Source organism: Myodes glareolus, chromosome 1 (assembly GCF_982192425.1).
Source record: "Myodes glareolus chromosome 1, mMyoGla1.1, whole genome shotgun sequence".
NCBI lineage: Eukaryota > Metazoa > Chordata > Mammalia > Rodentia > Cricetidae > Myodes > Myodes glareolus.
Window position 1 is genome coordinate 127,649,041 of NC_142026.1, and position 253,264 is coordinate 127,902,304.

The 253,264-nt window shown below is 44.3% G+C and overlaps 1 protein-coding gene across 11 annotated transcripts; it reads left to right on the forward strand.

Moving 5' to 3' along the window:
* The first annotated feature begins 28,849 nt into the window (after positions 1–28,849).
* On the forward strand, positions 28,850–242,486 carry Plekhg1 (pleckstrin homology and RhoGEF domain containing G1). Of its 11 annotated transcripts, none has more exons than XM_085688177.2 (18): positions 28,852–29,007; positions 36,369–36,761; positions 89,209–89,270; positions 161,933–162,444; positions 189,653–189,753; positions 202,979–203,048; positions 208,215–208,261; positions 211,779–211,929; positions 213,678–213,809; positions 216,162–216,344; positions 216,436–216,531; positions 216,636–216,722; positions 222,128–222,161; positions 222,661–222,756; positions 225,022–225,060; positions 226,748–226,770; positions 230,806–232,444; positions 238,981–242,486. In XM_085688177.2, the coding sequence occupies exons 4-18, from the start codon at positions 162,037–162,039 to the stop codon at positions 240,021–240,023; spliced, it is 4,149 nt and encodes a 1,382-aa protein (XP_085544303.2). In that variant the 5' UTR covers positions 28,852–29,007; positions 36,369–36,761; positions 89,209–89,270; positions 161,933–162,036; the 3' UTR covers positions 240,024–242,486. The 11 variants fall into 11 exon arrangements, with proteins under 11 accessions (XP_048275702.3, XP_048275699.3, XP_085544303.2 ...); XM_085688166.2 differs by having other exon boundaries at positions 161,936–162,444; XM_048419745.3 differs by lacking the exon at positions 36,369–36,761 and having other exon boundaries at positions 28,850–29,007.
* The last annotated feature ends 10,778 nt before the right edge of the window (positions 242,487–253,264 follow it).

Below are 253,264 nucleotides of genomic sequence, written 5' to 3' on the forward strand. Positions count from 1 at the left end.
GCCATCTCCACAGAGCAGCTATGGCACCTGCATTTGTGTGCTTGCTGACACTCCCCAATGAAGAATCAGATGGGGAGGGTCACTGGGGCCTCCTCTTGGGTCCTAGCTATGCCTTCCTATACACCTCTCTCCAATATGCCTAATTCTACTCCAGCTATCTGAAATCCTGTAGTCTTTAATGGTAGAACGCATTGAGGGAGAAGGCTGGCTGAAGGGGAGATACCATCTATGCCGCTATAAGGAGGTCATCTCCCAAGGTGAGGGAACTTTTCAGTAACATGGCTGCTTTTAGAGTCACCCACACTACTGTCAGTAACCTGTTACCCATGTTCTGCAGAGAAGTTCAAGCTGGGCTGGTAGAATTGTTCCTTTGGTTCATCACTGGTGCCCTATCTGCAATGTCTACATCTCTCCCAGAAAATTTTCTACAGCTATGACATACACAGAGTTTCTACATATCTCCCGACCATTGTACAATCTCCTCACTGTATGCACACAATCTCCCTACCACTGTATACACAATCTCCCCAGCACACACACACATCTCCTCAACCCCCCACACATCTTCTCACCACACACACACACACACATACACACACACACACACACACACACACACATGGTATAGGAAAGTCTTCTGTCTATATGTTACTTTCATTGATCAAATAAAGAAACTGCCTTGGCCTTTTGACAGGACAGCAGCTTAGATAGGTGGAGTAGACTAAACAGAATGCTGGGAGAAAGAAGCAGAGTCAGGCAGACACCATGATTCTCTGGTCTGAGATGGACGTAGGTTAGAATCTTTCTGGTAAGCCACAACTCTGTGGTGATACACAGATTACTAGATATGGGTTAAAGCAAGATGTGAGAGTTAGCCAAGAAGAGGCTAGATATAATGGGCCAGGCAGTGTTTAAATGAATACAGTTGTCATGTAATCATTTCTGGGAAAGCTAGCCAGGAGCCGGGCAGCAGGAAGCAGCCTGCCACTCCTTTTACTACACACACACACACACACACACACACACACACACACACCATCTCCTCACACACACACCATCTTCTCACCACATACACACATGTACACATCATCTTTCCACTGCATGCACACATTATCTCCCTGTTGCATGCAAACATCATCTTTCCACCACATGCACACGTTATCTCCCTGTTGCATACACACGTTATCTCCCTGTTACAGGCACACATGATCTCCCTGTTACATGCACACATCATCTCCCACTGCACACATGATCTTGCCAACACTAGATGCATAATCTCCCCAATACTGCATGTGTAACATTCCCACGACACATCACCCACTAAACAGTGTACCCTAATCCCTTTTTAAAGACATCATTACTTAAAGAGATCAAGGCTAAAGCTTTGGTTTACTGACCCCAGGACATTGATCTGCCCTTTCTGAAAAGCCACACTTCCACCTTTTTCCGCTACTAAAATCATCTACTTAGGATTATTTTTAGCAAGCAAGAGGAGACAACAGTCTTCTCTGTAGTATCTGAGACACTCTTAAGATACACTGCAGATAAAAAAGAAAAGAAAAGAAAAGAAAAGAAAAATAACCTTTCTCCTTTGAATAGCATTTACCACTTAGGGGAGTTCTTAGTGTCCAACTGGATGCTAACATTCTGCAAGTTCAACCATTACAAGTGCTTGAAAGCTAAGGGTCTTGCAGGGACCGCTCTGTCATTTAATCTTCCCCCTCCCCCGAGACATGTCTCAAAAGGCTGCCCTGAATGGCACCGAATCTCAATTTTCTCCTCACCAGGGAGAAAGCCCCCTCGGACAACATAGAGCGTTATTCTTAAAACGAGAAACTCTCTCTGACTTGGGTGACACAAAAATGGGCTGCAAACAATGGCACTGGCTCGGGCCGGGGTTACTGGACACTGCCTCTTAACATGAGGCGCGCTCCCGAAGGGCGGGTTTGCATCTGGCAGGATATGAGATACTCTCAATACTGTACACTCTGTGTGGAAACATCCAAAGTCAAGCAGCAAATTGGGGCAATTATCCGGTTCCAGGGTGCCGTTCCTTTCCCCACATATGCAGTTTGGCTTGAATTATCTGAACATCTCAACAGAAAGCCCCTTCCCCTCACGTAATAATTTTTTATTTCTCTACTTTATTCTGTACATATCAAATCCCTCCCTGTAGAACCCCCATATAGGGCTCCACAAGGGAAAATACAGTTTCCCTGGGAGGTCGGAGTTCGACCCAGATATGGATATGGTGTCTCAGCATTCTCCAGCCTTGAAGAGCAGAGATGCTGGCAGAGGGCTGGGGATCTGACAGAAGCTGTCATCCACCAGGCAGGAAGGCAATTCACCTGTGGCCTGCTTGCTCTTATCACAGGGTGTGCTGACAGGCCTGAGGATGGGGAAGGAGAGAGGTGATGTCCTGTTCCAGCCGAGGAAAGAATGACCCGAGGAAAGAATGACAACTTTGCTCTACTGTCCAGCAGGGTTGAGACGCTGCTGTTGGCATCAAGGAATGGCAAGGAGCCTTTCAAGTCGAGGACACAGGGTTCCTGGATGCTTTGTAGAGTTCTTTGAGGGCTCCACTCTTGAGTGCACATACTTTGTGGCTTGTGTTGACTCATTCACCACCTCGTGCTTTTATTGGTATAAGAAACTGTGACTGCTGGCTCGCGGCCCACGCCCCCAGTCTTTTCATGGTTGGCTGTCCTATTTGCTAAACTATGAAAGAATCTCGTGGGTATCTTTTAAAATGGTGGGCTTTTTTCAGGAGGAAGGACCGCAGTGAAGAAAAGACACATGTATGCAAGATACATTGTTGCTTATTTCCAGCATGCTTCTCCATATGGCAGATGGAAAGGACAGAGGTCGGGCTATTCTAAAAAGACTTCACACAACTGAAGGAGAAGTTGTAGCTATTCGGATCCCAGGAGACTCTATTCTTTTTTGCCTTGATCTCCTCATCATTTCGCCTCTACCTCCCAAATTCCCAGATTACAGATGTACACTAATATATCTGCTTCTTACTTAAGACTAAAAAGCAAACCCAGGACTTCATGCCTGATGCCTGCTAGAAAAACAAGCTAAGGACCGAATTACACTCCCAGCCTGAGATTCTAGAAGATTCTTATTTCCCTTGACACAAGCAAGAGAGCCTGTTGTGTCCCAACAGATGCAGAGGGAGTGTATGGAGGTCAACTCCTAGGGCTAGAGAGGTAACCCAGAGGCAGAGACCTTGTCTCTTATGCACAGAGGCACAGGCTTCACCCCTCTGCACTGCAAAAGAAAAAGGCAAGTCAGTTCCTTCATAGACTAGCTAATCAAGCAAACAAGATACCTGTGTGTGTCAAAGGGGAGTTTATGAGGCCAAATAGTCAAGAGATGTCAAGAGGGTCAATGCATCACAGCTCTGAAGGATGGGTGCCTAGTTGCGGCACTTTAACCTAAGTGGCTTGGATGTAGTTCTTTTCTAAAGTCCTGGGAATTGTCAGCAACTGCTGTGGCTACCAGGATGCAGAACTTTATGAAGTTAAAGTTTTCATTTTCTGGTCATAAATCGATTTATTTGTGTCAGTGTGCCTTAAAAGGAAACTCTAGTCGCAGTAGACTTTTAAAAAGTGATTTATTATTGCTCTAGAAGCATCAGAAGACAGCCAAAGATAAAAGACAGAATGAATCCCTGTTTGAGCTGGCGTCACCCAGTGTCAATATCAGAGCCAGGCTCCAGGCACTTCCTCCCTTCCTTCAGCAGCATGTTAGGGGTCCTCCAACTACATCCCACCTAAGCCTGCACCTCAGCTACTTACCTGCCTTCTAGTCTCAGTCATTTTTCTTCCTAAGTCTCCCAGGCATCACTGTGCTTTTGTCCATTTGTCCTTCTGCAATTCTTGACTTTCCCATTCGACATAGGGACCTAGGTTTTTAAAGTTTCCTGCAGTGGCCCTCATTTTCCTCTCCATCGTCTTCTTCCTCTTTATTTATACCTGGTTCTCTATTTCTCTCTCTCTCTCTCTCTCTCTCTCTCTCTCTCTCTCTCTCTCTCTCTCTCTCTCATCCAGATTCACAAATTCAGGGGGTTGCTAGGCAGCTCATTCTTCTTAGCCCTTGTTTGGCCTTGAACATTATCCCAGCCTGGGTTCTCTAGAGGAACAGAGCAGTTACAGTGACTATATACTACAAAGGAGATCTATTACACTAGCTTACACAATATAGTACAATATGGTTGGGGTATTTCAGTGGTGGCTGTCTTCACACTGGGGATGCCGAGAACCTAGTAGCTGCTTGGTCCCCTGAGGCCAGGTAGCTCAGCGTCCCAAATCCGATGCTGAAAGCCTGGAGGATTCCTAGAGAGTCATTAGTCTTATGTCTGTGTTGGAAGGCTGGGGACACTGGGTTCTGATAGCAGCAAGAAAATGCAGCGGCAGTAGTCATAACAGCACCACCAGCAGCAGCAGCAACAGAATGAGTGAACTAGCCAGCAACATGTGAAGGCAAGAAAGCAAGAAGCAAAGCCCCACCCACCACACCAGGCTTCTTTTTAGCTAAGCTGCCATCCTCACTTTGGGTGAATCTTCCCATTTCAAATATACCTAATGAAGAGAATCGGTTTCAGGCGTGCCCAGCAGCTTATCTCTTTGCTGGTTTCAGACCCAGCCAAGTTGACACCCAAGAATAACCATCACAGATGCTTTTACTTAAAAGGATAAAACACCTTTGTCTTATGCATTCTTGGTCCTACTTCCAAGAACGCTCCCCTGAACGCTCTCTGCCATATCCCTTACTTATGATGTCTCCAAATGACATTCCCTGTTATCCTTTCTCCTCATCTTCTTCCCAAGGCTCTCATTTAATGGGCAGCTCTACCTAAAATGTCTCTCCCAGAATAAATCCCTCATGTGTCCATGGCAACTCGACTCAGCTCAGCATGGACTGGATCTCATCTCCAATGCCCAGGTGCCTGCCAGGTTTATCCCAATCATGCTATGGACTAACAAGACTTAAACCTGGCATCTTCCTCCTAATACTACCTCCCATCCCCCTGGTACCCACAGGGTACCGCTCTTCGTGCTTCCTGTCTTTGAAGCTACAACCACTGACTTTAAGTTCCTCATCCTTAGTGCTACTAACCAAGTTGTTGTGCCTCTTGCTTCTAAAGACCTATTGGCATTGTCCAGACTGTGGGTACATGGAGTGCCTGATTGGCCATTGTCTGAACCCTAACTCTGCGTTGTGGGTACTGGAATATTTTATTATTGTGCATATTCCTATCTGATCATCCTTATAACAATGCTGTGCAGTGTAGGAAACAATGGGGCAGGTGGATCAGCTACAGATGACACAGGTAAAGTCTAGGATGGTTCACTGATTGATAGGTTGCCCAAATGATCAGGGATGGTGATTTGGAGCAGCAGACTCCACACCCCAATCCCAGGCTCTGGGCTATGTGTCTCCTTGTTGCGTTCTACCGATAAACAATAAATACCCAATAAATACATAGTTGATTTGGTGAAATCTCTCGATAGTTTCTTGTTGTCTGCAAAATAAATGCTAATTTCTTTTTTTAAATAGTTTTCATGAAACATTTATTTCATGCGGGCAGGGGTAACACACGAAATGCCGAAGTACATGTGGAGGGGGGTGGTCAGAGAAAAACTTTTGGAAGTTGGTTCTGTCCTTCCACTTTGTAGAGACAAGGGGTCAAATTCAGATCATCAAGCTTGTCTGCAAGCGCCTTTACTTGTGGAACCATCTCAAAATATTAAAGGCACAATAGGGAACAAGAGAGGGAAGGGAGGAGAGAGAGAGAGAGAGAGAGAGAGAGAGAGAGAGAGAGAGAGAGAGAGAGAGAGAGAATTTCTAATTTAAAACCTGTGATGCATTTTCAAATATTCAAGAAATCTGAGGATGACCAAACAAACGAAGCAAAATCAAAAACCCTGCAATCTGGAACATTTCTGGTTCTGGGCAAGTTGGTAAAGGATAGGAAGCTGCCATGGTGTATTTGCTCAGACATAGAAGTAGAGAAGCAGTGTGAAAAAAAGACACTCAGGTGGTAGACGTGCACACAGCAAAGCAGGAAATGGGAGAAACCACAAAACCATGGTGATTTCTTACCCTCCCCCAGCACACAGCCTTCTTTAGCTAGTCAGTCAAACCCTTGCCTTGAGAAAATGACCTGTAGACTTTCCATGGTTGGCTTCCAATGACCTGGATTTCCATGTGCCCCTTCAGAGTCATGGGTTGCTGTGTGGGAGCAGGGAGAGCTGAGCTAATGAGAAATGTCTCTCTGTCTTCCCATGTGAGGGGTCTGCTCTGCCAGGGCCCATGACCGTCAGCACTTTCCAGCAAGCCCTGAACACATTGTTCTGATAACCTGTGCTTCACCAGAATGCACTGACCCCTCACTAGCCTGGGTCATATGTCCTTCCCCAGTGTCATTAGGGATCATTCTGGGTTGTGCACTGACCCAGCACAGAGGCCAGTGGACAGTGACGTCCTCAGCAGGAGCAGGACAGGAGAAAGCCAAATGCTTTGACAGAGGGAGCCTCCCAGTAGGGGTTGGCTTTGGCCCAGCCTCCCAGGGTTTCAGCTCACACAAATGGACCAGTGCCACTGTCTGTCACAGCTGTCCTGGCAGTTGACCAGCAGTTGTTCTGGCTTCATCCCTATAGATCCGATGCCAGTCATCTCAGCTCACCTACTCCTATTTCTAGAGCCCTCTCTCCTCACTTCCTCCAATGAGAGGCAGCACAAATAAGAACCAAGCATGGCCTCTCTAACAGCAGAGTTCACACCTACTTTCCCATCTACAAAATGGATAGGAGACTATGCTTAATGCCTCACCAAAAATCTCCCTAAATTTACAGACAGACATGCTGCTGATACATATGTTAGTGCCTTTCGCCCTCCCAGTCTGTTCAGTTCATATTGTCCTTGTCTCTTCTTATTTGTCCCTGTACAAATTTTTTCCAATATAAGCAAAGAATGCTGCAGATGTGTGATTAAATCAGATGGAAAGATATCAAAATTACCTAATGGTAGCTTTGATTCAAAGAATACCAATCAAAAGCAAAATATTATTTTTGTTCAAACTTCCAGGATATTACAGAAGTCACAGAAAATTGGTTGAAAATGGGTCACACTGAATGTATTTCAGATCTACACTGTGGGGTACAGAAAATGAGATTTGGTGCCTGTCTCACAGCATAAAGGCTGGAATTTACAAACATGGAGCATGGAGTCGCTTTGTGGGGTGGTTCCAAGGGTCAGCAGGAAGGGTTGGGACTAGCTTCTACTCCTAATCTTCTCTGTCTAGCCAATTAGTGCAACCTAAAGGGTCGCCCTCAGCTATGTAAAGCGAGTGTTCCCAAGTAAAATGAGAAATTCTGTTAACTTATTGCTGATTTAACTCTAGGCCACTTCCTACTAATAACGACTTTCAATAGAGTAAGTCAGAGCGTGCACATCTGTCATATAGCAGAATTGTTCATGCCAGACACACACAAACATCTAAAGAAGGAAGGCAAAGCCAGAGAGAGAAAAGACACTACTCAACTGGCCTCAAAGAGCTCCTGAGGGCTAACAGGACATTATCCCCCACACCCAGCAGGTATCTTCCTGGGGCAACAACCCTAGAAAGGCCGCTAGCAGAAACACCTCAGCCTCACCTGTTAGCTAGACAACAGAGGCTTTCTGTCAGCTGAGTTAGGAGTGGTTTGCATCTTCATGTGATCTGTCTGGACAGAGTGCTGAGAGAGAGGTAATCTTGCATTTTTTTCATCCTACTTACTTAAGCTATTCTTGGTTGTCAACCTGATTGCATCTGGAATTAATTCAAATCCAAATCACTGGAGACACCTGTAAGGGATTGTTTTTTCTTAATTAAATCATTTTAAGTGGGAAGACCTACTCCTTCTAACCCCTATCTTTGAGATGGGAAGATCCACCTTTAATCTGGGCCCCACCTTCTGCTGTTCATCTATATAAGGGACATGGAAAAAGGAATCTTGCTCTCTTGGCCTGCTTTCTCCAGCTCTTGCTTGCAGGTCTATTCATTCACTGGCATTAGCGTCTCCTTCTTAAGAATTCTGAAATATACTGAAGACAGGTTGAGACATCAGCCTCTTGGACTGAACAACTACTGGACTCTTGTACTTTCAGTTGGTAGACAGCCTTTGTTAGACTAACTGGACCACAACCTGTAAGCCACTCTAATAAATCCCCTTTCTAGACAGAGAGATGCAAGATAGATGGATGGATGGATGGATGGATGGATGGATGGATGGATGGATGATGGATGGATGAGTGAATGGATGGATGGATGGATGATGGATGGATGGATGGATGGATGAATGGATGGATGGATGGATGGGTGAGTGAGTGAGTGAGTGAGTGAATGGATGAATGAATAGATGAATGGATGGATGGAGAGATGGATGGATGGATGGGTGGATGATAGATGGGTAGATAGGTGGGTGAATGGATGAATGGGTGGATGGAAGGATAGACAGATAGACAGATTCATTCTATAGCTCTTTTTTCCTCTAGAAAACTCTGACTACTGCAGTACTCTAAAAAAAAAAATGAGGGTTTCCTCAATACTGTGTCACCTGTTAACTGAAGCTCTTTGCTTTTAAACCCCCCAGAGAGCAGTTCTCTGAGGAGATCCAGCTCCCGGCCTACTTCATAGATGGGGAAGGAAACTGAAGACTGGAGCCTTTAAATTAGCAGCCCAGGGCTCTTGACCTGTAGATGAGGAAATCCAGGATTTGAACCTAGGTGCCTGGACTCCAGGCTCCACCACTAACCAGATGCTGGTTCCCCTGTAGCCTGCCTGAGACCAAGGGAGGATTTTCTTACTCTCAGGACCCTAACAAAGCCAGAAGTGGCCTCTCCCTGAAGAGCACCACCCACTTCCCTTCCTAGTCTGAAGACCAAAGAGGCTTTGAGAGCCTATAGCAAGAGCTAGTCAGAGAAGGTCATTCCCCACCTTCCCTCTGCCTGACAGAGAGCCGATCCCTAGAGCCACCTCAGGAAAGTCTGACAGGATGCCAAGCCTCCATGTCCAGAGCCAAGCCCTTCCCATCTGGGTCACATGTGACGAATACTTGAGCACCGTGGGTTTACAATCATCATTTTTCTTCAGATCCACTTGAACATACCTAAACGTGGGAACTGCTGTGTGGTAAGGGGGCTGGCCAGACAACACTGATAACTGGCCAGGAACATGGAGGGAAGCTGAAGGAAGGTTTTGGTATCAGAGCTGTGCCTTGAAGGACGTGCAGGATTGCAGTGGGCAGAACAGACACGCTGTGCCCCGGCGTGGTAGGGAGCCCTCAGGAAACTGGAGGACTGCTCCTTCAGCTGGAGCTTGAAGGATGCAGGCCACCTCTAGCTCTGCTGGGCTAGTTTGGGAAGCAGGAAGGCCTGGAAGCAGGGAGGAGGGGCTGCCAGCTTCCGTTTTGTCCCCCTCTCCTCTTCCTGTGGTTCCGAGAATCAGCTCTTCCTTCGAAGTGGATGGAGGGACTTTCCTAGTCTCCTATCTGGACAGCAGCTAGACTGCTTGGAGCCTGCAACAATGGCTTTCAATTGAGAGCCAGAAGTCAGACTTGGGGATAGCATTCTCCATAGGGGAGGAAGGGAGCTCATTGTTCTCTATTTGTGGAAGGACTCCACGCAGAGCGTAATGCTTCTAAATATAACCAGCTCCAGCAGACTGCCTTGTCGCTGATAGAATACTTTGTTCAGGACACATCCATGCTAACCTCCAAAATCTGAATCATTCAGCCGGCCTCCTTGTTACGAGTGAGAATAATTGGCAAGCCTGCAGCAGTTTCTAGAAACAAGGCAAAAATGGGTACAAACTCTTCTCCATGTAAAATGTGCACACAAAACAAAGAAGACTGAAGCCCCTTTGATGATTTATCCATGTTGCAGGTGTGTTCTCCATCCATCCTTACCCACCCGCTCTACTGAGTCAACTGTTATTATTAGTGTGATGCTCTATACATTTCCCGAATTCTTTACATATCTGAACGTAAGTATCTGTGTCATACATTCATATGCCTAAATGCATTGTGGGTGCAGTTTTGGATTGAAGATCTGAGGAAGGGACGTGAATAGAACACCCAGAGTGTGCTGAGGTGGAAGTGAGGCGGGGCTCTCTTTGTATTCCAGAAATACATGTCTGCTGAAGCTCGAATTTTCTTTCCATGTTTAGAAAACCGAAAGGAATAAAGTTGCCCTATAGTTTCCTCCTTGGAATCCATGTTCCTCTGTGGAAATCTCTGTTAGATGTCCACTTCACACAATTGCTGGCTGACACCTCTCACAGGGTCTAACAGGATTTTGCGGGTAGAGAAACTCAAGGGTTGACATGTTACCTCCACTACTCACAGAAGGGTAGGGTCCTCTCTGATCCACCACCAACCGTGACAGGCTACCCTGACAGCCCACAGAATCTTGTCATAGTCCCCACCATTTCTATGAAGGAAAACACATTCCAAAGTCCAAGAGGATGGACTTTGCTCATTTCTTGGTGTAATACTGATTCTGGGTCTTCCTTTTAACTCAAAATTTCCTCTTTATGTGAAGAGATCTTGAAAAGAGAGACTCTCCATCCAGAAAGACAAGTCATTTGCTTAGATAACTCATAGGCTGGGCAAGTTGAAGTGAATTATGGATTAATTCAATGGTAATGGTTTCTTCACTTGGAGGAGAACGCAAGCCTTCTCATAGTATAGAGAACAGAAGGTCCCACTGCATTTTCCTGTCATCTGTCACTAAAGACGAATTCTCATTCTGGGGAAATGAACTACTGGCTCTTATTTTGCTTCTTAAAGAGATATGGCTAATTGAACATGTGATCACATCGTTTGAGTGTGAGCTAATGGGGGGGGATTTTTCCCTGATAGTTTGTTCTCCTTTTCAAAATTTTAATTAGAGGACATATTGGTGATTATCAAACACTATAAAAATTCTTTTGTCTTTGTTGTAAAGAACAAAGATAAATTGTCTGAGCATCAGGTTTTATGGGGATGGTAAAAATCCCCGGAAATGGGTTCCAGGTGACAGATCCCATTGGCCCTGAGACCATCCTCTGGTCACTGCATGGGTATTAGCAGAGCTCAGACATATTGACACAACAGGTGTGTTGGTGTTTTTCTTCTACCACGTCTTTGGGATGATTTCCATTGAACTCTGGAGGTCTGATGTGCCAAGAGTGGCTAAGCATCAGGGAAACAGTTGCATTTTCCAACCTTCCTCTAAGCTTTTCTTTCTGAGGTGATATAATCCTCAGGATCAGTTTCTGCTATTGCCTTGGTAGTACAAGGAGGTGGTGACACACCCCTCCTGCCACCAGGCCTGATTTCTCATCAACACATGGGTCACGTTTTGTGTCAGCATACGAATAACATGCTAAAGGCGTCAAGCCCTGGGTGCGAGACGGTTCTGGGTCTCCCAAGACCATTGTCTTCATGTAAGTAAGGGTGAAGCTGTCTTCAGGTTTGGGACTCCAGGCTGTGACCTCACAGGACAGCATCAAGGAAATCTGTTGTAAAAGAAAGACCATAATGCAGAGATAAAAATAGGATGTTCTATTATTCATGCAAATGACAACATACCAATTCCATTAACCTCTGATTATCTTTGAAATTCATATTAAAATGTTGAAGATGCATAGAAAATATTTATCTCTAAGGAACGAAAACCCTGAAGAGGGAAGAGAATGGTTTCCCAACAAGTTTACTGTTTCCTTTGTCTTACCAGAGAGTGATGGGCATAGCCAGCACCACCGTGAGTGTCTCCCAGGTGTCATGGTCTGTCTTTAAGAGACAAGCCACACCCAGTCCCTCCCCCATCTGCCGAGGCAAGCTGATCTTCAGCTTCTAGCCTGAGTCCCTTCCTTTTCCATCTCCCTCTCGAAGAGGCAGCTTCTGTCTCTCCCTTCTCCCCACTTTTTCCTTTCCCCCTTCTCTCTCTCTCTCTCTCTCTCTCTCTCTCTCTCTCTCTCTCTCCCTCTCCCTCTCTCTCTTCCTTCCTCCCTCCCTCCTTTCCTTCCTCTCTCCCTCCCTCCTCTTCTCCCCTTCTCCCCTTTCACCTCACTAAATAAATACCCAGCCTCACTCTGAATGGCATGCCTATCCATGTCTCTGTCTCTCGCCAGATGTGTGGCTCCCTTACTAGGACCGGCCGCCTTTAGAGACCTGCGGCTTGGTCTCATGGCATGCCCATCTGTCTGTCTCTCCTTGTGGGACTCGCTGCCCCTTGTGGCCCACTGCAGCCACTCAGGGAACTGCAGGGACTCGCTGCTCTTGGGATCCGCTACCCACTGCCTGCCGCCACTTTGGGGACCTGTAACGTTTCTGCAGCTGCTGTAAGGTTTCTGCCGCTGCTGTAGCCACTCGAGGATCCGCAGCATTTTACGTTTACCATTACACCAGGTGTGATGGCAAAACTCTGTTAATTCTCACTGTAATGCTCAGAACAGGGAGCACAGACTTGGGGCTTCAGGGAGTATCACCCTTCAGCTCTGCAGTGCTTTCTAGACAGTGCAAGGGAGCTCTCTCACCCTTTCCCAGGCTCCTCCTGTCCGCCCCATGTCATGCCCAGCTAAAGGGAAGAATTAGGGGCCTGTACCCCAAGTGTACCCTAAGTGGCTTCTGACAGGCCCTCTGAAGTGTCAGCAGCCAGTGGTGAGAGGGCTGTGGAGTCACACCCTGTCAGGAGCAGGGCCACAACCAAGCCCAACCAAAGGGTCTCTGTGCATGCCTTGTTGAACCAACGAAGTTTTCCTTTCCCAAAGAAAAGGACTTTCAGACACTCTGGCTTTTAAAGCGCAGGAGGCTTCAACACGCCACTACACAGCCCAGAGGGGATCATTGATTCAGTGTTGAGCCGCAAGTGTTCAACTTTTATCCCCAGAACCCTCCACTGGGCAACCCTAGGCCATTACCCAGCCTCCTTAGTACTCCATGTTTTTACCCATAAAGCAGAGGCAGTGTGGTACTAATACTGGCAAGTTTCGCCATTCGCCTTAAGTGAACTGACACAAGCGAAGGTCTCAGTCACATTAGAACACAGAAATCTCAAAATAAATCATTGCCGTTAAGTTTTCTGCTTCATTCACCATGTTCTATTTATTACATTCCATACTACTAGTAGGCTTTCTGTGAAATTTTCAACTTCAATAAAAGTTATTTTTGCTATGTGTGTGTGTGGGTTCCTGAAGATGCCAGGAGAGGATGATGGATCTCCTGGAGTTAGAGTTACAGGCGTTTGTGGTCTGCCTGGTGTAGGTCCTGGAAACTGAATTTGGGTCCTCTGCAAGAACACATGAAACACACTAAACTGCTGAGACGTCTCTCTTGCTCCCCCTTTTCCAGCTTTTAAAAATATGCTTGACAACAGTGTTTGAGACCACGTATCGACTATCTAGATAGAAAATAGAAGTCAGTTTCGTAGAATAAGCATATATGTTTCTCTAGGAGAAAGAAGTAAGCAGAAACACTTTCTGAGAAGTGGCATCTATAAAGGGGCCTACCACCCTCATCATCATCTTTTTTTGTTTTTGTTTTTCAAGACAGGGTTTCTCTGTAGCTTTGGAACCTGTCCTGGAACTAGCTCTTGTAGATCAGGTTGGCCTCTAACTCACAGAGATCTGCCTGCCTCTGCCTCCCAAGCACTGGGATTAAAAGTGTGCGTCACCACAGCCCAGTCATTGCGATCATTTTTAACATTATAGTAAAAATGGATAATGCTAAAAGAGGAACCTGAGGTGTTACAAAGTCTGTACCGATGAAGACAAAGACCGAATTACCTTGAAAAGATAATTTAATGAACAGGTGTGTCCAATGTGTTTCCTACACATTGCAGAGGAGAATTAATTCTCGTGGGCCCCAAAATTCAATAAGATATGACATCTCTTTTCACAAGGTTTTATTTCCTCCAGACTTTATTGAACTGAGGGAAGAACGCCTGTGGCCTGGCTGTGTGTGGCTGAACTAGCATATATTATATTTCTGTTTTCTATGTCTTTCTAGGAGACCATGTCATTAGTCATTATTCATGGTTTAGGTCCTGGGGTAGAGCTCATAAGATATAATCATCAAATAATACACTCTGCTCAAAGCATTCTTGTTCAAATTTTAACCCTAAAAATATGCCTAGGAGATAAACATGAGGTGCAGAAGTGGTTCTGTCTGTTGATGAGGGACAGACAGGAGGTAGCTGGAAGGCTACAGACACCTTCAGCAGGAGGCACCTCTCTCCCTAAGGCCAGTGTGCAGGTCTCTGCTGATACCCCCACCCCACCTCCCCTCCTGCATAGCTTGTGAAGGGTTTCTAAAGGGCTATGGTTCTGACTTCGGTGGGAGTATGATGGATTTAGGGGAGAATGATCACTTAGGGGAGGCAGTACTGAGTCCCCCAGCTGGAAGCACAGTAGCCCATTCACGGAACTGATCCTGAAGCGACTCAGAAAGCAGTGGCTTAGATTTAGGACCAGTTGATGGATTTAAGGGCTGTTGGTTCTTTGCTGAAATTCATATTAATAAAGAAGGGGGCTTTATAAAAACTTACTGTTGCGTACCGGGGATCCACAAGAGATCACAATGCAAGGACTATTGTGTCCTCGTGGCTAAAGAAGTAGGGACAGTGCACTTCCTTTCATCAGGTCCTGCATTCTGAAAAGTAAGTAGTCTTTGGCGGAATTTACCCCTAAAATCTGGAGAACAAACTCAACTCCAGCAATTATATTTACGCTCTCTTTTCTTCTCACCCACTATGGCCACCAAGAAACTACTAGTACTGCCAAGTTTGTGTGTGTGTGTGTGTATGTGTGTGTGTGTGTGTGTGTGTGTGTTTTAGTTAAAGGCCAGAAAAACACACTACTCTAGGACTGAATTTGATTTCTGGAAAAGTTTCCTCTTCTTCGGATTCCTAGTGTAGATCTAGACATAGGAAACTCCAGAAACTACAGAAAAGCGACAGAGTAGCATGGAGCTCTGAGAGAGCATGGAGTCATGTGATGGGCAGGATCCACTCCTTCTGTTAAGAGACTGGGCTGGTGTTAGTCAAATTACCTGGGCTCCCAGTGCATACAGCTCAACAGGAGAAGGAAATGTGCTTTAACGCTTGTACTGCATTTGCTATGATGGAGACCAGTGGTTCTCAACCTTAGTAATGCTGGGTGGGACCCTTTAATCAAGGTCCTTGTGTTTGGGGGCTGCAAATCATAAAATTAGTTTTATTGCTACTCTATAACTCTATGAACTTCACTACAGTTATGAATCGTGATGTAAATATTTGTGTTTTCCAATGGACCCCTGTGAAAGGCTCTTTCAACACGTAAGGGGTCGTGACCTACAGGTTGAGAACCTCTTATGTACACACAAAAGTGATGTGGGATTTCCCTCTGTATTCTGTGAATATGTTTTGTTCTCATTGGTTAATAAAGAAGCAGCTTTATTAACAGGGCAGAGTAGAGCAAGGCAGGAATTCCAAGCAGAGATAGAGGAGAAAGGATGTGGAGTCAGAGAGATGCCATGTAGCCACTAGAGGAGGTAGATGTTGGAACCTTGCCAGTAGGCTACAACCTCATGGTGATACACAGATTAACAGAGAAGAGTTGTAAGAACTAGCTAGAAATATGCATAAGCTAATAGGCTGAGCAGTGTTTTAATTAATACAGTTTCTCTGTGGTTATTTTGGGTCTGGACAGCTGGGAATGAACGAGCAACTTCTGCCAACACAAAGGCATTAATCAACTTATAACACAATTATGCATCAAGCTATGATTGGTGAGGAAACTCAAATGGAAAGAGGGTGAGTGACATTGTCACCAAAGTCATCTTGAGCACTGTGGTACCTACAAATGGCTCTGTAGACTCCATGACCTAATCCCCAGAGCTGGTGGATATGACATCACTTCCATGACTTTGTTATGTTGCACACAGCCCTGCTGAGCTTTAGATAAAGAGACTATTCAACAGGCCTAACTTCATCACAGAAGCCCTGAAAAGCAGAGAGGAAACTGTCTACTACTGGAAGAAGTCAGAGAGATTTGAAAGTACTGGCTATCCCATGGTTGGCTTTAAAAATGGAAAACGAACAAAGGAGAGTCGGGCTTTGAGAACTAAGCATGACCTAAGGATGTCTTTTCCCCGGGAAGCTGCAAACAAACATTTATTCCCACCTCATAGGCACCCAGGATAAACCAAAGTATGGTTTCTCCAGAGTCCAACTGGAAGAAGTCAGGAGTCTAGGGCCTTACTTACAGAGCACAGGTGAGGGATTATTTACTGGGGTGGGGTGGCCCCTAAGGCAGCCACACTCCCCAAAAGTCTTGTTCCAGCGTGGAAGGTAACTTCCCATAGCTGTAGAGATGGCCGCTCTCCTTCAGTTCAGAACTCAAGCACCTCCTGAGACTACAAGGCCATCTGCTATTAACAGGTAGTTAGGAGTTGTAGGGGTGGTACCTGACACCAGGTGAGTGTCCAGTGACTTTCCCCACCCCCTCCTTCTAAGAGGGGATGTCACCAGCTAACAGGCCCAATCCTGGGAGTCTCTCACAAGTAGCCACAGCTGCTCTCAGAAGGACGACAGCTGGTACACCAACCTGGAACTCTACTGGAATCAGCTCACCCCAGCTGCTCAGCCTGTTGTTACCAGTCACTCCAATCAAGCACCCACAACCTCCTTCCCAGCAAGAGCCTCTAACCCAGACCCTCTGCCTGCAAGGGCTGGGGGCTACTCCCCTGCCTCACAGCAGTGCAGAGAACACATGCATGCTCTCTCTCTCCCCTGCTTGAGATCACCCACCAAAGTGTAGTTTCAAGGGCGATTTCCTGACACGCTGCTAGGTTAATTTTCTGTATATTATCTCATATCATCCTTTACTTGCTCCAGTTACTAATTTATAATGACTCAGACATTACCTCACTCAGGTCTGCTTCCTCCGCTATGTGGCGAATCCATGAGGAGAGGAACGGTGGGTTATTTGCTCATATCCTGTCACCTGTGCCTCAGATGGTACGGGCACATAGGTGGGACTCAGCAAATGTCAGGTTGTTCATGGGAACCCTTCTGCCATTGCTGCATGAGGCAGTCTAACTGTCCCCCGAGTAGGCAACTGAGGACTTCTCCAAGAAGTCAAACTGTGTGAGTTCTCCTGCCTGCTCTAGATGACATACTGAAGCTTCCATCATCCCTACACCAAGCTTGAGAAGGGACCATAGGACCATGACACAGTGTCATCCACTGAAAAGCCTTCCAAGATCCCGCCTGGAGAGTGGTGTGCGCCACCATTGAACTAGAGCCACATCTCCCTTTATGCCCTGCATGGACATTATTCTCACCTCCTCACACAGAGGGCCCCATGGGTAGATCTGCTCCCAGGTGGCGATTTCAAACAAGTCAGCCAAGAGAAGCTCTCACTCCCAAGATGCCTTACTCCTTCTCACAGCAGAATTCAGCCAGCAAAAACAACTCAAGGCCATTAGGAAACCTGTTGCTTGTATGCTGATTTAAAAGTCAATTAAAATAGCTTTGTATGTTGGAAATCAAGATAAATTCTAAAAAAGAAAAAAAAGTCATCAACTAGCTACCCATGGACAAACAAGTGGACACTTTTCTGGTTTTCAATTTTCTTGCCTTTTTCTGTTCCTTTCTTTTCTTCCCTCTCTTTTCTTTTCTCTCCTTGGAAAGAGGTACCTGGAGATGGCTTGAAAAGCTGCCCTAGACAGTCTGGGTTTTCCCAGCTTTGGGTTTGAGATGCAGTTCTGTCACCCAAGCTCCGGCTTAACACGGTGAGGAGGCACTAGGCAGCAAAATCACCAAGCGCAGAGGACCGGCTTCTCTGGAAAACAGAGATAGAGAAGGTGTTTCTTTTAATCTAGTTTAAGCTTAATTAACCCCTAAACATTTGCCAGCTGGCTAGCAGTCCCGTAGAGAACACTTTCGCAGAGAGGCTGTAACTAACAAATCCATCAATGAATTGCTTTGCTTTATGAATAACTACCTCAATTACATCAATTTTCTTTGCTGAGCCTTTGCAAAAACACAAATTCGTGTGCTTACACGCCTTGCCATTATGAAATTAACTAGGTCTCACCTGCCTCTCTGTAGCACTGCCAATAATCACACAGGGAGCGCGCAGGAGGAGGCCCCGCCCCTTTGTCCTTGCTGTCCTAACAAGAGACAAGAAGAGTTGTGTAGCCATTGTACAATTTGGGCCTTCTAGCGGCATTTGGAGAAATCCTGCTGTAAGTCTTTGGAACGGAAGCATCTTTTAGAAGAAGGGCTCACCTCATAGAAGCCAAGAAAGGCCATTCCACCCTCAAGCACAGAAATGCGAGTGATCTGTCTGGAGAAGGCTTAATCCACACTAGTAGGTTTGATTTGATGTTTGGGTGAGAGAAATGTTGCTGTTGATGATGATGATGTGGCAGAGGAGGAGAAAGATGTTGGTAATAATGATGATGAAACTGATCATGGAAGGCACTGTGGCCAGATACCTACTAGATTAATAGACTTTGAATATAAGGCGGATGGATTTGAACTTTGTTCAACACTAGAAGACCCCAGAAATATGTGCAAAGGGTAACCAACACATGCATTCGTGAGGTCCACCTCAGCCCACTTTCTACACAAGAGCAGTTAGGCACACCTTACCCCCTTAGCACCCTCTGAGTGTCAAGCTGAGAGCAAGTTTCCCGAAGTTCAAATAGCTGTCAGTAACCATTGCCGTGGAACCTTGAAACACACAACATCGTGAAGCCATTAAAGAAAAAAATCAATAGAAAATGCAGCTGCATTATGGGATGTGGGATAGCACTTCAGATACATTTATGCATCAACGAATGCACACGCAAACAGTGTAGTGTAACAGACAGTCCAGCAAGTGTTTGCACTTTCATTATAAGAAATTTGTGGAACAAATCACTTTGGAGATGTGGCCTCTTAAAGTCTATATTTGTCCCTGACATACCAAACTCATCTTTCCTTTTGAGTTTGGATAATGTAGTAATGTTTATATCTATCCAACTAGGTCATATTCTTCTCTTATCTGCATGGGGTTGACTACTCCCTTGTAATGGAGTTAAAAGAGGTTAAAATTTAGAGAATTAATTCCCAATCAAGTTTGCATTTCCCCAGACAGTGTTAAGAGTCTTCCCCAGTGGTGATGTTAAACTCAGCTACATTTTTTCCACTTAACACCTGAGCAAGTCTGAACAATGCTACCATTTCATTAGGTGTGTTCTTTTCCAGTGCACACCCTGATAAACCACCCCCTGGCTCAGTGTGACTGGCTAGGAATAGCTTTCTTTCTGGTCATTGCTGAGCAGCATTAACTAGGAGGGTCATATAACACAAAAGGGCTGTGACCAGAGTTCCTCATGGGGACAAGGGATGTGAAGAAGGTAGCAGGCCACTTGGCCAGTCTGACAATGAACAAGTCCACGGTTCCCTAGTTACTCTCTGGGTCCTATCCTCCTAGCCCTTCTTCACAAGACAGATTGGATTTGCACTGAGCCATTTGGACTTATAAGTGTGTTATCAGTTATGCAAGCATATTCCAGGCGGGGACCTGGAGCCACAAAGCTGTACTAAGAGAAAAAGAATGAAAGAAGGACACGGCAGCCTTTGAGGAGGCCTGTGGTCACTTCATCGTAGGCATTAGATTTGGAATTATGCGGTTACAGATGTGTTTGTTAATTTTGTTAACTCCTATCAAGATTATTTTCCCATTCCTTTTACTCTTTCTTTTCTTTCTTTCCTTCATTTCTTTCTTTTTTTAAATTGGCGCAATAGTTTTAAAAGACACCTCTGTTCCTGAAAACTGAAAGGATCCATGTCCTAAAGGAAACAGGAGCTCAAGCATCTTATTAGGAATGTGGCAGTCAGCTCAGGCAAGTATTGGGTTGCTGGAAGCTGATCCTGTGCTTGCATCCTTCAGGACCCGAGTCTTTCTGTATTTATGGGGAAAAAAAGTTACTTTGAAACTAGTGTGCTGGGCGGGTCTTTGGTTAATGGCCTCACAAAGGAATCTAACCTATCTAACCTACACAGGCAGCTGGGGCTCTGCTGTTTGCAGGGTGCTCCATCTTCCCTCATATTCCTGATCAGATCTTTGGTAGACAATTTGTGTCAGTATTCAAGCCGCTTGTTCCACTATCGAGAGTCACAAAAACAAGGAAATCAACTCTTTCAAAGAGAGCTTGTTTTTTTTCAAGGCAAAAAATTTGGGCCAGCGGGGGTGGGGGGGATTACATTTCTTTTGGCTTAGTTTATTACAAAATCCCCAAAGAAAGTAATGTACCTCTTGGCACATGGGCACAAACAGTGTGTCAAAATTACAGAATTAGCTTTGCTGAATGAGGTTGGAAGAGAATTGTTCAGAAGAGGAAGGACTTGGTATTCAGAATCAAGTTGTTTGATGGGGAGGGAGGGCTCAGAAATTTAAAGCCAGGAAGGAAAGCTAGAAGAATATAGCATACATGCGCAAATGTGGCTATGGCAGGAATGGACTTTATTTCTATCCTTTACAAGAGAGATATGTACCATTGGTGCAGGTCATTCCACCAGCCCTCGATGTCAAATATAATTGTGACTATTTAGGGTGAATTCACTGAGCATACACTGAGGAATCAATATATATTCAAAATATTTTGTTGGACCTTACAGTGCATGACAATGCTGTCAGTCTCTGGGAAGCTGAAATAGAAGGAATTGCAGGCTTGAGATCATCGTGAATGCATAGTGAGACTATCTCCAAAAATAAAACAGAGAAATCATTATTCTATTTATTTTCTATTTTTATAAATTTTATACATTACTTATTTACTTATATATTTTTAAATATTCTTGCAGGTATATATTGAACACATCCCCTTGTTCTTACCCCCTCCTCTCTTTATTTGACACCCTCCTGTTAGTTCCCTGTGCTCCCCTAGACAATATTATTTCTACTTGCATTTAATGTGCACATACGCACACGAACACACACTTATGTGTATATACATATATATACACATATATATTTCATAGGACTGTACAAAAGCTGGGAATCACAAATTAAATTTATAATACTTACAAATCATTACTCCTAATAATTTCTAAGTGCATCAGATACTCTATTTTAATAAACTGTGGGTCCTACCACTGATCTATGAATAAAATTTTCTTGGATTTACTAATAAAGATGTTTGGAGAAAATGAGTTTGAGATATTTTTATATAAATTACCCCATGTGGTAAAACTCGGCTCACTAGAGTTTTAGAAATCAGAGAGTGTGGTCATGTGATTTGAAGAAAGTATGTCAGGGTTGGTCACCTCAGCTCTTGCAATGAGAACCTCCAGCAATGACATGGAAGATGAATCTTCCTCCCCTCGCTACTCAACTCACCTCTACTCCCCGTGGGCATGCTGTTCTTCCAAGACCGAGCTCCACACATCTGCCAGCAACTCCCTCTTCCTTCATTATTAAACTCTTGGTGATGCTTTGTTTGTGCTTTAACAAATAAAGCTTGCCTGAAGATCAGAGTGCTGAGCTAGCCACACTAGTTAGCCACAGGGCCAGGCATACACCTTTAATCCCAGCACAGAGGTGGGTGGATCTCTGCGAGTTCAAGGCCACCCTGGGCTGAATCAGTCTAAAAGAGAAACACAGCCAAGAAGTGGTTGCTCACACCTTTAATCCCAGCACTAGGAAGGTGGAGACCGAAAGTGATATAGCTGGGCAGAGAGAGGAACATAAGGTGGGAGGAGACAGGAGCTCAGGATTCAGTCTGAGGTTTCGAAGAGACAGCATTCAGTCTGAGAACTCCTAGAGACAGGACCATCCATTTGTTCTGAGGATTCGGCAGAGGTAAGAACTACTGGCTGGCTATCTGCTTCTCTAACCTTCTGACATTTAATCCCTCTATCTGACTCTGGGTTTTTATTATTAAGACCAATTGGAATTCAAGCAACAAAACTCTTTAAATTCCAGGTCCTTAAAATTTCCGATACCAGCATTTCTTCATCAAGAGAAAACTGTCGGTCGGGTGTCGGTTGATGAGATGGCTGAATTAGCTTCTGCACAAGGATGAGAACCCAAATTCACATCCTTACCACTCGTGTAAAACATGGGCATGGTAGCCAGGTGGTGGGGGCAGAGACAGGACAACCCCATCTTCCCGTCTAGATGGATGTGCCGTTTAGCCACATCCGCAAGACCCAGAGAAGCTTGCTGGCCAGCTAACATAGCCAAATCTGTGAGCCCAGATCCCAGGTGGAGAACTACTAGGAATGATGTCTAGCATTGACCTCTGACCTCTACGCATACATACGCATGTGTGTGTACCTGAATATACTTGTGCACCCATAACATGAACATACATACACACATGTGAACATTTGCGTTTTTTAAAGTTTCATTTAAAATTTGTTTTTTGATATTTTCTTCCAGGGCTGAAGAGCACTAAACCACATTTGAAAGTCTGCATTGTAATGCGCTACATGTAGCACATTCTAGACCCTTTCTTTTCTAGTTCCAAACATTGACCATTTTGCAGTCAATGCCAGAACAACCTTGAAAGCCTGGTTCCTCTGGTATCTCTCCATCTGGAGTTTCCTCTAGTTAGCAAGTTGTCACCGAGTCTTCAGTGACAGCCTTGGATCGTTATTTCTAAGATGTGTCTAGAAGGCCACTGATAACTTACAGCAGCCAAGACTGTTTTCATGGTCTTCAGTGAGGCGAGCACAGGACTGTCCCTTTGCAGCTGGTCCCTTCATCCCCTGGTGAAGTCCCTTTTCATTTCTGCTCACAGCATGCATTCACAGTCAGATCTTGAGTGTGAACTTCCTTCTTTCACTGGGCAGTCTGAAGGCAGAATAGAGAACTGGAAAACCTCAAAATCTATTTGAAGGTACCACACACGAGGGTCCTATGAGCTAAAAACCTTTTCTCTCCATATTGGCATTAGCCAATGTACAACCAAAGCCCTACATGTGTTCTCCATCCATCTCTGCACTCTGGCTAAAAAATAAGGTCTGGTTTGAATAAGGAGACAAGGAAGCCAGGAATCCTCACGGATGGACCACCGAATAGGATGCTGTTCACTGTCTCTGCTGGCAATGGAAAGGATTCAGATATTTTAGGATTTCCAGGTTCCTCTAGAATTTAGATTCCTCCAAGAATCCAAATTCCTCTACCTGCTTTCACATTCAACCCAGCAAAAGCCTAAGCACTATAAACAGTTCTTACTTTGTCTTCCTTTTGCTCTTTGAGGATAATTCAGTTTGTAAATCTTCTAAGTAGCCAGAGTCTGGAGAGAAAGGATCCTTTGCCTGAATGCACACACGCAGTCGCCTGCTCCTGGGTACAGAGAATTTGAACACACATCATCACACACATCATCTTACACACAGTTGACTACATTTCTTACACGAGCCTTGTATTGGATACTTTCCTTCTTGCCACAGAAAGATGTGTAACGAGAGCAACTTAAGGAAAGGTTTTTTGTTTTTTGGGTGTTTTTTTTTTTTCCTCTCAGTTCAAGGAAGCAGTCTACCCTGGCGGCGGGAGCTGGAGACAGTACATTGTGTCTGCCACAAACGCCGATGTGCAGCTTGCTTTTCTCCTTTTATTTCAGGCCAGGCCCACAGCCCACGGAATGGTGTTCCCACAGTTAAAATCAGTTTTCCCACCCAACTAACTTAATCTAACTAATCTTCCCACAGACATGCTCAGAGACACTGTGAGTCTTGATCCCGTGAAGATGACAGTATTAGCCATCCCAGGACACTTTCCTAAAGGGTCCCTACAGGACACTTATAACCTTTTATAGGGCCAAGGTATTCTAGAATGGATCTGTCTTTGAGACAGGGTCTCATTGCACAATGCAGGCTGGTCTTGACAAAGCTCTATTTCCATCTCAGCCTTCCTAGTGCTGAAATTATAGGTGTTACTTGTTTACAGGATTTTATTTAAAAAGAAAAGGGTTTTAAGCCTCACAAATCTAAATTTGAAATTAAATTAGCTTTCCTCATAGTAAAACAAAAGGTAGAACAATGCCATCTGGGCCTTTGAGGGGTTCTATATCCCAGTAGGCATGATTTTTCTGATTTTGCAAACTCATAAATTCAGTGCAGTCATCATCAACACCATAAATGTTATCATCCGAAGCCATAAAATTAAAACAGGGCGTGATGGAGCCATTAAGCCAGTGAGCTTTGCAAACATTGGCTCCCCCATGTGCCTTGATGGGAGAACCTGAAGGGGAATGCCACAGTCGGTTGCCTCTCCGCAGAACAGCTGAGTTAGTGGGGGACTGTAAACCACCTGCCAAGCTGTGTTTGCATTCTGCTTTGCCTGGTGTAGCTGTGTGGCCACCAGCAAACCCCTGCACTTCCTCCAAGCTCTGCGACCCCGTGGATTACAGTGTCTGTCTCCCTTAATGGCTCTGTCTGAGGAATAAATAAGATGCTGTGGGAAACATTTGATAATCTCAGAAAGCAAACGTGTTTCTTCTGCAGACATCTAATTGACATTCCCAGCCTTTCTTGAGAGGAAACAAGGTATGATTTGAATGTAGGCCAAGCCTGGGCCTGTCACCCTCAGATCCTTCCTGGCCTTTTCTTTCTGTACCCCTCCCTTCCTGTGTGTGGAGCATGTACACATTTGTGTGGATGTGTGCATGTTTTTCTGCGGGTGTGTCCATGTGTGCACCTGAATGTGGGAGTTAGGGGTGAATGTTGTCTGTCTTCCTCAATCACACTCTACCATACTTTGGAGATATGGTTGTTGGGGGAAGGGTTGTTTGTTTGTTCCCGGCCGCCTGGCTAGCTTAGACCCGAAATAATCACACAGAAACTCTATTAATTAAAACACTGCTTGGCCCATTAACTCTAACTTCTTATTGGTTAACTCTTACATCTTAATTTAACCCATCTCCATTAATGTGCGCATCACCATGAGGTTGTGGTGTAACAACAAAGTTCCAGCACATCTATCTCCATGGCTTCTCCCTGACTCGACATTCTTTCTTCCAGTATTCTGCCTAGTTTTCCCGGCCTACCTAAGTTCTGCCCTGCTATGGGTCCAAAGCAGTTTCCTTATTCATTAATGGTAATCACAGCACACAGAGGGGACTCCCACATCACATGGTCTCTCACTACACCTGTTACGCACTTATTCGGCCAAACTGGCTGTCCAGTGAGAGCCAGGGAATCCTGTCCCCACCTCCCTAAGACAGGGATGGCAAATGGAAGTCACCATGCGAGCCCCCAAGTGCAGCGCCATGTGGGTGCTGAAAGGTAAAACTCGGGTCCTCCTGCTTGTACACGGAGCCAGCTCCCCAAGTCTCCCTCCTTCTTCCTTCTTGCTCAGTTTCACCTGACTAGGGGCAAGGGACTGCAGACTGGACCCCAAAGCTCCCCTATCAGTGGGGTCCAGTCAAGGAGGACACTGACTGGGGGAGCTACAGTAAAGAAAAAGAACAGTAAATTTCTCCTTTCTGTCAGGGTCAGAAGCAGCTTCTGCATCCGCCACCCTCACAGAGGGCTTTGGTCTCCAACATGCCCCTTCAGTCTGGCTCTCTGCTGTGTTTGGCCTCTGGAGTGCTTCATTGTCTCCTTCTAGGCCCTCAGCTCTGCCCTCATATGCAGAGATGGTTTGTTTGTGCATCCGAGTCTTCCTTCTCTTCTTTCCTCCTCTTCCTCCTCCCGCCCCCATTCAGCCTACTTCCTCCTCTTCTTCCTCATCATCTTCCTTCTTTTCTTTTGTGTTCTTACTAAAGCCTTTCTTTTACAAAGACTTTAAGTGACTTCTGTTTCTCCCTTTTGACCTTTGCGGATGGATACCTTAAGAATATTAAGAAGACATCTCAGCAGAAGAGTTTTCCTGACACCAGAAATGCTCTCAGAAATCCTATTCCTTAAAGGGGGAAGAGACCCAGATTGCTAACATAAAATGCTGCAGGGTAACATTTTCACAGCTCCCACGTCTGCTCCGTCACACCCACCGACCTGCCCACCCACCCCGAATCCATCCAGCAATCAATCAAGTTTTGAACGTGGGGAGGGGAGATTAACTGCTGGGCACACATGAATGAAGTAGACCCACAAGAGACAGCACAGGGGACCCAGAAGACACTGTGCTCCAATCATGTGAAGAGCAAGGAACACTTGTTTGGGAAGCAAAGATGAGTTGGGTTCCTAGTCTGCTTTGGCACACGGAATCAATGAAGCTTTGTTATTCTTTCTGCTGATTCCTATGTTCTACGTCACTGGTAAACTGAGGCAACCAGAAAAGCAGACTGGGAAGGAACTATTATCACCACCCCATGGATACAGTCCCACTGCTCAGAACTGTCAGCTGCCCATGTAGAGTAGTTAGATACAGAGTTGGCAAACAGAGCTTGTCTTGTCAATGGGTTGGGCTGTCCCACTAAGTCACTAGGCCCAGATTGCCAGGGCCTGAAAGGAGAGAATTAAAGAAAGTGAGGAACCTCAGTGTTGTTCCTTTCTTCTCCAAGTGCCCCCCAATACCCACCCTTCAGCCACAAACATACTAGCCAAATGAATTCTCTGAATCCTGCATCTTTATAGAAGGACTGGTACCAACTCACTGGATTGCCAGAAACCACAGACGCAGTCTAGCCTCCTCCATACCCTAGAGGGGCATGTTCTAAAACTCTGAATCAGCTAAGAAAGCCAGCTGTATATAATGTGGCATTTCCCATTCATACTTACCGATGATAACCTATAATTTATAAAGTAAGTGTGCTAAGAGAATGCCAAGGGTCATTAGTAAGATAGAATAATTCTAACAATATAGTGTAAGAGAAGGGCTAAGTAACACTACTCTCGGACTTCAGGGCCATCAGGAAGTCAAGTAGGGGTCAGTAGAGCACAAGCATTGTGATACCACAGCAGTTCCTCTGAGGCGTGAGACAGCCACTAGTGAGTAATAGTGTATACAGGATATTATGTGCTAGCTAGTTTTATATCAACTTAATACAAGCTAGAATCATCAGAGAGGAGGGATCCTCAACTGAAAAAATGCCTCCCAAAGATCTGGCTTTAGGCAAGTCTGTAGGGCATTTTCTTAATTAGTGATCCCTGGAGGAGGGCCCAGCCCATTGTGGGCGGGGCTACCCCTGGGCTGGTGGTCCTGGACACCGCAAGAAAACAGGCTAGGCAAGCCGGTAATTATCACCCCTCTAAGGCCTCTGCTTTAACACCTTCCTGTCCTGACTTCCTCCAATGATGAGTAGTGATGCAGCAGTGTAAGCTAAATAAACCTGGTCCTCCCCACCCCACATTGTGTTTAGTTACAGTGCTTCTTCAGAGCAATAGTAACTCAGCCAAGACAGTAGATACACTGGACAAAGGAATGACCGGCATCCGAAAAGACACCAAGCAGGATGGCTGGGGTTCATGATGATAGTGAGAACGGTGGACAAGTTGAAATACAGACAGCTCATTTATGAAAAATTTCACCGGGTACCATAAGAGTTCATAAAGTGTGGCATACTTGATTGAGACGCTGCTGGTCACATCTGTCCTAAACAGCATAGGCGCAAGGGTAGGGAAGGTTTTCTGTAAGTTCTAGATACCAGAAAGGTCCTGATCAAACCTCCTTAGGATAGGTGTCCTGTCTCTGAAAGGCATCCAGCACCTCTCCTAGGGATCTCCAGCGTTATTACAGATCTGCTTTAAAGATCTGGGGGCATCTATTTTAGTCCCGTGGCAAATCCACCAGGTAAATGTATTTCGAGCATAGCTCAGACCCGTAGCTTTAGAGAGGCACTTCAGTTATAAAACAGAATATAACGTCTGTGTTGCAGAGGACGCTGTAACAATGTGTGTCCTTACTGCATAAATTTGTGCTTCATTTCAAATATTTTCTACAATTTTCACAACTATGTGCACCTGAACGTTCAACAACAGTAATAGCGAATGCTTACTCAGGATTTGGTAAATGCAAGGGCAATCTCCTAAGGTTCGGAGTTCACTGGTTTATTTAAATTGCCTGCACAGTCCTGGGGGTGGGTAGACATTACCGTCAACACCACTTCTTAGATAAGAAGTGGAGGACTAAAGAGATTAACTTATTCCCTCAAAGGCACACACGCCGCGAGCCGAAGTTTTTAGAAACAAAAGAATAGCGCATGGGTGCACCTTACTGGGCCTGATGGAGCCCAGGCACGGCTGACACACCTGTCTAAAACGTGCCAAGTGTTAAAGACGTCACCTCGAAGGCACCTTTGATAGAGGTCTATCTTTTATTGTCCTACCATATCGGTGCCTTTAAACATCTGGCTGTCGCAAAGGTCTCTGCCTCCTTTTCCACTTTTGCTTTCTCTAACCAAAGGTCATCCTGTAAGTTAACTGGGGTGATGGAGGTAGCGATGCCTGCACCTGGTAAGCGTCCTTCTCCCACTTTTTAGTGTTGTGACCTCACAAGCTTCGGTGTGAAACTCGAGTGTGGACGCAAAACAACCGTTTTACATCCAATTTCAGGGCGCTCTAGGAAATGGCCACGTCCAAGGCTTAGCTAAACCTGAACAACCCATAGGAGGGGAGGGGGTAGGGGAAGCGATGCGTCTGCGAAAACAGTAGCAGGGATTTAAAAAAAAAAAAAATCTAAAACTTTTGCCCCTAGAGGCTGTAATTTGACTGCTGTCTTTGGCAAAAGTCCAGAAAGCAAGCTTAATCTCTTTCTGAGCCGCCTCCTCCTCTCTGCTGGGTCCGCCCGCAGGGCCCCCGAGGAGGCGGGCGGGGACCGCGACCCGCGGCTGCGGCCGGAGGAGCGGGGCGGGGCGCGACGGGCGCGTAGTGGGAAAGAGGAAGTGGAACCCGGCGAGCTGCAGGGCTTGGGGCGGCCGGAGCCGGCGCTGGAGCGCAGCGCACCACGGAGCCTGGCGCTCAGGAGCCGCCCCTCTCCTGTAAGCGCTGCCAGGACTATTCCAGAGACCGGACAAGGGAAGCTGGGGACCTCGGCCACGCACCCCGAATCTGCAGGTGGGACGGCCGGAGCGCGGTGTTTAGTCCTGGGGGTGGGGTGGGGTGTGTGTTCCTGAGTGCTACACCTGGGGGTGGTTCGACGATAGCTGGCGGTGCTGCCCGCCGTCCTGGGAGTCTCCAAGTCCGGGCTCAACCCAGCTCAACCTAGATCTGCCGACCCGGTACTCCCGCCCCTCGCTGCAGCCCTCCCGGCTGCAGTTTGCAGCTCCGTGAAGCTTGCTCAAGAGTCACTGGGTGCCACCGCAGCCCCCTAGTCTAGAACTGTCCCCAAATAGGACACTCGGGGGACCAACACCCCAACAGCGGTGTGGGCACGAGGACAGGGAGTGTACCGTGTGCTCCAGCTAGGAGCAGCCCTGCGGGGGCAGAAATTCACATGGACGCCCCTTATCAGATAGTTAGCGATTTTAGAAGTGAACGGGGGAGATGAGAACCTGTGTCCCATCCGTCACCCGAACAAACGGTAATACCTAGCGGTCTGCAACTGTGTGGGCTGTTGGCGGCTGTTGGCTGGAATGGGGGACACGCAGCAGGCCCCAGGGTGCCGACCAGAGCAGGTCCCCTCTTTGTGTCCCGGTAGAGTCTCGCTCTGCAGTCAGCAAAGTCGGGACGTCCAAAGAAGAGAGGGGTCATTGGCTTGCTCGGTTTCACAACGTTCGTGAGAAACAATGAGGTAGATGATTGCTTTGGATAGGCTGTGTGAAGTTGGTTTGTGTAAAGCTGAATGCGGTGTGTGCATTGCTGGAATTTCATTAAGCTCGGGCTGGTCCTTACTTAGCGCTCTCTTTGTACCACCCTCAGGTGACCGGGGCTACTGCACCTATTTTTGACGCCCCCCCCCCCCCCCGGGAAAAGCGAGTTTGACCTGGTAGGGCATCAATCTCAGAAAAGCTCCAATCTTCGAGACAGAATTGTTTTGAAAATGTGGGGCACACTGGATGCAAACTGAATATGCACTGGATACAAACACAGTAGGATGCCGGAATGTTAAGTCCGGGTCAGATTTACCATTTAACTGAATTCCAGGCTTAGATTGCGTTAACTCTGTAAAGCCAGTGGTCAAGGGTTATAGTCAGCCTATTTGAATTTGAAGTTTCTGGAGTTCACATATTTTCAAAAAAAATAGATTTTTTTTTTCCTGTTGTTGCTAAACTGCTATAAAAACGTCTCTAAGCCTATCGTGGCTGGGATCTAAAAGCTCTCAACTTTAGCCTTGCACTGTGGGACGTGAGAACAAGCCGTTGCTGGTAGCTTCGACTTCCTCACTGATAAAGCCGTGTCTGTACGTGAGCCAGATAGTTTGAACTGGCCTCACTTCTCCCAGCGGAGGGTATTCATTTGCTCTACGGTAGCTAACAGGTCTATACAAAAGTGTTGGGTTGCTGTTTGATCCTTTAATATCTCTGAGTCTGGCTTCCTGACTCCCGAGTTTGCTTTTTGTCCTCTTGGGATCCCACCATGTCTAAGCCACTAAAACCAACCAGGAAGAAACTTTCTTCTCCCGAGTTCATCGCCCCCCCCACCACCTTGGCTTCCTCTCCAAGTGGGTCCCCACCAGCAATCCTTGCGTGACCTCCCTTTCGTTTCCTTTGCATGGCAGATTCCCCAACGCCTTCTGTTGAAGGACTAAACAGAATGAGAACGAACAGCTGTTTGGTAGTCAAATTTGTGCCGTGTCTGTCTTTCTTTGGTAGAATTAATTTGTCTGCTCTTCACCTTTCCCTGTGAGTCCACGTTTTTCAATGCCTTTAGTATAGATGATTGTTACAAAAAAAAAAAAAAACTTTTAAACTTTCCATGGGAGATTACAGCTGTCATTCAAAGAGGTTAAATGATTACGTTGTTACCTATAGAAATTGGCAGTCCAATTTTTCAAAACTAAAGACAACCAGGAGTGTTTCACTCTCCGGCTTTGTGGTTGTGATTTCTTTTGGTGGTCTAATTCAGATTTGTATTCTGACATAAAAATAAAAAATTGAAAAAAAAACCCTGAGAAACCACAAGTCTTTTGAACCTTTAGTAAACTAAAAGCAGCTTCTTCTGATCTATACTTTTATTCTCTATGCTCTACCCCCCCCTTTTGTGGGTTTTCCTTCCTTTCACTGCTGGTAGTTAGCTCTTTCAAACAATTGTCACCTTGTAATCCTGCCACAGAGGAGATTAGATCTCTAGGCTATTCAAGCGGGATGGCTCTTGGATGATGTGGCCCAGCCTCTGTCTCGGAGATTTAGAATGATTAGGGGCAAGTATTCTAGGATTAGCCCTTGAATATGAAGCTCTCCTCTGTGCCCCATGAACTTGCAGACCAGGACCCTGCTAAGGGAATTATTCTGACCTGACCGGAATGATTTTATAACCAGGGAAAGTAACACTTATATTGGATCATTCTTTGGTTTTACTCATCCCCCCCTTTTTTTTAATTCTTCCTCCATATATTTCAGAAGGAATGCCCCTTAGCTCCAGAGCTGGACTGCCAGTTGAATGAAGTAATCCATATTAAATCCTCGGCACATATGGTGTGCTTTGAAGATGGTAGATGCTGAAAAGCTGATCCCTGGAGGGAGGGGCTTTGCTGGAGGTAATCCGCTGTCAAAACTGCGGTTTAACCTAGCTGTGACTGACCCCTGGTCCTCCACTACCTCAAGGTGATGGTTGCATGGAGACAAATCTTCACATTTATAAACTATTTATTTGGTTTTTTTTGAAGGGGGGAGTCTTATCTTCACTTTTCTTAAGTGGAGTCTTACTATGGGGGCCAGACTGGCCTTGAACTCACAATCCTCCCACCTTTGCTGGGATTACAAGTGAGCATCACCAGGCTAGGCTGTGCTTCACTCATTTCTTGACATAAGAAAAGACATGATTTCTAATGCAAAGCATTGACATATTCAGGTACAGATGAAAGAAAAGCAACCGTTTCTGGGCAGCAATCTTAGACTTCTGCATAGCAGGTATCTGAGACAGCCATGTTTTATTTCAGGCCTGCATCAGTCTCACTTGGTGAAATGAAAAGTTGACCCCAATCTATTGGCCCATCAGAGCCATGGGCAGCTGTGCCAGGTAGAACTCACTGACAGAAGAGGAGCCCCACATGATTAGGATCTGACTGGCTACATAGCCAGCAATGGATGCTTAGCGGGGATGCTAGGCTTGCCTGCTGGTCTTCTGAAAGTAGACCCTGGTTCATGGCTGAAGGACTTAGACCTGGGGAACCTAAATACTACAGAACAATTTCATATATGCCTAGCTTACCTCCTTGTCAGTAATCAGGAGTTCAGGGGAACTCTAGAATAGCTCTCAAGTTGGACTCTGAGTATCTTTTCAATCTGTGGATATAGGGTCCTATAGACCAAGTAAAAATTTCTTCACCATAACATCTTCCTTGGGTGAGCAGAAGTGGTCTCTGTACCTGTTTCTGTGACCCTGGCTAAACCAGCTCTTCCGTGAAAAAATAGGCCTTTATTTCAAAAAAAAAAAAATAAGATCTGTGAGAGTAATTTAAAGTATATAGGGAACCACAGAAATGGATTGGTAGTTAAGGGTACTTGCTACTCCTGCAAAGACCTGGGGATGTGGTTCTCAGTGTCCACATCTGGTTGGTTGTAACTTCAGATTCATGGGATCTCACACTCTTTGGCGTCCTCTGGTACGCTCGTGCACAAACACACACACACACACACACACACACACACACACACACACACACACACACCTGAAGTACAGAGGAGGCATTGGAGATGTAGCTCAGGGGCAGAGCACATGCTGAGTTCTCCTACTGGCCTGGGTTCAATGCCCTAGTGCCCAGAGCCTTAAAATGAACTGTAGAAGAATTTGTGTAATTGAAAGTTCCATCCCATCTTCTGTAAAGGATTTGAACATCCATAGAACAATCCCGTCTTAGAATACTAAGAAACGTCTATATTAAATCACTGCTTGACAGGAAGCCAAACCTGCCTGCCAGACCCACACTTCCATACCCCTACCCTTTCTCCCTCCCCATGTGATCCTAGAGGAGAGTCAATTTGAAGAGTGTTAATGTTAGGGTGAATTTTTAAAACCAACTCTGGCTACGCCCTCTGGTAATAATGTGATGGCGGTGGGGTAGAGGGAGGGCCGGGGTTTTCCCTGGGCCTTTAATTAAGAATGCTGTTTTGGTAGCTGTAATAACCACAGTGCTACAGAGGCCACAGAAGGAGCTTATCAGTAGAAGCCAGCCTGGCTATGGGATTTGGCTAAAAGCTAAGCCTCCCTTTGACAGGTGGGGGGTGGGGCATTCTTTCGAAATGTCAAAGGGATTGTGAGTCTCACGATAGCGACGGCTTCAGCACGAAAGATCAGACCCATAAGCCATCATGCTATTGAGTTAGCTATCTTATTTGGAATACTGTGTTGGGGAGTCACACGGGACACAGGTGAGTGATCTGTGGCTAGACAGGCCTAGAAGAGGAACAGAGGGGGTGAATTCTAGATCTGGTGCTGGCGAACCTTCTCCTACAAAAAGCTAGCTTTTAAGTATTTGGGACTTTGGGGTTCATATGCATCTATGTCATGGGCTATTTGGTTTGGGCGAGTTTTGTTTGCAATTACTTACAAATGTAAAAACAGATGGGCCTATGGGTTCATACCTGCAATCCCAGCTCTGAGGAGACTGGTACAGAAAACTGCCGTGGGTTCAGGTTTAGACTGCAGAGTGAATTCCAAGCCAGCCTGGGCTACAGCATGAAATTCTGTCTGAAGACAGTAAATGAATGAATAAATACATTTTTAAAAGTGTAAAACAGACTCTTGTCATCAACCATATAGAAACAGGATGTAGGACTGTGGAGATGGCTTAATTGGTAACATTTCCTTGAAAACCCCAGGACTGGCATCTGAATGTATTCATTTAAAACAAAACTGCCAGGAGTATTGGCCCAGGCTAGCAATTCCAAAAATGATCTGATCTCTGGTGCACTCTAGCCAATCAGCCTGGTCTACTTGTTGTCTTTCAGGCCAGTAAGAAGCTCTCTCAAAAGAGAAGGGAAGGGAGGAGAGGCAGGAGAGTAGGAGAAGGAAGGAAAAAAGGATGGGTACACCCAAGGTTGACATTTGTCCACTACACATATGTATACACGTCATGTGCTTCCCCCCACAACACACACACACACACACAGAATACAGGGTAGCTGTAGTACTACCTGTTCTGTATGAAACATATTTGATAATTACAATATCATTCCGTATTTCCATGGAGACCTAAAATGAAAAACTTCACTGGCTCCATCTGAGTCGCTGCAAGGCTGCCCGGTATGAAATTAAAATTTATCTTCTCTCTTGCATTCTCCCTTCCCTTTCCACTGGGGTTGGAAGTCTCTGCTGGGCCCTGCAGTCAGTTCCCGTGGAAATGGCCACATTGCCACCTTCAGCCTGGGGTTAAACATAGAGAGGAGGAGAGGCTAGGCTGGGGTGAAATAAAAGCTACACTGAACCTTATCACCCCTGATTATAGATGGAACGAGGACCAAGCCCCTGGGCATGGCACTCACCATTTGTGTCCCTGCTCTTCTCTTAGGACCTTCCATGAAGTCCTGTGTCCTTTCTAGTCAACATCATGTGCCGAGCCCTGAGTGGGCCATGTCATTTCTCAATTACAGTACATCTTTCCATACACAGTGGAAGGACATGCTGACTCTCTGGAGACCTTGTTCATCACACTGGACAAAGAGGAGCTGTCTACATCTCCATGCTTACACAGAAGCTTGTAAAACAATTAGTAATTGACCAATCTCACGTTAGTAACTGATTAACAGATGTTAAATTTTATTCGGCTCAGATCCATTGATTGAGAACCTACTGTGCTGAGAATAATGCCTGACCAACCTGAGAGATGATCTCCATAGGAACACAATTAGGGTGATGGGGAAATCAGAGTGATGGATGTGCTACTCTTCACTGGTCCTCGAGGAATCCTCTAGAGGAGACAGCATCTCCTTGGGACCATGATAATAATGAGTTCTAAGGTCCCTTTGAACCTGTATTATCTGCTGGAAATCAAAATGTTAGGCAAGCACTCCACCACCAAACTGGATCCCCAACTCCAAATATACTATTTTCTATCTTTTTAAGAATTGTTGTCTAACCTGTATTATCTGCTGGAAATCAAAATGTTAGGCAAGCACTCCACCACCAAACTGGATCCCCAACTCCAAATATACTATTTTCTATCTTTTTAAGAATTGTTGTCTGTGGCTTTGGTCTCCCTTTGTTAACCCAAGGCAGCCTCAGACTCTGCATCCCCCCTACATCCACTTCCGGCATCCTGTAGTGAAGTGTATTTTTATTTGTACTGCATGCATATCCATAACTGCGTAGTGTCCCACCTATGCCTTGCCCAGGGACAGAACCTTCTTTCCTGTCTCTTATCTCTCAAATACTAACTCGGACTTGACAAAGAGTTTGATTAAATATTAACATAATAATTTAAGAATATTTCAATACATCTATGACCTGATGTATTTTTAACAGTCACTCTGGTCTGGCCGAAGGGTCTCAGTGAATCCTTGTTAAGTGTGCTTGCCCTACTCGTGACTTGTAAAAAGTAAAGCTGAGCCGTTCCTACAGCCAGCTCATTCCTTTGGCAGATGTCTGCTGAGGTCTGGGAACCCTTACTGCAGTGTGGCTGCCTCTCTAGAGCAAAGGCGTTAGCTGCCTGCGAGCTGGCGCTCTTCTGTTTTCGAGACTTTATTGAACGCGAATGTCTAATGTGCCTTTGCCCCTCCCTATCCCAGGAGGCTGACCGGTCCTGTGATGGAGAAGGTTTTGTGTGTGTGGTTTTTTTTTTTTTTTTTTTTTTTTTGTACAATCAAGCAGCAGAGGCTGCGCTCCATTCAGGATGCCTTCGATGCTCTGGCAAGCCTCTGGCTTTTCACACCAAGCCGACTTCCTTCCAATAGGACTCCACCCTCCTCCTGGTGAAGGACTGATGGGCTGCTGCAGTCAGTGCTGGTTTCTCTGAGCACCCTCTAAACTCCCAACCCTGGTCAGAACCTTTGCTCTGCACCCCTACTTGGAGCCTGCTGTTGTCTGCAGCTCTCTCTCCCCTGCTCTCCTGTGTCTTTAACCCCTCGGTGAGGGCGAGCATGCGCGTTTACTTCCAGCTGTGATCGAGTGGACCTTTGTGCTGCTGTGCTCTTCATCTCTGACACAACACCCAAGTCCCTAGCCCTCCATGTCTCTCCCAACCTAACCTACTGATGCCAGAGCAAAGTGCCCTTCTTGTACCCGGTCTGACAGGGAGGATAGATCAATGCCTGGCCCACAAGGAAACAAAATGCAGGCCCTTTCCCTTTCCTGAGCTATCCTTCCCTTCTTCCCTCCAGCTTCCCATGTGAATAAGAGCCCCACATCCCTGGAGGTCTTCAGAGCAGACACCCGGTCTGACTGAAACCTGAGTCTTTGAGAACAAGAAGCTGCAAAGCAGAAGTCATTCCTGCGCATGCATTCCGAGGATGCGCGTTAGCCACGGTCCGGCTTGGATCCAGGTGATTTAAAGCTGCCACCAACCTGTGATGAGAAAGCTGGCGAAGAGCTGAGGCCACCAGGAGAAGGGAAGGGGCTCTCAGAGCTCAGCCCCCGTGGCTGTGATTACAGGCATCTTCAAACCCTGACATCTGCGCTTCTCTGATGTGCTGCAAGGGAGAAAGACTGTAATCGGAGGCATAGATGTACCACCCTGTGTTTGCTCCCTTGAACCGCATAGCCCTGTTATTAGTGTAAGTAGCTATGTGGTGCTAACATGTTATAGCTGCCTCAGAGGAGGACATTTTGCTCCTTTCTGAAGTGACTTACTGTTAACATACCCGGTGCCTCACACGTTTTAACCTCTGAAACTACTGAGCACAGGAATGAAGGCACCGGAGAGTGAGTCTAACTCAAGGATTTGGCATCACTGAGGGGGAGATAGGTAGGGGGTGTTGCAGGGAGATGTGGCTTTTTAAAAATGAACAGAACATCTGAACCTTTCTTATCCTATATGGGAGGCTCAATAAGGAATAGCAAGGGTGGGGCATAAGAGTAATGAGATAACCAGGCAACAGATGGAACATGGGGACGTGGAGGGGCTGGTTAGTATCGGCTCACCGAGAAAAATGCATTAGGAGTTCTTTGGAAGCTTCTGGGGCATGGTTATGGAGGACAGTCTTGGTGGTCTTGGCTCCTGGCCACTTTTCCTCACTATCTGTGTAAGTTACTCCACTCCCACACCACACACATATGCCTGCAGCAACTGGGTGCTTGGGTTGGACTGTAAAGAAGGCTGTTTAATCCAAGTCCTTCATGATATCCAGCCTCCAAGATACTATAGTGATGAGAGTAATATGAAAATAGCAATTTCAGGGCCCACACGTATGCCCCACCACAACGAAGCCTAAAACCCAGGCAGTTTCTCAACAGCGCTCCTGCCATGAGGACTTGTTCTTCCCACTGCTGCCTTTTGGAACTTTCCTGAAATGGAGGTAGATCCTATGGGGTTCTCAAAACAGCTGGGATGTGTTCCATAATTAGCAATGACTTTCAAAATCCAAAATTCCCCCAGGGTCGGGAAATAAAGGAAGACTCATTCTGCATTGTGATCTGTCATGGGTCAAGATTCTGTCCAGCCAGGTTCTGTTGCTAAAAGAATCTCTAAATTGGAAGCTAACATTTCTTTGCTCCTAATGTCTTACAGAAATGAGAGGGATAGAGGGGTGGCTCAGTGGGTAAAGTGCTTGCTGGACCTGAATTTGGGTCCCCAGTACCACATAACATATAGGTGTGGCAGTGCACACTTTTAACCCCAGTGCTGGGGGAGGGAGAAAAGGCAAAGACAGGTGGGTCCCCAGAACTTCATGACCAACCGGTCTAGCAAATCCGTGAGTGCTAGATTCAGTGTGTGACCCTATCTAAAAGAATAATGCTAATAGCTATTGTGATAATAATGTGGAAAGATTCCAGAAGATACACAATACCAACTTCTGGCCTCTATTTGTTTACACACAGGTATGTCTTTCCATGCATACACATGTGTGCACATGCACACACACACACATACAGAACCATTTCTGTACTAGCTAACGACATACCGACAACAGCTGTTCCAAAACTCGCCTTAGTTTTAGATTGTTCATATATGCAGAAAACACTTGGCGAATGCTCAGATCCTCCGTGTGCATAATGAATGTTCATAGCCCTCCCAGCTAACATCATCTTGTTTTATCCCCCCTTCTTTACTGTTATCCAGAGTCAAATGCTGCTTTGCAGTCATTGACCATGGAAACACTGTGTGCATGGAAAAGATGTGTGTGTTTTCCTGAGGTCGCAGTTGTCAGTTGAAATAGTGAAGAGTATGAAACCTGGAAGGGTGCATATGTCACTAGAAGGTTAAATGCCACCTAAACTAGAGGTTTACAACTGTGTAATAAAGATTTTATGAAGCTGGACATGGTGGCAGCCACTTGAAATCTCAGCACTCTGGATGCTGAGGCAGGAAGAGTCAATAGTTAAAAGTTAGCTTGGGATACATGACAAGATCCTGGCTCAAATATACTAAAAGGAAAAAAAACCCAGACATTCTAAGCTTTCTAAGCTTTTAGTGCATCATAACCTGGGGTAAAGAGCGGCTATCCTACTGTGGTTTTTGCACATCATGTTTAGTTTTGTGCTCTGTTACTAGGTAGCTGGAGCAATAAAACCAACATGAAAGTAACTGGGCAAGTTTATCTAGGTGTTACAAGGTTACACGCTGAGTTTCCTGAGGCGGCAGTCCATCATTCAAGATAAGGAAGAGGGGCATAGTGCATTTGGTCGGCTGTGGGAGAGACTGATTTTCACGTGGGTACTTCAGGTTACCAGTTCGCTCAACAACCATGCTTTCCTAGTTCTGGGTGTTCAGTGAAGAGCCAAGTTGGACGAGTCTAGAGTGACTTGTCGACTCCATCCAACTGCTTGAAAGGAAGTTGAGCAATTAGATGGGGCTGGAGAGCACAGTGTTTGACCTGCTGGTGGGAAGACGTGATTGGAGGGTGCAGGTTTCACATCTGGGACTGTAACTAAAGCCCGAGACAGCCGCCTTCTAAGGAGAAAGAGTTTAAGTGTTTATCAGGCTCACTGTTGTAGAGTGACTGCTCCATGACTGGTCAGCCCGTTTCCTATGGAGCCTTCAAGGAGGTACAAAATCACAGGAGCAGCGTGTCTGCCGTGCAAAACCACCAATCTCACTAGGAGCCGGGACACCAAACGAAGTGAAGAAGGTTCAGGGGTCTATGAATTTCCTAGAGACTGCCCGCTAAGCCTTGCCGTCTAAAGTGCCCATCACTTCCCAGTAGTGCCAAGCTAGGGACCCAACCTGGAACTCCCAAGCCCTTTGGAACACTGTGTTAGCCAGCTTTCCATCACTATGACAAAATGCCTAGGACAGACAACTTATGAGGAGGAGGGGTTTGTTTTGGTCCACTGTGATTGGCCTGCTGCTTTTCATATGTGGCAAGGCAACATATTATGATGAAAGCCGTCACAGGGGGAGTGGTTCACATCATACTCACCAGAAACCAGAGAGGGGGAGTCCCCAAACTCCGCTTTAAGGGCACGCTCCCAGTGACCTCACTTCCTCCAGCTAGGTCTTAATTCTTAAAGGTTCTACTATCTCCCAAATGGCACCAGAGGACTGCTGGGAGATGGACAGACCCAGTATTGGAGGGACCGAGCATCTAATCCATGGGGTTTGGTGGGACAGTTATCCAAATGATACCAGGGACCTGCCAGAGCCAAACCATTGTGGACAGTAGCCTCAGGCAAGGTTGAGTCATAGCAAATGAGTGATCTTGAGGAAATCTGAGGGAAGAAAAGATAAGTATGGAGAACCAAGATTGAGGAAGAGACAAGCACTATGTGTGTGCAGGATGAGCTGCAAGTGAGAGTCAGCACGTAGGAGGGACGCAGAGGCTAAGCTGTGCAGGTCTTTGGGATGGTGAAGATCTTGGCCATGATTCAGCATGTGAAGTCAGGCGATGGGTGGTTCTGAAGCTGAGGAGCCGCATGCTCTCATTAACAGCTGGTGATTTTTCTGGTTGCTATGAAGAGAACTGTGTTAGAAAGTTCTGGAAACAGGCAGAGCTGCAGTGATAACAGAGGGAGGTCAGAAGCAGAGGAGTTGGTGAAGAGGAGGAGGATTTAGAACTGAATGTTGGCCGAGATGTACTGGAGAGATTTGTGGGACAGTGAGTGGCGCCGTCACCAGGATTTGCTTTGCTTATCCAACTCCACGTTTCCCTTCTGTTGCCAGCTCTGTCTCCTCTACACAAAGTAAAGAGAGTAGCACATGGCTGGGCATGAAGCTCTCCATGAAGCGGTCAACTCATCTCCCTATCTATTCACAGGCCCAGGACCCTTCCTTTCACCTCTTAGCTCCCTCTAGTTCATCACTTAAGATGCAGTTGTGTAACATGAGGAACAGGCTTGTTGGGGCTTTCTGTCCTCCCACCAGGTCCCACAGCCTGTAAGCCCCCAAAGAAATCACACAGAGAGTCTACATTAAATATGAACTGATTGGCCCATTAGCTCAGGCTACTTATTAGCTCTTGTAGCTTATATTAACCCATAATTCTTATCTATGTTAGCCACATGGCTCGGTACCTTTCTCAGCGGGGCAGGTCACATCTTGCTTCTTCGGTGATCTCCTCAGGACTGGGAGGAATGGGCTTCCTCCGTCCCAGAATTCTCCTGTTCTCATCGCCCCACCTCTACTTCTCATCTGGTTGACCTGCCTATACTTCCTGCCTGGCCAATCAGTGTTTACTTAAAACATGATTGACAGAATACAGACAAACCACCCCTACCACTTCCCCCTCTTTTTTTAAAAAAAACAAAGGAAAATATCCATAGTCCATTTTTTGGGAATGTGGGCGTAGTATTCCAGGCTACTTCCGACTGTTTGGGGGCACTGATAATTTTAAGGAGATCTAAAGAAAATTTAGAAGTATGATCAAGTCCTGTGAGTCTTGATCATCTCAGGCAGCAGTCTTGAATCTGTTCTAGATGTAGAACTCAGACATCTGGGCCATCTGTTCCTACCGGAGATTTCTCAGGTGGTATTCCTAGATCAAACCTGATTTTTCTTAACTCAGAATGAACCCATAGCCTCTCATTTCCTGTGGAAAAAAAGCAAAATCTCTTCTCCAAAGTAACATACCTTTTGACTTCAATTTTGAAGTCAAGGTATTTTCAAAATACCTATCTTGGGTTACTTCGGCAGCATTTATAAGCAAATATCTTTTAGCAGCTGTTGTTCCTTCATCAGGATTCAAACAATTTAAAGAGAGCATAATAATATACAGTATCAAGATTTTTTGTGTATTTTCCATCTTTATGTGGCTTTACTTTAACCTCTATTTCTTTTATTTTTACTTTTACTTTTTGACTTTTTGAGACAGATTCTCTGTGTATCTTTGTCCTGGAACTCCCTCTGTAGACCAGGCTGTCCTTGAACTCACAGAGATCCACTTGCCTCTGCCTCCCAAGTGTTGAGATTAAAGGTGTGTGCCACCACACCTTGAATTCACAGAGGTCTGTCTGCCTCTGCCCCCCAAACTTTGGGATTAAAGGTGTGTACCACCACACCCTAGGTTGTATATGTGCATGTGTACATGCTTATGTAGTTGAGTAGATAAGCACATGTTCGTGTGCACAACATGCATGTAGCAGTCAGAAGAGAAGTTCTGGTGTCAATCATCAGGTACCATCTACCTTTTGTTTGAAATTGGCTTTCTCGTTGGCCTTGAACTTGGCCAAGAAGGCTAGACTAGCTAGCCTTTGAGCTTCTGGGACGTTCCTGCCTCTGTCCTCCCATCTCGCATCTATGGGGCTATAGGTGCACACCACAGCACCCAGCTTTTTACATGGGTTCTTGGGATCCAAAGACAGGTGCTTACATGTGTGAGGTAGATGCTGTACTTACTGGACCATCTCTGCAACTTCATGATGTGTTCATCTTGATGCCCATTTAGTTGTCCACCCTCCCTCTCTAGATGACCAGCTCCTCAAGGGCAAATATAAACCAAATCACTTTCCCTCCTAATATGGAAATTAGTTTTAAGAATTAAAAGCAAAGCAAACAAACAAAGCAATACAATTTCTATTTCACAAATCAGCTGAGCAGGTAGCTAAAGATATAAATAAGAGAGAGAAGGAGGGAAAGGAGGTGGAATTGAGAGTAAAGAGAAAAAAGCTGGAAAAAAACTCACCAGGGAGATCTGAGCTCACAGTTCATTAACAGGACTATAGAATGTGGTTTTGGTCCAGTAATGATCTCTCCTGGGCATGCCTTCTCAGTTTAGAAATTTTGGGAGGTTGTATTAAAGTCTGTGCTTTGAAACTGGGCGTGTTCGCTGCCTGTCCCTTGTAGAACTCTGCCTTCTGAACATGACAAGACCATTGCCAGTTACTCACAGGAGACCCTTAGAAGATCAGGTTCCCTGGTGGCAAGGGAGAAGAGGACCCATGAGTCACACATGATAAAACATTAACAATCGCTCGGGTTGGGGAAGACTTCCTCAGTGGTGCAGCTGCCCATAAAAGTTGCACATGATTCTAAAAGCAATCCCATGTTCCCAGTTCTGTAAGTAAACAGTCCCAGTTAAACCCATTGGTTCATCAGGCAAGCCTTGAATGAAGTCTTTACTTTGGTCTGTCATTGGTGCCCTGTCTGGGGCATTCATTTGTCTCTACCCAGGTAGACAATACTGTCTTTCCCTATCTTGCTGGACACTGTATTTATTCTAGAACAGAAATAACTACCAGAGATACTGTAGTGGTAAGAAATATTTCTAATACCCCAAGTCAACTGAGTGACTTTTGCATACTCTGAAAAGAGAAGTATCAACTATGTCACAAGATTACACATTACCTCGTGTATGTAGAAGCATCTTGGACCTTCGGTAAAGTATGCATTCCTTGGGATGCAAAGATCACTCCAAAATCATCCTTCGACTCTCACCAAAGAACATGGTTACCCTTTTGTCCTTGAATCGACTGTTCGACTTGACTTGTCATTCAGTTCTCTATTCCTACTCTCTGGTGGATGCGTGTTCAGGGCTAATGCGTAAGCTCTGGGTACAAACTGGAGTGCTAGGTGGGTGTGGTGTTGCCTGTGAATGCAATACCAAATGTGAAAAGTCTGCTGTTATTATCCTCAGGATCGGAATTCATCAGTCTCACTGTAGGGAGATTCAAACTGGAGAATCTTAAATGGTGCAGTGATTACCCTGTGGTGTATAATCTCAGTTTGCAGAGACGTCTCCAAAAGACCCTTTCATAATAAAGAAAAATGAAATTCTAGTAGCCTAGTTTTAATGGTTATGTTGATTTGAAAATGGTCAAATGACACTTCTCCTGAAGTATTCTGACTTAACTTTTCTGCCTCAAATCATAAGGCCCAATTTTTTTTTTTCGAAATAAGTCAATAAAAGCGGGGGAGGACTCCATGATGCAGTAGGTTGGTCTGAGCCTCCCACTCCTATTTAGATCCCTCTGGGATTTCTCTAGCTGGCTTTTGCACAGTTGACTCAAAGTCACCCATGCAGAACTGTACTCACAGTCTCTATTTCCAGACACACCCCTAGCTTCCTGTGTTCCCCCTCCAATCCCTTTTCAGTTCTTATTAACAGCACCACAATTCAGTGGTCACAGCAAGCAAAGCATTTTCCTTCCCTTTCCTACATGCTCTGGCTAGTCAGCAACAACTTCTTGAGTGAACCTCTGTCGGTATTCACCTACCCAGACCACTTTCCCATCCTTTTCAAATCCTGCCTCCTGCCTGGACTATCAGACTACCCTCTGAGGCAGTGCTGATGGATCTACCTAAAGCAAAGCAAAACACTAAGTGTACTTCCACAGGCCTGTTCTGTTGAATTCCAATGAAAGTTGGTGGGAAGTATAAGGCAGAGAGAGATACAAGCCCCAGATATAAGGCATTTAGAACTTCTTGGTCATGTCCACCTTTTATACCTCAGGATCAGCCCAGAGGCAGACTCGTGGGCTTTTTTTTCCAAAGTTACTTCATCTAGTCGCCAGTGATTTCATTTGGTCCAATCACTGTCACCTATAAGTTATTGCCATAGGTCTTATTTTGTCCCTTTGCTTACATCTAAACCCACTCCCTGTTTTCTATACAACACTAACTTCATTGTTAGTTATGTTAACCTCTGTGAGTCCCCATCTTATTTGGTCAGAAGCTATTTCATGGAGTGTCTTAGGAGATGCTCTCTGACCTAGCTCCTGTATTGCTCTCATCTCATCTCCTGATCTTCCCAGTGCTCGCTCTTCATTGGCCCATTGACCTTTTTGTGATTCCCAGATATCCCATGCTCTAGGCTGTTTTCATGGCCACTGCATGGAACATTCTTGCCTATCTCCCAGGGCCTTTATTTATTGTCCCTCTCTCTTGCTGGTTTCCTGCTCACATGTCCCCTTACTAAAGAAGTACCTGATACGTACCATAGACCTGGAATCCATAGAATCCTTGCAAGCTCATCCTTCTTGCCCCACTTCATTTTTATAAATGCCTTTTATCCACACCTACCATATTGCCTACTGTCTGTCCTCCCCACTGTTACCACAGCAGAGGTCTTACGCCGTTTGCTGCTGTGTTTCTGGTGCTTTAGTGCAATGCCAATGGTGGAGAAAAGGTTGAATGTTTTCTCATTAAATTGATGTCACTTTGTCAATTGCCATCTCTTCCTCTATTTGGTATGTTCTGGTCACCAAATCACGTTCTGAAACAGACACTAGTAGTCCAAAATATTGTAGGTGGCTGAACAGTGGTGATGATACTGGTGGTGGTAGTGGCAATAATGATGGTGAAGATGGTGGAATTGATGGTGATGGTGATGGTGAGCATGATGGTGGTGATGATCAGTAGAGAAGTATGGACGTGACAAACAAGATGGAAAACCCCCTTCCCATGACTCCCCTTTCTCTATTCTCACTCTCACTTTCCAGAGCTTCTAGAGAAGTATTCAGAGGGACGCCTGACTCTTTCCAGGAGAGCGTTCTCTCTAGCACCATCTCATCTAGAAGATTTTCTGCATCTGTGCCCCAGATCCTGCTCCATTCAGGCTCTGCCTTCTTGATCCTCATTAAAATAAGTCAGTACAGCATGAGAAGTGATGGTTAAACATTTCAACTCTGGAGCTAGACAGCTTCATTCCTTAGAGCTTGACAGACCTGGGGCAAAGTGTTCGGCCCCTGTAAGCCTAGGACGATCATCTTACACATAATAAATGGATCCCAACTTCCTGGTGTTACAATAAGGATTGGATCCAGCCATTTTTTAACATGCTGGCAGAGCCTAGTCTCAACTTATAGAAAAAAAGTTAGGGAAATGTTAGCCATTATTTCCACCAAATTTCTTTAAAGCAAATTTCATAAAATGAAAATAATCCTCTTATTTCTCAAAAACTAGATGCTTTTGTTTTGATTGGTTTGTGTGTATTAGCTCCTTACCCTAATATAGACTGTCAATTTATTCACATCTTGGATTTGACTACTACATAAAATAAATATCATATGGCTATGTGAAGATTGTGTTGATCTATCCACCTCTCGCCTCCCTTCTGTGATCTAATTGACATGCCATAAATTGCTGTTGGCTTATTATCTTTCTAAGTTCCTTGCAGGGAGGAACAAACCCTCTAATTAGGGAAATTTGCAGACAGAGCTAAGTAGAGAACATACTGCAAAGAACCCCCATCGTCAAGACTCAGCAATTATGAACATAGTGCCAACCCTAGTTTATCTGTTTTCCCTCCTCCACTTTAAATTATTAAAAGCAAATACCACGACTAAGGTGTGTCTCATTGCTAGGGCAGGCTCAGTGAATGTAATGGTCTAGATTCTGTTCCCAGCTGCTTCCGAAAAGCAGTTCCTAGATATCAAGTTATTTTGCCCACAGATACTTCAATTTCTGACTGAATGACTTTGCCACCACTGCCCAACTCTAATGAAAATAACACAGCTCCTTAATGCCCACTTCTACCCTGTCTGTGGTCTATTTAAATCCTGTTAGCGCAGAATTGCTTGCATGCTTCGTTCACTGTTCCACCCCAAGCATATAACAGGCAAGGCAATGCTTAAATAAATGAATGAACAGTTGTATTTTAAACGAATTTTAGGAAATAGGCTTGCTAAAAAAAAATGTAAGTGGTGCTTGTGGCCTTGAGCTGTTGCTTTCTGGCTTTTTGATGAAAATCAAGCATGACTGATGTATAATGTAGATCATAAGACTCATGTAGTAGCTGAGGCACAATTGCCTTGTGTTGGTGAACATCTTGTAGATATCACTGTCATCCAGTGAACAAATACTTTCAAAGACCTTGGGATACGTTGTCCTTATACCTTGTTCTTAGCTTTGAAGTCCTCTCTATTTTCCCCTTCTTGAATGGGGAACAAAGGTCACCTGGCTCTCGCAGTTGACTTGGATAAAAGGTGTTTGACTCTGAACTGTAGACTTACTAGCTGTTTCATCACCACCAAGTGAGGGCTAATTAGACTACGAGATAAGACTGTTATGGATACTCACTGATAGAGTGGAGGTGTTCTGCCCTGGTGCTCGGGTGCTGCTTAGTGAACTATTACGGCCGTTCTCTTATCTCGGAGGAAGCTGCGTGGTTGGGAGCATCCAAGGCAAGCATTGTTGAGACAGAGGGAAGGAACCCTGATGGACACTGCCCTCCAGACTTGTCATTTCATGGTCTCCTTGTTCTTGCGCCCAACTCTTTGTTTCCAGGGTGGCGCTTCAGGGTTTCCCACAGTTGTGAGGATCTGCTGTGGGGTGAAGAGAGAGCAGTGCCATGCTTTCCCGTCTGCTCTACACTGCACATCTGACGTCGGGAGAGTTTTTACTGCTCTTAGATTTTTAAAGCGATATTGTAGTCCTCCCTTCCTTTATACAGTAGGGGAAAATCGATTTTCTCATGCAAGTCAGGTGTGTTCCGTACTATACATTAGGAGAGTTTTGTCACCCCTCCAGAACTAGGTCTCTGTCCCTGAAAGTCCCCAGTGAATGGCTGCCCAGCGCCACAGATTCCCATCTGAGGATGGTTGCCTGGCATGGTGAGCTGCGTCCCCCCACGCAGCCATCCTAACTGGCTCGTCAGGAGCACATTAGAATCCCTTTCTCAGGGGTTTGCACACGAGGTTTGCATCCCCTTCTCATATTTCATTTAGCGTGTAGAAATGCCCTTTCATCAACACGTTTTGAATTAGTCATTCCATATTTTCAAGATTACCATTGATCTGAGGCAAATTAACTGATATTTGAAACAAATACCATGCTAGGTATTAGAGAACCTCAGTAAAACCCACCCTTCTCTGTAGTTGGTTGGGTTTTTTTTTTTACTCTTTGCTTTTTTGGGGGCCCGCCACCCAGTTCCCAAATAAATCATATGGAATCTTATTCTTTCTTATGAATGCTTGGCTTGTTTCTAGCCAACTTTTCTTGACTTATCTTGTCTACCTTTTGCCTCTGGACTTTTCTCTTCCACTATATTTCTTACTCCATGGAGTGCTATATAGCTGCTGACCCCAGATGACCCCCTCCTTTTCTTGCTCCTCTGTCTTTCCTCCCAGATTTCTCCTATTTCTCCTCTCTGCCTGCAGCCCTGCCTATCCTTTCTCTGCACAGCTATTGGCCATTCGGCTCTTTACTAGACCAATCAAGTGTTTTAGACAGGCAAAACAACACAGCTTCAGAGTTAAACAAGTGCAACACATCTTTGCATCGTTAAACAAATGCTCCACAGCACAAACAAATGTAACACATTCTAAAATAATATTCCACAACACTTCTCCCGACACTCCCAGTGGATTCCTGACCACATTACATACTACTGGGCCCTTTCCCACATCACCTGTCTGCATCCTTCCTATCAAACAAAACCCATAGAACAACCCACAGGTCTCCTTTCCAGTGTTCTCCTTCTGGCTCGTTTGCTTCTCTAGAGCTGGCACCTGCCCTGCTCTCTGCCCTGCTTTCCTGCATCAACCTCTACATCTTTCTAAATCTCCCTAGTAGAGAACATGTACTGTGCACTTACTTAAATTTCCACAGCAGCAAAATTATGTGTGTATATGTATGTATGTGTGTGTATATATGTGTGTGTATATGTATATGTTTCTGATGTGTGTATGCATATGTGTATTGTATATATGTGTGCATATTTGTGTATATATGTGTGTATATGTGTGTAACGTGTATATGTATGTGTATGCATGTGTATATATTTATCTGTGTGAGTTCACATGAACTAGGATATATTTGAGAGGAATCAGACCAAAGAGGGATCAGAGTGGGCAAGACCTACTGTAAAGAGTGGGATGTTACTGAAAACAGAGATAGGGAGATTGGACAGGACAGGCATAGGGAGTCTGGTATGAGGAGAAGAAAGCCGTGGAGAGCAGAGGGGTGGCTGGGACATCCTCTCTCCCAGATCCCATCAGCTTGCTAACCATGACTCCCTGTTGTACCAGGGGAGCAGCAAGCACAGAATTGATGGGCGGCAGGTGTGCACGGCAGCGGTGAGAGGCTTTGCAGGTAGTTATGAATTTCATGCCCATGAGTGCATTGAATATGTACAGTCATTCCCACATTATAGAGGAAGAAACTGAGACACAAAAGTGTACATATGTGAATTCACAAAAAACACCCAAGTGGTCCATAGCAGTATTGATCCCACACCCTATCTAATCGACTGCTGTAGATTCTGCGATCTTAGTAGATGCCGTGTTGGGAGTCAAGACAACAGGTGAAGGGGGGGTCCAGTGGCATAAAAAGGAGAAACTAATATTTCCTCACAGGTCCAAACAAGCTCAGGGCTAGGAACTGACTGTCTCCATCAAAAGATCCAAACCCTTGCTACCTTGGACTGAGAGATGACATCTTGATTATGGGCAGACACAAGTCTAGTTAAAATTAAGAGTTGTATTATTGCAGACGGAAAGAGTGACCTTTGGGAGACAGTTGTCTGGTAACAAAAGAGCAAAGTATCTCACAAGATGTGGCAGTCGTGAGGCCAGGAGAGTCTGTGACTAGAGCCATTAGGCTGACTTCTCCAGGCTGTTTTGCGCTGGACCTCACAAAAGTCCTCAGGACTTGGCTGACTTCTGAGATGTTTTCTCCTGTTAAAGCACATCTGAGAGCTTTAACAGCTCATGTGGAACTAAGAACTGGATATTTCCAGCCAGCACTTCGCTGTGCCAAGGGCTCTCTGTTGCTGAATTTTGTCCAGGGGGGAAATAATTGAAGAAACCAGTCATCATAGGCTGCCAGTCATTCATGGTGACAACAAGAAACACTTGAAACCCAATGTGCGCCCCCCATTTGGATGATGTCAGGACAAGCTCACCTGACACAGCCCTGCAACCCCCAAACTGTACCCCCACTAACCCCACATTCACATTGGCTTGATGAATCAGAGGCAAAGGTTGAATATTCTCAACCTACTATGATCTGGTTAAAGTGCTGGTCAATGCTGACAGTTAGAATTTCGGGCTTGGAAATTGGAGGGAGGTATGATTTGAGTATTATTTAGAGGATAAGAGAGCGAAGGGCCAAGGTGAGAGAATGGCAATTTCACTTGTGTGTTTTCAGAAATGCTAGTTTGTCTTTTTTTTTTTTCCTATTGCACATTCCCAGTAAATTGCAGGAAATTCTTGTGACGGGGGACCCTGTGTTCGGAGGGCTTGTTAGTTAGAAAAACGCTCATTTGGCAGTGTGCTTCTGGTGAAGATTATAGAATCCATTATGCGCCACTGATTTTGAAGAATAGCAATCCGTTTAATCACACTTGTGTTCATGGTGGCCCACAGAAGAATTAAAAGACTTCCGTTAAAAAAAAAAAAGTTTGTGCTAAAATAGCACTTTTATCCTCACTAAAATTGCTGTTGTTGCTTCTGCTGCTGCTGCTGCTGCTGCTGCTGCTGCTGCTGCTGCTGCTGGAATTTCAAAATCCAACTTGATGTCCTAGTGAAATTTAAAATAACTCAATCACTAATTAACCAGGCATGGTAAAATTGACTCATACTTTTAGATGTACTGAAGAACCTCACAGGGCCCTTGGGAGACTATATGTCTGTGTGTCTGGAACCTCTATACAGAATGCTCCATTCGACAGTGTTCCCCATAGAACTCAGGAAGGTTTGGTTGGCTTTAAAGGTTATTTCTTTCTGAGTTGTCTAAGGAAGTTTCACATCGCGATGCTGATGGTGAGCTGTGAATGCGGCTACTGGGCTGGTCTAAGTCAGTCTGTGAAGCCAGGCCAGAGAGTCCTCCCCAGGGCTTCTACATGCAGGGGATTTCCTTCCATTCTCTGAGCACAGACAAACCCATTGCAGCTAACCCATGGCCATATCAGCAAGCATTGTTTCATGGACGGCCTAGGGTGTGGGAACAGGTCTTCTGGGGAGAGAGAATGCATTCAAACACGGGATCAGAAGAAAGTGGATGCAGAGTGCAGTCAGGGTGGGAGGGAGGTCTGTGTGTGCACAGGAGACATACATATACATGTGTAAGGTTTACTGTAAATTACACTGACACATAACACAATTTGGAAATAATAACAAAAAGAGTAGTTATTTTTATGTATACTTTTGTGGATGTTTGCCCAACATAAATAAGTGAACATAATTCTAATATGCATACTGCTTGGTGTTTTCTTTTACATTAATATGTAAGACAAGAAGTTTGGAGCATGGCTTAATGGGAAGAGTACTTGTTTATTATGTATAAAACTCTGGGTTTGATCTTCAGTGCTGTATAAACTAGGTTCAGTAATACACACCTACAATCCTAGCACTCAGTAGGACCATAAGTTCAAAGTCTTCCTCTGTTGTGTCATGAGTTCAAGGCTAGCCTCGGATACATAGGATCCCATCTTTAAAAAGGGTAAGGCAAAGTGAGACAAGGAAGATATGGGTTAGTGCATCTCTCATTCTCAGCCACAGCGACTGTTTTGAATCAGATCGTTAGTGTCCAATACAGTGTTTGGTTTCTTCAATATAGCAATTGCATATGCTACCTTGTTTATATTTAATCTTAATCTATATTGTTTACACTATTGCTTGCTGGGACATGAAGAAAGGGGAGGAGGCAGAGCTGTGCTCACTCAGGTCCTTGACTGGCCTTAGCCAGGAAGCCCCAGGTGGTGGCATCTGATGGCATTTTCAGCCTAGAAGAAATGCTCGACTTGGCAGTGGCCTGTTTCTGTGTCTCCTGAGCACACTCGAACCAGCTCTGGAGGAACCTAATTGGACAGAAGATTGCTGCAGCAGCCTGGGCTGTCCTTGGTTTCCATCCCCAAGCTCCCCCAGTGTTTGTGCAGGAGTGGAAGGGATCTGCATTAGTACTGGCATCCTCTTGGTGACCACTGTGTCCACCCAGCCCTTCCTAATGCAGGGGAGGGCTGGAAACCTGTCTTATGCATTTTTATTTGATATATACATACATATATATGTATACACATTCAAATGTGAGTGTGTGTGTGTGTGTGTGTGTGTGTGTGTGTGTGTGTATGATAGTCTGGCTATGTTGCCCATGCTGAGAGTGAACTCACAACCCTCCTGCCTCAGTGTCCCAGGTCAATGGGACTAGAATTGTATACCATATACCACACAATTGGTATTTGGTCGTCTTTGAAATGGCCATCTCTTTTTCTAGTTGACTTCCCTGTGGGCTTTCTTGCCCCTATAGGGTTCTACTGTAGAGACATAGATGTAGGTTTTTATTCATTAAATTGCCACCTCCCTTCTTATGCCCGATGAACCCATTCCTTGTGCTGGGCTGTAGAGCTGATTGAAATGATGATCCCTCCCAGTGGGACTTCTGCCCTGCAGGAGGCAGAGATAAACACAGTAGTAACCATTTCTCTCAGGAATGAAAATGGACTGTGATGAAGAATGGAGAGGAATAAATCAAGCTTAGAGAAGAGAAAACTAGGCATGGCGGCGCACATCTTTAGTCCCAGCACTCAGGAGGCAGAGGCAGGTGGATCTCTGTGACTTTCAGGCCAGTCTGGTCTGTAGAGTAAGTCCCAGGCCAGTCAAGGCTGCATAGTGAGACCTTGTCTCAAAAGGAAGCCAAACACAACAGAAGCAGCAATGATTAGGAAAGAGAGCTCTTCGCTTTACCAATCCCCCTCCCTACCACCACCACTGCTGTCAATGCTGAATCACATGTGTTGGTGTGCAAGGTGGTTAACTGCTCATTCATTCTGCTTCTGTCAAAGATAGGCAATCCTCGGGCTCTGTGAATTTCTGTCTCTAAACCTCCGCCTTCAGTTCCCTATCCCTTAGCTTAAATTTTAAAATAAATTAATAATTCTTAATTCCAAGGGTAACTGATCACTAATGATGCTCAAAACGTTTCTGACTTTGGAACACTTGGGTCTGGGGATTCCATATTTTCAGATTAGGGATGCACAGCCAGTAGAAGCCATGCCATGCAGAATGCAAAGTACAAACAACAACAAAAAGACCTCTCAAATCTCTGCAGTAATGAATTTGTAGAGGAGCTAGGAAGAGTGATGACGTCAACCCCTGCACGGTGTGCATCCAGTGCCTGGTAAGATGTCATCACACATTAACGTTGAGTGACCATGCTAACTGGTGCCTTTGGCTAACCCAGAGGCCTTGCTTCAGATTGGCTAGTTCTTCTTCTGAGATCGAAAGAGCATGGTAGTCTCGTGAAACATCAGATCACATTAGCCCACCTTGCCTCAGAGGGTGTGTGTGTGTGTGTGTGTGTGTGTGTGTGTGTGTGTGTGTCTGTGTGTGAGTGTGCGTGTACACACTTGCATACAAATCAGTCTGAAGAAAGAGAGCACAGTTTGAAAACTAGGAAATGCTGTGTGGATTCAGATTATGTGATCTGGTAACAGCAAGGGCCCAGAGCAAGCTATTCGTAGAGTCTAATTTTAAATGCTCTTCTTTGCTGTGATGTCTATTTTGTTCTTGTGACATCTTATGATTTGGTTCATGATATCTTGCCATGTTCCATCCCATTCTGCCATATTATGGTGGTTGACTTCATGTGACCGATGACAGCACGTTAGAATCTAACTCACATTTCAGTCTCTCACTGCTCACCAGGACACAACTCCCTTTCTACCCTTCTGCGCACCTCTTGGATCTGTTTGCATGAGCTAGCTAAAGTTTCAAATTATCTGAAGATGAGCGGGGATGGAGTGGAGGAGGTGAGAGTATCGTGTGGTCAGAACTGGGCACTTGTCAAAGGAACTCATCTTGATAAAAGCAGATCACCTCAGGAATATTACCTTCTAGGCTCTATTTCAGACGGGCAATGAGTGTCCATTTCAACCCAAAGATAAAGAAAAACCAGTTAGTGTGTTGTACCACCCAACACCCCCAAAAGGATCGTTTCTAGTGTCTTAGCTAGGGTTTTCTATTGCTGTAGGGAGACTTTATGACCACAGCAACTCTTATAAAGGAAACATTTCATTTAAGGGGCTCACTTACAGTGCAGAGGTTCAGTCCATCATGGTGGGTAGTATGCAGCATGCAGGCAGGCATGGTGTTGGAGAAACAGCCTAGTGTTCTATATCTTATAGGCAACCGGAAGTCCGCTGATACACTGGGTGGTATGCTAAGTATATGAAACCTCAAGGCCATACCCATTCCAGCAAAGCCTCGCCTCCTCATAGTGCCACTCCCTATGAGATTATGGGGTTATGGGGGGGCCATTACATTCAAACTACCATACCTAGTGACAGACTTGTTTTTGAAATTTATATTAAAAAAAATGAGCAGAGATGCCAAGTTGTGCACCAACATGGGGATGGCTCTGTGGGTACCCCATCCTGTGCTCACCTACATCCTATGGGGCAATCTTCAGAGTCAAAGCTTCCCAGACCCCGGAGTAGTACCCCAGGACTCCCCTGCTGCACTGCCACTGGAAGCAAGGGCCCACTCTCAGACAGACCGTGGGCATTCCTGGCTATCCCCACCCCCTGTATAAAATGAGCATGAGAATCTCTGATCTGTCACCTCGTCCCTCCCAGCCAGTTTCCCATCAAGAAGACCTGCACCCAGAGTTTATTCCATGTCTCCCCTCTGTCTGTAGCCCATCATCACTCCCACTGCAGGTGTTTCATCCTGACAGGAAACTGGATACTCTTCCTTTAGAATGAAATAAGAAATCGGTGTTGGTTTCAAGGTATACACACACACACACACACACACACACACACGCACACTGCAGTGCCCAAGGCCGTGTTCGGGCCTTTTATGGGATAGAAAACAAAAGGGGACTTTTATAGGTGCACCTGACTCTCTCAAAGCGGAAAGCCTGGCTACCATGCATTGTTCCTCCTGTGTCCAGTAGACACGGATTATTAATTAACATCTATATTTTTCCTGTGGGAAATGAGCGTGCGCCTTGCAGAGGTCACGTCTGCGGGTTGTGTGAGCTATCCCAGGTGTCAGGACACATTCTTGCAGTTTCACTTTCCTTGACCTCAGACATGGCTGCAGCACCGCCCGCCGCCCGGTCAGATGACTCTGAAGTCAGAGCCGATGCCATCATCCTTTAAGCCACACAGGTGCAGACGGACAAAGAGAGGAAAACAGATGGGGAGGCTTTGCTTTTTTTCTTCTGTTTTTAAGTTCAATAACCTTGAAGAGATCACTGGACAACCTTTGTTAAGACTGTGTTGTGGGCCCTCTGACAGTCCCATTCTTTAGCAGGGATGGCGAGCTGAGGTCCTCCATTGCCTGCCTCCCCATAAATGCAAGGTGGGGAGCTCATCACATGCCTGACAAGCATTGTCTGCTTGGCAGGCACCTGGCTTGTCTTCCTCATTTTCCTGCAGTGGTCCTGGGAGGCAAGAGGTGAGCTGGGAAGCTGTCGCAGCACCAAGTGTCTTCAGGGCATGACAGTCATTGCAAACGTGATGTCATAGCAGCTCTATTTGCCTGCACTGGGCCTGCACCGGACAGAGCCTGCCAACAGCTAATCATTGATCGAGGAAGGGCTTATAAGTGCCCCTACACACACACTGAATTATTGGCAATGAGTGGATTCCAGGGAGAGTCATTGCCTTCAGTTTGTGTGCCCAACAGTGGTGATACCAGGCTTCAGGGATAGATCTAAACCTGTTGCTACACAACTGTCGTGATTAAAGCCAGAAGGTCACAAAACAAAGGAAAATGGCATGCATGGAGAAAGGGTCGTGTGGGGGTGTGGGGGGTGTGGAACTGACAGGGGCATGCGGGAGTCTTAAAAGAGGGTAAGAGTAAACAGGAACTACCGTTAAACTTGGAGGAAACTGTCAAAGAATAAGTTTAATCAATACAAATAGATAAGCAACGGGGGAGGAAGAGGAAGGAGAAGGCTATAGAAGCAGGGGAGTAGGAAAGGGGAGAGGATGGAGGAGACGTGTGGGGGAAGGGAGAGGACCAGGAAGCGGGGAGGAAGAGGAACAGCAGCAGATTATCCTCCCTTGTCACCTAGAGTGTGGGCCTGGCTCCACTTGGGGATAGACAGTCCTATCAAGCTGGAGCCACCGCAGGCCTTTCCTGTTTGGGTGTGTGTGCTCTGATCTCATCTGCCATTACCTCTGGCTTACTCTCCCGCCCTGCCTGCCTGTCTCCTGACTCTCTTGGTCTGGGAGGTGAGCTGTTTTCCATCCTGCCCACTCTGGTTGTGTGCCTGCGTGCGTGCGTGCACGTGTGTGTGTGATATTTATATCAACATAAAGTCAAAAGCAGATTTTTTAAACTTGCCTCTTCTTCTAACTAAGCTGAGCAAAGCCAGTGCAAGCTGCCCCAGCTGTTGAAGTGGATGAGAACACCTTAGTAGTTTACCATTGAAGAAATCATTTATGCTGGGTGTGCTGCCCACAGAAAACCCCACAGGGGCTTCAGTCTAGTGGCTGTAGAATTTCTCACAAATTTCTCACTTGAATCTTAATCCCTCTGAAGAGACCCAGCCTCTTCTTCCAGAACTTTCTCCCAGTCCTGCCCCGTCACAGCCCTGTGTATGTTCCTGGCAGACTTCGGATGCTCAAGTCTTGAACAGGCTGATTCCTTCACTCAGACACCCTCTGACTTTGCCCATCTCTTACTCTTGTCTCCGTTTCTGCCAAGAGTCTTCTCTAGTATCTCGTTCTGACCCCTGGGCCTCAGTTTCCCTCTTTGTGAGGTTTTCCTAGCATTGTTGTGGCGAATGAATGAGTTTCTAGAGTACACAGGACCTGTGAGGGTTACTCTTCATTGCCAATGTGAAAGAATTTAGAATCACCATGGAAATGCAACCCTGGACATTCTCTGAGGAAGTTCCCGCAGTAAATTCATTGAGATGGGAAGACCTACCATAAATGCAAGCTGTACTCTCCGTGGATTCAGGTCTGGATTCAGGTCTAGAACCAAATAAAAAGGAGAGAGAGAGAGCTGAGCATTCGTCTCTCCCTGCTTCTTCCCGACTGTGGATGCAGCATGACCGGTCACCTTCGGCGCCTGCCATCACGCTTTCCCTGCCTCCATGGATTTTCCTTCAAACTGTAAGCCAAATGAACCCAGACTTTCTTACATCTGGATGGCCAGATGTTTTGTCAGTGACCTAAGGAACTGATGCAATACCTGACCCAAAGTGAGTACCAAGCATCCCCTCCATCACCATAAATAAAAGCTATCCATGATACGCCTGCCCGTTTCCTCCAACTTCATGCGTAGAAGTCTCAGCCACCTCGTGGCCCCACAGGTGGCTGCTGTCAGGCAGTATCTGTGAAGGGTTTTACTTTGCAAATGGAAATTGGCTACGATCATGATGCTGCTGACAGGCAGCACGATCGATTCTTCACGGTTGCTTCAAACACATTTCTGAGTTGGTGTTTAGGTTAAGGAGTAAGACTCGCAGATACCAGGGATGTTCCCCGCACTAACGTTTCCATGTGCCTGTATCTGTCTCTGCCTTCACTTCTCATCGCCATCAACCTCACTTCCTCAGTGGCCAGCAGGGGTTCCTGGACCCTAACGAGAACACCGAAACCAAGAAAAGGGAATTCTTTTCCAAGTACCTCGCACCAAGGAAGGACTCAGTATATGAAATGTTTAGATCAAAATTCTCAAGATGGTGTGTTCTCTGATGTGAAAGGACCCAGTAAGCCATCACAGATGCTATGCTGAGAAGGACCAACTTCTGAGACCGGTTCCCCCAGCTACCAACATGAGGCTAGACAGTAGGAAAAAAAAATGTATTTCTTTAATCAACATTTGAGGAAGGAAAGCCTGATTCTTTACTGGCCCCATGCTGGCTCTGAGCAAGGGGCAAAGGGAAGCGTTGGGGAAGGACAGCCATCCACAAGCAGAGGAGGGTCTTGCTGCTTCTGGCTTGCTGGGGGTGGCAGTATAGATGTATATAGGTGACCCTGATGGTCACTGCGATGGGATGAAGTAAAGTGTGTCAACATATCTTGGAGATTGTGACACTCCCCTTATCTCCCTACCCGTGACCTCTGGCTTTTGTCATTTAATTTAAGACATGACAAATTTTATTGTTACCAAAAGTTATCCTGAATGAAACAAAAGCCTCTTTTTAAACAAAAGCTAATGCGATCAATAGACTTTGACTAAATCTCTGACCAAATCCTCCATCATCACGCCTGTAAAGTGCCTCGATTAGTCTGCTGCTAGTTCACTAGAACCATCACCAGAAAGGACCGGGGAAAGGATGGCATAAAGGATAGACGTTTCTTTCTCACCTGTCTGCCCCTGGCGCTCTAAGAGGAAGGTGCCGGCAGAGCCTGCTTTTCTGCACGTCCCTCTGCTTTGCTTAGATCTTGAGTTTTCTTCCATCTTCCAGCGAGACCTTTTCTCTGTGTCTCCAATACCTCCCTATAAGGACACCACGTGGGCTGAACTGGGGTCTACCCTAATTACCCCATTTCAGTGGAATCACTCCTTAAAGATCGTACATTGTCATAGAGCCACTTTCTCAGGTCCTGGGGGTAAAGATGTCACATACAAATTTTGGGAGGCGCAGTGCAGCCTAGGACAAACAGATAACTGGAATTCTGAACACACTAGATATTCAATGGTAATATGGAATTCTTGCTAATTTCTCTACAGGTAAGAATGGGTTGTGGTTCAGTCGGAAAATGCTGTTTGTGGGATTTGAGGTGAAATATGTAGGGGGGATGGTGGAGAACTTCCCATTAACTCCAAGTGTTCACTATCACAGAACTATTTGTGGGGACAGAGAATCTGAAGTGGGGGGGATGGAGAGATGGGGAGGTAATACAACAGAGGTAACAGACAAAAAATTATGGGGTAGGAGGGAGCTCATATCTATTTCCAGGAAGGAAGCATACTCAGACACACTGTGGATTGGCTGAAAGTAGGCGTGGCTGCTTCAGGGGATCTAGGCAGAGCTTCAGAGGTCCTTGGCCTGGCTGTGATCTCTCTTCAGGGCATGCTGTCCATGCTACTCTGTGAAGCTCCGCTGGTATCTGTGATCAGCAGTCAGTGTGCATTCGTGTGCCTGCCCCGGGGCTCTCCGGTGCCTGGCTCTGTTCCGCCCCGGAGCTCTCCAGTGAAGGGCACCATTCCTGCTGTAGAAACACCTGTGGGGCTGCGTGAGTGCTTTATTGATCTGGGTTTTCTTATTTGGTGGTTTTGTTGTGGAGCCAGCCAGCATTATGGGAGAGGTAAGCAGGGCTCCAAGGACAGGTGCTTATCAACTCTATTCCAAAAGACTCGGTACATGAAGGATGAAAGTCCTTAGCTTAGGCTCTCTATAAGGAGCAATGTCCCACCAAGTTTTAAAGGTGTTCTGTGTTTCCTGAAATGGTAGGTGTCTGCGTGTGTTTATATTTTTACCCCAGAGTAGGTCAAGGCTGTATAGAGCTATTTGAAGTCAACAAGCTTTCCACTTGACTATCAGTAAACCCAGGAAAGCTTTTGAAAGGAAAAGTCATGAATGACCCTTCTTTCTGGTAAATGGAACACTCTGAGAAGAAAAGATGAAAAACCACTGTCTAGACTCTGGGGCATGGCCAGTTTCTTGTAATAGATCAAGAGAAGAGTTTGCTCTCAGCCTTTCCTTCGAGAACCGTGATAAAGCGGGCTAAGTCAGCAAGCCTCTACCGCTTGTCTTTAACATGTCAAATTTAGGACAAAATATTTATTTGAAAGATAAAAAATATTTATGTCTTGAAAGGTTTTTTTGGTAGCACTCAGAGATGGAAACTTTTTAATCATCTTTCTTCCTGGGCTCTATTTACAAGGTCCAGAATCTGTTCCTTAAGGAGCGTCTGTCTGTGGCAGGCTTCCAGGCCTCACTTGCTCTGCATTTTTTTCCCTAGCTTTTCCTTTTCTCTGTGGTCACGGAATTAGGATATCAGGGTTTGTTCTTTAAGAAGAGGGAACACTCCCACAGTCTATGGGGATACCAGTCCCACAGTGAAGAGAGATGAAGTTCAGACTAAGGAATAACAGTGGCCTTTATTCTTTTGTAAAACTTATTTATTTATTTGAAATCATGTGATGTGTGTATATTAATGCCATATGTGTTGGGGTGCCCAAAGAGGCCAGAAATATCAGACCCCCTGGAATAGGAGTTATAGACAGTTGTGACTTGCTTGATGCAGATGTTGGGAATCAAACTCAGGTCCTCTGTGAGAGCAATACCTGCTCCTAACTGCTGAGCTGTTTCTTCAGCACGCCCCCCCCCCAACACACACACTAGTTTTACAAATTAATGCCAACACAATTTTTAGAAGAAAGTTTAAGTATTTCGTTTCCTTCAGAAAACATTGCTGTTTTATTTTTTTCAAAGATCTTTCTTAGCGACTAAAGAGACGGCTCAGCCTGTTAGGCGTGCTTGATGCTCTTGCAGAAGACCCAAGCTCAGTTCCTAGAATGCATATCAGACAAGTCCTGAATACCCATACCTTCAGCTCTATAACACCTTCTTTAGGTTCCCATGGATACCCACACACAAACACACATACACACACACACACACACACACACACACACATAAAAACTAAAAGTCTTTATTATCCTACGAGTAAGAAGATTCACTTTAGCCAACACTGGCAGGTTATTTTGTTAGCATTATGGTGCTGACGATGTTAGATGTGCATGTGTCCTTCCTTAGAGGAAAATTGTAAGCTCCTAAATGAGGCAGGTACCTTTAGGAGCAAACTCTAATATTAATACACCTCTGAAGCACCCCGTCCTTTTCTTCAGTGAATTGTTGATGAAATCTGAGCATGCCCAGAGGTGTTCTATCCGCCATCTTTTGACACAGTCTGTACTTGCCCCAGAAGTTGTTCCTACCAGCCACTCTAACCTTTCAAACACGTGCTCCACAGCCTTGAGCCAAACACAACCCAGAATGCAACTGACACCTTTCATTCTTGGACTGTGACTTTCGACTGAGCGTGCTTGGGAATACACTCTTTAATTCTTCATGCTTAGGAATGTGCTGGCTCCTGCAGTGTTCCCCTATATAAATATTTATAGGCTCCCTCCATAAAATCCCCACACTTTCTATGCTGAATGACAACACTGCTTTGAAATAACTCCCATGCTCTCCCTGCCTGCTGCAGGGAATACACCTATCTCCACTCATAAAGGAAACAATAATAATAATAATACTAAATGACCTTTACAAGTCTGCAAGTATGAGCTTAGATTTACTGTATCTGACACTGGCACATTGAGTCCATCTGTGAGGACTGTGGGAAGTGCATGTGTCTTGCCTGGGGAGCTGCTGATTTCACTCTGTGTCAACCTCTGGTTCTGCAAGTAGGAAAGAGTTCCCCAGCCCATTGGCCTTGAATGCTGTTAGCGTTTATTGCCACGTGTGATCATCAGAAACTCAAATCCACGACTCCAGAGATAATAATAAACAAGTACCATGCTCTCACTCTCCGGCCGTGTTCCTGTGTAACATCAGGGAGTCTGATGGGCTGCACGGCCCGAGTCTGTGCTCTCCGAAACCATATGAAATGTGTCCGTAACCATGCGAAGAAGGAATTTTTATAGAGAACCCGTTGTTGTAAGAGCGTGTGTTACAAGCTGAACTCCTCCTCTGCCGGCCATATGGACAGCAGATTGAACCCAGATCAGTGTTTTAATGGCTTGGTAATCCTGCAGTGACCATCAGGGAGAATGCTGTCACTGAGGTAATGACTCAGGCATCTGAGCTTCCACTCCAGAGCTTGAATGGGATATGGCTCTGGCTATATTCTCCCTGGAGTGGGATTATTCTGTTTTGCAATAAGCTGCCACTATCGCTTAATATGTGTGTTTTCTTGGGATCCGTTTCAAAAAGGATGTTGAGTTCGTAGGAAGCCGTTGGCTGTGAGAAGAGCACGGAGTGGCGGCCTTATGTAGCTAAGTGTTTAATCCTGGCTTCTCTTTGCAGTCTGCTGAGATCAGCCTTCAAAGTGCTCTCAGCAAATGGACATTGCTGAGAACAGTATGTAGGTGAGAAAACATGTAATCACAGACACATGAACATACATACATACACACACACACTTGCTCCATACACATGCCATTACCGTGCTCTATCATGTTGTCCCCTCTAGATCAGAATTATGTATTGACTAAATTAGAGGAACTGGGGGTTGAACTCGTGTAGTTCCGTGAAGTTGGGTAACTTTCTGCCCCCGCTGTTGATGATATTATAATTTCTCCGGGAGAATAAAGCAGTTCACAGATCATTTATCCTGAAGGATAGGAATAGTACTATAACAGTGATCCCTGGGTGATTGACAATCTCCCTGATGTGAGAGAGGCTATGCCCCAGGTGTGAAACACAGACAGAACTCCATCCTCTCTGTTTAGAGGTGGTCATGCCTAGCGGACTGGAGGGCAACAAGAATGGAGACAGCAGTCTCAGAGAGAGAGGAAACATGAGGGGAGGAGAGCAGGGGAGAGAGCAGGTTGGGGAAGGCATTGCTACTGAGAGTGAAGAAGCTGGAGGATTAGCCAGCTCTCAGGTATTCTAGAATACTGACCCCGGAACTCATTTGATGTGATGGGTAGGATCTGCCAGCACCTGTTTGGAGCTTGTCCCTTCCGTACATGTGAACAGAGCTTAGTGTGGCCAATCTGAAAATAAGGATTGGATTCAGATTACACTGTAGCTTGAAGTAAATCCTCCTGAAAAGCCATTTAACAACTTGTTTCAAAGCCTCAAGTATGATGCCCTTTAACCTATACCTATTTTTCTCTTTTGAGAAACACAGTAACCAAAAGAATCTTTCGATACACTTGATCCTACATATGATCTTAAACCCCAGAACATTAAATATTCCACAGTATCAACTTGAGGATAGCACAAAGGTTCAGTACACTCAAGTTGGTTATGTAGAACTGAGATTTCCCAGGAGATAGCAATACTAAAAGGAAACCTTTAAAGTGTGTGAGAAAGTGCAAAATCAATATTGAATAACTCACAATTTTAAAAAAGTCAGTATTACATAGGAAGTCAATACTATATAGAAAATGATGGTAGAAAATTGACCCAGAATAATGGTGTCTTTGGGATTTAACACTTGATTTTTTTTCATGTCTTTTTTTCTTCTTTTCTACTTTAGGATTTACATATTGTTTAGGATTTTTACAGTCAGAGAAAAAGGTTATTTGCTCAGTACAAATTAAAGCTACTATCTGGCCAGCCTTCTCCTAGCAACAGTGGTTGGCACCATTGTGGTACCTTTTCTCATGTGTAATCTAGCATCCTATAGCTGGGTGACCAGGGGAAGAGGGGTACCCAGGGAATACGTCCTGCTTAGCACCCTGGCTTTGCTCTGAGTGTGGCCGCGAGACCCCTAGAGGATCTGGAACCCAGCAATGACCAGGATCTCGAATGTGAACAGAAAGTCACTGGCTTCTGTGTAGAGACTCCATTTCAAAGATGCACAGGTATCCCCCGGGCACTGTCCCAGGAAGTGGCAGGTGGGTGTCACGGTCCAGATGGGGATGGTTGGAGCTCAGCTCAGTGACGGTAGACTGTTTACTGAGGGTGGAGCCTACAGGATTTGCCAATAGTCTGGTTGCAGAGAACCAGAGAGAGATAAAGAAAAAGGGGTGGAGCCACGGATGTTAGCCTGAGCATCCAAGTGACGCTGGAAGTGAAGTTTGTGTTCTTTGCTGAAGCTGTCAATGTGGGAGAGAGATAGGTTGGTAGGGACCAGGAATTAGGAGCCTGGCTTACATCATATTGGCTCTTAAACAAGCCTTCGATGTATAAACCCAGGATTCAGAAGAGTCACAGCAAGAGGAACCCAGGAAGCTATCAGCAAAGTGATGTTTTCTGTAACCCTGGTTATGGTAGTCGGCATGGAGAGAGACTGGTTCTATATCACCTTAGCACTCCGGAATAGGATGAAAGGGAAGGCCTTGCTCAGCAGAAGAGGAAGGAACAGCTAGCAAGAAAGAAAGTTGGAGCTTGTGGAACCGCAGAAGCAAAGGGGAAGAGGGAGTGAGAGAAGAAGGAGAGGAGGATGCCAGGGTCCAGCCACACAGCAGCCAATGGAGTAAGAAAGAGAGGTATATAGAATAGGGAAAGGAAAAAGCCCCAGGACAAAAAGGTATGTGGGATAAATTAAGAAAAGCTGTCTAGAAACAAGCCAAGCTAAGGTCAGGAATGCAAAAGTAAGAATAAGTCTCCGTGTATTTATTTGGGAGCTGGCTGCTGAGCCCACAAAGAATTTAAAAAAAAAAAAAACTAGAAAAAGACAAGATCTCCTGAGTAATTGGGAACATGGGGTCCTTGGGAGAGGGTTGAAGAGGGGAGGGGAGAGGCAGGGAGGGGAACAGAGAAAAATGTAGAGCGCAATAAAAATCAATAAGAAAGAAAGAAACAAACAGCAACAATAACAAAACCAGCTACACAACAGTCTCCCTCAAAACCAATCCCAGTGACCTAGTAACTTCCCGCTCTGCGATACATCTTAATGTTTTTACCAGTCCCTAGTAATGTCAACCTGGGACAACTTGTATCACATAGACCCTTTGGTCATTACAAATCCGAACCATAGCAAAGTAGCTGGAGGGTGAGACACGGCCAGAAGAAAGGGAGCAGGAAAGGTGTAGGCCGCACTGGGGGTGCACATAGCAGGGCATCACCAGGAAAGGGGGAATGGAGCTCTCTAAAAGGGGCTTCAAGAGGAAGGTTTTCTGCCCCAGGTGTCCTGGGGGTGGCCTGCCTGCCTTGCCCATCACACTGCCTCTGGAGTTGCTCTGCGCTCCTGGCTCTGAGAATCAAGACTGTTCCATGGCTTCCAGAACTTCCTGGTTCTTAAGGCCAGTATACCACATAACTTCTAGGACTCTGGTTCCTAAAAGAAGTGTGTGGTATTTCTGACATTCTTGAAGAATTTTTGCTGTAAGTAGCAAAAGGTCAGCAGTTGAAAGCTCTCTTGTACAAATGCCTGTGTTCTAATGTCCAGTGCGGGGGAAAGGTCAGAGACTGCTGACATTTTAATTTCCCTTATAAATAAACGAGGAAAAGTCGAAGGAAATTACCCAGGGATTAAGCACAGTCATCTCATTTCTAGGTTGTGGTGGTGTCTCCTGGGGTTTCCTAATCACTTGATCTTTTAGAGGGCAGAGCTATTGTTTTTTATGTTAAATGGAACCATTAAAGATTTCTTGCACAATTTGATCTTCTTTATCCATCTACCATCTATCTGCCTTAACAAACTGTATGCCACAGGCATCTCTTGTGAGTTTTAATTGCCGTGGTAGGCAGTCAAGCATGGGTATGAACTACACTGGGCTGTGAGGGGCAGACAAGAAAAAGCGGGAGCTGTTTACAGGCAGCTGCCATCCCAGAGGTACTGCTGCCCAGGACAGCCTTGCCTGTTTGCCGGGTTCATCCTTGGCTAACTCTCAACAGCATGACCAGAGCATGTACTGACTGATGTAGAAGAAAGTCCTGAGGTCATTATTCTGTAGGGATGTGAAAGTCAGGACTTGTGTGAAATGTCTCGTTCTATCTTCCAGTAGCCCCACAAAGCCAACAAGAAGGATGCTTCTGCCTCTCCGTTAGTTGTAAGGGTACCACCTACTGTAAAGTCAAAGCAGAGACAGACATTCTGACCCCTTTTGTGTTTACAGTTATCAATGATGGGTTTCAAGGCTTTTTCATCCATCAACTCCATGTTGGAGCCAAATTTTATATGGGAAAATATACAGATTTTTTAAAAAAATCAAGGTGAGACAGATAACAAATAAGGATTCATTACCCCTTGAGAAAGAATGAGATGGGAGATTCCTCTTTGCTTGCCAATGAGTCAAAGATGGAACCTATTGACTCAAACCACACTCCACTAGAAGGAATCAAAAGAGCAAATCAAAACCGATAACATGCGTGGACAAAACAGTAAAGATAGGGACTTCAGACAGGTCTGGTGTCAGTGTCAAACACCCGTCAGAAGTCTGAGCAAAGTTCGTCATTGTTAAACATTGCAGAGAGTTAAGAGGATGGGGACCCAAATATGATATGAACTTGGTAAAAAAAAAAAAAAAAAAAAAGGCCAGGGCACGGAGCTTGAGATTGCTCAGTGGTTAAGAACACTGGTTGCCCTTTTAGAAAACCCAGGTTTGATTCTCAGCACCTACACAGTAGCTCACAGCCATCTGTAACTCTAGTCCTGGGGAATCCAATACTTCCTTCTGCCCCCTGCAGGCACCAGGCACGCGTGGAGAGCACAGACACGCATGCAGGCAAAACAACCATACTGGTAAAATAAAATTAAATTGAAAAAGCAATTTAAAGAGGTCAACATGAGTTCTGGAATTGTCTGGAATGGAAGGACACTCTGCTTAAGGAAACTGGCGCAGAGGACCATGAGAACTTAGGAACCTTTGCCCTGTGTGTGTTTTCCTTTGCAGAGGAGGAGAAATAATTAGGCAGAAGGGCTAGCAGGCGTTAGGAGAGTGTGTCCAAGCTGGGAAGTGATAAAGAGGGCACTCAAGAATACTGGTTGAGCTGATTAATGGGGGTGAATGGGGAGATGCGAGGGTGGTGGTCAACTGTCATTGTCATCTTGACACAATCTAAAATCACCTCGGCAGCAAGTCTCGGTGAGGGACTGTATAGATGAGGTTGGCCTGTGAGCATGTCTGTATGGGCTTGTCCATTGAGTTAACTGGGATGGGAAGCCCTGCCCGCTGTGAGCAGCACCGTTCTGTAGACGTTCATATAAGGGTAGAGAAAGTGAATCGAGCACAAGCTTGCATTCCTTCATCTTTGCTTCTTGAGTGCAGATCTAATGTGAGCGCCTGTCTCTGGGGTTTCTCCACAGTGATGGACTGTAGCCTGGAGCTACGAGCCACAGTCATCCTTTCTCCCCACCTCCCCTGCCCATAAGCTGCTTTGGGGGTGGTGATGCTTTGTCACAGCCTCAGAACAAAAGCTAAAAGTATATGCAATTCTCCTGCTTTCAGAACCCCTTTATTGACGAAAGAAAGCCCTTCCCCTGAGAGGGTGTGTGGCAATAAGAAAATAACTAGAGGCTTTGCTGAGGCAAAGTCCAGGGAGCTCAGCTGATGGCCACCGCCTTATCTTAACTCAGAAGTGAGCCCATTAACGGAAGGCTAGTACAGAGGAGAAGACAGGCAGGTACTAAGGACTAAGTTTCTTCCATGTGTTGGGACATTGGCTGTATCTCCTTGACTGGCCGTTGAAAAATACCATGGATTTGGTAGCTTCAGCAAGAGGAATTTTATTTCCCATAGCTCAGGAGGAGGGCAGCCTGAGAGCAGGGAACCAACACTTCTAGTGAGGGCCTTTTCCTGTGTTTTCCACTCTGGCCTCTAATGACACAGGTGTGGTGGTGGGGGGGGGGTGTAAGCACATACTCCGATGTCTCTTCCTTTCTTATGAGGTCTGTCTTAGTTAGGGTTTCTGTTGCTGTGAAGAGACACCATGACCATGGCATCTATTATAAGGAAAGCATTCAATTCAACTTACAGTTCAGAGGTTCCATTCATTTTCATCGTGGCAGGCAGCATGGCAGCAGACAGGCAGACACGGTGCTGGCGACGCAGCTGAGAGTCCTACATCTTGCAGGCAACAAGAAGTCAACTGAAACACTCAGCAGTATCCCGAGTATAGGAAGCCTCAAAGCCCACCCCACAGTGACACACTTCCTCTAACAGGGCCATACCCACTCCATCAAAGCCGCACTTCCTAATAGTGCCGCTCCTTATGAGTTTATGGAGTTCAAACTTCGCCAAGGTCATTATTCCAATTGTTTGGGGCCCCATCATCATGACCCAGTTACCTCCCAGTTACTCTGCTTCTATATACATACACATCAATTGCAACAGACATTTATGTATCTTTCTATCTAACCATTTCCTCTGGCTGCTCAACATGAAGAATTTATGCACAGTTCCCGCAGCCTGTCATTCATCACAGCAGCTGCCACCTCTTGCTTTGTGTGTCTGAAATCTGAGGTGGAACATGGTGTGTTTGTGCGTGAACCTCAAGAACCGATCCCCACACTATGGTGTGTGTGTGTGTGTGTGTGTGTGAGAGAGAGAGAGAGAGAGAGAGAGACAGAGACAGAGACAGAGACAGAGAGACAGAGAGACAGAGGGGGGCTTGTATCGTTAGTTCAGTTGGTATTGAGTCTTACATGTGTGCTGAAACCCTTGGCTCTCTAGATTTCAAAAGCGACCAGTTCCTTAATTCTCCTGCTAACCTGGTGACTTCCTGACCTGTTTTCTTCCCATCCATGCTTCTCTCTTCACAACACTTGGCTTCTCAGCTACTGCGAGTCAGTCCTCTGGCTAGCCTCCCTAGTCCCCAGTCCTATGCCAGAGCTGCTGCTGCCGCCTAACACCAGGGAGAGCTCAGTGAACTCTTCTGAGGCTATCTCTGGGTCACCGAGGCCTTCGAGTAGGAGAAGGACAAGAGCCAAGTGCAGCTCCACAGAAAGGAAAGAGAAAGGGGACTGAGAGCAGCCGAGCTAGGATAGCAGCGTCTCCATGGCTGTCGCTCTTAAGTTCTAACAAGGAAAGCAGCAGTGAACTGGGTATGGCAGCTCATGCCTGTCATCTCAGCACTCGGAGACAGGAGGATTGCTGTGAATTCAAGAACAACCAAGGCTAAGTAGTGAGATCAAATCAGCCTGGGCTAGAGGGTGAGAACTTATCTTTAAAGAGAAGGAAAAGGAAAAGGTAGAGGAAGGCTGAAGAGATGGCTCGGCAGGAAAAGGCACTTGCCACCAACCCTGACAACCTAAGTTAAATTTTGGAACCCATATGGTGGAAGGACAGATCTGATTCCTACAAGTTATCCCCTGACTCCAACAAGTGTGTGTGCATGGACACATGCACACATACACACGCATACATATACACATACACACACCACACACACAGACACACTCACACATTCACAAATACATACATTCACACATATATACACCACATATACATATATTCACACACACACAATTAATAGATGGATTCTAAAGAAAGGGAAAAGAAAAAGATATCAGTGTTTGGAGTGCATGTGGTGGGTGGTATCTATAAGTAACACGCTAATTCAGAGGCAGAGGTCACAAATGCAGGCCAGCGTTACTATGGAGCAAGCTGGTACAGGGCTCTGAGTCACCTTGATTCTTCATGGGAATCACTAAGGGAAGAAGGTGCTGTTTCTGTCTTCCTGTGGCAGAGATGATCTGTGTATGTCCTTGCAAGCTCCCAAGGGATGCCTGTGATGCTTGTGGTTGAGTATCCCTGTGAGTAACCAAGCTCTGTATGACAGACATGGACCTGGGCTATGAGAGAAGATGATTGCTGAGAACAGGATGTGTCTAGGAGTTGTCTTTGTTAGGGTTACTATTGCTGTGATGAAACGCCATGACCAAAGGAACTTGGGAAGGAAGTCTGAATAGACTTCCACAGTTCATCATCAAAGGAAGTCAGGACAGAAACTGAAGCAGGGCAGGAACCTAGAGGCAGGAGCTGATGCCGAGGCCATGGATGGGTGCTGCTTAATGACTTGCTCCTCTTGCCTTGCTCAGCCTGCTTTCTTATAGAACCTAGGCCCACCTGCCTGGGGACGGCACCACCCTTAATAAGCAGTACCTTCCCCCACCAGTCACTGATTAAGTAAATGCTCCATAGTCTTCCTAGAGCCTGATCCTATGGAGGCATTTTCTCCAATGAGGCTCCCTCCTCTCCAATGAGTCTAGCTTGTATTAAGTTGACATAAAACTAGCCAGGACAGGACCCGAGTCTTCATGGTAAAATCTGAGCCAGTCAGGAAGGATGGCCAGCAGTCAGGCACTGTGAGACCGAGGCAGGGAAAGGACCATGCATTTAAAGCTAGCCTGGATTACAGTGTGAGACTCGGTCTCACCTGTTTCCCCTCTCTGACTGAAAAGAATGGCTAGAGTTAAGATGAAGAAATCGTCAGGTGTATGAAGCCAGCAAGAGCCCTTCCTTGGGCGCCTCTTCTGGCAACAGCACCCTTGGCTCTGACGTGGAAGTTGGGAGAACATCGTAATGTTCACTTTCTTCACCCCAGCTATGGTTTATTTCTTTTTCTAAATGTCTCACAGTGCAGCTCGTTGACTTTAGTTGGCTTCTGCATTGAACCTCTATTATTTTGCTGAATAGTAACACTTCTGTTGGGGGAGAGTCAATTTGAGAGTATAAAGAGTGTATTATTTGCTGGAAAATAACTTCTACATGCTGGAAAAATACTGGCTACGAATACCCTGAACTTTAGACCACTTGGCTTTAAGCGTCCAGATGTGAAGCTCTGCTTTTCAAAGCAGTGGTTTTGCATCTGTAAGTATGGGTATATGTACGTGTAAAGCACAAGGAATATTGGTGCTAAAATTAATTTAATTTAAATTTCAGTCCAATACTTTCACTTGGACCGTTAAGACACAAGAAGAACATTGAAACCCTGGGACTTGTGTTTAGAGGTTCTATTGGATCTTCTGACATCTAAATTATGAGCATAGCCCACACCATCACCTTGTCTTCACTGGGTGAAAAAGTTCTGGGCTTAAGAATTGGGTTGAATTTAGCTTTTCCATAGCCACTGTTTGACGGTAGCACAAGTGTCTAATCCTTAGGAGGGTCATATTTTACAGAAATGATACACAGGCTATATAGTTTGAATTTCAGTGATCAAAAACTTTCTTGTAATTGTTTTCTTATAAACCTGTCATTCTTGCAATATGAGAATAATTCACTTGTGTGTATAATGCACATTTGAGCTCTCTCCTCACTTTCTTTCTGGAGGTGGTGGCAAGACTTTCAACAGTCACAAAAGCACTGTGCACCTGTTTTAGTTCATCTATATGGTTAACCAAGTGAGCTGATGAGAACCCCTGGCTGACTGTTCAGCAGTAGAGATAAAATGGGCAAGGAAGGAAGCTCCCTTCTGGCTGTGGATGTGGGCAGATGTGACTTTCCCGCAGTCCAGAGGTCCAGATCCTGTGAATGACAGAATTCCCATAGGTTCTTTCCAGGCAAGAGGAAATGATGTCCAGAAGAACCTGCCATTGATCCTGGAAAGCACAAAGTCTTACATTGACTATGAAAACCTCCCTGGCCACTGTGCCAGGAGCAGTTGTTCAGCATTCTGTAATGCCTTTCCCCTCTTGTGAGACAGACAAGGTTCTTACTCACACGTGTCTGTCCAACATGTTTGCATAGTGCCGTATGACTGGCACTTGGGAAGTACCCCGAAGTTAAAGTTATAGTGCCTTTCTCTAGCATCTAGAGCATGACAAAGGGGAGGATTGAGGATGTTTCCATTTCTTTAGCAGTAGGGCTACTTATGACTACATGACAAGTGGGGATGGTTAAAGAATAATTTCCCTTCGAGCTATAATTTAAAGAACACCTTAAAAGACTATTTTCCAGGAAATTACACAGACTACAATGTCACTAGTTATAGAGGTGTGCAGGTAGAGGTCAGAGGTCAATGTCAGCTTTCTTCCTCCATTCCTTCTCCACCTTAACATTGAGGAGGGTCTCTCGTTGAACCTGGAGTTCACCCTGTTGGGTTACATTGGCCAGTGAGCCCTGTGTAGCCTCCTGTCTCCAACTCCCCAGCACTGAGATTGCATGTGTTTCCTGCCCAGCATGGCTCCTTTGTGTAAGTTCTGGATCTCGGAGCCTAAACCGTCATGTTTGTACCAAATTTTACTGGCTGAGCCCTTTCTCTAGTACCTGGTCATTGATTTTATTTACTAAACAGCTTCAGGATAAACTGACTGGACTATAAATTAGAGCATATCAGGCTGAATTTTGCATACATTTCTAGTAAGAATTCCTTTTTTTTTTTCTAACCCTGTTGGTAGTTTGTTGCCATCCCCACCCCCCTTAGAATTGTTAACTATTCTATGAGAATACTATTTAACACCTTCTGTGAGGCTCTGTTCATTGTCATTAAGCTAAAAGGGAGGCTTTGTGTCTGGAGCAGTTGAAGAACTAATTGCTTCCTTTGAAGACTCAAATTCAGTTTAGCATTTTTTGGATGATGACCCTGGGCCTGAGATTTAAAGCTGAGATGTGTCTTCTGCCTTTGAGAGATTCTAGTTCCAATCAGAGAGGCAACTGGGTAAGCACCCTGCTCACCCATGTTGGGGCTCTCTTTTCAGCCAAATGAAAAAGGCTGGAAAATATAAGAAGCACACAGCCAGCAGAGGCAACAGTGAGACAGTCCCAAGAAAGGCTTGAAGTGGGCCCTCTGACTGGGGAGGGAGAGCTGAGGCTCAAGGGAGTCATGAGTGCAGCTGGCCAAGATCAGGCAGAGTGGGGCTTTGCCCTAGCAGTGAGGAGCCAAGAGCAGGGCCGGGAGCTGTTCTCCAGTCCCGGGAGCTCCATGACTGAATGCTTCCGTTGAAGCTGTAGACTGTGGATGGGAACCTCAAGCATTCAGGAGCAGAGCCAGGTCTGATGAATGACGAAGAAGGAGAGGATCCACAATGGTACCCTTGAGAAGATGTGGTCACATTGGGCACACCGTGGTAGCCTACCAACGGCAGCTGGAAGAGGAGTGGCCCAAAGAGCTGCTTAGGGCGGCTGGACACCATTATGTGTGTCGGCTAGAGAAGAAAGCCAAGGAAAGGGAGAATCTGAATGAATGGGAGAGGGCGGGATGTGGCCATCCCTTCTCAGTCCTGCTCTCCTCCTCTGAGCCTGGGGCAAAACAAGTGAGAGAGAGAGCAGGTGCCTTGGTTTCCATCGTTCCAGTTGTCAGGAAGCAGAGTCCAGAGGATTGGCTCGAGGGCTGCCAGGGAGACGTACTGAGAACTTGTCCATAGGACAGAGAGAAAGGAAAGGAGAGCGAGTGAGTGAGCTAGAAAGAGAAAGGGATAAAGGGAGAGAGGGGAAGGGAGGGAAGGGGAGAAAAAAGAGAAGGAAAAGGAGGGTGCAGATTTGGAAAGTTCAGGAATCTGAGTTTTCTCTCACTGGCTTCCCTTTTCTCAGCATTGGAAGAGATTCTGAGAATAAAGGGGTTAGAAGGTTTGAATAGAGAGGTGGAAGTTATTCCTCCTGTAGAGTCAAACTATAGAAGGCTTTTTAAAAATAGATTTTTTTAATTTTGTATACAGTGTTCTCCTGCATGCATGCCTGCAGGCCAGAAGAGGACCCCAGATCTCACTACAGATGGTTGTGAGCCACCATGTGGTTGCTAGGAATTGAACTCAGGACCTCTGGAAGAACAGTCAATGCTCTTAAGCTCTGAGCCATCTCTCCAGCCCTCGAAGGGGCTTTTAAATGATAACAGTGTCAGTTAGCACCAATGACAACAAATTAATGGTCAAAGATCATCGAAGAGCTTTAAGAACGTGACTGAGATTAGCAACCTGGCTTTGTCGTGAGAATTTCTCTCTGCATATGTGGTTTGCCGGGAGTCTTCCTCAGCTGCTGAGATATGTACATTAAAGCAGAAAAACAGACAATGATCCAACATTGATTTTTTTTTGACATTTGTCTGTGTTGGGTTTTTATGGACAATTACAAACTGCAAGGATGGGAGGAAGTGGAGGATATTGTTGAGACTGGTGTCTGGGGTGTTCAGAGCTAAGCCAGTGGGAAATGGTGAATAAGTCAAGAAAGACACAGCTCACCAGAGCAAAGGTAGATCAAGAGAGAGGAGGGGTGACTGGGGAGACGGCTCAGCTGATAAGACACTTGCCACACAAGCATGAGAACAGGAGCTCAGGTGTCTAGCACCCATATAAATGCCAGGTGGGTGTGGTGGCCTGCCTGTAATTTTAATACTGCTAAGGCAGAGGGAGAAGACTCAGGAGCAAACTGGCCATCCAGACTAGACATATTGACAGGCTCTGAGCTTCACTGAGAGACCCTGCCTCAGTGACTAGAATGAAGAGCAGTTGACAAAGGCTCCCGACCCCAACCTCCAGCTCACCTGCTCACACACAAATCCCCTCACACATGAGCAGACACACACATAAGCATGTATACCATATGCACAGACAAACAAAGAAAGAAGGAAAGATGGAAGTGGGGGAACGTAGATGACAGGGAAAGATGTTAGTAAGAGGCACTGTCCAGTTTTGTGGTAGCCATAATAAATGCCATAATATATAAATTTTCTTTGTTTCTAAGTGATAGCACTCATTTGTCGATACTTTTACATTTATTTCAGGTAGAATAAGAAGCTGTCTGTGTCAGCCTCCAAAAATAGCAAAATTCAAATTCGAGGTCATAGTTGTGCGGCCATGAATGATGTCACTGGAAATTCCCGGTCATATTGCATCTGACACAGGTAGTTGTGACGGAAGTCCCCATATCGGGAAGCACTATCTCATGAGCCCTCCCCTGTGAGATATAACATGAGCTCCCTCAGGTAGAGGCCTACTTTGTGCAGGTCCCAGTGTGAGGTGTGACTGTGTGCTAGGTACAGGAACAACAAGGAGGCAGGTGAATGACTACCCAGCCTTTGTAGTAGCCACTTGTTTCTCTTCCCCAGACATGCCTGAGAGCAGAAGCCCTTTTGATTTTGGATTTTCTTTCAAAATTAGTGGCATATACGCAACGTGATGTTCCAGAGATGGGACCCAAATCTAGGCATGGAATGCAACTGTGTTTTGTATGTATGTTATAAACGTAGCTTGAATGTGATGTCATGCAATACTTTTGCATGCCTTTGTTTTCACTGGCCCATCACAAGAAATGTGACATTTTCTCCTTATGGCGTCACGCAAATGCTCAGTGTTGGAGTCTGTCATTTGGGTTTAGAAATGGTCAATTTGAAAATAGTCATGGTAAGAGTAACAACGTAAAATTTGTGGCCTTGGGTGACCCAGAACTTGAGGGACGTGGTGACATTTTAAACAATAGTTGGAGAAGGGAAGGGTGTAAAGTTCAAAGGGCACATAGTGTGAGCTCCATCTGCTATTCTAGTATACCCAAACACATAGTATGACCTCAATTCAATTCGCTATCTAGTACACCCTAATACATAGTGTGACTTCCATCTGCTATCTAGTACACCCTAATACATAGTGTGACTTCCATCCGCTATCTAGTACACCTAAACACATATTGTGACCTCCATCCGCTATCTAATACATCCAAACACATAGTGTGACCTCCATCCGCTATCTAATACACCCAAACACATAGTGTGACCTCCATCCGCTATCTAATACACCCTAACACATAGTGTGACCTCCATCCGCTATCTAGTACACCCTAACACATAGTGTGACCTCCATCCGCTATCTAATACATCCAACACATAGTGTGACCTCCATCCGCTATCTAATACACCCAAACACATAGTATGACCTCCATCCGCTATCTAATACACCCTAACACATAGTGTGACCTCCATCCGCTATCTAGTACACCCTAACACATAGTGTGACCTCCATCCGCTATCTAATACACCCTAACACATAGTGTGACTTCCATCTGCTATCTACTACATCCAAACACATAGTGTGACCTCCATCCGCTATCTAATACACCCTAACACATAGTGTGACCTCCATCCGCTATCTAGTACACCCTAACACATAGTGTGACCTCCATCCGCTATCTAATACACTCAAACACATAGTGTGACCTCCATCTGCTGTCTGGTATCATATCTAAGTCTAACTTGAAAAATGTATCCAGGCAAGAACGGCACTCAGAGAAAGCTTCAAAAACTAAAGTGGATAAAAATAAACATTTAATACACGACAAAAAGTAAATCATTTTCCCCGTTGCCAGAGCAAACAGTTTAAATTCAGACATATGGAAAGATTTAACTTCCAACCCCTGACTCTAAGCTTACTTCTGGGAGAAACCCATTACAATAATGAAGTAATGAAACAATTGGACAATAAATCTTGCTCTTTTTTTGGTAGGGAATACAGAAAATGCTTGAAGGTACACCATCATCTCCATACTTTGGGGGTATTTCAAAGTCCCGCGTCTTTGCCCATGAGTTATAGGCAGGCTGTGCTTTGTAAATGATTTCAGAGAGTGGATGGGCCTTGTTGAATATCATCCTTCCAAGAACAGTTAGTAGCGTCGGGGTGAGTGGATGAGGAATGCAAAAATCTTAAAACACTCCAGGTTTTAGAGTAAACTGAAGGACACTTCCCTGGAAAAATACTTAGCTCAAAATCCTGTAGGATTTGCATGTTCAATAGAGCTGTCACTGAAAGCCAAAGGGAATGAAAGTGAGGGCGGGTATGGCTCCACCCCTCCAGCCCTCCTACCAGAGTGCTCCAAATCCACACAAATAGTTTTTACATAGTTTCATCAAGCTTAGTTCAGAACCTTCCAATTAGTTTCCTGGAAAGTCAGTAAACTGTAGCTCTCTCTGGCTTTTTTTTTCTTTTCTTTTTCTTTTTCAGAGCTCTGGGAGCTGTAAATTTTGCTTTAAATACATACCAGGAAAGTGTCTTCGCTCCCTGAAATAACTGAATGGGATTTTGGTAGTTTCATTCACTGAAATTTCAGATGTAGTGTCGGCGGACGGATGGTCTAGCAGGATCACCCTTGGTGCTTCTTGAAACTGCAGAAACTGTGGCTCATGGAGATGGAGTCTGTAGTTCAGCACACGCAGAAGCAAGCACTTGCTTTGTCTTGTTTCTCGTTTCTGGTTTTTCATTATATTTACTTATTTATTTGTTCGTTTGTAATGGGGCGGGGCATATATCACAGCGTACTCTTGGAGACCAGAGGACAACTCGCAGGAGTCACACCTCTCCTTTCACCATGTGGGCTGAAATTCAGGACTTGTCTTCCAGGCAAGTCCCCTTACCAACCGAGCCAACTCGCCAGTTCCCTCCACACTTTTTTTTTAAAGGTTTACTTTGCTTTTAATATATGTATATAATAGATTGGATATATATCAATAAATATACATTTACATATTAAACATATATTACTATAGCACATATACACATTTGTGTATCTGAGTGAGTGTATGTGCCTGGGAATAGGGACTTTCAGAGGCTAGAAGAGGGCATTGGATTCCATGGAGCTGGAGTTACAGGCAGTTGTGAGCCACCATGTGGGTGCTGGGAACCAGACTGCAGTCCCCCCCCTGAAAGAGCAGCGAGCACTCCTAACCCCTGAGCTACCGCTCCAGCCCTTTGCTAATGCCCTTTTCTGCTTTTTAATGTCTATAATCTGAGCTCTCCTTGCTCACAGGGCTGACATCTCATGCTTACCCAAGCTACGTTTTCAGGATCTCAGGTATCTGAGTCATCACCATTCACACCCAGTGAGCTGCATGTGCGGGTTTTCTTTCCCTTTCGTTGGTAATTAAACACAGGACATTTAATACTCCCAGTTTATTTAGCCACTTTACAGGGAGCCGAAGGCATTCGGTCATGTTAAATTTAATTATAAGCTCCATACTGATATCAGGTATGCTTTTAGGATGCTAGATGCACCTTAAAATACAGAAGCATAATAGATGTGCAGTGATTTGGCAGGACCCATCAGGTTGTTAAATGTATGAAGGGCCCTCCTTTTATGCAACAAGGGATACCAGAATGGATTTTGATTATATGTTCCGTAGTTTGCGATTTACGAAAGGCAGAACAGTAGCCTCTTTTAGAGTAGATTGAAAATGAACATGTCCAGGTATTAGCAGAGGGCAAACTTAGGGTGAAGACATGAAACAGTTATTATCTTTAGGTCTGAGTTATCATTTCAGATAAGCCGACGGCTTCCTGTGCAAATGGCTGTGGAGCTGGCACAGTTAGGATTTAAGCTCTCTCTTAACAACACACAAAATCGTCATCGGCAGTTGTGAGTCCCTCTTTGGGGTCACTAGGCTTCAGAGTGTTAGGGTTCACAGAAAGAATCATTATTGTATGGGTTTTTTTTGTAATTTTGACTCCAAGCAGCATGTTTAATAGCTGTCCTTTTAAAAGTCAGGCTAGTGCCCAGAGCTCTGAAAGCCACAGGAAAGGAGGCGTATACAAAATGAGTAGCTTCGACTCAGACAGACTCGGCTTTTCCTAGCAGTCGCTCATATTAACATGATCTAGGGACCTGGTATGGCCAGTGCCCTGTTGTGGGGATTACGGTGCTTCTGGAGGTTAGCAGTGGCTTGTCCCTGCCCTTTCCTGTGTTCACCCCCTGCCACCACTTACAAATGCTGCCCCCACCACACAAAGAAACAGGTCTTCCTGTCCTTGGTTGTATTTATAATCTTGTTCAAATGGAGCTTTAGGAATTTTTTTAATTCCCTGTTTAAAACTTTGCGGTTAGCTCCATGTGTTTGGAGCAAAGCATTGCTTTATTTTGGTGTATTCTCTTTATTTGAAATTAGAGGTCTCGTGCATAGAAGTGGTCTGCCCTAAACAGATATATTGTTTTAAAGCTCAAAATATATTGGGAAGAGATGCAGTCAAACAAAACACCTCATTCTCCAGGCATACTCTCCTGTGTTAATACTGCAGTCATCAATTATTCCTTCTCTGTCAAGCTCTGGGTGGAACAAGGAGAACCTTAACATTATTCGATTGTCTCCTCTTCCCTGGTTAGCACAGGACTTTCCCAGTTCTTTCCCTGAAAGCCCCATATCTGGGAATCCCCTGCCTCCGGGACAGTCGGTCACTCTACCTGTGACATGTCAATTTTTTAGACTATCATGTTTTACCGTGTCACAATGGAATACATATATGATTTTTCGAACATCACATGTACTTTGTGTAACGTGTCAATTTATACATAGAATGTCCTTCCATTGCCCCAAGCCCCTAACGCCCTCACACGGTTCCTCAGAAGAGCACAGGCTTCTCTGCCCTCCTGTGTACTTCACTGTTGTCCTGCTGTGCCTCCCCTACACGCTATTCCGATTCACACCTCCTTCCCACGGAAGATTCTGGAAACTTCCTCTCATCAGGAAGCATTTTTCTTTCTCCCTTAACATCCCCTGACTCTTGCTTGAACCTTTCTTATCTTTGCTCCTCTCTCTTGCTGAGGGTCACCCCAACTAGTTTGGATTCCTGAAATTAGGGAAAATGAAGGTAACAAGCAGAACATTCCAGAACATGGTAGGGAGAAGAGAAGGACTTTTTCTGCCCAGGTAGCAGCTCTCTTGTCAGGTAGTTATATGTAAGAATGGACATGATGGTTGGGGGCTTAAGTTTCTGCCTCTTACCTGGAATTTTAATTTAATTGGATTGAAACTTCATCTCTGAAATTATTTTATATTCCAAAAATTCTTCCAACTAAGAATTAGTTAATAAGTGACCAAAATAGAAGCTCTGAAAAAAATTATAGCAGGAAATAGAATTATACAACCTGGACGCATTCCTGAAATTTCACTGTGGTTTGGCTTCAGCAAATTATCACTTTAGTTGCAGCTTAAACAATATATTTAGACTTAGCTTTAAGCGTGGGAGCCTCGTGTGTAAACCCCACCGAATGCCATTCTTTTAATGAATGAGGGGACACAATTTTCTTTTTTCATTTCCTACGGTAAGCCCATGTCTTCTGGGAAGGCTTAAACTTGCATTATCCAAACCTTAAAAAGTGGAAGGCATTCACTCGAGTCTATTTTAACTGAGCCACAGAATTCTCCCTGTTGACGCGCAGATCACAACACTAGAGGGTGCGCTGTGGAAAACCTAACCGTCCACAGTGGGAAGGCCCGGAAGACATGCCCTTCACTCCTCCTGTAAAGCGCAAAATGGGGGGAGAGCAGCAGCATACGTGAAGACCTTCGCTGTTGCCCTTCTCCTTGTGCCAGACCTTAGGGTTGGCACTGCTGCTGCTCGGCCGGGTGAGTTAAATGTGATGGGTTTAATTTGGCCCTGAAGTAGCAGGGGCCCGGTGGCAGCGGTGAATCCCACGGGCAAAAGGGGACCTTGTACTGTGAGTCAGTTTCCAGGCTTGAGCTAGTTTGCAGAGCCGGAACCCTTTGAATGAAGGGCAGCCGGGTCCTTCTGAGAAAGGAGAATTTCAGCGTTAGCCTTTCTCTCCCCAGTCATTCCGCAGAAGGACCTACGGCATTTTACAAGGGTAGCTGTGTTCTGGAGAAAGGAAATGATCCAGGTCTCGTGGCATAGGTGCCACTCTCGTCCTAGGGAGACAGAGACAAGTGGATCCCTGCGGCTCACTGGCTACCAGCCTAACCTACTTGGCAAGCTCTAGGCCAAGTCTCCAAAAGACTCTGTTTCAAAAACAAGATGCATGGTACCTGAGGAAAGAGACCCCTAATGTTTCCCCCGACCCCCCCAACACACATGCACACATACGTCATGCATATGTGTACGCACGCTCTCTCTACAATAAATCAACCACATTTTATATAGCCTACCTACACTGGCTAGACAGACAGGCATTTCTACCAGCTTCCTGTGAAAGAAACTAACAGCATTTTGCAGAAAGAGTGATCTGGGAAGTTGGGGCTCCCTGAGGTATCTCTGAAGTGATAATCATCTGAAATGTGGAGCCGTGCTTAGAAACCTCCGTGTGCCCCTGTGCTAGACGCAGAGTTGGGTAGAGATAAAGATCTCTGGCTCCAGGGCAGGTTAAAAATGCCAGGGTTTCCTTGCATTGAGCCCTTCTTATTCTCTTCCCTCCCTGAGAGTGAAATTCTTCAAGGTGAACATTTCCTCTCTTTTTGGAAGTGAAAATTATACATTCCAAAACCAGAGCTTCGCAGGCCGTCTTGGCGGCTGTGCGAACGAGGGCCGTGGAGGCGAACAGTGACTGAGCAGTCCCCGCAGAATGTGTTCGCAGAAGTCACTCCTCTCCGTTCACGTTTCCTCTGCCTCCCGGAAGCTCGCTGAAATTGCCTCGAGACTGGTGTGAAATAAGTACTCCAGGATGTTTTTGGTAGTTTACTTTTTCACATCTGATATGTCAAAGCCTTTTTCTTTGACTGAGTTGGGGGGGTGCAGGAGTCCTCCAGAAGAAGGAAATTACCTTCCTTTCTACAACATTGGTGGGTGATGGAGGAGGGTTTTCCAGATGTCGCCTGAATAACAGCAGTGTCAATACAGAAGCCTGCTTAAAATCAAACCAGCTCCTCCCCCATCAAATCCATAGCTGGATACAGACTCAGATGTGTGATGCCAGCTCCCTAAATATGACATTATTGGAAAGCCACCAAAGGCGACTGCTTCTCTTTGCCGAGTATATGTTAGTTATGGTGCATGTATGTATGGTATGTATGTGTGTGTTCATGTGTACATGCATGTGGAGGTCAGAGGCCAACACTGGTTGTCTCCCTGAGTTCTTCTCCACCTTAATCTTCGAGGCAGGGTCTCTCCGTGAACCTGGAACTCATCAGTTTGGCAGGGGTGTCCAGGAAATGAGTTTCTGGGAATCCTCCAGTCTCCTGGCCTTGTTCCCCAGCACTGTGGTTACAAGTACGTGCCACTATGTCTGGCTTCTTGTGTGGGTTCTTGCGATCTGAACTCAGGTCCTCTGCTTGCATAGCAGGCGTTTTACCAACTGAGCCACCTCCCCAGCCCCGGGAGACTGAGCTTTTAGCACCACACCCAGCTGACAGTCACCGTGTTCGTTACCATGGTTCCTTCTCATCCCTTGGCCACAGAGGCAGACTGGCTTCACAACATGGATCTAGCTAGAGGTGCTCTTGAACTCTAACTCCTAAAAGATGGCTCTTCTGAAGTGTCTGCTAAGAAAATGGCTATCAAGTTCTGTGGCTTTCTCCATCTTAGGTATAGACTCTGCAACAGCCTTCCTAACTGTCACAGCCATGTCCCCTTTATTTGAGTTGGTCTTTGATCCCTTGGCAGTTTGTCTTACCCACAGCTCTCCTTCACTGCTGTGCTACCAAGACCCTGCTTTTAATGCTGTGCTTGTATTATTCTGTGCATTCAGAAGCAGGCATGGCTTCAGTTGCCTTGGGCTTTGGGCTTTGTCTCTGGCTAAAATGCTCTGACTGTCCCACCGGTTGGAGGCTTTTTTAGAAGTGAAGACTAAAGGTGTCTTTACTAGTCCTGCCACTATCCTTAGTCTCTACCTTGACAAACCATCAGTGCTCAAATGGTGGGGATTCATGCATTTTAGGAGTCTGCCATGGAATGCCAGGACCAGAGAATTCCTGGAAGTTCCCAAGCCAGCTAGCCCACCATACATAGTGAAAACAACAAGAGACCCTGTCTCAAACATCTAGGCTTGTACTCTGACCTTCGCATGTGTGCAATGAAATGCAATCATAGACATTCACACTATAAGTGGATGTGCACATATATCCTTGCATGCTGCACATGCACACGCGCACATGCGCGTGTGCACACACACACACACACACACACACACACACAGAGATTTTTCTCTAAGAGCTTTTTTTGCTGTGAAGTGTGAAAATGAGAGGAACTTGTGAGAAATCTGAAAAAGGGTCCCTTACTGGAAACCCCGATCTTTGATTCTACATTTGAAGGAATAAACCCCATAGTAAGTCGCTTTATTAACCATTAGTCCTTTTGGCAAATAAAGACAGGATGGCAGCATCATAATTCATGAATAGTGTAGCTGTCTGCTTTTGCTTTCATTTTATATAAGCCTGCAGCCAGTGTACCATGAAATCTAGCCCAGGTTTGGGAAGCACCTCTATAGCTCAATTTAATGGCATTTAAAGAACCTCCATCAGTTCTACCAGGTGCTCTTGAATGAGCCCACGGAAGCCAGGAATTGGTATAAACTAGGGGCTGAACTTGTCTTAAAAGCTCTACTCATTTCATGCACATTATTTATGCATCACATGCAGGGCCTGGCGAGACATGCCAACCTGACACACAATATCTGAATTGAGTGGCCAGAACCTTCACTTTGACAAATTATTCCTAATATATCTGTCAAAATGCCACTGAAAACAATCTAGTTTATTAAAAACTGCTTGATATATGTAGTTTTTCTAAGAACACATCCACTGTACTGGGCAGATAGACTCCTCAGAGATACTGTGCCCCACTCGCTTGGTAATCCCCTGGGCCTGGCACAGGGCCTGGTACCCATAAGGCATCCACTGCATAATTGGATTAAATTGTGGGTGAAGTTAATGGATATCCCGGGTAGGAGACCAGGAAATACAAGCTCTTAAAAGGTTTCTTCATTTTCCGTAGCCTCGCCCCCAGGTTCTAGGTGGTTCGTTCATTAGTTGTAAAGTGATTGAAGCTCACAAGGTGTTTGTCACAAGAAGAGTCAGCCTGCCAGAGACAATAAATTAAATGCTGAGACTAAATTGAGTGTCTAAGGAGAACGGTAGGAGCATATCTCTGGAGGGCTCTGTGTGCGCACAAATGTGTGAGTCTGCGTGGCAGACCCTATGCACACAGCAAAAAGGAGTAATAATTCTGAAATAGCTCCTCATCTCCATGAATGAAGACTGCAAGCAGTCACCAAATGTTCTTACCCCAAAGTGAATGATCATTTGAATTCCCTACCCAACTCCAGCCAATGAGTTTCTACTGTGAATTCTGTAGCTGCTGGATTTCCTTGTTTATATCCAAGTGATGTGGGCATAGATTGTCCAGAAGCAGAGCTTCATCCTATGGAGAAAAAACTGACATCAGTGAACATTACAGCGGCAACAACAAGAAGTGGGAAAGGAGGACACTCCTTGAATTCTACTGGTTTTTAGTTTGGGTTTTATTTATTTTAGTCATAACCTTTGTAGGAAAAGCAAGATGACTCTTATGTGATGTTTGTGTGTGTGTTACTAAGGTTTGAATGTGGAGCCTTGTGTATGCTATGTCCAACTCTATTAACAATTGGGAAGATACAAATTTAAGGCACAGTAACCCCAGTTTATACCCCTCTGAATATATATAAATGAAACATTATGGTATCACACGTTACCTATAATATTCAATGCAAAAGAACTTGCATGTACTCTGCATGGATTGAGCCAGTGCAATCTGTCTCGAACAGGGTAGTGTTCAGTGTGTGCATTTTGAACAATCCAGCCCTTCCATCCAGGCAAATGCATTGTGGAATCCCCTGCCTGTGAATGCAGAAGACCTGTGATGTGGGTTCCATTGGAGAACCCCTGAAAACAGTCTGAAGATCTAAAAGACAGAGTATATACACTCGTGTTGTTGGGTCAGAGTCTGCCAACTGTAGTGAGAGGAACATTCATCACTGTGGAAACATAGAGTGTGTGCACACCCACTAGCCAGCTATGATGTTGCTAGCAGACCTGATTGGGACCACTGTCCTGTATGGAGTTCATCATGGACAGAAATGTCATCATTCAATGTGCCTGTGAATAGATCACAGTTTATCTAGAGTTATAAATCACCCAGGCAGGCAGTTACACCACATAATGAACAAAACGGCATGCGGGCTCCTCACAAACAGATCACCGAGCAAGGAAAAGCAAGTCTTGGGTGTGTGCACATGAAACTGCTCTGCCAGCTCACAGATTAGATCAGTGGGAACTTGTACCGCATCGGCTCCTCCTCAGGCTCCTCATGTGAACAAGAGTTCTAGACTCCAAATTCTCTCTTGTTCACGTCTGTGAGGAGCAGGGCAATGTCTGCTTTCCAGGTGAGTGAACTGATCTGGCTGGGACAATGTGACTGTCCATGAACCAGTCACGATTATTAGGCAGATCAATCATAGCAAACGGCACAGTGTATTTAATAAATGTCATCACATGGGAGCTAAGATCAGGGCAAGGAAAAGGAAAGTGCTGGTTCATCCGAGGCCCATAAGAGGATAACTGGGGGCTGTGCATCTGTAACAGCAAAGAATGCTATCTCACCTGCGCGGTAGAACCTTGCAAACGAAGCTGTCCAAAGGACCAGTCGAAGCAAGGAAGTGCTGCTACGCACAGAGGAGAGACCTTGGAACACTCAGTCCTAAGTGAGATGTTTTTATCAAGCCACTCCCCTTAGCTCTCAAGAAACTCTGCAAAGGAGGTAGAAAGATCGTCAGAGCCATTGGGGATGGACTACACCAAGGAGACAGTGTCTTCCAGACCCAGCAGGACTGACGTACCTGTGAACTCACAGAGACTGTGGGAGCATCCATGGGGCCTGCACATGTCCTAGCAATATGGGGTCCTACCCCTGGGAGGGGAAGTAGACACAAGCCCCCATGCCTAACCAAGAAGACGCTATCTCCATTTGGCATATACTTGCAAAGGAAAAATTAGTTTTCTCTGTTGGAGTCTCACCGGGCATACAAACCACACTTAAGGTCAGGTCCTATGCTTAAAAGTACATGGTCATAAAATGAACTCAGTGGTATTTTTTTTTAGATTTTTGTCTCATATTGCATTGTTAGGGTATTTTGTTTTCATTTTTGCTTTACTTTCCTGATCTCTCTCGTGTCTTATGGTTTCAGATTTTATGTTTTATGGGTTTTGTGTGTGTGTGTGTGTGTGTGTCTGTATGTGTGTGTGTATTTCTGTATGTATGTGTTTCTTGTGCTTTTCGTTATTTCTTATTCCAGTTTGTTTGTTTATTTGCCTGTTTGTTTTCTAAGAAAAGAAAAGGAAGGAGTGGTGTTGCCCGGACAGGAGGTGGGGCGGATCTGGGATGAGATGAGGGAAGAAAAACTGTGATTAGATGTACTATATGCAGAAGTTATTGTCAATAAAAAATCAGGACTAAACAAGCAAACAGGAAAAGAAAGTGTTTCTTATGTCGCAGTGGATCAGAGTCCCAACACACCTTAGCAGCATTCTCAGATCGAAGGGCAGGGGGGACATTTGTGGGATGGCACCCCAAGATGGCAGGCCCGGGGAGAAGCAAGACTCTAATTCAAACAGAGTTTTGGTTTAAAAATATTTTTTAGAAACTTCGGGGGATATTGAGAGATTTTTGTTGTTGGTCTTTTGTCTGGTTGGTTAACTGTTTTAGGAAGTCCATGGGTTTTACTCACAGAAGTAATAAATCCATGGGGTGGGGGGGTTGCTATCTGTGGGGCTGGTATCTGTCAACTAAGTCACATCTTATGGAAGATGTGCATGCTGGAGACTTTGTACAGGAGTTATCCGAAGTAGAATTGGTTCTTTTAAGACCATGCATTGAAAACTCTTTCTAGCTAGTCACGTAACAATCCTTCTCGTGTTGTCCTACATATAAAAAACAACATTGGTTCCTTTCCTGGGCGATTTTGTTAGCATTCATTCTGGAATATCTAGACTTGATGCTACAGCTCTTGCCACATGGCTCTTCAACTTATATCTGAATATCACCTAAAATTAAAGGTGAGCTAGCTTATTTTAGACACTGGAGTTAAAAGGACGTGGTGCTATATTGGACTTCACATTTCCTCTTTATAAAAAACCAACCCTGACATCTTATTTATTTTTATACATGAACTCACATTACCTGGTTTTGCCTTTGTAACTTACTTTAAACACCACCTTGCTTGCCTTTCAGACTATAAGCCTAGCCTTGTCCTTGGGCCAAAAGCAATAAAATGAGATTTGTTTTGCCATTATTCAGCTAAGGGTGATCAGCATTTTCTTGGCATATATATAACATTGATGGTTATTTTATAACATTTCCCTAACCTTCCTTCTGAAGTGTAATGAAGGTTCATTTTGTTTTTACATCGAATTCTATTTGTATTTAATGCCCTGAGCACACTCCATTAGTGGATTTTGCACTTAAGGCCAAATAATCAAATATTCTTGATTTTTTTTAATCCCATATTGAATTTACAGAGCAGCCGATGAGGTTCCCAGGTGTTCATCTATAAATAATCCCTGCTGCTTGTAAATGTTTCCTCCCCCACTTGCCTTGTATTCCTATCAGGCCAAAAATACCAGTGTGCTGGTTTACCTCATATTGAATTTCCTAATGGTATAGTGTTGCTGTTCTTCTGAAAAACCAAATGCATGTGTACTTTTCTCCATTTCTCATGAAGAAACTGTTATTGATGCCAAATTGCTCTGTTACTGTCTTCTGTGTGTCTTTTACAAGGGTAATTTTTCTGAATATGTCTCCTTGGTGATGATCTCCATTCTCAATCACTTATGACTAGACATTGCTGGCATTGGACAAAACCCCTTGCTTTTTGCATATTGTACATTAGATCGTTTCATGAAACTTGTACACTTCCCTATCATTTATGATTTTTCTCCTGGAAGCCAAGTTGGGTGGTGATGAACCCCATAATTCCAGCACTTGGGCAGTGGAGGCAAGAGGATCAATTAAAGGCCATTCCCATTTATATAGTGAATTAAGGCAAGCCTGGGCTACCAGACCCTTTCTCATAACACTCTCCCTCTTAAAAAAAAAGAAAAAGAAAAAGAAAACTTTCTCTTAGAATTGATGCTAGATTAGTGGTAGAGCATTAGCCACACTCCAAGCATGAGGCCCTGGATTCCACAAGCAAACAAACTCTTTTGTACTGTCTAAGTACACAGCCTTGTCACCTGCTTATGATGGCAACTAGTCTGTACATTCCCTTTCACTATCGTATAATGGTCTTTTTTTATTTTTCTGTATTTAAAGTATTTTGTAAGACTATAAAACACCGTACTGGATATTGATGGAGCACAGTGCCAGATGCTGAAGCTCTTCCCGCCTTCTGATAGTGCACAGTGCCTCTATGTATGAATGCCTGTAGAACAGTCCCCGTACTGGTGTGACTTTCATTGGAAACTGGCTCCAGCACTCTCTGTTTAGGATCCTGGCATCTTATTTGAATCAAAGAAGTGCCTTACTTTTATTTCTTTGGGTAGAGTTGGTGAAGAGTCTTCTGTTTGCTTCAGCAAGCCAATCAGACAGCCTCTTTTTAAAATGCAGTTTGGGGATTTTTAAAATAAACCATACTGGTTCATATTTCAAGCATTTCTATTTTGGGTTCAGTTCTGATCATTAAATATCAGCTTAGAAAACTGTTCTCACTGAGTTCCTCACATTGGCCCCTGAAGATACTTTTCAATATTCTACATGTTTAAATCTTTTCCATGTCTGACTTGCATTCCTTGAATAATTCTCTTCTTGTGTTTGGTTTTAAGGCTACATTTTCCAAAAACAAGTCTCTGTGATTTCACAATTTGCAAAGCAGCAGCTTTTAATTTTAACTAATTAAATTGTGCATTCTTCCTTAAATCTGTACACATGCGCACACATGGTCCTTTTCTAGCTTAACTGAAACTAAATATTTGGTTCATTCCTTTGTTTTCTCCAGTTTAAAACTAAAAACGGCATTACTGACTTGAGTCACAAGCAAATTTCAAATTTCTTTGTTTTGACTCCCCACATATGAAATAAAATTAACTTACTCATTTTAATGTGAGAGCTACGATTTCATCTTTAGGTGGGACTAAATGTTATAAAAAGATTTTATTCGGTGGATTTTTTTCAAATATTTTACAAGTTTGTGCTTTTTCCGACTGTTCTAATAATGGTCATCCTGGGCCCCCATACCACGCTTTCTGTGCTGGTACTCAGCAAGCTCTTCTCTCTTACATTTTAATTTTGACCCTTCCATAAGTCACCTAGGATAATTTCTAGCATGTTCATAAAGATATGGAGTTGGGAAACTACAGAAATCTCAGTTCCCCACACCTGCATCGTGGCTCAGAACCTCTCTAACTCCAGTTTAAGGAACTATGCCCTCTTCTGGCCTCTTCAGGCACTGCATGCATATGGTGCTCATGTATACACTCAGGCAAAACACCCAAACCCCACATGTACTAGATAAAAATATTTTTAAAAGATATACGGTTGGTAAATTTCTAAGCACATTTGCTTTCCTTTTAAAAACTGACAACACTGGCTTCACTTGGGCAGTGCATATCTTGAAACTTTGAACACTGAGATGTCTACAATTCCTCCTTTTTAAACACGGTGAAGAGACAAAAAGAGAAATTCTATTCTTCTAGAGGTAAGATGGAAGACTCCACCTTCCAAATGCCTCATAGAGAAGGAAGCTGAGAAGAATTCATGGGCAGAGACGTGGAGAGAAACGCAAGGGGACCTTGGCCATGACCTTGGAGGCTGGATCTTAGAGATGCTGCAAAGGAGACTGACTGGCATCTTACTCCCCTCTGCTTCTCTGCTCTGTGGCCTCTGGGTTCATCTTCCCTCCACTAGGAGAAGCACTTCCTGATGCTGGGAAAATGGTTGGAATCCTTGGCTTTCAGAACTATCAAAAGTTCAAGTCTTGAATTTTTTGAGCCAAGAAGAAAATCAAAGATAAGTGAGCATCAGTGTCTTTTCAGTATGACCTCCTATAAGATTTGGGGATTTTTAAATGTTTTGTGATTACTTTAGAATTGTTGTGACAGTTTCCTGGTAAATTCTGGCCTTGTGGCTACTAATGTTCACTTGTTGCTTCAAGTTAGCGCTAATATCTCATCCATGTTCCCGGGCAGAGGAGATGGCTCAGTATGTAAGAGCATATATGCAAGTGTGAGCACCTAAGTGCAAATCTCTGGCACCCATGTGAACAGCCAAGTATTACCACATGTGCCTAGAACCCCACTGCTGTGTGGGCCGGAAACAGGAGAAGTATTCTGAGTTGCTGACTCCTTTGTGAAAACAGGGACATGGAGAAAGATTGGGCAGGACACCTGGTGTCTTCCTCTGTCCTCCGTCCCTGTGCACATATAACACACACACACACACACACACACACACACACACACACACACACACACATGAAAATTAAATAAATAAAGATAATTCTAAAAAACAACATTTTAATAAATCACTAATTTTTTTGTCTCTACTATAGGTGAGGACCGACAGAGGGAGTTGTGGGTAAAGACGTCAGAAAAGCCAGCGCCAACTATGAAAGTAAGCTCTTTCCCTTGTTCTCACTTTCCTGTTCTGGGTTTTCTCTCTTTTGGGCTGCTTAACTATGAAATATGTGGCAAAAGGTTAATGGTTATAATTTATGTTCATTAAATTTATATATATATATATATATGAATATATGCTGAAGCCAATTTTTTAATTTTTAAGTAGGTTCTTCAAAGAAACCTATTTCAAAATAAAGCTTAACTCTCTTGCTATCCAGAATAACAACTATTGTTAGGAAAGTACGTGAAATGGAAGACAATGCTTGTGTCCCGGTAAAACACACAGGATAAACACAGGATCAGAAAGAATCTCTCCTCACCTGGCTTGCTTCTTCTGGTTAGCCTGCTAGAAGCCAATGAGTTAGTGTTCCTTTTAAGATGCTTGTCATTGGTCAACGTTCTCTTTGTCCCTTTTGGCTGCTCTTCCTCGAGTTTAGAAATCTCACTCTGATTTGGTGATGGTGGCTTGATGCTGTCATGATAAAAAGGCAAAGGAAGGGACCTGCGTGGCAGTTCAGGCACGAGTTTGACTGTCCTCTCCGACTGTCAGAGCAGAGCCGACTCTGACCACAGCTGAGGCCGTTTGCCAAGTGATGAGCATTGCTCGATCCCACATCAAAGTTTCACAAAGTGATAGGGACTTTATCGAGTCAGCACAGTGCTCTCACTTTTTGTGCATGTGGATGTTTATACTTTCAAGTTTATGACAACATGGAAAAAGAAAAAAAAAAAAGAAAAAGACACTGAAACCCCGGGATGGGTTAAAGCAGTCATTCTCAACCTCCCTGAGGCCATGACCCTTTAATACAGCTCCTCATGTTGTTGTCAACCCCAACCATAAAATTATTTTTATTGCTACTTCATAACTGTAATTTTGCTACCCTTATGAATTATAATGGAAATATTTGTGTTTTCTTATGGTCTTAGGCAGCGCCCATAAAAGGGTTGTTCGGGCACCAAAGGGGTCGTGACCCATTGATTGAGAACCACTGGGTTAGACCTTCTTGGCTCAACCCACAAAGTAATAATGTTTCGCTGGAGTCGAAAATGTTGGCTATGCTGAGCTTTTCTGGAAGAGTTCAAAGCTGTCGCAAAAACCATCTTTCAATGAAGTTAAGATTCCTCAGGGCGTCGGAACTCATGAAGTTCTGTTAACTGTCGAGACCTGGTTTGCCCCCTGCGAGTCTTCATCACAACCAGGAAATGTACTGGAATTTCTTTTGCTTACCTGTGTCTATCTCGAGGGCTCACAAAACCAAGGGTTTGTGGTCTGAAGCTGGTTTACTCACTAGACACAGTGCTCAGAGGTACCTATGAAAATATTTTAATTTTAACCTATTTTCCAAGTATAAGAAAAATATAAATATATTAATGAATATATAGTATGTAATCTGAATTGCATTTATTTGGTACTAACACAGTTAAGATAGATAATTTTGATAATTTTTTTTTATGGAAGAAGGAACACAAGGGCAAATATGCCCAACACTCCCAAGATCCATGTGTCCCCACCTGAGTCACACTCAGACATTCAGCATGAACACTCCCAAGAGGCATGTGCCCCGACCTGAGTCACACTCAAATATTCAATGTTTGAAAGAGTTGGTCATTTGAGGTTTTGTTTGACACAGAGTAGGCATTTTCTTTTTTAAAGAAAGATTTATTATTTATGTGTGTGCCCATGTGGGTTTATATACACCATGTACATCCAGATATACATGGAGGCCAAAAGAGGGCAGATTCCCCTGGAACTAGAGTCACAAGTTGTTCGGAGCCACCTGACGTGGGTGCTGGGAACTGAACCCAGGTCTTTCAAAAAGCAATAAGCATTCTTTCGTGCTGAACTGTCTCTCCTGCCCCTTCTTTTTTTTTTAAAGAAAGAATTTTGTTCTTTGTAATGAATCTATACTTTTTCTTCTTAGAGTGATACATAACTGTCTCTACAAAAAAAGAAAAAAATGGCATGTTGATACATTAGGTAGTTATGATTCTTCAATCAGTTTTCCTAAAATCAAATAACTATTTTCCCTTCTGGATACCCATAGATATTCTGTTTGCTTTGTCATATGATGCATATAGTAGGAAAAGAGAATAAGACTTGACTTGGGGCCCCTTGGTTCCACTTAGCTATATGTCCCTGAAGGCTTGGACTCCTTGGGAACTGTGGCCTACTGTGTCTCCTTGACGATATTCAGGGGAAGGGAGCCCAGAATTGCAGTTCTTGTGTTGCGGCTCTATAGCACAAAGTACAAGGACTTTTCAATGTTTGTGACTCATCTGCTTTCATTTCTTTTCAAAGCCATGTCCTAGTTCTGTAGAAAATATTTTTGTTGGTCTTCAACATTGGTGACTATCAGTGATGCAGAGACCTCCGACTCGGAGCTACTTGTTGACTCAAAGTACGTTCATTGATTGATCGGAGGTCTTCTTTTCAAAGAGGACTCCCGGGAGACCAGGGCCTTTCTGTACCGTGTTGATTGCTCTAGACCTTAGGAAAAAGCAGACAAGGAAGGGAAGCTCAAATGCTTCCTGGAAGAATGAGCTCACTTCCTCCTTTAGAAGAGTCAGGTCCCACTCTGAAACAGCCAGCTGTTGAGCGGGTAGGGAAGAACACACTGTTCAACCTCTGTTCTCTGCTACCAGAGGCCTTCGCAGGCATGCAGAGGTGTTTGTGGTCCCCAGGAAAGCACAAGGGCTTGGAAGCCTGCGACTTACAAACCGCAGTGGTGTCCAGCTGAGGGCGGCACTTACATCAGCTTGTTCTGTCTGACAGAGCCAGTGGTTGCTACTTCCACAGACTGGACGAGAAAGATCCGAAAATTGTAGACAGAAGCGTTACCTCTCTTTCACTACTGAAGACCTAAGACTAGGGATGGGAATAAGAAAACTGACCATGATTAGCAAGATTAGGTTAGGCAACAAACCTACAGAAACTTTAAATATCGGAGAAGGATAGGGCTGGTATATACAGACTTGGGGTTTGTTCTCTTGAGGGCAACCAGAAATACAGAAATATATGGTCTCTCTGTTGGCGTGATGTGTATGTTTGTGTTCAGTTGAAAGCTACATTTTTTTTCAGGTACAACAGCAATAACAACAGAAATTCTGAGTGAAAGCATTCCTGTCTGTTATTCCCTGTGCCTTCTTGCCGAGGGGGCTTCCCCACCCCGGACCTTTGATGAAATGACCCTGGGATGGAGATGCTGCAGGAGCGTGTGGTTACAGGGTAGCCTAGGGGACAGAAGCTTGTCCATCACTGTTGCCAGGCCACACCAGGCATCTTGATCTTCACTCTTCTGTTGGCATTTTCTGAGTCCCTTATCCTATTGTGTTGAGTAACAGGTCAGAGAACTCCTTCTCAGTACAGATGCCATATATTCAAGATGGCAGGTTTCTCACACTGGTTGGTTAAGATTAAGCAAAGTTGAGGCTTTGGTCCACAGTGCTTATGATTCCTCCCACACGGGGCTTCTCTCTGGAGCGTCGCCATCTTTTCTTTTCTATCCCTGTAAGAGGTGATCCTCTAGGATGAGGAGAACCACTCACTGAACCCAGCCCAGGTCAGCAGCTGCCACTGTCATGTCTCAGAAGCAAATAGTCCTGCCGCTGAAAGCTTTGCAGCATTAGAATTGTAGCTTGCAGTTTGGTGAAACTCTGCTGGGGAGAAAGAAACACTATGCACCTCTTGGGTCTGTAGGTGATCTTGCTACTGTGTCGCAAGGTCCTGTAAATTTCTGGCTGAGGGTTGATTGATTTGTCGGAAGTTAGCTAATAAAACAATAATCAGTGTCTACATCATTAATGATTCATATGATGAATAAGTAACTCATTGTATCAGACTAGACATTGCCGATACAACCATCCTGTGGAATTCTTGGCAGGGTGCTGGAGAACAAGAATCAGAATCCAGTGTGCAACCTTAAAACAGCCACTGAAGCACTTTCCTTCCGTCTCGCCCATTGCAAAATCTTCTGACTTTCCCTTGGTCTGACCTGACAGCATTGTGATGATGATTATATACAGTATAATATATATATATATATATGTAAATATTACACAATGTAAATGTAGTAGTTAGAAAAATACAGCACAGAATTACATCATTCAGAAAATATCCACATTTGGCTTTACCTGCACAGTGGGCATCTCTCTTTCTTTAACATGTACCTGCTGGAAGCTTGTGTTCACATGCTGAGCTAGAGATAATGCACTCCTGAGTCTTCCCCATTGCAGACCCTTCAAGTATGCCTGGTGAAGGGGACAAGGAGGTCACTAAACACTCATTCTAGAAACAAATCTATGTTAAAAATGGAGACTTAAAGTTTAACTCTCTCCACCTGTTTGACTTTAAATTTACTGGGAACATTTATCCCCCTTTTAGTTGTCCATTTCTATCCTTTGAGACGCTGGTCTTGTCTCGTCTTGTCCTTGTACTTGGGGGAGTCAGTCGTTCATTACAAGTTTGGTGTGTCTCAGTGGTAGCGCATTTGGCTGGCATGTACAAAGCCCTGAGTTTGAACTCTGGTAACACCAAAAACAAAACCCTTGTCTTCCCATGAGGAGATATCCACTGGATGAGATGCTAATGCCTCTTTCTGTCCCTTGCTTTGAGAATCAGGAATTATGGTGATAGGTTTTTATGCAAATCAAGCTGGGGGAGGAAGGAAGGGAACTTCACGGTCTGATGAGTGAAATGTAGGTTCGAATCAATCTCTTGTCCTGCTACCTCTGAATCACATGTGTTAAAAATAGGCAAGTATTTATTGTAGGAGAGGTTTCCCAGAACTCCTCAGTCCAGGCACTTCTCCCCCACAGTGACTCCTTTTTAACCCCTGCTGTGCTGCTCCAAGGAAGTGGTTTGCTGAGTGCAATTCAAGGTCAAGCTTGAAAGTCGACCCAGAAACAGGCTCCAGGAAGAAATGCAGCTAAATCAAAGCTGTAACAAAGGTGGGGAAAGGACATTTGGATGACCAAGCTGCCCCAGCAGCTACCTTTCCCCTCCACCCGGATAACCAAAGACAGCGCCCACCCTGTTACCTACGATTGACCTTATGCTCCACATGTAAAATGTGAGGGGCATCTGGAAGCATTTAGCTAAGCCACTGGTTTCAACAGCAGTGAAGGTGGCCCTCGGCCATCTCAGATTCTAAGAGAGAGCGTCTCCTTCAAATTGAACTTTCTCCAATCTGATGCCATTTTATGAAACCCGAATGATGGCTTCTTCAGCACGTAGGTAGAAATGCCAGGCAGTTACTTGGTGTGAGTTGTGGTGGAGTCCGTGTTAGAAGAGACCTGCTTTACAATTGTTAAATTCCTTCTTTGCCTTGAACACCGAGTTAAGTATGAGAAAGATCCAAAGGCAAGGATGGTGTTGTCCATCCTTGATGAACTTAGAAAGTGAATCTGGGGAGGAGGAAGCACATGTCCACATGTGACCTTTCTGTGGAGCAGTGTGTGATGAAAAGAAATTAGAAACGAATGCTGTTATGATACGGCACGAGGGACCTTGGCGGGTGGGTCCAGTCTATAGAAGATGCACACCATGTAGGCAGAATTTACGAGGGGAGTTTTATTGGGGGAAGGAAGGGGAGGGGAGAAAGGGAGAAAGAGGGGAAAAGAGACAGAGAGAGGTACAGAGAGGAGGAAGAAGAGGTAGAAGTAGGCAGAGTTTTGTCTTTTAAAGGGACAGGATGCTGCCTGCCCTGCACGCACGTGCAGGGTCCCCAAGGGGTGTGGCCAGGTGAGCCTGGATGCTAACAAATACAAAGAGTAGACTAAAGTTAACATGGAAGATGTTAGAAAAGAACTGGAACAGTTTTCTCGTGTGAGTTGGTTACTTGTGCATGTGTTTGCCTTTGAGAATAAAGCTGCTTTTCCGTTGGTCCACACAGAGCTGTGAATTAAATCAGAATTATTTTATTCTTCATCCAAACACAAGACCCTTCTCTATTTTACTTCTCATTCAGAAAAAATGGCCATTTTAGGGCTCACCTTGTATGAGTAGAATTTCCTTTTTTCTGTTTGTTTCCCCTCAATGTGCTGCAAAGCTGTCAGGGAAAAGAAGTGTGTTTGCTTTAGCCAGATGCAAGGTCCCTGCATTTTAAAAAACCAATGAGAATGCCATAGCTCTGTTCCACATGGGATGGTGGGTGGGTCATTTGGAGGCTTCCTGTTTTTGGCATCTGCAAATGACGGTGACCTTGCACAGACCTGCTAAGACCTTGATGAATAGCCACGCTAATAGGCACGGAAAGGTCATCACCTCCAATGTCAAAAGACCAGATGCACTCGCTGGTACCAGATCTGCTCCCTGTAGCTGGAGATAACAATTGGATCCAGGCCTCCAACAATTAGCTGCAATATTTGAAAACTTTGTGGAAGCACTGGGCCAGATTCCCCCAGCACTGAGAGTCAATAAAAACAAAATTACCAGGCATGCCTTTAGGGAATCAAAGCCTGTTTGGGGGGTTGAGCAAAAGCCAACGTCACCTCCTCTGCCGCCATGTTCCCTTTCTACTCTCATTTGAGAACCTAGCTGCCCCTTTCCAGTGTTCAATGGGCACAAGCTTTTAGAAAATGTGACCTGTTCCTTTTACCATCCCGTGTTTTCTGAATGATGAGGAAAAGTCTGTGCTGGAGAAAGTTTGAGTGGTTGATCAGGCCTTGGTAGAGTTAAAGCAAGGCAGTACAGCCATCACTGTGGTCTAAGTTCAAAAGGTGCGGGGTTACAATTGATCTCAAGCCCTGTATTAAGTCAACTATTTTCTTTTAATATTCTTTGTTTCTTTAAAATGTGGGGTCTGGTTTCATCAAATGTTGTAACTTCATATATATGCCTTTGATTTAAAAAGCATGGTCATTCAGGCGGGAGTGGAGTTTAGTTGGTTCACAGGTTCTCAGGGATGGAATATCAGAGCAACCGCTTCTAGCCAAACCTTCACCAGCTCATGTTTCTCTGGCTTCCCTTTTCTCCCTAATCCCCCGGTTCGATTTCTAATTCTTTTCCGGGTGTTTTTCACCGGAGATTCCCCCAGAACCTTCTGGGATCATGTCTTCTCCCAGCAGCCTCAATCCTCCACTCTCATGTTCCAGAGGGTGAAGATGATTTGCATAGCCTCCCTATTCAAAGCCAACTGTGGGCCTCCGCTCCCACTCTTCCTTCCCGCCCTCAATGCCAGCTTTCCCACCAGATCTAGGTTTACCTCCTCATCCTGAGGTTCCCATTTGCACGGCCTTCATAAAGGATAAAGAGAGTGTTTAATCACTCACCACAAGCTATACACTCCAGGTTACCTGTGTCTTTCAGCACAATTACTCACTAATGGAGTGGTTACAGGGGAGGGGACAGGAGCTTCTCAGAAATGTATGGGAACAGTCTAAAATCAAATGGAGAGAGAGAGAGAGAGAGAGAGAGAGAGAGAGAGAGAGAGAGAGAATGTGGGTATAAGTGTGTGAGCATGTGAATGAGTAGGTGTGTCTGTGTGTGAGTGACTGTGAGCGAGTGTGTGAGAAAGTGTGTGTGAGAGTGTGAATGTGAGTATAAGTGTGTGAACGTGTGAACAAGTTGGTGTGTCTGTGTGAGAGAGTGACTGTGAGTGAGTGTGTGAGTTGTGTGTGAGAGCGAGTATGTGAGAAAGTGTACGTGAGTGTGAATGTGTGTGTGTGTGTGTGTGTGAGAGAGAGAGAGAGAGAGAGAGAGAGAGAGAAAGAGACGGAAGAGAGAGAATTGTACTAGGGATGGAATCCAGTACTAGTATATTCTAGACCCATGGTCTACCACTAAGTCACACCCCCAGACTCTTTGCTTGTACATTTGAAGGGAATTTGAGGTGGAAACTCCCGGGTCTAACTCCAAGTCCGGAGTGCTCCTCTTGCCCTGGAGTGCTACCGTCGCAGCCAGGATATGATGCTGCGGGCGTCCACAGTAGAAGTGGTTTCTGTTTCCCTCTGGTGTTCTGAACTAACACATCCCCTGGCCATTCTGTCTACTGTCCTGGTATATCCTAAGTGCAGTGTCGATTAATTCACAGGTCTGGCCTGAAATTCACAACACCCTGTTATTACTCATTCCAACATGCCTGTCTGTTTGAAGTCTTTACATCACCTCTTTTCAAAAGTGTTTGGCGTTGGTTGTTTTATTTTGAGACAGGGCCATGCTGGATAGCCCAGACTGGCCTGGGACTACGTTCCCTTACCATGTTCTCCTCCTTTGCTCCATCAGCACTGTCTTGGTTGGGGAGAGGGGCATCGTGCCACAAACATGGGGGTAGGGGGAGGCTCCGTGCAGCTGGACCTGAGTCTGCCTCTCTAACTCACAGGGAAGCCTCGGATGGATGATTGAGCACTCTCAACCCCGAGAGCTCAGTAATGAAGTTGCCTTTGCAAGCCACAGCAGGGAAGAGAGGGCGTGGTCTGAGGCCTGCTGGGGTGAGGATCTGGGCCTTGACGATGTCATGGGAGCTGTAGAATGGCCGCAGCTAAGATGTGTCCCTCCTTTCAGATTTGATCAGTTTGCTTCTCTGTTTGCTCTGACCTGATTTTATCTGTCGTGTCTCTGAGGTGATCTGCCATCTCTAGATCACTAGCCTCTGACGGAGTCATTTGGCAATTTTAATGATGTGTTGTCACCTGTCTTTTTAAGAGCTTACCAATCCTTCTTGAAATGTCTCCGAGTGGCTTCTCCCCTTTCTGTCCTCGGGGGCTCAGGCCACTGAATGGCAGAGTGCCTAGCGACTTCTGTGTAACTGTTCCTGTCACGTAAAATATATTTTACAATACCAGCTGTCCCAAGACCATCAGAGGTAAATTCCTGTAAAGCCTGGATCTGAAGCTGTCAGTCAAGAAAGGCATTCATACCTATATTACTCTACATTTTAGGGTCTCCGTAAAGTAGATCTTTAAAAATTAGATGTGTATTGTTTAAATTTCTTAAAATTCCATTTGTATCCATAAGAAAATGGTAAGCTGGTTTGGTTTTAAGTGCAAGGCCGTTCCAGGAAGATGCCCATGGAGAGTATGATAGCCCCATTTCTCATTCTTCATCCGGCAAGTGAGAATTCTGCAGAGCAAATATCAAGCCCCAGCAACTGCACTGTCCAGTCTTTCTGAGCCAGCAGTATTTTAGGCACTGGGTGACCATCAAATGTGGCTATATTTGTAGTCATGTGTTTTCAGAGCTGTTCTAAACTAGATAATATTCTGGTTTTTCGTCATTGTTATCTTCCAGGATTTTTTTTTTCCAAATAGATTTCCATGGCTCTTTTTTTGGCCTCTTTAATCCAGAAACCTGTCTCTCCCTTTCTACCAGCCTTCTTCCCAAGAGTCTGGTGGGGAAGCTGGTCTGGAAACATGTACCCCTGCAAAGATATGCTTTTCTGTTTCACTTCTAATACAAAAATGGTAGCAGCTTCAAGCTAAAACAATAGTGTCCTTCATTAGAGGATCCATGACTTCTTTAGAGTCAATGTTCAAGCCTTAAGAATTCTACCAAGAGGGTCTGAAGCTCTCCTTATAATCAGTGTAGGAATTTACTGTAACAGTCTACAACAAATGGTAGCCAAGTTTAAGATGCCATGGCATGTATTCCTTTCTGAAGTCCACGGATTTGAGCAAAGCCTATTTCTAAACAAAGTACTTTTTATTAACTTCAAAATATTTTGTCTCTATAGAAAAGGTTGTTTGTTGAAATATTTGCCTGAGAAGAGTAGACTTTCCCTTGATCTGCCAGGCTTAACATTGCTAAATTGAACTGTGCTGCAAGCTCCTTCACGGAGCCCCTCCCTGGGGAATTGCTTCCTTTCTTATTGGGGTCAAGGGAGAAAGTGAAACCCTATTCCCCAGTTGTGGAAAGATGCCCTCCGCTTGATGAGGGAATTCCTTGTGTAGAGCCCTCAGCTCACTGACTGCCTGTGTGCTTCTTGCAGATAAAGGCTTATAGTGCAGATTACAAGGCTGCCTGGCACTCACCACCTTCAGACACGAGCAGAGATCTCTCTCAGTAAATCCTGGGGTGGGATGGTTCAGTGGGCAGAGGCGCTTGCACACAGACCTGAAAGACCTGAGTTCAATTCCCAGATCCCACGAGGTGGCCGGAGAATACCAACTCCCAAGAGTTGTCTTCTGACGTCCACGTGGGATCTGTGGCATGTGCATGTCTGCACATACACATTCACATGTGAACCCTGGCATGTGCATGTCTGCATGCACACATAAGTAAATGAAGGAATAAAGAAATAATAAAATTTTAAAAATATGAACATTTGGAAAGTAGTAGTTGCATATGCACCTTGAAGATTCTGTAGGGAAAATTGGGAGTTAACCACGATTCAGTCATTCAAACCATGGATTGGCATACCATTAGGTGCAGGTGATCTTCAGTGTGAGCCAGGGCTGATTTCCAAGTGTTCATTTGCAAACCATTTTGGAGTATATTAAAGTCGTGTGTAGGAAGTTCTCGGACAAACTAAGACCATTTAACTGTGCCATACCTGAAATTTTGTAGACCTGTGAAGGAGCTTGGAGAACCCTGTTATTAATGCTCTCTGTCATTGTTCTATAGGCAACTGGAAGGCTGGCATTTGTAAACTTCTACAGAGCATGGCATAGCCATTTTATATTACACCCTAGATCTTGCCGTTGGAGTTGAGAGATCATTTATTAACTATGAAGTACTGATTTTCCTCTGTATGCTGCAATTACCATTAATGAATAAGGAACTGCTTTGAGCCTATAGCAGAGCAGGGTGGGGCGGATCAGAGCTCGTTGAGGACTGGACTGAATGCTCGGAGAAAGAAGGGCAGAGTCAGAAAGAAGCCATGGAGCTGGCGGAGACAGATGCTAGGAACTTTACCCAGTAAGCCACAGCCACATGGTGATATACAGATTAATAGAAATGGGTTAAATTCAGATGTAAGAGTTAGCCAATAATAAGCTAGAGCTAATGGGCCAAGCAATGATTTAATTAATACAGTTTCTGTGTGATTATTTGGGGTCTAAGCTAGCTGGGCAGCTGGGAACCAACAAGCTGCCCCCTACTGCAAAATACAGTAATGTAGAAATGAGTGACCCCATGTAAAAATGATTCAGAAGAGCCTTGTCTAAAAGTCCTAGCAATGACAGAAGCGCTTTCCAATTACATAGCACTTTAAAATTTTGCAGGTACATTTATGTGTTGGTCTGGTTTCAATTCTGAAGCTCTTTTACAATCTAGACCTAACCACATTTATTTACTTAGGGGCAAAAGCTGAGATGGGAGGCTTTAAAATAAATGGTAGGATAATGCTTGAATCTTGACAAGAAGCTAAGGGGACAATCAAATGGCAGCCTCTAAGAACGTCCATTTTAGTGGAGAGAAATATAGGTCAGAAGAGCATTGTGCTAACTGCAGGGTAAGTTGAACTCGGGTCAGGTTTCTATTCATTTGATGAAACACCATGACCAAAAGCAAGTTGGGGAGAAAGGGGTTTATTTGGCTTACACTTCCACATTGTTGTTCATCACTGAAGGAAGTCGGGACAGAAAATCAGGGCAGGATCCTGGAGGCAGGAGCTGATGCAGAGGCCATGGAGGGGAGCTGACTTGCTTCTCATGGCTTCCTCTGCCTGCTTTCTTATAGAAGCCAGGACAACCAGCCCAGGGATGGCACCAACCACAGAACAGCCCTCCCCAACCAATCACTAATTAAGAAAATGCCTTATAGTCAGATCTTACGGAGGCCTTTTTTAAATTAAGGTTTCCTCCTTTCAGATAACGCTAGTTTGTGTGTCAAGATGACATAAAACTAGCCTGCATAGTCCCCATTCACAAATCCTGCTACAGTAGAGACTTTAAGTGTCCCCTACAGGTCTGTGTTGTAAAAGCTTGATCTCTATGGAGGTACTATTCATTGGGGACAGGGAGCAGTGCAGAAATTTAGTATGTGAAGCCAAGAGAAGGCCCTTGGATCTTTGGGGTGTGCTGTTGGAGAAATAATGACATCCCAGCCCCTTTCTCTGTGGCTGCTTGTTTCCCTAAGTCCTCCTGTTTACAAAGTGCTGCCTCACCACAGGCCTTAAAGCACTGAAACCAATCCACATTGGCACCTCTTCGGAGATGGTTAGCCAAAACAAACTTGGCCTCACTGTAGCATGATAGTCTTAGGTACCCTCTGTAGTGGTGGAGACTGAACCAGCATGCATGCCAGTGGGACTACGGAAATGATAGATAATGTTAGCTTGAGAGATGAGGTGAGATCTTTGCCTTTTTCTTCTTGGACTCCAAAGCTTCCTGGTTCTAGTAACTGCTAAAGTACATTGTTCTAAAAACATTGGTAATCTGTGGTTAGCAAGGTGAGAAATCTGTGCTCTATCTATCTATCTATCTGTCTGTCTGTCTGTCTGTCTGTCTGTCTATCATCTATCTATCTATCTATATCTATCTATCTATCTATCTCTTTCTTACACACACACACACACACACACACACATACACGCACACATACACATGCACACACACCATCTGGAATGCATTTTTCTGTACAATCATTTACCAGGAATCCTTTGGAGTATCCTCCATTTCAACATTGATTCTGTCTGTACTGTTGGCTAAGGAAATCTGAGAAGACACAGTGAAGTGCTAAGTCCTCATGGGGGTGAGCTTTTTTTCTTTGAAATTCTTTGTACTGTTCTGTATCTAGAGAGAAGTCTCAAGTGTGCATTCCTTAGACTAAATGGTTTACAGCTTTCCACACTTTACAATTTCTTTGTATAAAGAGGGTTTTTCTATGTGAGAAACTTGGAGCACTGATGAGAAAGATGTGCATGGGACCAGTTTAGAGAACAGACAGAAAGTAGTTCGTAAGAGGTGAGCCAACCCACTAACCTCTTGTGAGATGTTAAATATGAACATTTATTTTTTTTCTTTCTTGTGACCCTTCTTCTGATGATCTTCAAAGACAATAAGGAAATCTTTTCTTCCAGTTATTTTTGATAACTTCTCAGAAGCCTAATTAAGATTGACAATTAATTAGAAAATTTATCCCCACATTGGGAATACTGTCCTGATTTTAAACATCACAAATGCTTATGTGAGGAAAATTAACTCCTCACACTTTACTTATTTGACTTTAGCCTTCAAGGCATGTTATTTAGTTTTATTTATTCTCATATGCAGTTGGTCATCCACACCTAGGTTCCAACTCATGGATTCAACCAACTATGGATTGAAAATATGTCTTTAATTGGACTATACAGAGCTTTTTGTTGCTAATCCACTGATAATATGGTATAGTCACTATGTGTTTAACACTTGCATTGTATTGGATAGTATATATAAAAGATGATTTCAAGTATATAGACTGATTGTATAGGTTATATGTGAATCCCATGACATTTTTATGTAAGGGACTTGATCATCCTTAGATATGAATTCTAACAAATGATTCTCGGAGCAGATGTTTAGTAAATGGACCAAATGATGTGGTCTCTTGATTCAGGAAATATGGCTCACAAGTAAACCAGCAAGAGTCAGAGCATATGAAATACTTATGTCCTAAAGAGGTTTTGAGGTTTTGTGGGCTGGAGATATTGCTCAGAGGTAGAACACTTGTCTAGCATATAGAAAGGCCTGGGTTCCATCCCAATACCACACACACACACACACACACACACACACACACACGGATTTTATTTTTATAGATCACTAAATGTTCAGTAAGAAAGAGCTAGAAACCTGGAAAACACTTTCTAACCTAATATTGAGAGCAAATTTAAGCTCCTACTAAGGGGATGGTGGATTATAAGGCTTATTGATTCAATGACTCAGGAACATCACTAAGGATTCCCCCTATTTTCCTGCTAAGCCAAGCTTAGAGTTGACCCCTTTTTCAGATCACCTCTCTTAAATGGCCATACAATGGCTGCAAAACACAAATGAAATAACACGTTCCTAGGTCCATCTACACCAGGAAAAAGAAAGTCCTTTCTCTGGACACAAAGTAGGAATTCTCCTTTCAAACTGATGGGGCTGTAACCATTAAGAAACCATGCACAGATGCACTTAAGCTAGTCACGGTCCACACAAAGAGCTGGGAATGGTGTGAGCTGTGGAGAAAGGGTGAGGATGGGGAAACCTCAACATGACAAGTGTCAGGAAGGGAGAAGTGGAGCATTAATGTCATGTGATCAACCAATAATGCCCATTAAAGTGAAGTCATTGTACTTAATGGTTGCCTTCCTTTTATTTCCGAATAAAACATGATACTGTATATACTCTGTCTGAATATATATATTCTCCTGTTATGAACAAGTATGATGTCACTGTCCTCTCATGATCAAAGTAGCTGCAGGCTCCTTGAACAGATGGAACCCCAAATCCAGCTGTTGATATATCCAGAACCAATTGTGCCAAGAGCCTGGCCCAGGCCAGTGGCGTTTTTTTCTTTGCAGTCCATGCCAGAGCCAACCTATATCCCTTGCGAACAACTGCGATGCTTCTGTTACAAGGAGTTCTAGGTGAAAATCACCATCAGAAATGCTCTCTATCCATCTATTTTTAGGATTTGGTCATGGGCCATGGGGATAGGGATCAAGCAGAAGACACATCATGAAGCAGCTGAAGTTGGTTGGAGGCTATTGGCTCAGCTTGCCAGGCAGAACTAAGTTGCAGCCCAGGAAGGATGATGTGGGATTCAGTGATGGGGACAAACAGACAAGTGTCAGCAGCTCAGGACCCTATCTATCCTGTCTAATACTCTATTGATGGGAAGATCCATTCCAACTCCAGAATTCAAGTCTGGGCTCACAATGATTTAGGATATGGTCCTGCAGGTTACAAATTATTTAAGAAAGCAGCTGCCTAGGCTGGAGAGATGGCTCAGAGGTTAAGAGCACTGACAGCTCTTCCAGAGGTCTTAAGTTCAATAACAAGCAACCACATGGTGGCTCATGACCATCTATAAAGAGGTCTGGTAAACTCTTCTGACATTCAGGTATATATATAATAAACAATAAATAAAAAGTTTAAAAATTAAAAGAAGAAAGCCGCAGTCCTTCACACCCCTCCATAGAGGACAAAAGTCCTTGCTGCCCCCCCCTTTCCAACAATACATACTATTACAAGAAAAAGCGCTACTAACTGAACTTTTCTTCCTGCCTGTCAAAGCTATAATGCTTTGACTTCATCACTAAAGTTGAGTTTGGGGATTTGGCTTTCCTCCTGATGGACCACGTGTTCTGTTTCCTGAAGGGACTCACCTGGGCCATTGCTGAAAGGCTGCTATTGCTCTTAGTTATGAAATGGGTGATAAACTGTCCAACTTCTCTGGTACTTGAAATTTGGCAAAGGGATGTGTTCCAAGGTAGCATGGCAAGCCCTACCTTGGAGTTCCCTGAGTGGGAAGAAGGAACAGTTAAGGCTGAAGGACGTTGAATACAGACATCTCAGTAGTCTCTCTGCTTCCATATCCTGTGCAGAATGGTTCTCCAGTAGGTGGCCAGCATTGCTTATCCTCCTTCCTTTAAAGTCAGAAATGGTTTTATCTGAACAAAAACTTTCTAGTGTAAAGTAATTCTAGAGGCTGGAGAGATGGTTCAGCAGCTAAGAGCAGTTAAGAACCTGGATTTGGTTCCCAACACCCACATGGCAACTCACAAGCATCTCTAACTTCAGGTCTAAGGGATCCAGTGCCCTCCTCTAACTTCTATGAGCACCAGACACACATGTGCTATACATACAATCATGCAATCAAAACACTCATGTGCATAAAATGAAATAAATAAATTGTATTAAAAAGCAAACAGTACAGCAGAGATGTGTGGCCCATTCTGAGTCTTTCCCTGTTCTGGACTTAGGGTTAAAAAATAATAATAACAACAAAAATTCCCAGCAAGCTATATAAATACCATGTAGCTTCCTGAACAAAATGTATTAAAAGGGTCAGTTGATGGAGTTGTGGTCATCTGAAATCAACCAATGCACTCAACCAATGTTGGAATGGTGCCCAGCAAAGGGAGTTTAAGAACAAGGGTAAATCTGCCCTTCTATCAAGCCATGATCACCATAAGCTAACACGGGTTTCCCTTCAAGGTGGAGGTAGGAAGATGAAGCTGGCCATAACAAGGCCAGCCTGTTATGTAGCCAGTTCAAGGCAAGAATGTGCTACATCAGACCCTGTCTAAATTTTTTATAAAAAAAAAAAGCAACCCAAACTGGAAGATATCATTCCTAACCTAGGATCATATAACTGCGAGTATGTTATAAGATTCTTTATATTCTCCATATAAGGAAATATACATATAATGTTTGTAATATGTACATATCCACGTACATGCGCAGACACCCATCACACTTACTGTTTAGTAGTGAGAAATAAAAAAAAAAAGGGTACTCTAGCTTCATTTATAAAGCATTGATTAAAAAAAAAAGACCCTGACCAAAAGCAACCTAAGGGAGAAAGGGTTCATTTTAGTTCACAACTCCGGCTCGCATTTTATGCCTTAGGGAGTCAGTCCCAGCAGCAAGCACACAGTCCAAGACACTCGTGACAAAGCACCCACAGCCAAGGGCAAAGATAGAGTGAATTCATTGCTCCCTGTTGTTGGTCATGCTCAGCTTGACTTTGCCACTCACACTGTTCAGGAGCACTTCCTAGGGAATGGTGTCACCCACAGGCAGCTGGCTCTTCCTACATGCAGTAATTAACCTCACAAAGCCTATCCACAGGCCAGTCATGAAGACCATCCCTCATTGAGACGCTTCTCAAGTGATTCGAGGTGGTGTCAAATGGACGATTAGAGCTAACTGTCACAGTGGGTTATTTAGAATCCACCAACTATCTCAGTTTGTAGTAAAGTTGAACTCCAAGCATTGAAGTCATATAGCATGAAAACCGGGCCTGATTGAACACACTCTGGGGATGGTTTATGTTACTGTTGGCTGTCTAACTCATAGGCTTTTCATATTCTCCAAGTATTTCAGGACTATGTGTTTCTAGAGACACATTTTTCAAAACAGAATTTCTGTACATGAAATTCTTTTGATTGATGATTGACAAGTGGTGATAGGTGGTGTCATGTTGTCCAAGTAGGATACTCTACGGGAGTTTGGGATAGAACAGGCTTCTGTGTACAGCATATAACCTGAGACCCTCATAGGCACATCCAAAGCCGTGTTTCCAAGGTGATTCTTAATCCAATCAAGTTGACAGTGAAAATGAAACCAGCATGACCAATTGTCTGTTTCTGTAGTAGAAAGAGATGTAAAAGGAAATTCTTAAAGACTGCGCGTACACAAGGATATCACAATGGAACTTTCCAGAGGAGGACAATAAAGACGGATGCTAAAGGTCTGATTTCTGTGTTTAAAGTGCATTTTTATGGGATATGAGATCTCCTATGCACGATGAACGCTCTGCATGGCCAGGAATTGCTGTGTCTTGGAGCCCATGATAGACTGGCCAACCCTCATTGTCGTCTGCATCTGTTAAAGACAGATGTGAAATATTGGCTGGTCTATTTGTATCTTTTTCAAACAAGGAGAAAAAAATGTGTGTGTGTGAAGGGTGGAAGTCAGAGAGGCAGACACATACACAGAGAAAGAGCCAGAAACACAAGACACACACACACACACACACACACACACACACTGAGAGAGAGAGAGAGAGAGAGAGAGAGAGAGAGAGAGAGAGAGAGAGAGAGACTTTCTTGAAGAACCCTTTTGTGAGTTTCTGGAGTGTCTCTATGTGCCTGCACATGTGTGATGTTTTGAGATCTTCTACAGGAACCTTTAATGGTCCTCTTGAGGAACTGTACCATATTCAGCCCAGTTTCTATTATTGGGAAGTCTGAGGCAATTGCTAAGCACTAAACTGTCCTTTGATCTGTAGAAACAGTGGTTTCCATGGAGCTGTGCTGGCTAATGACCAAGCTGGAGTTCAGCATCCCAGCAAGCTGGGTTCTGTGTTCCTAACCAGGCCTGTCCTGAAGTGTTTGCATAAAGACTTTAAAATCGTCATGTTTTGTATGTGAGTGCTGAAAATAAATTGATTATTTGGCAAAGCATTCAAAATTTTTCTCATTTATCTAAATGCTAACTTATTTCCAGGAAAAAAAAGTATTTTAATCTTTTGATGACACAGAATACACATTTTCCTAATATTCCTATTTTGTACAAAGTAACACAAAACAGACTTTGTCTTATTTGACCTTAATTGTAAATAAAAATGAAAGCCAAATTATTGTGACCAATATATTCCCTACATCTGGCAATACTCTTTTCTCAAAGCAATTGTTAATCCTGAGGTATTTTTAGACATTTTAAGCTGAGTCTTCTGCTCTGGGCTTCTTTCTCCCCGACCCCATTCTGCAGAACAGGCTTCCTAAGATGCCTGCCAGCCCCAGCCCCAGTGACTATGATGAACCCCACAAACCCGCACAGCCATGCTCTGGCTTCAGGAAGGGCAGATGGAGGTGCCCAACAACAGCCTGCCCTCTGACACAGGGCAAAGAAAGTCTGAAAAAAGTGATAAAGAAAATAACTGTCAATAAGTGGGCAATGTTTCTACTGTGCAGATTAAATAGGGGTCAAGAGAAAAGAAGGCGTTAGCCTCAGTGGATTGTAGCTGAAAGGCTTCGGTGATGACTTTCGCTTGGGCTATGGGGACAGTTAACCCCTTAGTTTACATGTAAAAAACAAACAAACAAACAAAAAACATGAAATACTCTCTGGGGCCAAATTTGTTGTCCTGGTATGGTCTTGCTGGGTATCCCAGGCTGACCTCGAACGTCTGACAGTCCTCCTACCTCAGCCTTTGACTCTTTCATGAGTCATCACATCTGGCTTCAAGTTAAATGCTTACCTATTTTCACCACCTTCCTTGATATCGAGGTCCAGTACTTACCTAGTCCTCTCAGCAGCAATCTTAGGAAGCCCGGAGACTCTCAGCCTGCAGTCACCCTCCTCCCCTTTGCTTGTCAAGTGGGTCTGGCTCTAACTAAGGTTGTGATCCTAAGATGTACTTCTGATTCCCTTTCAAATCATTTCTGGAATGACCGAAGGGTTTTTGCATTCAAGGGAAACATTGACATTATGTTTGCATCTGATCTCTTAAGATATTTAGTTTTGTTCATATATCTCATAGATTTTGATGGAAGAAATATACTGGTTTTTCATTTGTGTTTTTACACATATTTATGTGTCCCAAATAAATAAACAACAAGGAAGAAAAATCCATTTTCAAAAGTCAACAGTACTCTGGGGGCGGGGGTTCTAATAAAAAATTGATTTGAGTAGATTCTATTGTCATAGATTCTCACTTTTCTTTCACTGACTTCATAAGGAATGTGGTCCCTTAAATCATGCTTTTAAGACATGTAGGATAAAGTGCTGGGTTTGTAATAAAGAATAAAACCTCAGAGCAGCTGGGCGAACCATCCAGAAAGAGCAGCTATAAAACACCCAGCAGAACTACCTCCAGCTGTCCCTAACAGTGTGGGCACTCTCTGTGCCCAGAGCTGCTGACCTCAGACCTGTGAACGGCACCCTCTGGAGCTGTATCACCGTGTTAGCACTAGAACTAAGAGGGTTAAAATACACGTCTGTATGCCCATGTTCAAAAGTTCAGTGAAAATTTTGGATTCCCTATTCACCCTAAGTCACATAAGCACACAGAGCTCATGACCCTCCAGGCTGCGGGTATGAGATAGTGATCTATTTGACTGGGAGAACGGCACAGTGAAAACAGTTGCTCTTGCTATTTCTATTCTCCCCATCTACAGACCATGCCTCTGCAGGGGAAGGGCAGGGATAATGTGAAGGTAGGACCACAGTCGTGAATTGTGGCTGAATGATCAAGTTGGGAATCAAAATCAGACAAAGCCTTTATGTTCTCAGTCTGTCTTCCTCACGGGAGCACTGGTGAGGGACGGCTCCATCAGCCAGGTCCTGTGGTAGCTGCTAAGGACAAGTGAGTCACACAAAAATGTAACACCCCAGGGGCATAGAGTCTAGTAGAGCTAGAAGACGGTGGCTTTAAAGTCATACTAAGTGTGTGATTGACTGTTTTGCTGTGAAGAACACAGGGCGCTCTTAAGAGATTTGGGTTGGCAAAGGTTTGGAGATGGACCGTGGGACATCAGTGAAAGAGAGAATGAATGGGTGAAAACAGGCCAGAGAGCCATGGTGACTGAGTTGGGAAGAGAGAGGAATCTCTACTGACTGGCCTGGTGGGCCATGCTCAGGTGTTCCACTTTCATCTGAAAGGCAGAGGCTGTGCTTACAGACTTTAAGTAGGAGAGAAATGAGTCCAGGTCAGCTTTTTGTAGATCCATGGTAGCTATTGGGTGGTTATATATTGCCTCTTTATAGAAGTTTCATTGCATTCCTACTCAGGAGGTTTTTACTGGAATGTGAAAGAAAGATGCTTTAATTCACAGTGGGGAGGACAGATGGGCATGCGGAGGGGGCAGGGTATGTGGAGATCCAAGGTTGACACAAGGAGGTCTTTCTTCCGTCTCCTCTCCACTCTATTTTCTGAGACAAGGCCTCCACTCAACCCGAAGATCAGCGTTTTGGCTAAACTGACTGGCCAGCGAGCCCCGGGATTTCCCCGTCTCTGCCCATTAGTGGCAGAGGTACACGTGGCCACCTCCACGCTCACTTTATACCTGGCATTCTGAGGACCTGAACTCAGGTCCTCATGCTTGTGTAGCGAGCACTTTACACACTGAGCCATCTCCCTGGTCCAAGAAGTCCCTGTTTTCCAAATTGGATTAAGAAAGAAGAGCACCATGTATGGACAGAGGAAGATGGCAGTCACTAAAATAAGGAGTCTCTTCAGAGACGTCTCTTCCAGCATTCCCGCCGAGCAGTCCCTCAGCGTCTCTGCTTCTGCGCAAGTCAAACGAAGTATTTCAGCACTTTCTGCTGTACATCAACTCTGTCTGCTTATTTTCCCCCTCAAATTACATATTCTGGCAAGATTTGCACTTGTAAAGCATTTAATTATTGTGTTTGGCAGTCGTGGCTGGTTGCATTATGTAAACAAATGCCAACTTCAAACACTGAGGCTGATTTTTTTTTTCATAGTCTGCCAGAAAGCAAGACTATTTGATGTGCAGTTCGGATGCTCCGTTTCTGATTACGTAACATAGGTGTGGGAACAGGAATCTGGCTCGCCTCTAAGGTCCTAATGCCACAGAAAATTAGCCTTTAGCATTCCCAGTGGAAGTGTAAATCACACGCGCGCATGCGTGCACATACACACACATTCCAAAGACGCTCTCAATATATGCTCCATTTAACTGAAAGCCCCTTGTATCTTCAAACATTTGTTCAAGCACTGCAGTATTTTCAGATCTTCCATGTGGTTTCTGAACTCAGCAAGGTGGAGCTAACTCACCGCCATCTCTGGGAAAGATCCCCAAGGGTTCCCGCGAAGGTCCTGACAGACAGAGCTCATTGCCTTATAGATATCTGCAGTCAATGATCACTATCTAATGTGTAAATGTGATCAAACGTGCTTCTTGGCTCAGGAGACTCTAGAATAGTCTGTAGTCCTGCATAGAACTAATAAAGAACTATTATTGAGCAGGGTGCTTGCGCAATGAATCAGTAGGTAAAGTCCTTGTCACATGGTGTCTTGAATTCAAACTCTAAACCCATGTACAAAGCCAAGTGTGAGGCATACCTGTAATCCCAACACTAGACAGTAGAAGACGGTAGGACCCCTGAGGCTTGCTGGCCAGACAGTCTAGCCAAGTAGCAAGCTACAAAGTTGCTGTCTCAAAAAATGAGGTGGAAATGGCAAGCAACAGAAGAAGACAGCTGACGTCAGTCACTGGCTGCCACACCTGCACGTGCACCTACACACATGTGCTTTCACACAGTCGCACATACACAAAAAGAACTCGTGTTTTCTCCACTCCATTGATTTAAAAAAGTATTCATCCCACTCCTTCCCTCCTCCCTAGAGTATTAGGAAGTGATTTAGGAAAGAGTAGAAGCCTACTGTGTTTCACCCTTTCAGCTCCTCCATATATCTTCCTGGAGTCCAGCGTCAGACTCCTCATTCATGGAGCTGATCCTGAGACTGAACAAATGTCTGAATCATCAGAGGAAGGTCAATTTACAGTTCAGATGCCATGCTTACTTATGGAAGTAAGAACTTGTATGACCTGGGTTAGGGAGAAAAAAAAAATAACAGGAGTTGAAAAGGGGTTTTAGGGTAACCCTGATATTACCAGAAAGTTAAGGTAGGCAGATCTTCTCATCTCTTGAGGGGTCTGAATAATTGTTGTTTTATTCTAATAGTGATGACAGAATAAATGAGCTCAGAGTCCGACCTTGCTCCCCTCTGAATTTTGCAAAACCAGCCGATTCCAGAGAAGGGGATGTGGATTCAGGCCTTTATATGAGAATGGCGTAGCTGCCAGGATGGAGCAGCACCAGTCAGTTAGGTTCCAATGCTTGCTGTCTGTGGCTGTAGATGGCTAGGTAAGGAGCTGCCTGGTCTTCACTTTTATTTCCAGTTGCAAAGTTAGGCTATACCTCAGACACTTCCTCCAGAATGTGCATACAACTTGGAAATGGTTTGCTGCTTGAAAACCCTGTGGTGAACTCAAAACTTAACATGTGAATTGACATAGTAGAGCATGTGAGAACTATGTAGTAACTGCAGGTGGCACGCTGGGCACTCAACATGTTAGCCAGTAAGGGAGGGAAGCTCTCTGTATGAACCTAACTTGGCAGTTTCTCCTCTCCCACCCGATAGCAACAGCTCCTTGGTGAGGTTTTCCCATCTGCCTTCCCTGCTTCCTTCCCCCACTCCTGGTACCATTTATTAATCCACAGTGGGTGAAGCTGGAGGCTACAGAAACTTCCCTAAGGTGGCACACGCATGAGCAGCAGAACCAGGACTGTGTGCAGCATCAACAGGGTGGCATGGGTGGGTTTGGTGGGAGGCACTGTGCCTTCAATCTCACCTTTCGATTTTTCTTATTCACAAAATTACAGGGAGTCTTTGTTGTCGGGGTTACTGTCCTGCCTGGTTCCTGCAATCATTAAGTCCCAAAGAAATCACACAGAGGTCAACATTAATCATAAACTGATTGGTCCATTACCTCAGGCTTCTTATTAACTCTTATAACTTATATTAGCCCATTATTCTTGTCTATGCTAGACACATGGCTCAGTACCTTTTTCAGTGGGGCAGTCACATCTTGCTTCTTCTGCAGCTGGTCAGGACTGCAGAAGGAACTTCCTTCTTCACAGAATTCTTCTGTTCTCTTTGACCGGCCTCTACTTCCTGTCTGGTTGTCCCTCCCATACTTCCTGCGTGGTTACTGGCCAATCAGCATTTACTTAAAATATAATTGACAGAATACAGACATTTTCCCACACCAAGTCTTGACTCTTTCCCACCTCTTCATAGGATATTTTTACATTGATCTCTTGTCTCTAGAGAGAAAACTTTATTTTCTTAGTGGAAAGTTAAGCACTAAGAATTATTTAAAATAAATAAGTTGTAACACCAGATATAATATAAAAGAAAAGCTATCTAAGGTTGAGACTGCATGTCCCAGGTTGGAGGCCTGTATGTGTGTTCCACAATATCTGGTGCATCCCCCTGTGTAGAAAGTAGAGATAATCAAAGAGGGGATTCTAAATCCTGAATTGTGATTTTTGCACAGTTTCTTTTCTACTTAAGCTGGAACAAAATTGTTTAGCATGTTTAACACCTTGATAGAACACCAGAATGATGTCTTCTTTTGTTATTTTATTAGTAGCAATGGCTACAATCAGAAAAAAAAATGCCTACATTCCCCTTGTTCTGGTTGCAAAAGCTTGAGCAGGTTTGGGGACTGGTGTATTTGAGAGCCACAATAGAAAAGGAAGAAGAGGCGGGTGTGGACCATTGGAGATCATAGTGAAGTCCTGGTAAGAATTTTCCCCTGTCTGGAATTATCTAACTTTTGTTCACTAGAACACTACTATCCAACTGTTCATTAATTAAAATGTCCAGTAGCAATTATTTTAAACAGGAGTAAAGGGAGATGCCTATAAGGGCTTTTAACTTATCCCTGTCCTGAAATGGTGCCTGAAATAAGGTTCATATGAGCACTCCCTGCTGCAATAAGACAAAAATGAAGCCCACCAACAAAAAAAAGAAAAAGAAAAAGAAAAAGTAAGTAAGGGTTCCCATTCTTTGCTGATCAATGTTTTTAAACCACTCCCAATGGAACTTGAATTCTCCAGTGTCTAAATAAACTTCAGTAATTCCATAAAGCAAGGAAAAAGAGACCGGCTCCTCATGCCTTAAATAATCCTCCACAAGTAAACAGAAGTTACTTCCTAACAGACCCATGTTAGCTTCAGATGCTCTGGCAAACAGGGCTTTTTATATTAGGTCCCGCCTGAATTACCCATCTTGACCCAATCTAACTGATGTAAGTGGTAGGAATTAATTTTGTGCAGGCAAGGAGAAAGGCTAACCCCAGTCAATCAGCGCCTTGTAATTAATTCACATAGTCTTTAAAGAAAAAGAGAAAAGTTGGCACATTCTCTGGCTTATAGTTCTCTACCAGCCTTCCACAGAGTTCCTGGTTTTTATAGAGTTCAAATTTCAGGGTAGAATTACAATTAACAAAGGTTTGGCCAGAGCAGATGGCTCTCTCCAGCTGCCAGATATTGAGGTCTTGTTTGAAATCTGCTGTAACTATGAGAGCCAAAGGAGAATTTGAATCAAAGATAAACATTTTCAGATGCCTTTCAAATGTGGCTGAGCAGGTGGGTTTTACCATTTGGGGACATCATTGTTGTCTTTGAAACCCTAAGTCACTGAGCCCCATTGAACTGTAAACCAATAATAAGTCTTAACTCACTACCTTTCATTATTGAGAAAATAAATAATAAACCTCTGGGGGGGAGGACAAAAATATTAAGGAATAGTTTCTTTCAAAATCAATGTCAAATAAATTCTTACTAAATTTTATATATTAGTGAAGATGACATGATATTACATAGTTTTTTCCTTTGTTCTAGCAAAGAAAATGAATTAAAATAATTTTCTAATATTTTAGGGGTTGGCTGTGAGATAGCTTCATTCATGGCCTTTATTTCTAAATGTCTGTGTCTTTTTAAAGATTTGTATTTACTGCTATATATGTTGGGAGCAGGGTGTGAGGGCCTGCATATAAGCTTGTGTACCATGTGCATGCATGTGTGTGTACAATGCGGATGCATGTGGGTATACCATATGCATGTAGGTGCCCACAGAGCTCAGAAGTAGGCATTTGATACCCTGGAACTGCAGTTATAGACAGGATGAATCATCTAATATAGATGCTAAGAACCAAATCTGGTTCTTCTTCAAGACTAGCAAATGTTCTTAACCACTTAACCTCTCCATCCCCATTATATCCTCAACAAGATGAAAATTAAACAATTCTTTTATGTTTTCACCTATGTTTTGATCTTATAATGAATCTAAAGGCACAGTTAGACTTCACAAGCTTTATGGCTGTGTCTATCAATGCAGCATTTCTAGGGATAGAGAAGACGTAAATGCTTAATCCATGTTAGAGGTAAGTGTGGGCATCTCACATCCCACCCCAGCTCTCTCTTTGAAGAATCTGTACAATAAGGAAACATCATAAAACAAATCCTGTTTTTCCATGGGAATGATTCAACATTTGTGGGTTTTCTTTATCAGAACTTAGTATCTAAAAAACAATAGCTTTTTTTAAATTACAACACTGATAATAAAAATATCTTATTCAGTAATTATACTGACGTCTCCAGAGCATAATGGTTGTTCATTCATTCAATTCAATTCATTCATTCGTTTATTCCACAAATTTTCATTGAATAGGTATTAAGTTCCAGGTCCTGATCCATATGCTGGGAAGTTAAGGTGGCTAAAAATGTATTCTCACTGTGGGGGCTTAGTGGGGGAAATGACTGGGAACCAAATAGTGATTGTAAATTGTAAATACCAGGAAGAAAAAAATGCAGGTATTGTTCTGAGCAGGTGACGTCAGAGCCAATTCTGACAGCTTAGCAGCAGCTGAAGTAGGTACCTCAAAGTGATGTGGAGTGACCAAGAGCCCTAGGAAATTCTTGAGAAGACTAATGGGCCTGGAAGAAACTTGGATCAAATCTGGGAAGGCTAACAAGGAGGAATGGGTTGAGACACACTAAAGGTCTTGGTCATTATCCTAGAATAAATGAGAAGGCAGGGAAGAGTGTCCAGGGTGGGGTGACATCAGCTTTGCAATTTGGAAAGATGGTGGCGCAATAGTCTGTCCCATCCAGGAGGCAGTTACTAGGCCATTCTTCTAGTACAGACATGAGATAGCCTCGGAGAGACTAAGGGATGGCTTTGTAAGACAGAATTGACAAGTGGAAAGCTTGGGTGGAGGTGGTAATGATTTGACTGTCTGGAGTGAAGAAGAAAAAGTAAGGTGGCTGGTGCTTCGGGCAAGCAGAGACCCCATGGTGGTGCCATTCGCTGGCTGGGGACTGAGGATGGGCTCTGAGGATGACTGTATTTCATTCCGAACATAGTGGATCTTCGTTTCCTGTGAAATCTCAAAACTGGCATATGGAGCAGTCACTTGGATATCCCGGCCTTTGTGCTCAGACACTTAAGCCGACACTATCTGAGTCATGAGTTCCGGCTGCTTCTGCAAGAGAGACTGAGAAAGAATGTCGGTGGAGGTAGGAGGAGAGCCAGGTTACAGGGACACTGCTCCGAGAAGAAAGCTGTGGCCAAACATGTTAGACACTGCCAAGGAGTGACATGAGAAAGAGACTAATAAATACCAACTGGGTTAGGCAGTGACATCCACAGAGAGCTGTTGCGGCGGGAAAGCCAGAATGGATGGAACTGGAAAGAGAAGCGCTAACACCTGGGAGAGGATGCACAGAGTCAAGGGGAGGTAGGGATAGATGGAAAAGTTTGGTTTGATGGGCACATTTTCCCACTATTTAGGCTGTAGGAGAGGAGACACCGTGAGAGCAAATGAAGAATGCTTATCTGTGAGAGAATCTAAATCCTAGATGAACGCGCAAGTGGCATTCCCTTCCCCCCAGATTGGTTGATGTGAGTGAAAACTGTGTGTGTGTTCCTGCCTCATGTGTTTTTCACCTCTGTGTGACCTCTCAACATTGAGGACCAGACTGTGTGTTGCGCCTGTAGGAGACAGGGTAATGTTCAGGCAGATGTTGCACTGCACCTACGTCAGGAACAGTTCAGCCCAAGCTGTGCCTCACGCTGACAGACAAGGCATAACTAAGCCTCATCCTTTCCATTTCTCTCTAAAAAAGAGAAAGATGCTGTTTTCTTCCCCACTCTACACGCTGAGAACTCCAAAGACCAAGAGCCGCACGTCTTGTTCAGAAAACAGGATTACTCCCTAGACCCTGGAGCAGTTAGGGATATGGCTGTCACTGCTACGTACAGTCCTGTGCTCATAAAACCATTGCCAAGTCTAGAGCAGAACTTCATCGAGAGAACCCAGCAAGCCAGGCAGATGTGTGATCCCATCGTGCAGGGAAAACCACACCTGGGGGTGCACAGCGGGAATCTTGCCTTCGGGCCTCCTCAGTTTCTTCCTGGCCTTGAACACAGAATGGACTCTAGAGCCATTCAGACACAGCTCCATAGGCCAGGCATTAATCCTGTAAAGCCACAAGTTCGCTGTAGAATGGGCAGAGCTTGCTGCCGCCCTGCCACACCGCCCATCACTGTCTGTAGAGCCCACTGGCCTCAAGACTCCCTTGCATACAGTTAATGCTTTCTTTCAGCACACCTGCTCCCCAAATCCCACAGCAGTATAGATCAGGGGCCACTCAAAACCACCTGCCTGGTAGAGTCACCTATATATCCTTAATTAGGCCATAATGCCCTTGTGAAACCACCAGCCATGTGCTTACAGGGCAAGGACTGAGCCCTGCTTGAGAGAACCTTGCATGCCATGCAAGATGTTGGAGAAAGAGCCACTCATTCATGTCAATGTGATCGTAAGCTGAATCCTCTATCAATATAAACACTGCACCAACGCTGCTCATAACCACAATAGAAGCCAGCTGCTAGAATAGAAAAGCTCGCTGTAACATTCAGCCATTCAGTATAGACTAGCAAGGTAGAAACAAATGGTCTGTGTTTACTAGGCAGCGTCAGCCAGGACCGTCCATGTTCAGGAGTTATTATGTTCCTCAAAATAACATGTCCAGAAGCCAATTTGTCAGATGCCTAGTGTCAAAGCATCAGAGACCGTTTGGTCTAATCGGGTTGTGAACCTATTAGAGAACTGGAAAGGCAGAATCAAGACAGGCAGAAATCAAGCTCTCACTGTTAGCTTTGGAGGTCGTGTCTTGTGACAGGTGTCAACATACCTTTTCGTGTGTAGACTGAGCTGCGGTGAGCCCCTCCACACAGAAGCAAAACATTAGACATTAAAGATAGCTCTCTGGAAATGAAGTACTTTCCCCTTTGACACACGCTTGTCCAACTCTTGATTAAGGCCTTCAAGAGATGTGTGTGGGAGAGGAGGGGTTAAATAGAGACCAGCAGAGGCTGGAGATGTGGCTCAGTGATTAAGAGCACTGACTGCTCTTCCGGACGACCTGGGTTCTGTTCCCAGCACTCATGGGGTGGCTCACAATCATCTGTAATTCCAGTTCCAGGGGCTCTTCTGGTCTCCTTAAGTACCAGGCGGGGAAAAGGTGCACAGATAGACACGCAGGCAAAACACCCATAACACATAAATAATAAGATAATTTTTAAAAAGTAGAGACGAGGAACTCACGCAGTCCAGGTTCAAGGAAAATCAAATAAAACACCAGTAATGGTCTAGTCTCTGTGAGCCCCTGTGGACGTAGGTTAGTTGATTCCGTTGGCCTTGCTCTTGTGGTGAATCTAGATGATGAATGTCGCACCACGTCTACTTCAGGAACAGTTAGACCCTTAGAGACAAAAAGCGATTAAACTTCATCCTTTTCATTTCTCTCTTTTAAAAAAATGCTGTTTTCTTCCATACTCTTCATGTCGAGAACTCCACAGGCCAGTAACTGCACATCTTGTTTAGAAAACAGAATTATTTCCTAGACCATGGAGCCGTAAGCAACACACAGCTATCACCGCTACATGTAATCCTTTGCTCAGAAACCATTGGCAAGTCCAGAGCAGAACTTCATTGACAGAGGTCAGCAAGCCAGATGGCTCCTATCATCCTCCCTCTCCTTCTTTTACAGGATGCCTGAGCTCCTCCTAATGTTTGGCTGGGGGTCTCTGCATCTGTTTCCATCAGTTGCTGGATGAAGTCTCTCTGATGACCATTGGGTTAGGCTCCAATCTATGAGTCTAGCACAGTATTATTAGGAATCATTCCATTGACTTCTTTTTCCTTTCTCCAGTCGTGCTTGGTTCTATTCTGGGTCTCTGGTCCTCCAGGCAGTATCAGAAGTAGGCTGCTTGCATGGAACTGACCTAGGCCTTCTGAATATATGTTACAGTTGTGTAGCTTGGTCTTCTTGTAGGACCAATAGTGGGAGCAGGGGCTATCTCTGACTCTTTCACCTGTGTTTAGGACCCTACGCCTCCTACCGGGATACTTCATTCAGCCTTAATACAAGGGAAGTACCTAGTCTTAATGCAAGTGGCTATACCATGTTTGACTGATATTCATGGGAGACCTGCCCTTTTCTGGAGAGAGTAGGAGTGGGAGAGGGAGCAGAAGGAATGTAGGGGGAGGTACTGGGAGGGAAAGAGGAAGAAGAAACTGCAATGGGGTGTAAAAAAAATAATTTTAAAATGAATTAATTAATTTTTAAAAATCAGTACTAGACTGGAGAGATGAGTGTTTTTCCAAAGGACCCAGTTTCAATTCCCAGCACCCACGTGGTGGCTCATAGCTCTCTGTAGGTCCTGTCCAAGGGATCTCATGTCCTCTTCTGATCACACCAGGCGCTGCACACATGTGGAGCACAAACACACATGCAGGCAAAGCACCCATTCTCATAAAAATAAATAATTTTTAAAAGTCAGTACTGAGGGAGAAATATACCCCCACACAGTCCTACCCTCACTCCAGCAACCTCTCCTGGAAATAACAGGAGGAGATCAAATATTTGCTGGAGACGGCAAGCCGACTTAATTCCAGCAGCTTAGTGTGCATTTTCACGGTGACAGTCATTCAGGGGGAGCAGGCCTCTCTTCAATCAGCATTTGCCAAGTGTCCCCTGGTGCCCAGAGTCACATTAAGTCCTAAGCGATTTCCAAGAGGCACATGGCCTGATTCAGCTCTTGTCCCCTGCAGAGGGTGGGCAGTACTTGCATTTATAAAATATGAAAGCGTGTGACTAGCTCGTCGTCACCGTAAGAAGTCACAAGCAAATGCCTGTGAACCACTGTGTAAGAGACACTGAATTTCCAGCCACCTTCAGAGTGATTATTTTTGTTTTCTAGTAACCATGTCTAGAGAAACAACACACACACACACACACACACACACTCACGCACGCACGCACACACGCACGCATGACGCATGCGCATGCCTTTTGCAAGGGGCGGCGGGAGTCTTGGTAAAAGAAGACAGATCTTGGGGGAGAATGATCTCACGTCCTTGCCCTATATCTTGGCGGAAGAACACAGCTCTCCTGCACTGTGACCTGTTGGAGGAAGGGCCTTTGTATGGACTGGGAAGGGTGGAGCTGACCTCACAGGCAGGACATTACTCTACTTCCTTTTCCTGTCCCCGTTTCTCACAGTCGTCATGGCCATTGCTCAGCTTCCTGCCGGGAAAACTGTGCATAGTGAGTGTCCATCTGCTGCCACCAGCAAGTGGAGGACAGCATAGTGCTAAGGGCTGCTGTGTAATCCGAGCTGAGTTTACCCGTGGGACCTTTCTCAGTAGAGTTGAGAGTAGCTCTCTGGGTGGGGTTGGAAGAGGCAGGACACTTGAGAAATTGTGTTCTGGGTCAAAACATCACAGGTAAGAGAATCAACCATGAGAATTATGAAGGGATGTGGAATTGATCAAAGACAAGTAACGCTAACAGATAGCACGTGCCACCAGGGTGGTCCCTGAGGTGGAAGCAAGCGAGGTTCATGGAGAGATAAAAGGATGTGTGGAGAGACAAGAACTGTGTCTTGTTTCACACAATGCTGGACAAAACAATGGTAAAGACTTTGTGCCCTGACTTCTTGAAGCAATTATGACCCTCCTGGCACATGTCAAACCGTGACCAGAAGGAGCCTTTCAGGGAAAGTCCTGAGCAGCCAGCGAGGTGTTTCTGAGGCCCACTGGGGCCGTGGAAGAGCCACTGATTGAGACAGATGTAACAACAGCTAAGTGGGGGGAGTTCTGTGATTGGACGCCTCGGGAAGATGAGAGCGCAGGGAGGATGGGGACGTTGAGTGGGGGTTAGAGAATTGTATTTGCCGCATCCTCTGTCCTCTCTTGCCTCCTTCCTCACGCACGACCCTGTCCCCTCTGGTGGCTGTCTGCAGTGGCTCTGCAGGGACGTGAATGTCTGAATTTGGGCAGTTTGCAGCGCATTCAAAATGGCCTTAACCAAAAGCCCAATGCTTCCTATGCCCTTTGGGGATGGACTTTCAGTGATATAGCGGCAGTTGTGATTAGAGAAGAGGTTCGAAGGAGGCGTTGGTAGTGCCTTGTGGGCTTACTACCTAATCCCTTGCTTTTGGTAATGCTGTTGTCTCTTGCACATCACCCTAAGGAAGGCAAAGGTGACTTCCGCATGTGTGGACAGAAGCTCCTCCATAATGCTAATCACTCCTAACCTAGCCTATTTCACCCCTGAAAGTTGAATACAGGGTTACAAAGAGAAACATCACCAGGTAATTCACAGCCATGTTTCTGCCTCCTTACTTGGTCCCCTGATGAGACTCTGGACCACACCTCAGGGCCTCTGTTGGTGCCCATCCTGGCTCTATGTCATCCTTCTCCAGAGTCACCCCACTTAAGCAGGGAGTAGCCCCATCGGAAGGCAGGTTCAGCCTGTCTTTGTGAGTCTGGGTGTGGTAGGAAACAGCTCCTCAAGGCCTTGGTGCCCTTTTCCCTATAAGTTATAGCTCTGTCTCCGAAACTCCCCAAATCAGCGCATCCCTCTGTGGCCAGAGCTGCTCATGGACAAGGGAAAATGGAAACACCATTCCATAAAAGAATGGAGATGTCCCCCTACCACAAGAGGACCAGGACCTGGACTTCCTATCATATACCCCTTTCCACCCCTATGTGGGACTGGTCTAACCCTGAGGTGTGGTGTGAATGAACTCCAGAGCTTCTTTGTTTCATGCTACTGAAATTTTAAATATCTGAATCACCACCCTTCATGTCTACTGTCCTTCTCTGCAAATGATACCAACATTTTCTTAAATTTGGGGAGGATCATACAGAAATGGCAAAGCAAAAATTAATGTGTGTTAGTGATTCTGTTAAAAAAAATAGGGCAATATTGTGTGAGTGTCGAAATAGTAGGGAATTGTCAACCAGATGTGTGTGTGTATGTGTGTGTGTGTGTGTGTGTGTGTGTGTGTGTGTAAACTGCATATGTAAAGTGTGTGTCCTTAAAATACTGATACGTGGTTGTGGAAACTATAGCCTTTTCTTAAAAAAAAAAAAATCTGTGATCCAGTTCAAGAGATTTGTGTAATTTATCTTCTGAGGAAGCAATCTTAAGTTTATTTAGATTACCAAGCTGTATCTTGTGAAAAGAGAAGATGTGAAATTATATCCATGGAGCATTCTAGTAACTAATCATAAAAGTCACAGTGACAGTAACTATCAATATCTCTGTGCTGCCTGCTTTTAATCCAGTCTTGGTCTTTCCCACCTAGGCTGAATAGATATAGGACTCAAGGGTACTCAAGGGATTCCCAAGCTTTCTGGAACTACTTATCTGGTCCCTTCCTCCCCAGATTTATTTAGTGCCATTTTTTTTTTCTTCTCTCACCTGTGTGTACCTAGTATGTTGACCAGTAGGGGGCACCTTGAGCAGCGTGCACTATTAGGGTAGCCTCTTCCGTACTCCCAGAGGCCACTCTAGCTTGCTCATAAAGTGAGATAATTAGACCATGGCAAACAGCTCGTTTTTGAAAACGCTTTGAGAATACACATGGCTGTGAACTACTAAACCTTGTAACCTCTCCATCCCCACAAACTGATGTAATATAATGCTTAAAGTAAACACTCAGATTGTGAACCAGTTCTGTTGCGGTAGGAGCATGGTCCCCAGAGAAAGGGTTAACCGCAATTGCTTCCGGTGTGGTAGAGAAAGGTACGCTCAGGCAAACTGGTACAAACTCCACCTAACCTCTCACACAACCATTTTTCAATGTTGAAATTTGTTTTTAGAAAAAAAAAAATCAAAAGCAGCAATCCCGTACCTAACCCATAGATTGACACCTGTCTGAATCGACTCTTCGCGTCCTCGCTTGCCTCTGTTCCTGTCTCTCATCCGTAGTTTCTACTGCTGTCTAATTTTTCTTGCCTCGTCTCCCATACTTTCCCCGGGCCTCCTGAGGGAGGTCTCGTGACACAGGCAAGAGAGGATGTGGGTGGAGGACGAGGTGGGAGGAACTGCCCATGCCTGTCTCCCATGGGTGGAGCACCTTCCAGGAGGACGTGATCCTCCTGCCGGCCGGCGGCAGCCTACCAGGCTGTCCTCCACCCGAGCAAGACCACAGGAGCATGCTCTCCACCACCATGGTGGGCACGCTGGTCAGAGGGTGGAGGAATCGGAGCTCCCCTCGAAGAGCCGAATCAAAACTCCCTACCCCACAGAGGCAAGGTGGAATTCGGATTCAGGGTATGTTGTTAATGCTTTGATGTGGCTGGATAACTTTTTTAAAAGGACACGGGGAGATGCTCACAAACTTGCTTGCTCACAAGCAGCAGATCTAGAGTCTGTTTTTTCTTAGCTTATATAAATCTGGCTGACTTGCTTGCGGGGTGATGTATTTCTTTTCCTCATCAAAGACTGAGGAGCCTTCAGAGGACACAAAGCAAAACTATTTATTCCTGTACCCCTTCCCTTCAAAAGCTTCTGTTTGAAAGTGGAACCTTGTTCAGAGGTTTGCACATGGAGAGAGAAGAGGGACGGAGCTGGCTCCCAGCAGCTTTTAGCCTAAATTCTATGACTTTGTTACTTCTCATATGGGAAATTGGCAAAGTACTTAACTCCTGGTTTCCCACTAATTACTTTTTAATATTTAAATTATTTTTATTTCATTTCTATTGTTCTGAGACAGCAACAGGATGGCTGACAGAGACGTGGGCCTCATGTTCACCTGGTTCAAAAGTTCTTGTCCTTTCTGAAGTAAACTTTCAGCTGGCAGGGGGGGAGGACGCCTTTGGAAATACCTGACCTCATTCTCTTCTGTCTAAACCTTGAACTTCTAGAGATGCTTACTTAGAACTGTTTGGTCTTGCTGGCTGACCTATGGAGAGACTTGGAGCCAGCTGGGGAAGCGAGTTGGCACCCAGCAGTAACAAGCTCCCAGGAGCTGGCTGGCTGCCCCTCAAAGGGCTTCTCTCTGACCCTGAGTCCCCAAACTTCCTAAGCAGTAAATGGAATTGTTCTTTCATCCCAGCACATGTTGAAAGCAAGGGACTTCCAGCTGTTTCTTCCTAGGCACCGTACACTCTTGATCTACATAGCTCACCTACTTATTTGGTTTTAATATAGGGTCCCTTGAATTTGTTAGCTAGCCCAGGCTTACCTCAAATTCAAGACCTTTGTCTCAACCCCACTGTCCCTCATCTCCCTGCCCTAGGATTACGAGTGTGGTCCATCAGATGCTATTTAACTATCAGTTTGAAGAGGTGTAAAAAGTGTTGTCATTTGTAGAATTGTGGCTTTTTCCCATGTTCTTCAGGCTAACTATATGCAGGAAGATTCAAGCCAGGGCTTGGAATGTAGCTCAGCTGGCAGAGTCCTTGCCTAGCACACAACAAGCCATGGGTTCAGTCCCCTGTACCACATAAGTCAGGCACAGTGGTGCATGCCTGCAATCCTTGTCCTCGGAAACTGGGACAGTTCATCTTCAGGTAATTGGATGCCAGTCTGGAGCACACAAGACTCTGTCTCAAAAAAGAAGAAGGAGGAGGAGGAGGAGGAGGAGGAGGAGGAGGAGGAGGAGGAGGAGGAGGAGGAAGAAGAAGAAGAAGAAGAAGAAGAAGAAGAAGAAGAAGAAGAAGAAGAAGAAGAAGAAGAAGAAGAAGGAAAGAAAGAAAGAAGAGAGAGAGAGAGGGAGAGAGAGAGAATCAAACTAAGAAACTTTTTAAAATAGTCTAAGTATATTTATTGTAGGAGGGAAAATAATTGATTGTTTTATCCAGGTATCCGAAAGATGGAAGGAGCTAGGTCAGTCCACATTCTAAATTGCTATTAGGGATGTGAGCCAAGGTGTTTCAAAAGCTCAGCACCTGCCTCTGCTACTTTGTCCCAGAGCCCAGGAAGCAGAGCTCAGGGGAGGAGTCTCAGGAGCTATGGCCTCCTTAGTGGCAAAGTAGGGCCTGATGCGGAGGTTCCCACACTCTGGGAGCAACGTTTTCTCTCTTGTCCCTAACTCTCCTGACAGAATTGGTAACATTCTGTGACAATATTCGGAGCCTTGTGAGGCAGCAAAATAATAGCTAACTTGTCAAGAATGGGGGGTTCTAAAGGAATACGTAAAGATATTTAATTTTTAACTATATAATTGTATACATGTTAATGGGTATGGCGTGATGTGTTCATGCATGTGGGCAGTACATAGTGGCGTAGCATCACCTCTGACATTTGTTGTTTCTTCATGCTGGGGACATTCACAATCCTCTCTGCTGGCTATTTTGAAATCTGCACTTACGCGTTGTTGATCACAGTTGCCATACTGTACAAGAACACTCAAGGTTTCTCTTTCTACTCAGCTGTGCCCTATGGGTTATGGGTTTGGAGCAGTCTTATTGAGGTGTAACTCAGAAGCCACAGTACTCATCCATTTGGAGTCACTGGCTTCTGGTATGGAACATTGTACCTTCTTTTTAAGTTGTTATAGAACATGCAAAGAACATAAACTTTGCCACCTTAACTGTTTTTAAGTGTAGGTACTGTTCGAGCCATCGGCATTCAATATGTCCAACGAGGGCATGGCGGCTTCCCAGGGTGTGCCATTATCTATGCTGTCCTGTCTATCCTCAGTTTACTGTGCCTTGGGTACCTTCACATCTGCTTCCTGTCTCTGAGTTCACCTGTTCTAAGTGTTTCATAAAAGAAGGATTATCCGATAAGCGCCCCTTTCGAACCCTGTCACTTGGGTTGATGTTTTCAAATCATCCACAAAGAGATCCCTTCCTCTTCATAGCTAGCAAGTCAGACTCATGTAATTCTCTTCCGTTTTATTCTCTCCCCGTTAAGCATTCTTTAATGCCCAAGCTGATCCTAGCCTCCTTTGGGTTAGTTTTTGTTTATTTGTTTGTTTTTTTGATCCATGGACAATTTTTATATTTAAAGTGTAAATATAAGAGACTCTTTATTTTCAGTTACTTCTGTAAAAATAATGACCACAGATGTGTGTGCATGCATGTGTGTGTGTGTGTGTGTGTGTGTGTGTGAGAGAGAGAGAGAGAGAGAGAGAGAGAGAGAGAGAGAGAGGGAGAGATGTATACACATATGTGTGCGTGGGCACTCTTGCCTATGCAAGCTCAGGTAGAAGTCAGAGGTCAATGGTAGGTTCTTTCTTCATCAATCTTGACCTTGTTTTGTGAGGTACAAGGTCTTTCACGGAACCTGGAGTTCCGCTGGCCAGACAGCAAGCCCCTAGGGATCAGCATGTGTCATGCCACTGCCACACTGGACTTTTATATGGAACCAAGGAGTTGAACTTGGGTCCTCATGTTTGCACACTTTTCCTTTGAGCCATCTTTCCAGTCCTACAAATCATTTCCTAAAATCTTTTCTTCTCTAATACCTGGTCCAGAAGAGGCAACATATTCCCTTGAGGTAGATTAAATTTTTTTAATTTTCATTTACTTATTCTTTTGTTTGCTTGTTTTGAGACAGGTTTCCACTAGGTAGCCCAGGCTGTCCTGGAACTCTGTATAGACCAGGCTAGCCTCCAGCTCAGAAATCCATTGGCCGGAATTAAAAGTGTGCCCCTCTATGCTGGACTAGACTGAATGACTTCGAAAGTCTCTCTTAGGTGCCAGGAAAGGGATTTTAAATAAAAGTGAATATGGTCTTTGTGCTTTCATCCTGTTTCCTAGAACAGCGATATTTTCTTATGACATAAAATTTTATAGTGACAGCTGTTGTCACACTCTGCAGAGTCACTAATTTATAGATCATCAGCATCTCACTGCACTGCGTCAGAAGTCGGCCCAGTAGCTTATGATGGCTCAGGGCTTACTGCTCTTGCAGTTGGGCAGCTCACAACAGTTTGCAACCAGGGCCAGGGGTATCTGATGCCTCTGTCCTCTGTGGGCACCTGCACTCATATACACATGTGCAAACACACACACACAAAATTAAATATGAAACAAATCTTAAAAGATCAGCTCAGGAAATCTATCAAGGTCTGATGCATTCTTTTAGGAGCTAGCATTGCTGGTTGCGGAAGATCCAGATACTAAACTGTGCTGTTTGACTTGCAGCAAGCTCTTTAGCGTCACAGCTGCTCCTGGTACTGTCTGCTGCCCGTTCTTTCTCAGTGCTAGGCTCAGGAGCAGTAACGCTGGAACATAATCTGCTACAACCTCCTGGAGCCCTTTTGTGCCAGCTGGAATAAGGAGACTTAGAGCGCTATTTCAAAAACTCTGTCTCCTGTCTTCAGGCAGCCTCTTCCAGGACCCCTGCCTCCAGCGAACACCCAACTGGGCCGTGGGTTCTGTTGCTCAGTTTTAACGCAGAGTTTGAAACTTGCCATATTTAGACCCCCTAAAGTGCCCCCCACCCCTGCTTTATCTAGCTGATGAGCCCAGTCAAACCTCTGTGGCTTGATAGTGTCGAAATCCAACATGGCCAGTCTCCCAGCAGAGTGGGCACACAGTAGACATCTGAGAGCAGCGACTTCAGGAACAGAAAGTGAAGCATTAGAAATCCAGAAACGTGGAAGCGTCGATGACCTGTGTGATCGTCTTGACACTTTCCAAGTCACACCAGGCACTTAAGTTATTAACACTTTTGACGTTTCAAAGGCTTACAGACTACCAGCGGCCCAAATATAAAATAATCATTTCTGTGCTTACAGTCTGTCGTCGGAAAAAAGCCCTTCCTTCCTCATGCCTTAGTGACAGCCTGTAATCACGTTGGAGCGATTTTTGAGATTTTTTTTTTCCTCCTCTAAACCACTGTTTGCTTTTCTGGCAGCTGGGAGGAGCCTCTCCTCCGTTTCAATGGGATGGTTCTCCTTTCTCAAGCCCAGCCACCCACCTAGGGAGGAGTGGTTCTGAGTCTCAGCTAACAGTTACGCTGGGAGGAAAAGTCAGACGATAAAAATCAGTTGATCCCCAGATGTGTGCGAGGACCTGGGAGAAGTCCTCACTAATGAACGCGGCCGGGCCCTGTGCATTCCACCAAACCTTGCTGCTTCCTTCGGGTCCAGGTAGGCTTGGAAGGGCTGGGACCTGGGGACGGTCTGAGATCCTGTGCATCCAACCCCAGCCCACTTCCTTCTTCAGGCCTGGGAGCTGGGTGAGGTAGCCTGCTTTAGCAGGCTTTATCTACAAGCTGACTAAACTGTTTATGCTTTTAACAGATGTCTAGGAACGTCAGACATGGGTGAAAGACAGAAAGTTGTCTGATTACAAACTGATACTGGGTTTGTTTATAGGCTGGAAGAATTTTTATCTTTGCAAACCAAAAAAAAAAAATTAAATCAGCCCAATTTTATAATTAATGGTAATGAATAATGCTTCTAAATAATTTACTGTATCTATTACTATTTTCTGTTGGAATTTAATAGACTTATACTCTGACCTGTATTTATTTTAATTAGTTTAAGCCTAGCTATATAATTCTTTTCCCGTATTTCTCATAATTAACTGTGTAATTACCATTTGGTAAGGGCCCTTTAGTTTAATTGGAATAATCATGGGACTCAGAGTCAATAAGTATTCCTCAGCAACTGCTGAGTCTAAGACTAATGGGCCTGAAAGAATCCCTAAGGTTTACTTTACTCCTCACTCCGTAGTGTTTGGGACCTAGAGAAAAGAAATATAAAGACACATATACAAACATATGTGTATATTATTTATGAATATAAGCATATTACAAATATTTATTATATGTGCATGTAATATTAAATATATGCTTAATATTATAATATTAAATTATATTAAATATTAAATGTATGGTTATAATATTAAATATATGATTATGATATTAAATATATGATTGTGTTTATATACTTATATATTTAAATAATATATTTTCATTTAGTAATATATTTATAAAACTAAATATGTACACATTCATATGCATCTATTATATGAATAAACAGAATTAAATTGGTGTTTAAATTGATATCTAGGGAAGAAATTCTTTTAAGAAACTGTATAGTTTTCCCCAAGCAAGTAAAATTTGAATTTGACCTTCCAAATTATTGAGAATACTATCAATTCTGAGATTGGAGCCAACAAAAATTATATATTTGCTCTTGTCATACTTTTAGTAATTTTTGAACTCATAAACGTTCTATGCCCTACTGAAGATTTTATATTAATTTGGCTTTTCTAGTAGGACAGTGGTAGGACTAGCCCATCAGCACATTCCAAGATTCCAGCTAACTTGTGGTTCTCGTGTTTGCTGAGTGTTGATTTCCACATTTTCAGGGCATCAAGAAGGGCATCTTCGAGACTGGCAGTGTTATGAGCAAAGGTGGGTTGGGGTGAAGAACAAAGGGCATTTGTGGGGAATGCTGAGTTGTGGGTTCCAGGTCAGAACCTAGAAGGCCTAAGCATCAATGCAGGAGCTTGGATTTGATCCCTAGACCTCGTGAACTCCATCAAACCACCCTAGCAAAGTAGCTCACATTTGGAGTGTTGGAAAGCGGCGGTGTAGAGTAGCGGCCTGAGGGGTAAGAAACTAGACTAGGCAGGCTTCTGGGAGGAAGTCAAGAGGGACAGAAGACACAGCATTGATGGAAGCAGGGATGGAGAGAAGGATGGGTGGAAGAGACTTAAACAAACAGTGGGTTCTATTCAGCGGCCTAAGGAAATGGTGCTATAGCTATTTATTGCCTGTGGGCTTGGGCTTACGGAGGAGACTGAGTAACAAATGGACACTTTAATGCTTTGAAAGGACATTTTTATTGCATTTCTCAAGAAGGGGATCCATAACATACCATGCCATGCCGTGCCATAAAGGGTCACTTTCCGGTCCCAGCATCATTAAGGAGGCTGGAAGGATCTCAGGAAAATTTCTACTCAGCCAGAGCCTTTATTTATTGGGACTTCTGGGGAAAAGACATGGCAGGGCACGTGCTCAGCTTAGGAGCAGCTATGGGGTGGTCAGTTTGTCACTTGCCTGACACCTGGCTCTAGGTTGGTTTAGGGAAAAGGAAATGTGGGCTGGGAGTATGAGAGTGAATCCGGAGATGTGTCAGGGCTTGGTTTCTGGATGGTAAGGGAAAAGGAAACTGTTTGGCCATCAATTTGGCTCTTTGGTTATAGGCACCAACTAGATAAATAGTGAATCTGAAAAGCACAAGGCAAGGTAAAGTTCCTGGGTCACAGGCTGAGAACTTGACACAGCAATCCTCTCAGCGCTCCGATCAGTACTGAAAGTCCCCTTTGGCCCTCAGTCACTTCAACAGTCTGTTCAAGGTCATGAGTAATAAAGATGTCCAAACTGGGCTGTTGGAAACCCATAGAAGCCTTCCCAGGGCTCACAGGGTCAAGAAGTGGTGGCCAATGTATGGGGTCTGCTGTTTCCTGTAAATCCTCAAGGTCTTTCTTTTTCTTTCTTTCTTTCTTTCTTTCTTTCTTTCTTTCTTTCTTTCTTCCTTCCTTCCTTCCTTCCTTCCTTCCTTCCTTCCTTCCTTCCTTTCTTTCTTTCCTTCCTTCCTTCCTTCCTTCCTCCCTTCCTTCCTCCCTTCTTTCTTTCTTTCTTTCTTGCCAGAAGAGCATAAAGTGTATGCAGATACTGTGGCCTGTGTTGAGCATGTTTTAAAAACCAGAACAATGAAATATGTAACTTAACCCCTATCCCCTCTCAACTCTTGGCTTCCCTCTCTGATTATTATAGCTCTGAGACTTGGATGCTCTCATGTCAGCAAACAAAACCCAAATTACCCAAGCCTCTGAGCTCCCTGGAAGAGACCCTGAAGCCTTGCATCTCCTTGGTCATTCTCCAGCATAATTCTTTGGTTTATGCCAAATGCCCCCTGTGTGCTCCACCACTTCAGCCTGGCTTTGTTCTCTCCACGTGGCCACCATTGAGCACTGTTTTCTGCATGAATTCATTGGTCGCTTCTTCTGAGAGCCTGCTCAGCGCTCCTTAGGTCCATGTGTTCTAAATCACATGTCTGTGCTATAGAACATCTATTTGCATAGAACTAGAGGATTCAGAACCACAATGTGGTCCACTTCAGGCTTCCAGGAACCTTGTGACTAGGTTGAGAGGCAGATAAAAGGTGCAAATAGCCCTCCAACAGCATATATGCTGATGTACTTGAGACTTTAGAAGTCACCCTGGCCAGTTATATAGGCTCTGTGGATGGTTACTATCTCATCCCCCTCTGTCTTTATGTTCCTCATAGTCAGCCTAGGGGCTTTGAATCTTTCTCTAGACTGAGAACATTACCTTGGAGGAGCCTCGGCTAAAGGTCTGCAGCAGAAATTCCTGTTTTGTTTCACCATTTGTGAAGTTCACTGGGAGCAGTACCTCTCCTTGCATGCAGGGCTCTACTATAGTTCTCAACAGAGAACTCTGAGACTCAAGAGTCGGCCAGCCCATCAGAGTTCAAATACCAGCGTTACCACTTATATGTTGAGTAACTATACAATATCTTTCCTAGGTAGGGCATGCCTTTAATCCCAGTACTCAGGAGGTAGAGGCAGACAGATCTCTATGAGTTCAAGGTCAGCCTACCCTACATAGCTAGTTCCAGAAGAACTGGGGCAGCACAGTGAGAGACCTTGTCGCAAATAGAAGTTACTTCCTGTCCAATCTCATCTTTCTCACATACAAACTAGAGATGATGGTAGCACCTGCCTTTGGAGATGACTGCGAGAATTAAAATGAGTTCATGTAGAAGGGGAAGCATGGAATGGTCAATACTGCATAGGAAGTACTCAATCGGAGCTGGTCCTGGCGAGCAGCTGTCATGGTACGGCTGTCTCTGCCCTTTCAGTGTTTTTCTAGCAACTGGAGCCACTTTGCCCTTGAAAATTACTATTTATTTATTATTTTCTTCAGTTCTGGGGACCAGTCCCTTATGCTAGGCAGGAACTCCAATGAACTGTACTTGAAGTCCATAAGTCGTTTTGCTTATGTACCAGTGAAATTCTACAAAAGTGGTTTAAAATCCTCAGCATAAGCAATTTCCCTGGAATACTAAAGCCAGGGCTATTTTATTATCCCTGCACTGACATTTTAATAGCCAATAATGGCTTTTAAAACAATTGGGAAGATACACGGGCCTGTGGGTCTCCACCGTGGACTTCCTGTTGTGTTTCCGTGTGAACCCTGGTGGTTGTTGTTGTTGTTGTTGTTGTTTTAAGTTTGTCAGTCTTCTGCTCCACGGTGACTTTCAGCAACTAGTTTCTGGTCCAAACAACAGTATCTGCCTCATTGAAAAATCAGCCATGATTTCTATTTTCTTTACAAAATGATTACTCAATGCTCTATGCTTCTGGGACTTAAATTTAGTTCTTAACAAACCTCATTTTTCATATTTGATCACCCTGAAAACTTTGATTTCAAATACCAAATTGCCATTAGGTGGTTCTAGCTTCAGATAAGGGTGTGGAATGTATTGGGAATGGACTGGAAATGGATTTTATCCCTTCAGACTAGGAGCCTGCACGGCTAAACGTCATTTCTTCCATGTAGGGAAAGTGTTGGTCCTTTTTCCCTGACACTTTCAAATGTAGGACGTGAGTTGGGACACTCACATGAGAGGAAGCGGACTTGGTTGGTGAGCTGGCTCCTCCGCTGATGAATTGTGTAACCTTGGACTTGTGACCTAGCATGTTGAGCCTCGAATTGCTCATCTGTACAATGAAGACTTTCTTCCGAGGACTGGATGTACCCCTGCTTATCAGCTGCTTCTGTTGGTGCCCACACAACCCCAGTTCCCAAATGTTCATTAGTATCATTTTTGTAGAGATCTGACACTAAAGGTTCTATTGTGAATGAAAGATCTCGTCATTGCCATTTTGTTAGAATAAAATATGCCCACCATGAATGGAAAGTTTGGGCATAAATCTTTAGAAAGCGATTAAGTTTTAAATCACCCACTAGGAAAGAATCAGGGACCCATAAACATAACTCAAATTTAGAATTATGGCTTTAAAATGTGGATTTATCATCATCCTTAACTGTGTCCACAGCAAGTCAGCATGGGGCCATTTCTGTGTTAGTTCTGCTTTGAGTACAAAAAAAAAAACCCTGCCAGCCTCAATTAGTGTCCCGTTTCCTGGCTGGGTGTCACGGTTGCAGTGAGGAACAACTCCAGTCACAGTGTGCCGGAGCATGTCTTTCTTCTGTGACTGTGTTTAAAGTCTGTATGTCCTGCAGCATGCCTTCCTTCCATGAACATGTTTAAAGTCTGTATGTCCTGCAGCATGCCTTCCTTCCGTGAATATGTTTAAAATCCATATGTTCTGCAGCATGCCTTCCTTCCGTGAACATGTTTAAAATCCATATGTCCTGCAGCATGCCTTCCTTCCATGAACATGTTTAAAGTCTGTATGTCCTGCAGCATGCCTTCCTTCCGTGAATATGTTTAAAGTCCATATGTCCTGCAGCATGCCTTCCTTCCAAGAATATGTTTAAAGTCCGTATGTCCTGTAAGTCACTTTTGACAGCTTAAATGGAAAGTCCTAGGAAGTCTAGCATAAGCTTTCAGCAAAATCAAGAAACAGACACTAATGCCACAGACAGGGAGAAGTGGAGTGCTTCTGGCTGGCATCATTTTCCCAATCCCCAAAACCCTGAGTCAGGGCTGGAAGGCTGCCTGCTCGGGAATAGAATCTTCAGTTTTTAATTTGAAGCCATAAAGACTTGCTAATCGTGCCATAGACACTTTGAACATCTGATTACACACACACACACACACACACACACGAATACACTCAGACTTTCTGCCTTCTTGGGAGATCAGTGGCAGTAGGGGCAGTGGTAGCTTTTGCTTCAGCCCCACTGACCTGGCTTTGTGGGTGTGTTTGAGAACAAGACCATCTCTGTGTAAAGTGTACCGGTTTCATCTCCGAAGTTGAGGAATGAGCAACTGAGCCGTGAGCACAGTTTTGTGAGGGCCTCAAGTCCAGAGATCTAACAGATCATCTATTAAGAGGGAATGCATCTCAGAGCATCTTTCTATGCATAAAGCAGAGTCCTCAGAGACTGAGAAGCTCTTTATGGAGAGTGGGCTGTTTATCAAATGTAAGTGGATGTCTTCATTGTATCACCAAAAAGTATGAAAACTTATGCTATGCCCGATAAAAGGGTTTTTGGTTTTAATTATATTTGTTGTTTTAAATATATATTTTATATGTCTAAAATATTATACACACACATAGTTTGTATGTTTACCTGTATATATGGGGAAAGTGAGGACATGCTGTATACAGAAAAACATATATACATGTCCATATATGTGTGTGCATATACATACATACACACAGGAAAGTGAGGACATGATGCCTTTGGCTGAAGGTTGATTAAAAAGCATGTAAGCACGCCCTCTGAGAAGTACTTTTAAATATGTGAATATTTTTTAACACTTTCAAATTTCTCCAAGCACTGACACAGAATACATGTGATTACTTGATTCTGAGACAATAGAGACCACAGGCCAGAGAGATGGCTCAGCGTATGTATACAAGAACTCGCCACACAAGCTGGCAGCTTGAGTTCAATCTCTAGGGACCACAGAGTAGAAGACAAGAACCAACTACACGAAGCTGTCCTCAGGCCGCCACAGAAGTCCCATGACTCATGCACATCCTCACATTCCCTCCCACAATATTAGTAATATTTTTTTAAAGAGTGCAGACCAGTACAGGTGATTGGTAAATTCTTTGCCTTAAAGAACAATGAATCTAGTGGTAAAAATCCAACTCCTGTCAACTGTAGCCCAGCTTCCCCTGCTGTAGGCAATGAAAAGTGCTGAACTTGGGCATGGGGTAGTGCTCTCTTGTTCATTAGCCTTGGGCAGCTTATTTTAGCTTTCTGTTTTGCGGAACTCTTTGTAGGGTGGCCCAGCATGAGGTACCTGACCTTAAGGAGAGAACTGTGAGTGGGGACAGAGCATAGGGTAGGCCCTAGGACACACAGATGGGTCGCAATATGAATTTAGACCCTGAGGACTGGGGAGGTGGCACACTAGGGTCCAGGACAAGCCTCTATTTCAGAATCACCGGGGCTGGCTCTGGGGTGCGGAGCCCTTTTATAGAAGTCGTGCTTGGTCATGGAGAATTCAGATGACCCCAGCAGGGTTTGTCAGCTCTGTGGACAGCTGGGGGGGGGGGGTGGTTTCTCCACCCACTGAGACATCTGTTTACCCTGGCTAGCATCACTGGAGGGAGAGGATGCAGACAGTCCCCTAGAGTGAAAAGGGACTAGACTGTGTTTTGTTTTCTAATACCAGGGCCGCTTTCTTATAAGAGGGATCAAAAATATCCCCACATTGGTGTCTGCTTAGGAATGTAATCCCGGAGCTTTTTATAATAGACTCTTAGACTCTTATGAGCTGATTCTTATGAACTCTCAAAGCCTCGTGTTCTTCTGATTTTTTTTTTTTTGTCTCTTTAACATGATGTAGGTCAAGGCTAAATGTTGATAATGCATCAAACAGTTTTCTGAGAATTTTGGTAACTGTAATTTTGTTATTATATCCACTTTCTAATTTATAAATTGTTTCTAATAATCCTTAGTGGTTCAGAATCAAATTCTTATGTAGATTCTGTTTTAGTTCCTAAAGAAATTGGAACTCAATTGTGAGTGACTTTATCATCAAAACCATCAATTTTGATCATATTATGTCAGTGATTTTTGTTAAGGAATTCTTAGTGTACTAATGATTTGATTCTTTAAACTGATTATATATTATGAAAACAAGATATTCAGTAAAATCTTACTTATTCTAGCTCATTAAAGTATTCAGTTCTGTTATTCTTATATATGCACATACAGATGCACACACACATGCATGTATACACACCACACACATGTAGTTGGCATTTTCTTTAGGCCATCAACCAGCTCCCAAATAAAGACACGAAGACTTATTATTAATTATGAATGCTTGCCCTTAGCTTAGACTTGTCCCACTAGCTCTTTTAACATAATCTAACCTGTTTCTATTCACCTATGTTTTGCCTCAGGCCTTTTAACCTTTCTTTCATTCTGTATGCCCTACTTTACTGCTTCCTCTGTGTCTGGCTGGCTGGCCCCTGGCATCTCCCTGTTGTCCTTTTTCTTTTTTTCTCAAACCTATGTTCTTCCCTGCCCAGAAGTCTCGCCTATATTCCCTCCTTCACTATTGGCCTTTCAGCTTTTTATTAGACCAATGAGGTGCGTTGGGCAGGCAAGGTAAAACAGCAACACATCTTTACATAATTAAACAAATACAACACATCTCTGCATAGTTAAACAAATGCAACACGTATTTGCATAGTTAAATATTGTGCAACATAAACAAGTGCAACACACCTTTACATAGTAAAACAAGTATTCCAACACACACATAAGAAATTGGAGTATGCTCCAGAAAGCATGTCTTATATAATTTTAGCAAATTGATTGAAAAAAAAATGTATAGTAAATGCAGTAGTGGTAATTGCCAAAGATTATTTGAAGTAGTGTAATAGCCCAGAAGTAGGACAGTATGCAGAGTTCTCAGGCCCTTTATCTCTTCTTCCCTGACAACTGTGTGGGAATGAAAGTGGGAATAGATGAGTCTAGACCCATGCATCAGATCTTGGGTTTGGTCCTCCAAGAGAAGTGAAGTATTTTTCACTGGTCACCCTTGTACTTAGAGATGTCTTGGAAACAAATTTATTTGATCAAAACAAATGATTTGATCATTATGATCAACATTGGCCTCTGCCCCCTCCCCAAATTAAGTGTATTTCAGGCAATCTTTTTCCTGTAGTTGGTACAATGGTACATTTCAAAGTAATATCAGATGATAAGAGTTGGTAACACAGCTTGTTGCCCATCCCCTGCCCTTGTCTTTACCCACAACTAAAATGCATCTGACATCCAAGCCAGTAGAGAATGGGTGTGCCCTATGAACTGGGTTGTCACCGATGTCTACCATCACATGTTAGCTCTGTCCGCTGTCATGTTTGGGGGCACTTAGTGCAGGGTCTTGGAGATCCTTGTACAGTTATGGTTGGGACATTGTTTGGTTGGGGTATGTGTTTCCCTCTGGATTTATGCTTATTTACAAACAAGAGGTATTAGTCAGAAACTGTTCTCTAGAACCCTTATCTGAGGATTTTGGTGCCTGGCAGACACTCAAGAAAAGATGCTGTGACTCAGTACAAAATGACTACTAACATGTTTGCAGTCCCAGGAGGCTTCCGTGCAGCAGATAACTGCCTGGTAGATGGTGCTGCTCCAGAAGCATTCTGGGATGCTGCTCTTTTTACATCCCTTCACCATAGGGGAGGAGAGGTTTGAGATTATGAAGCTGTCTACCCAACCAGATTCATGCCATTTGACTCCTTCCTAGTCACCCATGAAAATACGCAAGCCCTGGTGACATTCTGTGAGTACTTCATATATGCCAGACTCAGTATGCCTTATACACATTAAGTCACGAAAGGCTCAGTACATTCCTTAAGGTCACAGGAAACCAAACAAGGTTAGATGTAGCAAGCTTAAATAATGATTAGAATATTCTTTTTTCAGAATATTTTATTGGGGATCTTAATGAAGTTAATGGACCTTCACAGCTAACCAAATAAGCAAAAAAAAAATCCTTTTGATTTATAATGTAAATAAATGAAAACTTTGAAACTGTCTAATTTTCCTCCCCTTCTGAGGATGGATACTGGCATTTCTCCACGGCCCCTGCTAGTTCTGCTAACTCTTATGTTTAGCATTGAAAGAGCCAAATTTTAGATCACAGGTTTTGATAAATAGCTCCTAGTGAGAATAATATTTATCCTTCACAGTGAGCAGGTTTTTATTGTTTCGTGTAAACTGTGTGCTGGGGAAGATAGAGAGGGTCTTGCGAAGGGCCAGCGTAGGAGTGGGTTGTCATAGGATGGAGGACCAGAAGGAGATGTCCTACGTGTGTCACCCATGAGAGCGGTAACTATGCTGGCTCTCCAAAGTGCATTCTGCTCAGCTGTCCCCTCCCCATGAGCATGACTGGCATCCACCATCTACCAGAGCGATGCCCCTGACTGACTTGGCTCTCAAAGGGCATCCCTAGGACTACGGATGCATCAGCCTTCTGGGGATTTGTTAGCAGTGCCAGAGTCCCCACCCCAATCCCATGGAATTGCAGGCGCTTGGATGCAACTGTCTGTCAGCCAGACTTCCTGGACTTCTGATGCCAGCGCAGGGTTAAAACTAGGGACCAGGTGACCCAGGATGACCCTTTTCCCAGACTTCAATTTCTTTTATAAAATGAAAAATTCATAGTAAGTAGGGTCACTCTAAGACACCCCCTTCCACCAGAGCCCTCTGGTTCATGTCCCAAGCTCTCAAAATCCACCAGCTGTGATATAAACTACATATCTGGCAGGGTCGTATAGTAATTGAGAAGACGGACTGAAATCTGACTGCCTTTGTTGAAATTCTTTTTCTTCTTGCCCTACAGGTGTTTTGATTATACATTGTGGTTCCTGATTTTGTGTTTTTATGGGGTTTCTGTGTTTGCCAATGTATGTTCTCTGCACTCTGTGTTTCATGTTTTTCTTTGGCTCTTTGTTTTTCTGTTTGTTGTATCCTATTCAGATTTGTTTGTTTTTTTTTTTTTTAATCTTCCTCTTCTGTAGACACACGTTTGTTTTCTAATGAGAGGGAGCAAGGAAGAATGGATTTGGAGGGGTGAGAGATGGGGAGGATTTGGGTGGAACTGGGGAAGGAGGAACCATAGTCCAAATATAGTAATCATGTCAAGTTGCTCTGTACTGAGTTCTTGTTTGTTAGAAACCATAGTGCCGGGGCCTAAAGAAGGTGGTGAGGATTTAGCGTACAGCACACAGAGCAGCTGTGGCCTGATGCTGCAGTGCATTCTTGCATCAGCTGGCCACATGGGCACCTTTCCCCACAACAGTCTGAAACATTGGAGATTGAAGTCACACCTCATGCGGCTTTGTTTCCCACGATTGTGTGACATGGCTTAATACACATTAGGGGGCTGGAGAATCGGCTCAGCGGTTAACCTTACCTGTTGCTCTTGCTGAGGACCCAGGTTCAATTCCCAGCACCCACAGACGGCTCTCACTCCAGTTCTGGGGGATCTGATGTCTTCCCCCTCTTTGAGATGAGATCTCTCACTGGCCTAGATTTACCAAGTAGGTAAGACTGACAGACTACCAAGCCCTGGGGATCTGCCTGTCTCTACCTCCTCAGTGATGGGAATGACAGCTTATGTAACCACTCCCAGCCTTTCTGACAAAGTTTTGTGGACCCAACTAGGGTTCTTTTGCTTGTTTTACCCACTGAACCAGCCAGATTTTCTCATAGGAACAGCTGTCCTGTTGGCTCAGGGCCCCACCCTGGTGACCTCATTTAACTTGAATTACTTCCTTGGGTGTCACGGCTTTAACAGCAACAATTCAGTCCATTGAGGGTTAGGTCATACCTGGAAGAAAAGCAGATGGGAGTGTGTGTGTGTGTGTGTGTGTGTGTGTGTGTGTGCGTGTGTGTGTATGCCATTGGCAATTGTATTCATCAATCATTTGGTCCACAGCACCATTGCAATAACTAATATAATAAAATGTCTAAATAGATTAAAGTCTAAATGTCTACGACAGAATGGAATGCAAAGTCTACTTTGAACACTCATTTTGACAGATTATAAATGGTTTAGCTCATCTTTAAGAAGCAAAGTGACAGTGATAGTTCTCCATGTGGAAGACATAAAGAACTCACCAGCCTCTAACGTTTTCTTGGCCATGGAGTTCCCTGAGGCACCTGAAGAGTGAGCATTCACACAAGGCCAGGCAACAGCCTGTACTCATGCGCAGAGTGGTGTTACCCATCCTTCCTCCCTTCCTCCCTTGCTGGGTGATGAGGTGTCCAGGCTCCCTGGAGGAGGTGTGCGGGAGCCTTGTGGGCTCTTAATAAACCTGTGGGCTCTTAGTAAACCTTGGGGTTGGGAAGAGAAAATGCATGCCCAGTAAACAGTCTGAAATCAGACCTGTACAATCCGTGGCAGTCTGGAGAAACTCTGCGGTCTGTCACACCAGCATTAGCGGAAAATGGTCAGTTTTGTCTACCCTACCTCCCCCTCCCTTCTGTCCCTCTGTGCTCCTGAGGGAAGATATCACATATCAGAGAGGGTCCTCTATCTGAGAATCCTCTTAGGCCTCCGTGTATTTGAATTTTTACTTTCAGGGTTCAGAAAGGAAGAAACACTGGTGTGGGGGGCAGGATGGGGCTTTTCTGCTTTCTAGGAAAAACGCTGATGACGGACTAGTGCCTCCAGCCACCCTCTGAAGTGAGGAGAGTCCAGACTCGCAAATGCTCCTCCAGGTCAGGGGGCCCTCCCTTTCCTCCTTTCTCCTCTCCCAGAAGCCCAGCTGTTCAACCCTGCTTGTTTTGGTGGGATGCAAATCTCTAGTTCTAAGTCTGAACTTCTGTCCTGTTGTTTTTCAAAAGGGACAACAAGAGTCTTGTCAGTATAGAATGTGGCATGCAAATTCTGGCATTTACAACTTGTGGATCTTGGCTTAGTTTTCAGAAGAGACAAAAACCCCTTAGGTCCTTCTGTAAGAATGCATAAAGGGCCAGACCAGTTCACCTCCCTGTCCCCCAGAGGTCACCAACCAATTCAGTTGTCCCCTCTGTGGAGACTATGCTTTTATCTTGCTGTTCTGAGGGGGTTCCCCCCCCCCTTTTATTTACTCATGTTTGCTCTTTGACAATCATTTAATTTCAAAAATGATAACACTAGTTATCTGAGTTTAGCCAACTCACTAGCTACACTGTTTCTTATATCCACATCCCTTCGTGGAAACCCTGAGCACAATAAATTTTGATGAAATTTTTGATTTTCATGCATTTGTAGGATAAGAGACTCATGTATAATGAAGTAATGGAAAAGGATGCAATATTTAGTGTCCGTTATTACAGTGAATATTCCTCCCAGTGTCAAGATTCCCTCTCTCACCTCTCTCACCAAATCTTTCCATAACAGGAAGGGGGAATAATTATGGTTCTCTGTTGACATTTTGTCTGAAGTCACAAGTGAGGCTTTCCTTGTTTTTAACATTTCATTTCCACGTGGCTTATGCAGTGACGGGAGATTAACTGGGCCTTCCTGGGTCGCACCGATGGGGATTTCCAAAACCGCTAAGCAAGCCTACAGTGCAGTGCCCAGATGTACCCACATGTGCAGTGCAGGGTCACAGGTCATGGGCCAGGAAAATTATAGAAAGAGAAGGGGACAAGATATGCAGGTCTTCAGTTGATACTTTGCTCAGCTTCTCATGGGGAAAAGGGTGATCCTTGGCTCCTCCTGGGCCTATGGGAACAGATGAAGGACAAACTTGATCAGCTCACCTGTCACTGCCATTGGTACGGAGACAGGACCTTGCTTTCCTCCCTCTACACCCAACCGCACCTCCTGAGGTCTCTGTTCCAAGATACTGCAGACTACCAATCTCTCTGGAGGAGTTGTCCTGGTGGCCACCAAAACTCTGAACAGGCTTCTGACCCTCACAGTCTTCTCTTTATGGGAACTAGTCCCTCTGTTCTTCCACTAGACAAGCATACACCATGGCTAAGTTGACGACAGTATCACTGTCATAGTATTCCTGTGTTTTCTTTGATTTTTCCCTGTTTAACTACCAGTCTCTTCTTTCTCTGTGGGCTACTCACAGACTTCCAGGTTGCCTGGGAGCCAGTTTAGCGCACCGTGTACTCCAGAAATGAGTGCTTCCCCTGACCCTCAAGACCTGTGCTCATTCTGCCTGCCATGCTGCCTCCTTCTCCCTGCGCCTCCCAGGCTCCCAGCGCTCTCACTGTTATCACACGAGCTCCTTGGTAGCGTCACCCCAGCCTCCCACACAGAATCTCTCATATGCACCTAAATAAAAACTCGATGCCACTTTTAGATATTGTCAGAATTCTCTTTCCAGGGGACACATCCGCCAGACAGCCCACTGAGCGAGTAAACTCGAGTGGGAAGAGCTACAGAGAGTCTTCCCGTCTCGCTCACCAGGCCTGTGGGGGTCACCTTGTTAGAGCGACTTTGTGTTAGCCATCATACCTGGTGGCACTTGAAGGATATGAACTCCTTGAAGAACGCTGAGTCAACCACACCTTTTGTCTTCTAAGAGCATCACTTTGGTTTGTGGGCTGTGTCCAACACAGCTCCAGGGACTGACTGGGAGGAAAGGCAGAGAAGAAAAGCCAAACACGGAACATACAGAAAAGCTGGGGCTGGGTAGTCTGGGCCCTCTGATGGAGAAGCTACATTCCCCCCTGGACATTCAGCATGTTTATTATGTGCAGCTGAACAGAGAGGTGAGGTTGCTTCATACAGCTGCACAAGGAGGTGTGGTTATTGCATCCAGACAAACAAGGCAGCAGAGTCATTATATGCACCGGAACAAGGAGGCTGGTTGAGCTCATTACCATAGGAGCAGTCTCTATAGGGAGCAGTCTTAAGGCTGTACACATCCGGGGTGGGGGGAAATCTACAGTGGACATATTCTACACCCACTAGCAACAGTGGGGACTGCTTTGTCATTTTCCTAAGAATCTAAGACACTGGGGTCCTTGATATGGCTGTGCCCATGTCAACAGCACACATTACCCACTCAGGACTTCCTCTGCTGCCTACATATGTGTTCTCATGTTTTGTTTTGTTTTGATTGTGTTTCCCTGACTGTCCTGGAACTTGCTCTGTAGGTGAGGCTGACTTCCAACTCACAGAGACCCACCTGCCTTCCGAATACTGGGATTACAGGCATGTGCCACCACCGCCCGGCTTGTTTTGTTTAATTTTTGAAACAGTTATGGTAGCTCAGGCTGGCCTCCTGTTCAGCTTCCTAGTGCTTAGGAGCATAAATTTTGCAGTTGTATAGTTGGTTCAATTTCTTTTTTAAGGATTTACTTGGGAGGAGGGGTTGCATGCCACATGTGTGTGGGTGCCTATGAAGACCGGAAGAGAACATTGGATTCCTCAGATCTGGAGTTACAGGTGGTTGTGAGGTGCCCAGTGTCAGTTTTGGGAGTCCAACTCATGTCCTCTAGAAGAGCATCAACTGCCCTGCACCCCCTGAGCCATCTTTCCAGTCTCTGATAGTTCAGCGTCTGCATTTTTGCCATCCCAAGGCTCTACACAGCAGGGGCTTTGTTGGGATGGAGCCACAAACTGTGACAGTGCCCCTGTGCTGAAAGGAACTCTTTTTAATCTCCAGTATCGTGTGGTTTCAGAGCGCCATTTTGCAGAAGGCAGGAGGATGGGAGGAAGCAGCAAAGCTGGACCCGAGTCCCAGAGATGTTGACTCTCAGATGATGTCACAGCTTTGGTGCAGTGGCTCTTAGCCTTCCTAGTGCTGCCACCCTTAATGCAGTTCCTCGTGCTGCGGTGACCCCCAGCCAGAAGATTAGTTTCATTGCTACTGCATAACTGTCATTTTGCTACTGTTATGAATTGTGATGCAAATGTCTGTGTTTTCCAATAATGGTCTTAGGCAACCCACATGAAAGGGTCATTCGACCCTCAAAGTGGTCATAACCCATAGGTTGAGAACTGCTGCTTTAGAGGGAGTTTTGTCCTTGCTAATAGTTCAATTAGGCTGTCCAATTCCCCCCTTTTTAATGGGGAATTTAATTCAGTCTCTCTATACAAAGATCCCATGTTCTTGCTTCAGGCATCAGTTTATGGTTATCTATATTGGTGGGATCACTTTTAGGATGGTCTGTGGAGCTTTTAGTTCGGGATCCCAGCACATCACCCAGAATCATGGAATCTTCGATTCACAACCTTTGGGGAAATGTTTTTAAATGCTGGAAAGTTCAGATCGCTCATCTTAGTAGTTGAGGTGGACTTGGGATCAAAGAGATGTTAGTTAGCCACTCAGCCATAGTGACAGAGATGTCCAGGAGAGTTGAGATCCCACACATTCAACCCCAAATCTCGGCTCCTTTCCATATCTCCTTTCATGAGCAATAAGTGAGGACTTTGATTGTACAAAGTAAGTTCAGCTTTGGGGAAGTTTTGTTTTACTAAATCAGCAGGGTGATGACCAGCAGTCACTGCGTGGAGTGACTTAATCCACTGAGGCTCACCGTTTTGCTATAACTAATTCATATACACCCCTAAGTCAGTGTTTTGTTCAAAACCATATTGACAACTCGACAATTGTCTCTGGCTTCAGGTCCCCTACTAAGCTCTTGAGTGGCCTTGTCACCTCCCCCTCCATCATCAGCCCATTCTTTTGCGACTCCGTCTTTTAGGTCACTGTTCATTTTCCTCTGACTGTGCCTAACGAAAGTGCTGGGTAAGGAAATTTCCTTTGTGGTTTTTATTATGAAAAGACCCCATCCCACTGGCCAGACAGTAACTGAGTCATGGTTACTGTCCATGCAGCTCTGCCAAGGGTTAGAATACCAGAAAAGACGTACATACAGATGAGAGGAGAGGATCACTCTGGAGTGGGGAAGGACAGCCTCTAAGCGGGGAACTGTTAGAACAAGCGTTGTCGCTAATTGTGCGGTGTAACTGTGTGGTGTTTACACACAAGAGAAAAGCCTAGGTTGGGTGATCACCGTGTGTGAGCAGGGAATAAAGCATCCAGGACAGATGGGTCTTTTTTTTTTTTTATCCCACCTGGGTCTCCTACTGGATTCTTCTCCGGTTTCAGGTGTCAGTTCTCACATCCCTTCCTCAGGAAAGTCTCTCCAGATTGCTTTCCACAAGCCCCACCCCTTCTTCTGTGTGGGACACGTGTGCCTCCCTCACCCAGGGCACTTCTCATAAGGTCACCTGCTCAGATGATGGTCTGAGTCTGGCTCCCTGGCCGAATTCTAGGCTCGCAGAGGACAGAATATTTATTACCTAGATGTTCTTTTTAGAAATGGTATCTTCGGTATTTTATAGTAGTAATCCGGCCCAAGGACTGTGATGATTCTAAAGAAGACCTATAGTGGAAACGACGGGAAAGCTTGAGACCCATGGGGAAGGTGACCAGTGGAGAATTTAGAGAGAATATCCCAGGATCCCCAGAGTCCAAGGGTGCAAAGTCTCCTCCTTGTTCCTTACTGCGAAACCCCGCCTCCAGGGTAGTTTCTAGTAAATATGTGTATTGAGAAGTAAATATGCATAGAAGTCTGAGAGTAAATCTCCAGTAACAAAAGAATTGCATGAGGAGACACAGGGCTGCTTTTAGTTTTTCCTGTCGCGGTGGGCTTCGGCCCACTGTGAAAATACTTTAAGTCTACAGCTGAAGACTGGGAAAAGGGCTTAGTCAATAAAGTGCTTGCCATGAAAGCATGAAGATCTGAATTAAAATCTCTAGGACCAAGGTAAATAGCCAGCACGTAGGTGCACACCTTTAATCCCAACCTAAGCAGTTATAATCCTAGCCCTGAGAAGGGGGAGACAGGAACATCCTCCATAGAGTTTACTTGCCAGCTGATCCTCCTGAGTCAATGAGTTCTGGATTGAGTGAGATACCTTGACTCAAAAAAAAAAAAAAGTGGTTATCAATAGAGGAAGGCTCAAAACTGACCTCTGACTTCAACATGCTCTCGCACATACATGTGAACGTGTGCACGTGCATACCCACATATGCACACAAACACACCAAAGGGCCTGTGAGATGCCTTCACAGGTAAAGATGCTTGCTGCCCAGCCTTACAGGATGGATTCAATCCTTGGGACCAACAAGGTAGAAAGAAAGAAAGAATTAATTCCTGCAAGATTTTATCTCATCTCCACATAGACTCCATAGCACAGGTGTCCCAACCCCATACACACACACACAATCTATAGAAAGAGGAGGAGGAAGAGGAGGAGGAAAAAAAAACACAAACTTAGAACTGTCTCCAAGTTGGCAGGTAACCTGAGCAGGGATAGAAGGCCTAGTAAATACCAGGATCCTAGCAGTAGACTGGACACTCATGGTGAGAGATAAGTGGCCATCCAATCCCCAGATGGGAAGTTGTATTAGAATACCCTAACAGTACTTTCCCCATACTGATAGGACATTATCAAAGGTTTATAGACTATCTATCTGTTTGTCTGTCTATATTCTGCTGGAAAATAAGCTCCAGGAGGGCAAGATTCTTACTGCTTCATTCTCCCCTATGTCCCTAGTACCTGAGGTAATACCCAGCCCATGGTAGCATCTCCCAAAGTACCAGGTGAGTCACTGCTACGTGATGAGGTAGCAAACATGAAATATATTCATGACGTTAAACATTTTACTTCATTAACTAGACTCGCGCGAGCCATTAGTTTGAAACACTGCCATTTGGGTTAGACCTCAGAGTAAAAACCAAGGGGTATTCTGAATAAGCCCATGAACGCAGACTGCAATCAATCTTTCAGACCAAGGATTTCTGAATTAGTGTGTGTCAGCCCAGGAGCTACAAGACACTGGACTCACCCACCTGGTTCACAGGAGGCTGGTTCACATGAAGGCTTCCTCCTTAGAGAGGTGGCTGTGCTTAAGGGGACCTGGCCAGAGATGCTACAGCAGGAACAACAAGACAGCCACAGCTAAGACCTTCGCCTCTGATGGAGACAAACCAGGGGGACTCGAGAAGATCCAAGGAGCAACATCAAGTAAAGAGAGGTCCCCAAGAGGACCAGAATCATGGAGGAACCTCTCAGAAGTGGTAACTGTTGAACGTCAGACTCTAGATACATGATCGAATGGAATGAATGCCCCCATTTCCCTCTCCTCTTGTATCATACTACTGGTGCTTCCAAACAGCTAAACCTGCCTTGGACACCCAAAAGAAACAAAGCAGGTATTTTACCTCTAGGGACAAAATAGGGTCCTGGAAAATTGGGAGTGAGATGGAAGTGTGTTCAGCGCATAAGGATTGCCATCATGTGAGTTTATTTTGTCCCCCTTGAATTATAATTATAATTGTGCCAATAAACATATTCATTTATAAAAATGTGAAGACAAGATCCTAGTGGGAAGCAAAAGAGCTGGCTCCTAGCCCCACCTCAGCAAAGACTAATATTTATATGTGGCCTCCTTCCCCCTTCTTTTTCCTCTTCTTTCTTATATTTGCAAAAGGATTTGATGGGTTTTATTCAGGATGAACCACAATAAATTTGGCTACACTTGTTTTGGTACCTAATTAAGGCTGGCCTGTCTTGGAACAGAGTTTGTTCTCTCTCTCTCTCTCTCTCTCTCTCTCTCTCTCTCTCTCTCTCTCTCTGTCTCTCTCTCTCCTTGCCTTTGTTCTGCTACTATAAACAAGTTACTTCATGTGCCCCTGTGGGAACTGGGATGAGGCAAGCACCGGGGCTCCCAGAAACTTTCAGCAAGTTTGACTCCCTCAGCTTGGATCCCAAGTCATTAAATATAAGATGAAAGATGAGCCAGTTTATTCTGTGAGATCGCAGTGGGAAGAATGGGGGAAGACAACATAGCAGAGCTGGAGTTTACTGTTCAGAGGACGTCTCTCTTTCTTTCAATATCACTTGAAGGGCAGTTTGAGGACCTAGGGGAGAGAGCAAACATATATAGTCACGATTGTTTCTGTCTGCAGCGCCCCTCACAGCCGGCTGGCTGGCTGGCACATACCACACTTGTCATTATGTATTTGAGGCTTGTTCCATCCTGCTTGACAAAAGCTCCATGAAGGAGAAACTGGTGTCCAGGATCAGCCTCCAGTGTGGAGCCTGGGGCTTAGTGGCTGCCTCTAAGAGAAGGCAAGAGGAAGAGTTGTCAGGCTGTTGCTATGTAGATTTCTCTGTCTTCTGGATGTCAAAGATCAGTTCGCCATGGTAACACATGGGCAATTCAGATTGTTGTAGTCATATGCCCGGATCAGTAGTCTCTGTTGTCGCCTTTAATTTAAAACAAAATCCCACGAAGAGTGGAGTCATCTCCACTGCCTCGGGAGTAAGCGCTGCTTTCCTTGAGGAGATGTTGCTTCTGGCCTGGTACACACTCTGCCTGAGGGGGATGGTTCCGATGGTCCAGATCAGACGAATATGCACGCCAACATCCCTCTCTAGTTCTAGAGATTATACCGCGTCCTCTGAGATGAATTCATGTGCTCACAGGCTGTGCATCATAGAGGTCCTCACCCCTGTGTTGTTCTTAGTTTGGGGGCAAGATTTAGAGGGACACCCCCACCCCGAGGGTGTGGCGGCCCCCATTCCTCGAAGTGACATGAGCAGAGGTGAAGGATCTGAATGGGCTTCTGTACCGATTTAAATTGGTCCCAAGCTGTTTGTCAGTGTCTCCCTGCAACGGTATACCCTCCCCTCTGATGCTTTGATAACTGCCTCTGAAGCCACCATCATCTGGGACTGTGCAACAGCTGGAAACAGCTGGCCTCAAGTCTTCCGGTCACCCCAGTGCACCCAGGGAGCTGTGCTGGCAAGGAGAGGGGAAAGCTAGTAAACGGGGGTGGCTTATTCTGCTGGGGTGTGAAGATGACAGTTGCTCTGAAGCTGGAAGTGTTCTTCTTTATTAGAGTTCCAGAAGTAGAACGGTGGGGTTTCAGCTGCACACCCAAGTCCCTCCTCAAATCCAAGTGCATTGTGGCAGTGTTCGCGAATGTATAGACAGTACGGCATGCCTCTGGCTAGGAATGGATGTGATGTGTGTTATCTCCTGGGGAGGGGAGGTGTGTGTCTCAAAGCCAGCTACGTTCTGCAGGGATGATTCTTCCATTGTGCTTTGCACAGAGTCCTCCTGGGTGTCCTTAAAGATGGGACTGATAGGTGGTTGAAAGCAAGAAGCTATTTGTAACATATTTGCTTGCTCGCTATCTAAAAGCTGCTCAGTTCAGAAATAGCCAAGGCTTGATTTGGCTGCTCTGGAGAACAAAGGCCAATGTTCTAACCAAAGGAGGGTGCCGCAGAGAGCTCAGGCTTGTCCTGAGCACAGAGACATGAGCGGGCAGAGGAAGACCTGCATCAGGGCAAGATTTGAGTCTGGAGTCAGGTTGGCTCACCCAATTCCCTGCATGACTGACCATGGTAGGAATATGAATTCTAAATGAATTGGGAGGGTGGGTTGTACAAACCTGTGGGGTTTTTGGGGTGGGGGGAGTGAGTGCTGTGTATTATTATTTTTTTTTTTTTGCTTAGATTCTTTTTTCTTTGTTTTTGTTGTTTTGTATTTTTGTTTTTTGCTTTTGCTTGTTTTTTAAAGACAGTTTCACTGTGTGGCCCTGGCTGTCCTGGAACTTGTTCTGTAGACCAGGTTGGCCTTGAACTCAGAGATCCACCCGCCTCTGTCTCCTCAGTGCTGGAATTAAAGGTGTGCGCCACTACTGTCAGCTGCGGAGCTGTTGGCTCAGATTCTTATGATCATTCCTCAGGTCTTACATGTAGTGCAGCGTGAAGCACAGGCCTGGAGGAGAAACTAGGCTTTTCCGTTGATTGACGTGAGTGACTAGTGTGTGTGATTCAGTTTCTCTTGGTAGAAATTGTCCTCCAGTTGCAAACAGAGATAACTCATATTTCTCTGATAGTCAAATGCTTAACTTCCACCTTAAACCGCTGTGTCTTCTGCAGAGAGTAAATACTTTCTAAATTGGTAGAAACAAAGTAGGATGCCCTTGAATTCATTTCGCTTTACAAATAACCCTTTGAAAAGAAAATTGTCGGGTCAGCCTCTTTGACCAGGGATGCTGTCAAGCACCTGTGTAACCACCATAAGGCACATTTGTCGCTAGTGATGTTTTCTGGGCTTAGAATGTAGGCAGCGCGTGTATCGATTTTCCATTGGTATCTGCAGGGCAGAGGGTATTTGTTCATTACCATTGACTCTTGGAAGCAAGTCTGTGTGTCCCTCGAAGGGAGCCTTAGCAGATGTGGGCTGGAATACACCATTGACCTTGGTGTTTCTCTCTCTCTCTCTCTCTCTCTCTCTCTCTCTCTCTCTCTCTCTCTCTCTCTCTCTCTCTTCCTTTTTGTCCTCCTGTGATGCACTCAGAAAATGTAACACTGTCTACTTTGCCTCTGTGCCAAAGGAAAAGTTCTAATAGACTAAACATAAGTTGGGACTGTTTTGTGAAAGCCTGTGTATCAGAAAAAGTTGGCTTGCCCGTTGTCTTAGAAAATGGAACATAATGGCAATATCTAAAACCAATCGAAAGCCTCCCCAACATTCAGCGGCTCTGCTTTCCGTAGAGACCATGGCAGACGCTTTTAACCATCTCCTGAAATTCCCAGCACTTCTATATCTAAAACTATAATGCAACTTTCTAAATTGGTCTGATCCTGTATGATTTGAGACCAAACCCCTTTCTTGCGTCCCCCAACACATGCCACCTCCTCTTCTACCATCTCTGGGGCATCCAATGTCTAGCTTCTTGGTGCTGTTGGCTGGCTTCAGAGTTGCCGAAGTGTCTCAATGTGGCCTTCTTGAAGCTCCTACCGCAGTGTTGCCCGCATTCTCCCTTTCGTTATCCCAACACAACTACACCAAACCATTGTGGTCTCTTTCCTAATACCCCATGATAGTTCTTAGAAGAATGGGCAAGCTGATTCGTGGCCCAAGGGCAATGACCTGATGGTCCTTCCAGGGGGTTCTTCCCAGTTCTCACTTATGACTTTTACCTATACCAAGAAAGACTTGATGTGTTTTTTTAATGTATGTGTCTATGTGTATGTTCCTGTATGAGTTCATATGCAGGGGATGTCAGAGGACCACATTGGCTGTCATTTCCCAGATACCTTTCACCTTTTGTTTGGCCTGAAACTTCACCAAGAGGGCCAGGGTAGCTGGCCAGTGAAGTGTGGGAATCCACCAGCCTCCTCCTCCTTCCAGCTCATCGTCACCACGAAGATAACGTGTGTGTCTGTGGGTTCTGGGGACTGAACTCGGTCCTCATGCTTGCAAAGCAAACACTTTACTGACAGAGCCATCTCCCTAGCCCAGGAGTGAATTTCTAACACAGGTTATGCACCCCTAATCTGAAATCTGGCGGTGAAACCAGAAAACCACAAGAGCTGAAAACATTTGGAGTACGTGAAGTCACAAACGGAAAATTCCAGATCACAAAACTTCATTTCATGCACCACAGTGTGGCAAATGTTGTCTGAAATTAACGTCAATCTGTGCACACAGGTGTATATGCTACGTAAAGAAGTGCATGTATCAACTTGTGCCCCATGCCAAAGATAGATAGATTAATGTATATACAAATATTTCGAAATCCAAAGAATTCTGAAACCCTACTGATCCTAAGATTTAGGCAAGACATAGTCAGCCTGTGGTGGGGTGCTAGACTATAGCGGACCCTAGGGAGGGTTTTAGTTTATCACTGGTAGAGACTTTCTCACCCTACTGACTTTCAGACCGTAAGTTTTTCTTTCTTGCTAGCTTGCATTCTGTTGCTATTGCTAGGTTTAGGTGTGTGAGTCTCCCGTGCTTCAGTTCCCCATTCCAGAAGACAAAGTGGGAAAGGTCCCCTTCTCTTGGTTGTATAACCAGGGCTGGCAGAGAATTGAAAAGGGCTGCTTTGCAGCAATGTGTCTTTATCCACTAGAGAGGACACATGTGTATTTACATGTGACCAAGCTCGCTGTGTTTGGAGAAAAAGTTTGCTGAGCAAGAACTGTCTCTTTACCTCGTGGCAGCACTGGTGAGTGACTTGGGCAGGAAAACTGACAAGGACAACAGTCCTGGTATCTTCGGTGTGTCAGCACAGAGGCCTTTCCCTGCTGTATGCACAGAAGGTGGAAAGATAGCCTTCTGAGAGCTGCTACCTGTCTGGTTAAGTGGTGTGTGCGCTGAGAAGGGCTGGAATGCAAAATCATTGTAGAGTTCCAGTGGAGCCCAGCTGGGCTGTAAGAAAACAGGAGGGGGGAGTGTGAAATGCCCCTGGCTTTTAAGATGTGATTTTTCTTTTCCTCCCCCTTCTTTTCCGCCCCGCTGTTAATTGTCCTTTGGCCCTCTGTGCTATGCATTTGTTAATCATTTTTGCAAAAATTGTGGTACTCGGATAAATACAAAGATACAAAATGTATCTTTGTATACATTTTGTATACAAAGATACAAAATGTGTGTGTGTGTGTGTGTGTGTGTGTGTCCTAGTCTGAGGGAAGAAACTTCTAATTTAAGAACTCCGATCCACAGTCCTTCAATCTCTTGATGCAGTTGGCTTCAGTTACTTGAGGGTAACTGATGTGAGAGGTGTTTGTCCAAGTTGGTGATCTTCAGAAAACAGGAATTGCCTATAACCTAGCACATGACTGTCTCATAGGAGTCACCTGGCCTGTACCGTCACTTCTGATCTGTCCTGCAGGGTCATCATTTGTCCCGTGGGTAAATGTAGCAAACTGCCTGCTGGCCACACACAGAGCAGCTAGACTGCAGTGTTTCCTTGTAACACTATGGCATCTCTCATACATATTCAAACAAAACAAAACAAACTCAGCAGCACGTTTGGGGAGGGGAGGATCCAAGGGCAGAAACATTTTATTAGAAGATAAAAGTAGTTAATCCGATATCTGAGGATATGCACAGAATTCATACGAGCCAGTAAGCACCTCTGTGTATTTGAGTCTGTGTAGGAGCTTAAAATCTGCAGTATGGGAAGGTTGCCTACCTCCTCCGGCTGTGAAAGTTTACGGAGGGGAGAGAAGAGAGAAAATGATTAGATATTGAGACTGCAGTGCCTGTGAGCATAGTATCTGTTTGACCAGTAGAACCCGTGCTGGAATGGGGTTGACTGTGGAGTTAGATGGAAACTTGGGAGATGGAGGCAAAGGGGGAAAAGTGGAAAAGAGGGTGCATCTGGGCACTGGTGTGGGGTGCTGATGAGGACAGAAGGTGGTCAGAAGGAAAGGTAAGACTGTTCCCACAGTCTAGGGGGTGGGGAGCTTCATCCCAGGCCTCCTAGACGAAGGATCCCCATCAATCTGGGGGATGTGAGAGAGTCATCATGGCAACACCGTGTCTCCCACACTTGCATTGCCCTCTGAAGGGCCAAGGGAAGAGGCCTGCGTAGGCTCAGGCTCATCCCAAGCAAATAGGCATTAAAACAAATTATCTTATTATGCTGTTAGCTTCAAATCACCTCATAGACGTGATAGAAATTGCTGTGTTAAAGATGATCTGTGGATGCTGGTTTTCATAACCACAGTTGAAGCCTTCGCTTTCAGTGGAATGTGCATTGGAAAGTGTCTGATCCTTTTAGATCGTTAAATTTAAGGCATCTACAGATCAGCAGAATCCAGTCTTGGGTTTAAATACATAAACATAAACCTTTATTGAAACTTTACCTCAAGATAAATGTATCATTTTGTTTCATTTTATTGTGTGCATATGTGTATATGTGTGTGTGTTTGTGAGATATGGTATCCTTAAAGACAAGTAGCCTTAGGGAGATTTAAAATCCCAAATAATTTGAAATCTAATTTACTGAAAGACAGGAATTAGATCATTCTGTATTTATTACTTAGCATTTATAAATATAAGACCACAGGGTTTAACTGTTTCCCCCAAAAAAAAATGCCCACACATTATGATTTTAGACATTTGCCTGCAGACAATTTTTTTTAGCTCTTGTTTAAAGTCCAGCACAAATGTATTCCTGTGTAATTCTGCTCCCTGAAATGAGTAATGTCTAACGAGCAGCCCAAGGTTACCCAGGGCGCCCTCAACTGGGTGTCAGCCGTGGATACCCCTTTAAAAGTTCTGCTAAAGTTGTGCGATTCACTTGCACACAAGCTTGCAAATCAGGAAGTGAACTTGAAAACATCTGACCTCCAAAGATCTCGCTCATTTTAATGTGGGGCTTGTGGAGAACCGTGGCCTGCCTGAGCCAAAAGGTAAAAGGCAAGGAGCTTTCAGACTGTGGGTTGCATTTGATGTGCATGAAAGAATGGAAGCGGTGGGGAGTCGCTCAGTGAAGTGTGCGCCTTCGCCTTACCCACAGTGGTGCCTATTGTCCTATTTCTCAATTGAATGATGTCATGTTTCATTTAAGGCCCTCAGTGATGCTGAAGTCTGTGGTCTGTGCACGAGGGGGAAAAGGCAGCCAGAAAGTTGCAAATCAGGTTTTTTTGTAAAGCCTTTGTGTGCTGGGTTTGAGAGATAAAAGCTGACTCATGCGATATTTCACTGGAAAGACGCGGCAGAGACTAGTAAAGGCTTCTTGTTTTACCTGACTGAGTGCCCAGTGCGGCCACGGCACCAGCTGGAGGCAGACAGCATGTTCGACCTCCGTGGAGGACAGGTAGGTGCTGGTGGAAGTGTTCCCAGGAAACTGATGCCAAGACACGCTTACCTTCCCTCTCCGAGCAGCTGAAGCTGCTGCAGCCACAGAAGTGGGAGAAACCCGCACAGGGAGTTTTCTTTACAACACTGCGCCAGGACAGACGCTCGACTCTAGGCAGCACACACGTCCCGTCGCAAACGCCATGCCCCGAAGTTATCTGACAATGGAATTCATCCCAATTACCGCCACCCCACCCCCTCGTCCACATTAACTGGTTTTTGTCTTGTTGGAGTTTCGCAGGACTTGGGTCTCTCCTTAAAGTTAGTTTGAACACTAGAGCGCTCGTGTTCTTGCTCCGAAGAGAAATTTCCAAGTGTGCCTTGAGTGCTCCACACTTTAATTTCTTTTCTTATTAAGGTTCTGGCAACCGAGCTGGGGGACAAAATGAATGCTTGCAGGCTTCACGCTTAGCTGTTGCAGCGATACAACTTCGGTTCAGACTCGCAGCAGCTGAAATGAAAAGGGAAATGCAATTCATGTTTGAGTGTTTTATGGGTAGAAAGTACTTTTGTTAAGAAATGACTGGGGTGGAGAGGAAGCTTGACTTTTTATTCGAGGTTACTATCTACTGGAGTCTAACTTTTTATTGTCTTATTGAGTATCTCAGCTTGGCGATGTTGACATTTTTAGGGGTGTATAGACTTTAATTTATCATGTATTGTGTATGAAAATCAAATTGTTTTCATTTGAAATGTTTACATATTTGATACGGGGGGTTGCGGTTTTAATGTCCTTAAGTAATTTGGAGAGATTTTGAAAGCTACAGTTGTTGAAGAAGAGAGATATTTTTTAGATAAACAGGGCAAGGAGAAAAGCTCCATCTCTACTTGGGAAAAATCATGCTAATATTTTACAATATATCCTTTTTGTAGCAATAAGTTAGTATCTGAAATTCAAAACTGAGATCACATTGTTCACATTTATTAGCCGTTCATCTTTCATTAGCCATGTATTCTGAATATACAGATTCCTCGACCTTTGTGGACATAGGAGAGCCTGACATTTAATTGTTTTACATTGTGCCTTCCAGAGATTTTATTTATTCTGACCTCTATTGTTAGGCATTTCAATTCTCCTCCCTCCCTTTTCATGAAGAAAGTGTTTAATGTGCTTTGGGGAGGGATTTATTTACTCTGAGTGTTATTGCTAGCCCTTTGGAATTCTCTCCTTTTTCCTCCTTTTTCTTTAAGAAAATGTTACTTGGCTTTGTGCCTCCTTCACTATTGTGCGGAGATGTTTGAGGACAGAGCGTGCTCCATCCAGATGAGGCTCATGTGTGTAACCGTTGGTCACTTTCTGCTTGAGTCCAGTGGTTTCATGCTAACAGGAAATGTACTTGTCTGCCTATGGCGAAGTCAGTGGTAAACTTTACTGACTAAATCCTGGCATCAATGCCGTACAGGACATTGTTAGCATGAGGTTAGCACGTGTGCCTGACTGCAGTTAGATATGAGCAGTGTGGATGTTAGCTAGTGACCTGCTGGTTACTTCAGGGTTGAAGTCACATGCAGAAGATTGTACAGGGCCTGGGAAAGCCATCTGGTCTAGCTACCTCACTTTCAGGGGATGAAACCAACAGTCGTGGTCAACTAAAATGGCATTGAACCAGAGCAAACACACACATGCTCAGACTGGACAAAAATATCATGTCATAATTTAATTTCTGCTCTACCCCTTGATCTCTGTCTGTATATGTAGTGGAACTAAATGCATACACACATGTACATGCACACACACATACAGCACACACCACCACACATACAGTGTAGTCTGTTGAGTACAGATACCAAGTGTTCTAGACAAGTAGCTAGGCTGTGTTCTTTATTTTCTCATCTCTAATCTTTCTGCTCTATAGTTCACCAAACCCTGCTGAATACAATTATCTAAGCTCTCTGAGGTTGGTTTAGTTCTTATTTTCTTTTCATAAAATCTTCTAAATATGATGAAACCATAAACTTTAAGGATTTTAACAGCAGACATTAAAGACAGTTTTGATGTAGATTTAAATTTTGGACAGTGAATCTGCTTGGGTAATCTTGCTGCAACTCAGATCCTTCCCAAACCTCAGTGGCTAAAAACTGGGATAATTATACATAACCTCTCAGGGTTCCTGTGAGCTGGGAATGGTAGTGGCATTTCATTTGTATTTTGATAAATAAAGCTTGCCTGAAGATCAGAGAGTAAAACAGCCCCACTGGTTAACCTTACAGACCAGACAGTGGTGACACACACCTTTACTTCCAATAGCCACACTAGTTTACCATAGAAACCAGGTGGTAGTGATGAACACCTTTAATCCCAGCCCTAGAGAAGAATATAAGACAGAAAGAGATAGCTCTCAGATACAGTCTCATTCTGAGATTCCTGGAGGCCTGACTGCCATTTCCGACTGAGGTAGAGTGAAGAGCCAGTGGCTGGTTGTTTTGCTTTTCTGACCTTCAAGTTGAATTCCAATATCAATCTCTGGGTTTTTATTAATCATGCTACATTTGGGAGACACTCTGTCATGTGGTTCTGATTTGTCTTCTGTCCGATTACTATATTAAACATATATCTATATATGATATATGTCATATATAGACATATATCTATATATGACATATATCATATATATCTATGATATATAGATTATATATCAAGACATATATATCTATATAGCTTGACACAGATGCATGAGCTGATGGCTTCTCACTCCAGAGGCTGGGACAGAATAGCAGGGCTTGTGAGCATCCCTGGACTGCTCAGCATGTCTGCTGCTTGCTGCCCCCAGCATGGCAGCTCCAGGGAGTAAGACTTGTTCCATGCTGGCAAGCATTTTCCAGGTATCTACAAGATATCATTCACATAAGAAATCCAAAGTAGTCAAACTCACAGCAGAGAAGAGTAAAGGGTGGTTACCGGGGCTGAGCAAAGAGAGATGCTATATAGTACGGCTCCCAGCTCTGGCTTCTCAGTTATGCAAGATGGATAAGAACATCACAGGCCTACCGGCAATAATACTGTTGTATGCTTCAAAACTTGTCAAGAGGGTAGATTTATTTTTAAGGAAAAGGGGGTTATTTGGATCACAATGCCAATAGGTCATCATTATGGTGAAGCTGGGGTGTCAGGAACTTGGTGTTGAATAAAATATAATAATATGGAAGGCATGGAGATCTTTGGGTAGTAGTTCTTTCAAGGAACTGGGTGGAGTGCTGGATTTTGAGCATAGCAGTGAGCAGAAACTGGTGTGCTGGCCCCTCCTCTACCGCTGTGGTGGGAAGGGTCCCAGCTCTGCCTTATAGCAGTCTCCTTGGGAACTGTAGGCTGGGGAACCTTATGCATGCACACCAGGTGACATGAAATCAGGGAAGTTGTATATTAAAGTTGGCACAAGACAAGTTAGAGGCAGCAGGTAGTGCTCTCAATTCTGATGGTGACATTCCCAAAGAGAGAAATTAACATAATGGGAGTCTAAAGGCAAATAAAGGGAAGCCAAGGAATGGGATTGCTTCCCCTACAAAGACTCGTTGGGAGCGAAATGAAAGTCCTGCCTCTTCATTGAGAATGGTGCGCAGACGCTGAGAATGGTGCGCAGACGCTATGAAACAGCTAACAACCTCTAGTTGTCAGACTCAGCAAGCCATCAAGGCCTTTGCAAGTGCTTCTGCCCCAGCTACCTCCAGGCTCACCAAGGATGAGTGTGGCTATGACCCCCACGTTGGTAGACCTGGCTGGTTTCATGGTAGTAATGGTCAAAAGATCTACACGTGAGGATCCATGAGCCAACGTTTGGTGAGGCGTTCTCCAAAGCTGTCTAACATTAGTCCTCGACTTGGGACTTAGGAAGATAATGATGCTCTAGGAAGAATAGCAGAGCGGCATACAAACGTTAATCTCTTGCCCAGAGCAGAGTTTTCTCTCTGGCTCAGTTTGCTGTGGAAAACCAGCCACTCCACCCTCCCTCTGCTTATGTACGAGAGTTCCCCCCTCCTTCCTCCTGACAATAGTCATGTGCATGTCTCACGCATCATCCATTCACTACTATTTAAATAACCACGGATAAACAGGTAAATTTAAGCCTTTTAATCATAATTTCACATTATGTGTGTATGTGTGTCTGTGGAGGGTTATGTGTATGTGTGTGCAGGTGCCCTCTGTGGCCAAAAGAGGGCATCAGATCCCCTGGAGCTGAACTTCCAGTGGTTGTGAGCTAGCCAGTGTGGGTGCTGAGAATCGAACTCAGGTCCTCTGCAAGAGCAGTACGTGTTCTTAACCACCAAGTCATCTCTCCAGTCCTAAATTTGCAGACTGAAATGTAATTATCTAAATGATCTTCATATAAACTTTCCTTCCTAAAAATATACCCTCCAAGCTGTACATAGGATTTAAAATTTGCTAGTGGTGGCATTTTAAAAGGTAAAATAAAACCTGTAAAATTTTAATAAGATAGTAAATTTATCTCACTATCCTAAGATACTATTTCTAAAAATAATCAACAAGAAATTATTAGAGAAATATTTGATAGTTTTGTCTTATATTGTTATTTAAATTCAGCATTTATTCTACACACACTGCCCATCTTAGTTCTGAAACTTCTCCACTGCTCCTTGGTCCCACATAGCTAGTGACTTCTCTGTTAAGCAGCACAGTTTGATAAATGTTAATCATTGGAGATTTTCATTAGAAAGAAGAGGTCAGACAGTAGAAATCTCCAATTATTTTGAGGGCGGTGAGAGCAAGACTAGACAGTTTTTATGAGGCATGTTGTCTTATATGAGAAAACTGTAATTACCTTCTAAGCCATGAGTCAACATAAAAAATGTTACTCATTAACAAGGACAGCCTCGCATCACATGCCATTGTATGGCCTGATTTGAAATGTCTGATTTCTGTCTTTGGTAGTTTCAGAAGGTATTTGGTCAAGTAAGCTTAGCTGAACCCTGCAGACACCAAATATCTGCACGTTTCTGTTTGATACGATATTTAACAGGCAGATACAGAATAGGCTGGTCTCAGGGACTTCAGTGGCCAGGTATAGGAGGATCCTTAGACCAGTGCCCACTCACATGTCTGTTTAAAATCGACCCAGAAGGAGTCATTTGTGGACCTAGCTGTCACATTCCATCTTTGCCCATCTTTGAAAATACCCCAAAGGTGTTCCCATCTATAGCAGCACAACTTAGACTCTAAAACCAAATCCTTCTTCCTTCATCTCCCAGTCTTAGAATGAGAGAAAACAGAAAAGAAGTAGTGGGGAAGCAATGGGTCTCTCTGTAGTCGCTCATCCCATTGATGTAGTACCAAGTGCCTGAAAATGATGCTAAAGACCATTTCCTAGACCGGAGAGAAGGCTGACATTTGCCTAGTCAGGAAGCAGGGACTTGCTCTGGAAACCAGCCTGTCTCCCCTCTGTGGGGGTCGATTGTTTGATCTAGGCTTTTCCAGGTGTCCTGGCCTTGGGTCGTGAGCATATTCAGCTTACATTAATCCTAAATCAATGTTGGACCTTTGGGATCTTAAAAGATGCTTATTTCCCAAGAGAGTGGCCATTCCCTACAGTGGGACCAAAATCAGGGTCACAATTATGATGGATGCCACCTGCTTGCAGAGATTCTTCTGCCTGTGCCTTCCATATCACTATAGGAGCATCAGGGATACAGACACACACTACTGTGTCAAGCTTTGTGTGGGCTCGGTGGTTCAAACTCAGCCACTCACACTCGGAGCCGTCTCCCCAGCCTATCACAGTCTAGGTTTCCTTACCAACAGTTCTGAGCCCTGACAACTGCATTCTACAACAGGCAGATCTGAATGCCTGGCCACTTCTTGGATCTTTGCCACATTCAAGCTGGATCAAGCCTTTTAGGTCAAGTGTATTTTAACTACAAACCAATCCATGTTTTATGGGCTATAAAGTTGTTATAGAGCAAGCAGAAAGCATATTTCAAAAGCTCTAAAACTCCGTAGCAAACTCATATCATGTGGTGGCGGCCTTACTGAGTGTCTTCACTTCCTATGTGTTTCTTCCTCTGCCTGGTTGTCAACAAGAACGAGGGCCTTCGTGTTCATTCACAGTTCTAATGTTTGTTTCATGGACTGGCACTGATACTGTCTGTGCATATAGCCTAGGAAAAGGATGAGGTTCTGAAGGACTTACAGTCCAAAAATATTGGGACCAGCTGTTTGATGTTTATTATAAAATCCAAATAAGTTTACATCCCTATCAAAAGTGACCATAGGTGGTGGTGGTGTACGCCTTTAATCCCAGCACTCAGGAGGCAGAGGCAGGTGGATCTCTAAGTTTGAGGCCAACCTGGTCTACAGAGTGAGTTCCAGGTCAGCCAGTGCTACACAGAGAAACTTTGTCTCAGGGATGCCATGGACCAATATTCTTAATTCATCTGTCATATTATAAATTTTCCAGCATAATCCTCCCATTTCAAACAAAAATGAAAAAATTCATTCTACGCATGAATTTTGGTAGTAAGGCGGCCTGCAAAGATGAAGCCAATTTCATCATTGATCAAATCCCTTATCATAAGGTACAATCTCAAAATTACGGGGGCGAGGGGATACTGATCCTGCCTTGACAGCTGAAAAAAAAAATGGAACCTTGCATGTCTCATAAGAATAATTTTGGAAGGTTTAAATTCAGCTTTGGCCTTTTTGAACCCAAGATAATCTTCCTCTGCCACATCTATTGTCACCTCTCCACATGGCAGATGGTCTCACCTTGTGCTTTCTCATAAATGCCAACTCGTCACTTAGTCCCTAATTTAAAACCGCTGTTTTATGACTTGGCGTTGTTCCAATAGCTCCTGGATGTTGTGACTTAATCTATACTACAAAAGCTGTGTTTGTCTTTTGTCTTAGGCAGGTAGGGTTCCTATGACATAAAATTATGCATTTATTTATTTATTAGAGAGAGAGAGAGAGAGAGAGAGAGAGAGAGAGAGAGAGAGAGAGAGAGAATGAGCAAATGGGCATTATAGAGAGAACAACACAGTGAGATGCCACATAAGCACTCTGAAGGCATCTTCTGGGCCAGCTCAGATGTGGAACAGCGGGCAGGAGTCAGCTCTCTCCCTCCCTCTTGTGATCCTGGGGATCAAAGTGAGGTGGTCAAGTTTTGTGTGAAGTGTCTTTACCAGCTGAGCCATCCTGCAGGCCTGGCATGCCAGTTTTTAAGAAGGCCTTTAGGTAAAGGCTAAGGTGAAAGATGAGTTTGAGGTAGGATGTGGGTCTTTTTATTTCAGCCTGGTTTTCACGCCCCCATTAGACAGAGAAAGAGCCCACACCGCTCTGTCTTCAGTGCTGTGTGTGAGTGAAGTGTGCGTCAGCCAGTGTCACTAATGTCACTTAAACTGAGTCTTCTCCATGCTCCAGGCCCCTTGCTTAGAAATGGTAGAATTATAATGGAAGACTTAAAATCCAAAGCAACTTTTCTCAAGATTCTGTAAGAGTTAGTCTCCCTTCTCAGCACACTAGAACCATTTGTTGTGTTGATTCAAGTTGCCTGTTCTTTGTGCCCTGCCCGCTGAGCCTTTATGCCCACAGATCTGGACCTATCTGCATACATGATTCAGTGCAGGTGCTCATATTTAGAAACAGCACCCAATGGATGTCCTGCTTCATGCAGTTTAGGGTATCCTGGCTCGTTCTGTGAGCTGTTAAGTTGCCAAATCAAGGAGAGAAGGCCTAGGGCAGAGCCTGCGGCTGCCCTTCCAGCTGGCTCAGAGGATGCATCCTCCTTTTCCCAGTCTGCCTTTCTGAGCTCACTTGATGCCTCTTGTTAATGATGCTCCACACCTGGGGTGGGTTTTGACCTCCTTTCCTCCTCCTGTGCAGAGGGTGCTCACTGACCTTTCTTCTGTCTTTTCTATCTTTCTGCAACGGAAGCAGATGGGCATCGCCGGCTGCAACCGAAAGGGCTGCCAGCTGTAACTCAAGTTCCTGATCCAAGGACCACAGCTGAACCTTCCCAGTCCCCAGAACCGAAGGCCATGGAGCTCTCTGACAGTGACCGACCCATCAGCTTCAGCTCCACCTCATCCTCGGCCTCCTCCAGGGACAGCCATGGCTCCATTGGCAGCAGAATGACTTTGGTTTCAAATAGCCACTTGGGCTTATTTCACCAGGATAAAGAAGCTGGGGCCATAAAGCTGGAGCTGGTTCCAGCACGGCCGTTTTCCAGCAGTGAGCTGCAGAGGGACAACCCTTCCGGGCCACCGAACATGGATGGGGTCAGCGAGAGGCAGCCCAGGACCCAGTGGAGAGTGGACACGAATGGGACACCCCAAACCACTGCAGACTCGGACACCAGCCCCAAGCTCCTCTATGTGGATAGAGTGGTACAGGAAATCCTGGAGACAGAGAGGACCTATGTGCAAGATCTAAAAAGCATCGTGGAGGTAAGGCAGACTCTGAAGGCTTTTAAAATTGTCAAGCAGGAGACACAGGCTTGCAAAATAATAGAGGAAAGCAAAGGGCCTTGTTTGGGGTGGGGGCGATGTCTTCTATGATGCCAGAGGAGAATAGTAAAGCAAATTCTTAACTTAAGGGAAACCTAGTGCTATCACCTGGTCAATGGAGTAGTTAACAGTTGCATAGCAAATCAACTGTGTGTCGAGGGCAATGATAACGACACTGCACATATTCAACCAATACACTGTCTGCTAAATTCCACACCTGGGACCTCAGGGCGCCTCTCAGCTAGTGGAGCAGGGGCCAGAGGGTGCCCCAAGCTTCTTGGTGAGTAGATGCTAGATGTTTCTGAACACAACTGTTCTTACCTGAATCGCAATTCTCCATGTATGTCTTCAAGTTTCTGAAACTATTGCTACCTGGATCCTTGCCCCCCGCCCCACGAGAGGCTATGACTTCTCTGTCCTGGAGTGTGGGGCCTGCCGGGTGGACCTGACCCCCAGTTGACTATATATATGCATTGACCAAACAGAGAGCTGGGCTCTCTCTCTGTTGCTTGGTGTTTGGGGAGGGAGTAAATGGGGAAGAGAAAAGTTCCGGACCTTGTCTTGTTTTGCTTTCCTGTTCACATTTATAATGAACAATTTTTACATAATTTGCATAAATGATTACCATATTAATTCTTTATACAAATTATTCAGTTGGAGCTTTAGCTCACCTATGTGCCAGATCAGATCCCCTGAAAATTCAGTTATTATTTGACTGTGAATTATAGATCAGTTTCCAGGGGTAAAGATTAAGTAGGGCTTAGATATTAGTTCTTTCTTAAAAATAATAGTACTTCTAGGGTAAATCTGTGCCTTGCAAAGCTACTCACGCTGCTGCCTAGTGATGCACCAAACACCTTCTCTCTCTCTCTCTCTCTCTCTCTCTCTCTCTCTCTCTCTCTCCCTCTCTCTCTCTCTTCCCCCACCCCTTTCTGTATAACTAAAGTCTGTTTTAGATTTTTTTTTCCTGGCCGTGAACTCCTAGACCCCCTTCCCGTAATCCCCAAGGTCTGGGACCTACAGGTGTGTGCCACCATGCTAGCTACTGTTTGAGACTTTCTAATTCAGAATATTGTGTGATGCTTGCTGACGAGCACATTCTGCACCTAGTGCACACATGCTTACAGCCTTAGAAAAAGAAATTTGAAAGCATGATTGTGTGTGGAGTTCCATGGATGACAGAGCCAGACACTGTATCCTAAAAGCAGTTATGACATCACTCCCAGTAAATATAGAAAGCTAGCTGATGTTCAACCAAAGCAATATGTGGCACCAAATGGACCAAAGTGGCTCAATTTCTAATTTTCCACCATGATGTCATTTATGCTTCAGAAGAAATACCTGTGAAACTGCCCACAATTTTACAACCTCTCAGAAACTTAACGTTAGTAAAGTTGTTATCGGTTGGTGCTCGGTTTGCTTTTTTCTTATCGTTTTCTTAGTAACTTTTCAAATCAAACCTCATCAAAATTCATCTACCAAAAAAGAAATCTTGAGTTACTCAGCTGTTATTCCATGAAGACTCTCGGTTTTGTTTAGTCAAAGCTACTTGATAAAATTTGGGTGAGAAGAAATAAGATATGAATGAGAGAAACCAGATAGGAAGAGGTGGTTTTTCCTACCCAAGTTTCACCCTATCAGTACTGTTTAAAGCCATCCAGTTGTTCCTACCTTGTCCCCCGGCAGATGCATTAACGCTCTCTCCACAGAGGCTGGTGAGCTTGCCTCTGTGCTGACATGTTAACTCTCTCTCTCCACAGAGACAGGACGAGACGGGAAAGAGTCTCAGCGTTCTGAGCCCAACTTATGCTTTTGTTTAACTCTGCTTTCCTATCAATCAGTAGCATTCCCAATCGAATGGGCTACTGTCAGGGGTACGTTTTAACTACATATGTTATGAACAGAATCTCCATGGCTCCAGCTGAGGTTTGGTCGCTAGAGTTTAGGAACAGTGAGATTTTGTGAACGTTATCGATACAGACATTGTATCTTAAGATACAGACACTTAAGAGACAGAATGCAGATTGCTTTGTCCCAGCTAGCTGCTTTCGAAGAAGGGAACCTTGAAACCTGGGTGGTTGGGTTCCACAAGCCGCTTATAGGGACAAAGAAAATACCTTCTTTCCCATGTACAGAGATATTGTATTAAACCTATCCAAAATGCACAGGCCATATTTTTCTTTCTCTTCTCAGCAATGATGACATCTACATGTCCTTACTGAGTCCTAAAGCTTTCGGAACATTGGACTGTGTGTGCTGGTTTTCTCGGCCCCGTTGCTATTTTACCCCTTGCATTTTCACCCACTCCCTCCGTCTCTGGACCCCTGTCCCATCCACCACTGTGACTCTGTCTCATTCCCTGCTCCCTTCCCTTCAACGCCTTTGTTGCTTTTATCTTTAACATTTGGAAAGGGCAGATATGATTTTGGCTGTCGCCATAGCCAAATATATGGTTCCTCTATGTCATCGGTCACCGATGAAATGGGGTAATAAACATGAAAACAAGTTGAAAGTAAAATAGCCAGCCATACACTTTGTGGTGAGATGGGAATCCATAGCCAGAGGGTCTCTTTCATGTTTAATGGGTCTTTGACTGACTGGGCAAGGTAGGATTCTTTTAATCTTTCTAAATGATCTATAAAAAAGCCTTTGCGAGCCCCATGAGATTGGACCTCAGATAGAGCTCACAGCCTCTTTTACCCATTTAGTGGATTTTAAAATAGTTCAGAATGTTATATAATGCTGTGTAATTGGAAGTTGCATCCGCACTGCAAATGGCATCTTTGAACTCCGAGGTACCAAATTAGGTCATCTCCAAGGATCTAAAAAGACACATTTAGTGGGGGGGGGGGGGTAGATAAAATAAGTATTAACATGAACCTGTTCCTCCTGTCATACACCAGAGACTTGTAATGCTTTTCAAGTACCTTTATCTATGTTTTTAAAAAAAGAAATATTACAGCCTTAATGTCCAAAATTTTAACAGTCCAATCTTGAAATATTGTTTGTAAGGACCAGTGAGAGGGGTCCAACAACTTGAGTTCAATTCCCAGGGCCTACATAGTGGTCTACACATAGTGGGCCTGTGTGCAAAATATGCTACTTAGCATTTAAACTAATGGGTTTCATCATGGTATTTTCATACTTTTATAATCAGCTTTGTTTATATTTGCTCCCTATTACCCTCCCTTGTACCCCTCTCTCCCACAAATAGTCCCTCTTCTAGTTTCACATGTGTGAATGCCTGTGTGTGAGGTGGGAGGAGAGAGAGATGGGGAGGAAAGAGAGAGATTAATCCTGCATATATAAAAATGTAATTTTTATCTTTCTTGATCTGGATATTTCACTTAGCATGATGACTTCCGGTTCAATCCATTTTTCTGCAGGTGACATCATTTTATTCTGCTCTGGTGTAGATGATGCATTTCCTTTGTCTTTTCCTCTGTAGATGGGACTATGGACTGGTTTCAAATCTTGGCCACTGTGAATAATGCCCCAGTAGGCCTGATTGACACAGTTCTCTCTCACCAGTCAAAGCATAAGACTGTCTTCCTTGGGGACCCTCAGCCTTGCTCGGCAACTGTAACTCAGTAGGTAGAGTGCGTGCATAGACTGCATGAAGCCCTGGTTTCAGGCTGCATCACTGCATAAAAACCAGATATGCTTACCCATGCCTGTAATCTTGGCACTCTAGAGGTGGCAGAGGAGAATTCAAAGTACGAGATCCTTCTTGGCTACATAGTGAGTTCAAGGCCAGCCTGGAATTCATGAGATGCTGCCTTAAAAGAGGGGGATAGAAGAAAGTAGAATAAAGGCTTTGACTGAACAAGGGAGTCAAGCGTCAACCTCTACCCATGGTGTATTTGTTAATTGTGTGGGTAGTGTCAGGACAGGCGAAGAGCGGAGGGGGATTTCCATGCCTGATTCCAGATTTGTGGAAAGCTGTTCTGCCTGGTGTTGTAGCTTAGGGAAGGGTGTTGATGGTGTCACACCTGTCAGAGGGACAATGGCCCTTCTCTCGAGTTTGTACAGAATGAAAGAAGAAAACCAAAGCCAGGCCTGGGGATCTTGTGTAGCAAGCTCTGCCCAGATGCTGTGCTCTGGGCCTTTCAAGGCATCTGTGGCTGGGACAGATGGCATCTGAGATGGCCTTTGTTCTGGGACACCCTGCCCTGGAGGACAAGCGTTTCTAACAAGGCTCAGCTACCCAGTGATCTTGGGGAAGGCGGAATTGTTGGGTGTGGAAATGGCTGTGTGGGTATTCTTCGGATCAGCCCTATGCCCTGCACAGCTACCAAAGGAGAAAGGCAGATTTCACTGTCATTTTTCTTGCTTAGGCCCTCGGTGTGTAACTCTCCCTCTAACTTAAACAACAATGATCATGCTGATGCTTTTTCATGAGGCTCATTTAGATGGAAGCTTTCCCTCCTAGCCTGTCGAACCTGGAACGGGATAGCTTTTCAGTGAAGGCCTATTCTGTGGGTGGATTTAATAAAGAATTTGCACTGTAGTACTTGGCATGATTTCATCAACACCGCTAATGTGGCATCTGAGCACTTTCGTATGGATGCTTCTTTTCATTTTGCCTTCTAGGAGTTCTCATCAAAATGAGCGCATGGGGTCTTTCTTAAAACCATTCCAGATTCCTTTAGGAGCAAACCTGCTAATCCCCTGCTTGTGTAGACGCTATATGTTCAGCAATGGTTTTCACAGACTGTAGCATACACAGAATCGGCTTTAATGCGTTCCTGTCCTTTTTCACTATTGTTATTGTCACCTATACTACTGTCTGACCCCTTATCCCTACCCTGCCTCGCTCTCAGACCTAAACACCTCGAGAAGTGCAGAGTGACTATGAGCGTCCCTCTCTTCCCCTCACCGCCAGCTAATGTGGGAAGGAGGACCTTGTCAATGCTCTCACTAGACTCTAAGGGAGGCCGGGACACGCGTTCTAGCTGTGTCCCCAAAGGAGATAGGACACATTTTTATCAACGGCTAGTGTTCTCCACTGCGTGCTTTATATGTAACAAATACAGCCTCACCGGCAAACCTACACCATTCGATCCCCCACCCCCACCCCCAAAACTAATAAGGAAGAAATAGGAGAGGTACCAATAATGCTTGTGTGCTGAGGCTATTATTGTCCCAACTAAATAGAACCCCACAGCTATAAGCCTGCATGTACCTGCTGCTTCGAAATTGCTGAAACTGTGTCTTTGCAACAAAGAAATCCCTAAAAATGACCTTAGTGGCAACTGAACTGTTTACCATATATCAGGCATTGAATTTGTACACATATATAAATTGAATATATTATATGCATATAAATTGAATATGATTGTATGTGTATGGGTCCTCATTATATATTATGAGGTCTTCCCATAGGACTCAGAGAAGATTCAAACCAATGTATCTTTCTATGACTCTTTTCTCTCTACTTTCTCCTATTACCCCTAATTACACACACCCCCCCCTTTGCTTTCCTATCCATCCCATCCATGAAACTTACACTGAAGCTCTTTGGAATTCATCATCATTAATACTTCAAGCTAACAAAGAGAGCTACTTGGTACAGCCTGGTTTAAATGCACAGGCTGTTTATCTTGATGGTGTTATGGAAACCTTATGGGTAGAAGGGAATTAAAGAACAGAAGGGCCTAATGTATCAAACAGCAAACACTTACCGAAATTGTATGTGGGAGTTTCAAGGTTCTTGGCTCATTGCTTAAGTCCTTAAGAAATCGGAGTCTTTTATTTCATATCACACTGCCTTACTTTTAAAGACAATGCTAAGGGCATTTTGATGGGTGTGAGTACTTGAAGAAAAAGTAAACAATGAGAAAACAGGTCGTTAAAATTGATCTAGTGCAAGGAGAAGCTGGGTACTAGCCAAATCCACATCATCGTGGACGCATTCCACAGCAAACCGAGCCAACGTGTACCTTTACAGTAGAGAGCCTTTCAGGAAATAGTTTATGTTGTTAACCTTTATCAGGGTATGATTTTCAAATTACTTAAGAATTTGATGACAATCACATAATAATCCCTAAGGTACATAATATTATGGATATAATAACATCCTAGAATCTCTCTAAGAATGACTGAATTCAACATAGTGGACAACTTGCCCTTGAGTTTCTCACAGTCCTGGAGTTTCTTGAAACTTGGGGCTCAGATGAGTAGTTGAGATCAGTCTAAAGCTATTCAGGGTGCTGCTGGTCCAGAGGCAGGATTTGATTCGTAGAACTATCTTCCTTGTTCTGCTCTGGTTATAAGAATGCATGCACCGCATAGAGATTATAGATGGGACTTTTTAACACCTGTAATGGATAACTAAAGGCCAACTAAAGGAAATGCAGGTGATAGAGGGAAAAAGCTGTAGGAGTTTCAAAATGCCTAACAGTTCCGCTATAATAGGATACATGTGTTCCTTAAAATCGTTCTCCTTGCAAAGTCTCTTGTGGGAGAAGGAATTATGGAAAAATGGGGTTGTAATGGATTTGCTGCCGGTCCCTGACAGCTTGCTGCGGGGTCGATACCACACAGCAGGTCTACAAAACAAGGTGGCTGGTCGCCAGCCATGTGGCGGCTGACTGGTCCCGGGCAAATGGTGTGGGCAGGCACAGATGCTGCGAGTCTCCAGGACTGCTGGGGACTGGAAAGGAGCCAGGCCCAGAGAACATGCGGCAGGGAAGGTGGCTGGGGTCCCCGATGGCGACAAACGGATAGGTGGTGGATGGGAGGCACTGAGATAGACACACCATACAGAATAAAATTGGACATTTATTAGATGGGTTATAGAGGGAAAGGAAAAGGGGAGAAGGGGGAGAGAGAGGGGAGAGGGAGGGAAGAAGGGAGAGAGAGAGAGAAGGGGAGAAGTGTGGAGAGAGGTAGAAGCTGCCTCTCCGAGAGCTCAGGACAGGAAGAGAGAGAGAGTGGGGCTGAGACTGCAAGCAGGAAGGGAATGGGCATGGCTTGTCTCTTAAAGAGACAGAGCATTATAGGGGAACTAAACTCAGTACTCAAAAGTTCCATCAGTAGAAGGTTTACAAAATGGAGGCTAACAGAACTGGAGACATCATTTATACATAATTGTAATATATATAACTAGTTATAGTACATACAACAAGTGCTTACATAATTTTAAAAACTCCATCAGTAGAACGTTTACAAAAAGGAAGCTAACAAAACTGGAGGCATTGTTTGTACATAGTTACAATATATACAACTAGTTATAGTACCTATAACTAGTTCATACACCATTATAATATATGCATGGTTTATGCATAGTTATGTATATAACTAGATAGATAATTAAACATATACTATCACAAATCTGATTTGTGACCTTGGAAAATAAAATGCTGACGTTGACTGTGGAAGCCACCAGATTCCCAGGCCCCCCACCTCGTATGTGAAAAGGCGAGAAACAAAGGAAGCAAGGGAAAGAATGAAAAATCAGAAACACAGGAGAAAGATACGGCCAGCTCTAAGGACAGAGAGCTTCAACTTTAGCTATGATGGAGGAGAAAGGCCTGCCGTGGAAAGAGAATAAAGACTAAGGTGATGGTAGCTGGTGGCCAGGTGAGCTGTGCCTTCATGGTCTGTGTTCCTGCCTTTCTTCTAGAACTAGACGAAAGGGAAGCTTGAGGTTTTAAGCTAAAGTCTAATCGTTCTTGAACACACGATACACAGGAACACACATTCATATTTACCGAACAAGGGTCCTGTCAAAAATGACCTACTTATTCTTTGGGATATCCTAACTTAGCCTAAATTTCAGGAGATTATGTTGTACACAAGCCAAACCACAATTGGGAAACATTTCCTCTGGCCAGATGTGCCTACCAAATAAAATGTGTTGCCTGCACCTGGTAAAATGAATTGTGGAGCCGAGTTTACCCAGATAAAGAGAAGGCCTGAAGACAATGAAATGGCCAAGCACCCCACTCCACAGCGCAGACCACGGCAGCTTTGCCTGTTTACAGCCTGTCGGCTGTGTGCTTCTGTATTAACTGTGCTCGTGGCTCTCAGTGTCTCCCCTCTCTGCAAAGATTATTTTGCCATTTAAGGCCAATGACATCATTCTACTCAGCGTCTTAACTAGACCTGCTAAAATCATTTTTAATGCTAAAATATAAATAAAAATAGTCCAGTGGCTTGTGTGTGTGACCCAAATACCTAAGGAAAGGAAAAAGGGAGAAACTGTGTATTTGGGCTCACGGTGTCCACCATGGTAGGGGAGGTGCGGCAGAGCAGAGCCACTTCAAAACAAGTGGAAGAAAACAAACCAGCAGCACTGATGGATGCCTGGCAGATGCCAGTTAAGGTGAGGCCTCACAAAAACTCATGAATGAGGCCTCCAGGAAGCTTTTCTAACTTAGTTCTCTGTGCCTCAGACTTTCACAAAACAAAACGAAGAAATTGTAGAGCTTGGGCATGTGGGAAAGAAAGAGTTTGTATCATTGCCTGTCTTTAGTGAGCAAATCCAGAGAGTAAGTTGAAGGAATTCGCAAAAGTCAGAGTCATGTCCATCTTGGAGTAAGGCAAAAGCATCCCCAACTTACCCTTCCCCCCAATAATTCTAGTACAGGTCATCTTTGAGGTGAAAAGTCACCTTTCCCTCTCCTACAAGAACAGGTCTTCCTGGGTTTGTCACACATGCCGTTGGCAAACGAGTTGGTCCCTCTGGAGGCCTATTTTACACACCTCTATTCCAGGTGAGAACTGTCTCACAATCCTATTTAAAGCAAAACAAGGACAGGAAGGCTACTGATAGGATATGTAAAGGTACTCCCATTCAAACCATCCAGAATGCTCAAAGCTGACTTTGTGTTCATCCACATAGAGAAAGTTCCTACTTCAAAACTAGGAATTAATCAAACATAATGACCCCTCATGAGAAACAGACAATTACCGGTCATCAGGTAGTTTTGTGCCTGGGGTGGTAAGCCCTTATAAACAGTTCAAAGGGGCTATTATTTGAGCAATTAAAAGCTATCACTTGAGAAATCTGGTTTGGAGGAGTAACAGAAACCTAAGCAGGGAGTTTCTAGAGCAGAGGCTGCTGGGGGAGACCCTGGGAACATGGCAGCTCCTGGCCAGCCCTGACTGCAACCTAGGCTGATGGAATTGCTTTTGTGGGGCAGAGGAAGGTTTTCCTCACTGCCCCCCATATCCCTTCAGTCATTCAACATAGAGGTCCATGGTCCTAGGGAGACTGTTGTTGTTGTTGTTGTTGTTGTTGTTGTTGTTGTTATAAAGCAAACAGTAGCTTTTAAAGGCAGCATCATTCACCCTCTTATCCTCCTGGGATGGAACAAAATGATGAAAGTCTGGGCTTTCAAAGCTCCCAGCACTGAATCCAAACCTTTGCGTTGCCATTTCCCAATGAAAAGCACAGGTTCCCAAGAATTTTAAAAGTTTTTTTTCACCTGAAAGAAATGGAACGGAGAGTTTGGAATCCTTCGTGTCCAAGGCTATAGCACTAAGAAAACAATCAACATCTTAGGGAGAGTCATTATTCTCATTAAATGATTATTCATGCAATTAGCTCTTGTACGAAGCCAATCATTTCTGGTAGATTTTAAAGGGTTATAATGTCGGCAGACCTGTATATCTATATCAAAGTTTTAGTTAAGAAAATTATCTTGGCTGGACAGTGGTGGTGCAAGCCTTTAATCCCAGCACTTGGGAGGCAGAGGAGGAAGACCTTTATGAGTTTGAGGCCAGCTTGATCGACAGAGCAAGTCCCAGCACAGCCAAGATACAGAAAAACCCTGTCTTGAAAAACCAAAAAAGAAAAAAAAGAAAAGAAAAAAACAAAGAAAAGAAAAAGAATTTAAAAAAGAAAATTATCTTAACTGTGTGTGTGTGTGTGTGTGTGTGTGTGTTCATGTGTCTGTGTGTCATATCACATGTGTAGAGGTCATAAGACAACTTACAGTTCTCTCCTTTAGGTCCCAGGAATCAAGCAAACTCAGGCCATCGGGTCTTGGCAGCAGTACTTTTATGTTCTGAACCATTTCACTGACTCTTAAATTTTTACTTTAGAAAGATAATGTTATCTGGGCTGGGGAGATGGCTTGGTGGTTAAAAGCATATAGTGCTCTCCACGAGGACTCAGATTTGGTTACTAGCACCCACATCAGACAGCTTACAACTCTAGCCGATTCAATTTTCACTTCTGTCCTCCCAGAGAACCTTCATCCATGTGTACATGCCTACACACACACACACACACCTAATTAAAAATAAATTCAAAGTGTCTTTTAATTGCAAGATACATATAGCATGCTGTACTTCTGAGCATACCTTACATACCTACATGGAATTGGGATTCATTTCTAACATAGCCAAAGGTTTTCGTAGTGGAATGGATCTTGCCCTTCAGATTTTAATTTGGGCTGAGTCGAACTGGGGTTGATTTAATGGACAAAGCTCCTGGTCTGGACTCCGGGCTCATGTGACAATCAGCTGTGTGTCCAGAAACAAATGGTCAGTCTGATGTCAGCTTCTTTCTCTATAAATGAGTCTAATTCAGAAAGCCCCCATCTACAGATGACTGGCAATCGCATCCCCACCAGCCTCAGCTCTCAAGAATGCAGCCCAGACACAAATGTGTCTTTTGAGCTGCCAAAATAGATATTTCAAACACTAGACAGTAAACCCTGTGTCTTTACCCAAGAGGCCCAGGCTGTCACTAAGAGCCTATTTACCCTACATGTCTAAAATAAGCTTAATTACTTGGTTTCATAGCCTACGGCAAGTAGAGGGGTAAGATGAGGTAGGTGTGCCAGTGCCAACAAGCCAGGGGAAAGACTTCCTCAAAAGACTAAAGTTAGACTCTATGGAATGGGTGCAAACTCATCTCAATCACACTGATGAACTTTATTAGTGAACTAAAGTTCAGACAAAACTAAAGCTTTCAAGCATTATTTATTTTATTTTATATGTATGAGTGTTTTGCATGCATTTATATGTACATGTGTGTGTACCACATGCATGTGTGCCTGGCGCCCAAGGAGGTCAAACCAATGTGTCAGGTCCCCTGGAACCAGAGTTATGAATGGTCATGAACCACCATGTGCGTGCTGGGAACCAAGCCCGGGTCCTCTGTAAAAACAGTAAAAGTAGTAACTACTGCCGTCAATTCAGCCCCCTTTCTGATAAATCTAACTAGCAAGAAGTGGTCATACTGTAATGGCTGCAGCATCGAAAATATGTTGCCTGATGTTTATCTTTCATAAACAAAATGAGGCTCTTTAATTAACTTTTTAAGTCGTCACCATACTATTGTCCATTTCCAGAACTTTGTTCCCATCCCAGCCAGAACTCTGGACCAGACCAACAGTAACTCCAGAGACCGAGGTGGCTCAGTGCGTAAGAGTGGCTGCTCTGCTATCATGGGGCCCAGAATCACAGAACCCACACTGGAGGGGGCGGGGGGAGAGGGGAAGAGGGAGGAAGGAAGGAAGGAAGGAAGGAAGGAAGGAAGGAAGGAAGGAAGGAAGGAAGGAAGGAAGGAAGGAAGGGAAGGAAGGGAAGGAAGGAAAGCCAGGCATGACTGCATGTGTCTGTAACCCCAGCACTGGGAAATGGAGACAGTCAGATCCCGAGGGCTCTGTCCCCAGCCAGCAGAGCTGAAATAGCAAGCTTCCAGTTCAGTGATTGGTAATGACAATTAGAATGACAGAGGAAGTCGTCCCACATTCTGCTGTAATCTCAGAGTATGCATACATATATGCAGACAGAGAGACAGACAGACAGACAAATGTATAAGTACAACCTGCTGAGTCCATTCTTGCTGTTCATGAATATATGGTCTCAGGACTTTCTGTCAGATAACCAGTCAGGGGCCTCCTCTTTGCTGGGCAAGGCCAGTTCTCCCTTTCTCAGCAAGTTCTCGGTCTAGAGGTGAGATCTTTGAGATCAATATATTTTTGTGCACTCATCCAACACCAAAAATGAAATCGTAACTCATAAAAAGTAAAACAAACAAACAAACAAACAAAAAACAACAATCCCTATAAGGAAGGGAGAGGGGACTCTGGCAGTGACAGACACACAGTGAGTGAGAATGGGGAAAGCTGCAGGCCTCACTAATAAGAAAAAAAAGCCCAGAGCATGCTGTAGAGGCTTTATCAAACTAATCTGTACAGAAACCTGTTCAAAAAGAGGTCACAAAGGAATGGAGAAGGGATGCAGCTAAGTTTTTTCCCTAAACTGCTTTCAGGGTGTGCGTTGCGTGCGTGCGTGCGTGCGTGTGTGCCGCGCACACGCATGCTGGGAGAGGCCATTCTTTATACTTTAAAATATTTCCTTTTGTTATTTTTAATTAACACAGATAAACTGTGCCCTGTTATTGTAGATTAGGCCTTCTGCCGGGCTGATGTGGAGCCATTACCCGCAAAGTCCTTGCGTTGTTATTAATCCGTGGAACTAATTTCAAATAGCCATTTGTCATGAAAATAAAACTAGTTGTTTTCTAATCAGAGAATTACTGAAGCTTGCTCAGGGGTTCAAAAAGTCTCTTTCTGCATCAAGAAAAGCTACCAGTGTCTCTTCTGTTTGGGAGCAGGCCTTGCCCCTTAGCCTGCACTCAGACTACCAGCAATCAGTCTGTGGGATGAGAGTAAGGCGGGGCTTGTGAGTTGGCCTACAATGAAATGAATGCGGAGTCGCCATGCAGAGGGCCCCTTTTGTTTTTGCACAAAGCCGGGGATAAATCACTCCCCCTGGGGTCTGTTTTAAGGCCTGGACAATGCTGTTGCAAAGGGTGAGGTTAATCTGCTTTTGATTAGAAAAGCATTTCTTTTCTGCACTGAGGCAGGAGTTCATCCAGTGTGGGGAAAGAGTTAAAAAGGAGAAGCCGGTCTCAGGGTCTTTGTCATCTTCCAGAGATGGTGTTGTAAGAACTGGCCCCTGTGACAAAAGAGGGGGCACCGGAGGAATGCTGAGCTGGGTTGAAATTCTAGGCTGCTCCTGCCTCCGAAAGAGAGTGACAGGCCTTCCTTAACCCTTGCCTTTCTGGCTGTCTTTACCCTGGTAGCAGATGCTCACATTGCAGAGACTCCTTCTGCCCCTCATGAGGGACAGCCTGGAGCGCAGTCCCCCACCTCTGCTGTGTGAGAGCGGGCGCCCTAGGAAGACGCGAGGAATATCCTGCAATCACTAACAGGATAGCCCCAGATGCACAGACACAAAGGGCCGCGGAAGAATGAGCTAGCTAGGTGTTTAGCTTGTTTCCTCCTTAGTGCTGAGAGAGACCCCAGAAATAAAAGCAAGCAAAGTCAGGGCAGGGACGCAAGCAGGAAGCTGGAAGCCGAAACTGGAGCAGAGAGCATTGAGGACCGTGCCTTTCTGTAGCTCCCAGGAATACCTGTCCAGTGGCGGTACTGTCTCTACCGTCTGGGCCTTCCCATATAAATCATTAAATGATAAAAAATAGTGTCCCACATACTTGCCTACAGGCCTCTTCTTACTCAGAGCTTAGAGAGACAGGATGGTAGACAAAGAGACGATGAGATTGGCGAGTGGCTGCACTCACAGGACAAGGTTTGCATAGGTAATATTTTTAAAGAATATATGGATAGCTATAGCAGCAATTTGTTGTCTGTTTGTACTGCTGAGGTTTGAACCCAGGACCTCCTCGTGGGTGCTAGGTAAATGCTCTACCAGTTAGCTATATTCCCAGCTCTACCTTCATGATCTGAACAAAAGTAGACAGTGCACTTTTCACAGAATTGCAGTTTCTGCCTCTTGTAAGGAGGCAGGTTTATGTGAGGACAGAGTGTGCCGCTTGAGGCCAGCGGCAGGGCTCATCTTGGAAGATCTTCCTCCAGATGGGTTCCAGGTACAATATGAGGCTAGTATACCAGCCTGCCAGTCATGCCCTTCTGAGCTCTGGAGAATGGTGGTTTATTGACCTCTTTTCAAGACTCCATTGCTTTTGCTCTTTAGAGGGAACCCTACAAAGCCAGGCCTTCCATGGCTGACCACCCCAGCCCTATGCTAGGTGTCTGGCACCAGATATTCTGCACGCACTGGCCAGTGGCAGTAGCTCCAGGGTGGCCTTCTGGTTCTCGGTTTCTTCCACAAAAGCACTGTGAGGGAAGGAAGATAGAGCCACTTTTGGTTCAGAAGCAAACAAACTGTACTTGCACGCTGAGGTGTGTACTAAGCTCTGCTTCCATGTGCTCCTCTGCTACCGGTGCCAACAATGGCGCTACAGTGCTTGCTACCAACCTCTGTGGTAGCAGACGGGAAGACACCAAGAGCCCTGCTACCCATCTGTGTGACTCGGTAAATGGAAAACTGAGCTCTCCTCCTCCACCTTTTTCATCTCTCTAGAAAATTCTATCCAGATAGCCCCTACCTTGGTGGCCAATTGAAACCCATTTTGTGTCTGGGTCAGAGTTCCAAGAAATTCGGCACTAACAACACAAGGCTTTGTCTTTAAAGCTGTTTCTTCTGCACTGGATGAGCCCTGAGAATGCACGCTAGGAGAATTAGCCGTGTGGCTCTTACAGGCTTTGTAGGCTAGTTGGAGGGGGGTGCTTTAATTTATCAAGTAGCTGATATGATTTGCCACTGTCTAATTTAAGTTAAGTGGTATTGGCAGTGTCTGTGTGGGAAAGGCATACCTGTTTGAATGGGCCGTTACCTGGTCTCTATTTCAAAGTTCCTAAAATTAATTTCTGGATAGGCTGTGGTCATTATCGGATGGATGACCTAGGTGTGTTTGGGCTTCTGAAATCACTAGTCATTTTTCTGGCTAGTGAAGTTTTTAAACCATCCATTCATGTAGCAAAACGAGACTCAGAACTCACGGGGGGGAGCTGCAGTGGATGAGAATATGTGTATATGACTCTTACCATGGAACTGGTTTGGTTTCTTTTGGGCTTGTTTGTTTGAGACTTTAAAATTAGCACGGTACTGAAACTGTAGGCGGCAGGCAGAAGCAGCTGTGTATCCTAAAGGAGTTGAGAGCAGACATTAATGAGAAGAAAGGAAATTGATGTATAAGCAGGTCAGGAGACACAGTAGAGTCTGGATGTTGGTGACAGGGGGCGGGAAGCAGATATAGTGGAGATTAGCTGATGAGAAACCACACCAGGAAGGAATGTGGGCAAACAGCTGACAGCCAAGAGTTGGGTGTGAAATGGGAGCGGTAGGGGCTTCAGGTGTAGCCTGCAGTGGTCCTGGCACAGGGTAGCTGCCAGGTAAGGAAGGGTGGTTGTGTTTGATAGATTCCAAGTAAAGCTACATTTGACCCCTAGAATAAACCAGTGACAAATGTCCCTCCCCCATTTTTAAAGATAAGTGTTAAAGAGTAAAGCCTTTTACGTGGGATGCAGGGCTTCAATGCTTGGCTGAACTGCAGGTCCAGGTGTACATACACTTTGTAACTTATTCTCTGAATGAACCCGGAAGAATGACGGGAACTTTCTATGCTTCCAGAGAAAGGGAATCAATAACAGCTGAGGGTGTGGTGCAGACTCAATGAGACGATGTTGATAAAGAAGAGAGTCGGTACCTAGCAGTAAATCGAGAACAATAATGAAATAATGGATAGCCATGAAGGGGAGCTAGATCCTAATTATCTAATAATATACCCTAATTTTACTGATGTTTAATTTTTCCACCATATAAAAACCTCTTTAGGATTTGTTTGGTTTTCCCTAAGTACCATGATTCAAATAGTACCAGTCATTCTCTGCTTGTGATGGAGATGAATTGGCTTCTCATTTTCAGGTACTTAAAAGAATTGCCAACGTCTCTCATGCATCCAAAATGTCCTTAGGCATCCACATTTTTTCCTTTGAGGACGTAGCCTTTTCTAATTGCCTCTGTCTGTTTTCTTTCCTAGTTTGGTAGTAGGAAAGTCAAAAGCAAGTTTTTTAAAATGGTATGTGAAATCAACTAAGTAACGAAGAAATAAGGAGAAGAAATGGAGGAAGAAAGACACAAGAAGGATGAATGAGGCCGGGCAGTGGTGATACACGCCTTTAATCCCAGCACTTGGGAAGCAGAGGGAGGTAGATCTCTGCAAGTTCAAGGCCAGCCTGATCTACAAATCAAGTTCTAGGACAGTCAGGGCTATGCGAAGAAACCCTGTCTCAAAAACAAAAAAAGAACAAATCACAAGAGAACAGTTACTTAGCTCCCTGCTTACCTGTGACAAAGGGCAAAATACACCAAATTTGTTTTGAGGCTGTTAATTGGTTTTGACTTGTACTTGAGAACCAAACACCACCTTATTCTATAAAATGGGACGTGTGACCTGATGAGCTAAGCTGATGAAGTTTTATAGACAGAAAAGGCTGAGGAAAGCAGAAACAAGGACAAAAGCTTGTCAAAAGTTACTGTCCTCACGGGTTTAAAATAAGGAGACTAGCATGTATCATGCATGTTGGGGATCTCCTGGTTTATTGGAAACTGGTGTCTAGCAGGGGTGACTCCATTCTGGGCTGATCTGAAGGTGAGTAGGGCTGGAAGCATGTCCCAGACGGCAACCTCCTACAGATTTCTTCTTGTACCAATCTGGTCAGTGTCCACAGGGAGCTGGGTTCCGTGCCTTTACCTAGGGGATTCAAGTAGACATTCTGGTAGCCCACTGTCCCGCACTCGGCCTCACCAGCAAGAACGACGCGGCACTTAGGATTCTTCTGCAGTAAAGCTTTAATGCGTCTTGAGAGGGAGAGCATCAGCTTCCAAAGCGGAGACCCAGAATGAGGGGAACCCAGCCCTTATAAAGGAAACAGTCCTCGCTTCTGACGTGTCACTCTTGGATTGGTCTGCTGCCCATTATCCCAGATGATGCCTCGGAAGTAGGCAGGGATGCAGCGGTAGAGAGTTACCAAGCACATGCGCTGGGATTAAAGGCGTGTGCTACAACACCTTGAACTCACAGAGATCTGCCTGTCTCTGCCTCCCAGGCATTGGGACCAAAGGCGTGTACTACCACGCCTTGAGGTCACAGAGGTCAATCTGCCTCTGCCTCCCAGGCATCAGGACTAAAGGCGTGTACTGCCACACCTCGAGGTCACAGAGGTCAATCTCTACCTTTATTCCTTGAAGCAATGGAGAATGTGGTTGCGGCCCTCCACAGCCCACCTTGAAGGTTTCTTTAATGTTCTATTAAACTCTATCCAAAAGCATATAGATCTGCCTTAGAAATGCTTTCCTGTTTTGTTCTGTTCTGTTCTGTTCTGTTGTTCACTCCTCGGTAGCTGAAAATCCTGATATGATTAAAGGAATAGAAGGTTGTAGGTAAGGAGGAAAGAGGAGTTGGCTCCTCAACAGCACTTCTGCAGGGTGCCATGTGTCCACCCTTATTTCACAAGAGCTTCTACACATGAGAAGGTGGCCGATGACCTTGGGAAACTTGAAGCCTATTTTAGGATAGAGGTGTTTACATGTTCACATGTGTGCATGTGGGAAGGAGAGTACATACATGTGTTTGCACATGTGTGCAGAGGCCAGAGGTCAGCATCACTGTCTTCCTCTATCACTCTTCAGCCCGTTTTTTGAGACAGGGTGTTTTCCTGAACCTAAGGTATGTGGATTCCAGTAGACTGGCCGGCCAGTGAGCTCTAGGGATATCTACAATGGTCACGAAAAGTGCAGGAAAAGATAACCACCCCGAACACTAAGAACTCTTAACCTATTAGGCAGAATCAGCAGCACATTGTGTCTGTGATAGGAGCTACTAGGGAGGCTGAGGTGAGAGAATTGAAAGTCCCAGGCCAGCCTGGGCCGTTAGCAAAACCATGACTCAAAAACTGCACAAAAGGATGAATAACTGAATCAATTTTTATAGACCTCTCCTCCGTGGACTCTGTTCTGTGTAAAGCCTTTAGGAGACCAACCCAAACATTCCCAGCTGTAGTGCTTGTCTTTTTACTCAAAGGGTCAGCTTTTAACAAAATCCATGCTTCCTCCTCCTTCCCCAGGCTTCTCCTTCTGGGGAGAGCTGTCAGCCGGCCCTCCACTTCTCCCCTTCCCCTCCTCCCCCCTCCCAGTCCCAACAGGTCTAGTGTCTTGTCTCCTCCCTGTGAAGAAATCTTAACGACCTTGTTCAGAGGGAGGAAGGGAGACAATAGAGAGCCCTGAGCAAGCACAAGTGTCATTTGTCACAGCTTGACTAGAGGGCCATTCCTTGCATTTTTTCACTGGTTTCATGTATTGAAAACGGTATAGAAAGTAAATGAGGCTGAAACCTCTGGGTTTATTACTCCTTTATCAAAACATCCCCGAGTCCTTAGCAGACATCCCCACATTGTCAATGGGACCAGCCTCTGTATGACAGATTAAGAAACCTGAAGTGAGACCTGACCTCATGTCAGCTGCGGGGCTGCCCCTGACTCTAATGCTGGGTGGGAGTCCCACCCCCACCCTGTCGCTCTTTCCCCTTTCTCTTCTTTCCACCTCTCCATTTTGTCTTTTTAGTTTCCTTCTTGCTGTATGGTTTCCCTCTCTTTCTCTTCTGTTTTTAATCCCTCTCTTCTCGTCTCTTCTCTTCTCTTCTTTCTTCTTTCCTTTTTTTCTTTCTCCTCTTCCCCCTCTTCCTCCCCTCCCTTCTTCTTCTTTCTCTTCCTCCTCCTTCTTTCTTCTTTTCTTCTCCCCCACCCCGCTTCCTTCAGAGATACAGAAAAGATCCTTGTGGTGTCCAGTGTGTGTGTCCATGGCACTTCTCATGCTAGTCTCTGTGGATGTGAAGCTTCATGCCATAGACTTGAGATAGCATTGTCTCCATGTTGTTCCTATATCCCTTCTTCTACAGCCAAATATCTCAGATCTAACACTACTCTATTACCCCTCTTCCAAATGGTCAATATCTTCTTCTAGCATTGGAGTTAGACATTCATTCCTGCCCAACTTTCCTGAGATTGTTTCTGGGAGAGGTGAGGGGCATCATGGCAGGTTTGTGCTTCAAATCCAGGGGATCCCCTTCTCCTCACCTTGGCTCAGGGCCTGATCTCCGTCAGGGTGGGCATTGTATTCTGAAATACCCAAAGTCTTGCATCTCTGACACTCCTTGCTTAGCCTCTATTTTGAGGAGCTGTTCCATGCTCCTGTTAGGATAGAGGACTCCTGAGTTGCTCTTTCCTGCTAGTGTACACTGCTGGTCTACTGAGGTTGGAGAGTGCTAGCCCTGAGAGTCCCTAAAATCATGTTTTCATAAGCGGGCTCTGTCCCTGAAACACAGGACAGGTGCTAGCTCCAGCTCTCTGTCAACAGCCCCTAAGATGGACCCCAAATCTTCATAGATGGGCCAGAGCCCTCTTAGCCAACTGCTCACAGGTAACACCAGTCCTGGGGATTTCTTGGAGATGTCAGCATCATCCATCATCATAACCTTAGCGTGTCCAGGGCTGCTGTGTTATCTTTATCTCCAGATTAACACTACCCGCTGTTCCATTCCCTTAGGGATAGAGAGCGAAGGTGACCATGCGGAGGTTCAGTCAGAGGCCTGTGATGCTAAGCCAGTCTATCAGGCTAGCGGACGTAGCCATCTCCAGGCATTCTGTGCAGAGGACAGTGGCTATGAAATAGACGCCCTGTTCAGAGCAGAGTACAAGGTTGAGGCATACGAAGCCCGACTATCTATATAAGGTTGGTCGAAAGCCTTGTCTCTGTTCACCACAAATCCTCAGATGTCAGTAGTGACTATTTCACCTTGGTTTGGGAAAACCCACAGCCTGCCAGACGAGCCTGTGACCGCCCTACTATGGCTCCACAGGCCCACCACTTAGGAAAAAGTCAAAGGGGAAACAGAAGATAGCAATTGCATAGGATCCTAGCCCAGTCGCTTCCCTGCTATGGCCCAACAAAAGAGGAAACCAAGGGTCCTGTGTACTGAGTGCCTTTAAGCCCACCTGCTGCCTCAGTGGACAATAACATTTCCTGTGGGGGGCTGGTAGAACTGCATGTTCCTCCTCAGAGACAAAATGAGGAGGGCTAGAAGGAACCCTAGACTTCCTCGTCTTGAAACCCAGCAATTAGTTGCTCAAACCACCCCTCTCATTGGACCCGCTCCCTTCCCTCACCACCTCCTAAATGCCCCTCCTCTCAACCCCTCTCAGGTTCAGGCCATGCTCTGTGCTCCCTTATGTGGCTGCTCTGGTCTAACCAGCCTCCCTGTGGTTGTATTCTGAGAACTGATGCTGGAGCGTTCTTCAGTCTCCTTGTACCCTCTGGATGTTGTCACCATTGCTAGGGAATTTGGAGCTCCTTCTATTGGATTCTTAGGCTTGTTAAGAAAAGAACTTAGAAATAGACTCGGAAAGAAGCTCCAGGACACTTTTCTTAGAGTTTGAGAGGAAAACAGGACAGGGCAGGCAAGCAATAAATCTCAACAGCTGCCAGGAGAGAGGAGACAGAGATGAGGAAGAAAGTCATCTGAGTTAGGCCAGCATGCTAAGCAATGGAAGTCAACAGACAACTGCAGGGCAGGAACCAGATGTGTGTGTCAGACAGAGGGCAGGGGGCTTCAGAGGACAAGTAGGAAATCCCAGAGTAGCTGGGAAGGCATGCTTAGACTTCTGGCAAGCATCCAAAAGAAAAAGAAATACAAGGAAGGGAAAGGGAAAGTTGCACTTTTTTAAGTTAGGACTGAGAAAGGGACCAGACTGATATTGATACTGGTGGCATATATATGTACGTATGTGTGTATGTGTGTGCACATGTGTATATATCACATATGTGTGTGTGTGTGCCACCATTATCAATATCAGGCCACAATGCAGAGGACATATGTATATTCTCATTAAAGGACTGATTATTCCTTCCGTCTTTTAGCATGGCTTTAGGTGAAATTGTCCTCTCTGAGGCCAGGAGACTAACAGACTCAGCTAAATTAACTCTTAAAGGAGACAAGAATATGTAATGTTTAATCTTTGGAGTAGATGAGAATGTCATGTCTCCTCCCAAAGCTGGAGGTATTCATTTCACCATTTTGACCAAGGTGCTGAAGAATGACAAAGTTAGTGTTTACTTTTCTAGTGTTACCAAGGAAATGGGAAATGGAGTCCAAAGCCAACCATAAATCATGCATCCATCCTCTGTGGTCTCCTAAGTTACTGATCCCTATAACACCACCATCTGCACAGCAGGGGAGAGCCTCCAGGATTTTCCCATCAGTTCAAGGCCTCACCTTCTTATAGCAATGGGCTCCACAAGTCTTGCTTTCTGGAGCCAAGTTCAACTCTGAACATCCTTCCCACTATGGCCACTTCCCCTCAGGGACCTAACTTTGGTTGACTTGAACCTCATTTCTAGCTACCTATATACTGTGGTCTCTTTCTTCTTTTCTCTATTTTCAAAACTCATCTTCAGGGACTTGGCTACTCTCCTCTCTCCTTTATGAAGCCTCCCTTCCTGTTATTGATGTTTTTAAGGTGATATTCTAGACCCTGGCAGCCCTAGCAAACTAGGCTCAGCTTCCTGCCCCCAGTATGTCAGTTAAAAAAAACAAGTTGCTATGAAATAATCTTTTCATACATTGTGAAGATGTGGTTTTGCCAAGATGCCTTCTGATTGGTTTAATAAAAGAGCTGACTGATCAATAGGTAGGCAGGAAGAAGTTAGGAAGGAGAGTCAAACTGGGAAATGGCTGGAAAAAGGGTCAGAGTCACCAGGTCACCAGCCAGATGCAGAGGAAGCAGGAGATGAATATGCTGACAAAAAGGTACTGACACACGGTAGAATGTAGATAAGAAATATGGTTAACTTAAGATGTAAGAGCTAGTTATTTTCAAGCCTAAGCTATCAGCCAAGCATTTATAATTAATAATAAATCTGTGTGATTATTTGGGAGCCGGCTGGTAGGACAGAGCTGACTGATAGGACAGAAAAACTCCACTGACAACAATTCAGAGTGAAAAGCTGAGAAACTAGGCCTATTCAATGTGGAGACATTGGGAAGGAAAACAGATAAAGGAGTCCGATGGCTCTAGTCCACCAGGGAGCATGGAGGGCAGCAGGCAAGTAGAACTAAGGAGTCTTGCTCAAGGTATGTCTCTGTCCATCACTGATCCAGCTTTGGGGTGATTACCTCCTGGGAGGCGAGTTCCTCCCCTGGCTGCACCCAGGCTTCAGGCTTTCTCTTCTCCGCAGTGTGGAAGTCCACCAAAATTTGGTTCTTTGGAATCCATTGTTTTTCAGTAGTCTGGTAGCACAAGTGTCTCTTTAAAAAGTCTCCTCTCCTGCCAAGGGTTATAATTCCTTGGCAGGAATTGACCACTTCTGCCTTTGCATGTGATTCCCTTCTCTACTGAATATGTGGGTCCTTCTCTACTGGACACTAATTGGTTATTTAGCCAGAACTGTACAGGACCTGTTTGTTGACACTTGTGTTTTCAGCTACTTAAAGAAAGGAATCTACATGATTCAGTGGGTAAACTTCTAGCTTGTAAAACAGAACTTGGCATCCACTCTTAATGCCCTCAGAAAAAGCAGGTGAAAGGTTTGGCTGAGTGGAGTTGAGTGTACTTTTATGCTGTAAATCGATATACAGATATAGGTCAGTCTAGTTTCAATGGCTGCCCAACGCATTCCACGTGGTGGCCAGTGATGGCTTCTGGGAAGTGGAGACTATGCTTTCTCCAAAATAAAGTTGCATCACCACCACCAAAAGAAAGGAAAGCTGTAAGAGCTCTATCAAATGAGTAGGGTGCAAAGTGTTCACAGCAGGAGCTGGACCAAAAAGTGCCGCAGAAATTCACTGTGTGGGGGTTGATGGATAAGCAAGAGGATTAGGAAAGAGGTTTCTAGCATCCTTTCCATGGTGGGACGGCCGCCAAGCTGAAGAGAGTGCAGGAGGATATGGGTCTGAGCCATTGGGAGGCCCCCGAGCTGTCTTTCGTGTAAATAACTATCTTTTCTTCGTTGTGGTTTATCTTTAGTAATTGCTAAGCAGGTTATAAAATTTTAAAACACAATCTCAAAGAAGAGACAGGTTAAGGAAGCCAGTGTCTTGAAGCACCTTGTAGACATTGTCCCAGTGATCTCTATAGAACTTTCTACAACAATTTTTTGTGTGTCTTTGCAGCATGGTTATCTAGACCAGGATAGACCAACTGTCATGTGTGTGTGTGTGTGTGTGTGTGTTTGTGTGTGTATGTTTGTATATGTGTGTGTATGTGTATGTGCTTTTGTGTGTGTGTATGTTTGTGTGAGTATATGATTCTCTGTGTGTATATTTGTGTGTGTATGTTTGTGTGTGTATGTTTGTGTGTGTATGTTTGTGTATGTGCTATTGTGTGTGTGTTTGTATATATTTGTGTGTGTATGTTTGTGTGAGTATATGATTTTGTGTGTGTATGTGTTTGTGTGTGTTTGTGTGTGTATGTTTGTGTGAGTGTGTCTATGTTTCTGTGTGTGTATGTTTGTGTGAGTGTGTCTATGTTTCTGTGTGTGTATGTTTGTGTGTGTATATGTGTATGTGTTTTATGTTTGTATGAGTATGTGTGCGTGTACGCTCTGTTATAGCTTTTGTCACTCATGGATGCTCCTGTAAAATATTAAACAGGGAAGAATAAGATAAGCCAATTGTGGGGCTGAAGGGGTGAGTCACTGTTTAAGAGCACTGGCCGCTCTGCCAGAGATCCGGGTTCCATTCCTGGCACCTGTGTGGCAGCCCACAACTTCCAGGTCCATGGAAGATCAGATGTACTCTTCCGACCTCCAAGGGCACCAGGCCTGCCTGTGGTGCATGGACATGCATGCAGGCAAAGCACTCATGCACATAAAATAAAAACAATAAAAATTTTAAAAATAATTTTAAAAGACATACCAGTTACAGAAACACAGTCAAACTCACATCAAAGTGTCAACATGCATCTTCAGGTTTACTTTATATTGTTGTGGGTTTGCCAACTGCTTCCTGTTCACTCCCACACCTTGACAGGCACCAGATTAGACTCGATTTCGATATTTTCAAATAAGAAGCCAGAGGAGAGCAGTCATGTACACACTACTCAATGAAGAGTATCTTAAGGACATAAACCGCTTAAAAACTGGATAGTTTAAAGCAGATTTTTAAATTTCAGAAGTGAAACTGAGTGGCAAAACATTCTCCTTTTGAGTCTCTGCTGTTCCTGCCCCCAATGCAGAGTGAAGAATTCATAGCTAAGAATTCTTTCCAGCACAGACCTCTTCTGTGGGTTGGTTACGAGCCGTACGAGAGAGCCATAGGTGCTGACATGAAGCCAGTGATGGGCTCTCTTGAGTTCACTGATGTCCTCGCTCTGTCATTTGAGCCCAGAGCGAGCTGTTATTAGGCTGAGCTTCCAGCCTCTCATTTTGGCTTCAGATGATTACAGCTGCCAGGGCAGCCCATGCTACAGTCGCTTCCAGGAACTGGTTCAGGGTTAATGTCCCTTGTTTAAGAGACTTAATTATGGTCAGAGTAGGGCCATCCCGTTTTGATCTGTTATCTAGAATGACCTACAAAAATCTGGACTCCTAATGGCCTCTTTTCTCAGCGATGTCAGAAAAGCAAGCAACTTTTAAAACATAGGCCCTCTGCCATGAACTCTCAGCGTTTGCAAATACTGTCCACCAGAGATTTGTTGAGGGGGAGCCACAGGCTTCGTCTCCAGCAGCAGATGCAATTCTTCCAGGGTTGTAACTGGGTTTTCCTTCCCAGCCTGCTGTAGCCAGTCCTGCGCATCAGCTTCCCATCACCCTCCCTGTTGTTTTGTCTCAGCTTCATGTGGCGGTATAGGCCAGGGTCTCTAATTTAATTTCCTTAATTTGACATTCCAAGTATTCCTTGAAAATGTCTAATGAGGATCTGGAAAGGTGACGCAGTGGTTAATATCACTTGCTGCTCTTCCAGGGGACCCAAGTTTTATTCCTAGCACCCAAGTTGGGCAGTTCACAACTGCCTGTAACTTCATCTCTAGGGGGAATCAGACACAATTGGGCTCTTTGGGCACCTACACTTTGTGTGGAGTACACACACACACACGCAAACATACTCATACACAAATTCAAATAATAAATCTCTTTAAATGGCTAATGCCTTACTAAGGTACTCTTTTAAAAAAAGTATGTATTGTAGTTGAATATTAGATCATTTTTATGTACCATGTATAATTTAACAAAAATATAAATCTATTTTGTTTGACATCTCTTTGGGGAGGAGTGTCGGCCATAGCCTGTGTGTGCAGGTCAGCGGACAACTCGTGGGAATTGGTTCTGTCCTTCCACCATGTGGGTTCTGGGGCGGGGAGGAGAGGTGGGGGGTACTCGGGTCATCATCAGATGGATGGCAAGTGTCTTTGCTTACTGAACCGTCCACCTAGCTCTCAGTGAGTGCTTTCTGATGAACAGCAGGCTGTCCATGTTGTTCAGCTGTACATTGGTTCAGTTCAGCCCTGTGTAGCCGCTCTTGGCTGGACATTAACTCCCCTACGCCTACAGAACTTCCTTATCACTGTCCCTCTGGTGAGTGATAATGAGCTTAGCTTGCGGGGGCGGGGCAGGGGGAATGCCAGCGAGCTACACTGAAACCCTGTGAGCCTGATTTCCTATGAGATGTTCCCTTCCAGGAAGGGGGGGAGAGAGGGAGAGCCGGGAAAAGAAAAGCAGTTACCAACAAAGCTTGCTTTAAAGATAATAAGAGTCACATGTGGTGATACTTTTAGGAGGAAAGGGACCAGAATGAAAGCATGTTTGGTGTGAACAGTGGCCTGTGCTCCTTTAGGAAGCTAGTGACAATTGAGCCTTTGCTTTCTCCAGAAGGGACAACAAGAGTGAGAATAAGTGTGGCTTAGGAAAGGACAAAGGAAATGAGAACCTGACTGAGGCGAAACCCTAGCTTCTCTTTCAGTGGGGTCTTCTGTGCACTGTCTGTGGTCTGCTGGAATCTGGGGTACAGAGGGGAGCTGTGCTCTCTGCTATTTTGCATATGTACCCTCCCCCAAGGCTGTACCATACTCCGCCTAGCCAATGCCTGCAGGTCACATCTTGTGCTTGGAAGGAAGTGGAGCTACAATGCACAGTCCTAGGGAGGACTTTATTTTTTTATTTTACGTTATTTCAGCTGTTCTCATTTTTTTTTAAATTCTGTTCTTGTTTCCTACTGAGTCCATTCTTCAGCAGTTGTGGGAGAGGGAACATTGAGTTATGAACTCCTGAGCACACAAGGAGCAGAAGGCAGTTTCCCGTCTCTTGGCAACCCAAGCAGCATCTGGGCCGTGTTGGCTTAACCCTCTGTGGGTCTGACTAATGCGGGATGTGTTTAAGAGCTGTTTAAGTGTTAGACATATAAAATTACCTCCATTCCCCCGCGGTTCAATAATCTAACTTAACACACTTAACAAAGGTGAGTGATATGCTTACTTTCTAAACTTCCCCAAGTTGCCGTGGATCTGGTCCTATGTGGAAGTATCTGATGTCTTTATGCCTTAACAATTTGTCTTAAACAACTCTATCACACTTGAACTTTTATTTCTGATTTTCCACTCTCTGAACTTCAAATGTATATGACCAGTACATGTGAAATCAAGAGATCATCAGCCTGGGGCATTGTTCTTTGAATTCTGTCTGCTTTGGTTTTGGAGACAGGGTCCTCATTGGCCTGGGATTGGATAATTGAACTAGGCTGGTTGGCCAATGAGCAAGCACCAGTAATGCAGCCATCTCTGTCTTTCCGGTATTGGGATTACAACAAGCATGTGTTGTCACCATTGTGGGTTTTTTCATGTGGGTGCCAGGGCTTGAACTCAGGTCCTCACGCTTGCGCAGCAAGCACATTCCAACTGAGCTATTCCCTGAGACCCCTAAATTTTTTAATCACATAAACCATTCAAGGGCATAGGAAATAGCCTGCCCAAACTTTGACATTATCCCTAACTGTGACCAGCATCCATAGAAGGAAGCTCTGAAAGAGTGGGAAGGTGGGGGATGCGTTAATGTAGGCCATACTCTCTCTCCTTGCTACAACTGCATGCTCTTTAATAGGCAAGTATTATGCTCACTAATGAGAGAACATCTGTCTGTACTCTGTGGTGGAGGTAATGAGTGCATTAGTATCATAATTATTCGAAACAGATGCCAGTGATTCATCTTGCATATTAAAAATGTCTTAGAAAAGATCAGGAGTCCTAAGGCATCCTTCTCATTGGCTTCACAGGATTACCTTGCGTGCATCCGGGACCAAACAAAACTTCCCCTGGGGACCGAAGATAGGGCTGCTCTTTTTGGAAACATTCAGGATATCTACCACTTCAATAGGTAAGTCAATACCCTAAAGGTTGTTCTCATGTCGGACACACCTAAGACATCTTTGCCCATAATCCTTGGTTCAGCTTCACAAATGTTGTCTCTCTCTGTCCTCCTGGCTCAGAGAAAAGACTTAGTTCCCTGGAAGAGCGCTGAGATCTTTTGTCCACAACAGAACACAAGTGGGGCATCCGAACATCACAATGGTTTGGTCTCCAGAATCGACCCTGATGCTGGGTTTTCAACATGCTTTCTTCTGCCTAGAGTGATCTGGGCCTAAGAGACAGACAGTAAACTCTTTAAGTTATGACAATAATTCCATTTCACCAATAATTAAGCATTTCAAATTATTACAATATTCTTGCATCTATTTGTTGGGTGTGTTTGTGTGTCTGTGTGTGTGTCACAGTAAGAGAAAAACTTGCAGGAATTGTTTTCTTGCCCCATGTAGGTTCCAGAGAAGGAACTCCTGTCCCCAGACTTTGACAGCAAGCACCTTTACCTGTTAAGCCATCTTGCAGCTCCCAGTTCAAATAACTTAATTCACATCTGTATTAAATAGCTTCTAGGTAGGGGGCACTAGGCTAGAGAGTTACATGGTTCCTAAGGCTGGAAGCTGCAGGGAGTAGAAACAGGTTTATGAGCTGTTGGAAGTTTGTAGCACAGCTTGGGAGACATGGAAAGCAGGCTACAAACACAGGCACCATTGTTTATCATTTATGAATCGCATCTTGGCTCACTTATGCACACATCATGGATGAGTCTTCAAGCTGAATTAAATCATTAACCCCTTCACTTAAGGGATTCTCAATGAGGCTTACCGGGACACACACACACACACACACACACACACACACACACACACACACACACACACACACACCCTTCATCTCTTCTACTTTTTCTCATTGGCATTCCACAATCTCTAACATGTATTATGATGGGCTTCTCACAAAACATTCCAAGGGCAAGAATGTGTTTGGTTAATGCCAATGGATCTCAAACTGCTGTCTGGCCCATGGGAGACGTTCACACTTTTATGAACAAATGGATTCACCTGCCAGGAGATGCCATCTCCTGTGGCTGTGGGAGCTGACATACCCAAAGGTCCAGTGTCATCATGACACTGTGTCATGATGTCATCATGATGACAGCTCAGTGTCATCATGAGAGCAAGCACCAAAGCATTCCCATTGGAGGTGTGCATTTGACACAGTGATCTGCCATCATAAAACTTTACATCACTCTTGTTCTGTGGCTCCAACATACTACAAGCTAAGCCCTATCCCTCTTTGCTGATTCAGGCCAATAAAGATGGGTTCCCCAGAGTCAGGGTCCACATTCCACTTGTCTTTTTAGAGCCCTGATATTTGGCACCAACCTGGCTTACAGGAGGCAACAAATTTTTCCAGTTCTGACAAGCTAGCTCATAGGAAGCCCCAAGGCTACATCAGGGTTCCACTTGCTTGCTCTTGTAGACACTGAGAATCATTTTGTATCTTCTGAGTCAACGCTTCTTCTCCTGGGCCACCAACTGAAGCATCTAGGAGGCTCTCCTTAAGAGCCATGAGGGTACAGTTGGTAGATGGGGTACAGCTGGTAGATGGCTTACTGAGCATGCCTGAAGCCTTAGGTTTCAGTCTCAGTAGCAAATAAAACGATGGGGTGCTGGGTTCACCTTGTAAAGGCAGGAGGATCAGAAATGGAAGGTCATCCTCAGCCACATAGTAAGTTCAAGGTCAGCCAGGAATCCGCGACACCGTGTCTCAAAATAAAAGAACAAGTAATGTCTGGCCTAAATGGAATCATGCCCCTCCTTTAAAGGCTCAGAAATTTCTAAAAGAGAGACAGAGAGACTGTGAGAGCTAGAGTGGGTGGGGTGACTACAAAGAAATAGCGTTTTCCAGACCCAGCGGGGCTGAGGTGCATATGAACTCACAGACCGTAAAGGCATGCACTGGACGTGCACAAGATCGAGCCAGACAAAATCCCAGCATGGAAGGGAAGTGGGCATGATGTCCCGCCCCTCACCAAGAAGCTGTTGGAAACTGACAGTTGCTGGGAGAGGGGAAATCGGTTTTCTTCAATGGAGTGGCACTGGGTATATCAACCACATTCCTGGGTGTGCCCAGTGCTCAGGAGTAGTCAACCAACACAAACTGGACCCCTCAGGACTTCTTCTTCTTGTTGTTACAAAAGAGAAAGAAGTGAAGTTGGGTGGGTGGGGAGGTGACGGGAAATCAGGGAAGAGTTGGGGGAGGGAAAAATCTGTATGAAATTCTCAAAAAAAATAAATTAAAAACATTATTTTTAAAGCAATATTGGGGCTCTACTTTCAGAAATTGACTCATCAATCTGGGATGGGGCCACAGCCTCAGAATTTTCAAAAAAGGCCTTCAGGTATTTATAATGTGGAGCCGCAGCAGAGAAACACTATCTCGGTAAATCAGCCCGGCAATGAGACAACAAGAAACACATCAAAAACTGAAGAAGCCACACACTCACTAGTGATGTGATGGTTTTAAAGCAGGCCACTATTTAGCAATACCATGAGTCCTGGGATAGTATCACTTTCCAGAGCCCGCTAATGATATTGTGAACCAGAAAGACGCTGGATACTGAGAGGTCCCTGCCCTAGCTCTTTTGTGGTTTGGCAATAAATTGATGGTGACCAGTACTTGAGGAATGTTTCCTTTTGCCAGAGGCCAGACAGCCTCTAGAGCCGTATATGTCATCAGCAAGTGCCCTCCTGCATAGCAGGACCCTGGGCTTCAAGCCCTGTATGAAGGTCAGGAAGCCATGACTAACCTCAGGAGGGATTTTCACTCCTTGAAATTTAAATGTGTCTGTCTTCTAGTCTAAAGGAAGAACAAGGTGAGTTAGCGAGACGGGACTCAGCGCGAGGCCCATTATGCAAAAGCTAAATATCTCGGAAGACCTCTCTACTCCTGAACCCATCCTCCATTCATTTCTTGGATGTCCGCTGACGCTGAAAGCCATTCCTGTCTGAAATACGCCTGGGTCAGACAGAAGAACTACCCTGCTGAAGATGTACATACAGGGCGTGGTGTGGTCACGTCATGGCAGCCTATCGCGTTCACGCCAGTGGCTGTGAAGATCACACTTGGCATTCACGGTTCAGGCAGTATCTTAATCCTCTTAGCCGTTCTGCGAGGTGGAGAGAATGCAATAAGACACACACATTTCATACACGAGGAAGCAGCCTCTGGGACGGCCAAGTCCTCTGCTCCCAGGCAGAGCCTAAGACTGGGCCACTTTGGATTTTGCTTTTGTTAAATTCTGATGTCTTCCTCTGTTTTGAAAAGTTATCTCTTATTTAACTTTGCTGTTGAATTATCTGGGTTCTGGGAGTTGGTTAGTTGTTTGTTTGCTTGCTTATTTATTTGTTTGAGACAGGGTCTCATTATGTAGGCCAGGCTGTCCTCAACTCAGTCTTCGTATGGTCATATGTTAGCCTCTAGAGTGTTGGGTTTACAGCAGTTCACACCCATGCTCAGCTGCATACAATAGCATTGTTGCCTTTGCTTTGTCCCCATTTGTTTGGATTTCTGTTTTCTTATATCTAGAATCTAAATTTGTAATTTAAATGGCCCTGTGGTTGCTACTTCTGGTTAAAATGAGAACACCAATGTGACTTTTATGTCACCGCTCATGCATCTTTAATGATATTCCAATTGATTTCTAAGATGCAGTTGTCTGGCGAATCATGACGGAGCTTTAGATAATAGACTCTAAAGTTCTGCTGTTAGTAATTCCAGATTTTTCAGCATGGTGTTATAATATTGTATCCAACTAGGTAAGACTTAAGTCTCCAAAGTTAAAGGGGGAGGGTATATTAGCCTGACAACTTTAGCTGATTGGGTTTCATTTTCTAAGACACACAGATGAAGCAAATCTAAATCTCAAAATCCAAAAAAATGGGAACTTTTGGAGCACTGGTCCAAGTTGAAAATTCCACATCTGACCTCATGTAATGTATCACAGCCATAACACAGACCCACTGAAAACTACGAAATTACCTCCAAGCTGGATGTACCATCTGCATATGAAAATAACAGAATTCGGGTCTACACTTGGGTCCCGTCTCTAAGATAAGGAAAGCACTATGTCTATGCAGATATTCCAAACCCCAAAAGTACTTCTGATCCCAAACGTGTGGGTTAGGAAACCCTTGACCTGTATTTCCAACACACAGAAAATATAGAATGATATAATAGTCTATATATTCTATATCATTCTGTATTGTATCTCTAAAGCTTTCTTGCACCATATTTACTTTTTAAATTCCTCACATTTTAAAGGCATTACAAATCTCACTGAAAACCTCTTCTATGCCCTTCTCCAATGTCAGTCTGCCCTGTGCAAAGTGATAGAACACACTTATGTGCTGGCACACCAGTTCTCTGGCGTGGCAATGGGAGAGAAATCTGGAATTGATTGAGACTGTCAAGCAGAGACTAAGATTGTTATAAGGCATAAATCCACCCATTCTGGTATCATCCTCTCATGTATTAAAAACTGGAGAAACAAATGTCTTAGATGTCAAGAGTCTATGTCAGCACCGAAGAAGGAATGGGAAAGATGCAGGGTCAGTTAAGATAAACCAGCTTTCCCTGAATCCATGTTTCATGGTAACTTACTATCCAATACGGTGCTCCATTTCCAAGCTGGCTTTGTTTGTTTTCCTGTTTTGTTGTATTGCAGTGATAGGTCATGTTTCTAGGGACGGAACCCAGGGCCTCGCACATCTTACACATATATGTGTTCTACCACCCAGCCACACAGCATGTCTCTTTGACCAATTATTTATTTGCTTATTGGTTCATTTTTGAGACAAGATTTCATGTAATCCAGGCAGGCCTAGAATTTGCAATATGGCCAAGGATAATCTTGAACTCCTGATTCTTCTGCCTCTACCTCCCACATCCTGGAATTGCAGACATACGCCTGGTCCCATCTACCTTCTAAAATGTTACATAACAATATTTAACAACTTTTCTCCCACATGGAAGCATGTAGCTTTAAAATTTAACTCCTAGAGACCTTAGCGTGCTGACATTATGTTCACTAAAATTTTCTATGAATTCTCAACAAGAAATGTTTTTGATTCTTATGTTTGTTCACCATATCCAAGGAACTTTCCAAGTTTCCCCATGATGTCTAACAATGACTTGTAGATGCTTCTAGAATTCTATGTAGTCATTCTGAAAATAAGGAGAATTATTTTGTTTCCTTTCTCAGTTGCTCTTCCCTGGTGACCTCTTTTCTATCCCACTGCTTGGAATCGCCTTTCTCCCACAATGTCACCATCCTTACCTTCATTTTGACGTCATCAGAAGCATCTCCCTACTTATGAATTAAGTGTAACAAAACATAGAGAAAAACATCTCCATTTTTGCTAGAGTTTATTAGAAATATTGTGAATATTGAACGTTACTGAATGTGGAGTTTAATTAAACTTAGCATATTATTTTACTCCTAAGCATATTGAGTGACCTGCATTGATAGACATTCTGATTTAAATCATATACATACATCATTACTACAATGAACTCCACCTGCTCAGAATGTTTTCCTTCTACTTCTGTATACTGATAAATTTTTTATTCCTTTTTGTAAATAATAACATGATTTTTTTCTTTCATTGTCTTCCTTTCTGTTTTGATGTATCATGAGATATAAATTTTTAAATCTCTTGTCACAAAATGCAACTGAGGCTTCATTTTGGTCTACTTCCTAGTGGTCACATCTCTTACTGTATAAACCCTGCTCCCACCTCACTGCCTGTTCCCACCCTCTACTGTACCCCACCAGCCCTGAAATTCAAGTCTCTGGTTTGGTGTCTGGAATAAATCCCCAAATGATCAGAAACTGGGTTAGTTAAAAGAAACCACTTGAGCCCGAAAATCCCAAAGCTTTTAAAACTTGTATTGCCAACCAAGGGGGGAAATGCCAGTGCTCTTGGACTAGAGACACTGTCTCAACTGAAACTTGAATCTCTCTTTAAGGATGAAGCGTGAGGAAATGCAGACAGTTCCTCCAAATTAAATTTTTATGTCTAAATTGTTGCTTGGCAGATTAAAATTATCAAAGCTCAAAGTAAAAATTTCCATTTTGCTTTGGATATTTGTCTCCACTCACTCTGCCTATGTGACGCCTTTGCTGTGTGCAGAATGCTGGACTAGGCCTGACGACTGAGGCCCGGATGGCAGCGTTGTCCAGCGGGGCAGTCAGTCATCTACTCGAGGAGTGAACAGGATGCTTTGAAGGAACTGAGGACCATGTGATTAACGTTGTTCCAGGGTCTAGTAAAATTGTCATAAAATAAGCTAAATCTGTCTTAAGTCAAAACAAATTATCTTTGGACTATACTTTTTTAATGTAATACAGTGATTCATTGGAACATATAACAAGGCAGAGAGAGGTGGGACATTTTCTTTTTAGTACATTTTCAACCTACCGCTGTGACTCCCCGCTTTATACATAGTAGGAATCTTTTTGTGGACAGTCTTCTTTCTGGCGACTGGAGTTCAAAGCAAATGGTTTTTGTAGTGAGTTCCAGGACAGCCAGGGCTACAAAGAGAAACCCTATCTCAAAAACAAAACAAAACAAGAAAGCAAAAACAAAAACCAAATAAACAGCAAGTCTAATGTATCAGTGAGCCTAATGTGACATTTTCCATTCCTATGCACTTGAGTCTCTTTGGAAGCTGCTCATTAAAATGGCTTAGTTAGGTGGGAGGAAAAGGAAGTGTTGCCTGGAGTCTGTGCCAGCCAAAAGAGGAGAAGCCTGTTCCCAATCCTCATTCAACATAAAGCATTCTGACCTTGTAGTCATGCGACAGTTCCTGCCATGGGGCTCACCGCAGTGGGCAGAGAAAGCACCACATATATTAAGATCTTGAAAGAGAACAAAGCTGTTGCTATTTGTCCACCAGGGTGAGTTCAGAGGCCTGAGCTTGGGAAGGAAATGATATCATTTTCTTGTTCGTGATCCCATTCAAACGAGAGGACAGATTTAGAATGATTACTCAGAGAAAGGAGGACAGACTGAGATCCTGAAAGCAAGATGGCTGCAATCGACTTTTAACTCTGAGAGCAATCTCTGACTGTCCTCTGAGACATGCAAGTCTCATCGCCCACTGCTACACTATGGCCGTTTCTATGGTCATTGGCCCATTAGACTGCAATTCTGAACGGCCAGTCCTGTTGCTGGTGCTTGGTTACTACACTGAGACCCCCACTGTACCCCACAGTCTTTCTGAATCCCCACACTCTCCATTGCTCACCAACCTCTGCTGCAATGGCTTCCTTCCTACATCTCACACACAAGAACCTACCGCACTCATTCTGTCTTGAATTCGAGGCCTCATTTCTCAAATGATTTCTTTCAAATCTCTTCATGCCTTCAAATATCAATCACCCCCTCAGAGAATAAACTTTATGATCACCCAACCCTCCACCAACTCCCCCGCCTCAGTTTCCCTGTTTTATTGATTTCAAACATAGTGCTCTTTTTATTGACTCAACCTTATATGGTACCACGTGGTATTGTCTGTTTTATTAACATTGGTCACCTATGATCAGAACATAGGTACATGAATCATAACCAGGGCCTTTGTCGTCTTTACCTGTCATGTCTGGCAGGGAAGTCTCAGTCATTTTTGATTGTTTTTGTTTGGATAGTAACCCCAAAGAAAAAACATGGGAGAAGGAACCCCTATCATTCTTATTTACATCATATTTATGTTATTCAATAAAAAGGCTCTAAAAGAAAGGTTGCCGGAAGACACCAAGAGAATCTCCAAGGTGGGTCTTTGGAAACTCCAGGGTCCACAATCTCATACTTAGCCTCCTTAAGTTTGCTGAGGAAATGCCCCCTTCAGTAGCCATACTTCTGTTGGACTGCAAAGACAAGGTTCAGGAACCTTCCTTCTGTGCACAGCTTTGCATTAATTATGATCTGTGTAATCTAAGATAAGCAGCTTTCTCTTTATGAGCTGTGATTTCCTCACTCTAAAACTGGGTTGAGACTGTCGGACTCTGTATTCCCAGCTCTGTGCTTCTCAAGCAGTGAAGGCTGGGCGTTCATTTATAGGTGAGGCGGGGTGAACCCCAAGACACTTCCTCTGCCCAGCAAGTCCACTTTGAGATAAAATTAATGCCTGGAGAGAATGCTAGGAGTGTAGAATTTAGAGTGTGGGAAATTACACATAGCCAAGGAATATTTCAAGCAAACTCAGAAATACAGTGTTCTATTCCAGAATCCTCTGAAAATGTTTATCTCCCCAGAGAGAAGATTGATATTGATAAGCCCAGACACGAACCCCCTAAACAGACCCATCTTCCCTTCAGTAAATGAGAACCCCAATGCCAAAGGCCGTGTCTTCCACTCTCTTTGTCACCTCCCTTTTCTCCCCTTCTCCCAGTGTTCAGGTCACAGTGGTCAGGTTTCAACTGTCTCTCTTAATTACATCCGCCTTGCTATAAATAATAACAATAAAAATATCTTAGTGATACTTGCCAAAATAAAAATAACCTTACAAAGGAGATGTTCTTAATAACCATATTGTGGGGGGGATGTTTGAAATTAGGACATTGCAATGGATTTGAAAGTGATAGGGTGGCCCATTTGGTGTGGTTTCTGATGCCAGCGGACTCATCAAAATCCATCACTTACTGAGTTTCAGTGGACTATCAGAGTAAGTCACCCATGTCTGAAGAAACCATTAAAATACTCCTCGTCTCCCAATAACATGTCTATGTGACTGCTTTGCTTTCAGTAGATCTCACCCCAAATAATAAATTGCAGCAGGTTGGATTCAGAAGCGGATAAGAGAATCCAGCTTGAGTTAGATATGAGAAATGCACAAAAGTATAAAATGTGTTCCTCACCCTTTTATAAAAATTGTCACAAATGAATATTTATATTAATATAATTGTCTTATGTATCAGTTGATTAGTATTCAGTTTTAATTTCTAGTAGATTTATATGTGTGTGTGTATGTATGTATGTATACCATCCATTTTAAGACTATTTCAAAGTGTAAATAGGTCCCATTACTTACAGTGTTTGAGTGTTGCTACTTGAAAGTGAAGGTCACTATGTGCTTGCTCCCTCTGTGCACAGAGATTATAATCAGCATTATGGTTTCTCACTTGGAAGTGTCTTCGAGTCACTACTGCTGTGATAAAAACCACTTAAGAAGGTGGTCTTGTTTACATGTTTGCTTGCTTGTTAACTGAAATATCCTGACTCACTGTTTTCTGAGGAAAGCCAAGGCAGAAATTCAAACCAGTTAGAAACCTGGAGGCAGGAACTGATGCAGAGGCCATGGAGGGTGTTGCTTACTGGCTTGTTTATCGTGACTTGCTCAGCCTGCTTTCTTGTAACACTCAGGACTATCAGCCCAGTGGTGGCACCACCCACAATGGACTGGGCCTTCCCCTACCAATCAGTAATTAAGAAAATATCCAACAAGCTTGCCTACAGCCCATTCTTACGGAGTGATTTTCTCAATTAAGGTTCCCTTCCCTTAGATGGCCTTAGCTTGTATCAAGTTAACATAAAACAAATAAAGATTCCCAGGTGTTTTTAGGATAACTTGCAAGAGTTATCCTAAAAATGGATGACAGAAGCCAAAATCACCAAGCAGAGGAACAAGAGCTTGACAGAAGACAAAGAACAACCAAAAAGATCATTGCCATTATCACCACCATTATCACCATCACCACCATCACCGTTATCATCATCATCACTATCATCATTATCACTGCTCTCACCATCATCATCACCACCATTATCATCATCATCATCATCATCACTTTCGTCACCATCATCATCACCACCATCACCATCATCATCACCATCATCTCCATCATCACCATCATCATCACCACCATTATCATCATCATCATCATCATTACTTTCGTCACCATCATCACCACCATCACCATCACCATCATCATCACCATCATCTCCATCATCACCATTATCATCATCACCACTATCATCAGCATCACTGCTATCATCATCATCATCACCACCATCACCATCATCATCATCACTTTCGTCACCATCATCATCACCATCATCACCATCATCATCATCATCACTTTCGTCACCATCATCATCACCATAATCACCATCATCATCACCACCATCACCATCATCATCACCACCATCACCATCATCATCACCATAATCACCATCATCACCACCATTATCATCATCACCACCATTATCATCATCACCACCATCACCATCACCATCATCTCTGTCACACCATCATCTTCACCATATCCCCATACTACATAATAGAATATTTTGCACCTGTAAAATAAGAACAGATACATGAAGAAACATCCAGGTAGCGTGTTCAGACAGAAACCAACCCTAAATCCTCTAAACGTAAGAGTCTGGTGGTAGAAATTAGAAAATTATCAAGTAGATGGGAAATGAAGTTAAGATCTCCTAGAAATAGACAATCAGCAACATGATAAGGGAAAGATGAGAAAAATTAGAAGATCAAACCATAAGATCCAAAAGTGTGAGGAAAGAGGACCTCTAACAGCCACAGCAGAGGGACAGACACACCAAACACAGGATTCCAAAGCAGTTGGCTTTAAACTCCTTGGTCCCTGGATCCCTTGCATTCCTGCAGGTGATTAAGACCCACAAGCATATTTATTTGGGTTTTATTATGTTTTGTTTATTGTGCTAGGAACTAAAACTCAGAAATGATTAAACTATCAATTTATATTATAATAATAATAATAAACCCACACACTTTGGCAAGTGACTCAGTGACTTTATGCTTTGGGGTTTTGTTTGTTTGGGAGCCATTTTGCATTTTTGAAGCTCTTCTTACTGTTTAACTTCATGGCAAACATCAGCATCCCTGTGTCTGCTCCTGGTTTCTGTGAGGCAAGCCAAGTCACAGAGCCTCTGGCAAAGCTCACTGTATTCTCAAGAGAAAATGGAATAGAAAACTGAGCATTTTTATGGGTGTCCTGAAGAAGGGAACATTAGATGCTACATGAAGGTCAAGATCACATCCAAACTGGCTAAATATGTGATCAGAGACCAGACCCAAAGCTGATCAGCACAGAGTCTCAGAATTATGTGAAGAAGAAGAAGAGGAGGAGGAGGAGGAAGAGGAGGAGGAGGAGGAGAAGGAAGGAAGGAAGGAAGGAAGGAAGGAAAGAAGGAAGGAAGGAAGGAAGGAAGGAAGGAAAGAAATTCTAAAATCTTAGGAAAAAAAGTCACCAATTAGAGAGAAAGGTGAATGATACTAAATTCTCAATATCAGTATTTGAATTCATGAGGCTCCAGGAACATTCAGAAGAAATTACTCCAACTAAGAATCTTCTGTCGCATGACATTGTCAGCCCAGGTGAGGGGAGGAAGACTGAAGAGTGACCTCTTGTCACCATCACTTAGGAAGCTTCCAGAAACGGTGTTCTCCGGAAATGGAAGGGCACAGAGCACCCAACAGAGGCAGCAAACGAAGGTGATGGATCACCAAGACGGTCACAAAGCTGGCCAACAGCTGGGGAATGGCCCATGCTGGGCAGAATAGTAGAAAGCAGGCTCCAGAACGGAAGCCATCCCGCATCAGTACACCACCAGGAGGGATCCCACCCGAGAAAATGTTTGGTTGCAGGGAATTGAGGTTTCTCCTCCTCACACACAGTTTGACGTGAATTAGTGGGGTGTACTTTGAAAACAAGCGAAAGACATGGAAATGAGAAAGCTTTTGTGACTTAAAAGGTTAATTTTTGTTTGTTTTTGTTTTTCAAAACAGTATTTCTTACTATCTTTGGAAATCACAATAGACCAGGCTGACCTCAAACTCACAGAGATTTGCCTGCCTCTGCCTCCCTGGTGCTGGGACTAAAGACATGTGCCACCACTGCCCAGTTTAAGGTTAATTTTTTAAATTTTTTTCAAATGCCACAGTTATAGTACTGAAGAGGTAATGGTTCTCCTTTTTCTTTAGCTATGCTTTTTTTCCCCCATCTGCACAGGGGTAAACATTTTTGCTAATTTTGTTTACCCAATGATATAAAAACAAGTCAACAATCTTAAAAATCTTAAAACAGATTGTTTTAACTCCAGGGAAGCTATGGTTCTACAAGAAAGGAAAAGATCATAGTACATGCTAAAGTTAAACTAGGAATATTATTTCCATGATATTCTCATTGTCTTAAAGATGTGGATTTGGACGTTTGATCTATTCAGATTGCAAAATACATTGGGTTAAGAAGATTAGGGGTTGGTCTTTAAGAAAATGAAGCAGGAAACACTAAAACTGAAAAAAAAATAATGTAAACCCATCGTCGGAGTTCTTAGAGATAGAGACCTGATTCAACAGGAACGATAGATACATCTCAGCAAGGGCCACTGAGAATTCGAAGCACAACACAAGGAATGATTTTGCCCTTAGAACTATTTGTTTTTTTATTAAATGTATAGCACATAACATTTGAAAATAAGCACCTGACATTAAATCTTACACTGTGCAGGGAATGCAACTCAGAAATGTGCCACTTACCCCAAGAATATCTTTCAGAATTGTATGCAACATTGGGAGCTTAAACGGTTAGTTAGATCGCTAGCCACACGGAGTGGTGGTCCTGCTGCTAGAGGTTTATGAGTATATGTTTCAGCAGAGAGGCCACCTCTCATGGAGTATCTGTCCTCTGAAACACTCCCTTTATTGACAATTTTGTTAGTGTGGTTTGAGCATCTTAGTCTTCAAATGCAGCAAGAATTCACTGAAACTGGGAATTTATCCCACTTTGCTTTGTGTGTGTGTGTGTGTGTGTGTGTGTGTGTGTGTGTGTGTGTGTGCATGTATGAGTGTATGCACATACATACTGGCACCTTGCACAACATGGATACCTAGGTCCTTCTTCAATGAGTGAATGTGTATGAGCAACTTTGGCAACTGACAACAAATGTCTGGGAAATAACTCTTATGCAGGAGTATCTCTGGTGGGGGAACCAGTCTGTGTCTAAACTCCTGCTCCACCCATGATCTTGGACATCTCTTAACTAAGCCTTGGACACAGTGGTAATAGACCTGTGTCCCAATTACCTCTTTGTAAATGCCATTAAAAAGGTTTAAACCTTTAAATTCCATAAAATGTCCTCAACCTAAAGACTACTATCTAATACTTCCTGGCTATGTGTTTTGTTTTGTTTTATTAGTGAACTTCTTCAAGATCTGGAAAACTGTGAAAATGATCCTGTGGCCATAGCAGAATGTTTTGTGTCCAAGGTAAGCCCCATTCATTTTTCAGGGCCAACCAAGGCAGACAGCATGTGCAGCTTGCTTTTGTTTTAAAGTTAGGGTCAGTGGTTATTCAGTGTTGAATTAAGCTAGCTAGCCAATCATGAACTTTTTTGTTTTCCTAGGTGTGTGTGTGTGTGTGTGTGTGTGTGTGTGTGTGTGTGTGTGTGTGTGTACAGTTATAGAGAAGGGGGCTGTTAGCTCTAGTATTCCTATAGTTTGTATAGTAGTTGGATAATGTTATTAATTCTTTTCTTGGAAAGACTTAAAGTTTGATATGGGAGAATCCAGATTAGAGAATGTTTTTTAAAAAAATCCATATAGATCCATATACCACACCTCTAAATTCACTCCAAAAATTCCCAAGAATCTACATGTTGTGTTATGTGTGGTACTAGTCTGGTTGATGCTGTTACCCTTTAAGGGGTAAAGAAGAACAAAAGTGATTTCCTAAGTCTTAAAAGTACCCTGGGTTTCCTATTCGTCTTCTGTGTCGCTAGTGGTTCAGAAAATTGCAGGACATGGACTTGACACGAAGACAGGTGCCAGCAAGTTCATGCTCTGAGCTTGGAAGGCTGATATCCTGCAGTAGTGCCCATGTGCCATGCTGTGTTTGGCACACATAGAATCCTGTCTCATTCAAGTTTCACTTTGAGACTCAACAACTTTTCTATGGAAAACTTCCAGAAGAAATCAACTTGCAGAACTACTTTATGTGATTTCCGTATGAAGGATGAAGTGGGCGAGGTTGAAGCAGGTTCATAGTAGTCCTTTGGAACCAACCATCCATTAGCGTCTCATTTAGAGCCCTGAAGAGTCCAAGATGACTAAGGTGTTACCCGAGCCTTTGCTGGCTCTAGATTGTTCCACACAGTTAGCTCTGGTGGCCACAGACCCATCTTCGTGGCTGGGAATTCAAAGTTAACAGCTCTCCGGGTTTGACTGAAACCACTAAATGGACTCAGTGAGCCCGTATATAAGCCCTCCTGTCTTTCATAGCTTTGTGTGTGTTCCCTTGTAAAATGTTGGTACACACATGCTTACACACACAATATTTTTTCCGTAGCCACTCTCTTTGTAATGGATTCTCTTATAGGGTAGGAAATGAAAGAAATGGAAGCAGGGGAAATGCTGTAAAAGCAAAAAGAGCCTTCCAAAGAAGATAGGCATCTGCACAATACTGGCGTCTTAGAGAATACTCGGCTCCTACTAACAACTGTAGTCACAAGCTGATTAAAGTGCTTCCAGCGTTCGCTTAACTCTAGCTTAATTGCTCACATAAAAGTTTGTTTATGTGCCTCCCTGCCAACTCCCAAATCTCATTTTTCATTGTAATATTGCCAAGTTTAATTAGAAGACCAACTTCGGAGCTCGACTCTTTCACACGGGAGCAGGAGTCGGGAGGGCGTGCCGGCTCTGTGCGGCCCACTTCTCGCTCAGCACCCTGACATTTAGACGGGGTTACGTCTCTCTGAACCGCCACCAGCTGCTCTTCTCAGGGAGGGATGGAAAATTGCTTTAATTGAGAGATCATTAGCGAAAGAGGTAAAGCTGGCAGTTGACTTTGCCTTTATGGGAATCGCTGGTGCTTACACAGAGCACCGTCTTTGGCCTGGCTTCTTTGTGTGGTGTGTGTGAGCTGATGAAGTCCTTAGCCAAAGAAAGAAAATACTGTTTTGTCTTACTGACTGCTTCCAGAAGAATCAGGAAGGCATTGAGGGACAGCAATAAGCGTTCTCTCCTGGGCCTGATGCCCCGTGTGTATTGATCTGCACTCAGGACTCTGGGAACATCTTGAAAGACTTGAGCTTGTCCCCAGATTGCCTTCTCAGACACCCTCATGCTCATCCCTCACTGGACTGTCGGCACGGCTTACTCTGGGCAGCTGAAGGAGAGATTGCCTGACTTCTTAGTTCCCCTTAGCCTCCTCTCCCTGCTTGCTCAGTCGCCTCCCATGAGCGCTCTCCTTCTTTCATAGCTGAGGAGAATGAGAACTCATTCACACAGAAGGATGCAACCATTACTCACTGCACATAAATGCACGTGCGCATGCACACACATGTATTTACGTAATACACACAGATCACACACGCCACATGTTAGGATTATCATCAAGAAATTTCTGGTGTTGAAAATCCATGTAAAGTCACTATCATGTTCCCCATATGCTACCTGTGTCCTGTCCAGAAAATGTCACTGGAACCAAAGACTGTAAGGGAGATGGGGGAAGGGAGTGTGTGTATGTGTGTGTGTGTGTGTGTGTGTGTGTGTGTGTGTGAGAGAGAGAGAGAGAGAGAGAGAGAGACAGAGAGAGAGAGAGAATTTGTGGCAGAAAAAGCACTAAAATCACAGACTTCTTTCCTCTGTCACCCATTCATCAGCGGTTGGGTGTCCTGTGTGTTCTCTTTGGCATTCCTGTACCCCAAAGCTTTGCATTTTGCATAATTACCTCATTTTGCTTGCTAGTTATAATCTAAAATAGTTGAATAATTAGAAAGTAATATCTGCTTTTTTCTAATTTGTATAGTATATTTCCCTAAATGCATCTTTAAAAGGGTTTGAGCTGGCATTGTACAGTGAATAATGACATTTAAGCATTAACAGGCTTAGGGACTGTTGAAAATATATATGTATATACACATATATATGTAGTGGCATTTCACTTTTATTTTAATAAATAAAACTTGCCTGAATATCAGAGAGTAAAACAGCCTCACTGGTCAACCTTACTACCAGGTCGTGGTAACATATACCTTTAATCCCAGTATCCACACTAGTTGCCATAGAAGCTAGGTGGAGAGTACCTTTAATCCCAATGGTGCACGCCTTTGATCCCCAAATTAGAGAGGATTATAAAATGGGAGGAGATAGCTCTCAAACACAGTCCCATTCTGAGATTCCTGGACAGGATTGTCATTTTGGACTGAAGTCGAGGTAAGAACCAGTGGTTTACTGCTTTTTGGGTCTTCAGGTTGAACCCCAGTATTCATCTCTGAGTTTTTATTAATTGTGTTTCATGTATGTATGTGTGTATATGTGTGTGTACACATATATGTACATATACACAATGGATATGTATGTATGTATATGTATGCGTACATGTGTATCCATTGTTTGTAAAGTCTGCAGATGTTTGCACGTCTGCATTTAATCATCTGTTAAGGATATGCCCCTGATAGAGATCAAATATCTAGATCAGGGAGAGAGTCACAATGTCACAAAACTGAGAAGCCCTAGGGCCTGACTAAGCACTAGTGTGTGTAGGTTGACTATGTCTCAGCTGCGGTGCATCTTCATGCAACCCATTGTTTTCAGTGTGACATGTCCCATGATTCTAAAGGTCTCAGAGCGTGAGGAAAGGGAGCTGGATGCTGGTCTATCCCAGGGTGAGAGAAGAACCAGTGACTCCGAGTCAGTGTGGAGCAGTGGGGGGAAGCTGCAGTCAGCTGTGTGCTTGCTGAAGGACCTGAGGGAATCTCTTTGCTTCTCTCATCCCTGGAGCCAGGGCCATCCTGCATGGCCAACAAATGTCTAACTCAGTGTAGAGAGAATCCACGTGGAGGCTGTAGTGGGGCAGGTGTTTGCTAGTCTCATAGGTAGCATTTGCTGTGTGAACCTGTAGGTCCATGGCCCATAGAACCTGTACTTTATCAAGAGAGGTCAAAACTCAAAATATTTATATTTTCCGATGCTTAGAAGTAGACGGCTAAATTTAAGAATTATAAAGTACTATATTGGAAAATGTGGTATTTAAGACGCTGTTTAGACTGTAAGGAAACAGATTCAAACTGGCCCAGATACTATGGAGCAGAATCTGGCCGAATGGAGTATTTAGAAATTGGAATTTACCCTGTCACCTACCAATCCTACTGCCAGAAAGCTATTCATAGGATAAACTGACAAAATGTCAACAAGTCTGACATGATACTTGGCAGTGGTACTTGATCCTCCAAAGACTACAGACAACCTAAACAAAAACCTGCTTGAATAATCTTTTGTATGTTCAACTGAACAATGGAGTACAGTGGAGCTATGTAAGCAAATAAGAAATGTCTCCATACACTGCTTGGGGGAAGGGGAGGCTGTCAAGTGTGCCCAGCAGAAGCTTCTCAAAGCATGGTCCCTGTACCCGCAACATAAGCATCACAGGGGAGCTTGATAGAAATGCTTGCAACCAACTAAAGGAAAAATTGGGGTTCAGTCCAGTTATCTGTTTTCATAAACCTTCTAATGACGTACACTTAATTTCACTCCTACATGTGATTTGCTTATCTGAGAAAGGGATGTCTGCGTTTATAAACAGGATGACTGGAAAGATTTAAATTATAGGAGAAAGGAACTGGATGTGGAGGCTGAAATCTCAGAGAAGAATCAGGAGTTTAGGGTCATCCTCAGCTACATAGCAAATTTGAGGCCATCCTGGATCACATGAGACTCTATTTCAACAAACAAGAAAATTGAGGAAAGGAAGGACAGAATGGAACAGAATGAGTTACCTTCTCTGAATATGTCTTTATATGTAAAACTGAATTTGCATGTATATAATTCAAAAACCCAAATTAAGGCTTTAAAAATCCAGCTCTACACCAAGAGTAAAATGAAGCAAACACAAAAAGGTGTGCATGCAATTGTTGGGAAGCCATGCAAAGGAATTTCTAATGGACTTGAAAAATATGTGGTGGTCAAAATACACCCAACACATGTTTATGGTTATGTCCCTGTTCTCATGTGGAAATTATAGTCTGCTCTGGGAGGATGCAAGCAAGTATTAATGTTAGTGCCCTTGAGGAATGAAATTGCCAGGAGAAATAAAAGATAGAAGCAGGAATGTTCCAGAATAATTAACCCTGCAATTCTGAGGTATTGTCACCCTTATCCCAAATGCTTAGGACCAGACCAATTTCAGATTTTTTCAGGTTTCGGAACCTTTCATGTTCATAATACAGTATCTTAGGGATAAGATGCAAGTGTGAACACAGAATACAGGATTCTGGGTAAAGAGAAGTGGGCACAGATGATGGCCGCACAGGTTCAGGGGGCGGACCAGTGTGATGGGAACAATAGAAGCCTAACTGCTGTTGCTGGTGTTATTTTTGAATGAACGCTGTTGTCTGTGCTCCTGGGCTTATGAAAGTCTCTTTTGTTTGCTCGCAGAGTGAAGAGTTCCACATTTATACCCAGTATTGCACCAACTACCCAAGGTATGGCTTGGAAAGGGGTGGAGTTCTCCTCCCTTTGTTCTGTTTCAAGTCCTTAGATGCAGTGTCAGGCACTGTATGCCTGGCACTGTGCTGAAGACCAGGGGAAATGCAAAAATGCAGAGAATGGTCTGTGGGGATCTCAGATATTGTTTGGTGCCTTTTGGACTGGGAGGATCTGTGGAGCTGGAGCGGGGAAGAATCATGAGCGACGTAGAATAAGACCAGGAACATCACCGCACAGCTCCAAAAGGAAATTGACATATCCGTCTTGTTGCATAGGGCTATCTACTTCTCTGTTAACCTTGTACTATGTGTGCCATATTTGGAAGATGTGCTTGTGTAACATAACTGGGAAGAAAAGAAGTTCTGATTTTGCTTGATAAGATTTATGAGTTTTTCAAGTTTTATAAAGTTCAGAAAGGACGGGTCTTAAACAGTAGGCATGAGGAAGGCGGGCCTCCAGCCTCCAGAGGCTGTTGCCTCCATTTCGCTTGTAGCTAAGATTGGAGGTGGGAGAGCAGTTCAAGGAGCAGCCTGGACAATGTACTGATCACTGAGGAAGAGCCAATAGACAAGGCTACATGTAGCTCTAGACATTTCTTTTCTCTCCCCAAGACATTTATTGAGCATTTTTGTCCTCAGCAGTACAATGTTAAAAGCTATAAAAGCAAATGCTAAATAAGCATGCACAGTGATGCCGAGATTCTGGGGGATTAAAGGGATGCAGGACATCCACCCCAGTGCTAGAAAACCAATAGAGTCTTATCAAGTGCAAATCCATCACCACCCCTTCCTTCTTCCCATTTTATGGATGACCCTGCTGAGAGACCCATGACAAACTGACTCCACAGGGTCCTGTAGCTGACGAATGGCCCAGTGAGAATTCAACCAAGTTGCTCCAGCCTCAGGCCACCCACCATGGTATCTTCATAAAGTTCTGGAGCTTTCTGTGAAGTCATGATCAACAGACTCTTGCAGCCCAGCCAGAAAGAGGGCTGGGGTGACTTGTACACTCTTGGTCGATCTTGGCACAGGTCGTCCACAGGAATACAGTATTAGTAGAATCCTAGTGGCTGCCGAGGCAAGGAAGGGCAAACACCCCTAACCTGCAACCCAGAAGTTGCCTAAAAGGCTAGTGTGTAGAAACCAGCCTGGAGTTAAGAATTACTTTGAACCACCACTTCCCATTGTAAAGTTTTAGTCTTCTGTAAACAGTGTTCAGGATGTGACACCATGGTCATTCATGTAGATGGCCAGCTGTACTTACCCCGGGTTTCTCTTAAAACAAAAACCCCACATTGCATATTCAAGCATTTGCCATAATTCTGGTCTATAGACTCACCCAGACTTTGCAAGGTTACACTTAAGCAATTTTTTTCCTCTGATACAGAATGAACTATGGGATGTGTCAACTAAATCTCATGGTCTGTAAGCCAAAACGCCATGCAGCAGAGGAACCATAGAGTCAGCCCCCAGCCTGTCCACAAAAGTTCTTCCCAAGCAAAAGGGAAGCTGTTCAAACTGACAGATCAGTGAGGTGCTGGGTCTGACGGTCAAAGGGGCTGGCTTAGGTCTGTTTCTGTGCATTTCACTGTGAACATACCATCCAAAGACACAACCTCAATGTGGAAACTTTCCAAATCTAAGCTTCAGTAGGCTCTTCTAGTTTACTGGTGAAATCCTCCGCTTTGCCATCATGGGCTGTTTTGGGATCCTGGGAAAGTGAGCTCATGCGTTCTAGAAGGATTTTTCAGAACCTGTCGTTCATGCTGCACTCTTCCGTGCTTAGGGCAGAGCTGCAGAATCTAGGACCCAGCATTCCTGCCTTCAAGCAGCTTGTATGCTTTGGACGGGCAGAACCCAATTGCACATACCAATGAAATAGAATAATGAGGGTGATTAAATACCTGAGTGGGAATTAATATGGTATGGATTCGGTAGCATGGAGTGGAAACTAAAGACACATAAAGTAACAGGAAATAACCCCAGTGGGAGAGTTAAGGACAGTTTTTTGGAGATTGTGTGTTTTGATTTTGAGTCTACCTTTAAAGAAACCCATGTTAACAGAGGGACATTCTCAATGAAGAAGGCATGTCCAATTCTTGCCCAGTGTGTGACTTTCATGTCTACAAAAAATATTTCTATGCCTGTCTCTGGGCAGTTTGCCTGGAGACTTGATGGTCCTATGTCCCTGTCTTAGCAAGCCAAGAGTGCCAAGATTTTTCTCCCTACTTGAGACCCAGGCTGGTGATTCTAAATGTGGCAGGCACCCTTGGCAGGTGTCTTCTTCCTTCATGCCAATCACACCCCAGTGATTTCACTGTGGAGAGGGACAGGTAGGTCCCTCCCTCCTTCCCCAGGGGACAGACACAAAGGAGGTCATGCCATTGTCCTCAGATGCCTACCCTATTCCTGAGAATCTCCGGGAACCTGGAGTGTCCTGTGCCCTGATTTGCAGTAGATTCCAGTCTTGAGCAAGAGATGGGGCCACCAGTCCGCCACCAGGCTCCTGAACATCTGCACCTGATTCCAAAAGGCTTCAGAGAAGTGCCCAGGTCACACGACAAGGACTTTAAAATTCAGGACTCAAGGGAGAAATAAATCCATTTAAGCTGGTCTTTTCTAAAGCAGATAGCACAAAGGGATTCTAACAGGTTGATTGCAAGACTTTCCACGGAGTCTTATTTTATTGTTTGACTCCCTCTGACTGTCTCAATTAATCCTGGAAACATGGCAGAGACTTGGGGAAGAAAAGAATAAAATGATTCCCACCTGCATTCAGGTTATACCATAGCATCAGGATTTTAATTTGTGCAGGTGTGTGATATAGGATTCTATCAACTAGCTTGATGTGGAAGGGATAAGCATCGTTAGAACTGCTGCATTAAGATGCATTAAGATGCGTTGGAGCTACATTTTACTTTGGGAACTGCAGAAGGGACTCTAGCCCCCTCTTCTATTATCCTGCCGTGAGATACCAAGAAAGAGAAGACTGATAGTAAAGGGGGCAGCTGGTCAGAGTTTCATTGAGAAAAGTTAACTCCTAGAAAGTGGTATGGTAGGCACATTTCACAAGCCATCTGAGGCGGGTGACAAGTGAGTCTGTGCTAAATAAAGGAACTGTTTTGTCTTAAACAAGGGATGCTGTGCTTTATAACCTGAACTGGGTCCAGATGTGCACCATGAGAACTGTACAAAGACATCTGGATGGGGCACGTGTAGGGGCTAACATTCAAAACAAATGTCTCCTGTCAAGCTACAGTGTCCTGGCATGGGACTGTGTGTTCTTGGAGCCCAAACCCATGGTTCTATGCCACTGAGTTCAGTTCTCTTTTCTAGTTCAACCCATCCAAAGGGACACCTTTCTCTGACTTGCTCTGAGGGATTCTAGCCGGGAGCTAGCTCTGTGGCTACCCTGCCCCGTTTAAGATATTTCCACCAAGACTGGCATTTAAACCTCAAACACCCATGTAAAACACGACGTCCTCATGACAAAACACATGTGCTTCTCTTGCAGGTCTGTGGCCGTGCTCACTGAGTGCATGAGGAACAAGATACTGGCCAAGTTCTTCCGGGAGCGCCAGGAAACTCTGAAACACTCACTGCCCCTAGGGTCTTATCTCTTAAAACCAGTTCAGCGGATTCTCAAATATCATCTCCTTCTACATGTAAGTCTCGGCCCGTGCTAGAACTCTTGCCAAGGGATGGGGACTTGGGGTGTGTCTACTAAGTTGGGGTGGGGGGCGGTGCCAGAAAATGTCATGGTCATATGGAAACGTTTTCTACACTCATGCTTCACAACTGCTTTAAGGAATTCGAGACACTTGTGGGTTAGGGCTACAGCCCCATCGACACAGCCAAGCTGAAGGATTAATTTGAACTTGGATAGTGATAGGGCTGAGGAATGCCTTGTGCTGGACAGGGTCAGTGTCAGGCAGGAAGCTAGCATCTCAATGAAAAACAGATTCCTCTTCCTGTTTGGTCTTATTTCCATGAGACCCAATTCAGTGGACAGCTGGGAGGGAAAACTTTCCTAGACTGGGCCTCATGTGAAAGAGAAGACAAAGTGCTCGAGAGGGGGCGGACAGATGAACAGTGCCTTCTCTGAGTAGGGGCTTAGCCTCACTTCTGGCTGTTGACCCTTTCTAGTGGTTTCCACTACTTGTATAGTAGTCAAGAAGGCTTTGGAAATGAGATGAATGTAGCTCTCAGATTCACCTCTCATATTCTCTAATGAAGTCTGTAAAGATGGAGAAAATTCTATTGACGATCATTTGCATTCTACAAGTAGGATTTGCTTAGTTTTGCAGTATAAGGCGGCAGAACAGTGGGGCTTGAGGAGCAGAACCCTGAGGCAAGTCTGTCTGCCTCCAGATCACGTAAGGTGCAGCGTTCACTGTGGCTCATAGACATTCAGTAAAAATGAGATACTGTTTGTAATCTGCTAGTATGTCTACCAGATTAAGAATCTTTTCTAGAGAGATTTTAGAGGTAGAGGCAGGAGGATCAAGATGTTGGTGTCATTCTCAGCTAGACAGAAGGTTTGGAGCCTGCCTGTGCTACATAAGACTTTCCTTCAATCAAAAAATAAATAAAAAAATAAATAAAGGGATTTTAATCCAGAGCTCTGTTTTATCAGCATGCCTGGTATCTCTCCCACCCAGCTACTAATCAAACCCAGCCCAGTCTCGCTTCCAAGATCAGACAAGATCAGGCGTGTTCAGGGTGGCGTGACCATTGACTGTGTGTGGTGTCTCTTTTGAAATGAGTCTAGGTTTCTAACTGGGGCAATCATTTCTGGTTTGCTGAGTTCACATATGTAAAATTTTACCAGAAAAAAAATGCCTTTGTCTACTTGCTTAAGTAGCTTTTCCTTGGAGAATCATCTGTCGTCTTATGAAATAGAAATAGATATTATGGAAATAGTTCCTTAATTTTTTTACCCCAATCCTAATGACCACCTAGATTTAGTGGGGTAAATTTGCAAAGGTAGTGTCCAGACCATTCATGAAAAAAAAACACCTTCCAGAATACGTCTCTGCTAAACTATGTTAATATGACATATAAGACATCAGTCTTTTAGAGAATCAGAAAGCCATCAATCAGCAGAAATCTAAGATCTCAGCTCCTCTGAGCAATCAAGATCCTTTAAGAAACTTAATTGATATTTATGAATGATTATGAATGAAGAAATAAGGAAAGAATGGTAGCTGAATTAATCCCAAATTATCTTCTTGTTGCCTTTGAGGTGTTTTTCCTTTTACACATAGCTTAGAATATTCCCCTAGAATTCACATCACATCAAAGTTGAGCCATGCATGTGCACCCTCATAAAAACAACCCATGAACCTAGAGAAGCCATTTGCTTCATTGACTACATGGGGGGGCAAGTCTAGTAACCAATTTCTTTTTTTAGGAAATAGAAAATCACCTTGACAAGGACACCGAAGGCTATGATGTTGTGCTCGATGCTATAGACACGATGCAGCGAGTGGCCTGGCACATCAATGACATGAAGCGGAAACATGAGCATGCTGTCCGCTTGCAGGTGAGCCAGGCAGCAGTTCCCAGCAAGTGCTCCAACACATCGCTCATTCCAGATCACATGTTCAGGCTGCATAAGTTAGTGCCCCACACTTAGAGTCCTCACCTCAGTTCTCCCTGAAGACAATATTGACCATTGATTAGAGTGGCTATATAGTGTTGAGGGAGGCTAATCAGACCCAAAATAAACACACAGAAACTATATTATTTGCAATACTGTTAGGTCAATAGCTTAAATGTCTTTCTAGCTAGCCCCTATATCTTAAACTAACCCATTTCTGTTCATCTGTGTATTGCCATGTGGCTATGGCTGACCAGCAAGGTTCCAATGTGTCGGTCTCCTCTGGTAGTTATATTGAGTCTCACTGACTCTACATTCTTTCTCCCAGCATTCAGTTTAGGTTTCTTGCCTAGCTCTACTCTGCCCTATCACAGGCCAAAGCAGCTTCTTTATTCATTAACCAATAAAAACAATACATATACAGAAGGACTTCCCACATCAACATAGGACAAAGTTTATCACTTTCAAGCTGATGATTTTGTTATCCCTTCTTTGATAACCCTGATTAAATATGTCCCCCAAGCCTTTATCTGATATCATTACAAGTCAATTGCAATTCTTGCTAAGCAAATTTCTCCAAACTATTTAAGGACTTTTAAAGCCCCATTCCTCTCTCATTAGTTTATACAAAACCATGACATACAGCGTTAGGGTGATCATGGAGCAAGTGACCCATTGGGGAGACTAGAGGTTGGAGCAGCTCCTTTGCATGTCGCTTGAAACAAGAATCTCAAGCACATTATTTTGGTCTCTGCAGGTTTAAAATGTGACAGTCAGGTGATGGGTTTGCTAAGGTCCGTTCAGTACCAATATTATAAGCCCTGAATTCTCAGGAAATTTTCCACCCCGACAGGAACTTTTGATCATATCCTAGACTCCTCAAAAAATAAACCACTTAAAAAACAAGGAACTGGGGAGAAGGTTCAGTGGCTAAAAACATTTGCCACTCTTGCAGGGGATTCAGGTTCAATTCCCAGAATTCACACAGATAGAGGCTCACAAATGTCCGTAATTCCAATTCCCAGGGGATCTGACACCCTCTTATGGATCCATGAGTACCATGCTCACACATGATGTACATCCAGACATAGATGCAGGCAAAACACTCATACATAAATCTTTAAAAAAAAAAAAAAAAACCATGTGGCCCAGAACCTAGTTCTAAACTCGTGACCCTCCAAGTGAGATAGAAAGATGCAGAGTGAAGCCACAGCTGAACCAACACAGGAAAGAATGTGTTCTTCTTGTAAGTCAGAAGAAAAGGTAGATTGCACCTGTAGGCAACCAGAGTTTGGTGTGACGTCACTGTCAAAAGTCAGAAGAGACAGCATTTTATTCTCCCAGGCTGTGTTTATTCTTTTTTCAGCGTTCACAAAAAGTTTAATCATTCAAGTGTTTTCTGACAAATACAATATCAGACATCTTTTATGGAGTCAAAGGTGGCTAAATGGCTAATTTTTCATTCTGTGTCAGTGTGCAAGGCTTCTGAAGGTGCTGCTGACTCAGACCCTAGTGTGACTCCATTTCTACCATTTCTGTCTGTGGCCAGGAAACGTTATCTTGCTTATTTGATTTGATGTTTGGTAGTAAGATGAACCCAGGGGTTTGTACAAACTACATAAATACTCGACTACTGAGCTACAAACCCATCTTCCCAATGAAGGTGGTCACCATCTTGTGGCTTTTCTTAAATAAGTAGGACTTGTGGCTATTTACAGTTTTCAAGATAATAAAATCAGCTTCCTTAAAATTTTGTCGTGTAACAAATTCTAAAGAAATGTCCATCATATCACCTATTCGTATTTTCTAAATACCACTGAGAGTGCTAAGACGGAGTGGCCAAGGTGTGTCCATTCCCTTTCTAGACAGATGAACTTAACGTGGGGAACGGCCTGACAAAACGTCCATGGTTTTACCCAGGCTTCAGTTGTGAGTTACTAATGGATGGTATAGACTCAGTTTCTAGAACATTCTCAAGTTGAAGACTGAAGGTTTTGAATTCAAAAAGAAGAGAATGAAAGGTTAGAGAAGGATGCTATCTATGATGGCGCCGCCCTTTGGAAAGGTATAGTTGCCGACACCAGCCGTAATGCTGGATCATTAAAGTATGACAATAAGCAATTGATAGTTCAGTAATTTGATTCATTTTGGGTAACCCTTGACTGATATAGCCTTGTCCCATACAGAGTGATTTATGTCAGTCAATGTCCTTGAGGTTCAGTGACAGGTCACTGGGCCTGCAGTGCCTTGCCGTCTGCCTGGTGTTTAATCTGGGGGGAATTTCCTTTTTCTTAGGAGATCCAGAGCTTGCTAACTAACTGGAAGGGGCCAGACCTCACCAGCTTTGGGGAGCTGGTACTTGAGGGGACCTTCCGCATCCAGAGGGCCAAGAATGAGAGGACTCTCTTCCTCCTGGACAAGCTGCTTCTCATCACAAAGAAGAGAGATGACACCTTCACATACAAAGCTGACATCCCGGTGGGTCCTCACGGGGTGGCAGGCGAGGCCTGGGGGTGGGGTGGCTTGTTGTGTGCCCAGTGCGCCTCACAAACTGTGCTCTCTGCTGCAGTGTGGCAACCTCATGCTTGTGGAGATCATAGCAAAGGAGCCACTCAGCTTCAGTGTCTTCGACTACAAGAACCCCAAGATTCAGCACACAGTTCAGGTAACAGGCCAGCTACTCCTAGGTCCCCGCATGGGAGAGGTGCACAGGGTCTGGCCACCATCTCTGCATTGCCTCGCATCTCACTGCTTCAATCTCCTGTGTAGGCCAAATCCCAGCAAGACAAACGCCTCTGGGTTCTGCACCTGAAGAGACTGATTCTGGAGAACCATGCAGCAAAGATCCCAGCTAAGGTGAGAGAGAGAGGTCAGTCAGAACATGACACACAGCACACAGGTGGCTTCTGAAAGGGCCCAGGCCCTAGCCAGGGGTCTGTCTGACAGGAAACAAAGCCAAGCTTCAAAATAGAGTCTGTAATCCTAGCAATCAGGAGTCTGAGGCGGAAGGATGGCCAAGCAAAATCCTGTCCACGAAAAGGCATTTCAGAGGTTGAACTTTGACATATGAGTGTGTGTGTATAGTGTGTGTGTGTGTATATATATACACATACATATATATGTGTGTGTATGTATATATGGAGAGAGGGAGAGCAAGAGAAAGAGAGAGAGAGAGAGAGAACCAATGGTACCAACTACAAATTTACATGTCTTAGGCTGTGGAGGCAATGTTACTAACTACTCCTCTCCCTCCCCGCCCCCAGCTCCCAAGAATAAAGGGGGGAAAATAAGTGAAAGACAATAAGAAAGCTTATAGAGAACTAACAGAAAATACAGGGAACCCCTTTGAGGAGGTCTGAGAGCCTCAGGAGGCTGTGTTGGGTCCTGTGGGAACAGCAGGAAACCAAGCCCAGTTTGGCGGGAAAGGAATTTACCAGGAAAGAGCAAGCTGCTCGCCTAACCCAGATCTGTCTGCTGGACGTGGGGAAACAATTGTGCCGAAAGCCAGGTGGCCTGGGGCAGGAGGACGAAGTGTTCAGCCCTAGCCGGTGAGGGGGGGGGGGGGGGAGGGAAATGCCTCCTGCTTTCCTGAAGGATGAGGAATGTTCTTATGAAGTTGGGGTGAGGGAGCCGACCGGGGCGAGACGACAAAGTAAACAAAAACAGGCGTGACACCCTGCTCACCAAACACAGCTGGTGTTGGGACCAGAGGGCCAAGAGATAGGGCAGAGGTAAGGCTGGGGTAGAGGAAGTCGGCCAAGCAGCCTGTGGAACACAACACAGGGAGCGGATGCCAGACAGGTCACCCAGGCAAAAGGAACAGATGTCACCCTCTGAGTCGGAAGTTACAGGAAGGGCTTGGGGTTGGTTGGGAGTTAACCAGCCGGGCTGGGCTCACGGAGGACACCTAACCGGTTAGATGGGAGCAGAGGAGCATCTGGCAGGGTGAATGGGAGTGGAAATTCAGGTTCTGGCAGCCCCGGGGATTAGGAGAAGCAGTGATTGAAGCCCTATAGTTTGACAGGATGGCCCACAAGAATGTGTAAAGGAAACAGGGACTCCTGGGGATCCCAGCAAGTCGTCTGCTGGGGGAGGGGTGCTTGAAAGATAGCCAGGGAGAGCTGTGAGGACCAGGAGGAGGGTACCTGATGATGAAGGCGGGGGTAGCAGCTAGAAAGTGGCTTTGAGATACAGAATATGGATTTGGAGAGTGTTTGCAATGAATAAAAAGAAATGAGAAACAAGCTGAGTGGAGACATTTTTTTCTCACAGAGTTCAAAAAGGTGTGGTTTTAGAAAACAACTCAATCAAAACAAGGCTTGCCATCTGGGTGATAAACAAGGTGTTGGTTGGTGAGCTGTCTGGGAAGATAAGGAGGCAGCAAGGATGAGGAAGGGCCATTGTGGTGGTGGTGGTGGGGAGAATTGTAAAAACAGGAATGATGGCGGTAGCCTCGGAAAGAGTTGAAAACATGTTCCCTGAACTGGGTAAAGAATGAAGAGAAATGGCAGGGGAGCGCTGAGGGGGTTAGGAAAGCATGACGTCATCCCCTGGGATGGAGCAGGCCTGGGGTGGGTGCGCGAAAGTCCAGAGGGTCAGACCCACGCTAACGAAAATGGTCAAGTTATTCACGGTGTGACTCAGCGGGTGTGACTCAGCTCCTTTCTGATAGGCACCAGCGATCCACCTGAGGCTGCCACGTGAATCGGTGCGATGGTGTCATGGCAAACTGCTGTAAGGGACTATGGCACTCGCGAGCTCCTCGCTAGGGGTGGTAGAGCTGGGGAGCGAAAGGCTCCTCAAGGAGAAGTGCGCACATGCTCATGAGACTGTGGCTATCGTCACTATGGTTCCTGGCTGAGTGGGGAAGAGATTTCTGGTCTATAGGCAGCTGGTTCGTCGGGAAATATGGAATCTGTAGTTGGAAACAGTTCCTGGTACCTCACCTGGGTGGCGGGGCAATCCTGGTGTGTTCAGGTTCTAGGGTGGCTGAACTGCCCTGCCGCTCCTGGGGAGTAGAGGACGTGGGTGCTAGAAATAAAGTAGCAAAAGACTAAGATAAAGGGATGAGTAGCCGTGCAATGTCTATGAGGATGGTGCAATGTCTGTAATGGACCAAGAGGAGAGAAATAGAACCGAAAATGGGATCAGAATCAGCAGAGGGGCACCCGGTGGGAAAAAGCGGAAGGAATTTGGGGAAAGAAGAAATTTGTCTTTGGTTGGCTGATTCGTCTCACTAGGTAGCCCAGGCCAGCCTTGAACTTGGAATTCTTCATCATATCCTTACCCCTACCCCTGGCCTCCTGAGTACTGAGATCCCAGGTGTACCCCAGGATGCCCAGCTTGCCTTCTCCATGTTCAACCTGATCTTTAGGAGCTGTGCCAGTAGTGGCTTTACATTCAGGAAATGAATCCGTAGAGCTGTGCACTTGGCCTGAAGTGTGAGCTTCCCTTCATCAGGTACGGTGAAAGACCAGAGAACTCTCGCAGACCGGTGATTGCCTTCTCTCATGGTTACTCAGAGGCAATGCCCTTCTGAGAAGTAGCACCTCGTTTTGATGTGCCCCACCTACTGTTTACAAGAATCCTAGGAAAATCAAATTGCTTAATAAGATTCTGAAAGGCAATTATAGTCAATTACCAAACGAGGCAGCTTCCGTGCCTGCCCTCGTCCTTCTGGTCTATGTATTCCTGGTGGTTTTCCCTTGATGCTTAAAACAATTAATAATGGCACAATACAATTATTCTGTTCACTCAAGTTATTAGTCCATTTAGAATCTAAAATGGATTTTAATTTACCGCTTATTGAACACATATCCATCGTGATAAGTACACTTACTTCACACTCAGTAAAAAAAATCTCAGAGATGGGTCGTGTTCTCCCCATGTTAGAGAAATAAAACCAGAGGTTCAGGAACAGGAAGTAAATTGTCCAAGTTTTACAACTGGTGTGTGACCAAATTCAGATTCAAACCCAAGTCAAAATCTGGCCCCAAAGAGCCTCTACACCATATTCCCCCCACTAGAAATAAAAACAAACCTATTTAATATACTTTATCCACTATAATGTTAAAAATAATTCCTTGCCCTATTTAAGTAGGGTGATTAAATGAAGGGTTTTTTTTAATCTTTCATCAAGACTATTCAATTGTTTTCTTAAAGCTTTCAAAATATATTTATTTCTACAAAATCAAACAAATGTATAATGGGACACTTTAAACAACAAGACATGCATAACCCAGTGTTCTAATGTCAACACAGCTGTGGATGAGTCCCTGAATGCGGACTACCTCCGCCCAGATCTCTGACTCCCTGATGGTCCTCTGCTGACACCTAGTGGACAAGAAGGGAATTCTTTTCTGAACTAATTTACAAGATTTAAGGGGATTATGCTTTCTTAGGGATTAACTTTGTTTAGGGAATTTCTTGGAACTAGTCCCATTTATTTATATATTTACACATTTATATATTATATAAACTGAGCCAAATTAATTGAGCGTAAGGATGAAGTAAGTGCTTTTTCATTTTAAATATTAACACAAAACTAGAAAACCGCTTTCCAGAGATTAAGCTACCGTTTGTGTTTTAAATTAAATCCAACTAGTAACCTCAGATTCCAAATATAAAACAGAAATACAAGCGTATAAAGTAGACAACTATTATTTCTCAAAATTAAGGTAACTCTTGATACTTTTTCCCATCTGTGCCTCCATTTTTATTTTTTAAATTACGCATGTTTACCAGATAATTTGGCATGATGTCATAGATTGCAGCAAATTAGAAACAAAATCATTTTAGTTATTACAGCATAGTGTATGTAGATTAAACTATATTATTCTTGAGGGGAATGTAAACAGCATTGGAAAGCAAGAAATGTTACCTTAACTGACTTCCCCTAACAATCAGTTGGCAAAAAGGTGGGTTAAGAGAGTTCAGCTTGTTTCTAAGTCCCTGAGCATTAGCAACATGTGAGGATAGAAACAGCAAACCGCAAAGTATTCTGGGTAGAAAGACTAAGTGTATGGAGAGCCGAAGCCTCAAGACATCAGGCTCCAATCCCCAGAAGGGTAGAGACAACCGTGCTAGTGCCTGTCAGTTGATGCTAACAGCACTCAGAAAGGTGGGTCCTGTCATGTGACCTTGGAGTTGAGAAAGCGCAGAGTGGCCAGAGCCACCCACTCTGGCCACTCTGGGACGCGAGAGCACCTGAACTGCAACTGGACTTCCGTGTACATGCAGCTGTTTCTTTGCTTTTGTTTTTTCCTCTACTAACGATACAGTATAAAACTATCTACAAGGCTATGTTAAGCACCCTAGAGCTGACTTTGAGTTTACAGGAAGATGTGTGCCGGCTCTGTACCAAGGCAGCGTCTCTCCGTGAAGGACTTGGGTGCTGCAATCTTGTTCTTGCTTCATTTCTGTGACTGTGATGCCCTGACGACAGAAGCAGCTTGTGTGGGGGGCGGGGGAGTTGTTTCAGCTCGCAGTTCAGGTTCCACTCCTTCATAATGGGGGCATCAAGGCAGGAACTTACAGCATCACATCACACCCACAGTCCAGAGCAGAGACAATGAAATACTTGCTGGCCTCCTACTGAGTTCACTGTCTCTGCTCTTATATAACTCAGGACACAGCCTCGGTTGTGACCCATACCAGTTGGCCTTCCCATAACAAAATTAAGAAGATAATTCACGGTCCCCGCAGATATGCCCACAGGCCAACTTGAGCTAAACCAGCAGTTCTCAACCTGTGGGTCGCAATCCCTTTGGGGGTCACCTAAGACCGTGGGAAAAACACAGAGATTTTCATTACAATTCATAACAGTAGCAAACTTACAGCTATAGAGTAGTTATGAACTAATTTTATGGTGGGGGGGTCACAACAGCACAAAGAACTACAGTAAAAGGCCTCAGCCTTAGGGGTAGAGAACCATTGCTCTAGACAGTCTTTCATTGAGACTCTCTTCCAGGGTGAGTCTAAATTGTGTCAAGGTGACAGTAAAACCTAACCATCAAGTCTTCGCTGTATTGTGCCCAATGGACAGCCCCTGCTACTCCCCATGAGGATAGTCCTTGAGTCCCCTGAACTATGTATTAATGCCTAAAAGAAATCGTGAGGGCTGCTTTTTTTTTTAATGTTTTGTTTTCTAAAAATCCATTTATTTGGATGTTATAAGATCTCTGTCACACTTGGTAGTTTAAAGAAGAAATTGGAGAAAAAGATTCAATCATATCTACGTTTTTTATTTTTTTGTCTTTCAGGCCAAGCAGGCAATACTCGAAATGGATGCTATTCGTAAGTTTTTGTTCCCTTAGCCTTCTTTGAGAAGATGCTGTTATCCTTTTGTGCCTGTCACGCTCTCATCTCAAAGCTTGTAAAATGTCAGTTATGGGAAGCCAGCAGCTGTTCACTCGCTCTTCACAGCTGGGGCAGACATGAACATCGCTTCCTAAGATGCTGCCTTGTTTCTGCCTTGGTTCTCCTGGTTTTCCTGTGGCGTACTCGATGGCTAGCCACACTTCTAGTTTCTGCAGGTCCTAGAACTGTCAGGTGTGCCTCCGTGGAGGACTCTTCCTCTCACCTCCACCACAAGGAAGGAAGGAAGGAAGGGAGGGAGGAAGGAAATACAGTGCAGTTACTTACCCATCCCCCCCCCCCCAAGAAAAAGTCCCTTCTGATCATTGATCATCTACAAGAACATTTATCGCTTGAGCATTACTGGTGTTTCTGATGTAACACAAGATTCCAAAAATCACAGCCACCCTACCTGATCACCATATCTTCCTCTCTGCAGACCATCCAGGCTTCTGCTACAGCCCTGAGGGACAGATGAAGGCACCATGTGGCTCCAAAGAAGGTCCTGCACCACAGCGGCAGAGGCGGAAATCTGGTAAGCGGAAAGTTGCCATTGAAGTTGAACTGTAATGCTGAGAAAGACAGAAAGTGGGTACTTTTCTTACTGGCAGACATTTTCTGACTGGTTGTTGGTTTGAATACATCTAAGGCTAACAAAAAAAAAACCACCCCTCGAGCCTTTCTTGTTTGTTTGTTTGTTTATTGGTTTCTCGAGGCAGGGTTTCTCCTGTCCTGGAAACTCACTCTATAGATCAGGCTGGCCTCGAACTCTCAGAGATCCACCTGCTTCTGCCCCCCGAGTGCTGGAATTAAAGGCATGTGCCACTGTCACCCAACTCTCTAGCCTTTCTTTAAAACACCTCTCTACTTAACTCTTTCCTGGTAAATATAAAATATGTCAACCAGCAAGGTATGGGCAAGGTATGATGGCACATGCCTTTTGTCCCAGGCAGAGGCAGACAGATTCCAATGAATTGGAGGCCAGGCAGAGCTCTACAGTGAGACCCTGTCTCAAATAAACAAACAAATAAACAAAACAAGCAAAATGTATCAACCAGGTGCTTCTGCTTTTTACAGTACCTCGCCATTGGTAAGTACTCCCTTACACCCTACTTGCTGTTGCTGGTATACCTTGTGAATGACACACACAAGCGTATTCAAGCCTAACATTTTGATTTGCTTAGTGTTCTCTTAGCTCTCAATTCTTGGTTTTATATGAAAGAGTATTAGCGAAGTCCACTTTACCCTTTACTATAGGAAAGGAATGCCAAGATAAGTAGCCATTACAATTTTCATTTATAAGACCCTCACTGTGGGGTAGACCAAAAAAAATGAATGAATAAATAAATACGGATCTCTTTGATAAAGATTTGGCATATGCAGATGAAAAATAGGGTGGAAAGGGGCTGGAGAGATGACTCCATGGTTAAGACTGATGCTTGCTCTTCCAAAGGTCCTGAGTTCAATTCCCAGCAACCACATGGTGGCTCACAACCATCTGTAATGAGATCTGGTGCCCTCTTCTGGCCTGCAGGCATACATGCAGAATACTAAGAATACTGGATACATAATAAATAAATAAATCTTTTAAAAAGAGGGTGAAAAGACGGAGAAAGAGATTTCAGGAATGAGTGATACTTCAAAGACTGATACCCTTGATGGGATGGGAAGGAGAGGCACAGGGTTGGAATCGTCCATGTAGAGTCGAAGGACTTGAGCCAACAGACTGCAGAGCAAGTGGTGGCTGTCAGCAGCTCAGCCTGGCTGGACCGAGGGATGGAGTCGAGGTGGAAGAGGACAGTGCGGGGTGGAAAGAGAGAGGGGGAGAGAGGACCGCAGCTCGGAGCCTGATTACGACGGCTCAGCGGACTTTGTACACGTGTGACTGTGGCAAGGCAAAAGAGGATTGATTGCAAACTGTAAGCATACGTGCCTTGAGTAGAAGCTGGCTTCAGGTAAGGTAGGCAAGGAGTTGTGCATCCCTAGTCCCCATCGGGTCTATGTCCTGCCCCCCACCCCCACCTCATGCGGCAGCTGTGCTAGTCTAGGGGAGAAGTGAAGGCCTAGAGAGAGATGGGGATGGGCAGACTTGGGTCGCTCACTATAGGCTTTCTAGACCGGTGGATGAGAACGAGATAAACTGAGAATGGCATCATGGTCCCTAACTTGGGAGACAAAAGTCATTGATAAGCTGGTAGTAGATGGCAGTGAGCCCAGATTGAGAAGAGAGAGATGGCCAGATCGGAAGCCTGGGTAAGGCGCTCAGCCCGGGATAGAAAATCCTAAGTTGTCAGCTGATGGGCTGCAGTAGCAGCTGCAGGAGTTGTTCCACGGCTCAGCTGTTGGTAAAGTGGCACCTGCCCTTCTGTTCCATGACTCCTGACCCTTTGGAGCCTCTCCTACCATTCAGCAGAGTGAATTGCTTGCACCTGAGTATCTGTGAGCACTGAGAATTTGAGTAAATTGGGCAGAATCTTTCTAGAGCCCAGGACTGAGGACATTGCCTAGTTGAGAGGGTGCTTGCCTAACACACACAAAACCTTGGATTCTTTCTCTGGCTCCACATAAAGGGGGCTCCTGCCTGTGGTCTCTGTACTTAGGAAACGGAGGCAGGAAGTTCAGGAATCCAAGGTCATCCTCAGCTACATAGCTGAGGCCAGTCTGAGGTGCATGAAAGCTTGTCTATAACAAACAAATAAAAAGAACGTTTTTAAAGCTCTTAAAACGTCAATAAGTTACTAATTTATTTATGAGAGGAGGTATCGATTTGCAAATAATGCTGGCTTCATTCTCCCCTCAGAACCTTCCTCCCGGACGCGCAAAGTGTTGAAGACCAGTGGTGAGTTCAAAAATAGAGTTGTGTTTTTCATTCTTAGTTAAATCATCATATAGAAGGAAATTATGTGTTAGGCGCATTGTAGATTGGGAGGTTTGATAGCCAGGTTGCAGGGAGATTGAATGTTTCTATAAGCAAAAGTGTTCTGTTGCAAAATAGCTGATGAAAGTTATTTGCAACATATTTGTCAGACATAACATTTCTCTGAAAGAAATTTTATCATCAAAAGCAAGAGGAAAATGACCCTTAAACATGTATTAACGTATGTAATATACGTGCTATATATATCTGTACATGCATGTCCCAACATCCAAGAAGAAACAAAGTGCTAATACAATTTAAAGTTTAAAAAGACACCTGTATCAGTAATTGAAAAAAGTTTTCATTTAATGAGAGAAATGGAGGGAAGAAAGCTATGAATTTGATGAAAAGACGCTGTAAAACTCTTGGCGAGGAGGAGGGAGTAAATTTTTGCAACTTTTCCTGAACAAAATTTAGTAATTCCTATCTAAGTTCAAAGTGGTGATTTGCCCTTGATCCAGCAATTTGACCTCTAGGCTCATATGACTGTGTCAACAAATTGAACTAGAACTCTGCATTTGTCTCAAATAGAGCTAAGCCTTGGTGTGGTGAAGGTCAGGATTCTCCAAGGTCAACTCCCATTTCATGTGCCCAGGGAACCTAGTACAACTCCTGTGTTTGTCGTGGTGTAGAATATTAGCTACAGAAACAACCACTATTTCCAGGTAGACCAACCATGCACTATGTTAAAGGTCATTCTCAACTCCATAAGAAGTTCAAGTTCAGCCAGTAGTCCACAAGACCCTGTCAAAAACAAAAAGAAAGAATATTTCTAGCCCTCTTAAGATGTCAATAAGCAACTAGTTCATTATAAGGGATAAATTTGATTTGGGTTTTGTGATATCACAAAATAAAATGTCCACCTGGTAGAAAAAAGTATGCTCCTAACTATCATGGAATGTTCTGTTGTTGAAGAGAATGAAGTCAGTCTCTCTCTACCAACACATGCCTATATATTTAGCAGAAAATATACCGATGTGTAATGCATCTTTATTTAAAAACCAACAGAGCGACTTTACACTGCAAGAAGGTGAGAGACAGTAGGTATGAGATGCAGAAAAGTGCACCAGACTGAACTGTATCTCTTGGGAGGAATTTGTGGGCAGAGAGAGAAGCACTCTTCAAGCTTACCTGACTAAACACTTGCAAAGATTAAATGTGCGTTAGTAGGGTGTCTGTAAGATACCTGTATAAATCCCCCTCCATGACAGGATCAAGGAGACCTTGTGGATAAAGATTTCATCTTCATTTAATGCCCCCAAATGTTTAAAACTCAACAAAAGTATTCTTGTGTCTTCAGGGGACTCCCATGGCCTATGACACAGGCCTTGTTTTTCATATTTTTGTTAGAAAGTTTTGGAAACAATTTACCATGAACTGTTGCTCTCAGGGATACAGAAAATGGCTTTGGCTCATAATGTAGCATGGTTCTATTATGGTAGAGGATGTGGAACAGATAAAGGAGGGAGTCTTCTTAAAGCTGGACCTCTTGAACTTCAATTACTAGCAATATGTATAGTCACCATGTCGAAATAGGAATGCTTACCTATAAGATACATTTTAAATTCTCAAACTTAAAACATGGTTTTTGTTTTGTTTTTTTTTTCAGAAACTTCACATGATATCCAGAAGGTAAGCATGATCACATTTCTTCTGAAGTGTTTGCTGTGGGCACCTTTCACCTCAGTGTCCTCCCTTACTGGTCTTACCCCAACTTGAAGTGTCAACATTTACTTTACATCTTGACATCCTTATCCACTTTGCATCTTTAGCTAATTGCCCTTGATTTAAGGGAAAGTGAATTGTTTCCAACTTTCTCCCTCCCGCTTCATCTCTTGCAGTTCAGGCAATTCTACCTGTCCCCGTGGTCCACTTCTCCCCTCAGAAGCTGTGACCACCCTTAGACAGTGACCTTTACTGAAAGCTAATGGGGTCAGTCTCACACTTCCCTGTACCTCTCTCAAGTTAAAACCAGTCCCTGATAGATAGATAGATAGATAGATAGATAGATAGATAGATAGATAGATAGATAGATAGATGTGTGTGTGTGTGTGTGTGTGTGTGTGTGTGTGTGTGTGTGTGTGTATGGATATATATATATATCCATCCTGGGTCTATCTAGCTCCCTTCCCAAAGCACTAACTGTCAATCACAATGATGACTGAAGACTATGGTCCTAAGATATAATAGCAAGTCCTTGCTACTTGGGAAAACTGAGGCAAGAATGAATGAATGAATGAATCCAGGAGATTAAGATCAGCCTTGGCATCATAGTGAAACCCATTTCAAAAGAAAAAAATTACAACTAAGAGTAGAATCCTTCTGCTGGTGCAGCAGGTATGATGTGTGATACAATGAAACTTCGTTAGGTCAAGTTGTATCTAAGTAGTGCTTTTGTCCCTCTGACAAACCATTAGTAGATGGTAAATGCTCACTCCTAGAGTTTTGCCTGTTGCCTAGCATGCCTGAGGTCCTGGGTGGTAGCGAACGCCTTTAATTCCAGCACTCAGAAGGCAGAGGCAGGTGGGTGAGTTCAAGGCCAGCCTGGTCTGTAGAGTAGTTCCAGGACAGCTAGGACTATTACACAAAGAAATCCTATCTCGAAAAACAAAACACACACACACACACACACACACACACACACACACACAAACTCAGCACTGAAGAAAAAGGAAAGTTTTGTTTTGCCCTATTGAACATTGTGTATTAGGTTTGTTACCTAGAAAGAGGAACTGTTATATCCTGACCTGAGTGACTTTTCCAATATATCCACTGATGGGTTGTCTTAAATGACAATTCCTAGAGTATTTCTTGTGATTTCTCATGTAAGAGCTAAGGATGTACCGTCCTCCATAAGGATGAGGCTCTAATCATCTTTTCCCCAAATCCCATTTACACCATGGTTTAAAAAAGGGACGAAGTGACCTTGTTGATAAAGGCTGTATCCTCGTTTTTAAAAACCCTAGCACTTGGAAGGCAGAGACAGGGGGATCTCAGTGAGCTCCAGGCCAATCAGGGCTACACAGTGTGACACTGTCTAAAACCAAAGCAAAACAAAACAACAACAAAAGAAAACCCGACTTTCAGTTGTCAAAAACTCAGCGGTTGTTGATTTAGGAGGGGGCTTCAGTGGAGCTAGGATGCACTCATGGTTTTTCAGATACCATTTGTTTTCACCTGAAACTTTGTAACTTTACTGACGCTTCATTGTGAAGCTTACTTTCTGATCTTTGCCATAATTGGGTCACCGACAAAAGTACTCTGTGATAGAATCCTGGAGCCAAGCCTAACTTGTACCTAACTGCGTACAAAAGGTGAAGCTTTGCCATCTTAGGCAAGTTTCCAACAGTGCTCAACCAAGTCCGTTCAGGACTACCGAGCTTTGTGAAGACAAGAGTCAAACAAGGAAAACAAACAAACAGACTACCAGGGTGCTGCTTCAGTAGCCAGATTCTGTCTCCTAACCATGATGTGTATCCTAAGTATGAGAACAGACTGGCCTATGGCTTTACCACAGTTTGGCATCTCTCCCTGAGTATATATCCTGAAGCCCTCATCCTCTGTCGCAGCTAAGTTCATAATTAGCTGGGGTTAAGACCTGAATTCAGATGCACTCCTGCCGTTTGTGATCATCGCTTGCTAGGGGTTTCACCTCAGCAGGCCTGCCTTCCTCCTTCAGAAAATTGCTATCGAGATGTCATGTAATAATATAATTTTTAAAGATGCCTAATACAATATTTGGCAGAAGGGCAAATATGCCATAAATGATCCTGTTATCAAATTAATAAACACCCAAAATGGACAGCATGAAAAAGCAGAGGGAGAAAATGGTCGCCTTGGCCCTGGTAAAATTGAGGTTTCTGACTTATGTACTTCTATGCTATGACTAACCTTACATTGATTATTTATTAATCTCAGAACTCATCAGGTCTCTGAATGATGGATTGGTACAGTGTTCAAAAATGTTGCCATCATTCACTTCAATCGTTAAGAACTTACACATATACCAATATTAACAACAATTCGAGTTTAGTTACCCAAAACATCCATGACTTCTGGAGGCTGGATGAGTTCCTGCTGCAGTGAGAAATACAGGGCTGTTTTGCTATGCCCTCTATATCTGTCATAATTGAATGGATGAATGCTAACTCATCTTCTCTGTAAGTAGTTACCTGTGTTCTACAGGTACCACATCAGTGCAGTCTGAATGAAGGGAAAGGAAAAGATGCTAAAATTTTGATTATAAAGATTATAAAAACAATAGAATTAAATAAAAATATTTTATGTCTGGATTTGTGAAAATTCATAAAATTAAATGATTAATTGTTATAGGTTTTAAAGTTTCAATAGAAAAATGTTAGGGTGGAATTTTATTTCTGTGCTGTCTGCTGCTTTCTCCTTTCCTGGTGACTAACCCGACAAGAAGGGAGCAGTTCCTGCTAATTTGGCATTTCCAATAGGCTACTCATAGTGCTTTAATCAGAAAACATGTCCCACCCTGAGCTGACTTAATCTGAACAAGCGTTAACTATTTCAGCTCTTTGAAGCTAGTTCTTCTGTATATGGAATACTATCAAGTTATCTGCCCCCATCTCCAGTTCCCATTATAAAACCACGGGCCAGTCTGTTCTCCTTGCACCTTCTCAGGAGATGGGATTTTTCTAGAAGGACAACTCCCATCAAGAAAGGTTTTAAGTGACAAAAAGTTCCCTTGTTTGGTTAGAAACCATGGTGCATCTGGGTAGTGGTGGTTCACACCTTTAATCCCAGCACTCAGGAGACAAAGACAGGTGAATCTCTATGAGTTCAAGGCCATCCTAGTCTACAAGAGCTAGTTCCAGAACAGGCTCCAAAGCTATAGAGAAACCCTGTCTCAAAAAATAAAACAAAACAAACAAACAAAAAAAAAAACCAACCATGGTTCCCTGTATTTTTACTTCCAAAACAATAACTAAGCATTAATTAAATGTATTTTGATAACAAATGTTAAAATACCATTATCTCAGCAGTGGGTTAAACTCCTGTAACAAAGCCTCATTGCCTGGAGTCTATAAATTAAGATCAAGTTCACAGTGAGCCTTTCAGGGTTAAGGAAACCCTTGATGTCTGTCATCAAGACACCAACAGGGGCTCCTGATGGGACCAGAAATTATGAAAGACTCACAGGAGCAAGGCATTGAAATGAAGTTTCCTAAAGTCTTGTATACAAGGTGGTATTAAGGCATAGGCCTCAATGCATACACCATTGTGTATCCACCATATTTGCTATATTCTGCTTCTGTTCTGTCTGGAAGCAAAGATTTTAGAGTCAGTTGGGTTTGAACTATAGCCTTATTACTAACCAGAAAAGAAAGTTACTATTTCAGAGCCTGGGTTTCCTCAGTATAATCCTGATGTATCTTTACCTAGTTCATAGACTGACCATGAAAACTAGTTACAGAAGATATCTGCAAATTGCCTATAGCTCAGTTTTTAAATAAATATCCCCGTCCTTTCTGCCCCCTTTTCAAACATCTGAAGTGTCCTTCAAATCAGTTGAAAACCAGCACTGGCTAGTGATCATTTTCTCTAACCAGGTGGCAGCCTAGCTACATAGGTGACATTCCCCCGGTCACACATCTTCTGCATGGCGCGATAATCCAGTTGCTGTATGTCTGTCTCCCTCAGGTTTCTAGAGAGGAAGGCTCTTCCCACGTGACTGCTGCCACACCACCCCCTGCCCAGAGGAACAGCCAGCCAAGCAGCACCACCATCATCAGTATGCTCCGCGGGGGCGGTGCCATCAGAGGCCTCTGGACGGACCCCCACATCAGGCAGTCCTTGTTCCCCAGCCGCCGGTCTCCACAGGAGAACGACGACGATGATGACTACCAGATGTTCGTCCCGTCCTTTTCTTCCTCCGATCTCAATTCAGCCAGGCTGTGCGAAGAGAACACCTCCAGCCGCCCATGCAGCTGGCACCTGGGGCTGATGGAGCCCGCCGAGATCTCCAGCTCCAGTCACAGGGTTGTCCGGCGGGCCAGCAGTGCCGGTGAAAGCAACACGTGTCCTCCTGAAGTAAGAATTCGGGACAGCGATGACTCTCAGTACTGTCCCACGAGAGAACTGCAGAATGGTCCTCAGCTAGGAGGACAAGGAGGAGTGACTCCCTTTGGGTCATCTGTAGAATTGACGATTGATGATATAGACCATGTCTATGATAACATAAGTTTTGAAGACTTGAAGTTAATGGTTGCTAAGCGGGATGAAGCCGAATCCTCTTTCCCCAAATCACCCAGAGACTCTGTTCGCCCCAAGAGCACCCCAGAGTTAGCCTTCTCAAAGAGGCAGGCTAGCCACAGTACAAGCTCTCTCTACTCAAAGAAAGAGGCAGCTCCCAGTGCTCAAGAGGCATCTAACCAAAGCATTCATGAACTCCAAGTAGTGGAAGAAAACATCTATGACACCATAGGGCTTCCAGACCAACCATCACTGGACTTCAAATGCAGTACACTTAAGCAGCCCAAAAGGAGCACCTTCCTGGGTCTGGAAGCTGATTTTGCGTGCTGTGACAGCTTGAGACCGTTCATCTCCCAGGACAGCCTCCAGCTCAGTGAAGAGGATGTGTCTTACCATCAGGGACCCTCCGATACTGACTATCTGAGTTTCTTGTATGACTCTCCCCGCTGTAACCTGCCCATCGCAGATAAGGCTCTGTCAGACAAATTATCCGAAGAAGTAGATGAAATCTGGAACGACCTGGAAAATTACATCAAGAAGAATGAAGACAAAGCGAGAGACCGTCTCCTCGCCGCGTTTCCCGTCAGCAAAGACGACGTGCCAGACAGGCTGTATGTTGAGAGCACCCGTGATCTGAGCAGAGATTCAGGGCGTGCCTCATCTATGCTGTCCCTTCCGGGGAGTCAGGCTTTTCTCATGCCTGGGAAAAGCAGGGTTGCCAGGGCTAGCAGGGTTAACTGCTCACATGAAGATGACCTGATTTCGACAGAAGGCTCCTTCATGAGTCTTAACCAACTCTCTCTGGCTAGTGGAGTGCCTCCTGTGGACAGTCCCTACGAACTGGCCAACTACAGCCTGCCCCAAACAGACCCAGAAAACTCTGACCTTGGGATGGAGGCCACAGATAAGACCAAGAGCAGGGTCTTTATGATGGCAAGGCAGTATAGTCAAAAGATTAAGAAGGCCAATCAGCTTCTGAAAGTGAGAAGCCCGGAGTTGGAGCAGCCACCACCCAGTCAGCATAAGCCCATTCCCAAAGACCTGGCGGCCATCTTGGAAGAGAAGAGGCAAGGAGGGCCTGCCATTGGTATGTTCCGTGCTCTGTTCTTCCTTCTTGACAGTCAGGTGTGGGAACAGGCTTCCCAGTTCCAACTGTCCTTAGAGCTGTGTCATAATACACAGGCCGCAAAGCCACCGTTGGCCCTTCGCACTTTACTTCAGTTGGAACATGTAAACTAGAGTGTTATTGAGCCTCAGGGTTGGTGCACGTGTGATGTTCCTACAAAGTTGGTACCTTTAGGGAAAAGTTTCTGGAAGGAAGCCTGAAATGTGGAAGAAGCTACCTGCTTTAACCTATGAAAGAAGCATAAGCATTTCCCTATGGGTGGGCAATGTATTGGGGAGCAGGTGCTTCTCAAAACCATTGCAGTTGAGAATCACCTAGTATAGGGCTGCTGTTTGTTGCAGATTCCCCACCACCACCAAATGCTTGCCCCTAGCCCAGAGGTGAGGGGATGGCTCCGTTGGTAAAGGTGCTGGCCATGCAAACACAAGGACCTGAGCTGAACTCCCTAGCACTCACGTAAGAAGCCAGGTGCAGCATGACATGCCTGTCATCCGAGGCTGGGAAGGCAGAGACAAGGAGGGGAGGTCACTAGAGCTGGCTGGCCCATCCGTCTAGGCTCAGACAGAGACTCTGTCTCAGAAGATGAAGTGGTGACTGAGAAAGACATACACAGGCACACACAGCCCCAAACACACAATACAACAAAGAAGCAAAGACCAAGAAGATTTGTTTGTTTTTGTCTCCTCTGTCTACCTGCGTGTGTGTCTATATACAATGAGCATGCAGTACCAGAGGAAGCCAGAAGAGGGTGCTGGATCCACTAGAACTGGAGCTGCAGTTGTAAGCTGGCATGTGGGTGCTGGAGATCCAACCCAGGTCCTCTGGAAAGGCAGCCAGTGCTCTCAAGCACCCACCTATAGCTCCAGCCCCCCATTTTTAGCCATTTTTTCTAAGCTACAATTCCTTTGCTCGCACATATTCCAGCTACTACTTAGCGACCTTATATAGCCGCTAACTACCATGTGTTCAATACCGTCTTGCTTGGTTTTGTCACTTAAAGCTTCCAAGAAGCTTAATTTTTCCGTCGGACTTCATTGTGGGCATAGCTGGGCTTCTAGATGTAACACGGGCAAGAATCAGGAGTGCGAGGGCAAGTGCTTTCTGGTGTGACATTTTGAAAGAGAATGGAACATTGATCTGTGAGAAGCCTTGAGTTGTGAATACAGCATGCGACTCGGTGGAAAAAAAAAAAAAAACAAGAGGGACGTTCTGCTTAAGACATCTTTTTCATCCCAGACACTTATTTCTAGGATTGGGGCTAGGAATCTGTCTTGTTTTCTCTTTTGAGAAAGGGACTCATGCAGTCCTGGCTGGCCTCAAGCTTGCTGTGTCACTGAACCTCATGAATTTCTGACCCTCCTACATACCCTATCCTAAAAGCTGGGGTTACAGGTGGGCACCCCCCCACACCTGGTTTTATGTGGTGCTGGAATTGAACCCTGACCTAGCCAAGCCCTCTTCCAAATCAGCCACATTGTAGCTCCTAGAATCTGTGTTTTAAAATCCACCATGTTTTAAGGAATCCTACCCTTGTTACCCCCTGTGACACAGCCTAAAACTCCAGGCCTTGGGATGTGGAAACGGGAGGATTGATGAGTTCTACCCAGTCCTAAGCCAGCCTGGGCTACATAGTGAGATCCTGTTAGGAAGGAAGGAAGGAAGGAAGGAAGGAAGGAAGGAAGGAAGGAAGGAAGGAAGGAAGGAAGGAAGGAAGGAAGGGTGAAGGGAAGGGAAGGGAAGGAAGGAAAGGGAAGGAGAGAAGGAAGGAGGGAGAGAGAAGGGAAGAAAGAAAAAAGAAAAGGAAAGAAGCAAAGAAGAAAGGAAAGAAGAAATCCTATTATCTGACAAAGAACTACCTCAGTATTAAAAAAGTCAGTTTTCCAATTAAAGGCAGAAACGAAGTCAGACACGATGGGACACACCTGTAATCAGCACCCAGGAGGCAGGTCTTAGTTTGGGAACAGCCTGGGCTACTTAGAAAAACCCTGTCTCAAAAACAACAACAACAACAAAAAGCGAAAACAAAAAACTCCCACAAATATGGAAGTTAAAACAAAATGGCATCAACAGGGTCAAGCCAGTGAGCCTCAGGACAAGGCCCATTTGTGCACCAGTGCCACTTAGACACGTGGATGCCACTGACCTTTCTCTGGATTCGACTTCTCTATCTCTATGGAAACTAGACAGTAGCAAGGAGATATCAAAATCCTAAATGAATTCAATAGATCCCTGAGGAGAAAGCTATGCCATAGTTTAAAATATTAATTATCAAAGCTTTCCATTCCAATTCCAGATAAGGAAGTGACGACTGGGACTTGGTTTCTGGAGGGTTTTACAGAATCTTTGAGTTCTTTAGAATAAAATTAAAGTAAAAGTTGATTTCTGTGTGACCGTGAGAGAGACTGGAATGTATTTCTTTTCCCCTGACAGTAGCGTCCTTAAAGTCATTTGTCTCCTCGTTCCAATGTTGTGTTATAGCTACAGGAAGTGACTGATGAACTGCAGGACTTGGTGGGGTGGCCTAGGTGGCCTCGGGAGAAGTTGCCTAGTGATGATTTCAGCCCATAGCTGCGGCCAGGTCATTGTCTCCTAGGTTCAGAGAAAATATACTGATTATTTCTGATGAGGAGGAAGAGTTGACTGTGTCAGCAAACCACAGTTTACCTCTAATAGCCAGGGCCAGGCTGACTGGAATATGAGCCAGTCATTAAGATGCAAAACTCTAAGCTTGTTTAAAGCAAGCCCCTCAGAACTAAAGAATTGGGACCTACAACTTCTTTGAATAAAATTCTTGTTACCCACCTTTGAAGTGTTGTGATTGCCCATTGGGGTTTCATTTGCCATTTTTCCTTCTGGTTCATACTGCTGTCTTCTTGGGGGTCCCACGAGATCTCTTCTAAGCTTTGTGTCTACATCTTTTCTTGACAAGGTGGGCTACTAGGCTGTTCCTGATATCCTCCTCCAACAAAGAGGAGCATTCGCTCCCAAGGTGTCTTTCCGACAGCCTTGTCTTCCCCCGCCACATAGCAGGAGCCTACCCCTGGGGCCTGCCGTTTCTCAGACCTGGCTCCATCTGGGTGACCAAGGCCACTTCCTGTGCCCACCAGGCTTTCAATCAGTTGACATTATGACTCCTTTTCTCTCTCTTGTTTATCTGGGCACAGGACGTCGTAATCGAATGGACCGATTCTCCCGACTTCTGCGCATGGGCCTTGCCACTTTGCCAGGAGCTTGCTCTCGGTGTTGTGCGGAAGGAAGAGCACCCTATTCACCTGCTGAAACCCTCGAGCATCTTTATTGAACTCTGTCCCCGGGGTCTACAGGCCCCGGGTCACATGTCTACCTATAAATCACCCAACCAGGTCCAGTTGCTCCCACCTTTTAGAGTCTCATATAGCATGTGGCCATCTTGTTCAGCTGATGGTATTTGAGACCAAGGACACTCCTTGGGTTCCTATATTTTGGGTGATATTTTCATATAGGCTTGAGAGCTTTTTGTGTAATGTAGGGAGGGTAGAATTCTATGCTTCTGTTTATACCTGAGCAACATGAGATATACCGATGTTTTTTAATCTTCTGTCTTGAAGTCAACATGTTTGATATTTCCTGCCACAAGAATATTTCAAGTTTTAGTAACCTTTATTGAAAAGAACTCCACCTTTCAAACTTCTGGGGGAAAAACAAAATAAAACAGAGACAGCCTGGTATTATCATGTAATAATGTATATATTCTACATGAACAGTAGCAGAAGTAAGGTCATAGGCAAACTTTGACGTATAGACTAGTTCTGGGTTTCTAGGCTGGAGAGGTCAATGGTGGCCAGCTGTTTTCTATGCATCTGGCTAACAGGGTCGTTTTAATCACACCTTGAGCTCTGAAAAGTTGTCTTGTTCATACTGGCATGGCGTTAGGTATAAACGCTCTCAAGTGGGACAATTGAGACAAGAAACAACTGAGATTAGTTTTCCCTTCTAGTGAGACACATTATATCCAGAGTTTATCAATGGTTCCCTCTTTGTTATCTGAAGATTAAAGTACCCAGTAGGAGTTATCTATGTGAAGCATTTTAATCCAAGGCCATTTTCTTGTTTTCTCTTTCCTGCTGTTCCCGTTGTCTTGACTCTGTTGGGTGGTCTCAGGAAAGGTCCATGAATTTGAAATCCTATGCTCAAAAGGAAAGGGTAAAAAGAAAAATCCACATAATGAAAGAGTTGAGATCAGCTTCCTTGAAGAAGCTATGTTTGGTGCTATAAGCAAAATGCACAACATTGTTCTCTGAGACCAAAACCTCATCAATTATCTGCAATAATAAATTAGCCTATGGAGGTGATTAGCCAATATAGTTCTTCGGTTTGTGTGCATGTGTTTGAGTAAATCATATAAGACTTTTAAAATGTATTTATTTGTCTTGTACATATGTGTGTATGCCTGGGTATATACTGTGTACATGCAGGAACCCTCGGATGCTAAACAAGTGTATTGGATCCGCTGGAACTGGAGTTTATAGGCAGTTGTGAGCTGCCCTATGTGGGTGCTGGGAACTGAACTAGGGTTGTCTGGAAGTGAAGCAAGCACTCTTGACCACTAAGCCATTCCTGCAGCCACATAGGAAATGTACGAAAGAAGTTGGAAAAGGTGTTCTTAGTTGACTAGGGCTTGTGGAGGATTTTGAGGAATGGGTGAGGCTTGATTAGGCAAAGACGAGAAGAGTACGAGAAGAAAAAGGCATGAGAAATACAATGAGTATTTAAGACATTTCGTGTTACATGAGTATTTTTACATTAGCTGCCCTAAAGTCGGAAGCTGTGTCCTCCAATAAAACTTTATGGGTAAATGCATGCCAGAATACTGTTATTTGAATTATGCACCAGCTCTGCTCTCCTTCGAGTTATCATCTCTTGAGAGCTTTATAGAAGCTCAGTGCCCCTGACTCAGCTGTGGATCAGCTCGGGGCTACACACAGTAGGAGAGGGATGACTGGAGCTCAGCCATGTGACTTGGTCTAAAGTCCCGGCTCCTTGTGGTCGGGTCTCATAGTTAATGCTTTGGGAGAATGGCTAACAGAGAACGCTGCAATACAAGGAGATGGTGATGTAGTATCTCTCAGGGCGCCCCCACATGTGAGCTGGCATTTTGAGTCTTTACTGTGCTACTTAAGGAGCAATTTACCAAGGTGGTTTTTTTTGTTTTGTTTTGTTTTTTGGTGTTTTTTTTTTGGTTTTTTTTGCTTCTAGAAATTTCCAAACAATATTCTCTGACCTTAAATGCAGCTTAAAATGAAGTTTAAAACCCAAAGCATTTGAAGATACAGGTGATAGTTTGCCTCGATTGCTGGGAACAGGGGTCAAGGGATGAAAGGATGGAGGGGTTGCAGCTAAAGGTACATGATACCCACGAGGTGTTCCCATCTTCAAGGAAGGTAGACTAAAGACATAGGAGAAGTTCGGCTAAATGCATCTCTCGCTGAAATGTAAAAGGCAGTACACCAACAGCAGGTTACCAAGCATGGAGTAGTTCCAGTATATAAATGTCCTTTGTGGATTGTCAGAGATGGGATGGACTTCCTTCACAGATACCATGCAGATAAGATCTGAGCAACACATCTGAGCACAGTGTTCCTATGTGTGCCAGGATCACAGCTGGGGACAGCTCCTGAGTCGATGTGGGGCTGGCTCAGGAGAATGCTCTTCATGGCGTGTCATGATCTGGGTCATGTCTTTAGAGATGTCTGCACTCTGAAGTGAGGCTACATGGAGAAGGGGCTGTAGTTTAATTATCAGTGGCAAATGGTGTTTTGTTTTGTTTTGTTTTGTTTTTTTGGAAGTAACTATCAAGTCCTGCTCTTAAGTCAGTACCAGATTGTATTCAGTTATGGAGTGCGTGAGCAAGGGATCTGTCCTTGATGGCGTGGAGACACGGGCTGTTGCTCTTGGCTTTGGGGGAATGGGAGAAGATACGTGAGTTAGTCCTTACCTGAGCTGAAGGTGAAGAACTCTCCCAGATGTTGGCTGTCAGGCAGCAGCGCTAGAAACCAGGGGTGTTGGAACAGCTGCCAGGAGCCAACCTCTCTAAGAAAATTTGTCTGAGCGCAAGCAATAGTCGCATGAAGCCAGAAATGACTATAGCACTGTGGTTCTTCTTTAGTGGACGTGAGGCCTTTATACACCAGAACATAAACTCTGGCGTTCTCATTTGACGATAGCTTGTTTTCAGCGTTAACACTATGGTATGGGTTAAAGGAACTTTCACGACACACACTGAACCCTGAGGATCCACTCTTCAGATAAAACTGTATAAAATTCAAAGAATTAAATGAGCTCTATTTTTATTAAACTTTGGGTTATTTTTATTAGCATTGCATTCAGTAACTTCTTACCCTTAATCTTAAGTCTGCCGTCTGTCTAATACATCTATTAGGGTGTTATGTTCTTATATCTAAGCTTCCCAGGCAGGGATAATCCTATGTGTACTTATTGCTTCAATATATGCCTTCCAGGTGCCAGGATTGCTGAATACTCCCAATTGTATGACCAGATCGTGTTCAGAGAGACACCCCCTAAAGGACAGAAGGATGGCTGGCCCAGGACCCAAGAACCCTCTCTCCACAGGCCTGCGTCACCTTCCCAGGCCCAGCGTGCTGGTGAGGACTGGCTTTGGCATTCGCCCTACAGTAACGGAGAGTTAGCCGATTTCTGTTCCCAGCCAGAGCAAGACTCAAAGTCAAAATATCCCACATTAGAGGTCATCGCCAAAAGCATTCCCAGACAGTTGTCAGCAGCTTGTTCAGTGCCTTCTCTTCAAGAATCAGAGCCCCTGCTGGGCTCTGCACAGCGATGCAGCGTGGTGGTTAGCCAGCCCCACAAAGAGAACTGTCAGGGCCATCTTTACAATTCGCTGGGTCGCAAAGTAGTCGGAGCTAAACTTCAGCCTTATAGCAGGCCCCAGTCATCTTCCTCAATCTTGATAAACAAATCTCTTGACTCCATCAACTACCCAAGTGGGACAGAAAAAAAGCCACTGCTGTCTCTACAGAAAAGTCCCAGAGGTGTGAGCCAACAGGACTTGCTGTCGGGTGTGGTGGACTCATGTCAGCAGGACACTGGAAAACGTTCCGATCTCACCCTCCAAGACTCACAGAAAGTTCTGGTGGTAAATAGAAATTTACCCTTAAGCGCCCAAATAGCGACACAAAACTACTATTCTAATTTCAAAGAGACTGAGGGAGATGAAGATGACTACGTGGAAATAAAGTCAGAAGAGGAAGAAGTGGGGCCGGATCTCTCTCTGAGTCGGGGCAGGAAGTCTGACCCAAATATCCCAGACCCTGACTGTTCTGGAAACATTTGTAACCACGGCACATCTTGTTCTTTGAAAGAGCCAGTGAGCGGCAGGCTTGGGCTTCCCCCTTACTTGACAGCATGTAAGGACTCTGACAAACTGAATGATTATCTGTGGAGGGGGCCATCACCCAATCAGCAAAACCTTGTCCAGTCTCTGAGGGAGAAATTTCAGTGTCTCAGCTCCAGCACCTTCGCCTAGGATTCTAGAACTATCTGAATTGGCTCCTCAGGCTTACCAGTTACCAATAGGGATGAGGTGTTTTGTTGTTGTTTTTTAAATATATGTGCTAGTTGAAAACAATTTTATAACTGCCAAGGGGTGTAAAACACCCCTTCCTTGCTTTACAGCACGGAGCTTTGAGCTGACTGACCATGACGTTTGTCCCAAATCCTGACAGTAGCGCACTTACAGCTCTTAGATGACCTCCCCTCCCCACACCCCAAGGAGTTTCATACTGTGACTCAGAGGCAGCATGAGTCTCTGTCACAGTGCTTCAAAAGAGAAAGTACAGTTATTTAAAGAATTCTATGTGGCATTTCTGTTATATTTATGGCAAGACTCAAGAATGACGCGTGCCAGAGACCAGTGATGAGAATATAGCCTCATCGTGTTTTAAGGTCCCCCCACTGGTTTTCCGATCGCATTTCATTTGGATGCCAACATGACATGGGTACTGAAAAACCTAAAATGTAGTCCTAGGATCCACTTGCTATTAGAAAACAAAACAAAACAAAAAAGACAAAAAACAAAAACAAAAACAAAATCCCCTTTACCTGTGTTCCTAGACGAGGCCCAGACGGTATGCCACTAATCTTGGCAATGCTACAATTTCTGGAGTGAAATAAACTATTTTTTCATGACTTAAAGAAATCCAAGCTCAAAAGGATGTAAGACAACTTAATTAATAGATGAGGAAGACTTCTGGAACAACCTGATTATTTCTTCATATCGCAACTAAAAAAGAACTGCCCCCTCCAGACACCACAACCCAAAGCGCCCACTATACTGCTTTATATGCCCATCTCTTATCAATGCAGAGTAAATCCTCAGTTAAAATAAGACAAAATGCATTAATGACCCATCGAGGGCAGTTCTTCATAGACACTGTCCTGAATGCCCTACTTGCGAAGTCTTTGCCACAGAGATGGGAAAGAGCTTTGTTTCTAAACAGTCATGGCATGAGAGTCTCCTTCAATGTTTCGGAACATATAGAAGACCAGAGCCTCTGGTTGCTGGGCTCTGGCTACTCACCTCCTCTCCATTGTAATTGGAGTTATCTACAGCTTTTCACTGTGGTACCATACCAGTCTAGCTCCTTGTAGATAGATGCAAAGAGAGAAATGAGGACAGACGTGCTGCCACTTCAGAAAGGCATTTTAACGAAGGCTCCATAAATGCTGTCAGACTTTTGTCTCACAGAACCCTTGTGTTCTCATTTTACACAGGGGAAGATTCTGGAGTCTTTCCTCACCCTCTCAGTTTCCATTTTAACTTATTTCTCTTTGTTTGAATTAAACAGTCAGTTCCATTTAGAAAGATTTGATAGGAATTGTTGGGAAAGATGTCTGGCCTATCATAATGGTAAGCCGTAATAATGAAGCACAGACAGCTTCCCATGATCCTTTTCTTCTTGTTAACTCCAAGGCCCTTTCAGTTTCAACTGTGCAACATAAAAATGTGACCATCCTTATGTTACAGATAAGTTCCTATGGCGTTTGTGTTGTTCTTGTTGCTTTGAGTTTCTTGTTCTCCAAGCCCCTCACTCCTCCTGTAGTTACCAAGACAACATTTGGGGCTGAAGGTGACACTTGGTGGTGGAGCCCTTGCCTCAAGTTCTCAGGCCCTGACTGACCCCCCAGCACTGATTTACATGGTTCTGAAAACATTCCTTTTTTTCCCCCAATGCTTTTATTTAAGCATGATGTTAGTTTTCCAGATAAAGCAATAGCAGAAAAGACGAGAACTCTGTTCTTAGAATTTACTAGACAAGTGCAAACACATTTGTATCATTGGTTTTGTTTGTTTGATTGTTTTTTTTTAAGTTACCTGACCCTGTTTCAAGAGATGTAGTTTACTGTTTTGTTTGTTCTTTTTAGTCTGTGACGCACATGCCAATATAGTCCATGTTACTGTTCTGTCTGAGTCTCAGAAATGATTAATTCATCACACCAGTGTTTGGTTGCAAAGTTTGATGTCAGCCTACAAAGGTGGATGTTGTATTGTACAAAATGTCTATGTATGCAGTTCTTTGGGTTCTAGGATAAATCTGTAGTTTTATTGATCACCTCTGTGTATGAGGCTGCAGACTTTGAGAGCCATGTGTGTATGTATGTGTCTGTGTGTATGTGTGTATGTCTGTGTATGCGCGTGGATGCTCCCTCAATGTTATCAATTCAGTACTTTTGTTTAAAATGGTTTCTTTTGCAGGTGGGGTGGCAATGTATATACTTGGGGGGAAGTTTTATGTACTTAAAAGTTCTTACCTGGTTCCTGTGCTGAAGGTTCCAATTTATATATATATATATATGCTCACGTTACACCACTTTTTTCTTTGTGGAGAAAGCAGTGCAACTTGGAAACCATAGTTTAAATACTGTATATAAGACAATTAAAGTTAGTAATGTCCATTATTTAATAAAGTTTGTGAAGTGCAAAGTAAAATTTTGTTTGAATTGTGCTTGCACTAGAACATATGATTTTTTTTCCAAACTGTTTGGCTATAATACCCTTGTCTTGCCTTGTGAGCCACAGAGAAAATGATTCAAGGTAAGTTAAATCCTAGTTAACTTTCTCAGCTTGACATCATCTATGAGGAAAGCCTCATTTAAGGACTTTTCTAAATCAGAATGGCCCGTGGTCATGTCTGTGAGGGATTGTCTTGATTATTAATTGATGTGGGAGGGTCCATCTCACTGTGGGGAGCAGCATCCCTAGGCAGGTGATCCTGAACTACATAGTAAAGGTAGCTGAACATGAGCTTTTGAACCAGTGAGCAAGCTAGCGAGCCCCATTTCTAATGGTTTTTGCTTCAGGTTTCAGGCTTGAGTTCCTGCCTTGACTTCCCTCAATGATAGACTATGGGCTGGAAGTGTAACTAAGCTGAGATTAAAAAAACCCTTTCCTTCCCTAAGCTTCTTTTGAACATGGTGTTTCTTCTTCAGGGAGGAACTATGGCAGAGGACATACTAAGTCTCAGTGGCTCATGACAAACCAGTTGTCTAGATTGCTTTTCAAATAATAGACTTAGTGTTCAAAATGGTTTCTATTTTATTGACAGGAAGCTAAAATAAGCCAGTCACTAGATTATAAATCTTTTCATTGAAAAATGTAATATCAAGACATCCTTTTTTATTAGTAAATTGAAAAGTTAATCTAAATTTTTGGTAAAAAGTCAAGCTTGGTTCATACAACTTTACATTTCAATTTTTCTTGGATAGATTAAAATTATGGAGACAAAAGCATGAATCTATAAATGGGTAATTACTGAAGCTTTTTGAAGCAATCCATTTCCAAATATAAACAAGCCCTATCCAATTCAGTTGAAAATACAGGCTGCCTGATTCCACCCATGGAGAAAAGCTGTTGAGCATGTTTCTTTAGAGTGAGGCATCTCTAAAATCATTCTGAAGAGGCCACAGGTCTTCTCTACTGTGATGACTTACTGGAAGTCACATGTTAGACAAGCTGATCCAAAAAAAGGAACAAAAAACAAACAAAACCAAAAAAAACCCAGAGTGTATAAATTCTCTGCATAAATCTTCAGAAGAAAGGGGAAATATTTCAATGTCTACTGAGTTGTCTTTTGACATTAGAAGAAGACTCACTATGAAGAGTAAATGATAATAGTTCTGTATGAGCCCTTAGTCCTTCCTGTGAGCTATGGCTTTCTCTAGCTAGCCAGGTAAGGCTACACTCAATTCTTTCACTCAGGAATGAGAATTCAGTAAAAGAAACTTACTACATTTTTGCAACATTTATGTCAATCTATATGTCTTTATCAGAAACCTTGGGTGCGTAAAATCTGAAGATTTATTGTACATATTAACTTTTACTTTAAAAAGTCTCAACACATAAATACATTCTCATGTTTTTCTTCTCCCCCACCCCAGCCCCATAACTGGCATATAGCATGGAACGCCAATGCTACTTTGGCATTGTAAAACTAGACAAATGCAAGCTGGGCATGGTGGCGCATGCCTTTGATCCCAGCACTCAGGAGGCAGATCTCTGTAAGTTTGAGGTCAGCCTGGTCTAAAGAGTGAATTCTAGGACAGCAAAAGATACACAGTGAAACCCTGTCTCAAAAACCCAAACAAAGTTAGATGCAAAACCTCACTGCACAATGTAAAGGAGAGATTCTTCTATCTTCCCTTTTAGTCCTTACCTGGATACTCTGGTTGGATCTAGGGACCCAATTATTATATAGCCAATTAACATGAGAAAAATATTAGTTTTATTAGTTTTATATAGACATGGGATGGGAAAAGTCCTCTCTAAATGTTGCTTTTATTGATTAATGAATAAATCTGTTTCAGCCAGTGGCATAGCAGGGCAGAACAGAGCTAGGCGGAAAAACTAAACTGAATGCTGGGAGAAAGAAGGCAGAGTCAAAAAGACACCATGGAATTCCTAAGTGGAACCTTGCCAGTAGGCACGAACCTCATGGTAAAATATAAAATAATAGAAATGGGTTAAACAGATATAAGAACTACCTAGCAATATGCTTAAGTGATTGGCCAAGCAGTGATTTAAATAATACAGCTTCTGTGTGATTGTTTCAGGTCTGAGTTGCCGGTAATGAAAAAGGGGCCTCCAACAACACATGGGGATATTTTCAGAAGACTAAAAACCAAAGAAATGGCCAAAGCACAGCAGTTTTAGATACTAATAACTTGGTGAAAGAATGCAAGGATGAAGGATCTTTGGGCCAGGGTAGTAAATTTGAGAGATATTATTAACAGCTACAAAGTCAAAGATGGGGTTGCAGACGTAGATGCTGGAGGGATATGAGGGCTACTTCAGAGCTTGATACAGATTCAGTGCAGCCCCAGTGACCAGTCTTTGATATCAAGGCGATTCTCCAAGAGACTCCATACGGCCTGTTGTAGGTACGACAGACCCAGTAATCCCCCTTGAAGTTAGGAAATTTTCAGCTGATTGTTCCTTAAAATAATCAACTCACCAAATAAGCATATTCTGGAATGGCATACTCTTCACTTTTTCCATCATTCCGTGTAACTAAATTAATTTAGGATGTTTACAATATATCTGAAAGCTCTTTTGCAGGAGATCAACGTTCCCTTTAAGACAAACATTCGACATGGTAGGTAGCACATGTACCTCTTGTCTAATTTGATCTCATACAATGCCTCATGTGGACTCTGCACAGTACGGGGCAGTTTGTGCTTGACCAACTCGTGTTTAATGATTGACTCAACAGAGTCCAAAACTTACTGAAGCCCAAAGCAAGAGAGAACAGTCAAATCATGGGCATGTGGAGACAAGCCTGAGTATCAAATAGTTAGCTTGTAGAAACTCAAAGCAGGACCAGAGTGATGACTCGGTGAAGACCATTGGCTGACCATGCAGAGGACCTGGGTTTGAATCCCAGCACCCACATGCCAGTTCAGAGCTGTCTGTAACTTCATGGTCACCAGATGTGGCGGACATACATAGATGCTTGCAAAACACTTATATGCAAATACATATATAAAGTAAATAAATCTTTTTCACTCATAGCACCATCAGTAATACAGCGTCACCCAGTCATGAGAAAGTGGCATTTCATGAGTCCTAGCCCCTTCTATCTCTTGGATTCTGGAGATGTTTTATTTTGAAGATTTTCAGATTCTTTCAGTTAAGCATCAATATGTCAGGGTGGTGCCTAAGCACCAATGCATCGGGGTGGTACCTAAGCATCAGGGCATCAGGGTGGTACCAAAGCACCAGTGCGTCAGGAAAGTACCTAAGTATCAGTGCATCAGGGTGGTACCTATGCACCAGTGCATCATGGAGGCACCTAAGCATCTATGTATCAGGGTGGCACCTAAGCACCAATGCATCAGGGTGATACCAAAGCATCAATATATAATGGTGGTATCTCATATCATCTTGGGAGTTTCATTTGGACAAAAACCTTTCCTGATCACTGATTGCTACTGGGGATGTGAAGAAAGCAGTCAGTAACCGAGCACATAGATACGGGAAGAGAAGTCAGGTGGGGTGGAGGGAACAATCAGAGGAGACTGGGTTTCAAAAGACACACCTTGCCGACTTTACAATGTGGTGCATGCCACAGGCAAAGTCCCCTTTATAGACTAGAAACAGTCTTATTTCTCAGACAGTGGCTTTATTCACATAACAGTGTGCAATTTGGAAAGACAGGGGGCAGGCAGACTCACTAATTCTAAAGGCTTGTGGTTTTAGTATAGCATAAAAGAGCAGGACTTTGATAGTGATCAGAACTTCTGCTGTGTGGGCAAACACAAACCCCCGAATGCCCTGTTTGCATAGCAATGTACAGCTTCCTCAGGGCTCTCCCTGTACCCCAAAACAAGACCGTGGTGTAAGCAAATTCCTTCTTCCATAAACAAGTTAAGCTGAAGTCTATGAGTCCAGAGGCTGAATATAAGTTGTGCAATGAGAGAAAAAATTTGAAAATAAAAATCCAAATTTCTAACTTATATAGAGGACAGAAAGGAGGAAGGAGTGGGGGCTGGGCTAGCTTCTTTGGTCCTGGATTCTGGCAAGGCAGTGCTATGAGGAGAAGATACAAAGGGTGCAAAAATCAACCTTAGTGTTGGTGACTTGCTTTGACCTCTGGAGGAGATGGCTTCTTTGTTCCCCTTTATGGGCTTGGTTAGCAGCTAGAACGCAGATGTTCTAGATAAACGATAGAGGATCTTCTCTTGGCAGAAAGTGAGTGCCCATCACAGAAAGCATGAAGAACACGATGCCCCTTAGAAAGACTTCCCATCTGAGCCAGCTCACTAACAACTCCTACCTTCCAGGCCTCTGCAAGCCTCCCTAGGCTGCCGGTGTATGAGATCTAAGAGTCGCCTTGACTGTTAGGAATTCACACCAGGCCTGAACTACTGTTCATACCCTGTCCCCGAAAGTACCCTCTCTAGCTCTGACTCCCTTTGTGAGGGACAGGAGGCTTTCCTCTGGGGTATCGCCACCTGAATTGTCTAAAACTGATGTCATTTCTTCTGACCCCTTGTGCATTCATCCAAAGCATCTTCTCCAGATGTAATCATTCTCCAGGAATCTCATGGATTCCTTACTGGCCATCTGGCCTCCCTCATCCTCCTCATATTCCCATCCCTTCTCCCCATCGTAGCCAGCATGCTCTGTCTACACACAAGCAGAATGGCATCCTCCACCCAACTCTCCATGGTCTCTCTTCTTCAGGATCCCCCACTCTGCCTGTTGTCCCCATGAGCTTGGTCCTCAGCACCGAACTCACCACTGAGAACCATGAGGGGAGTTTACCTGTTTACAGGCTAGTAAGTTAGCCTGCCTTGGCTCCCCAGGTCAGGGGTAAAGGGCATTATTATATCCCTGCAGGCAGAGTGGGCTTCACATTTGCAGTGGCCCTTCTCCCCCAGGCTCACTACATTCCAGGAGGGGAGGGGGTACCACATATGCTTTGAGTTCATTCCAGAGATAAGAAATGCAGCATTTAGAAATCCCCAGTCTTAAAGGGACAACTATCAAACCTGCCCTAATAGATGAATGCATTTGGCTGAAGAGATGGCTCAGAGGTTAAGAGCACCGGCAGCTCTTCCAGATGGCCTGGATTCAAATCCCAGAACCCACAAGGCAGCTCACAACCTTTCTGTAAAGACAGTTCCAGGGTGTCCAACACTCTCCTCTGGCTTCCATGGGCACTGTGTGTATCTAATGCAGATGGACATGCAGGCAAAAGTGCTGCATGGAGGCTCACTTTCTGGAATGAAGATCTTTGCGTTGACAGAGTGCTGTCACCCACTGCCATGCTCGCTAGTCCTCCTCATCCAGGGAAGGGTTATAACGCCCATGGACTGCAGTCTCCATCACCACCACTATATCCTACCATTATCCCAAGCAGCCCCTGTATTTTGATGGATCCTTGCCTCTCAGGCTCTTGATTTGATCACTCTGGTGATCCCTGTCGCCTTTGTTTTGGCCTCTGCACAGAACAACTGTCCTTTGCTGCAATAAAACATAGGAGCCGCCTCTAACAATTTTTTGATCATCTAAGATGTCTTTCTTTTATTCTTTAGAAATAACACAAAGGTCATCATCTTAACCCTTTTAAGGTCATAGCTCTGGGACGATAGTCTTTCACGCGATTACAGACCAGCCATGACACGGCAGTTGGTTCTTCAGCGTGGCTTGCCAGTGCTCCCCATTTTCCCTCCCCTACTCCAGCCTCTTAGGTAACTCAAGCACGATATGCTTGCTGAGCTCCACGCTGCTGTTCACGTGGTTCTTTCTACCCCTTCTACTCACTACCCAACATCCACTCCTGCCTTCGCATAGCTCCTAAGCCATCCTCAAGGCTTGCCTTCCATTGCCGAGTGCCCCCTCCTTCAGGAAGCTTTTTGATGACTCTCTGGGTTTAAGGTGGTGCAGCTCCTTGCCACTTTTATGAGACCCACAGCCATCAGCTCACAGCTCCGCTTTAAGTGGCATGTGACCCACAGCATTCTACACAGGAGACTCAGGGAGACCTGGTTCGGAGTTATCTTCTTCACAGGGGAATTTTTTCCCACGTGGTGCAGTATAGCTCCTGGAATGGAGTAAATGCACTCTATAGATGTGTACATGTTTTATTTTTATGCATAAATGTATGTAAATGGACCACATGCCTGCAAAGCCCACAGAAGCTAGGAGACAGTGACAGACCCCTGGAATCTACCATGTGGGTGCTGAAAATGAACCCTGGTCCTCTGTAAGAGTGGCCAGTGCTTTTAACCACTGGGCTCTGCCTGGCCATAAAATAGTATTTTAAACTCAGGTATATTGTTGAACTTGTGTCCACCCACACTGAATCACTCAGGTCCACTAGGAAAGAACATTAGAAAGCACATGTTTTAAAGACCTCACGTAATAAATACCTTCCTTCCTCCTGTACCTGACTTTTCTTCATCAGTGTTTCCTTTTCAGGCAATTAAATTTAGACAGCTCTCTCAATGTGCAGTCATGACTGCTCGTCTATGAACCAAACCTGGAAATTTTGTCTCTCGATTTCTATTTTCTATGGGTGGATTTTTCTGTCCCACCAATAGGCTCCCAAATAACCACATGGAGACTTCTTATTAACTATGAAAGCTCAGTTGATAGCTTTGGCTTGTTTCTAATTAGCTCTATAACTTCAGTTAGCCCATTTCTATTCATTTACTCACTGTTACGTGGCTCATGGCTTGTTACCTCCAGCTGGTGGCTCTATCCTTCTTCTTCCCAGTGTCCTCTGTGGCTGGAAATCCTGGGTAGCTATTGGCCATTCAGCTTTTTATTAAATCAATCAGAGTGACATATCTTTACATAGTGTAATCAAGTACAATGCTCTTACAGTACAAGTGTCCCATCCTGTGTATGGTAGTTAGCCTTCCGCCACTGGGACACAATACCAAACAGAAACAACTTAAAAGCAAGAATGTTACATTTGGGCTCACAGCTAAGTCCATGAGTGGCTGGCTCTGTGGCCTTGGAAGTGGGAGCATGTGACTAACAGGGCTGCTCACCTCATGACAGCGAGGAGACAGAGAGAGAGGGGGGGGAGGATAAGGTGATGTAGATGGGCTTTCTGTCTATGTGTTATTTTCATTGGTTAATAAAGAGACTGCCTTGGCCCTTGATAGGACAGAAAATTAGTTAGGCGGAGTAAACAGAACAGAATGCTGGGAAGAGGGCTATGACGCGGACGCCATGGAGCCAGCCACCAGGTCGACATGCTGAATCTCTTCTGGTAAGCCACCACCTCGTGGTGCCACACAGATTATTAGAAATGGGTTAATCAAGATGTGAGAGTTAGCCAGTAACTAACTCTCTAGAGATAATGGGCCAGGCAGTGCTTAAATGAATACAATTTGTGTGTTGTTATTTCCGGGGCTAAGCTAGCCATGCGGGAGCCGTGTGGGATGAAAAGCAGGTCTGCCCGCAGCTCCTCACTACAGATAAGGGGAGGGGAGAGGGGTGTGGGGGAAAGGAGAGGGATCCGAAAGATCTGGGAACAAGATGCATTCTTCAAGATTATAGCTTAGCTACCTATTTTCTCCAGGTAAACCCTACCTCTCAACATTCCATTCAGTTATAACCTCACTGATGAATTAATCTACTGATGAATTCATGATTCAGCCATCGCTCAACCATGCCACCAGCTGGGAAGCAAGCCTTCACCACCTGAGCCTTTGAGAGGGACTCTCATATTGAATAACACTATGTAAGACTCCAAATGCTCCTCATGGGAAATGATAGCACCCTGGCTTGGGCTAGGCTGTGCTGTCTTTAGGTCCAGGCTGGGCATAGACTCTGGTCTTATCCACATCAGTATTCTGAGCGTCTGAGTAAACCATCTCAATTGTCCCATCAGCACCGACATTTGTTATACTGAACTTTCAGGTGTTTTTTTTTTCTTAATTGCCCTTTAAGATTGCAAATAAGTCACAATGGACTAGCCCTTAGTTCGGTGTCAAACAGTGTGAAATATGACATCATACTATGTAACATGACGGCCAGCTTGTTGGGGTTTCTGTCCTGCCCAGTACCCCACAGCCGGAAAGTCCCAAAGAAAATCATATGGAGTCTACATTAGGTTATAAACTGATTGGCCCTTAGCTCTGGCTACTTATTAGCTCTTATAACTTATGTTACCCCATTATCCTTATCTACGTTAGCCACATGGCTCAGTACCTTTTCTAGCTGGGCAGGTTACATCTTGTCTCTTCGGTGGTCTGCGCAGGAGTGGTGGAGGGAGCTTCCTGCATCCCAGAATTCTCCTGTTCTCATTGCATCACCTCTACTTTCTGTCTGGTTTTCCCACCTATACTTCCTGCCTGGCCAATCAGCATTTATTTAAAACATGATTGACAGATTACACACAATTCTCCCACACCATTTCCCCCTCTTTTTTTTTTTAAAAAAAAAAGGAAAATATCCATTGTCCATTTTTTGGGAATGTGGGCGTAGTATTCCAGGCTACTTCCTGCTGATTGGGGGCGCTGATAATCTTATGGGGGCCTAAAGAAAATTTAGAGTTATAATCAAGTCCTAACTGGAGTATCCTGTGAGTCTCGATCATCTCAGGCAGCAGTCTCAAATCTGTTCTGGATATAGAACTCAGACATCCAGACCATCTGTTCCTACCGGAGATTTCTTAGATGGTCTTCTTTGATCAAACTGGATTTTTCTTAACTCAGAATGAATCCACAGCCTCTCATTTTCTGTGGAAACAAAAGCAAATCCTCTTCTCCAAAGTAACATACCTTTTGACTTCAGTTTTGAAGCCAAGGTATTTTAAAAATACCTATCTTGGATTAGTTCAGCAGCATTTATAAACAAATATCTTGTAGCAGCTGTTGTTCCTTCCTCAGCATTCAAACAATTTTAAGAGAGCATAATAGCATACAGTATCAAGATTCTCTGTGTATTTTCCATCTTTGTGCAGTTTTATTTTAACCTCTATTTGTTTTATTTTTACTTTTACTTTTTGAGACAGGTTCTCTGTATATCTTTGTACTGGAATAACTCTGTAGACCAGGCTGTCCTTGAACTCACAGAGATCTGCCTGTCTCTGCCTCCCCAGTGCTGGAATTAAAGGTGTGTGCTACCACACCTTGAACTCACAGAGATCCACCTGTCTGTCTCTGCCTCCCAGGCATTGGGTTTAAAGGTGTGTGCTACCACACCTTGAAGTCACAGAGGTCAATCTACCTCTGCCTCCCAGGCATTGGGATTAAAGGTATATACCACCACACCCAACTACTTTCTTTCTTCCTTTTTCACCCTAAAAACTTTAACCTTTAGCCTGCATATATTTTTAACACATAGTAAACCATTTAGAGGTTTTTTTTTCGTCTTTGAATCTCTCTTTACAGTATCTCTCTTTATTTTTCTGACCACATGAATCTAAAACTGTGGCTTTGACGGCTGGATCCAGCCCATTCCTTAGCTTTCCAGTCTCATGGCAGAGGTACTGCTGGAGTCATTTTTATTGCCACAACTCTGTGGCATTTCAAGGTCCCTGCCAGCGAGCAAGTTGCAGCATTCTGCTCAAGACCACACTCAGTCGAACTGCCTGCCTAAAAGAGTCAGAGTTTGCCCTAGCAGGACAGCCCAGAAAGCCAGCATTTTAAAACAGTGCAGCTCTTTTCCTGCTATGGCTGAAAACTGAAAAGCATGCGTTCAACTTTTCATCAATACCATTTAAGTGTTTTGTGGCAGGACCTCTTAATGAGCTGCAGGGTTTTGCAGCTAAAGCTGAGTCAGGAAGCCTCTCTTAGATGAGGGCGCTTGCTTGCCTCTAGCAAGCAGAGCAGACCCGAGAAACTGCTGCTACCAAGAAAACATGCTTTACTCTATTCTTTTCCAAGTTTTCTCAGGCTTTCTGTGGATGCAGTTATCCACGTGGGCGCCATTTGTAACATAAGGGGGCCTGCTTGTTGGGGTTTTCTGTCCTGCCCAGTACCCCACAGCCAGTAAGCCCCAAATAAAATTACACCGAGATCTCTATAAGTTATAAAGCTGATTGGCCCATTAGGTCAGGCTACTTATTAGCTAACTCTCACATCTTGATTAACCCATTTTTCTGATCTATTTTAGTCATATGGCTCTGTACCTTTTTCAACTGGCAGATGACATCCGGTGATCTGGGCAGGACTGTGGAGGGAGCTTCCTGCATCCCAGAATTCTCCTGTTCTCATTGCATCACCTCTACTTCCTGTCTGGTTTTCCCACCTATACTTCCTGCCTGGCCAATCAGCTTTTATTTAAAACATGATTGACAGATTACAGACAATTCACCCGCACTAATACTAGGCATTTCTCAGACAGTATTTTTGATTTTCATCCACTTTTTCTCTAGTCAAGGTGGAACGGGAGAGCTACCCAGCTGACATGAATTCATGGTCACCCATAATCCAGTGATTCAAATAAATGACCTTAATGTCCAATGCAAGAACAAACAAAACAGTCCACTTCAAATTTTATGACTAGAAAATGTAAATTCATTGTTTGAAATGATTGGCCTGCAGGTGAGGGAATAGATTACACTTTAGCACGGCACCGAATTTAGGGTGGAGCACAGCATTCTACCGGACTGGATCACCGTGAGCTCTTTCAAGGGTGTTTTCCATCACTGTGAAGGATTCCTGAGATAGGCAACTTTTGGGGGTGGGGATTTTATTATGAGCTCATGGCTTGAGACAAATGGCTGGCCTGTGGTTTCGGGGTCT

Coding starts and splice junctions, on each gene's coding strand:
- Plekhg1 (XM_048419741.3), top strand. CDS start 122,965: ATGCTCTCCACCACCATGGTGGGCACGCTGGTCAGAGGGTGGAGGAAT. Junction 208,262..211,778: donor TATTGCACCAACTACCCAAG/GTATGGCTTGGA, acceptor CTTCTCTTGCAG/GTCTGTGGCCGTGCTCACTG. Junction 222,757..225,021: donor GCGGCAGAGGCGGAAATCTG/GTAAGCGGAAAG, acceptor TTCTCCCCTCAG/AACCTTCCTCCCGGACGCGC.